General features: G+C 40.4%; 5 protein-coding genes across 5 annotated transcripts; 3 read left to right on the top strand and 2 right to left on the bottom strand.

The window, feature by feature from the left end:
- Positions 1–35,459: 35,459 nt before the first annotated feature.
- Positions 35,460–46,617, bottom strand: kiss1ra (KISS1 receptor a; the record flags this gene model as incomplete). The annotated part of the gene is made up of 5 exons (XM_083990795.1): positions 35,460–35,843; positions 36,723–36,961; positions 37,136–37,271; positions 43,585–43,709; positions 46,362–46,617. 5 exons carry the CDS (start codon positions 46,615–46,617, stop codon positions 35,460–35,462), a joined length of 1,140 nt encoding a protein of 379 aa, XP_083846921.1.
- Positions 46,618–65,800: 19,183 nt separating this feature from the next.
- LOC311000558 (uncharacterized protein) lies at positions 65,801–70,352 on the top strand. Its single transcript, XM_083991297.1, has 4 exons — positions 65,801–66,009; positions 66,454–66,840; positions 67,581–67,817; positions 69,387–70,352. The coding sequence occupies exons 1-4, from the start codon at positions 66,000–66,002 to the stop codon at positions 70,334–70,336; spliced, it is 1,584 nt and encodes a 527-aa protein (XP_083847423.1). The 5' UTR covers positions 65,801–65,999; the 3' UTR covers positions 70,337–70,352.
- A 2,430-nt stretch (positions 70,353–72,782) lies between these two features.
- atp6v0b (ATPase H+ transporting V0 subunit b) lies at positions 72,783–80,402 on the top strand. Its single transcript, XM_083991976.1, has 8 exons — positions 72,783–73,060; positions 74,245–74,293; positions 75,038–75,121; positions 76,673–76,750; positions 77,327–77,396; positions 77,605–77,656; positions 77,796–77,986; positions 78,186–80,402. The coding sequence occupies exons 1-8, from the start codon at positions 72,976–72,978 to the stop codon at positions 78,210–78,212; spliced, it is 636 nt and encodes a 211-aa protein (XP_083848102.1). The 5' UTR covers positions 72,783–72,975; the 3' UTR covers positions 78,213–80,402.
- Positions 80,403–108,239: 27,837 nt separating this feature from the next.
- Positions 108,240–260,136, top strand: b4galt2 (UDP-Gal:betaGlcNAc beta 1,4- galactosyltransferase, polypeptide 2; the record flags this gene model as incomplete). Its single annotated transcript, XM_083991142.1, has 7 exons — positions 108,240–108,588; positions 174,247–174,365; positions 175,875–175,991; positions 224,114–224,301; positions 232,144–232,266; positions 250,735–250,839; positions 259,735–260,136. The coding sequence occupies 7 exons, from the start codon at positions 108,240–108,242 to the stop codon at positions 259,883–259,885; spliced, it is 1,152 nt and encodes a 383-aa protein (XP_083847268.1). The 3' UTR covers positions 259,886–260,136.
- Positions 260,137–266,677: 6,541 nt separating this feature from the next.
- Positions 266,678–268,586, bottom strand: LOC311000166 (von Willebrand factor C domain-containing protein 2-like; the record flags this gene model as incomplete). Its single annotated transcript, XM_083990804.1, has 3 exons — positions 268,101–268,586; positions 267,096–267,225; positions 266,678–266,868 (listed from the first exon to the last, which is right to left on the bottom strand). The coding sequence occupies exons 1-3, from the start codon at positions 268,449–268,451 to the stop codon at positions 266,678–266,680; spliced, it is 672 nt and encodes a 223-aa protein (XP_083846930.1). The 5' UTR covers positions 268,452–268,586.
- Positions 268,587–288,358: the final 19,772 nt, after the last annotated feature.

Raw genomic sequence — 288,358 nt, 5'->3', positions numbered from 1 at the left:
CTGTTTACTGATTTCCTGTTTTATGGTCCAAAATTTTTCTATTAAAATAAAGCCAATAATGACATTTTTTGTGTTCTCTTTTTATGTGGAAAAGTACCGAAAAGTATCGAAAAGTATCGAAAAACATGTTGGTACCGATACCGGTACCAAAATGTTGGTATCGTGACAACACTACTCCAAACTAAATGACAAAACATGTTATTTGTCATCACCTTCCAAAACAACAAATATAAGCGTCTTCTGATCTGACCTGTCGGCAGAGTGACATTGTTTGGCTGCAACTGTTCCTTGTGGCTGTTGGGTAAAATGAATCATCACATTGTTTAAAAGTGGATCTGGTTTGGGCACTAGAAATTACTAAGAACTTGGTATAGTTTAGGGACTGATTGTGGTCATGCTTAAAAGAAACCAACACTGACTCTCAGTCTCAAATTTCCAAGTTACATGCTTTGTTGACCCATTCATCCATCCATCTTCTGGCTGCACCCCTTTGAGGTTGTAGGGTGCTAATAATGACACTTACTTTTTATCTATGTTCCGCGAAATGGGAGGACATCTGTCGTCTTGGAAACTGAAAAAATCTTTTAAGTTTTCAACAATTGATAACTAATTCATTTACCGAATCACTCTGCTGTGCCAACTTAAAATGCATTATACCTTTCTCCTGCTGCAGCTACCGACAGATATTCACAACCAGAGGAAAAATCATAACTTCCTTTAAGAAAACTATGGCTACTATTTGTTTGAGGACATGACAGATGGACTAAATAACGGATATTGTAAATTACCTCATCTCCAATGAAGGATTACCTGACAAGCAGCTGGAACATTTAAAGGCATTTTGGGCACTTATGTCATCATTACTCTGTTATGAGGTGAAGTGTTACACAACTGTGGTTTTGTATTGATTTTATGTCATGAGAGTTTTTAGCATGCTATCAACACTGCCTTTGTTCTGTTCCTGTAATTCAGGTCTCAGAGACTCAGAAAAATGCATGTTTGCAGTAAACATACTGGACCATATGGTACATGTGGAGTCATTCTGGTATCATTTCATCCATCGATCTTTCATACACAATGGACACTTAATTTACATTGGAAAACAGAGAGTGCACTCTTTAGTTGCCCCTCCAGGCTGTCTGATTAAAGTGTTTTTTATGTGCATACTGTAACATAGACTTAATAAATCAGGGAGAGGCTGAAGGAAAATAGCATTACTGATTTGGTATTCTAACAATAACTTGTGCATCTTATGTGAAATTCTGCTACGGCGCCCTTGCTACCTGTCCCATGAGCCATGTAAACCATTCTCAAATATAAATTACTATATTTTCCTTTAGCCTTGGCTGAATTCTTCATGTTAAGTTTTCGCTGAGAGATGTGCGTTCATATTGTCCATTCAGTAGTCAATGGAAATCCATTGCATTAGTCCAAACTTGTCACTACGCCTTGATAGATAGTCATAGTCTTGTTTTAAAATCATGTGCACCTATGAAGAGGGACATTGTGGCCATTTCTGGAATGGTCTCCGCAGAGGCTGCTGCTGAAACATGCAAGTTGTATCTCCTGCAGGCAAATAGAAATGCTCGTCCAAGAGCTCCCGTGATTGTTTAGCAAATGTTTTAATTTGTTTTATTTCAGTCTTGACTTGCAAGGTCAGAGTCACAGAACAAAGCCCTGGAAATGGGTTACAAGCAGGAAAAGCTCATAATCTTCCCAAATAAATTAGAAAAACAGACCAAAGAGCACTTAGCATAGCCTGCTGTACTTTGCTGCCACCTTACTGGGAGTAAAAAGAACATAAGTTCTGCTTCTTTGGAACCTATGTCACTTACATAGTGAGTGTATACAACCACCCAGCCCTTTGGTGACTTTTGCATATGTCTCGTACACAATATCTCTTTGCGTCATGAGAGATGTTCACAATAGCTCTAAATGTCTAACTGAAGATATTCCCATGCAGTGTTAAATGGAATATTAAAAAAAAAAGTAGACAGGAATTGAAAACAAACCAAAGCGATTCAATCTGACAAGTTTAAACAATATGCTGACGACTCTCTGCTATGAATCCGCTCTAATTGTCCTTGGTTACACCCGACACCCACTGTGGCTGATCCCTTTCACTGTGTGCTCCGTACAGAGAAGAATGTGGTGGAAATCATAAACATCATGAGTCACATCAGGGCACACATCAAACTGAAATGCATTATGTGAACAAGCAGCAGCGTTATGGGTCTGTGACTCACAAATTAGAACCATTTACCCTCGGCCTTTGTTTATAATACCCCCATTGTAACCCATGTTGCTTGCTGATGGAGTATCCGGTTACAAATGTCCAGGTGACTAATTCTCCTAAAGATACAAGTTGTTAACCCCAGCTAGAGCACAGCAGGTTCAAATTACAACACTCACTTTTTATTTGTGAAAATGCCATCTAGCAGTGTGGTCTGAATTCTGTCACTTCAGAGAATTCATGTGCTCTTGAGATAAAGTACATGCTTTTTATATAGCCACACAAAATACACTTTATGAATTAAAACAATCCACCCTACTGCCTTAACACCAAAACTTATAATTACTTAATCCCCTCATGCAACACATTGTAATTATGTGTCATCCATTGAGAGATAGGTTTGTAATTACCACTTCAAGTACCATGATGGATTTGATGGGTTACTCTGTTCTGATTAATAGCAAATGATGGATTGCTCTGAAGGCATGGTTTGGATAATCAGCCCACATCCTCATGCTGTCCAGATGTACAGAATAGTCTTTGATATTTTATAACAGCCAGACATTAAGTGTCTTTCACAGCTAATGCTCTTGGGATCTCTCTTTTTCTGTATATCATGATATAGCCTACCATTTTTCCAACGGCTTTGTTGGAGAAAATTTTGTATTTATCTTTTAAAAGATTTTGGATTTCCTGGTAGGATTAGTCATTGTCAGTCAGATATTATCTCATCCACATACATGTATGGATGTGTAACTGGTGGTTTCTGAGTTTTACTATGTTGTAACAGCAGGACCCTTTAAAATTAAATAATGACATTCAAAGAAATTGATATCCCCTCAGCCTCTTCTGTAGAAAAGTAGTAGGCTACAAGCATTAGCCAATATTCACCATATCCGAGATGATAAACAACAAATCTACACCAGACAAGGACAAAAACTAAAGAAGAACCTTAAATTGAAGTTAAAATGTCTATTCAACCCAAAACCAAAACTTGATTGATAGCTTAGTTTGCCATAATATTAAGCTAGCAAAACAATATTAAGCTAGCAAAACAAGAATTCAACAATTGCACAAACAAGAATAGGTTGAAAATTATACATAGATACTTTGCACAAAACAACCGTCTAGTGTGTTGTTTTTTCTAGCACATGCTCAGCTGTATAATGTGGATAGTCCACAAACTGCAATTGTGTGATGGAAGGTGGAAGGTCACACATGTAATAGGGACCCTTGTTGACTCAGGCAGATGATGAAATTCAAGGCAAGAGAGCAGAGAAAAACTGAATGCATGTGCGGTGTAACGTCTAGCTGGACTGAAAACATTTACATCACCCTGTTGGACATGCTGAGCAGCTAATTAGCAAGCTAGCTTACAAGCAGCGCTCTCTTCCATGATGAGTGTGTAGCCTACTTTTTTTCAAGTGGTGTCAGCTTATTAATCAGCTTTCAGCCTTTTCAGATCCAAACTCAGCCTTTTAAAAATCCACTATTGATTGATCTCTACTACTAACTAGTAGTCTGCCCTAGTTTCTTCGTTACAAGAGAGAGAAAAAAAGTTGTAAAACCCAGAGAGAGCTGCACTTCATTAAGTCAAGCTCTTGAGTTCATTCTTTGAATCAACTATATAAGCAGATGGTGGAAGTTCCAGTTTGGTGGATCTTGGTTTTTAAAATGATTTACTGGCAGCACACCACAGTATATTAAGATATTTCTGATGGAAACCGACATCTGCGCCAGTTCTCAAATTCTACTAATTTGAAACATGGTTGGTAAAATCTGTTTGAGCTGGAACATTTTCATTCCCGCCAAAATAACGGAAAAAAAACATCATAAAACCCGGGACAAAATTATAGGTTGCAGAGTAAACAATTAAAACCCACGATACCTATTACTTTGTACGGCTGGTGCCTCAAGTATTTGTGTGTGTATGCGTTTTGGTCGGCCTTGTTTTAGTTCTTAAGGTGAATTTCTTCAAACTGTAAACACATTGCCAGGACTTTGACGTAGAATCACCACTGGAAAATCACTTGAGTCGCACCTGAATCCTTTGTGTATGCCTGCCGAGAATACACACACACACACAGAGCAGGGTCTGTCGCGTGAGCCATGTGCTTGTGGATATCTGTTGGCATCTGGCTCTTATTTCCTTTCTCCATGTCACAGGCGCAAAGGCTTTAAGCATGAGTCATAACCCTCAGACCTCCGGGGCATCCAGGCTTGCCTCTAAAGACACAATACAACATCACTGAGAATGTCACGATCATTTTGCCAAATCACAGTAACACAGGATCGGACACGACGCTTAAAAAAAGCAGTGTTTTAATGCCACCGCTGGATCGTGTATACCCACTCCAGATGTTAGCAGTTAACCAGATTTAATGTGTTCAACTTTTCACATTGTGTCTTGTCATTTTGGCTCCTGTTCTGGAGTTTTAGTTTTTATGATTACAGATCCTTCCTCTCAGTGTTGAGCAGTTTGAAAGAGACAAAATCACCCATGACTTATTTTTCTCCTGAGCGGATCAAGACTGTGGATTTGTTTCTGCACCGCAGCCGCGATGAGCGTGCTGTTTTTTTATTTCGTGGCTCGTGGGATCTGCTCTGATTGCACAACATGTCGGTGAGCACATACACACAGAAAAATAAACATGCATACTGAACAGAAAATAAAATATAAGCCACTTAAAACATGCTTGATGTATCTGAGCCCAGACAGCGCTGGGTCCAGCATTCAAGGGGACAAATAGATCTGAAAAGTTTAAAATGAGCTTCATATGATATACCAGTAACATACCAGTTTGATTTCTAGCCTAAATTTAGTTTGATCTTCCTGTTTGAATTACTCTGTATTATATTACAGACTCATTCTTCCACAAATATTGTTTTGATGCGAATGCCAGCATGGACTTCTAAGCCTCTTTTGTCCTGTGTTTTGGAGTCTGTGTGATTAGCAGTGGAAGTGTGGGAACAACAGCGGGGCCAGAGGCCATGCTTTGTTCTCTTACTGCTGTACTCTGGTCCAGTCTGGTCTGTGGGGGCCACTCTGAGGAAGGTGGCCGTGACAATGATGCACTGACTCACCAGTGAGTTGCACAGACGGCTCGGCAATTTCCACAACGCATCAATATCTGCGTCATGATACTTGAAAATGTGGCTGTGGAATATACAATTAGCAGACAGAGGCACTGCGCCAACTGTGCTGCGGATAGCGCAGAGAGGCTACAAAGGCTCGGGCGCTGGCAGGCGAGCAGGATTTTTCAGTGCTCGTACGCTTTGCTGCTGCCTCTGCTCTTATCTCAGCCAGGGCTGGATATGGAGGAAATACAGTAGCTTCAACCCTGATAGCTGCAAAAGTGACTGAAGTGTTCACACAGTAACTCCTCTGTCTGTTCTGTCTGTCTGCCTGATGAATGACCACAGTCATCATTCAGTAAAAGTAAAAAATACATGAAAATACATATATAATAACACACGAAACCCTCATACATTAAAAGTCAAAGTATTTAGTTGTTATAGCTCTGTCCTTTTTAAATGTTGCTTGTTTACAACAAAGATTTATCTTCCCAGTGCCACAGATGGGGTAAATGACAGGAAGTCGTAAAGTATGTTGAGATGGGTATTTCAGTTTTTTTTCTTTGCCAGATTGCATGACAGTAACAAAAGCATGGGATGACTCCAGTTCTATCCCTGAGGTGTTATCAGTCAAATGTATGTAGTATCAAGTTTTATTTCTCATAAACATTATAAATCATTATATTGGCAGGATAAAAATGTTGTAGCTGGTGCGGTTGGAGCTAGTACTGTACCTCATTTTTGACAACTTGTTTTTTGCATTGTCATCTGTTTATGTCATAAAAACAGATCTTTTTGTTTTATTTTATTTAATTTTTTTTTACTTCTTTTCAGCTAAAATAAGTGTGGAAATAAATAAAAACAAGCACTATTTCCTTTTGAATAGTGGTGATGACAACAATAAAGTAACAACATTTAAACAATCATCAACAGACTACTGTATTGTAAAACAACTGTTGGTTAATCTGTAAGGCAAGTACAAAAATGTCAACTACACAACCATGGTGTGACTTTCTGGACCAACACTGTAAAGTCAATGTAAGTAATGTTTTGTTATCACTACATAGTCCCTTCAGAGCATTAATCAATATGTAATTCCCAATATTAAATTTCATGCTTTGGACTTTTATTCAATATTATCTCTTCACGAATAGAGAAACTTCTTCGTACCATAATGTTAATTACAACATAGCTCAATTACACACTCTACTTCCTGTTTCTGACCTCTGAATTAACACAGGAGCTACAATTACATTACATCCATTCATCTTACTTTTGCGTTCTTCTTCCTCATGTACATGCAAATTCACCGTACTTATATATATGCAGTATTAAAAATATTTCTAATAATGTAAGATATAATCATTTGGAAATAGTACCAAAAAAGGTGCAGTGTATGCAGTATGAAGATTCATTTTTTTCATACCACAGGAGTATATATGACTGAAAACTAACAACAAAACATTGTAATCTCCAGAAAAAAGACTTTATGTGTTTATTTATGTTGCGATGGCCATATACTCACTCCCTGTATTTTCCCACATTAAGGGTCAAATGCAGCATTAACCTGCCACTGTCTGCTTCTGGTCTGCTCTGGTCCAGGTCCAGTCAGCCAGCTGGTCCTGACTGTCAGCAGGACCTCAGCTCGAACGGCTGATGGCGGCCAGATGGTGAAGCTCACACACACACACACACACACACACATACATACACACACAACAACACTAAGAAACACCCAGTGAGATGCGTGAGTAGCACATCCTCCGCTGGAAAGGCAAAGACTCGTCGCTACCTCAGATGACCCCGCAGCATGCTGCTTTTATTTCAAAGGCAGGGGAAGAGCTCAGAGGGAGAAACACGAACTGGGGCTCGCGAGGGAAGTCAGTGAAATGTGTAGCATCAGAAAAACACTGGTACAGATTAGGGACAAGTCATAACAACACCCATACGCTCATGAACGAGTCTTAGTGTTTTGCTGATATGATACTTTGTGTAAAAAATACAAAGTTGTTGTTTCATTCACATTTCAGCATGTTGGACGTTGCACAGTTTGTTGTAGAGACTGTGAAGCCCTCTGGAAATGATTTTGACCTGGGGGCAGTAAGTAGATAAAATCGACTTGATTTGAATTTGTTGTTTGTTGGATTAATGAGATATTAATTTGTAGTAATTTTTATATGTCACTCATCATATAATATTTCATTATAAATACAAAGAAAACAAAAAACAAGAAACTTATAAAACCTTTGCAGCTGTCACCACAACTTTTTTTTCAGATTGGTTACATGATATACCCATAAAATATTAAATATATATTAACATTAAATGTATAATAGATTCCTCACCTGCCAGACCTCAAGCCTTCGTCCAGTCCAAATGAAGCAAAGAGCTCTTTCCAATAAAATCCCATCACCACTTTATGTTCTGCTTCTAACAGATAAATATGACATCTCATATATTAACCACTTTTAGGCTGAGGTCCTAAAGGATTTACATCAGCTTTCTTTATGAAAGAAATAATAAAAAATCTGAAAAATAATAGAAACATGAAGATAAATAGACACTTCTTACACAGATGTTTGATTCAGCACTACCATCTGTTCCGCTCTGTGTCCCCAAAAGACCTTGAGTCATGTTTGTCCGTACGCCGCGATTATCACCTCATCTTTACTGTCGTTACTCACATTAATAAGAGGTTTGGGCAGGCCCTTTTCAAAGTGATGTTTGACCAGCTGAACTGTAGGGCTTGTTCCCCAACAACGACTGTAACCTCAGAAAGGAACCACTGGTAGGAAGGAGAATAAAAGCTTTTATTTGTATTACAGGGGAGACAGAAGAACTGCTGTCTCTTTGAAAACAACACGAAACGATGCATCCTTGCAGGCGACGTATCCCTAAACGAAAATGAACTCGGAGAAAATTAAAGCGGTCCACAGGCCCAGTTTTTTTTTGCTTAGTGATCATTTTTCCCATTCGTTCGTCTCCTGTCCTGTTACAAAACCGAACAGAAAGAATGTTTTTCTTTTTTTTTCTTCCTCTTCTTCACTTGGATTCCCACCAGTTGAGAGTAGTCTGTTCTGGATGGTAGTGCCTCTGGTGAAGTGGACTGGCAGACAGCCGGGTGTTCAACTACAACCATCTGGGGATGCTTGAACATTGGTAGTCAAAAACATCTCGTCTACTATGTGCTTCTTCCCTTGAAGTGTTTTTGTTAGCCATACTTGTAAAACGTGTTTTTAAACCTTTTTGTTTTCCTCTCACAAAATAAAAAGGATGGAGAAAAAAGACATGTGCAATCAGTTTCCGACTGTCTTGTCTTTATCGTAAAGATTTGGGGCCTAGTAACCTTGAATGAAAAACAAACAGAACAATAAATAGAGCAATAAACAACAGCAGGGTTTAGTGGATGCAATCATATAAGTTATGACATTACTAAAAATGTTTTTTTGTTTTTAAATTTCATTATTATTGTTAACAAAAGTCATGAAAACAGCTAAACCAAAATAAATGTAGCCTCAGCAGTGCCTGGCTTCCCTCACTGACTTTTTTTTTTTATGGTTTCAGTTTTCTTGATTTCAGGTTTTAATTCACGGAAACAGCTGGGGATTGTGGATTTCACAGAAGGTTATTTAAACATGAGTAAATCGTGCGTTAGTCAGTTACTGGCAATGAAAAAGACCAAACCCACAATGTGTTATTCAGCCTCCCGATATATTCCCCATCCTGTCCATGGTACCCGTCCTCAAGACCATTTGTTGCCCTGAAAATATGAATCTTCAGAGATAGATAGATATTGATAGATGAGGTTTTATTTCAAAACAAGAGAATACGCTGTCTGTTTTTGAAATAGTGGTGCAGTGTGGTTTTTCAGGATTAATACAGATGTGGTGTGCAGTGATTATTTACAGCAGCGATTATTTACAGCAGCAGCATATATTCTTACGTTTTTTTTTTCAAATGTGACTGTTGAATATATCTCTGCTGCAAACCAAATCGCCCTTCAAGGGTCAATAAAGTGAAGTGAAGTGAAGGATGGTCTGTGTTTTTGTGTGATTGATTGTTTTTAATAGTTTGTGTACAGCAACGGGGCTGTTTTCTTTGTCACAGAGAAATATTGGCATTTCTTCACAATAAGTAAAAAAAGAAGAAGAAGAAGAAAAGAATAACACTGTCCTGTAAGTAAAAAAAAAAAAAAAATCGATTACTTGATGTTTACATGTCATGTAATGGGTTGTATTCAACTTGACGTTGGGAAGAAGCAGAAAAATTAAATTGAATGAAAGTAGTGTTTCATATGGTTCACAAGTGTTTATCCAGCAGTGTTTTACTATCCTCTGCAGGCACACCCTGGACGCCTTCCCAAAACCTTTCCAGAATTAAAATGAAATTTATCTTCTTTCCCTCTTCTCTGGAGATGGATCTACTATAAAAGGCTTCACAGTAGGGACCACCATCCATGCTCGTCATCCTGACAGTCTCTGTTTGTTATTCCAGGCAACTGCACCGCCTGATATGTCTCCAGCACCCGCAAGCAGTCCCATTCAAACTAGGTCTCTCTGATTCCCCGCCACAAACTGTTCCCCGCGACTTAATCTGTCCGCTCTCTGCCCCCCACCCCCAGCCCCACTCCCAACCCTTGCTCCTTTACCAGTGAGTCATCGTTGTGGTTTTGGACCGGGGATCAAGAGAGTGTAGATGGATGAATATGTCTCGCAACAGAAAAGGAGTTAAAGCCGAGGGTTAAGGGAAGCCTGGATGCAAACCACTACAAAATTTCTTGACTTAATTATGTGTCAAAGTTACCATCCAGCATTTTTTTTTTATTTGGTGGTGAAGGAGAAAGTGGAAAAGCAGGATTTGTAATTTTTTTGAATGTGAGAGGAATGGCCCATTTGCAGCTAAATCCATCAGCCATGTGCATCCACCCTGAAAGAAAAGGGTAAGTTGTGAAGCTGGGAACAGGCTGAATATTTTATTTCAGTCTTGTGTTGAAAAGTCCAAGTCAAAGAAGATCTCGTGTCTCATCTGACCACAATTGGGGGAAGAAAAACCCACAATTGTTATGTTGTGAATGAAATAACTACCAGCCATTGTTTCTACCAGTAATATATTAGCTAACTGCTTGGATTTTGAGGGACTGCAGATTGTCTGGAAAAAGTAAGAAGCTACAAGAAACACCAGCGGTCAGACCATTGTATAACTTTCAAACAAATCCCCAGATTAATTAACTCATTTGGAAAAGTTTGGATAATCAGCAAGTCAAATGTTAAATGATTATCCCAACTGCCTGTTAGTCATCCATTATGGTTTACAGACCAACCTCATACGTACGTCAGCCTTAACCTACTATACTTACCATAGTTTTTGACACACATTTTCCTTTGCAACGAGGGATTAGAAGTGTGCACATTAAAATTTTCCTCCAATTACAGTAATTTGGCAAAAATCTATGTCTTGCTCACATGTCGTTCACACGTGTTTCTAGGTCTCAGGAATTACTTCTTACTCGCTGTTCAAAAGAACAACTCTTTAGGTAACATAACTATGGTGGCCCTAAGAGCTCAATGCACTGTAACTTCAGAACAGACTACAGAAAGGCCCTGCAAATTCTGAAAACATCTTCATCAATTTGACAACACATGTCAAGTATTTCTAGCAGACACAAGCATAGGAAGTGGGTGCAATCCTAACCAACAGGTTCAAGTGCAACCCGTGGCCCTTTGCACCATGTCATCCTCTCTCTCACCCTGTCTCTCTTTGACATACATTTCAACAAAATAAATATAAATAAAAACTAAGCAGGTAAAATCACCTCTAAACCTTTAAATGAGATTATTAGCAGCCTGCCTCTGACTCTCTCAGCTGGCTGGCTGCAATAATAATAGTTTCTTCTTCCTGGTTCATGGACAGTGCTCCAAAGTTCTGGTTGATGGACTCACATGGCTTGAAAATAAATAAACATTGAAATAATACTGTAGTTGTTGAAGGTTTTTTTTTTTTTAATATGGGCCAAATGTGGCAGATTCATCTGGGCCAAATATGGCAAATGAATGAAGTGGCTTACTTAGGTTTAATTTAGACTGATATCAGGAACCAGTTCCAAAAACTGTCTGGTCCAACACAGGGCCAGCTAATGCAGTTTGGCTGAGATAATGGGCCTGATGCGGCCCACATTTTGGATACTACCGGTAAATGTGAACCACTAAAGGATTATTCGTTATTCGTTGCTGTATTTGGGTTGTGTGGCCCATCACTGGGCCAAGTCATTCTCGGTCACCATGGGTAGCATCTTCCATCTTGACCCTCGGATCTCCGTCCCATACTCAAGACAGATGTTCCTGTAAAACCTAAGCCTCTACTGATCTTGTGCTTTGGGCTTGTTGCTGTACAGCCATGGATACTGCAGCTGGATAGCTCAGTGTGAAATCCTACTGACTTTGGATCAGAGGCCTTGGGGTGTGGTCACCCAATGAGGGTGCATGGACATTGGACAAGGTCCCTAATGCTATATGCCCCATTCTTAAGGAAATGATGGTGCATAAATGATAGAGTTGTACTGGCTCTTGGATGTTTGTGGTGTTGATCACCTACTTTACTATTGAAGACCATAACGATTTTTACTGTGCGTCTGCTCTCCCATTCTCTCTCCCCATTTCCCCATTAAACTGTAAACAGGGCCACACTGTCTCCGGCTTTGTTTTGCTCTCTGCTCTGGTGTGGGGCTATTCTCCAATATACTTGTTTCCCTCTCGTCTCCCTCTCACTCAGCTAGCTTATCTAGTTGTTTGTTTCAATAACACTTCTCTATCTGTTTCTGTATCATTGTACTATATATACAGTTTGGCTCCAGTAAGTTTATTCCCTCTAATGCAATATTTTCGGCAATTCCTGTGTAATAACTGTGTTATTTCTGTATAATAACATACGTGCATGGCTGAGCCCAAGGCCAAACTGTCTCTGGCTCTCTTGGGGAGACTGGAGCCGGGCGAAGGCCAATCATAATACTTGCTAATAATGTCAGTCATATAAATGAAATGTTCTTTTACCAATTACAGCAAATACCATCCACATCTATTCATTATAAGAAAGCAAGCTCTTCTTCTGCTACATACTACTGAATGGGCTTTGTACCCCATTGAACTATCCAGCTGAATGTGTTCAGCTTTCAGGTTCAGCATGCTATTTTCTTACACTACACTTTCTGATAATACTTACAAATAATGTCAATCATATAAATGAAATATTCTACGACCGATTACAGCGAATACTTTTCTGATTATACGACATAACATACCTGCCCTGAGTGGGATTCAAGCTTCCTGATCCAAAGCCAGTGGCATTACCCACTGAGCTATCCAGCAGTATTTGTTGGGTCCTCAGCTCCACCACACTATCATCTTATATTACACAGCTCCTTCATGTCTGACACAAAAATGGTCTTTGTCCCACGTTTTTTCTTTTTGGGATCTGGTCAACCTACACTGAAGGTTAGTCAACATTTGTGGAGTATAGAGCACGCACATCCAAACACACTGCAGGTGCAGGACCAACAAACAAAGTTAACTTAGAGAAAAAGAAGTGAAGTCTGCACTCTGTATCAAGCTCCTCTGATGTTTATTGTGGAACGATCAACGTTTCGATCCCTGTGGATCATCCTGACGAAGATCCACAGGAATCGAAACGTTGATCGTTCCACAATAAATAGTCAACATTTGCACACAAACATTTCATGTAGTTTTAATGTGAAGTGGCTGCTGTAACACTACAGTTCCTCCTATGGATAATAAAGTACTCTCTGCCTTTATCTATTTAACTTCTATGGGTAAATTATCATAGAAATGCTGGCAAAAACGATGATAGTAAGACCAAAGTTGAAATAAACAGGACAAAAAAAAAAAAAAAAAAAGAAACATCATTCTGATACATTTATGTAAATTGGGTCTTGTGTTGTAGTTTAGACCTCCGTTTAGAAGATTAAGCTGCAACACAAGCAGTCAGATGATCCTAGCACTATAAACCTCCAATTTTACCATAATTACTCGGAAGAGAAAACAAAAGGAAATGTGAAAATCGATACCAAAATTGCTGTAAACGTCAAATTAGATTTTGACCTCCCTCCACTTTGGGTGGTGGTTATAATGGACATTTCACATGTAATCACCCTCAGATGCATTTCTGAAAAATAAACCTTAACGGTTTTTATGATTCCTGAATGATCTGGTCTTTAACCTTTTGGCAGTGAGTAAACGTGGCGCAACAACACCTGTAACCAATATCACTGTGACAAGATTTTTTTTTTTAAGATTTTGTGCCTAGTTAAGTCTCAAGGTATGAAGCTGTTTATTATATACTAGAAAAATACAGGAAATATACACATAGTTAATTGTATCACTTTGTCTCGTGCTGTTTCAGGTACAGACCTCAGACATTGAGTTTGGGAGGTCTGGTGTTCATGATGCCAGCGCACTGTGGTGTTTTGGCAGCCACGTTTACAGCCCTTGTGCTTCACGTCTTGTTGAGCTGTGGAGTAGAGGGCAAATGTAAAAGTAGAGTTTACAAGCCACAAGTGGCAAAATACTTCTCATTATGCCCTGAGCATCACATTTAACCCTATTTGTTTATCACTCATTGTCATCTCTAATGCTACTTTGGGTGACAATAGACTTCAGATTGATTGGTCATTGCATCTCCAGCTCACACTGACTTGCATCTGCTTGGACAGACTTTCATTCATTTAACACTAACAAGGTTTTCCTCATGGAGATGTTCATTTAGTTTTTCTGTAATTGGGTGTAGTTTTCATGGCCATCCATTCAGCTTGGCCTAATTGGCATATTTTTCATGAACAGACTTGGTAAACTGGGCGAATCAAATAACCACCCACCTTATAGTCCCGTGTTCAAATATCTCATCTTTATCTGAGGCTCATGAAGCTGTTGGGGGGTTAACGTAAGCCAGATCGTAGTTAATCTCTGCTTGAGTCAGACCTCATTATAAGGCAACAGGGGAGAGATGCAGCAGACCCAGGCCCCAGATTGCAGCCGTGTCGTCTATACATGCTTGATGTGGGAACATTGGTACTGACAGGGACATATATTGTTACTACTGAAATTGCTATGTAGTACAGACTACCTTTGTTTTGGTTTTGTTTTTCATCAGAAAGCAAAAGAAAACTTTAGAAAAGAGGCCAGTAATAACCTGTGCATGAATATTTACCTGCCATGCTTCATTTTTATGACCCTTTCTCCACGCATTATCCCAAAAAACACAAAAACATGACTCAAATTGGCACAATGTTACTGTGCACAAGCTTGTTGCACTTTAAATACTTTACCTGTGACTGTGTGCAATACATTTTTCTGTCCCTTTTTCGTGTTCAAATCCAGGACACAATCTCTGAGGCGACTGAATCCCCAGATTGCTACAATTGGTACCTCATGCAAATCTTTGAATTCATTGCACCATTCAGGGTTGACATATTTTTATATTCGTGATGCTCTTTTATTCTTTCTTGTTGGCTTGCATGACAGAGAGGAGAGGGGAAAAGTTGTATCCACCTTTTTTTTTATTAGATCCCATGTGGACCACTGCCATGCTGTTGAGAAATAATTGGTCATTTTTTTTAGTAGTAAAGTGCAGAAGCCGGCAGATGAATCACAGACATGTGACTACTTGAAGGAAAAAAATATTAACCCTGTCTCTCTTTTTCTAAGATGGTTTTCATACACAAAGCAGGAAAGAACATTTCCCTTTAAAGGAATAGTTTGACATTTGTGTGCTAATATACTAACCGAGACATAGATTTGATCACCTGTGTGCATGTCTGTACAGTATATGAGATACAGGCAGTAGTCTGTTAACTTAGTTAACCCGGAAACAACAAGCATGACTTTGTTAAATGTTGTTTCGCTAGGGTTTTTGTATGAATTACCTCTGCTGATATTGGGATTAGGATTTTGTAACCTCTGGACAGGCCTGAATGTATTATGCCAACTTCCTCCATTAGCTTATCCCAACACATACTGTGTATACTCAACAGAAATGAAAGTGGTATTGGTCTTTTACCCTATTCTTGAAAATAATGCAAATAGGTGTTTTTCCCAAAATGTCAAAGAACTACTAATGTGACTTATTTCTATTAAGGCATTGAATACTTTTTAAGATTCACCACGTGTGAAAAGAGCCCAAGGCCTGGTAATTTATCTGCCAATTTTACAACCACAATTTTGTCCACAGGGATTCCGGCAGAACAAGTTAATGTTTTTTTTTGGATTGCCGATGTGGTATTAGAGGTACCTATTCAAATTGTCCACACCCTTGATACCCTTCCTCATTTTTTCTCCCTCTATGGAAATGAGGGAAGTGTGCCATTTGGTTACTGGAATAGCCAGCCCACCATGTGGAAAGTCTGCTTCTCAAGAACCCGGTCATGTCCACTCATTCTTTACCATGTGTGTGTATTTCTGTAAATGTTTGGAGGGAAATCTTTCTGTCTTGAGTCACTGTGCTCACAGCATGTCATAAATTGGTCCAATATGGATTTTAAACTAAACAGGACTGTTAGGAGAAGTAGGATAGTGATGCATGAACACAACTACAGTATGCAGCACCAAAACAGCATTTAGCGTTAAAGCAGAAGTAAGCGATATTTTTGTGTTAATATAAGTCTTAAATAGTTATATCTTCCGACAGCAATCACTTACATAGAGTGTTTGGACCGAAACACGGGTCTCTCAGTCACTCTGCTCTGCTCTGAGCCGAGGAGAAAACTTTTCTTGTATCCTACAAGTTTTATCCAATGAGGAGAGAGAACGGCATGAAGGGCTGTGTATGCAGCCAAGGGATGCGCGTGAATGTGGCGACGTAGGGACGAGGACCAATAGATCCATGACGAGGGCGGGGCCTGCTAACTCCATCGGCTGACAAGACGTTATGGTGCGTTCAAGGCAACCCGTAACTCGTGTATTTCCGACCTGTGAAGTCGTACCAGTACGATCTGGTACGAGTTCACGGGTCGGAAGTTACGAGTGGCCGTTATAGTGCACTTTCACAGGTAAAACAGGTCGGAAAAACACGAGTGGGTTGCCTGGAACGCTACAAAGTCGTAAGTCGTGACTTGAAGCTGTAATTTACGGTTTCAAAAGCCTGCCTCGAACGCAGCATTAGCCAAACGACCGGATCGCTTACTTCTGCTTTAACTTTTACATGATCATTTGTAAATCTCATAAATTAAAGTCAATGAAGAACTTAAGGTGTTGCTTTACTGGAGAGTAACTTTTGTCTCAATGAGAAAACATAAGTAAAGCTAAAGATGGATACGTTTTTGATGAACTTCGTAAAGTTCATTGACTGGAGGGCTGATGCTGCAAAACACAACTAATGGAGTGTTTGCACCAATGAAGAGACACTTCACAAAACACTTTTCATTCACCTGAAGACGAAATATAACTACGTATAGTATCTGTTATTTGTCAATTAAAAGAATCAAAATAAAATAACACTTATGTGCCACATTTACTTCCCAAATTGTGGGTCGAGACAAGCGTAAAAAGAGCTCAATATACAGTATGTAGCCTATACATAGTGCCAATATTGATCTTAAATCAGATTCATAAAATTACAACATGCATAAATAAAATGCAACAAAAATTGACAGAAAAATAACACAAAACTTTCTACAGTATATAAGGTTAACAAATGATGTGCCATGAACAATGAAAAAGAATAAAGACAATCACTGTCCATAACAAATATGTATTTTTCATGGAAAAAAAACCCTCAAATTTTTTAAGGTTAATAAGTCAGTTATTACAATCAGATAAATATGATAACATCCTGATCATCCGTCCTTAAAATAAGAAAATTAAAGAATCTAAGAGAAACAATCTAAAAACCAACATATTTTTTTTTATAATGGTTTGTTCGAATCAGCATTTATTGTCTGATTGTAAATTCAGTTTGTGATCGACATTCATGTCAATGCTACAATATTTTGACATGGTAAGAGAATAAAGGTACTGTAGCAGTTGAAAGAGCAATGCATTAAGAGATCCATGTGGTTATGTTAAAAACGCACTAAAAACACATTCATACCAAAAGTTGAATCATATTCATCCTTGTGTGATATTGTTAGAAGGTAAAAATACATTTTCAAATGTAGCTGGTGGCACATATAAGTAAGAGAAGTATGAGGGATGCTACGAACTGCTTTAAAGGCAGCAATTAAGAAACCTGGTGCTGAGAGGTACTCATGGAGAAAGCTTTAAGATAGCGTAATCTGTGTCAGATGTGTATCTATGTGTAATTATGTCTTGAAAAGACAGGATGCTTTGTGTACGCCCCTCAAAGGAAAATCTGCTTTGCATGTGCAGTGGGGCGGCTGATGGCATCTTCTGATAGGGCTCTCCTTTCTGTAGAGGCATCAATGACAAGTAAAAATCTGATTTGCCATTCATGGTCAGTGCGACTCTCAACATACTGAAGCCTGGAAGTCTGTTGTTTCTTAACATGTGTTCCTGCAGCGAGTGACTCTGGAGCCTCCGACCAGCCATCCATATTTAAGATAAGAACATGAACACATTGCCGAGAGGTTTTATTGAGATGTTAATGCATGCAGATGAAAGCTGCTGGAAGTGTATAATGCAGGAAAATGTGTGACTGTGATGAATGTGAAAGACAGTTTTACACAGAGCAGAGACGATAATGGCGATGTACGATTTGTGGCGCATCTAGCACTGGGTAATATTACAGATCAGTGCTTGTGATTTTAGTACCTGAGTATATTTGAACAGGCTGCACCATCCATTTACACTTAAACACTAAGTGAGCACTCAGAGTGTGAAGGAAAACTCAGGCTTTTGAGAAGGAAAACTTCAAGTGTAAAAAGTGCCACTAAAAAGTTTGTTGGTACTTTATGCCAGTTAAAATAAAATGAAATGAAACGGTGACATTTTGCAGAAGAAACTGTCTCAGCTGGAGCAGATGCATTTGGACATATAGACCTCAGTGAGCACATGAATGAACGGTATAAAGACTGATTATTCTGCAGGAGGGGTGGGAGGAGTTCCCACAGATGCTTTAGATCATTGCAATCCATTGTAAATGGCATCAGTTCAAGCTCACAGGAACTGATCCTCATGAGGAGGAGCAAAATACAGAATGGTTTACAGCCACCTTTTAAGCTATAATGGTGGTTTGATTAAACATCTTTCTTTCTTTCTTTTCACTTAGTATTTGATGAGTATATTAAACAGACATGAAACCAGCATCTGTGAAGCGCATGTTAAACTGAAACTGTTTCCCCTGTTTCTAGTGTTGATGCTAAGCTAAGCCAACCAGCTACAGCTTCATGCAGTGCAATGACGTGGCAGATGTATCTTCTCATACCTCCATTAAAGTAAACAAATAGCGTATTTTACAAAATGTCAAACCATTAAAGACACAACAACATTATAATACCATTTACCCTACTTGACTGAAGATCATATGTTTTACTAACCTAACCTTACATAGAGGAATAGCCCACATTAAAACATATACCGGTAATAACTAAGGGCAAATCCAGATTGAATTGAATACTAGCAAATGGCGGATACATCCACAGGCGTCAAGTTGCAAAGTGGGAAGTTAAAACGAAGTGCGTAGTGTCTTTGAAGAGAAAGTTTGACCACATTTGCTCTTGCTGATACAGTGAAGTGCGGGAAATCAGATGTGAAGTCGTCTTTCTATCTGAATTTTTGCTTCCTCTGCGCTGTGTGTGTGTGTGTGTGTGTGTGCGTGCGTGCATGTGTGTATGTGTGCTTGACAGACATAGAGATAGGGAACTGGTTGAGTGACTGGTAGGTGTGTGTAGGGGTGTGACCCTGGTGACTCAGCCACCAGCAATGTTCTTCTTCTAGGTGAATGAGTCACAGCCTTTCCTCTGTGGGGAGATTTCTCTTTTCCAACGGATATTTGCTTCTTGCAGACAAACGCCTGTCTCGCTGTTATCTGAACACGTGGCTGTTAAACACATGTACGCCCGTTTGAAATTAGTGTGTCATGTCTACTTACACTGGACATTATGATTTCTATTTATTTAGATATAAGGAGTTGGAGTGGCTTCATTTGCATTTTTGTTTTTTGCATAACTAAAAGTCCATAACAGTTGATGCAAAACTAAGAGGGATCCAACGGTTACGGCACGCTGCAGTCACTTGCATTCATAGCCACAAACTAATACAGGTACAAAGCAGCTTCAATGCTCCAATCACCTCTTTATCATATAAATCTATTAGCATGAGCAAAGCAGTGACTAAGACTCACTTTGTAAAAGAACAGGAGGTTATCCCACATTAGGTTTGTTTACCATTCACCGCATTCCTGCTCGGCTCACTGAAAAAACAGCAGAACCACTGACTCATTTTGTTTTTCTTTTGAGGGAAATTAACACTTTGGCTCGCTCACATTTTCTCCACTTGCTCCTTTTCTCTTCCCTCTCGCTCTCACTCTCCCCTATTCTCTCCACATCAACTGTAAAAATGATACAGTACAGCTATTGCCACTAGAACTGTACATAATGTTAAGTGATATGCGGGGGGGATATCTCGTGGTATATCGTGGTTGAAGACTTTTCATCTGCACCAAATAAAGTCTGTGCACTGACAGGTAGAAATGTGTTGAGATGGTTCTCCATTTGAATTTAAAATTGTCCAACTTGGGGCCACAGTTAAAATTTTGCTGTTGCACGTATGAATCAGTTTGATATCCGGTGGACAAACTAAATAACACAAATTGTTTTGTTTTTTTGTTTTTTGCAGCCGTAACCTCCATTTAGAGCAGGATGTATGTTTCAACACATCGGGCTGCTGTTGCTGCAGCGGCTAAATGAGCTACTTGTTGAGAGTACCACAATGCTGCTCTGAGAAACACAGGAAGAGAGCAAACAAAGAGCAGCATGGAGCAGACCTGCCTTTCTGGGGGTGTCATTTGGAAAGAGGTCACGCAGGAGGTTAGTGTGATCGATGGGCTGATGGCTTCCTCTTTGTCTCTAACTGGTTGAGGAAAGGAAGAGATGTGGAGAGGAGAACAGACGCATCAACACAGGGGAGGAGGAAACAAGAGGGAGAAGGACACTGACGACAAGATGGGCTGCGATGATTTTGCAGCTGCTGTGCTTATTTTACAGTTTTTCATGATTTTTCAAGTGTCTAGCCTTCGAGCTTCCGAGTGGACGTTTCCCATATGAGCGGCAGACGGACATTTGAAGGCCAGTGTTGCTAAGAAAATTCAGACTGATGCTGTTAACCAGCCTACGTCACAGCCCTGTGTGGCAGACAGGAAACCAGTGTAATGTAAATTCTGCCGAGGTCGCCTCAAATGGCTGGATTTGGTTTGTCTGTTTAAATGGGGTTCATTTTTTGCACAGATTAGTATATAGCCTACATAAGGGACTACAGATGCAAATTAGCTTAAAGCTATCATCTGGTACAGTGCATCAAATGGCAACATTTATGTTTGAACTGTACACTGTCCCTTTTTAAATAAATTAAAATTGAAATTGAAACACACTTTTTTCCAGCAAGCACACATAGTTTCACGATATCAAACATTTGGGATACATTGTAGGCTACATCAAGGCTTGGCAATTAATCGAAAAATAATTGAAACCGACATTTAGAGCCTCTAACCCCCCTCCTGCCGTGTCGGTTATTCCGTTTTTCCCACCTTTCCCAGTTTCAGGGGCAGACGCAAAAGACGCTCATGAGTGAACGTGTCCTTGTTCATTATTCATAAAAGTTCATAATTTCCACACTCATGTTCTCACAACACAGGGAGGTGGCGGGGGGTGACACTGTAATCGGTCATTAATCCTAATCACGTTATTTAGACTTTTGCCATCATCGACCAGGCCACGTTTCGCAAAACAAGGAAGCTAACAGGCTAGGCTAACTTGAGTCCACTCAAAAAACACCATGCTATTTAACCTAGCTTGCTAATTTTAGTGCTAATTTCCACTGAGCAAAGTGATGGTGACAAATAACCAGCCTGACAAAACTCCCAACTCTTTGGGGTGGGTACTCATCGTGTAGAATCGCCACAAAACAAGAGGCAAAGGTAATGAAATAACGGGAAATAAAGAAACACCAGAAAAACAAAGCAATAAACAGCGAAGAGAAAAAAGGGAGACAATTAAGGGTTATGAAGATAAATAGCAACAACAAAACGAGGTGAGGGAAAACACACTGTGTGCCCTCCAGCTGTTGCTCATATTAAACCGTCTCTTGTCATTTGGGTTGCATGTGGCTGCTAGCTGCACCAGAGGCGAACAATTAATGTTAGTGTTCTCTGGCGTCGAGCACGACTATGATCTAAGTTCTTTCAGACGAGTTCCTGACTTTTCCTCATGCTCCTTTTTGGCACCTGAGATAGTGGCAGCTCCAACCACTTCAACAGAGAAAAGACAGCTCTTGTGGTTGTGACTGAACAGGCCTGTGGCAGATTAATGACGTGGGAATGAGGATTTCCAAAGGTCTGAGTCTCAGCGTGCAGGATTTTTTGTCAATAGCGAGGAGTAATTGTGGGATTTTATTTAAGGAATTAGTAAACTAGTTTTATTGAGAATGACGGCAGAAGGATGTGGTTTTCTTGCTGTTAATCAGTGCAACTCCCAGCTCCATTTGTGAGGAACGAAAACTGTTAAAAAGATCTGAAATCATCAAAAATGCGTATTTGGGTTCTTTAATACCATTTCTGATTATTTGTGACTTGATGTGGATTCGGACTTGGCTAGCCATGATTTTTATTTTTTATTTTCTACTTTTTATCATTAGAGATTTAGAGATTTCCTTTTTTAATTGTCTGCAGTTTATTCACATTTTCTTAAGTTTTTTTCCCCCAGTATTTCTTTCTGATAAGATCCTGTAATCGTTCCGCCTTTTGTTTATATTTTGGCAGGCCCTTAAGAACAATAATGATAAAGTGTTTATAGGCTGACTGGCTGTTAACACCCTCGCACACATACTTCACTCAGCAGTACTCTGTTTACATAGAGCTGTCTTTTCACCATGTGTACGGTATATTTTGTACTTTGCCTCCCTCCAAATGGGCCTGGTCAAAAGTATTTTTATTTGACTGTGCCCCTCTGCAATTTAATTTATGATAGCTATGGTAAACCCTCATATAATAGCAAATATATCCAGCAGAAGATATTGTGTAATGTACTTCGGTTCAAGAGTGGTTCTGTCTTATGAATGGAAAATCTCCAGACAGGAAAAGTCAATTCAGGACACTTACTATGGTCTGACACTTGAACAACTCTGTGTGAACTGTAGGGAAAGAAACAGAAGAGTATTTTTACTGAAAACCACACACACACACACACACACACACACACACACACACACACACACACACACACACCCTTGCATCTACATGCCAAGGTTGTTCCATTCATGTAAAAGTGTGGGTTGTGTTCAGGATGGCTGCTGTCTGCTTGTTATTTTCTTCAGGTTAGAACATGGCAGAGGAAGTTTAAAGGGTTAGTTCACCCAAATCCACCTCACTTCAAGCGCTGATACATTTGGTTTTTCCTCTGTGAGCTTTAAAAAAAATGTTCAACTGTAATTCGTAAATGCTGACGGTAAAAATGATCACATCCACCTGCATTTAGTTAAGATGGCTAAGGCTGCAGAGATCACAATGATAAATGGTTAAAAAGTATTTTTTTTTTTTATAGAGAGTACATCAGATTAAATCGAAATCATTTATTATAACCAAATTACTGTTATCTTCTCTCATTATCTTCTCTCCAAATTACACATAGACGTCATCAGCCAGAAAAACACGGAGAGAAGTGAAATTGACTAATATGTAACTAAAACTATATAAATATGAATATGCTAACTATAAATATTCTTCTTCTTACATTAAACAAATGTTGTGTCACTATGTAAACTCCACACCTCATGACACACTTGTGTTTAGATGATGAACTTCCACAGTTTTTAAAATATGTCAGATGGTTTGCAGACAGTGTCCATCTGTCATTTAAATGAAAGCACTGGTTAAACAGCCTGTAAATATGGAGGAAAATAATGTTGTTGTTTTTTACATGGAATAAATAACTTATTTATAATAATATAATCAATCTAATGGCTTCTTTCATTTTTGTCCTTTTATTTATGAGATAGGACTGTAGATTTACGAGCACAAACCCATTCACAACAGTTTGGTTTGAACGTACAGAAAATAATACATCATTATATACACTGTTGACCATAAAATTGGAATAAAATATATTTTTTGCCTCTTCTCATGAAATTATTGTGACAGTGATTTATTCTTGATAGATCAAATGCATATCTTCTTAAAACTGGTAACTGGGACTCAGGATGTAATCATTGCACCGGGTCAAAGGTGATTACTGATGTGCATAAATAGGAGTAAAAAGAGGAATGTGTCTGAAAACAAAATTATTCCAACCTTATGGGCAACGGTGCATTACCAACACATTGTCATAAAATAAATATTACACACATTGTGTTATGTACAACATACCTCAAAATTAGATTTTGTTACAAAATTTGCTTCACTTATAATCATTTAGAATTTAGTTTGATGAAAACTAAAAATATGTTCTACATTAAACATACTTTGCATAGTAGTTTGCAAAAAAGTTCAAATTGGGCCATATTTTAATCAGTGGAATATTGATAAAAGAGTATCAAATTTGAAAAGCATATTGTTAATTTCTAAATTGTATTTCGCCATAGTTTTATTTCCAAACATCCATAATGATTTGTAATTATTTTTCAATGAAATAGGCACGTTGAATATAACTTCACTTACTTTAATATATATATATATATATATTTCTATCAATATTATACATTTGTATCAAAATGAATAAAAAAGTACCAATGGTTGCAACATTGAACTTGCTGCTGCTGATCAAATGGTACAGTATGTTATATTAAAATGTCACCAGTGTCTCAGATACTTGATCCCTATGTACCAACCAGTCCCTCCCTTAAGCCTCTCTACTTTAGAAAAAAAAAAGAGAAAAATCTTCAGATCTGTCTCCTCAGTGTCAGTTTTACAGGAAAGTTGACACCTCAGGCTGGTTGTACTGAGAATACAGCACATTCGGTGTATTGTGTCATGAAATATTAAACTGTGTATCAAGTTGAAAGCAAAATAAATAAGACAATTATCCAGACCACCCTGCAGATGGAAAAATATAACAAATGTAATCACGCACACACACGCACATATGCATTATTACATATGTACGTCTACTGTTTGTACTATAATAAACCTGATGGGAAGTTGAGGTGATCTAAACCCAGATAGATAGTCGTTGCACCGGAGCCAGCGAGTTGTGTCAATTTATGTTTCACCACCTTGTGTTTCGTCAGCTGTGCACATTTTAACACTTACTGTGTTTTGGGAACAGCGATGCCTGATGGGAGGCAGAAAGTTGTGCCAAAGGACAAATGACTGATAAATTCCACTGTCTCTGTCTCCTATTGAAATGTGTAGGCTGCCCCCGCTGCCTGAACAGCGTATCATTAATTCCATAAAGTCGTCTGTCTCCTCTTTGGTGCGGCTGCCACATACTTAAGATGACTGGGGCGCAGTGGCCAGTGTGTGTGTGTGTGTAGTCAATAAAAGATACAACATTAAACACACCATGTTGAGTGAAGTTGGGGTGTGTGTGTAATACTTTGGGCTTTGTCAGGCTTCCATCAAGGTGTAATCACACGCATGCACACAAACACACACACACACACCTGATCTGTGCCCAGACAGGCGTGTTTGTACTAGACAGAGTGGCTGCATTTTAAGTGTCTCTTGGCACCATCACTAATGATACCTGCCCTGCTCCAGGTGGCTTGGCGTGCTCTCCCTCTCTCTCACACACACACACACACACACACACACACACACACACACACACACACACACACACACATTCACATATGTTCATGCAACAAACACATGTACAGTACTATGACAGTTTGAGATGATATGTTGAAAATGACATTGTGCCTCTAGCTGTCTAGCACTGCTTCTATGTGTGGGAACGTATCTTAAAGGCCGCAAATGAAATGAATGGGCCAAACAAAACAGGAGATTCCTTCCATTATTTTTTTCTTTTTTTTTTATGAGAATTGGTGAATCATGACAAGCCCACAGCCAGGGAGGGATGGGCAAACGGCGGTGAGCAGGGCAGGTTATAGACTCCCACGTGCTGGCCCATGGCCAACATATAACATCCAGAGGCCGGTAACCTTAACGAGGCTTCGCAATTCGCTCATGGCCAAAAACCACGGCGGTTCAGACCAATCAGTGTCGTCTGAGTGGAAGGCCCACCACCGGCTGCAGGCGTGTCTTAGGGGCGTTACGACAGCTAGGAGCGTTTAGATGGTTAGCAACAATGGCGGCGCCTGAAGAGCTTATAGCGCAGACGCTGCATCAGCTCTATCGTAGCTGGAGGGTGTTGCTTCACTGGGAGAGGAGCGTCGAAAAACCACCGAATGCTTTTCTTGGTGCAAAAGATGTTTCCTTCCCTCCTCTAGTCTCCGCAACGGCCCGTGATGAACAGATGGTTCAGCCAATCAGCTGCCAAGACATTTCTGAGAGCCTTTTCCCAGACAGCTCCTGTTAAACCCCACACAGATGGTTCGGTGTAACAAACCACCTGGCACATCATAAGACGCCAGAAGACAAAAAAAAAAAAACTAAATTTTGTTTTTCTTTAGTTTAATTATTGAGTTTCAGTTTTAAGATTTTCTATTTTTATAGCCCATTTATTACATAATATGTGCACATACTACACACTCTTAGAATAACATGGGGTAATATGGAGCTCTAAAGTTTCACCCTGCTATTTAATTGCTTCCATCCACTCTACCATTTAATTGCCTATACAGCGGAGAGTCGATGGCCTGTATAGTTTCCGTAATCAAACTGACATTACCTCTTTTCATGCAGTTGTGCTCCACTTGATGTGACCTCACCTTGTGGAGTGTATTTGTAAGTGTATGTGTGTGTGAGTGTGCTATAATGGGGTAGAGGAGGCAGCAGGGGGGGAGACAATATTCATTTTCAGCTCAAATAAACCCGGGGAAATGAATACCTGCTCGCTTGCATCTCTCTTATATGCACCGCTGCGTCTATACGTCACACACACACAGACACACATACATATATATGGGCTGTTTGCAAACACACACATGCTACGTTGTGTTTATGTGCTCCATTTATTTTTAGACCAGAGGCAGGATATTGGGTTTCATTAAATGTCCCAGACTTATTTCTATTTGTCTTTTCCCTCCTTCCCCTGACCATTCCTCCACCTCTTTCTTCTCAGTCTCTCTCTCTCTCCCCCTCTCTCTCTCACACACACGGAGTCCCAGGGGTAAGGTGGTGGTGGTGGTGTTGGTGTGGTTTCCTGCTTGTGTTGTGACGTGAGGCAGTCCTGCTCGCTGGTAGAAAGGCCTCTTTGTGCCTGACCGTCTCTGCCTTTCCCCTCTTTTCCACCGCTGACAATTATTTTCCCCTCCAACCCTCAGCTGACAATTTGGTGTGTTAAGCTGCTGTCGTCATTCTTCATCTTGAAGGAAGGAGGAAAAGAAAGAGAGACGAAGTCAGGCAGAGAGTGAAACGGCAACAACTGCAGGTTTTATATTTCAGCAGCTGCACCTTTCTTTCTTTTTTTTTTTTACTGTTTTAAAGTGTGATGACGGCTCACGGTCTGGAAATAGCTTCAGATAGTTTGGCCTGAAGTTTCTTTTCATCAGCTTTATTTACCGTATTTAAACCAGGCCAGGCCACCCAGGACTATATTTCAATTTTTTGTTATTTTATAGTTATCGCAAGGCCTTCAAGACGACGACCGCAGGGCAATTTCCATCTCCACACGACAAGGAAAACATTTAGCATGTAACACCCAAATTTGACTCACCAGCCAGTTTATACAATATCCTGCAATCTTCAGGGCTGCAGAAATCTTTCAGCCTGGTCCAGTTGCTCCATTACACATCACTAGCTGCGTCCTTATGCGGGGACCCTCGGACCATCTGAAGTGGTTTCTCGGGGCCAGAGAGCAGAGTCACTGGTGTCAACAACAGTCATACTTGTGTTTCTGTTGCAGTTTTGAGCAGGGACTATTTCTCTGTCTTCACAAACACACTCGATACACATGCACAAAGGTTTTCTTCCACAGGGCACGCACCATTGCCAAGGAAAACTGCCACAGATCATTACGCCTCTCTGCCAGACCCAGACGTCCCACTTCTTTTTTTTTTCTTCTTTTTTTTCCTCCACTTTTTCTCACAGTGATTTGCTGCTTTGCAACTGAAGTGTTTCCCCAAGTGACTCTGGCTCTTTGTCTCCCTCTTCAGGAGCGACAGCCCGTCAGCTCTCAGGAGATCATACCACTGATATTTGCATCTTGTCTTTCTGGTCTCTGCGCTTCCTCTGGCTGCTTCTACCTTGAATATATGAGGAAGTTGCTTTTTTTTTCCTTTTCCTTGTTGGGATTCACAGCTGCATTCCTGTCGTGTGCTGTGCCGCAGAGCTGAGCAGCTCCTCCGGTAGAGAAACTCCCAGTATCCCAGTTAAGCCATGTGCTTTTTAAATGTGCTCGACCATAGCGCTGCAGCACTCATCATGCTGGCAAGGAACGAAACAAGAGATCAGTGACCCCTGTAACGTATGCAGCTCTCCACAATCCCACAGGCTTTTGGCTAACACGATGCTCAATGATTGCTATTGATTCCAACCGCACTCCATAAGTTTGCTCCATGAGACGTGACGAGCAGTGAATTGTGAATTTGCTCTTTACACCGAGGAAAATATTTGAGTCGTGAAGGAGTTCTTCCCTCATGAACTAGTTTCTCTCTCATTTTTCCAGAGGATGAATGAAAGATGGGACTATCTGGGATTATATTATACGAGTTTTTAAACTTTGATATATTTTCTGATCTGTGTGATCGATCAGTTTCCTGTGTGGACCTTTTAAAACTCATTTATCATCATTATATTATATATTATTTCCTATTCACCATCAGAAAATTATGTCTGAACCAGAGTGACATTAAAATGATTTTTTATGTTCCATCACAGTTCCAGTTTACTGTCAAGTGGTGAGGCTCGGTAAATAGTCGCCCACGCGCCTCTCCTGAATCATTTTTCATCATGGTTGCTACATTTTCTAATTTGAAGATTAATCTCCAGTGGGAGCCACATGTTCAGCCAGGTGAAATTATTAATCACAAATAACAGTTCCAGATATATTGAGAGGAGATGAAGAGGTTTATGGGACTTTCAACCTCGGTACCTCATTTGGATCACCTCCCATCTGACAGATACGGACTCTTCCTCATACGATTTAATGATCAACATTGCCTCCTTCCAATTGCCTGAAGGCCTGCTGCCAAGGTAACTGAGAACTGTTGTGACAACTCAGTTGAAGTGAAGCCCATGGAAACAGGATATGTGCCATCTGTCTGTCAGAACCTGAAAAATCTACGTAACAAGTGTAGGCAGGTGAAGAAGCGACGGGTCAGGATGCTGATGAATGATTATCTGTCAGGGTGGCGTTAGTTTGTAGATGTCAGGGTTAGTCTGTGAGTCAGTGAGCATAGGGGAGTGCTTAGCAACTTAAACGTTTTTTTACATGGCAGTCGGTGAAGGCTAAAAGGAAGTAGACTTAAATTTGCAAAGTGGTCAGTAACATGATAACGAATCCTAATTTTGGTTATTGATTCATCATGTCAACTTTATAAGATGATTTATGCAGGTTTAAGTGTTTCATTCACCACTTGTGAAACTATACAGCCAAAACGATGAGTTTAAAATTACTGTTTTGAATGGGCAATATGTAAGAAATTTATACTCATACTTACTTACATACTCAAAAAACAAGCAGCAAATCACCACAACATTGGGGTCCTGCTATAAGAAACACAAGACTGCGCTCCTTGGTCTTTCCTAGCCCCTCCCCTCCCCCTGTGCCATAGTCAGACTGGCCATCACACATACTGAGACAGATCCCAATCAGTGAATTGTAAAAAAAAAACAAAAAAAACAAACACCCCCTCTCTATGTGCACATCTTTCAGGGTGCACATGAGAGCGTGTTTATTCCTGGACAGGTTGGACACTACAGTGACTCACTATAGCCTCTTGATTGGTGTGATTAGGAACAAATCAACAAAAGCTGCATCTGTTAGAGGGATACTTCACCCAAAATCAATAATTCACCAATTTTCTACTCACCGCCATGCCAATGAAGGGTTTGGAGAACTTTCAGAGTCATCAAAATGCTTTTGGAGGTCCAGGTGGAGGTCCGGCTGGCAACGGATTTTCATATAATGGCGGCGGATAGAGTTCACTTTTGAATCATCCAAAACACACACTATGAAACATCCAAATACCATAATGCTCATCCGTACTGACCTCCCACCCCCCTCTGGAACTCCAAAAGCGTATTAAACTCCGAAAGTTCTCCAAACCCTTCCTCGGCATGATGGTGAGTAGAAAATTGGTGAACTGTTGATTTTGAGTGAAGTATCCCTTTAAGGAGCAAAACTAATTAGTCTTTCCAACCTTGATATCACAAATTATTGTTCAAATAGGCTGTGGAAAAAGTAACACCATCTCTTTGATGACTGGTTCATTCCTTGTATTGATCTCTATTGATTTATTTTATAAGACTTTCTTCCATTTTTTTTTTTTTTTTTTCAATGGGCTTACAGCACCGGGACAAATTCACAAAAAAAGACTACAAAGAGAAGATAATATAATTGTATTATTGCTAAATGAAAATATCCAATAACACAACCTCCTAAAAGAACCAATTTATTAAGGAAGCAAATAAGATGTTGCAAAAGAACAGGGTGTACCCTGGCTGAGTATTCATTATTTGGTTTCTTTTCACCCCCCAAAATTAATGATACAGTCATGGAGGAAATAAGGCGAAGCAAACAGTTTGGAGATTTAATCAAGCCAGTTAAGCAGTGCTACTAACACAACAAACAAGCTCCATCACTGATCCATAATGGAGAGATATCAAGCTTTTAGTACAGTAAATGTTTTGTTGATCATGAAAAAACGTTCAATTGATTCTACAGATTAAATGTTACATAAATGTTTTTTCTTTCATCGTGCCTTAGAGTAAGTAAATGAGTAAAACTGTTGTGCAATGCCTCTTATAGTAGATGGTTGTAAGACCGCATCCAAAAAAAAACTGGAGGCATACAGTAGTTACTGTAACAACTGACAAACAACAACTCTAGTAAAGAGAACTAGAATACAACAATAATGTCATTCATCAAGATTTAATCAAAGTTAAGTTAAAAAAAAAAAAAAAAAAAAAAAAGCATATCCCTTGAGTTCATTGGCCTTGAAAACATTATGACTGGGAAACGCTTGAAACAAAATTAGGTGGGGTGAGTGAGAGACACAATAATAGTTTAAAAGGGCGTAACAGCATACACTTAGAAACAGGTCACTGCTGGCAGGCTTTTATATGTGTTGAACTCATTTGTACATATAAAACATAATGAAGTCTCTTTGAGGTCTCTCCACTGTAGTTGGACTGGCCGTCATGACAACTGGGGCTAATCCCAGCTGCCTGCAGCAACCGTGAACTGGTGTCAAATGCCCTGTTGTCCACTATCAAGACATCCATAAAGTTTTTTTTTTTTTTTTTTTTTTTACACGTAATCAGACACACTGGGTGCAGGCCAATCGGAGCAGATTGATCCAGGTCTAGATTTCATTCCCAGGAAATCTGTGCAGTCTCCGACACAATGTTGATGAGGCTCTTCGTCCTTGGCTGATCATAGCACGTCTTTTTAATTTTTGTTCTTCTGACCTTCATCTCTGTTGCTGTTCTTCTGCCATCACTGCATCTTGGCAATGGGATTACGTTGTGGAATATATTCAGTCATCAAACTGTCACAAGTAGAGGTTTTTTCATGCATTCATTCACCTTAACCTTTGGACACCTTCAGTTTTTCCTTTAGTGCCGTCTCAGAGCACTAACTACACTTTTGATGTTGGTGTGAAAACCAAGGACTTGTAATTTTAAAAAAATGGCAATGTGACATGAACTTGGCTATAAAAAACTACATTTGGATGAAATAACGAAGCACTTGTGAAAGTGATGTGATGTTTTTTTCCATCTTCTCTCACTTTGAGAACTGTTACATCTACTTGATGTTTTGCAGACACCTGATAATTATTGCCACCTCTATTTTACTGATTATACAAGATAACTGCATGACGCCTCCCACATGTCAGCTTGATGTTTTCTGCAGCTTTTATTCAGCTCTACCTGGCACTGAGTGACGTACTGTAAGAGCCTCCTGTGCTGTGCGTGATTTTCAAAGCTGCAGCTAATTCAGTGCTAAATAGACAACAATGGAGTTTCGCCTTTTTATTGTTACTAAGGTCATTATAAGTAGAATGGTGCACAGTGTGGGCAGATCTTCTGATCAGGAATAGTGAGTCAACGTTGTGGAAAGTCATCAGTGGTGGACATATTTTGTGAAGGTTTCCATCGGGCGCCATCGGACTGCTTTATTGTGCACAGATAATTATGACACATTGAAAGAGCACTACAAGAAAAAGTGCACAAATTCCATTACCATGACAGTAGGCTCAGCCCTTGACATTTGAGGATAAAGCTTTTCTTTATGTTTCTGCAGACTGCTTTGTACTCAACAGTTGATGGTCAAATGCCACTGAACTGAACTGATAAGGAAGTCTGCAGTGTTTCCCTGTTTGTTTACTTGGTGTAATTTTCTCTTAAATGGATTAAAAAGCAGCTCCTACAGTACTCTAAATTGTCATGTTATGACTTGATCTTGTAACGAGAGTCTACAGCACACACTAGCTGCTCTGTAGCTCTGTGAGCATGCTTCCATTCCCACAGGTGTTTGGCGCACCCATCATTTTAGTTTTTGTGTGTTACGGTGTCAGTAAGACTCAAGGAAAGTACTTTCTGGATGATTAAACAGCATCTCAAAACCTCCCTCCCACACATATTTTATACCTGAGTACCTTGTCTTCAACATCAAACAGGTATGCAGGGTTGAGGCTTCAAATGCTGTTCAACCATCTGATAAGCACTTTGGTCAAAGCACTGACACCTAAAAACACAGCTTTTTTGTTTAATTTCCTTAATAAAATCAAATAAGTTAGTCACAACCAGACAGAAGACAAGTCATTTTCTTTATTGTTGACATGGACGATTAATTGTCAAGGATTTCTTGTACAAATGTCAAGCAGTGATTCAGCTAATATGAATTTCTACAGGCACTCTACAATGGCTACATGTCTGTTTGCAAGATGATGCATGATTGGCACCAACAAAATGGGTTAAAGGTTTGAATAATTCAATATAATGATACGTTATCACATCTGTTTAAAGGTTGAGTGACCCTGAGAGTTGGTCAATTATTCACTGCTTATTATTTTCATAGGAAATGGCTTATGCATCTATTGGCAGCTGTATTTATGGCACAATAAGGTTAAAGAACTGAACAGCAGACATACAACACAATCACAATCTATACATTAATGTGAAACAGAAATTTACATATTATTCATGACTTTGGTTTGAATGGATGTACAGTACATTGCTTCAAGTGGATGTAATGCAGCACAATTAGCATACATTAAAAAGCAATATGCAGTCATTAGCAGTGAATCAATGATGTCCCACTATGTTTTACAGCACTCAGTTTAAAATGGATTTGCAATGCAATTCAGACCTACATCCTTCATAGCAAGCTGCTGACGCTGAGTGACATTTCTTTTTGTCATAAGAAGACAAATTATATCTTTTTTAAAATCAGATCATAGAAGTCTCATCATCTCTGATCGATTTGGGAGTTGATGTACAAAACCCTGTGGTGCTAGAGCTATGTTCGTCACTGTTAAGGTGGCCACAGCTAAAGACTTAACCGCTCATTAGCAAAATATATCCAAATGTTTTCTCAATTAATTACAGTCTTTGAGAACTGTACAGCTAATGTGGGTAATTTTAGCCACCACATCCACTCTGGTTTTCCTCTCACTTTGATGTCATTCAGCTGGAGCACTGATGACCAACATGATCTACAATTCTTATTAGGGTTGTATTATCAAACTTTCTTTGGGTGAATAATTGGAGGTCTGATTTTCCATATCAGTGTGTAAATAGGCAGAAAATGGCCGTGGCTACAAGAAGTGGAGATGTGGCAGCTGATTCTGTCAACCGTGATGAGCTGTTTTCTACTCTGAAACAATAAAGGACAAGTTTTCCTTCAAAATATTCTCTCACAACAAGCCCCAAACCGTACGGGGTGAGGGTGTTTCTCCAAGGTGCTTCTCAGAGAAGATGTGACAACTGATTACAGTAAACAACACCTGTGTTTGTGTGTGCATGTTTCCACAGTTCTGACAGACTGTGTGTGCTATTGCATTGAAAGTGTGAATGTTTGTGTGTATGTGACATAAAAGAAGGTAAACACAGTCCATGGCTCACCGGTCGTAACCCCCACTTCAACCCGGCCCACACTCATCACATTTGGCAGCAATGGAGACTTCCATTCAGTCTTATGCAGGCTTTATGTACTTGTAGTTTGAGTCTTTTCAAAGAGAAAAACACATCTTAAAAACCCTGTGTTACCCTGAGCACACTGTCTCACAGTTGGTTGAATATGATTAAAGACACCTCAGAGGTATTTGAACTTTGTAACCTTGATGCCACTAGTGGTGTCGTGTTATGTTCAGGTGTTTGAGTTAGAGCCGCCTGTGAAAAGACGATGTTCACCATAAGCAGTCGAGATAGACACAATTTTGAAAGGTATAATTTGACATTTTGGTAAATGTGTTTATTTGGTCTGTTTCTGAGTGTCTGAAAAGAAGATCGATGCCACTCCCAGATATCAAAGAAGCCTGTGTTAAAGACTTGATATTGAAAATATGCCCAACAGTACCTCTGCAGTGCACTAATTAATTCACATGCAACCAAGAAAGTAAAAGTTGCACCTTCTCAAACAAAAGCCACATTAAACAAACTAGATTCAGGTTAAAGCAGAAGTAAGCGGAATATTTGTGTTAAATTAAATAGTTATATCTTCCGACAGCAATCACTTATATGGAGTGTTTGGTCTGAAACACGGGTCTGTCAGTCACTCTGCTCTGCTGTAAGCCGAGGAGAAAACTTTCCTTGTATCCTACAACCTTTATCCAATGAGGAGAGAGAACTGCATAAAGGGGCGGTCCTCTCTGTGTGTGCAGCCAAGGGATGCGCGTGAATGTGGTGACGTAGGGACGAGGGCGGGGACTGCTAACTCCATCGGCTGACAGGAAGAAAGCCAAAACGACCGGATCGCTTACTTCTGCTTTAAACATTGTGCTTTAGAAATGCTCCTATGGATCAGAAGCTGTTCCCTAAACATCGCCTGGCTCTGTCCTCATATTCGTGGTAATGATCTTCTCATCTAACTCTCAGCAAGACAGCGAGTAAACACATTACCAAAATGTGAAACGGCTCCCTTTTCAAAACTACATTTAGAAACAAGCTGTTTCCCAAGATGACAGATGCTGAAAGGGTTTCCAACTGTATTAATGTCCGTCTCAACAGTGAGTGGAACAATTGAATTTAAAAGAACTTTTCAAAGGCATCTACTCCAGAGATGTAACTCTCCGCTCAGTATGTGCATTCAGTGTTCGTTTCCAAATGTGGACGGTTCGTGCCAAGACAGCAGACCTCGTCAGATCTGACAAGGCACCGGGACTCCTGTTTCTCTTGCATCATCAGATGACAACGACTGTGGTCTCGGCCAGGGTGGTTGGCAGCTCAGTGGATGACATGTTGTACTAACAACAGCTGGTTTTGGCAGTGGAAAAGGTAACACATGGTGCCAAACACAGTTACTGTCCATTTTTATTAGGAGTCTGTTTCCCCTCATCAGTTTGATAGTTAATTACATTAATTAACATAAATAAAATGTGTCAGCCAAACTTAGTCTCAGTTATAGTCCATTTCAAATCAGTTGCACTCTCAAAATCATAGCTGTCACTTTCCATTACTGTCACTGTCGTCTTCTGGCGATTGCTGTAGATACAACTGTTAATCTCACTCTTCCCATATTTTGCTGTCGGATTCAGTTAACAGCAACATTATTATTGTTGCCTTCTTCTGCTGCGACAAACTTGATCTCAGCGTTGGCAGTCCTTGAAGCCATGCTGCTGTCTCTGACCTTGTGCTTGAACAGGAAGGGGAAGGTTTTCCTGAAGGACTTCTGAAAGCTGGCTCCCATGAAACCGTAAACGATGGGGTTGACCGAGGAGTTGGCGTAGGACATGCAGTTGGCCCACGTCTTGATCTTGTATGTGGCATAATTCGCGCGGTAGTTTGGATAGAAAGACTGGAAGAGGGCAAAGATTTGGATGGGACCCCAGCAGATGGCGAAGAGTAGGACGATCACCACCACCATCTTGGAGACTTTGCTTCTGATACTAATAGTTCTCTCGGACAGAAGGTTGACCTACGGAGCAGACGAGTGGAGAGGAACTTATTTTCACAACACATAATGATAAAATAACTGATTCTTCTTACCACTTGGAGGCAGCATAAACAAGCTGTGAACACTTAAGTTGATAGGAAAAAGCAGACAGTTTCTCATTTACGTGTCCATCAGATACAAAACAACACAGCAATTATCATTCATTTGGAGTCATGTTTTTTTTGTTTCCAACAGCTCATGAGGGAAATTTCTGGCTCCTTATTTGATAAATGCTTCACTATGTTCACCAGATGCCTGCTAACCTTTTTGGTTTGGTGCTGTGCTTGAGGCATGCAGTGGGGTTTCACACTTTTATACAGAATACTCTGTCGTTGATATTGCCTAATAATGAAAATGCAAGTATCAAAAGCCATTGAAAGGGACCTGCATCCAAAACTTTTATTATCAAAAATAATAAGTGCTGAAAAGTGAGTGTTTATTGGACAGAAGCTTTTTTTTGGGGGGGGGGGGGCGGTGCAAAGAGATGAAAGATGCTGAGAAGCGCTTCAGAACAATCTGAGAACCACAGAGTCGGCTTGTAATTTTCGGTGTTTTTGTCACTATGAGCAAAAACCTTTTCATTACATATAGCCATTTGATCCATTTTCTATTTTTTTCAAAATATTGATAAGAGCGAGTGCATAAAAACACACATTCAAACACATCCAACATTAAAAGCAAGCTAATACATGAAACAAATGGGGCCTACAGTATAGCAGTGTACAAAGACAAGACGACCTTGTTGGCTGTTAATTAGCGCACAGTTACTGTGCTTAGCCACTTAGTTGCAGTTGTATTGAAGTTGTTAAAGTTAACACCAGTTACATAAAAACACAGGACTAAATAAAACAAAGCATGTACCTGGTAGTTGTTGTCTACAGGTTCCACAGTGGGTTGACCCACTCTCTTCACCATCAGAGTGTAGCAGAAAGAGATCGTGAGGACAGGCAGCAGGTAGGCAGCAATAAACTGGTAGAGGATAAAAGCCCTCTCATGTGTTTTAGAGGGAAATCTCTCCATGCAGTATTGCCTTGGACCGTACCAGTAACCATCCTCGATACGCTGGTACATCAGAATTGGGGTGGACAGGATGAAGGACCCTGAGGCGAAAAAAAGATTGTGTGAAAAATTCTGTTATTCGAAATGAAGTATTTATTTTACAATTGATTAGGCCAAATTATTCCTTTTCGCTAAGTCCTAATTATATCACTTAAAATTCTGTCAGAAGAAGTGATGAGAGTATAATTGTGTTAAATAAAAACAGCCGGACAGACCGATCCAGATGCAGATGCTGACGATCATGGCCACTCTCGGGGTACGGTGGCGGAGAGATTTCAGAGGGTAGACTGTGACGTAACAGCGGTCTCCACTCATGGCAGTCAGAGTGATGCAGGTGGCTTGGACTGTCACCTGAGAAAGACAAGGAAACATGTGCACAATGTTCAGCTTTTTAACTTTGACTCTGTAAAGGGAGACAGCACAATGCAGGTTTAGATTATTGTGTTAGTGTCAGATCTGATATTTTCTCAGGGTCACTGGATGATTTGAAGAGTTTGTTACAAACTGAGGAAGAAGAAATGCCCAGTAATAGGAAAAACATACAAAACAGCAGCTGCCTGATGTTTATATTGTATGTGTCATCCCCGATATTGTAAAACCAGATATTTCCATTTTCTATGGCAGTGATACTTAATTTGAAAGTATAGCTACTTTGAAATTTGACTGTGAATACATCTTCATGTATTCTTTATCTGTGTTGCATTAGCTTTGATATGTCTGTTGATATGAGGCAAGTATGGACACAGTAATTCTTGCTGTGACTCGACCTAGTGTCTTGTGCTTCTAGTTTTGACTTGTTCACCCCTCATTATGATGCAAAGGAGAAGTTCAAGCAACTTTTTTGTCCTCAAGAAAGCAGCTTCATCCCAGACTTGTTTTTGCTAATGAGTTCTCGTGTTATTAATCTGAAGAGGGTTTTTTTTTTTTCCAGGGAGGAAACATACAGAGGACCAGGAAGATGAGAGGCTGCATTTGTGATGATTATTTTTAATTAGCACATGAACAAATTATTTAATTTAGTTTTTAATGGGGTTCAATGATGCTTGGTTCAAATCAACTCTGGCACATCAGAAGACAGCTAATTCAAGGCCAAATGTAGATTTCACGTCACAGCAGGAATGTTTTGACATTATTGTCAGTTTGACTCTGTCAGATCTTGAAAGCAAAGACAAAATTCAAAATTTTAGAGACACATGCATGTAGTATACTGCCTTCATAGAAGCTTCACTCTTTATTTCATCCTCTCCAGTTAATTATATTGTGCTCACTTCAAAAACATGGGCCGCTGAAGGCTATTCTGTTTCACACTGTACGTACCTAAACTAATCCATATTTCTTTGAAATATGTGCAGCAGGGTGAGAAATAAGGGGTCAGAAGTTCTCACTGTGCTCTTTTCCAAATGGGATCTAATTTTGTCCCTCTTTTGTCTCCGTATATACCTTGTTCTCTCTCTCTCTCTCTCTCTCGCTCTCTTACGTGCGGCTATGAATCCAGCAACCATGGCCTCCAGAGGTTTAGAGCAACGCATCAAGGTTTCAAAGGATATGATGAGAGAGAAAGAAAAGGGTCGTGTTGAGTTCAGTGTTGTGGCCACTGAGGAAAATGGTAGCGCAGCCAGTCTGTCAATTTTTAATATAGCTGGTACATTAAGACCACACTGCCTTTATGTCTTCTTTGGTCATAATTTCTATGTACGTGAATATGACTGGACATCAGAAAGAGGCTATATTTAGATCATAAGCTGAACAGTGGAGTCAATGGGAAATTATCTTAATTTCATATTTCATTATCTCAGTGACACAGGGAAAGACTGACTTGTGTTTTATAAAAACGTGATGTCATATTGCATATTCATAAAAAAAAATAGGGCATAAATAATTGTATCTTTGGAGGAGTGAGCATGAAAGTACAAAATTATGACTTCATTTCTTCATGTTTTATTCGGTTTCAAGTACCGTAGTACAGTTTTCCCTCTGCTTGCCTTAAAGAAACATTTAAATAATGCGCTTGGAGTGACATAAATAATACATACATTAAGACATTCATCTGTTCAATAGGTATGAACAAGTTTTCATACACAATGTTTCATGATCAATAGATAGCAGTGAATGTTACAGAAGATCAAAGTCTTGGTTAAGGCTAGTGAAGTCACAATAGCTATACACTTCTAGGTATGTAAGATAAGAAGGTCTATATCCAACTTTTAATGCAAATTTTAGTTCATAAATTATTAGATGAAAAATAAATGTTATTAACTAGACAAAGAACCATTATGATAATTTTTCAAACAGTTATGCAAAAAATATTTGCTAGTTTTAGCTTCACAGATCAGTTGATAAGTTGATATATATATATACTAAATATGCAATTGAAAATAAATGGAAAAATTATCTGATGAAAGTGTCATTTTCTTTTTCTACCATTTGACATTTCATGACAGACCGAACAATAAATTGAGGAAATTAACGATAAAACAGTAGTGGCAGCCCTAATGCAGTGAAACAGCAAGTCTGGCTCTGTCCGAAGGTAACGAAAACAAATCACCAACTCATGTTCACTGATTTATTATATCACCAACTGATATGTTATGACAGTTTGTGATTGTGGAGAGCGTTTACTGTGCTGCCACCGTCTCTATGTTTGATTTTGTGATAATGGGAACTCCTCCAGAGACAAAATCAAAGCAGAGATGGGCGCCCTGCTTTCAAAGGGACATACAGTACAGTATGAGCTGTCGTCTCAGTGCAGCTTTTCAATGAGTAATAAACATGAAAAACAACATGCTGGTATTTTTCTCTCCTGCTTTGGAGATGGTACACGTGTTAAAAGCTGACAGGAACTGCAGAGTCTGGTCATAATTCTTTCTCTGGTCCCTTTTCATTTCATGTGCAAATGTGATTCTTTGTGAAAATAAAAATTGGGATTATAACTCTACGATCATGCAATCTCGACAGGACGGCTTATCAGCGATGTTGCTGGAAACAAGATTAGTGAGAGCGGCCTAAGGCTTTGATTGGTGATAGAATAATTGATTAGCGTGGCTGGCTGGTAGTCTGTCCTATTAAAGGGACAAAACATTGTCCTAATTGTGCACAAATAAGTATTTCCGGTCTCCATCCAGCCACCAGATGTTCTCACACCTCCTGGGCTCCACACACCTTCTTCACCAGATGTTTCCCCCTTCCCCAATCAGCTCCTTGTTATGTTCACCATCCATCCTCCTCCAGTCAAAAGCCAGATTGTTGTGTATCAGTCATGGGTGCTGTGGGCTTTTGTGTTTGCCATCTTGAGACCTGTTCGGTGAGTGATTTTGATCTCTTCCATCGAGATGACTAAAACCGTTCCTGTTCCTGCATGTGGCTTCTCCTTCCTGTTGTGTTTTATAAACCAGGACATCATTTTTCATGAGGCACGCACGCGCACACACACACACACACACACACACACACACACACACACACACACACACACCTCCTTAGATGCCGAGATCAGCTGTAATCACATAAATGTGATAATGCTGCTCTGTCTGAACCTGCTGTATGCTGATGCTATTACAGGTCTGATGGTTACAGTATGCTCCTTGCATTACTTATCAATATTTCTCTTTTATGGCAGTTTTTACTTAATTGTGTACAGTGCAGCTGCTGAACAGCAGTTTCCCAGCAGGGAACCGGGGGATCAGAGTTTCAAACAGCATTTTCTGAGTATAATTTAACTAATGATGGATGTCTGATGATTGATGCAAACATGACTCACTTCACCCGCTGTTCACCTCTTGTTGTTTTTGTTGAACTGTGTAAATCTGGAGAGCACTCTCAGTTCAACAGTCCATATATATTAAAAGGAATATTGACTAATAACCTCAGGCTGACATAGATGGAGCGGCCAGTTCCTGCAGTCTCATTATTCTCATTAAAAACCCTCAAACATCTCCTTGCTCTCAGGTACATGTGATAATAAATGGTAGAAGATTTCTTTTTTCAGTGACTGATGATGATGATGGACAAAACACGTACATTACTGCTTTTTCCATTTTCGTAAGAAAAGCTTCAAACTCAGTCTTCATTTCAGAATGGACAACCAACTCATCTCCATGTTCAGATGGAGAAGAATAAACTAAATCACACCAAATGCTTTTAGCCTCTCTGCCTGCCTGTGTTCCCGGCCTGTGTCACAGACTGACATCATAGTCTTTTATGCTAAAATCATCCTGTTATGCTCAAATTACCCGTCTGGACTGCACTCCCACTCTTAGTTTCGTAACGAATGAGGAACGTTTTTAACCCAATCTCCATTCGAAATATTAAGAATTAATTAAACATACTGCACATTTTAATCAAGCTCAGTTTCCCAAGTGAAAGGCATGTCTTATTTAGCAGTGGTTAATATTTTTTGCATTACTTGAGAAGTTGTTTATTAACTCTCCTCTGCTTTTAGTGACAGTGTGGCCTTTCCATGCTATTTGGCTCTGGGTGCTCAATGAACATATTTATGGAGCAGCTAGCTGTTATTAGCACTTTGCAAAGCACAATTACAGTGTAACAGAAAGCATGGCAATTTAAAATCTGAGTATAACACCTACATACAGTTTTACTCTGCATTTAAGGAGGTTTAAGTTGACATTCAGGGTGTGACCTGAGGAAGTGTAGTCATGCAATAGCTTAAATTACCGAGTGCAGAAGCAAAGGATGTCACTACCAATGTGCTAATAGCAGAAAAACATCGGTTTATAAGCTGCTTATGTGTAAACCTTTTAGCAGTTTCAGCAGCTGACTTCTTACTTCTGGCTAAAATGGCAGGATGTTGTTAAAGCTGGGATCCATCTTTTTTTGGATTCACAATGGATGGACTGACTGTGTGTAACGATGAAGTCCCAGAGAGTCACGCCCCTTCAGCACTCGCCTGTGTCCAGCTGCAGTCTCTGATAATAAATCCACTGTACACTTCCTGCTCAGTACTAAGAAAAACAAACGGACAAAATTACAGACTAGTTGGGGAACACAGTGGAGCATTTGGCCACTATTTTATTTTTAGGCTCCCTGTGTGGCTGTTTATAGGGCTCAAAATCCTCAAGCGAAAATCTAGTGAACTGAAACACAATAAAACATAAGCTGATACAGTACACTTAATATAAGGGACGAATTAACCAATATTTTATATTAATGTAGGATCAGATGGATTCATGTATGTAAGAGCCCACAGAGAATTACAACCAGGTTTTCTCTAAATTCTCATTGTTTTGGTCTTCTGCAACTGCACTGTTTGTGATCACCCTTATCACTACTATTAGTTCGGTTTTAAAGCAGAGCAGCAGGTGGTGATTACTGGGAAAAGACTTGATAGATGAAGACTGAGGAGCAGAAAGAAAAAATGACAGACTAGACATGGTGGAGATTTTAGCCATAGTTGCAGGCATTTGCCTCAGGAGTTGGTAGACTCAAGCAGATTCAAAAGAAGGTGCAGTCACCAATAGACGAGGTAAAACTGGAGAGGCATATAGTCTGAGTGGCACACAGCCTTGTGGTGTCTGCTTTTCTCCAGTGTAAATCAATTCTGTCACTACCTGCAAATCAGAGCCACTTAAAAACCATGATACAAAACAGAGTGGCTGTGAGAAAGGAAATAAGAAAGCAGCAGTTAAATTATGTTAGCTTATCCTTTTATTTACATGTTTTGATTGAATTTTTCTTTCTTTCCCTTACAAACAAACAATCCAAGCTATATAGCTGACCAAGAAGAAGCCTTCAGGAAAAACTGCTTCACGGCTTCGAACGTCACAAGGTAAGAAACCTGTTTCAAGTGTGAGAAAAGCTCTGCAGATGGATCAAGACATCATTGAGCCCTCGAAACCCCTGCAATCATCAGGGACACAGGAAACAGAGCTCTTTGAAATGTTTCCAACATGTTACGTAATCTGTAAACAGGGTTTGAAAATGCACCATGTGCTGCGTTCCTTTGAAGGGTCGCAGTGCAAATAAAAAATGTTGTGATTCACTCATACATTGATATCTAATGTTCCTTTTTAGCTTGGTGCTGGTTAAGTCTTGATGCAGATGGTGGTACATTCAGTTGGCAGTATATTATCAGATTTAAACTAATTCAGTCTAATTCAACAGGCTTGTAATGAACCCCCATTCATTCCAGCTTTTGTTGTAATTGTGTAAAGCAGATGTTGAGTGAACTGTGGTGTATGTTTACATTGACTGTATTAGTCTAATGTGTAGCTGCACCATGTCTTTTCTTTTCTTTTCTTTCATTTTAGTTGCTGCATGGACATCCTCTTTGTACTTTGAGTTGTATTTTTAGTAAACCAGCTGTCAGCTGTGTGTCTTAAATCTTTTCACTGGCTCAGCAGGTATTTTCTAGCGAGAAGTAAATTACTTTTATTTGAAACTCTCTATGACATAAAGCGGAGGTATGATATCGGGAACACATCTGGCTGCTCGTGTGATTAGATGTTTGATTGCATCAAAGCCCTTAATTGCATCGCTCTGCAGAAAATGTATTACATTTTAGAGCGAACATGAAATGTTTTGCTCCTCTGTATCTTTTTAGAAGGCAAAAGTGAAATCACACCTCTGTGGATGAGGAAGCAGCTGAAGAAGAACTCAATTTTGATTGATGAGATAGAAACAAAGCAGGAGTCAATGTTTTTTTTTTTACCTGTTGTAGAAAGGCGACAAATTTGCACATGAAATTGCCAAAGATCCATCCAGGGAGAGGGTAGAGGGTGGCAGTGAAGGGGACGCAGCACACCAAGAAGATGATGTCAGTGGCAGCCAGGTTTGCTGCACAGGGAGAAAAACAGTAGTGTAAGTGAGCATGCACAGGGTTTTATTGTTGCATGACAAAGGAGTGGGCTAAATGTCACATTGATTATTTAATGATTTCACAAGAAAAAAGACAGAGAGAAAAATCCACTTTCCCACCATTCACCTCATAATAACCAGTGAATCCACTATTATCCTTAATTAAGTTATTGATCAAGGAATTATGCCCCAAATTTCCTCCACCTTATCAAAATTGAGCATTCACATGGTTCTCTTAGTCTTCTATGATATCAATGTGAGCTATTACAGTTAGTTGAACAAAAAAACTACAAAATATATTGAAGCACTAGGAAACTGGGTTGGTCATTTTATATGTCATTTTACACACCAGCCAATTAATCAATGTAATAATTAGCAACTTAATTAATAATGAAAATAGGCTGCAGCCCTGCATCATACTAACTGATTGTGAGTGTGTCTGAATGTACAGTACTGATTGGTACACAAGTCCAACAATAACCCCACATTACAATCCTGTATAATAACACAGTTTATCTTAATCAACTCAGACTCACATTGTAGATTGTAACTGAATAACATGTACTAAACTCTAAATGAATATTTAAATGTCTCCTTCTGGTGATAGTGAAGGCACCATCATGCACTTTTCATCCAATGTGTCACCAGGAGCTGATAGAACAACAAGCAGCAGCATCTCCGCTCTAATAAAATCCAGTGTAGATATTATATATAGTATATACCCTGAAGGTTGAAATGTTCAGAAAGACCCACTCAAGGATTTCATCCATTTTTATTTAGTGTCTCAGTCTAAAATTAGAGGTCAGAGAGTTAGGAAGGTGAATGTGGTGTTTGCTTTATGAGATGCTGTAGGCAGCTGCCGAATGACTGACAGCCGTACACCAACACACTCACTGTGTAAACACATATGAAATGCTTTGATTTGAACTCACAGATACTGTATCTTTATGCGAATGCACACAAATATTCATGTTGAGATAGATCCTGCAAGCAGAGGCTGCCAATGATAACCTTGGGGGAATCTGTTCTGGCTTTCCCTTTTCTCCCTCTGTACAATCTATCATTCTGACAGATATGCCGAATGCTATCTGCTGTTTGCTTTACTTGTTGATCCAATCGCATTATAGTAGCCGGACCATTACACTGAAAGGGTGACCAGATGGTGCAGGAGCTAATCTAATGTTGCTGAATATTAAATTCTGGAGCCTTGAGATTCTATCGAAGGAAGATCAAATTCTTGTCACATCCACGGTGTCCAACACACAACACACATGCAGGAAATGAAAAAAAAAGCCAAATTTTCATATTCACATACCAGCTCATTTACATACATGTGCATTATGTATTGGCCATGCATTTCCTTTTCTGTGTTTTTGTTGTTTTAATTCTTGTTCTCTGTGCCCTCAACCTCTGTCAATCGGTCATCTCTGCAATTCTCCCCAAGTGACAGTTGGCGTCACAGCTCTATCAGACTTCAGCAACAAAAATCAATCACCCAGGTTTCAGGTCTGTGTGCGCTGAATGCCAGATGAGATATAAGACAAGTGGATGATTGATGCACTCCTTTGATTTCTCTTGTTTTACTGATACACAGAAGATTACTAAAGTCATCCTGGTGAATATGGTAGAGGAAAGAAACATGTAAATATTTACTTTATCTTCCACACAGATGGAAATGAAAAGAGAGTGCAGATGAAATCAGATCTGTGAAGCGGTGAAAAGACTGTAATGTTTCTTTAATTACAATGAGACACAAACATAGATGCTTATTTCCATCACATTTTCTACACAGTCTTTTAGCATTTCAGCCTGGAAGTCTTTACATCAGACCATTGTGTTGCTCCTACTTTCTTTCCAAGTGGAGAATAAGCAACATTGTTTATCTCCTTGAACCAGCTCCTAATGTTCATGTAACACACATGGGATGGAAACACACATTTATTTTTCATTTTTTGCTGACTGCTAAAACCTGACTTTTATCTCCCATCATGCCATGTTGAGTCATTTTCTTCTGAAAGTAACGGGGAATCTGAAAACAACACTTACTACACCATCCGCATTTAAAAAAATCTTTTTTATTTTATTGTTGCTAACTTTAATTTTATGAATCCTCTCAGTATGAAATACAGTATAACCAAACCTTTGCAAATAAGCACAGACAAGTGACAAATGTAGAAATTGCACTAATAATTCAAAATCTAATGGACCAAAGTCTCCAGAACACCCCCATGCAGACTATCATCACATCTGCTTTAACTATTTTAGTTTTCTTTTTCCTTCAAGGTGAACTATCTCATTCTCAAAAACAATTACCACCCCACTTGCGATTCAGGACACACCTCGACACCTGCCTCCTCCTCTAACCTGTAATCAACATGGACATTCTTGAACATAGCTCCGTGCTAAATGGGCAAATGAAGAGTGAGTGAGTGAAATTGCAATGAGCTTCCTCACGAACGCTGGAGGGTCTTTTGAACCCACTATCAGGATGCAATGAGGTGGTGCAGGACAGATGAAAGAGACATACAGGACGTCCTGTGTGTGAACCTGTTTTTGCATCTTTTCCTGTGACAGAACAGCCAGAGATTGAAAGATGCAAGCTTGCATACATATGTTTTTGATCTTACTCACCTATGTAGAAATTAGTTGCAGTCCTCATCTGCCTGTGTTTGGAAATGACATAAATAACCAGAGAGTTGCCCACGAGTCCGACCAGCATGATGAGGGAGAAGAAGAGGGGGACCAGCCAGGCATCTGTGAGGAAGGGGTGCTGCTCTCCTTCCTCCCCTTCGTCGTCGTCCCTACGTCTTCCCAGAGAGAGGTTCACCTGGGAGCCGTTGATCCAGAGCTGCTCTGTTGAGTTCCACAGCTCTTCGGAGGAGAACATTTCGACGGGACTGGAGGGATAATTGTGACAGCGGGCGAGGGGATAAGAGCTGAGGAGAGTGGGATGTGAAAGAGAGATGGAGGAAGGGATGGCAATTAGGAGAGAGAGTGTGCAGTGTGAGTTCTGTCTGACCTTAGGGTAAAGAAAGGGGAGTAAGGTGGATAGTGTGAAATGAAAAAAAAAAAAACATGAGAGCAAAGCAGAGGAAAGTGAAATAGTGAGGAAGTGAGATAAGAAATGAGTGTCTGAAGATAAAGTGAATTTGGGAGGGAAGTAGGGGCAAAGTGACAGTAGGAGAGTGAATGAGAAGATGGAGCGACTAAAGATTCAGAGGGAAAAGGGAAAGTCGCGGAGCCGTGTACATTTCATGGCAGAAACACAAAGCAGAAACATAAAGAGCACGTTGGTGTGCTCATGTGAGGAGGACCCAGAAGAGGAGAAAACGAGTCTGTTCTTCAGATCAGCTTGGATGAAAACAGCCAACTCTGCTGCCACCTGCGAGCTCAGCAAGCCTCCGGGCATCTCACGGGATCTGTTCATGAGGAGCAGAGTTCATGCTCCGAGGCAGACGGACGTTTTCCTTCTGTGTGTTCAAATTCACCAGCGTAAACAATCCACTTTACTTCAACAGCTTCTCTGTCCTTGAGTTTGCTTTCACTGCTTGTTCCAGCGCCCGTAGATAAATTCCAACATTTTTTCATTTTTTTTTCACACTCTTTAAATCTTCCAATCAATGATTTTTGCTCTGGTGAAAAGAAGACTTGAAGAGGAACGTTTGTTTAGGAGTCGATGTTTTGCCTTAACCTTGACAAAAGTATGCCTGCTTTGTGTTATCCATTGTTCACCGGCCAGGCAAGACTGAGTCGACTGTTGTTTCAGGGGATTCAGCCTCGACTCTGCTCGAGCAGAGAGCAGAGTGAAGGAGATGCTCACAGCTTTATAGTTAGAGCAAGCGCAGGGACACACAAACGCTGTGGGAGGAGGAGGAGGTGCGCGCACACACACACACATACACTCACAGTCACAGTGAGTCTGGATTCATGTAGGATTCAGGGATAAAAGTCAGGGTCTCCTAGCAACGTTATCCCTCAATTCATCTTTTTGTAACCATTTACCAAAAAAAAACTGTCGATTTCCTTTCCTCACTCTGTATCCCAGGGAGTTACAGTAATGTAACCCCTGAAGCTGATGCAGATAACACCGACAGTGTCATTGTCAGGTTAAATATCAGGTTGTCAGGTTAAATCAATGTAGTGAAATAAAGGTTCTTTTCCAAAACATAATTACTGGTATGTAATATTAAAGCGATAGTTCAACATTTTGGCAAATTGGCCCATTGCCATAATTAATGTTACCTTAATTGTCAGTGCAAGCTATTTTTAGAACGGCGGAGCAGAGCCGCGAACTGCTCAGAGCTACGCTACGGAGGCTCATGGGATTTCTTGTTTTCCCTCATCAAACTCATCAAATACACACTCCAACAACTCCAAAACACTCTGGTGGACAAGTTGTGACCACGCTATGACATAATAACGGAACATTACGAGACAGAGTTGTTTTAGAGGTTAATTCATGCAAAACAGCTGATGCACGTTCCCGTTGGGGTCAGTTTTTCGGCAAGCAGTCTCTGTATTTGCCTCGAAAACAACTCTGTCTCGTAACGTTCTGTTATTATTTCATAGCGTGGTGAACGTGCAGGTCACAACTTGTCCACCAGAGCGTTTTGGAGTTTTTGGATTGTGTATTTGATGAGTTTGATGAGGGAAACCAAGAAATCCCATGAGCCTCCGTAGCGTAGCTCTGAGCAGCTCGCGGCTCTGCTCCCCTGTTCTAAAAATAGCTTACACCGACAATTAAAGGTAACGAACCTACTCCTAAAACTATAGGGATTATGGCAATGGGCCAGAACTATCTCTTTAATACACCAACTCACATATCTTGGGCAACTGAAGAGTCCTTTAGTTTTATTTAGAAGTGGGACACTAAAGTGTGTAGCTGTAAGGATTGTGAGTTACTTTCAAAATCATCTGCCAAATGAATGTGATGCCTTGTCATATCATATCCCATTTTCAATAAAGGTTTAGTCAACAACATGCTGGATCTAATAAAGACCATTACTGTAAATAAAAAAGGGTGGTCAGCATTAAAAGAGCATTCGTTTTCAATGAAGCTTTTCTACACAAGAAAGAAACAGAGTACAATTCATTTACGCATGATTTTGTGCTTCTGCGGGGAAAAAAAAAAAAAAACTAAGCCAGAGAGAGATTGCTGTCTGTTGCGAGAGTGAGAAGAAGAATAAGTTTTTCTTTATTGCGGCCACCCACTCCCCCCGAGAGAGCCAGAGACAGTGTGGCCTTGGGCTCGGCCAGTTGCATGGCCTTCGCCTGGCCCCACTCTCCCAGAGAGAGCCGGGGGCAGCGTGGCTTGGCCATGCGCACATGTAATTACACAGAACTGATACAGCTATTACACAGGAATGGCCTAAAACATGATTTGCATTAGGGGGAATAAACTTAACGGATCCAAACTGTGTTTATTACAATGATTTGGTGGAATAGTAACAATATTGAACCATCAGCTTCTTTACTTCCTTTACTTCCTCTGGACAGTCTACCATGCACCATAGCCACATCAGATACTAGGGGTTCACTATCTACAGCAGCTGACTACAAATCCGATACAATGAAGGTTGACTTTGCAAAGGGTCAAGAGACAGAACGACAAGCCAGCTTTGACTTTTTCCATGAAGTTCTCTCCACACTCAAACAAAAGACTGATGTCCTTTATCGCAACAAGTTTGTTATAGCAAAGTTGAATATAATTATTGTGTTTTTTTCCTTTTGCCAATGTGTCAGTCCAACAAAAGAGTTTGTTTTAAACATCCTGTTTACATAGAAAAACATTGGAGTGGCAGTTATCCATTGTGTGGATAATGAGACCAGACAATCATGAGTGAAGTGGAGCCTCTTGTGAGATGAGGTGGGTGTTATTCAACAACTGTTCACCAGTAATAACTTACACTGCATGACAGAGAAGAACAAGATGAATATACACATACAGTACGTTATTCAGAAATCCATATATCTTCCTGTTATATAATTATACAAACAATACATTTTCCAGCATTTCTCTTGGTAACGCGCCATTGTTATAAAATCACAGCTAAACTGTAGTTATTTCACTGCTACAGTGGAAAACCATTCACACAAATTGTAACTTGCTGACGTTCGAGATTGCAGAGGAAACAGACAGTTTATGGATAGATATTTGGAGTGTTGCCCTGTATGTCTGTGGATATGATTGGAAAGAGATGCAAATGCTGTTATCCTCCTAAAGGTGCATTTACACTGACATAAGAGAGAAAGATTTGATTTCTTGGAGGCTGAACATTTGCACATCACATGAAGCAATAACCCTCAAAAAACATGAATGCTCTTTTGAACAAAAAACGCATCACAGGAGGAAGCAGTTGGAGGATGACGTAAAACGCCTCTAACCTTGTAGAAAAATTATTTGATTTTACCCACGAACAACATGGCATTGCAGCTTAAAAGACACAGTTCTGTCAGTGAAAATGAGGAGACAAAAGTCCATCCGGCTGCAGACCATTCATTCAGAATATCATGAGACCTTGTGGGTTGTAGCATGTGCAGGTGTGAGAAGGGATTTAGTTACAACCACTGAAATACAAAATGCTTCACTGGATTGTTTTTTTATGGTATTATTTAACATTAAATTATTATTAATCTTGCTTCATACCAACTACATATGAAAATAATCAACTGTTTTACCATATCAGCTTTAAGGTTAGGGACCGTAAGCAGCATTCTGGTTATAGTTTTCTCTGCTGCCCCCTAGTGGCCACAAATTAGTTAATGCAGCTTTAATGCTGAGGATTCAATCTGAGATTTAGATCATTTACATCATATACAAACCCAAACTCTGATGGGAGTATACATGGATAAACTATTACTGTGAATAATAGTAATGATCATGTCTGCTACTGTCTATTGCAGTAAATGGTCAGAAGATCAGACAGGTTGTTGATGTGAACAGTTTTTTCTAATCTGTTCTTATAAGCAACAGGATGTCTTCTCAATTTTGGGGAATCTAATACATGAGTCCCCAGCACATGTTTGTGGGTTCACATCCCTATGCACAAATAATTTGTGTTTTGGTTTGGGCAGAAATGTTTCTCCTAATTTATTCTCTTGAAATACAATTACAAGCCTCACTGGCTCGTTAGAAAATAGGGTAGAGGAGATAGTGAAGGAGAGGAGTAGGGGTGAGAATGACAATGAAACAGAATGCAAACAAGCTAACTTGGTCTGTATTTGAAAGTGGATAATTTAAAAATATACAGATAAAGCTCAAAAGCTTCACTGCTCCACTGCAAATAGTGAGACGGAGCAGGGAATAGAGAGGAACAGCTGGGTGTTAATCACGTCACTGCAGGCGATAAGTTGCTGCCAACTGTGTGTTCTGGCTATCTGCCTCTGGAACCGGAGCAAACGGACCAGATCGATTAGTAGGCGACTCTCCTCCATCAACACTAATACATTTCAATTTTAAAACAGATCACTTTTCTTTGTTTACCATGTTAGATCCAGAGTTTTAAGCCCTTTAAATGGAGAGTGTTGAAAACACCGCTGACTTGTTATAGTTTGGGAACTCTGGGGTTGTGTTGTAGTCTAAACAAGGAGAACACTGACTACTTTAGACTTTATACTTTGAGCAAAGAAATCTCTAGTGTTATGTTTGACTACTGCCGTTCCTCACTCATAGTAGTTCCTGCAACCGACTGCAAAGTGGCCAATCTGCTTCCTGTTGACAATGGTGCGCACAAAACCACCAAGTATACAGAATGGGAATGGTCATGTGCATTTTCAGGCATGTTGGTATGGATTTGGAGAGACGACTCGTCTGACTGGATCATTTTCATTTTAAAACACTATTTTAAAAGAACATATTAACCTTGTCATAGTCTCAGACGCAACAGAGGGTGCTTTTAGACAGACACGGTTCTGTCTCTGACTCTGAACTTTGGTGCTTTCTGGTGTAGCAGCCCACATTCACACCAGTTTAAGTGGAACCAAAGTAGGCGTACATTACTCTGCATTACTCACGCAGAAGTAAACACAACAGTGGCAATTTTTTTTTTTTTTTTTGCTGTCTCTGTAATCGTTCTTAAGTTTTTTGAGTTTATTAATTATTTACTCTGCCTACGGTTTGAGTGAACCCAGCCTTGGCCATTCCTTCCCCAAGTTCAAAGATAAGAATACTTTACTCTTTTAAGCCCCAAAGGGAAATTCATACAACTTGTTCTTTCTTGTTTTGCTTTCTAGCTTTTCTTGAAATTCTGCAGATGCCCAAATCACCACCAAACATTTTGTTTCTTCAGCAGACCACTGCAAATTATTTTTCTTCAGATTGTCAGTCGCTCATCTTCACAGCCTATACGACATGCCCACTGATGATGTCACGGTCGTGGGGAAGAACCAATTATTTTTTGGTTCCCTTCAGAACTGCCATTGTCAGGTTCTGAACCTGAAGAGAGAGCCATGCTGATGTGAAGCCCCTTATGTGAGTTGTTTTCTTAGGAGTAGTCCAAATGTTTCATATTCTCTGTCCACACCAAAATTGGGACGCTGACATTTTCACATTTATCTATTCTAGGCAGCACCAAGGCTCACACACACAAACGCAGTATGGTACACACACACACACACACACACACACACACACACACACACACACACACACACACACACACACACACACACACACACACACACACACACACACACACACACACACACAGTAGGGGAAGAAAACTCATAATATACGTTGTGTGTTGAATTTTAAGATGCTTGCAATGTGTGGAGTGTCTTGTTTCGTGTCCGTGCATTTGTGATGACCTTTTCCAACCAGACCCAAAGGACTGCTTCTGTGTTTAAAATCAAGTACAAAGCACAAGGTCGTCATATGAAATGAGCATCCAGCACCAATATGCCCATGCGTGTGAACATGTGAGGAGTGTGATGTGACATGCATGGACAATTTTGTTTCCACGTGAGGGTGTGTGCAAGCTGGACCAAACAGGCAACCCTGCGAGCAACAGTGGCTGAATCTGAGTCTCATATTGAATGGTTTCAGCCAACAACTTACAGTTCTGACTCACTTATGAGTGGTGGCCACAGTAAAACATCTCACTGCTTAACAGTCTGTGTCACCTGATTTTCCTTCAGTCAGTCGAATGTGGCTGCGTTGACTGATTTCACCAGCGTTTGGTGGAGAGGTGAAGGCTTGACTCACGTTCTGAAAAACATCCCAAAACACATCCAAATTAATATTAATGTTGCCCTGTTTGTAACAATGAGGTATTCAAAAACTGAACAGTATTCTGTGTCATGTGATATTGCTTGCATATGATAAAAACAATAGAATTGGCACTATTGATCTTCATCGTTGTGTCACTTTTTCCCAACACACTTTCCAAAATGGCATTATATTGCGGGACTTTTTTATTTGTTTATCAGGTAGCCATAATGTTCTTGACCAACCTGCCCTTCTAGTTAACATGTATTTTTTGCAGTATTTAGCTGCATACGTGTAGAAAGTGAGAAGTTTCATCTTCATCTTCTTTTTGACTTGCTAGTACGCAGCTGCAGATTTAAGACAATGCAGCTTTGATAGCCTATCTTTGATTGCTCTGCATCGCCAGTAGGTGTGACTACATTGGTTGCCAGATAAGTGGATTTTTTTTTTTTTTTTTTTTTTAGTATATATTTTGGCGTTTTTGCCTTTATTCGACAGCACACAGTGAGATAGACAGGAAAGGGGGAGGCAGAGCGAGGGGGAATGACATGCAGGAAAGGTCTGCCCGACGCGGGATTCGAACCGGGGACGCCTGAGTGGATTTAGTTTAGTTTAGTTTAGTTTAGTTTATTTAAAGTGTAAAATGACCATGGTGCAACATGGTCTCGGTACACTTTACAAAATTAATTACAATAATAGAAATAGCAAGTCACTTTACACAACAGTTTACAATAAATGATCAGGAACAAATACAGGCCAAATAGGCAACATAGCCTACTGTGGAGGACAAGCAAAGAACGTACAGGGAGATAAATAGGACACTCAAATTTTGCCAAAACATTGTGTAAGAAGGTGCTTCTTAAGAAGTGTTTTAAAAGTTACGGTGGAAGTGGATTGTTTGACATGTAGTGGGAGACTATTCCATAAGCAGGGTGCACGGTAGGAGAAGGCCCTATAACCAAATGATTTTTTATTGACTGTGGGAACAACCAGAAGATGAGAATTTACAGAGCGGAGAGGGCGGGGTGGAATATAGGGTATGAGTAATTCAGACAGGTATGATGGAGCCAGGCCATTCAATGCCTTATATGTAAGGAGAAGGACCTTGAAATCAGCTCTGGCCTGGACCGGTAACCAGTGGAGAGATTTCAGGACTGGAGTTATATGACTGTGTCTATGGGTTTTGGTCAGTATTCTAGCAGCTGAGTTCTGTACAAGTTGAAGGCTATGAGTTGTAGAGGCGGGAAGACCGGAGAGGAGAACGTTACAGTAATCTAATCTGGAGGATACTAGAGCATGAAGGACAATTTCAGTGTTGTGATGGGACAGAACGGGGCGGATTTTGGCGATGTTACGAAGGTGAAAGAAAGCTGATTTAGTGATTTCCCTGATATGAGGCTGAAATGATAGGGAGGTGTCCAACGTGACTCCTAGATTTTTTACATGTGGACTTTCCGTAATCGTGCAACCATCAACAGTACAACAGAAGGATGGAGACATCTGCTTATTATTACATGATTTGAAAACAACTAAATCGGTCTTGGCAGTATTTAACATGAGGAGGTTTTGACTCATCCATGTTTTAATTTTGCCGATACAAGCCTCAAAATTACGGGACTGGGAGGTGTCATTGGGCCGTAAATTTAATCGGTCACTTCATTCTTGCTTGCTGTATTTTAGGGTTAGGGTTAACTTACTGCTGAAGTTGAGTTCAAGGCCACTTTCCCCTACCTGCTCAAAAGATGATTTAGTACAAGGTCAAATTCAAACTGAGATCAAAAATATTCAGTATGTATCATACAGTATCAGAGTTGTCAGGGCTGAAAAGAATTAATGATAAATGTTGTTTTTTTAACAATGATACAAACCGCCTGTATGAGTGGTTTCCAGCCACTGTGGTTTATCTGTGTATCACTTCGTTTCAAAAGGCTCTGAGATTGTGTTAGTTTTAACAACTGTTCACAGGCCACAGTACATGATAGCACTCCACAGAAGATGAGCTCGACAGTACGACAGCAGCACTACAAAACACAGAGAGAAAATTAACAATGAAGAGGGGAAACTGTAGATGTCGGCCTTGGTTACCTCCTTGTGATTTGATGTAACAAGCCAGTACCATATTACAAATAATGTAAAGGAAGTTGCACTCGGTAGCTATGTAATTAATTACACAACACATGAATACAAGAACATTAATTGTCTCTCAACAGCAGGGAGAGATGAGCTGGTGGCTGGATGTCAGAAACAAGATTGAATACCAGTCTGCACCACTGCACCATCTGAGGTTGAGCAGAGATAATCAGACGATGCTGAAGATTATCCTCAGAGAGCAGACTTAACATGGGTCGTATGAATGCACCACTTGCATGGTGTGGGTGAATAAAGTCCTGCTTGTTTTCAGGCTTAAAGCAAAATATGGCTCAAACATCTATCCAAACATATGCTACAATCTAAGTTTTAACATAGATAAGGTGGCTGTGTTGAAAAATGCCTTTAAAGTTTTAAGGATTCAGATTTTCTTGAATTATTTTGCTCTTCATAGGACACTCTTTTGAAAGAAAACTTTTTTTTTCTAAACATAACAAATACAAGATGTGATTGCAGATGATTTTTGCTGCTTCTCAGTCAGAAACTGTTAAGATATTTTTTCTTGTTGTAAATGAAACAGGCTGTCTAACCCTTACTCTCACTGTTTATTCTTCTCCTGTCAGCGCTCACAATGAGATGAATCACTGCCTCTCTATTGTAGATGTCACTGACAGAAATTAAACACAAAGACTTCAGCACTTTCGTCTTTAGGTCCAAACATGCTGGCGATAACTGGAGGCTTCATTGTTCTTTAAACTATAGTTTGATTGTCAAACAGTTTCAAACACTTTTTCTGCAGCATGAATTCTCATCAAGGCAGAGCATTAGGTTTGAGCCGCTTTCTCCCCATTTGAATAATTTATCATGTCTAGCCACTTTTCAGGACACCAGGCTTTGGCACTTTTCTTTTAGATGTGATTAGGCGAAATTTTGTTGAGGCACTTCCATTAGGAAGAACTGCATCAGTTATTACAGACAGGTTTACGTCAAATGCCCATTTGATAAGTACGCAGGTTTTTTTTTAAATGTGGTTAAACCCACAAACAAAATCTAGCTGACCTGACCCCTCTTCTATAGCCAGTGGAGTTTTCCTTAAATTTCATCACATGCACTTACAGTACAGTACAGACCACACACACACTGGGGAGAACATATGAGCTCCTGGTTGTATGGTGATTTCATGTGGGATGCTTTAGTCAGTGATAGTGTGTTGTAAAAATTCATAAGTAGAGTAAGTAGAGCTCACTCTCTCACCATTAATTGCTGTATAGCTTCTGTACTTCCAGTGTAACAGCACCTGGTGACAGGTCTATGCATCGTTTTGTCTCAGTAGGAAAAGAGGTGAAACATTGTTTGGTGGTGTGGTAATTATGACAGAAGCATTAAGTCAGGGGATGTTATAGGTGGGGCTATATCCCTGAGTCATGATTTCAAGCCATTTAAATGTGTAGCTTAGTCACAGGCAACAGCAGTCTGTTGACCCCCTCCCAAAACTTTCTACTTAAAAAAAATCTGTTAGAGTTTTGTTTACATTAACATTAAATCCAGTGTTTTATCAGGACACATTTTGAACCCTTTTTTCCTTGAGTCTACATTTTAATTATTTATGATTCAAAAGTTTCTGGAGAAAAAAGCCTCTAATTAAATCATGAAACATTCGGAGGGGAGTTAATGATTTGCTTTCATTAGCTCACTGTGTCATCGAGAAAACACTTCCAACATTTACAATAATTGCCACTTAATCTGCATTAATGTAGTGTGATGTTTGGCTTAGCCACTTAACAGTAATGGGAGGCTTTTGATCCTCATACAGTGAGAGGTGACAGAGTCGAGCTGGTCACTTCCCACAACTTTAAAACGTTAAGTCAGCCCGCTTTTGATCGGCCGTGCCTCTTCGTTAAGAACAGAGGCAGGTAGTGATTTCTGTAAAGGATCACCGGCACAGCAGTGTCTGCCCCTCATCAGCCACTGGAAGCTTAAAGCATGACTTAGGCTCATCAGGCCCATTTAAATCAATCATGACTGATGGGCTGTTTCACACCCTCCCTGCATGCTGAAACCAGCACTCACAGCAGTGCAGGAAGCAAGAAAAGGAGACAGACAATGAACTGTGGCGAGTCATTTTCTCGCCCTCCATAATTAAGGTTTTGTCTTTGTATCTCAGGATTTCTTTGTTGAACCTCTTTCTATATATATATATATATTTATTTTAATTTTTTTTAAATGTGATTTTGGTAGAATTTACTACGAAACTGGTTTACTATAGAAATATGACCAATGTGATGCCAGGCGTGTTTGTGTCATACTGGCGTAAAGCAGTCCATGTTTCTCACAAGACAAGACCTGGGACACCGGGTCGGCAAGGTTGGTTTTCGGCCAAGAGACGCTAGGTGGGAGAGCCTCCATGCTCCCCGTAACAAGTTGCCAAATTTAACCATCACAATTACTCCAAAGTTATTCAGCGAAGGTACACATCTTGCATAGTTCCTCTTTAAAGGGATAGTCCAACATTTTGGCAAATTGGCCATTGCCATAATCCCTATAGTTTCAGGAATAAGTTTGTTACCTTTAATTGTCAGTGCAAGCTATTTTGAGAACGGCGGAGCTGCTCAGAGCTACGCTACGGAGGCTAATGGAATTTCTTGATTGTCCCCCATCAAACTCACACAATCCAACAACTCCAAAATGCTCTCGTGGACAAGGATGCGTGTTCCCATCAGGGGCAGTTTTTCGGCAAGCAGTCTCTGCATTTACCAACTCTGTCTCGTAACGTTACGTTATTATCTCATAGCGTGGTGAATGTGCAGGTCACAACTTGTCCATGAGAGCGTTTTGGAGTTATTGGGTTGTGTATTTGATGAGTGTGATGGGGGAAACCAAGAAATCCCATGAGCCTCTGTAGTGCACGTAGGTCTGAGCAGCTCGCGGCTTTGCTCCGCCGTTCTAAAAATAGCTTGCACTGACAATTAAAGGTCAGCTACTCCTAACACTATAGGGATTATAATGTTGAACTATCCCTTTAAATGAGTGTTAGGTGATACAGTGTGCCGCCACAATTACAAGAATCATATTTGTAGCAAAAGCTCCTGGATTCACATGGACAGAAAAGATTATCCATTGGTAATTAATAAAACAGGGAACATATCTGCACCATCAACATTAGTCTGCCCAGACAGATAAACACCATTAGCCTCTCTCTGCACCATAGTTGATGTATTGAGAAACATTACAGAAGCCGAAGGGAACCAACACTTGATCACGCTGTCAAAGTGCTGGGAAAGATTTATAAACTATACACAGTAGATTATTTATTTAACTATTGGTTTACTACTGTATGCTGCATTGGTTGTTAATTACTGTAAATGATCAAATGTTGAGAGTGCAGTATTCACCAAAACTTTTGCAAACATACAAAATAGTTTTTTTCCCCTGTAGTTGGAGCTGCAGGCCTTAATTTACAGAGGTGTGTTTAGAGTTGTATTCAGGAATAAATTGAAGCAACTCAAGTAAGGTATTTAATAATTCATGATGTGAATCTATATTTAGTTCAAAGGAGCTCATTAAAATCAGTTCTGTGTTGACCACACTGCAGCCTCCACTCTTTAAAAAGGTACTTCACCTTCACAATGCTGGTTGAACTTGATTTTATTATTGCCACCTGTTAATCTAATGATGTAACATATTACAGTATATCACTGAATTTCACATCACAGTTTTGACCACCATTGATATTTCTCAATAACATCTCTCTGAACATTGCTTTCTTGTTGTCCTGCTCTGGCTGAGCTGATGAAAACTTTGAGCTTCTCCCAGTTATTACTGTTCTTTCATCGCCCTCAAATCAATAGGCATAACAAGCTGGATTCTTTTACCCCGGGTGAAAAAAACTACTTTGAATTTATTAGTGTTGTTTCGCATCACATGAACATGTAAGGTGGAGTACACATTCAAACACAGGATCTCAAAATCATTATAGGGATTTTATTTCACAATCCAGGACAGCAGTTTGCAGAGGGAATGGATGTTTTTTTTCTGTACATGAGGACCTTAAAGCAGAAGTAAGCGATCCGGTCGTTTTGGCTAATGCTGCGTTCCAGGCAGGCTTTTGAAACCGTAAATTACAGCTTCAAGTCACAACTTACGACTTTGTAGCGTTCCAGGCAACCCACTCGTGTTTTTCCGACCTGTTTTACCTGTGAAAGTCACTATAACGGCCACTCGTAACTTCCGACCCGTGAACTCGTACCAGATCAAACTGGTACGAGTTCACAGGTCGGAAAAACACGAGTTACGGGCTGCCTTGAACGCACCATAACAGTCCTCATCCCTACGTCACCACATTCACGGCGTCCCTTGGCTGCACACACAGCCCTTCATGCCGTTCTCTCTCCTCATTGGATAAAAACTGTAGGATACAAGAAAAGTTTTCTCCTCGGCACAGAGCAGAGCAGAGTGACTGAGAGACCCATGTTTTGGTCCAAACACTCGATACAAGTGATTGCTGTCGGAAGATAACTATTTAAGACTTATATTAACACAAAAATAATATTAAGTTGATTGATTAGTTTATTCATGCACCCACAATCACTTCAAATAGGGGTACTTAGGAATCTAATGAAATACAGATAAACAATGTGTGTGAGGTAAAATACCGGTAGCTAGTCAGTGGTGGCACAGGGTTGCATTTCTACCCATTTAATAGGTTAGTTTTATCTGTTATAATGTATATGCTGTAATTAGTTTTTCTCCTAAAAAACACAGACATTTCTTTGTTGTAAAGATGTTAATATTTTCTTTGTTTCTTTGATTTAGCTTCATCTTGCTGCTTTACTGTCCATCATCTATCCGTCCCTCATGGAGACAGACTTTGTTCTGTATTTTCATGTAGCAGCTGGCCGAGTGCAGGTAAAGTACTTTCAAATGTTCTTCCCATGTTACAATCAAGCATCCTCATTTTTAGATGCACAATGTAGCTTCATACAATCATCAAACCTTGAGAAACACTTGCGACAGAGGGAAAAACTTGTGAGACCAACACAGATGACAAACACACAAGACGTGCTCACTACTCACATCATAAGTGTTGGAGGCTGGAGTTTGTACCTCTTCAGACTCCCCACCTTCATCATCTCGGTTTCTTTATGTACCTGTGTCCTGTGTTTTGAAGTTTTCTTGAAAAAATATACAACCACAATGACACATTTACTCTTACTCCCTTTTACACAAGGAATGGAACATCCTCATATAGTGCTAAAAGATGCATGTAAAAAAATATGTACTGCACATAATATGCCTACTGTATGTGTATGTTGAATAAACTATACTGAGTGGTTTGTGTTTTTATTTGGTCTTATATAATCCAATATGTTTTGTGTTGGATTTATCTATGATATTCGCTATAACCTAAAGAGAACAAGGTGTATGAGTAAAACAAAAAAACATTCTGTCGTGTTTGTTTCAGCAGAGCGAGGAAATTACCAAGTAAAAGAGCCCGAGTTGAACTGAATGATTCTTTGAAATGCAACACGAGCTTACATGAGCACAGTTGATTAGCCGTTAACTAATGCCAAAGCATATTTTTTTCTACCTGCTCTTGAGACTGAATGTACTTTTCTAAACATAGATTGTGTGGCCAGGAGCTGGATGGACACATTATTTGTTTTACAAAGAGAAAGCAGCATCTGTAGCATCTACTGGAAGAATTATAGACTCACTGATGTCAGTGCTACCCAGACTGTCCATTGGACAGTCTGGGTAGCATTACGTGGGCCAGTGGACCATCAATCTCTTTTCTCAGTGTGCCTGTTATTCGGGGTGCGCATCCTGAGTAAAGCATGTACCTTACGTTCAGAACAATAGGCTCTAATTACACCTAAGGAAGAGACTGTTAAAACCAATGGCATTCATGATGTGTTCACATTCCGGCTCACTGCTGTACTATTTTTCTTAATCAATAATCAGGATTACATAATATTGCTATGAACGTATCAGCTGAAAAAGGCAAAACCTGAGTATCCCAGAGAATAACAGGGTGTCGGTGTGCATGTAAACACACTCAGCGGGACTTTATTAATGGAGCTTGATGATTTTGAATGGAACATTATGCTTCCTGTCTTGTCTGCGTTATTAACCCTTGGCATTTGCCAGCATCTTGAGAAGGGACATTTGAATGTAGGAGGTGTCCGTGTAATGGAAATAAAGTGAGAGGAAAAGACGGCGACGGAGACGTCTGAGTAAAGCACATGCGAGAACACAACGTGCTTTCTCTTAATTTAATGTAGTGTGGATCACTTAGTGCACTGTTCCCATTGTCTATGTAAATGAAATGCACATTAATCATTGGGACCATTTTATATTTCTCCTTTTTTTTCTCATTAACTTTTCTACCTGATAAATGAAACTTGGAATAGAAGTGAATAGAAATGTCTCTACAGAATAATTGTCTGTTGAGTTCCTTATACGGGTTGAACTCCAGACATGAGAACAAAAGTGAGGATATCAACACGATAGTTATATAACCCCAGGTCCTGACACACGTGTGCACCTCATCCACACATTAATGTTGTTTTCTATTATGTAGTATACGTGTTTTGTTTCCATGACGACGCTTAAATTGTTCTATTTATTCTTGTGACAGGGGCATGAGTACGCAAAGAGAATAGCATAAATAAGATCTGACTGTGTTTTAGGCTGTAATGTGCATGTGTAAACACATTCAGAGGCACAAAGGCCCCAGGGCCATTGATATGAGAAACTGCGTCCTGACTGAGTAGTGGGCATTTAGGACGCTAAAGAGATGCATTTTAAGCTGCATGTATTTATATTAGTGTTGATAGGGTCAGTTATTGAGTAATAGTTTTTTTTATGTAATGTTCAGTATGAGGCACGCACAGCCATAGTTAGGTGTCTCGTTGCATGCCAGTGGGTGATTCAATAGGTTTGCATTGTGGGTAAGTTGGAAAAGAACCTGCCATTTGGTATATGCAATACAATGGTATGTGCACATACAGCTATTACACACTTAAAAATCATTGATCTGCTGTCACTATAAGGCTTCATATCTCTGGAAGGGTTTTCCATGAGAGTTTTGGAGTCCTGGGACATGGATTTATTTCACATACAGTATCCCTGATCAGTTTTCTGTTTGGAAAACAGTAGCCATAAAAATAGCATTTGAGTGTCATCACAGCTGTTTTAGTTTCTCTGGCCACACAATTGAAACAGGAGGAATTGAGCATGCACATCAGGAAAAACATGAACACAGCATCTAGGAAAGACATCGCTCTCTAAATGCAGATGTACTTATAATTAGCCACAAGCGCTCCTGTGAGCTGGATAATTAATGAGGAGCCTGGTGTTACAGCATAAACAGAAAACAACTGGATGTGATGTATTAATGGCGAAGGCTTTGAGTATCCCAAAAAAATGAGAGTAATTTTTAATCCCTTTGGTTGAGGAAGAAAACAAGTGTTGCATTAGTTGTAGGAAAACAGCTCTTTAGCGATGCAGTCTACTCTCCTGTTAGATTAAATCCTCACCTGTCCCTAGCTGCCACATTACAGCTTTAAGGAAGACACCTGCTGATTTCAGACAGCAATTTTCCTATCACAGTTTAACCTTGACAGGACACAGCAGACTGTCAAGCTTTGGATTTCAAGACTTTAATGAATATTAGAAAAAAATATAAGGAATATGGTGTGGTCTAACCTATTTGTATTAGTGCTAGGACATTGACCATATTTTCTGCAACTTGACTAGAAGGCAGAGGCTTAAGATTGTATTTTGCATTATTTTGGTTTGTGTGTAATGCTGCAACCTCCCTCATGGCATAATGGAACATGTTGCTGTCCGGCCTAATGTCATGCTGATCATAACAAGTCACGAATTGTACAAAGTGTGGGCAGATTTGTATTTTTCTTTTAGAAAAATATGTTTTCCCACTGACAGTCAGTGTGGCTGCAGGATAAGAGAGGAACTGCCTCAGGTGAAGTGCGGAAAATATCAACTGTTCTAAATAAACAGAATAAACATTGACATTTTCAACAACTGTAAATAAAGATGAAAGAAGCTTTTCTCTGCAGAGGCTGCATGAAAACATGTTACTGATGGAGGGGCTTGCATCAACTCTTCAGTGACAATTTAAAGCGATGTCTTAAAAGTGCAAACCCTTCATATCCACTTCAGTATGAGGAGACTTCCTTTTGGGGCTTTATTCTCCCGCAGAATGGGAAACATTTGAGACTATTGAAACATCCAAGGTGCATTTCAGTTGATTGCAATCTGCATGAAATTCAACAGTAGACAGTAGATTGATTGACTCATTTATTTATATTTGAATTTATGTATAGGCTATGCATTATGTCTACTCTATTTATTCAATAGATTGTTTATGTATGTATTTCATATTAATTGTGAAAGCATTCAATACAACCAAAGGAATCTATAGTGCTTCATAACAGAGTAAAAAAAAAACACACCATCTTCACAATTGTTGTTATTGTTGTGAAGAAAAAAAACATGTAGAATATGCCCATGCAGGTCTAATGAACACATTTGAGATTGCAGCACTGGTTTGTCGTCAAAGTCTGACACCGTCCTTCATGTGCACATTCAATCTATTGATGTTTTCTGAAAGATAAACATGATCTGAAAGAAGTGACAGTCAGCGAAGGAAACTATATTTCCTTGACTTACACAAAGAGAACAGAGGTGGTGGTGGTGGTGTCGAGATAACCTCCATGACAAGGATGTTGCCCCATTAGTATTCACCTACTCAACAGGAAGCTTCACAGCAGCTCGGTTAATGTCTTTAGTTAATGTGATTTCGCTCTGTGAATTCTGCTGCAAGAGTGCACAAAAAAGGCAACTGTCATTTGGTCCCTGGGTGAAGAAGAGATCCCAGCTGGTGTGAAAAAGCCGATTTCAGGTGCTTCAAGTCCTTCAGTCCTCAGTAAATTGTTTCATATCTGTGATGGAGGAGAAAATAGCGTGAGGGAAAATGTGTGAGAAAGAAAGAAATAGTGAAAGAAAGTAGGAACAAACTGATAACTTGACTCATACGGATTACAACAGTGACATCTAGTGACTTCTGCTGTGGGAGAGGATCTGTAAAAAGGCTCACAAACTACAGTGTTTCTCTGAGTTGTATCACACTAACACTTAAGCTACATGTGGAGCTGTTATAGTCTGACAATTTCACACAACAAGACCCCATCTTCTCATATAGCCTACAGCTGACAGAGATGATTTCCTGTTGCCCCCATGTAGAACAAATGCAAAACAAAAAACTGTTCATTACAGAGCGATGGCTGCATGGAATGCTCTGCCGAGATTTTTGATGCGAGAAGGTAGTGCTGCCTCTTTTAAACAGGGACTAAAGATGTATTTGTTTTTACAAGAGGGAGTGACTCTCTGACCATTAGAGACAGTTGCATGTAAACAACGCATGATTTCTGTTTCTTTGTACTTTAAGAACAGTTTGTAAATGAGATGTGAGCTTTTTTTTATGTTTTGTGTTGCTGTTGTCCACTGTATGAATGATGATGATCTATGTTGAATGTTCTGTGTTAAATTCTGAAACAGAAATGTTTGTAAGATGTTTTGACCCCAGGAAGAATAGCTGCTGTCTTGTACAGCAGCTAATGGGGATCTAATAAAACAAACAAACAAAACAAACATCCTTGAGGAAATTACAATGTTCACCCTTTGTGGCTGTGCCTTGATACATTAGGTAGATAGGATTGCATATCTCTTAAGTACGGTAGCCTATAGAGTGTAATTTTGCAAGATGGTGATGACACAACGTAAAGGTTAAGGTCATTGGTGTTAGTTTTTAATCACAAGTGCTTTCCTCTTTTCCACTGATGTCATAACCTCCATTACACAGACAAACTGTAGGCTACTAAATGAGAATTGGATCATTTGAATTATTGAAAATAATGTCTTACATGATTATTTGGGTATAGTGGTGTAAGCAGCCAGTAGTTTTTTCTTCCCTATTGTAGTGGCTATTTGTCCTCGGTGTCAATAATAAAAAAAAAACTCAAAATATCAAAACTATAATGAAACTAAATCAAATCAAACGGCCACTGAGACACCTAGGGAGTGAATTTACGCAGGATAAACAAAGTCCATTGTCCAGGCAAAAAATGAAAGTTTCTTGGGTTTATTCTCCATTGGCAAACAAACAAACAAAGAACAATGGCCCTTTGCCGCCTCTCTTGCCCTGGTAAAAAACCATCTGCCCTCCCAGGTGCCTAGCTCACCTGTGTCTGCCAACCCCTATATGTAAACTCACCCGGTGCGCTCCAGCTACCCAGTAGGCTACCTTCAAAATAAAAGCATGGTTAAGTACCAAAATAAACTTAATATGCCTATCATAAACAAACTAAAGGTGTATTCCCCAAAACTAAACCACAAAAAATAACTAAATTATAAGTGATTAAATAATACAAAAGTAACAAATAGCTTCCGACACCTATTTCTTTGCTTCATATCATTATGATTATTTAGGCTATCTGCTTTGTTTTTCATTCTTATTTTATTTCTTTCTCTCTTTTTTTTATTTTCGAACTATTTTTTTCTGTTTGTAATTTCTTGTTCATCATATAGGCCTACGAAATAAACACAAACATTCATTTCCCCCATAGACTGTTAATTTCCCCTTGAAATGAACCGTGCGCGGGGAAATGAAAGCTGAGACCCTGTGGCTGAGACGCGTTCACTGACGGAAACTTCTCAGTGTGACACCCAGCGGAAGTAAACAAAGCGCCAGCAGCGTCGCCTCTGTGGATGTATGAGAGTGAGTTAGGAGACGATGGAGGAGATGAAGCAACAATGTCCACACTTCGATATGAAAGAGAGATTGTCAGAGAGCGATCAGCTGCTGCTGCTGATTAAACGGAGTCTTTGAACGCACCATCGGTGAGTTCGAGGAACAGATCGACCTCCGGACGTCGCTTGGAATAAAGATACAAATGGCAGCAGGTCTGTAAAAGCAGAGTGACAGAGTAGGCTACAGATGAGAGTATTGACAGAGTTAAATGATTGTTAACAACCTCTCATTTGACACAGTGACTGTTTTTAACACGGATCCCTGCTGACTATTATTTGCTGACAGAGTGTTTAGCCTGGTTTATATCTAGGCTATATCACTTGGGTATTTGAGGGTCCACCCATTGGAGGGTCCTAATGGGGGTCTTCTTGTGCCATAAATCATAACAAACCAAAGAGTGGTGGATTACCATTTATGGCACTAAACTGGCACAACACTTGTATTTAGGCCTACTTATCATAATCAGCAGCAGACTAGTCAATGTGCAGATGAGAGGTGGAGGGATAAAACAGAGGAACGACTCAGGATCGACACATCACCAGAAGCTTTTTAATCTGAGTGTTGCTGCTGTTTCTCGTGTCCCTTTGTCCCTCCAGAGCTCCGACAGCAACGAGTCTGTAAGGTGGAGGAGGTTTCTGACGACCAGCGGCTCTGTAACCACGACAGGAACTCCAGACTGGCCCAGGACGACCCAGAGCCTCTGCAGATTAAAGAGGAATATGAGGAAATCTGCATCATTGAAGACGAAGAGCAGCTCGTACTGAAGCAGGAGACCGACACCTACACTTCGACTTCTATATGTGAGAAAGGAGCCCATAGTGGTGCTGAACTGAACCAACGGCTCCTTTGTTACAACAACTCAAAGAAACACAACAAAATCAAGCATGTCGACACTGGAGCGTCTAGAAAACACAAAAACACAAGTCACAAAAGCAATCTACACAACTCCACCACAACAATGAGTCACAGTAACACTCAAACAGGTAAAAAGGCTTTTCTTATTAGTATTGAAAACAATAACATTTCACCCTCCAAAGACCCAGAGATACAGAAACACAGATTGTTGTGTCACTCCTGTGAAGCAGTGAAACAGCTTCTACTAATCCACAAGAAAAATAAAAAAGTTATTTTTTTCCAGATTTGATAAGCCTAAGTGTGTACCCCTTTTTTATCTTGATGTGCTCTGGCTGGGGGAACAAGCAGAGAAAGAAGGGCACAAATCTGAAACTGAGCTCTAACGTCTATCGGACTCTCCTTGTTATTGGACTCCAAGTTTGATTCTTAGGAGAGTGTTTTTTTTTTTTTTTGTAAATAGGGCTTTGAACTTTCCTTTGAACTGCCTCATCAAAGCTAATTTCACCTTCTTCATGTTTTTTTCTGTGGGTCAAGAGGACAGATAGAGAGGTGAAACTGAAACTTCACTTTCATCTGGTAATTATCTGATGAGATTCAGTGAAATATTTGGGAAAGTGTTTGAAACAACACTGCAGACAGGGGTGACAGCTGATGTAAACATCCAAAGCACATTGAAAAGACTCACATATGGGAACTGTTCATGAGTTCAGGAAACAATTGACAACGATCCTTTGGAGCCTCAGAAGTAAAACTGCAGTACGATTGTCTAAAAAAGGAGTGTGAGTTCAACTTCAGTTTATTAGCTCAGATGTCTCGTCCTCCATCGTCATATTGTTAACCTACCTCTCGTGTCTATTTGTCTCTTCAGACCTCCATCAGCAGTACGTCTGTAAGGAGGAGGTGGAGGAGGTTCTCGTCGACCAGCAGCTCTGCACCCGGGAAAGGAACTCCAGTCTGGACCTGGACGAGCCAGAGCCTCCTCAGATGAAAGAGGAACAGGAGGAGCTCTGCACCAGTCTGGAGGAAGAGCAGCTCCTAGCTGATGCTTATGAGGAAGGTGACCACAGTGGACCAGAGCCAAACGGTGACCACCGGCTTCTGTCAGGTAAAAAAAAAAAACTTTAGTCCAGATCGAATGTACACCTGAAGACCCACACATTTCAGAAGCCATGTGTGTCATGTGGCAGAGCTTTCAGACCTGGTTGTGAATTGACAGACCACGTTAGAAAAGTCGACTGTGGTGAGAAGTCACATGACTGCAACATCTGGGGGGGACAAGACACTTGGGCTGTGGGCCGAAATCACCCCCTACTCACTATATAGTGCGCTATATAGTGACTACGCCATTTTGTAGTGGTGTCCGAATGTTTAGCGATTATTAAAAATGACGGTTTATAAACCAAGACCCCCCATGACGAGTCAGCTTCCTGTATACATGTCACGTGGGTTTCTACACGGCCACGCCTTTTTAGGAGACTAGCGGCAGCCTTGAGTGTATTGACTCCAATGGGAAAATTGAACGTGAACACAGATTATGGTCGATCCTTTCGCCCCACAGTCACTGCGGTAAATTTTGAACTCATTTTTCACAAGTCACATCTCTTATGAACATTTTGACACGAAAATGGCGATTTTCAGACGGACACATCAGGAGAAAATGAACTTTGTTCAAGACCTGTCTCTGTCTCAACAACACACTCTTGCGAGATTTGGCACAGATCTCCTAGGCAACGTCAAACAAACGGCTGCGAACTCCCGTGAAAATTATTTAAATAATTTCTGTCATGCTAAATAGTGTAAATATTTAATGTTATCATAAGAAAATATAAATATATCACTTTCATCTACCTACAAATTTAATAAATCCACACACACGTTCGCAGACGAGGTGGGGTGACGGTTGGCCACGCCCATTTAGGAGACAGGAAGTGTAACCATTTCTATCATTGGAGCAGCCTCTAATGGGGTATCTTGGTAAATAGCATGGATGTATTATATTATCTTATAATAGATCCATAGAGTATCTTTGTTATTAATATTCACTATATAGTGCACTCAATGTATCCCACAATTCACCGCAAAATGTAGTAGTGAACATCCGATGGTCACTAACCGAAGCAAGATATCCCATCATGCATTACGGTCACGGATCGCCGTTCCGATCGCGGTCGGAATGTTGTAATTACGTGACGTAAAACGTAATTAACAACTGTGTGGAGTAGTGTCCAAAAGTGTTTTTCATTTGACCAGTGAGTTCACTATATACAGTAGTCCACCATATTGACTCAACTATATAGTGAGTAGGGAGTAGGGAATGAGTGAGTGATTTTGGACACAACCCAGATGTTTCTGTTCTGTAACATCTTCCTAAGAGCATTTATGTGAATTTTCACCATTCACACACAACGCAGAATTTGTCAGACTTTCTGTTTGCACCTCAGTATAGTCACTCCAGTTGTTTCTGCTCTTTCTTAGTCATTCTCCTGGCCTTGTTTGTAATCCTGGTTGGTCTGTATATGTTGTTAGACCCCACATACACATACTGTACCATGCTCTTAAAAGTTTAAAACACATTCCACAGGATAAACAGTAAACAGTTTGTAAAATTATATCATTTGTGATGTCAAAATAAAACACTCACTAACCTATTTCTTGTGTCCCTTTGTCCCTCCAGAGCTCCCATGGCAACACATCTGTAAGGAGGAAGAGGAGGAGGAGCTTGCTTACCAGAACAGGACCTCAAGTCTTGACCAGGATCATTTAGAAATGAAAGAGGAGCACGAGGAACTCTGCATCATTCAAGTGGGAGAGCAGTTTCCACTGAAGCAGGAGACCGATGCCTTTATGTTGACTGCTACTTACGAGGAAAGTGACCACAGCGAACCAGAACCGAACAATGTCCATCAGCTCCTTCCTCACAACTCTCCTCTGACTGAGAGACGAGATCAGACGGGAAGCAATCGCATAGACTCGCAATCTATTGGTAACGCAGCACAAAAGCCAAAGAAGAGATGCCACAAAAACACAACTCACAATAACAATTCATACAACTCTGTCCCAACAGAGACTCTCTGTAATAATTTCACAGACAAAAAGTCTTTAGAATGTGACATTTGTGGGAAAACCTTTCAGTTCAAGTCCAAAATGATAATACATCTGAGGAGCCACACGGGGGAGAAGCCGTATTTGTGCAAATCGTGTGGGAAAAGCTTCAGTCAGAAAGCCCATTTGAACGAGCATTTAAAAATCCACAGGGACGAGAAGCCGTATTCCTGTGAAACGTGTGGCAAAGGACACAAAACGAGTAAAGCCCTGCTGGTTCATGTGAGAATCCACACGGGCGAGAAGCCGTATTTGTGCAAATTATGCGGGAAGAGTTTCAGTCAGAAGTCGCATTTGAATGAACATTTGAAAACCCACACAGACGAGAAGCCGTACTCCTGCAAAACGTGTGGGAAAGGTCTCCGGAGCCGTAAAGCTTTGGTGATCCACATGAGAATCCACACGGGCGAGAAGCCGTACGCCTGCGACACCTGTGGGAGAAGATTTAGCCATAAATCTTCACTGAACGGTCATTTAAAGATCCACATAGAGGAGGCCCAGTATTCTTGTCAAACATTGTAAGAGATCAACATGAGAGTTGTACCTCTGTAGGAAAAAGCTGATGAAGCTACTTACAGGCAAAGAAGCCCTGTGTTTGCAATATACTATATAAGTGGATTCAGTTGTGATGGTTCACTGACAAAACACACATGAGTCACGCGCCACATAATTTAAATTGTTGTGGGGGAAAAGGGATTTTCTGAGAATGGACAATTGTTAAAATCCTCCATCAGTCCGACACTCTGGAGAAAGTGCTTACGAGCGGGAGGAAGTAGACCTATGCAAAATGTCTCTGTGACTGAATGTATAAAATATTCCGTTGAAAGAATTTCAGTGTCATTATTTGTTTGTCATCAGGTTTTCTTAAACATTCAACGTTCAGCATTTTGGCAAATTAGCCTTTTGCCATAATCCCCTATAGTCATAGGAGTGGGTTCATAGGTTTAATTATCTGTGCAAGCTGGTTTTAGATCTGCGGGGCAGAGACGTGAGCTGCTCAGTGGAGGTAAAATCAGATACACAATCCAACAACTGCAAAACAGTCGTGGAGAAGTTGTGACCTGCACAATTGCCATGTTATGAAATAATCATGTATAATTATGTAACATGCTTTTGAAATCACTCCGGCCAGCAGCCATGTCTGGAATATAGTTCCAGCTCCGCATTTGCCTCGAAATCAACTCTGTCTCGTAATGTTAAAGCAGAAGTAAGCGATCAGGTCGTTTTGGCTAATGCTGCGTTCCAGGCAGGCTTTTGAAACCGTAAATTACAGCTTCAAGTCACGACTTACGACTTTGTAGCGTTCCAGGCAACCCACTCGTGTTTTTCCGACCTGTTTTACCTGTGAAAGTGCACTATAACGGCCACTCGTAACTTCCGACCCGTGAACTCGTACCAGATCACCTGGTACGACTTCACAGGTCGGAAAAACACGAGTTACGAGTTGCCTTGAACGCACCATAACTTCTTGTCAGCCGATGGAGTTAGCAGCCCCCGCCCTCGTCATGGATCTATTGGTCCTCGTCCCTACGTCACCACATTCACGGCATCCCTTGGCTGCACACACAGCCCTTCATGCCGTTCTCTCTCCTCATTGGATAAAACTTGTAGGATACGAGAAAAGTTTTCTCCTCGGCGCAGAGCAGAGTGACTGACAGACCCGTGTTTCGGTCCAAACACTCTATGTAAGTGATTGCTGTGGGAAGATATAACTATTTAAGACTTATATTAACACAAAAATATCGCTTACTTCTGCTTTAAATTAATTATTATTTCATAGTGTTTCGAAAGTGCACAACCGTCACAACTTGTCAATGAGAACGTTTTTGAGTTGTTGGATTGTGTATTTGATGAGTTTGATGAGGGACAGGGGACCTGTACCGTTCACCTCCATTGTGTTTTCTGAGCAGCTTGTGTCTCTGTCATTAACATCAGCTGTCAATTTGCCTCTATGGTTTGAATCAGCTAAAATGAGGTTGTTGTAAGTAGTTAAAAAAAAAATTGTGAGGCTTATCAGCTCTGATGTTTAGACATCACCTTTAAAAAAAATTAAAAAAAACTTTAATGGTAGTATAACCTAACCTTAAGATAAAGTGTGAGTTGTTTGCTTTGGGCTTATCCAGAATTTAACCACTCCCTGATTCTAAAGTTTTCTTCCTTTTGTGTTAGTATTCCTTTATCAAAGAAAGAAAGCTGAATCAACATTGATTCATCATATGTTTACTTAATCATGACACAGTAAATGCAATCACATAGCAAAGTGTAGTTAACTTTATTATTATAAACCTGGCAAAGGATCTCAAAACATGAAAATAACTCCCATAAAAACAGTATGACATTGTAGTGTATTTCTAAAAAGAGGTTTTGTTTATTTGTGGAATCTGCGTTAGTTTTTTTTTTTTTTTAAGAACAAAACTGATTAGAGTTTGTGTTACACTGTCTTTCTGAAAATTTAGTGATTTATTTGATTCGTGAACTGCATAGACCTATGGTTTTTAGCAACATGTAGCCATAACTCATAGATTACACTGACAGTGCCATCTAGTGGCCACTACACGCGCTGCATGTTGCTCTCACTCCGGTATGGAATGCAGCCTTCTAAAATACATTCATTACAAATTGGAGGTGAAGCCAATTCAAAATGTAAAACCCTTTCGGATGAAATGTTGATAAGGGGCAACATACGGTGGCTATAGATTTAATCCCGAGCTGTGTTGTGGCATCGTTTGTGTTTGTACTCTAAATCATTCTTCTGGAAAAAATAAAAAAATACAATATAGGTTTAATGCAGTGGGTAAAAATTATATCACATTACATTTCCCTCTGAATTGTTGCAGGACCAGAAGCAGAGGCTTCTCAGTGGGAATATAAAGGGATTACACAGCTCGACTAGTGCCTGTCTATGGTGGGTGAGATAAAACCATAGCCGGACGCGGCCCTCGGCTCCCGGTCACATGCCAGTCGAGCTGGATCAGCTGACACCACACAGCTTCTCCTTTTGATGCGCTTCCTCCTCCGTCGGATCATAGCGCCTCTGGAAGAAGAAGAAAAAGAAACAACAACATTCAATAATATCGCTACTTTAGTCTTACTGGCGTCATTTTGTTACAATTTGAGCCAGGGACATCTTCGCTGATCCAGCAGGTTTGGCCGCCAAGTAGATGTTGTTGGAGTGGATGATGAACGGACACGCCATTCTTTACACGGGGGTCACTTTGGCCTTCTGGAGCACCATACTAATCGTCGGTAAGATTATATTTTCCCCTATAAATAGTGGAAATCTCGAAGGAAAAATGAATGAAATTATCGATTTCTCATGCTTATGAGGCAGTTGTTGTGTAGTCGGTCGTTTTTCTTCTCTGGCAAAGAGCTGTTGTAGCGTTTGACAGCAGCTATCAGGGACCTGGCTAAATCATGGGACTAGATCGGTAACGACCGTTTCCATTTCGCTTGCTAGCTCCTACTAGCAGGGTTAATTTACCAGCTGGAGACTGGGTTATTCGTGTATGCTGGTAATTTGATGCAGGAACACGATATGCTTTTGTGTGTTATCAAACGATTAAAAAAAGAAGCAATAATATCCAGTCTGTCTGAGTTAGCATCTTGCTAGCGGTAACTGAACATTAACGTTAGCTAATACCAGCTATATTGAAAATGTGAAGGGATTCAGGCACTACATGGTCAATATTTATGAATTCTAGAGTTAAAAAACCAAAGCTTTATTTTTATAATGCTGTGTTAACATGTGTTGGAATCATAATCACCCACATTTTTAACTATTGAATCCAGCTAAAGCTAACTTTAGCTGGTCGTGCAGTGAGAGGGAAGTGCAGCAGTTTTCACGTGAGAGTGAGCAGCTATTACACTGAGGGTGCAACTTCTCCCTGTGACTTTAGCACATTAATGTGACTCTGCTTCATAACATGGTGCAGGGGAAAAGTCTATTGATGCACTAATATCCAACAAAATGTTTATTTTTTTTAATGTATTTTACACCATAAAAATCAAGGACAATTACAAAAACAGAAACGAAACAAGAACAGCTTTTATAAAATATGCAAAGATCCAAGAACAATTCACTAACAACAGCAACAACAAAGACAGAAAGCAATACAAGTGCCTTATTGTAACAAGAAGGAGTCAAAATAAAATTGTATGATGAAATGATTATGCATGTGAGGTGATTGTGTATGAGTTGGTGAGTAATGTATAGATTCGCCTGGAGTATGATTAAATGATAACTATATGAGGAAAGAAAACTATTGGGATATTGATATATCAGATGGGCCCCTTGTTCGCACTCAGCTGCTTCTTCTCCCTCTGCTCTTTCACATACTCCAAGCTCACTTGTAAATATGAATATGGTAGGGCATTTTTCCACGTTTACATTATGGGAATACATTTTTGTTGTGTGTGTTTTTTTTCTTTAGGTCTCTGTTATACCATATTTGACCTTGGATTCAGATTTGATGTGGCATGGTGAGTAGTCCTGGCAAAAAAAAAAACCTCACTCATCTCATTTCAAGAAAAAATCATGCTTAATAAGTAAATTAATTATGTTGCAAAGCCCATAGTTTTTCTAGGTCTGTAGCAAGCGTCCCCGGTTCAATTCCCGCGTCAGGCAGACCTTTCCTGCATGTCAGTCCCCCTCTCTCTGCCTCCCCCTTTCCTGTCTATCTCACTCACTATCAAATAAAGGCAAAAAACGCCATAAATAAATAAATAAAACCCAACTTTATTCTTAATATGCATGCAGTTTTTTCTACAATTGGAACAATCAATTCTTGACATCCCTTACACACATCATTTGGAAAGAAATAAACTGTTTACATACCTGCTTTCTGCAGATTAACAAAATATATGGTCTGATAGCCATTTCAGCGTTCGGACAAAGTCATAAAAATTCTCTCTTTGATTGTTTGACAGTCTGACAATAAACTGATTCCAGATTAAAAGTGTGGCAAACAACTTTATTATTGTATTGGCAATTTAACAAATCATGCAACTCTGAGATTCATCTCAATCTTGTTTTTGTTTTAAACACAGTTTGTTATGTTATGTGTCTGTGAAACCACCGACTTTCTATTGTTTGATCTGGCACAGCTATGTTTAAATTCAAGTCAATAATATTTTGCTGCTTTGTATTGATTATATAAGGTACAGTAAAGTACATTAGTCTTTCCCTCTGAATGATCTTCATCAGCTGTACTTCTTTACCCCCAGGTTCCTGACAGAGACTTCTCCCTTCATGTGGGCCAATCTGGGTATTGGCTTGGCCATCTCTCTGTCTGTGGTGGGAGCTGCCTGGTGAGTACCTAACAAGAAACATTGTTTTACAGCAGATGTGCTGGCGTTTGACAGCCTAAAATACACCACTGATCCATCTAATAATTTCCTCATTCTTGAAACATCCAGGAAAAAACCTCATGTGTAAATGTGGAACTGGAAAGTCTGAAAATGAGTAAGACGGGATCACTGTTGTGCAGCCTTAGGGTGGATCTGTGTTCCCTTTAAGTCCCATAATGAACTGCTGAATCATAAGCAATGACAGGGACTCCCACACTACAATTTTGATGAGCTTCATTTTTTAAATTTTTCCTGACAAACTAAACCAGACTGTATGCATTTGAGTAGTAAACACATTTCTTCTTGTCTGTTTTCTTTACAGCAAATTTATTTTGAAATAAATATAATGGATATTCCATGAAATTTGCCTTAAAAAGCAGTATTTCCCACACAGTGCCTTTCCTTATTGAGGGGAACCCTTTCATATTTTAGATGAGACTTGACACTTTATCTGTTATTTTGTTTCAAATGCATGAATGTGCTGAGGCACTGAGCCACGAAGGAGAACAAAAACAAAATGTGTCACTGTCCAAATATTTTCAGTCTGGACTGTAAGTCGACTTCAAAGAACTGGCGCTGACAAAGCTTGACTGATGCAGCGCGTTAGCCTGCCAAACATCATCCATTAAAAGTTGCACTCGAACACATCATAAAGACAACAGCTGGGGACCTGCTGATGACCCACATGTGTGCACACTATGCATCTGTATTTCAGGCAACAAACAAAAACTTCTCCCCACCATTTTGAATCTGTTTAACACTCTAATTATATACTTTAAATTAAAATGGAAATTCTTTCTGATTGGGATAAAAAAAAGTTTTGCTTCCCTTTGCTCTGCTCGTTGCTGTTTTCAACCCATCGTCACTTGCTAGTCTAAGAACTGAAGTCAGAAATGAAAAATATTGAGAGGCTCAGTGGGTTCTTCATTTACTCGATTGAACCGCCAGTCAGAGAGCTCCTTCACAGACTTCCTCTGATGCACGTTCAACAAGCAGAATTGGCTGAAATGCTGCTGATAAAAGCCGAGCAGAGCCAGTGGTGCAGGACAAACATCAATGGCTGCAGGCGGCTGCAGGCGGCTGCTGGCCACCCACTGTTTACAACGCCCTTCAGATGTTGTGGTGCTGGTGTGTCGGTGCTTGAACATGTCGTATTTATACTGGAATTGAGTCTTATCGAGCTGGGATTGTTTCCCATGCAATCATTTAGTTGTTTGTCATTTTACATGCTTTGTTCTTTTGCCGCTTGGTAGTTCAGTGTGGTCGAATTGATCTTTTTGGTTTTGGTGTCTCAGTCTGATTACTGTTTTGAGTGTATCTTGGCTACAGGCACAACAAACATGGAAGACGTCTGTTGATATTACTGTATGTGTAAATTAGGATTAGAACAGTCAACTTTGAGCAGCACTTTAACTTTGCAGTCCCTTTGTTTTTAAGTAGTAGAGGATTAAATGATCAGTAAATCTTTGGTTATACTCACCTGGTAACTTTCTGTGATTTATTTATTTTTAGGGGGATTTACATCACTGGCTCAAGCATCATCGGTGGTGGTGTCAAGGCTCCACGAATCAAGACCAAGAATTTGGTTAGGTAAGCTCAATAAAAACCTTCATTTTTTTTGTTTTTGTTACATACACGTAGACTGTACATGCTCAACTTTGTGATTATATCCAGTTATACTGTATATAGCTGAATATTGCTGATAACTCAGAAAGTAGCTCAACTAGAAGTTATATTTTTCTTATACATATCTGATTTGTAAACTGAAATACTGGGCAGGAGTTTGATTCCTAGTGGAGAAATGTAGTAGCCATTTAATCCCAGACTGTAATGATAAAACCTTTGAAAGTACTTCTCAAATTATGGCTGCAGATTTTTTTTATTTTTATAATGCGTCCTACACAAATCCATGTTTGCTCACATGTATTAAAATCTGCTTCACATCAGCAAAAACATGAATCACTGGCAAAACAATACTTTTACATTCAAAGAATTAGCATTAATGAGAGCCTGTCAGGGTATCCAGTGAATTAAGGTTCCACCAAGGATCTTCAATCACAGTTATTGTTAATCCACAGCAGAGCTTCGTAGGCACTCAGCAGAACCAGCTGCAAATAAATTTTATTCCATTTGTTTCTGAGTTTTTCTTTTAATGTCTCCCTCCAGCATCATCTTCTGTGAAGCCGTGGCAATCTACGGGATCATCATGGCCATTGTAATCAGCAACATGGCCGAGGTAAGCAATGAGCCTTTTCAATGTGGATGTTCAAAGGAAACTGTGCTGCAGTTTTTTCACTTTGTCTCTAGAGGAGATTTCAGAGACGGCAGCAGCACCGTACAGGAGAACGTACAGCTATAAATTACATATGGGACCACGCAAGAAGCTTAATGTGATTTAAAACACCAGAGCAGGTCCAGTCTAAAAATAATCTGTCATCCTACAGAGCTTCAGTGGAACAACCCCGGAGACCATTGGAGCAAGGAACTACCAAGCTGGTAAGAGCTCAGACATAAATCTAAACAGGTCATAAAAGAAAAATCCACAGAGTTCGAACATGATGTGAAATATGTTTGTATTATTTCTTGTGGATCAGTGGGGAATATCTCTGACACGTTTGATTTCTATGCGAACTAGGATACTCCATGTTCGGAGCTGGGTTGACCGTAGGCTTTTCCAACCTCTTCTGTGGCATCTGTGTCGGCATCGTGGGCAGCGGAGCGGCTCTGGCAGACGCCCAGAACGCCAGCCTCTTTGTGAAGATCCTCATCGTGGAAATCTTTGGCAGTGCGATCGGCCTGTTTGGTGTAATTGTAGCCATTCTGCAGGTGAATGAGACACTGCTGCTTTTATTTTTTTCACACACACACACATGCATTCTTTTTCCCTTTCATATCAGTGCAAAGGTGCTAATTATTTGATAGATGTGTTTCTCAGACACGCTGGTTCCAGCTGTGTTTGCATTTCAAATTCTGTAATAACTGGTTTCTTCTCCTTTTTTTTTTTTTGTTCCTCCTTCTGCCACAGACGTCGAAAGTAAAGATGGGTGACTAGAAGATGAGTTCCCATGCTGAGAAGATGAAGAAAAAAAAAAACCTTGCTGGAAAATAAGATGGATTATTGTGTAAATACATCGTAAATTATTTAAATGTCTCTATTTGCCTGGTATTGTTTTTAACCATCATTCACCCAAGAGTTGTCAGGGCATCCTTTTTATCTCACAAGAAACACGAAGGTTGCATCAGAAAATGTGGAGAGAGGGGAAAACAAAAATCACGCAACACGATTAACTGACAACTGGATGTTGCCTAGGAACAGCCAGTCCGCTGTCTTACACGCTCCGACGACACCTTGTAGCCGTGTCACATCAGTCAGATTATTCACCTCTTGGGTCGTTTACATGGCGTCATTACCTCTGACCACTCTTGGGTGAATGATAAGTTAAAAATTACACTAGAGTATTTGAAAATATATGTGTGTGTGTGTGTGTGTGTGTGCGTGCGTGTGTGTGTGTGTACACTGGATACATGATCTTTTGTTTCTTTCTTTTCTTTTTTTCCTGTGAAGCATGAGCGTGTTTACCATTGTGTTTGTAGCCTGGTCTGTCAGTTTTTTTGTTTTTGCATCTCTTCTTTACTAATAAGCAAGTGGTCCTTAATCCACACTGTGGCCCAAACACAGTATTTGTCCAGCCTCCCACTGTAGAAATCACCAGAGAATCTATAAAGTTAGCATCAAAGTACTGATCTAGGATCGTTGGTAAGGCAACAGGACACTTGGACATTGGTTTTTGGGAGGCCAAGATGTACAGTAGCCAGATCACAGCGGTAGATCTGCTCTAAATATGTCATCCTGTCATTCACTTCCCGGGCTCCTGAAAATGTTATAGCGCTGAGATTTCTGCATTTTAAACCCCGTGGGCCTCCTGAACATAGCTGCCATCCAGAACTCCCTGTTGTTTTTCCCTAGAGGTCCCTCAACTTTTTGAACTCGGTTTTAAGCACGTTATGATCCGTTCCACCAGTTTTATAACCGGATATCGGGAGATGGGGAAGCCAAGTTATTTTGGATTACCTAGAAAACAGTCAGATCTGCTGTCTTCTCTTCGTCAATGCATGGTTCATTTAACATGTTAGATGGAGGGAGATGGCGGTGTTTATTTTTGAGGACATGATGCTAGCATTACCCTACTCTCAATATTAACTGCTGATATTTACTGATATTGTCGAATTAGAGGTCTTAAGGGGGAATAAATCTCAGGTGGTTTGGTGCCCACTATGGACTTCACATAATCAAGCTTATGGTTATTGATTTTAAATATCCTTATTTTTACACAAAAATCGAATCCTAGAAATCTTCATATAGATTTGTTATTTTTGTTTGTTTTGTTTTGAATGTAAATCTTAATACACATTTGACATTAATGGATCAAATGTTAACTTTTCATGTCCGTGTCCCCAAATTATTTTGAAACATTCCTTCATGTGTGTAGAAAACTCAGTCGTGTGTGTGTGGGGTGTGCACATTGAATAGCAGACGATACTTGTATTAGACTCGTGCTACATCACACAGCCACCATTAAAGCTTTATAATGTTAGTTTGTCTGGACCTTCTTGTCAGCTGTACAGTGTACAGTACTTTATCCCAGTTATGTTAATTTAGAAATCTGGGTAAACAGATTATTTTTCGGAGCCTTGGCTGCCAGAAGAGTGAAGTGGATGTGGGCACCGAGTGCAAAATGCTGCAATGTTGAGTCAAAGGGTTTTTTGGTGACGTGTATGGAAAATACCATTTTGTTCTTGATGCATCATTCCACTGAGATGACAGACCACGGCTAATTGTGAATCGTCTGAAATCTTTGCTTGTAATTTTTCCTTGATCATTCTTGTGAAGTTCTGAAAGAGAGTATAAACATTGAATCTAACACGGGGAAAGTGAATAGACTTTTATCGTATATCTAGACCTGGCCTCCCAAAGGTGTCTTAGCTGCAAGATCATCTTGGCCTTTATGATGGTTTTATAACTCAACCTAGATCAAACTCCAAGAGGCCTTTGGTAAACCAGTGCTCTGTACCAAACCCCTGGCTTTCAGTGACTGTAGTTGGTACTGTGTGTTAATTATGTTGACGTGATGGTGATCAGAAAGTAACTCATTGTTTTTTGACATTGTGTATGATAAGAAAAACAGATCTTCCTTCTGGCTTCATAAATGTCCTCGAGAAAATAAAATGGTCCAATCAACAACTTGTCTCTGACTGTATCCATCTGTGTGTTCCTGTTTTAGTTGTTTTCCAAAGGTCCAGTTGTCTGGAAATTATTTTTTTCACTTCCTTTTGGAAAGTGATACATTGATTTGAGCACTACTGCATTGATTCTATGGAAACCTCAAACTGCAATTTTTTGCATTTCCACTAGATGGCACATAAAACCATAACATCTGTCAAACTGAAACACTGGATACTATACACCACTTTCTCTATCTTTACTAGTTACCATAAAAGCATGGCAGCAGTTACATCCCCCCCCCCCCCCCCCCTTTTTTTGATTTTCTATCCATTATCTTGATTTTCTTAACACGTGTTGAAATATTCCTACTTCTCTTATTGCCCATTAATATCAGCTGCAGAGACTTGTTGTATCCAATAACAACACCCCAAACAAGTAAATCCTATTTGTCAATATGATTTTCATTCCAGATGTTTTACAAGTGTTTCACATCTACAGCAAATTACTTTTCCTAAGTTCACAGAGACCATAGTGAACAATCCAGTTCATCTTAAACAATATATGACACAGTCTAATCAATATATATAAACAAATGGACAAATAGTTGACAAATACTGGTTGACCATGAAGCCATGACCACAAGGAACCCTATACTGCTACAATAAACCTTTAAAATGGTTTATATCTGTAATTAGACCATTATGAAGACCAAAACCATGTCTGTGGTTGCTGCCAGAAGTTTCAGAGGCAATTTACTTGAATGGCAAATGAATAAAAGCCTCCAGACCATATTGAACAAAGAATAAACCAAATATCAATAGGCCAGTCTAAAGCCCAATTAATGAATATAATAAACAAATAGTCTAATATTCTAGGCACCAGATGCTTCAACTAATCAGCCAACATGATGTTTTCAGATCATCTTGCACAATTGATCTGAGGTTAAAGAAAACTTAAAAAAGAATGTACTTGTTATGTATTTATGTTTCATATTTTGCTTTTCTTGTTTTCACTACCTTAGGAAAGACATGGTCAGATAAACTATGAATATTACTGCACCACATATTTTAGAATTAAAAAAATCCATTTAAAAAACACACTTTACATTTGTCAACTAAGGTAAGAGGAAGCAAATTTCCGGAGTGCAAATGTTATTTGCTATAGATTGCTAGTAATAACAAAGCAAAACTTGAAGGTGGTGTTAGCATATCTATGTCTGTGAAAACAAAATAGGCCAGACATACATTTATATTCACCATAATTTCTTTAGAATAACCTTTTATTTAGAGACTTAGATTTGTAATGTAAATTCACTTCAATAAATTATATACACACACATGTCCTACAACATTTCAGAATTACTACTGTCTGACAAAAGTGTGTTGTTATCAATTCGCCCGCTCCTCTGGTAGCTACAGTCTGGGATGAGCAGACTATAAAGCGAAGGAGTTTGTGGGCCGTCCGAGCTTCCGTAGGCAGCAGGAGCGGAGGGACCTGCTCGCTGCTGCCACAGCCTGAGAGCATCATCCCTTTCTCTCTCTCTGCTTTTCTTATCGTCCTCACCAAAACACAGCGAGATGACGGGAAATCATGAGGACAGCGCCTCTGTACGCTCCGGTTTGCGGTAGGAATGTCGTTACGGGTTATGTTAGCACGCTTTGGCTAGCGTAACATCACGCTTGTTTCCCGATGAGAGCAGACATAATAGCCTGTCTGTGGAAACGGAGGAGAATATAGTTATCCAGAGGGGGAGTCGAGCTGGACTCAGCAGCCTCCAGCTTTTAGTTTAGTTTTTTCTTTTTTCTTTTCTTTTTCATCATTACACATTTGACGTAACATTTTTTTTGGCAATTAAACGCCTTCGACAGTTTTTTTTCATGTTGCACGTTCCTGTCGGATGAGGAGGATAACAACAGTGGTGGTGGTGCTCCTCCTGTGTTGGAAAAAGATGCAGAGATAGAAGTGCTCGCCTGACAACATCAAGGTAGGTGCCTGCCTTGTCTGTCTGCTTTTCTCTAGGATGCATTGTTTCATTCAAGCATCGCATCGCATCCACGCTCCTCTTTGTCTCCATCCAGCCTCCACTCATTTATCTTTAGCCATCGTGTAAACCTCCTGCTTCCACTGAAGCTTTGAATAGTGTGGAAATCATCAGCACCCCCCCCCCCCCCCCCCCCTATCCTCTCCTCCTCTGCCTCTCTTTTGTTATCATGCACACAACCACCAACAAGCAGCATCTTTACAAACGCCATACTAGGCTTCACTCAGCCTCCCCTGCTCTGTTCTTGTACAGTAAATGAAGCATCTCAGCATGCAGGCTGCTGCTGAGAGGGGCTGTGCAAAACCATCGGAGCTTCATTTAAAAGCTCCTCAGTCAGATCCACTCTCACTAGCCTGCAGCCTCCCTCCACATTTCATCTTGTTTTATTTTTTTTAAAGGAAGGATGCAAAGTCTGAGGAGGAGGAGGGCTACAGCTTCTCGTGTCTGATGATGATACAGTAACAGTGCACTAGGAGCAAAGAGTGGCAGAATGCACAGCCAGCGTTACACTGGGGAAATGGGAGAGAAGAAGGAGGAGGAGGAGGAGGAGGAGGAGGAGGAGGAGAGGAGGGGAGGGGGGGGGGGGGGGGGGGGGGGTTCTTCATCATGAAGCTTAACCTAACCAGGCGTTTACACAGAAGCTTTGTACCTAGACCATAATCCAATCTGACATCTCTCTCATTTATGACATAGCATCTCTTTAGGGCGAGTCTTTTAGAAGCTACTGTATGGTAGCAAGTGCACTGGAGTTGTTGCCGTGAGCATGAAATAACTTGTCCTCCTGCAGAGTGGGCTTCAGTGGAGTGAGTGTTTTTTTTTTTTTTTTTTTTTAATTTTCTTTGATTGATGTTCCACTGCACGAAACGTTTTCTTGTCAGGTTTAGGTTATGATTTTGTTGTGGAGATGTAGCTATTTGGTTGGTTTTCAACACAACGCAACGTCTCTTTTTATGTTTGGTTGACGAGTCGCTCAAGAGCTGGAAGGAGAGGAGCTGCAACTAATGATCGTTTTCATTAGGCTTATCCGTAATATGTTAATTATTTACTCAGTTAATTGTTCTATTAAATGTCAGAAAATAGTCGGAAATGTAGGATGATCTGTTATTGTTTGACCATCAGTCCAAAATCAAGAGAAAAGCAGCAAATACCCACAATGTGAAAAGTGGAATCAAGACTGGTGGGTTATGGAAATGGTTATCGGGAATTACCTTTTTATTCTCTTCTGAACCAAACAATTAAATGATTATAGAAAATAATCAATGGTTTAATGTATGCTAATCATTTAGTCAGCTGAATTAATAACAGCTTCCATTCATGCGTAATCTGCACTGTATGTGCTATGCGCATCTTGTTAATGTGACTTCTGCCTAGGGGAAAAGTTTATTGGATTGGAAAAGGTCCACTTTGTTGCTTGTTCTGGAGCTTTTGGCCATATGACATGGTCCTCATCCACAGGTTCAGCTAAGTCTCTGTTGATTGGCTCTTAGTTTAACTGAAGAAATCATGTGTGCAAATGATTGATTACTCCTGAACAGAGAGACATGTCTGCTATGCCAGTGCGGTTTTATCAGTAAATGGACCTTGAGTTGAGATTCTTTGATCCGAGCTGTAGCTTCTTCATGCTGTTTCAAAACCAGTTCAGTATCTTAGAGCGCACACATCTTAGTCCAGTTAAGTTCAGTCATGTGCAGCGATACTGCGGAGGCATCTTTTGACCATCTGCTCTGAAAACCTGTGTTATCTGTGACTTAACTCCAGGCTTCTCAGATCGCAGAGAGATGGTTGTGGCATCCGTCTGTTAAATCACAGGTGGCAGGGTGGTGTCTGTGGTTAATCAGGCTGATCTGGAACCAGAAGGTCACGTTTTCAGTCATGTTGAAAGCTACTTCAGATTTTTGGCAATGTGGCCAAATATCGTCTTGGTTTACTAGTTGTTGTCTTAGTGCAAGTCATTAGTCAACTACTCGTCATCTCATGGTGGTGATATTAACTTGATTATTTAGATATGCGTTATATTTCTGTGGGGCATGATGTTTTGAGTCCTGGGCTGGGAAAGAATAAAGAACATTGTTAACACTGTGTGGCATTACATAATAATGATAATAATAATAAATATAATAATTATGTAATAATAAGGCTGTGGAATATACATTTTCCAAATGCATGCACTAAGTGAGCTGCCTGTGACTGACACCTACAAAAGTGATAATGATGAGTGTCAGAGCAAACAGTGAAGACAACGTTAGAAAGAGCAGCCATGCAGCATGCTATTTGGTAATAGGACGTTGGTAGGGTGAATTATATCACAATTTTTTTTAGATATTAAGATAAGATATTGCAACTGTGATATTAAGTCATGGTTATACTGTAGTGGTGAATGTTAACTTTTGCATTTCATTTCCTCTGAAAACCCCCCAAAACAAACATGACACTGTGATAAAGATAATGTCATGTTATCTGGGGTCTGTGATATAATATGTAGACTGGGGAATTATCAGTATTAAATAACCTAAATGTCAGGGTTCTTACAGGTTTTGGATGATAAGACATATTCAAGCTCAGGATATGATTTCATGGATGTTTTCTCTGGGGGTTGTTGCTCAATGTCCCATTATTTATTTTTATGGCTAAATATGCCCAGCATCTTATGTCACTGGTTCTGAAGCTCAGAGCTTTGCAGAGGAGGGTGATGATGATGATGATGATGATGATGATGATGATGATGATGATGATGATAATGATGATGATGATGATGACGATGACGCACCTGCTCTTTGACATAAAACCAATGAAGAGCGTTTTCACGTTGGTTTGTGCAGGTTCACTCTTCCTCCTCAATGAGCCGGTTCTGACAGTCGGAGCAGCAGCAGGTTCTTCTGATCACTCTTTCATGTTGGGATTTGTTGTCATGGGAACTGTAACCCAGGCCATCCCCAAGTAGCCGCGAGGGCGAGTTCAGAAAAGGACACCTGTGTGTGTGTGTGTGTGTGTGTGTGTGTGTGTGTGTGTGTGTGTTCATGTGACCTGCACGGTTGTATAGGGTTGTTTTCAGTCTGAGGTCTAAGACTTGGTTTTGGGGGTTAAGGACAGAATCAGGTTAAAGATTGGGATCGGACATTTAGTTGTGATGGTTAAGTTTTCTGTAAGGGGCAGGGGGATGCATTATGTCAATGTGTGTATTTACAATTAGAGAGACGCCTCCATGAGAGTGTGCTGGTGTGTCTATATTTCTACATGCATGTGGGATGTGAAGTAAAGATTTAACTCTCAGCTAGCCTTTATTAATGCACTATTTTATTGACTCGTTTGACAAAAATACCAACTCCAGTAGAGCTGCAATGATTGGTCGAATTAGTCATTCGCCAGAAAAAATAATTAGCATCTGTTTGTTTGCAGTCAATTAATTTCCAAGCAAAAATGCCCCAAATTTGATTTCTGTAGCTTCTCCAATTTGAAGATTCAATGCCTCTGTTAGTATTGCATCTAACTTTGGTCTCTGGGAAATTATATTAATTTTTCACTATTTTACAAATTAATTAATGAGTCGAGAAGATAATCAACTGATTAATGAGTAATCGTTCGCTGGAGATAAATTCAGGGTCTACTAGTAGTAGTAGTAGTAGTAGTAGTAGTATAAGTAGCTTTTCATTCCCTGAAGCCTTCAGTCCATGTACTGCTCTTGCTCTCATTTTGTATTTGTCATTGAGACACACACACACACACACACACACACACACACACACACACACACTGGCCACACAGGCTGCCGGGCCTCAGAGGAGACTCAGGTGAGAGGGTTTACTCACCATCTGTACATGAAACCAACTGGCGTCTGCCCAGTGGCCGTGCTTTAAGTTACATTGCCTCCACCTGAGTGACCAGGACGTCGTCTGTCTTCAACACAGGAATTGAACAGAGAATAAAGAAGGAGTTGACCACATAACGTCATACAGTCAACATGTTTAATTATTTAGACATTAGTCATCGTTCTGTGTATGCTGCATATAGAATTTATGAACCGTGTCTGAAGGGCTTATCTGGAAAATAGAAGAAAACATATGTTAAAGATGAAAATAAATTGAGAAAAAATTACAGTTGCATTTGCATTGGCTGAGGCCCAGAGCGCATGTGGAGCAGTATGAGCACATTGTTAAAGTCCCTCCACTCTCAGGTGAGGTCCCCGCTGCTGCCTGATGAGCTCTCCTCTCCAAACTATCCACACTTGTGTTTGAGTGACAGCTCCATCACTCTCCTGTTAGTTGTGTTTTTGTTTAAGTCGGTTAACCCTGCATCGTTATTATTTCAGGCTGTGGGAAGGGTTAAGATGCAGAGCCTGAGCTACAGTGCCCCTGGTTTTGAATTGAGCTGCAGACAATAACAAAAACTCAAAATATAAAGGTATTTGAGAAGGTATACAGAGAGACAAAGACTGGTGCCAAATGAAAGCACTCGCCCCTTAGCTCACAAACAATCATGGTCTTCCTGACTGAACATTGAACCAGCCTAGTTGGTTAGATTTCTCTTCCCCATTTTCATTGTGGACTAATTAAAATCCCCAGTATTCACATTAAGAAGCTGGGGCGCTGCCCTTCAGTCCTCTCCCATGTTGGGTTTATCTTTAGTTTCCCCTTTAGTCTACTTTTCTGTTCAAATGACTACAGATGCTGAAGGGTGCATGTCAAAGAAATAAAAGAATAAACACTGCTCCTCTAACCCTGGCTATTCACTAAATAGAGTAACAAAGAAAAGACCATCCAAGGACCCCACGTTGATTAAACTGACAGCCATTCAAAGCATAATTGGACAGTCGTGGCCTTAAGCCTAATGTCCTGCAAGCAAAAATAGGAAGAAAAAAAAAATACTTATTTAAATAAACTGTCTTTAAACCCCCCCTCACCAAATCCTCATCTCACTCCCTGTACACAATCCCTCTCCCAGTGAAGCCTTCCTTCCGCTGAAGCACTTCATTTATTTCTTTGCTTCTTTGCCAAATGAGCAGCTGGATCAGAGAGGGAGAGAGAGAAAGAGGACAGAAAGAGAAAGAGAGAGATGGTGATGATGACGACAATGATGCTGCTGCTGTTGCTGGTGATGATGATGATGATGATGATGATATTGATGCTGCTTCCACTGTAGTGTATATGAATTGTGGCTCCAGACGGGAGACTTTGTTGTATTTGCGTAAGTCGAGCGCAGCCTGCTTGCTGAGAAATGGTGGAGAAAAAAAATCCTCGAATGGCTTTCAGCATCCGATTTAATGTGATAATACGTTTTTATTTTCCAGTTTTCATCGAATACCTTTTCACTCCTAATTGATTTTAGTCGTATCAGTTTCATCTGGAGAAAAACACATTTATTTATTTAATTAAAAAAAAGAAGAAGAAAAAAACTGGAGTGAGAGTGGCCAATAGAAACAAAACAGGGCCACTTGTTCTTCAATGAGAGGGAGCAGAAAGACGAGCAGAGAGGCAATGTGATATCAGACTTTTAAATAGTCCAACCTCCATCAGATCAGAGATAGCTGAGAGGCAATTTAATATCCGCATGGGCAGAGCTGAGTGTAGGGAACGGTTGAGCACAGAGAACACTGGGGTTTTGTTCTGATTTGGTCGGCTTTTACTCAGTTCCCTTCTGTTCTGCCTCCCTCCACTCAGCTCTTTTCATCTCAGCGTCTTTTTTTTTTTTTTTTTTCCCTTTTCTGCTGATTCGGCTCTGATTTTCTAGCTTGTTGTCTTTTGTTGTTCCAATGAAACACACTCACAAGTTCACAGGCTGCACCTGGTAAAATATATGTCACCATAATAAGGAATAAACACTATACTGTAACTAAAAAGTGTTAATAGGTTCAAACAAAGTTTAACAGAAAACCATAAGGAAAAAAAAACTCTAATTATAGTTAAACTGGGAGATTATAGTAGAGATTTAGTCTCTAAAAAGGTTTTATTTGTCAGGAACACGTTGCCAGTACTGGTTTGACCAGGCACAGATTAAAAAAGGTGCTGGAAACTTTCCTCAGAGGTTTTCGTCCATGTTGTTGTTGTAGCATCACACAGCGGCTGCAGATTTGTCGGCCGCATATCCATGATGATGTGACTGCGAATCTCCTGTTCCACCACATCCCAAAGGTGCTCTGTTAACTGTGGAGGCCATTTGAGGACAGTGAACTCATCGTCATGTTCGAGAAGCCAGTTTGAGATGATGTGAGCTTTGTGACATGTTTGTGTTACCCTGTTGGAAGAAGCCATCAGAATATGGTCATAAAGGGATGGATGTGGTCAGCAACAATGCTTCCAAAGCGTCAAAACGCCGGAAGTCAATTCATTTTCAATGAGAGCCAGGCGACACTGAGCGTCCAAAGCGTCAACAGGCGTCGCTGCGCTTCCAAAGCGTCCAAAGCGTCACCAGATTAGAAGTTGAGCCATGGTTAACTTTAGGGTAATTAGCTATTGACGCGGTTCGGCGGCAACCGGCGGCAGCCTGTCAGAATAGAGATGTCCGTCGGCTGCCTTTTTTTTTCTTTTTTTTGTATTTCGGCTCCCCAATGACCAGCGCGATCGAACTTTGACGTCAGTCACGTGACAAGCGGCCCAAGCGGCTGAAAATATTTGCCGTTTTGGGGGCTGTCTTGTCTGACGCCCAGCCTCGAGCATTTTTGACGCTTTGGAGGCTCTTGGTGTGAACGCACTGTAAGGGGCCCAAAGTGTGTCAAGAAACTACTACCCCCACTACCAGCTTGAAGCACCGATACAAGGCAGGATGGATCCATGCTTTCATGTTGTTTTCGCCAAAGTCTGACCCCATCAGATGAATGTTGCAGCAGAAATCGACACACATCAGAGCAGGCAAAGCTTTTTCAGTCTTTCTATCGTTCAATATTTGGGGTAAACCTGTACAATTATAGCTCCAGTTTCCTGGCGTAGCCGACAGTAGTGATGTGGTCTGATCTTCTTCAAGGTCCAGCGGGTTGTGCGATGCAGATGCACCTCTGCAGAGTGGTTAATCAGCTTTAACCTCCACCGGTGGAGGTGAACTGGGGCCGCTACAGTGAGGACTATAGCCTTCTCTACCCACTGAACTCAACGACGCCCCCAACAGGTAATTTTCACCTTGAGAGCTACAACACACTGGATATTTCCCCTTGTCATACCATCCTCTGTTAAACCCTGGAGGTGGTTGTACATGGAAATCCCAGTGGATCAGCAGTCTCTGAAATACTCAACACCCACACCACGTTCAAAGTCACTTAAACCACCTTTCTTCCTCATTTTGAGTCTCAGTTTGAATTTGCCGTGTGATTGGCCTATTAGATATTTGCATTAAGAAGCATTTGAAGAGGTGTATCTAATAAGGTTGGCCGGCAGCGTATAGTGCCTAGGACAGAACAGTAGTACAAATTTCTTGAGATATCTCATTAACACTAGAACCGCCGACATTCCAACACCCCCTAGAACCGCCGAGGGGGTCATTTTTACCCCCCCGCCTCCACTCCGTCATCAATCACAAGGATGTCCTTTTTTTTAAGCAGTAAAGTTGTTCATTTTCATCATTTCTTTTAAATAATAAGTAGTGCTTGATAAAAATACTTTTAAATTTTGAATCTATGGGGAGAGTTATTAATTTTACAGTTGCTTTAGCCTAGACTATTTCGTTATGAATCGAAAAAATACATCGTCAAAAATAAATTTCGCCGTTTTTTCTCTCCCTCTTCCTCTCTCTCTCTCACTCACTCACACACACACACACACACACACACACACACAGGCACAGACACACACAAACACACACACAAACAAACTTACGTGTATGGTTTGACTGAGGTGCTTTCCGTGGTTCTGCAGTTTCAGTAGCAACACACACGCGCGTCGTCTCTACATTCGGGCCGATACGGAACACTACGGAACACTGTCCACACACTGCCTGTCCACAGGCTCTTCATGCACATTGTGAGATTTTGTTTTTAGTGCGTTTTAACACCACATCTCCTCCTTTTCTCTTCATGCATGGTCAGCAGGATAGGCAGGTTACTTGTCAAACGGCGTGTAATAGCCGTTGCTAAGCAACCGGACAGCGGCGTGAATGTTGATCACGGCACTAAACAGCTGTTTTCTATTGGGGGTAAAAATTACCCCCTCGGCGGTTCTAGGTATAAATGGTCATATTTTTTTTTATTTTTATCCCACAGACTTCAAAATTCACTAGATGATTAATGAACCCATTTTAGGAAAAGTCATGAACTGAGAAAAGTGGAGGTTTTGTTTTAACAGAGTTACACATATTTAAAAACACCAAGGGGGTAAAAATGACCCCTTGGCGGTTCTAGTGTTAATAGGTGGTGAGATCATAAGATTAGGGTCTATAAAAAGATATACTAGGGGTGCAACTAGGGGTGCAACGGTACAGGTAGCCCATAGTATGGTCCATACCTCAGTTTGTGGGTCACGGTTTGGGTTTTATTTTGAGCGACCGCTTGTGCTGCCGCCTTTTTGTTTTCTTTTTTTCTGCTTCTGTGTGTGAGCTGAACTTTCAACCCGGCTCCAGTTGCAACAGGGTGATATGAGGTTAGTCACTGTGAGTGGGTGTATAGCACCATTGCATCCTTAACTCATTGAGTGCCGCACTCCTTTCCAAAGTTTTAGTCAAGTGTACCGGCAATTTAGACAATTTTTGACGATTTTTTTAGAGCCACAGTGTATTCTATATTATTGCCACCAACACATACTCTGGCTCATTTGAAAGGTGAAACTTTATGCTTCAAATGGCCACAAACCATTTGTTTCTACGAGCCTCCGTTCCTGAGAAAACTCAAGCTAAACATGGCTGGTTTTCACCAAAATCCCTGCTTTTTTTCTAGAAAAGGAGATACAGCGTCTTTTATGAAAGGTGCTCTGTTTGTGCCTGTCGCTCTTCTGACACTCGCATTTCTGGATCAAAGGGCTCGTGTAAGATAAATATATACAACAAATGTTGTTCTATTTCACAAAACCACCATCGGGGGCGGGGGGGGGCGCCACTAAACAACAATAACACAGACGCACCGTGCCGTGTCACAGCCTCTCGCCGCGGAACGTGATGGTCTCTCGGCCACAGCAGGTCCCACCGGTGGTCGCGGTCCTTCTGTGGTACGGGTCGGTGCCGGCGGCCTGCTTTGGCCCAGAGACCATCACATTTTACCGTGGGAGGACCTTGGGGAGGACACGGTGTTGCTCCAGATGAAGACCGGGCGGGACTGTCGGCTGAGAAGTTCCTGTTTCGGCTCCGAGCTGCTGGAGCCTCGCGGGTGAGAGCGGAGCAGCTGCGCTGCATCCACATGCAGAACTCCGTTTGCAAAAGCCGAGTTATGATGAAAACTTCCAGATCATGAGCTGTCATGAGTTTTTGATCGTCATCTATTTCAGTTCTGCTCGTCGTAGAGTCACCAAATTTACACATAAGGTGTGTTAAAGTGTCTAGTTTCATCATTTAAAAAAAAAAGCAAAAAACGAGAAATCTCGTTTTTGGCACTCAACGCATGGGAACGAAAAACGAGAAATTACGTGGTTGGCACTCAATGAGTTAATATATACATATACATCACATCATGGGACAATAAACATTTATTAAAATGGCACACACAGTGCAGAACTTGAAGGAATGTCAGTGTAAGCCCGGCTCAGCGTAGACTTGCTGTCGTCTCAATCCTACCTTCAGGCAAGGCAGCCGCATGGGTTCGGTACTCGTATGGTAGAGCCGCTTGTTATCGATCATGTAATCTAGACTTTGGCCTCAAGTTATCAAACCCATCTGGTAGGACGAATCGGAGGTTATCATCAGACAACTTTGTGCTGCAGGCTTCACTTTGGGACTCTCCGGTCTGAGATCTCCTGCAGATAAAGAGTAAGGAGGTGGACTGAGGTTTTACATGGCCACATGTAGAGCTGCAGATAATTACCTGCTCAGCATCATTTCATCTTTTGGTTTTCCTGCCTCTTAAGAGATTTTACAGAAAGCCAAGAAGTCTCGCTACATCTTTGACCCTTTAATTGCCTACAAGCCGAATCACTGCAGGCTGATACCCACAGGAAGGACCACAGTGGTGAAACATTATTTAAATCCTATGCTGTTCACTAAGGGCTTTTCTTGGTTACATACTGTATGTTAGAACTGCTGTCCATACATTTCGTTGTCGTGCTGGTCTGAGCTTTGTAAAGGTGTCACTTTCATTTCAAAGAGCCATAGAAAGTGCAGACAGAAATATAAATGTTACAATGATATATTGATGCCAAAATGCTACAGAAACAGCTGTGGGTACAACCAGGCCTCTGCTCAGTCACTGTACACACATATCTCTGTGTATATCATTTATTTCCTTTTGTTTAATTACTTGTTCGTTTGCTCACAGGGCACATGAGTGCCTCTGACATTTCCTCAGAAGAAATGAGGGATGAACTCTGTAAACTGTTAACCGACACTGAAAGGTCAGTGTTGTGGATAAGAGGGGAGCGACGTGGCTGATTCATTCATGGCACGACATCATGTGTCTGCAGGACAGCGAAGCCTGGAGACGCATGGAAAAAAAAAAAAAAAAAAGTCACAGCATCAAAGCTTTAAGATGGGCTACTTTTTTTGTAAAATATTAGATGGGAGTGGGCATGGATGAGCCCACAACACCATTGATACTGATGAAGCCTCGGATCTGGATCTGCTCAGAGAAGTTGACTTGACAATTTAATGTTTTTCCTAATGTCAGAAAGGAGTCTCCAACATTATGGGAAATTAGCTGAGTGTTGGATGATAACTGGACTGCTTGTTGCCTGGCAACCTCAGAGTAAGCAAACTTAGTGTTAGATAATGCAATGGTTCAATATGATGATGATGAATATGACAGTAGTTTCAGAGTCACATGGTTTTACAGTGTTTACTGTGTGTGTGTGTGTGTGTGTGTGTGTGTGTGTGTGTGTGTGTGTGTGTGTGTGTGTGTGTGTGTGTGTGTGTGTGTGTGTGTGTGTGTGTGTGTGTGTGTGTGTGTGTGTGTGTGTGTGTGTGTGTGTGTGTGTGTGTGTGTGTGTGTGTGTGATAGTCTTATTTTGGTATTATTCATAGTCAGGATGTGACATTCACGTGTGATGTGACATTCACTTAAGATAGAAAAATAAAACATTATTCTCGAAGCAGTGTTGTCAATGAAGTTATCCCAGTGGTTGTGGATGAATAGGCCTACCTGAAGGCTCACCTCTCGTCAGAAATGAAATAATAGATATCATCTATCACAGGAGTTCCCAAACTTTTCCCTGTCAAGACCTCCCAAATAGCATTAGCTTCTGGCCAGGGAAACCCTTTGCAAACGCACCAAGTTGGAGGCTTCATGTCAGACGTAAACCGCAAGGTCAACACCAACAGTTTAAGACGTCATGAATGATATTATGACTGGGAGGCAATTAGAAAGAAGAGCACGGTAAATAAGGTTTCAATATGTTATATTATTATCATAAAAATGCTCAAAATATAATGATTTTATTTTATTTTGTTCTTTGCATTTGTTCTCATCTTCCCTCTAATTTGCTGAGGACCCACTATAGCACCCCTGGCGGCCCCCCAGGGGTCCCCGACCCCCACTTTGAAAAACACTGATCTAATCTGCCTAAAAAGCTTGGTGGCTTTGCTCATTACACTTGGCTTGTGTCACGTGCTTGTGACAGTGCAACAACCTCATTGGCTCGATGCGTTTCCCGTTCGATTGATTTATAGAAGATGATTGGCTCATTGGAGGGGAGGGGCAGGATTTGTGTCATACCGCTGCTGTCTTTGGCATTTGGGATTTCTCTATTCAGCAATGTTTAAGTGTTTTATCTCTGTCTTAAAGTCTCTGATGAATTTTCTGCTCCTGCACACAAGGAAGACAATGATCAGAAAACCTGCTGTCTCCATAATGTATTTACATATCACAGTATCCTGGTTTCTGAGTTCTCCTGCCAGCATTTTTTAACTTTCTCAAAGGAGAATAAGAGCTTAGGCGAATTTCTAAAATCAGAATATGATGTTTACAAGCACAGACAGCAAAATAATCCAACACCCTGCGCACCAACTGGATGCTGTGTTTTTTAACGTCTTTTTACCCAAGAGTGATGTGGGTTTAAGAGAGTGTGGATATGAATGTGTTTCACTTAGTGATACATAAAAATGCTTCGAGTGAAAGACGAAGAGAGGAACGAGATATAAAAATGTTATAGGCCTTTTGAGCCTCAGTGCAACACACTTATTAATTTATAACAGGCCTCTGACTGTGTGTACATATTCACGATAATACAGCGGGTCACTCTGCTGCTGCACAATATGTTGTATCGTACCATCAATGCTCCGCTTCTTAGTGACGTGACCCAGATCCTTCATAATGACAGTGTGGAGTGTGCGCTCTGTCTCTGTCTCTCTCCATCTCCTTCTCCTCCATCTCTCTTCCCCTCTACTCCCTTGCTTCATTGTATGATATCACTGCTTTGGGGAGTGGGGTGTGATGGGGGGGGGGGGGGGGGGGGTATAATCTTCAGCTGAGACCCAGCTGGATGTGGCTTTCTTTGAAAATGTATTTGTGGCGTTGAAAAGTGAAGTATTGTAGTAGACTTTAGTAGACTTTAGGTGGACAGAATTATGGGAAGTGATCAGATTCTAATGATACATTTGCTTTATTGATTATGCTTATTGGTCTTCTTTTCCTTCTTCCTCCTCTTCCTCTTTCTCTTCACCTTCCTCTTCCTCTTCTTCCTCCTACTCCTTCTCTCATTTCATGTGAACGTACTGAAAAGGGGTAGATTCTGTGAAAGCCTCACCTCACCTTAGTGAGTTAGTTGTTATTGAGTGGGAAGAATAGAGCATTGAGAAGAGATCGAGACAGAAGACAAGAATAAAGACTGAGGGTATTCATGCAGCTCAAAGAGATGACCCCAAAGAGAGGAGGAAAGAGAGACGGTAAACGACAGAGGTGTAGTTCGAAGAAGTTGGAGGAGAGCGATGAAATGTAATCTTCGGTAAGAATAAGGCTCAGCAGTCAGGTTTATAATGTTATGTAGTTATGTGAGTAAGTATCAGAGTTCAGGGGCGGTGCGTGGCGCAGTGGTTAAGGCTGCAGTCCTCAACGCAGTCGTCCCCGGTTCGAATCCCGCGTCGGGCAGACCTTTCCTGCATGTCATTCCCCCTCTCTCTGCCTCCCCCTTTCCTGTCTATCTCAATATGTGCTATCAAATAAAGGCAAAAAAAAAAAAAGTCTCAGAGTTCACACACAGGACATCATATTATCTGTCATTAGTATAAAAAAGTTGATTTATTGGTACGTTACAGTAACGTCTGAAGTAAAACAAGTGGTTAGAACAAGTTGTCAAAGCAGCGAGACAAAGCCAGACTTCAGTCAGATGTTTTCTTCCACATCAGTTTGTAAAGACGAGTGTATATAAAATAAACAAAACAAGGCTCGTAGCCCGAGGGCTGCGCTCAGAACATCTGCTGAAGAAACACACAGAGCTCAGGATGCAGTAGGGATTGTATGTATGTCTGTGTGTGTTTTTTTTTGTTTTTGTTTTTGTGTGTGTGCATAGTGCTGAAGCATCTCTCCACTCCTGGGAAAAGAGCCTCCTGCTCTGTTGCATTAAACCTTATTATGAATTATCAATGATGATGTCACCAACGGGGAAATGAAGGTCTGTGTGGAGTCTCATGCTCTCAGTTCAGCTGATGCCACCTTCATACAAATACAGGATGTGGAGGAGTGGGCTCCAGGAAATACAATACAATACAATACAACTGTATAGGTTCATATTCAAACAACCAATCAGCAGGTCAGCCCTCTTTAGTGATAGATGCAGGTTTTCAGTATAGTTTTTGCGCCCACTGCGAAATATTTATTCTATATCTCATCCTATAATGCTCCACTCTCCATCTTTCCATCGCTCTTTGATCTACTGCCATGTGCTCCGGCAGAGTGACCTGAGCGAGAGCCGTGTGTCCTTGAGTGTCCGCCCCGCTGAGGATACAACACTGATGTGCTCGTGGCTCCGAGTGCTGCTCTGAGTCTGAACCTGAAACATAAACCAAAGCCTCTTTTCAGAAATTGACACATGGGGGAGGAAAAGTGTCACTTTCTCCTTGTGTTAAAATGGAGTAGTGTTGGATAGCGGGGCCACTGTAAAAGTGCCGTGCTACCTGGCTGATCACCTTGAAGGTCTGAGGCAATTAAAGGTGTGAGAGCGACTTGGTGAACAGGAAACCGAGGGTAAAGTGAGTGTGAAGGCGAGAGGTGCTTTTCACTGTGTGCAAGCATCAAAATGTGGCAGTGTATCTGGAGTGAGTCACAGTGCTAATATGGATTTATTCTGGCTTTGTGTTGAGTTTCCATCAATATAGCAGAATGTTTTTATGTTAAAGGAAAAACTAATTTCCATCTACACATTTCCTTTGACATAACGGCACAATTGCCAAAAGTAATAGTTACTGTAATGTCTCTGTATACAGCTATAGATAATGTTGCTAATTTGAAGTGTTTTCTGGAGCTGAAATGATAAATGTCTCTGTCAAACAGGAGAAAATCAATGGGGAATAAATGATAGTTTGCCATTTTCCAACCGTGCCAGAAATTCTCAGGTGTGAATGTGTGTTGATTTTTCTCTTCCTCTATGATAATAAACTCTATACTATTGGGTTTTAGATTCCTGATTGATGAAAACAAGCAATCTAAATTCTTCAGCTTCACCCTTACGTTCAGTATAAAATTGGCTGCATGTGGGGATTACACAGTCAGACAGGAGCAGGAGGCATTTTGTTTCTGTGATGCCTTTTTTTTTAAGTTTCCCTAAATTTTCTTTTCTTCTTGATAATACATGTTTTAAAACACTATGAGCAGTTGTTTTTCCAGCTTTAATTACTGGTAAATGTGAACTGTTGATGACAATGATGACACTTAAAAACCGAGCGAAGTTCAAAATGCACAAAGATGCACCTTTCACATTTCTTGTAAGTATATTTTGGGGGCTTTTTCGCTTTTAATGGACAGCATAGTCCATAGTAGACAGGAAATGGGGAGGCAGAGAAGGGGGGAGGGTGACATGCAGGAAAGGGTCGCTTGATGCGGGATTCAAACCTGCAGTGAGGACTGTAGCTTCAACACATGGGACGGCAACTGGCATTTCTGGTTGAAATAATTGATGTCAGAAAATTCCTTCTTGTGTTCTCGTCTCTGTGGAGAATTTGGCTGCGGCTGCGTTTTTAAATATTTGACAAGGCTGGTTGCTTAGTCAGAAATTAGAAGTGAAGTGGCACTAGGCACAGTGGAAGCCATAGAGAGAAATGGACGGTCTATTGAACAGTTAGAAATCTTTCCATCTGCACTTTGAGATTCTTCGACCTCAGACATTCGGGCAGTAACGAATCTGAGCCACACTGGACTGAAGCTGCAAACTTGTGACTTAAAGTTTTAACCAACTGTCCTGTGTAGCTGAAGCTGAACTCCACTCAAGCAAAAGTAGCATTTAGTGCTGTAAATGAACAAACGACAACAAACGACTTTTTCTATTTACTGTATGAAATCATTAACCTGGCATGTTTTGTTTTGACTCGTCCTTTCACATTAAAAGCCGTCCGTTGAGTCATGACCATCTCTCCTTCCAGCATATGTTTGGCCTAGACTCAATGAATTATGTACCTTCACAAATTACCAGTCTGGCCACCCGTCTGGCATCCAATTAAAATTTTAAGATACAGATGTTGCAGACGTTCGGGGAGCTTTAGCTGGCACTTCATCTTGAATGTACCTTTTGATATGTGTGTGTGTGTGTGTGTTTGGTCTGAAAGTGAGGCATCCATTACCTTTATGTGACAGGACTCGACGGTATTAAACAAGTACAACGGCTCAAAGAGTTCCTTTAAAGCCTGCAAATATTCACATAGCCACACAGAGAAATGTCTAAGCGTGTTTTATATACTGCGATTTAAGGACCTTGATTTAACTGAGTGCACTCCGTGACAGATTGGTTTGAACATACTCGCACCATGACTGAATCTTAAACACGTGTTATCGCTCTGCTTTTAATCTTACATCAGTGTTCCTGTGTATCCTTTGTAGTCTTTCTGCGATAAAATGACATACAATTCCACTTAGCTCAGGAATTCATTTACTGTATTTTATTATTCTGAGCTGGGAGAGTCACATCTGTAACTGTGTACATGAACAACTCTCCAGCAAAGGCAGAAACCACAGAACTACGACTAAGCCCTGCAGTCTTATTAAAATGTAAATTTCGGAAGAAGCATCTTAACGGATGAAGTTGTCTAAAGGAAATAAAACTTTTAACTCCCTGCAGAACATCCTTGTCCTTCAGTAGAAATTTATCACTATTATATCCATTTTAGAAAGATAATTTCGGTAGATTCTTTTAGCAATTTTTTAAACCATCGATTTCACACAGATGAAAACAAATGCAGTTTTTGATTTCTATGTCTGATTTCTTGTCAGCTGGACCAAATATACACGTCAATGTAATTTGATTTGTAGCAGGAATGATGAATAGTGTTAAAACCCAGCATTATAAAAACCAATGTAATCAAAATGTTATATAACCCTTGAATGAAACCAAATAAAGCAAAAACTCTGATATAGAATAGTTGCATCTTGGCTTTGATATTTTACTTAAAGCAGATATCAGTGGAATGTTTTTGTTAATATAAGTCCTAAATAGTCCTATTTTCCGTCAGCAATCACTTACATGAAGTATTTCAGCCTAAACACGAGTCTCTCCGTCACTCTGCTCTGCTGTAACCCGAGGAGAAAATTTTCCTTGTGGGATACAAGTGTTATCCAATGAGGAGAGAGAACGGCATGAAGGGCTGTGTGTGCAGCCAAGGGATGCGCGTGAATGTGGTGACGTAGCACGAGGACCAATTGATGCCTGACAAGGGCGGGGGCTGCTAACTCATGGTGCGTTCAAAGAAACTCGTACTTTGTGTTTTTCCTTCCTGTGAAGTCATACCAGTTCGATCTGGTACGAGTTCACGGGTCGGAAGTTACGAGTGGCCGTTATAGGGAACTTTCACAGACAACAGGATGGTAAAAACACGAGCTACGGGTTACCTGGAACGCTACCAAGTCGTAGTTGTGACTTGAAGCTGTAACTTACGGTTTCAAAAGCCTGCCTTGAACGCAGCATTAGCCGAAACGGCCGTGAAGCTGATATCTGCTTTAACATGAGATCATCCTGGAAAAACGGTTCGGGCGGGCTACATTTTGAAAATACACAAGACTGCTCTCCGAAAGCCACGCCCCCAGAGCACAGGTTTGTGACCAACACCTGTTGTTGGCACCTTTTCTGCCGTAACGTTGCTCCAACTGTCTCATTGCATAAACTCTGGCTCGGGCGTCGTCTTTGCGATAAATCGTTGAAACCCTGAGCACGCGTGCAATTAGTGCACGATACGTACGTGCAGAGGGGGGAGGGAGGGGCAGATGGCAGATTCACAATACAATCAATTAGTTCATGGTGTTCAAAATGATTGATTGGCGTTTTTACAGGATTGTCTGTTCCACAGCTGACTGACATTTTTCATTTTTGTGACAAAGCATTTAATTAACTGGTTGCAATCAAGGTGTGAAGAGGTTTTCAAGCAATACAGTAAAACAATGCTCTAGATAAAATATCTCCTCCCCTGCCTTTAACTAGTTAATAATGTGCTCCTTGCTTCAGTATAATGTGGGTTACCACTGGAGGTCATAAGCTCGTTAGCACACTATAGCTGCAAGGAGTGCAACTCTAAAATCTCAAACTCGCTGCACCCGTATTAGTTGCTACAATCCGATGGTAATAGCAGTGGTTATTAGTATATCAGGTGTTCTCTGCTGCCTTCAAGTGCTGTAGTACGTCCCACAACTGACTGATGCTCCCTTAACATGCTTTGTGACAAATATAGCACAGTGCCAGCGGGATATTTTTTTGGAAATGTACAATCACTGTACCCGCTGCCACAGAGCATGGCAACAAACCTGAAACGGTATTAAAAGTTTCCGCTGACAGCGCATTTCAAAATATAAAGCCAAAATTGCACAAAAAAGTGTCAGTACCCAGGTGGAACAGGGAGAAAAAGTTCCCAAAATGCTTGGTACATCTCCCACTTACAGATGCATCTGTCAAGGCCTCTCTCTCTTTGTTGATATGTGAGTGTTGTGTAGTTGTGATAGATGAAGAAAACCAAAATGCTGCATTTGTAGATGCCTATGTGCGCTCAGTGTGTGTATATACTTGCAAATGCCTCCTAGGGTCATCAGTCTTCATTTGAATAGCAAGTTTAAAGAGCTCATTTGCCTTGTAGCCTGTCAAGTACTGAGGCATTAGATGATCAAAACTACAAAAGGAAAACAAGGATATGACATTAACAGTACAAACCTGTTCACCCTCGCTTTGCAAAAATGAAAAAACGAAATGACAGTCTGTTAAGTTTCATGTTTTTCTCCGTCAGTCTTTTTTCCCCCTTCTCACTCTCTGAGGTCAGTTGATCTTGTATATTTTAATATTCTATTAAAAGCTTTAGTTTTGGTGAGTCAACATAACATCTCAAATTCTCAAAGTATAGCTGAAGTTATGCCTGGAACATATTCTCTTTTATTTTGTACAGAGAACTTATCTGAAACCTTAACCAAAACATCGCACAACTGGAGATGTACGAGTTTGTTACGCTTTAATGTGAAAACTGAAATTTGTATAATCACAGCATGATGAGACTAGTGTTATATTTATTAGCTGCACTGGAAACCCATCAGAAAGATCAAGGTTTAAAAGTTTGAGTTGAGTTGCTGATTAACTCCAAAAGTCCAATGATATTTACATAACAAAATATAAATGTTATCAACACAGATTAAAAAAAAGAAGTAAATCCTTATATTTGGAAAGCCAGAGCCAGTGGATGTTTTATAGATTCTGCAACTTACTTAAAGCAGAAGTAAGTGGTCCGGTCGTTTTCGCTAATGCTGCGTTCCAGGCAGGCTTTTGAAATCGTAAATTACAGCTTCAAGTCACAACTTACGACTTTGTAGCGTTCCAGGCAACCCACTCGTGTTTTTCCGACCTGTTTTACCGGTGAAAGTCACTATAACGGCTAGGGCTGCCCCCGACCAAAGATTTTGTTGGTCGACCAGTGGTCGTCACTTATGGCGATTAGTCGACTAATCGACCCCCCACCTTGAGGGGAAAAAAAAAATTAAAAAAAAAAAAATAATAATTTTTTTTTTTTTTTTTTTATAATTTTTTTTTTTTTTGCCCGCAGTCAGGTTGAGAATTAATTAAGTAATGCTCGTGACTCCGGCCGTGTTGGGTCTGAGATTCAACAACAAGCCGGTCGGGTTTCACCGTTATTACCGGCAGAATGCCTGTTTATCACCAATAAACACAGTAGATGAGGAGGGTAAAAAGTTACTGAGCTCAGGCTGTGTGACGGGGGTGCGGGGGTGGGGGTCCGCGGCGTGGAGCGGTGCGGGCATAGACACTATGGTTGCGGGTCTCTGACTACAGCGGGGACTATCATGGACCTGCTCCGTGACACTGAGACAGACCGCCGGTGAGCGCTGTGGGACGGGACCGGGGCTCAGACAGCACCCGTTAACGGTGACAGCGGTGATACGAGAGAGAGAGACTGCCGTGCCTTGTAAAAAAAAAAAAAAAAAGTGTCACGTCACGACTTCCTGTATCTGGCCCTTCAAAATAAAAGCCCCATAACCTTTCCTATACAGTTCAGTCATTGATGTTGGCTTAATTTTGACAAGACACGGCGCTAAATGTTTTTTTTTTTCCCTGCGACCAATCGACCAATGAAATTTTGGTCGGCTAATGATTTTTTGGTCGACCAGTGCTTGGTCGACTATTTGGGGGCAGCCCTAATAACGGCCACTCGTAACTTCCGACCGGTGAACTCGTACCAGATCGAACTGGTACGACTTCACGGTCGGAAAAATACGAGTTTCCTTGAACGCACCATAACAGTCCTCGTCCCTACGTCGCCACATTCACGGCGTCCCTTGGCTGCACACACAGCCCTGCATGCCGTTCTCTCTCCTCATTGGATAAAAACTGTAGGATACGATAAATGTTTTCTCCTCGACTCAGAGCAGAGCAGAGTGACTGACAGACCCGTGTTTCAGACCAAACACTCTATGTAAGTGATTGCTGTCGGAAGATATAACTATTTAAGACTTATATTAACACAAATATATCACTTACTTCTGCTTTAAGTAATGGTGTCAACACCACCGACGTACTAGAGGGAACTTACGTCAATCATACATTAGTTTCTCTTGCTTTCTTTATGCTTCACAGTGGCTCGTTCATCAAGCGTTTAGCTGCAGCTGACCAGTAACATCCAACTAAACTGAGTTCACTGAGGTACTGTTACTCAGTTATTAAATTCATAACCCATCCTCTTTAAAATTTTTAGTCAGATTTAAAATATAATGGAACAGCAAATGATTTATTTTCTTGATTCACTATGTCCATCGCATCTTTGCTCAACTATGCAATGATGTATTTTTATTTAATTTACAATCATACGTTGAGATCCTCTCATTTGAGAGAATATTTGGCATTATTTGCCATTTTATCAAAATAGTTGCAGATTACTTTTTTGTTGCTTTTACTTGAGTAATTATTGTATGAATTCAAATTGCAGCTCTTTGTGACTATTATACAAAACTTGAATCCTGTATTGATAAGCTTTTGGATATGGGCCATTTAATCAATTGATTTATGTAGAGACACTGCAAAAATCTACTATTAGTGTGGATATGAATTGGTTTGTTTTTCATGAATGAATAAATTGTTGAAATTGAGGAATGCATTTCTTTGAGCGGTAAAAAAATGTTTTATGTTTTTTAAGAAATGTCCATATTGACATCCAGAGCCAGTCTGAGTTTCCATGCAGGGCAGTAGGCGTGGCTTACCTCCGTGAGCTGTCACCCTCACGTCTTGATCCAACCAGCTCCCTGCAGCTTCACCCCACTTTGAGAATTTCTTCCCTCGCAATATTGTAATTAATCCACATCCCACTGAACAATGAGTTAGCACGGTTGTTAACCTCTGTGACTAAAGCTGCACTTTCTGTAGCTTCACATGGAGATTAGTGAGCCCACTAATCTCTGTGGTTGGAGACACACTGGAATGTGCTACACAAATCCTTACAAATTACAAAGATTGGCCGCAGTGGGACACACCTCCGCTCTGATTTGGCTGAGGAGACGATGTACAGTATTGTGTCCTAGATTGGTTTAGAGATGGTGTTTCAGAACAATTAAGCTCTGCCTGGTGAGGACGGACACGTTCATCTGTCCATATCTCTCCGCCAATTTCAATTTTTTTTTTTTGCGTCTAATCACTCTTTGATTCCTTTGTTTCTATCACTTGCTATTTCTCAGTCATGATGATGATGATGATGGTGGTCATCTCTTCCTCTGGACGACTGTTCAGCGTTGAGTCTATTCATTTAGAAGCAGCCTTGAAAACAGGCAGTTATAATCCAGCTCACATATTTTCATAGTGTTTCTCTGTGGGGTCCTTGGCAGACGGCGTATGATCAGAAACTGTTATGAAATTTATTGCTGTTGTTAAAGAGGGAGTTACAAGGATCCTTGAATAAACTGGTTACATAAAGGGAACATTTCCCTCTGTCGCTGTGGCCATCTTCGCCTTTTCTTCTCTCTCCTTGGTCTTTCTCTCACTCGCAGTCTCCATCAAAGTCTTTGTGCTGTTCAGATGCTTTAGACCCGTACCTTTTTGTTGCTTTGTTGTCTCTCCCGAGGTGACATTTTACATATTAAGTTGAAAGTAACTACTCAAACTTTGTAAGATTTTGCAGAAAGAGAGGGGGATAGAAAAAAATGGTGCAGAGGAAGAGATGGGAACAAGAGACCACCTGAAAGAGAGGGATTTCCTTTGCTCTCTTTTATTGTCTTTTGTTTTGGTCCGCTGACCTTTTTCAAGACGGAAAAAATAATAATAAAATCCCAAGATGGAACCACACGTAGATGTGTTGAGAAAAGTCGGTTGAGCGAAATGTCAGCAAATAAAGAGGCCGAGGTGCAGATGGATTTAGGACCGCGTGAGAGGGAAAAACAACTGATGTGTGATGCATCTACACTGATATCTTCTAAGTCCTGTGCAGCTGGTCGTCCGGGGGCCAAAACAGACCCTCGATGCCCGCCTGTGGATTTCTATCCTCTGTTTTTCTTCAGTTTGCCTTCACTTCATTCTCTCACGGTTCAACACCTGTTGGACACAGAGGGCCGACCCACTTGCCCCTGAGCTTTGTAAGCTGAAGCAGAAAATGGGGCAAGGCTCCTCTGTCTGTCTTGACTGGTTATCTGTCTCACCGCCTGACTGCATGTTTGAAAAATTCAGGCCCGGTGCTTCACATGCCGGACTGTTTAGTCACCGAGGATGCAGGGCAGGCTGGGAAATAAATCCTGACCTGCACAGGCATTATGGTGTGTGACTGGCATGCGGTGTCTGGGTCCTTCGGTCAGCAGAAATCCATCTCATTAACTAGCGAGTTGCGCACACATCACTCACACACATGCACACACGCACACCCCTCGAGGCTCCGTCTTGGCAGTCTCGACTTCGCTGCCCACAGACAAAAGACAGACACAGCGAGAGGTGGCCAACGATCTGGACAGGCAGCAGCAGCAGCCATCGGCTCAGTCACCCAACATATGTTTCACTTTGCTGCATTTTGCCTCTACCTGCCTTAAGAAACATCACAGGAGCTCAACATCACCAGTCATGCAAATGCCAGTTTATGCTTCACTCCCCCTAAACTCTCAACAGTTCAGCTGTTATTTTGGATAGTTGGGCATATATAGTATAATGTGATTGTCTGATACGAGCTGCAATGCGCTGCTGGCATTTTGGTACAGGTAACAAATTAGAGCTGCAATGGTTAGCTGATTAACCATTTAGTTAGTCATCGTTTAACTAATTTTCATCAACATTTGCTTTTTACCGTATATGAAATGTGAGGGTTTAATTGTTTTCTCTTTTTGAAGTCTATTTCTTTTAAAGATGCAATACAGAGGCTATTGTCCTTGCGGCAGCGGCCCCGGTTCGATCCCCCCGTGGCCCTTTGCTGCATGTCATTCCCCATCTCTTTGTCTCTCTACTGCCCTGTCAATTAAATGCCTGAAAAGCCCCAAAATACTTTAAAACAAACAAAGAAGCAGACTGTTTCATCCATTCACCTAACCACACATCAGGCACCTAAGAAAAATTTGATTATTTTTGGCTTTAGGGTTGGGTATTGCCTACAAACTCATGATACGATATGTATCATGATACGCATTGATTTTGAATAATGACCATGTCCTGCACTGAATTAACTTGCATATTGCATGACTTATTTCCAACTCCCGGCTTTCTGGTGTTTGCAAAATCCAAAATGCTCCCATACAGTATCTTTGCCTTCAGTTTTGCCGGTGGCAGATAAAGTTTTTCATTGTTTTTTCATCCATGTTTGAGATTTTGTGCTGTTTGTGTCTACGCTGCCACCTGTTGGCGTTACTGTAGGCGAGGTTTCTATTTCAAAACAGATCATTTTATGGTGTATTGATACAGTAGCATCTGCATCGATGCATGTACTGTATCAGCAATGAAGATGTCACAATATACTACAATATTGTTGTTTTTGAGCACAGCCCTACAGGGCATAGAATCTTCTGTTTTTTTGTGTCAAGAATGGCAGCAAATTACATAGGATTTCAGAGAACACTACGGTGGCCCTGAGAGCTCAAAACACAAAGACAAAGACATAAAGGTGCTTGAAATTCAGAAAACATCAACAATTTGACAACACATTCAGTCCTACAGCACATGAGTAGTGTTTCAAGAGGACACTGTGAATGGATGAACCCAGCTGGAATTTGTTTTGAACATTCAGGGCCACCGTAGAAGACCCTTACACAGAGAATCTCATCATGTAAATGTGTATCTGTAAAAGATGCCAAGGCAACAGTGCAGAAGGGGCCAAACATAATGTACCTTTTTTTTTTTTGAAGACGCAATTTGAATATCTTTGTTTTGGAGTATTGGTCACAAACCAATGTGGGAAATTAAGCTCGCAGCTATGTTTTTCTAAATTTTAGGCAAAATGATTAATCAAGGAGATAAATCCACAGTAATTATAATTCTTTTTGTTAGCAGCCCCAGATTTCCTTTTTCATTCTTTTGGGAAAAAATAGAAATATTAAGTTGATTTTCTACAAATTCAGTGTTTTGATTTAACAGCGGCTGCTAACATGCTGTAATGATAAACGCTGTCTGAACACATGCAGCCATACTACAGGTTCAATATTTAAGATGGAGCTGAAACGATCAGTCAGTTAATTGATTCGTCATCGAGTGGATTCATTCATTAGCATCTCAGCATCTATCACTCCTCTCTCTCTCTGATGCTGTTGGCTTCTTGTCAGGAAGTCTGATGTCACTCAGGGTTTTTATTATCTACATCAGCCTCATCTGCTTCTTTTCCCTCTCTGATTGGAAAAACCATAAAGCTACGGTAAGCATAGCCTCTAGGAAAGCTCTAAGTGCCCCCTCTTCCTCTGCTCGGCTCATACGTTCACTGCGTTGTGTATTCCCACTTGCCGTCTCGTTCCATCATAAATGCTTTTTAAACCACTTGGCTGGAAAATTGACTTGGCATGTCAGTTCGGCTGAACAGCCCCAGTCGAGGCTCCTTGTTTGTTTGCGTCTGCAGATGCTTTTTTGTAGTTGATTTTTGTTTCTATTAAAAAATTCTCATATGTGCGCCTCCCTTTTTTTTCTCCTTTCTATTCAGATTGAACTTTGCATTTATTTTACTGCTATTCAGCTATGCATATCAAATAAGAACAAGGTCAGAGTGGTTACTCTGAAAATGCCAGATGAAGATCGATGGTGTTCAGTTTGATTTTATACAGTGAACAATGCAACAAGTCACTTCACCTGTTTTGCTTTGAGCAAGAAGTCAAAACATTATCACCATTAAACAGCACAGAGGCATCCTTTTCAATTAAACCTTTGATAAATTAGTGTAATTAGACCACATTTAAATATTGATTTGGATTCATTCTAATTATTTTTTTTCCTTCTCTGTGTCTTTTATTTTGCTTCAGGTACCTGAGACCTCCCTGCTTCAAGACAACAAACTGCAAGTGGGACTGAGTAAGAAGAGGACATCTAGACTGAAATGTCTGCAGAGCCTCTTCTCGACAAACTGATGAATGTTTCTCAGCAGCAGCAGTCGAGCACCATCGCTGGGATCATTTGTCGCTTGGATTTTTTGAGTCCCTGCACCGATGGGACTATCTTTTAGCAGGGGGATACCATAAGGCTGCAGCAGCAATGTAACACAGGGATAGTGCAACTTATGATCACGTCAATATCAGCTAAGTCCTATGTGCCTCATGGCCTAATGTCTTAGATCATACTCAACTTCATTAGTGCACATTTGCCATATTTATAATAAGGGAATATAACTCATGGAATGAGGGACCTGCTTGGAACAAGACTGATGAAAACATTTTAGTTCTTGTCATGCAGGGAACTTGGGTACACACAAAACAAGCAGGCAACACAAACTATAGGTGGAGCTGATGGTGTATCTTCATTTATGAGCCCATGACCCCTGCAGAAGACACACAGTCAGGAATCGGCCAACCACATGTTCTTATCAGACTACTAACAGCCGCTGACTTTGCCCACATAGCCGTCGATATGAGCGCATGCCTGTAACCGGGCCACGCCTGCTCTGTCGTGGCTGGCCGTCGCCGACGGTCACTTCCTCCGGCCATGACCCGGCTGATGTTGGGCCGGACTCTGGAGCGCATCTGTAAAGGCGTCCTGCTGCTGTGCGTGCTCCACTTCCTCATCATGATGATCCTGTACTTCGACGTCTACTCGCAGCACTTCGACCTCTTCAGCCGCTTCAACAACGGACGCAACGGATCCAGGAATAACGTCAGCGGAGCAGCAGTGGGCGGGCATCATTACTATTATTACAACCTTTCCAGGCCAAACACGACGTTGGCCAGCTACCTGGCTACGGGCGAGCAGCTGGTGCCGAGCGTGCAGCCGGAGACCAATCAGACGCCCTCCCCCAAGCCGCTGCCGCCATGCCCCGAGAACCCGCCAGGCCTCGGTGAGTAGTCATCTCAGAGTTCTCTTCCACTTCCTTATCATTCACATGCTCTGTTATGTGTATGGTAAAAAAAAACACAAAAATAGTTATTTATAATTCAAAAAATAATGGAGATAGTAGTTGGCTTCATTAGCTGTATGAGCTATGAGATGTTTCAGGCTTCGGCTACTTCATGAATTAAACAGTGGTGTCCATGAGAGTGACGTCTGGGCTCAGACTGATTAGTAAAGTGGACAGGACAGGCCAGAGCTTTTAATATTTTAATATTAGTGTTTAGGTCTGAGATTATTCTTGTTCAACTTTCTTGCACATTAAGTGATTGAGAAAATATGATATTCCAGTCATATTTTATTGTGTTTCAGAGAGATTGTTTGCCCAAAGCTTATTTTTTTTGTTGTTGCCATATCTGCACATCTAAATTTGCTGTTATACACTTTCTGTTCAGAGATGTTCCCTTGTGTTTTGTGCTTTGAGAACAATATATTGGGGTGAGCGTGTCAGAGTTGACATGCTTCTGCTTTGTGCTGCAAATTCCCATTATGCTTCATTACAGCCCATAAAGTCATAGTTACGTTTTTGATGTGCGCAAGCTTGGATGGGATTATTCCATTTTAATCACACTCTGTCTTTCTGAATCGCCCAATACTGAACGTCCTGTTTGCTGTATTTGTTCATTGTGTCAGCTGGACGTATTTGTTGTTGCAGCCGGTACAGTACGGCAGATAAACTGATGAACCGGGAGAATTTGCACATCATTGATTAGTATAAAGAATAGGGGAGATGAGACCTTGATCAGAGCTTGATGCTAGAGGGTCCTATTATATATTCAGTAAATAAATGCATCTCCAGTCTTTTTCCAATTAGTGGGAGAGCAAATGTGGCCATAATTTAGTTTTTCTGGATCAAGCCTGCTCCATAAAACGGATTTTATGTCAACGATTTACACGGTGATATTTCAACCTTATAGACTCAGAGCGGAGCCATTAGCTGAGATTCATGCGGCCGGACGAGGAAGCACACGGTTACAAATAACTCACAGGTACACGACCAAGCTTCAGGGAGAATACTAAGTGTTGAAAGAAGGTGGTTTTTCCTTTAAAGTTATGTATTCAGTGTTTTTGTATCATTTGTAACAATCAGTATTTGCTGCATGAGCAGTAGCTGTGCTTGATACATTTTTAGTAGGAATTTCAGTAAAGAAAAGAAAAAGGGAGAGTGATGTCCTGCAAATGTAACTCTTATTATAGATGCTTCACATAAGTTTACAAATACATTTCATAATCCTGTTTGTATATTAATAATAAAAAAATAGGGATGCACAATAACTATTAGTACTGATAATTATCTGCCCGATATTGTCTGATTATTATCTGCATAATTATCGTCCAAAACACACAGATAAGTCCGATAATTACATTTTTTGCTGATTACAAGAGCCAATTATAATTAGCCAACATTGCCTTTGATAGCTCATTTTCAGTCTGTTTGCCCCAAAAGTTTATTTGAAACAATGGCAAATGTTGATTTTTAAATTGTCATAACTGTTTTTCTTGTGATTACAGTAGTGTCCGTTATATTATTTGAATAAGTCAGAGTCAGAGCTATAATGTTAAATGTTTACTCACTACATCTTAGCCTTTCTTAACCTCAGGTGTGTATATAAACTATTACAAATGTTATCGGTTATTGGCATCCGTTATAAGAAGCAGATAGTTACCGGTATCAGAAAAAGAGTTATCGCGCATCTTTAACAAAAAAATTAAAAATTCACCACCTGACTGTACGGGGTTAGGCCTACTTTCATCAGTCAAAGAGTTTAATTAACTTCCAGTGACCAAGCAGATGTATACACAAGCAGACATGACATCACAGTAACGGTAACATACACTGGACACACACACACACACACACACACACACACACACACACACACACACACACACACACACACACACACACACACACAGACCTTTTTAAAAACAAACAAACAAGGTGTACATCAATATGGCGTGCAGTTACCACGTGTGTGTGTGTACACTCAAGAGCACACACACCTCATTATCATCAGTATCCATCCACCCAACAAATCAGAGGTTGATTGAGTCACACTAAGCCTCGGGTTTACTAAATCTATAATTACACAGTGGACACACACACTCTCTCTATCTATCTGCTCTGTGATGAATACTCTGTGATAATAGAGCTCAGAAAGGAGGAGCTAACCACAGCCATGATTTCACATTAGCTAAAATTGACCTGACCTGCTTCCTGTTTATTCCAGTGTCGTTCTACCAGTCAGCTGATGTTTAGGCCGAAAAAACCCTTTTGTTTCTTCTTCTTCTCTCCTTCACTTCAGCCTTTGATGGTTCAGAAAGATACAGAGCTGGAAACCTGAAGGTTGTTTTCACTTTCATCTGCTGAAGGGGGGAAAGTTGCTCGGTGCTCACCTTCTGAGTCTGAGGGTATGAATGAATGAGCAGGATTTGTAATGTAACATCACAGCCAATCCCTGAAACCTGGTCCAGCTTAGAGCCGGTGCAGCTTTACACAAATGTGATGAGAAACCTTGAAGCAGAGGAGTGGACTTCTCCGTCAAATAGGAGGCATTCGGTCTCTAGTAGTAGTGAATTTTCTAAAATGGAAAACTTTTTGTGCATTCATAGATTCATAGAAAGCGTAGATGAGTTTTTAGGAATATTGTAACTGCTCCATTTTTTACCCCAAGCAATATCATATGCATTTTAATTTGATTTATGAGAGAAAATTAAAACGTTCCAGGATACATAAAGTGTATAAGGAATGTTTTAGATTTTTAACCTGGTCTTGATTGAGTGTCCTGGTCAAGGAAAGGTGAACATGAAACTTTATATACCAATGATCATGAAGCAAATCTGTGTTTCACAACTAAAACACTTTTTGTGTGATGACAATATGTTGATGTTTTTATGCAACGTTACAATGATTTGGTTACGTAATAACTTAAAATATTAGTGATTATCAGTTTTGATAACGCTATATTTTCCAGATAAGACCTTAATTCATGATTTTTTAGATAAGCCGGTGCATATTCTCATTTGTCCAGGTCATAGTATTTCAAAGGAGGTTAAATCGAAAGCAACTGGACTTAGTTATTTGTATAAATAACTAAGTCCAGTTGCTTTCGATTTAACCTCCTTTGAAAGATTTTTTAGATGTTTTCCGGAAAAGAACTAGCTATGTCATTTGGTGTTTAACTCTGTGTATAAAATAGACAGCGTTCAACTGATCTACAATGAATTAATCTCAGCTAATTGCTTTTGTGAGTCTTTTTAAGTTAGTACAGCGCAGGTTCACGGAAAGGCAAAAATCAAGGTTTCAAAAGCAAATGAACAATGAAATAATATTACTATGGTGCTTTTTTTTAGTAGAAGTACCAGTTTATGTAGGAAATATTTACAGAAATTATTAGTAAGCATTGTTAAATGTCCCCCATCTCATCCTAATCATCCTCTGTTCGTCTTTTCATACGGCTCAGCCTCGGTCGGCGGCAGCTCCTATTAAAAATATCTGCGCTTTCTTTGTTATTCTAATATATTCATGTTTATTAATACTGTGTGGTTGTTAATATAACCGATTTATATTTCTTTTGTCAAATAACACTCAGTAGCACTTTGCTGATGAAATGAAAACATGTTCCTTATTTTCTCCCACCTGCTCCATCTGTAAATGAGCTTTGTAAACTTAATCCCCTGCGAGTGACACTGTGGCATTGTCAACATTTCTCTCTCTCTCTTTCTCTCTCTCTCCCCCTTTTTTTAAAAAAACTGATTGCTTCTCTCATTTGATAATGAGGTTTGTAACGTGCTTTGAAATTGGGAGTGGGAGATAAAGCTGTCAGGTTGATTTGTCTGAAGCTGAGGTTCGCTGATTCCATTATTTGGCCTGGAATTGGTTGTCACTGACTCTGGATTTGGCATTCATACCAGGCACAGGTGTACTCTTGTAGCTTATCTCTGCCTTTTCTCTGTGATGGAGTGGCTGCCTGGGGCCTGTAATGAGCAGGAAGACAGAGGAAGACTGAACGAGTCTGTTTTTCAGTCACAGGTGCAGAGGAGAGAGAGAGAGAGAGAGAGAGAGAGAGAGAGAGAGAGAGAGAGAGAGAGAGAGAGAGAGAGAGAGAGAGAGAGAGAGAGAGAGAGAGAGAGAGAGAGAGAGAGAGAGAGAGAGAGAGAGAGAGAGAGAGAGAGAGAGAGAGAGAGAGAGAGAGAGAGAGAGAGAGAGAGAGAGAGAGAGAGAGATTTAATGGACGCTGGTATGATGGTTGGTATGAAGTGAGACAGACAGAGGGGCGGGGTGGAGAGAAGGAAGTGAACAGCAGGTGGAGAGGTGAGGGGGTGTTGAGGGAGAGACCTTGAACGGAGGTACACACACACACACACACACACACACAGAGGGAGAGAGAGAGGGAGCGAGCAGGGAGACACAAACAAACAAACCCTTGGCTGTCCCAGAACACCAGCTGACAGGTGCTGCCTGTATGAGTGGCTAGCATCCACACTTTATATGCTGACTGTGTGTGTGCGTTCGTGTGAACTGGCAAGTGCCACAGGCAAATCAGCTGTTCATAAAAAAAAAGAAGCAAACCAAAAAATATATAGGTGAGATATTAACAAATATTTTTTTTTCGTTGTTATTATTATCTTTCTCTTTATATTAAAGGTGTACAGAAATGGCCGTTTGTCCTGTTCGTCGCACCGAGTTGTCACGAGTTGCTGCACGAGTTTACCCGAGTAAGGAAAACGAATTTGATTGGTCGTTATCGAGCAGGCGGGATATTCAAAGCTTGGGGCGAGACCGAGCTCCGTGTGTGTGTGTGTTGACTCAGACGTTTGATTGACGTATGACGGATCCAATATCAGCGGCTGGTGAATCGTGTACAGGCTGACGCATAATCCGTGCGCCTGCATTATCCAATGCGGAAAAAAAATACCCCACTTTCATCCCGGATTTAATCAAAAATAGAATTTTGCACAAAGTTTGGGCTACATCGTCTGATAGATGAGTTATTATTACACTAATTTTATGACCCAGAGTGGGCTCAAATTCAATTTTCTTTTCTGTACAGCTTTAAACCTGTATACTGTGTGGAGCAGGAGCGACGGTATCAAAGCAAAGTGCAGCCGCCCCTTTGATCCAACCCTCATGTGATGTTGCGTAGTTCTGACAGTGATTGAATGAATGAGACACGAGCAGCAAAGATGAGATCTCCTCACTTCAGAGATCGCTCCGTGATAGATGAGCAGGCACCTCACCTCACTGTGGAGGATGATGCAGGGGGAGGAATTACACCATCCAGCTGGAGGAGGATGCTCGGTCCGTCCTGTAGCTCCAGAACTGATCATTTATTTATTTATTTATTTATTTGATCAGTTACTTGAAAAGCGAACGGGTCGGGGTCACAGCAGGCTGTGAAATTCAATCGTGCACGGACGGGGAGGGAGGCTGACAGAGGCTGAGGTACAGCAGCGGGAGAGAAGAAGGGGGAAGAAAATTACAGTGTCAAGACAAAGAAAGCAATTATGAAAAAAGGATGAAGAATGTGCAGCTTGAGTTCCATCCTTTGACAATAAAACTCATAAAGGGCCAATGTAACTTTTTATGATTTAATAGTATAAAGGCATGAAGGAAGAGAGTAAGACATCAAGACTGAACGTAAAAGGAGAGAAGTTAACGACACCGAGGAGGCGATGTACGCTTGTGTCGTGCTGATGAGGAAGAGAGTCACAGTGAAACACTTGTTGTAGTGTTTCTCTGTTGTACAGTCGTGTCCGTCCTGATGAGGGCGGCTCATGTGCGTCTTGTTCTGCATCCACGTTGTTATCCGACATGAAAAGAAAGACAGTTAATTCTTGCTAATTACATTTGATTGGGTAAAAACCCTGCAGAGAATCCAATTAAAACAAGACCTGGAAAGTAGCTTTTTAACCTCCCACTGAGTTGAGAGTGTGTCTGTTTGTGCGTGCGTATGTGTGTGTGCAAATGTCCACATGTCATTTGTGCAGCAGGAAGTGATTAATAGCATGAAAAAATAATAAGGTTCAAGTTTCAGAAGACTGCACACACACACACAAACACATAAAGGCAGGAGCATCCGCCGGCTATGGGCAGAAAATTGCTTATTAAAAACTCGCAGATCAAAACCAAACGCATTAAATTTAGTTTCAGTGTCCTGCGCAGATGAGAAGCAACACCTGTTCTCGCATCAAATGATCCACAGGAGACGGTGGGAGGAGGCTCTTTCCAAAGAGGTCTGTGGTATAGTGTGCAGAAAAACAAGAGGCATGCAGCGGAGGGGTGGAGGAACAAAAAAGAAATGTGCTAAATACTGTATGTGTTCGTAGCTCCACTGACTCTGCTAACACGGGACGTTGTTCTAAGCTGTAGCAGTCCTATTTAAACCCTCTATTAAATATGTAGGAACGTCCATAAAACATGCTGCGCCACAAGCTCACTGCTCATCCTGCACTGGGAAGGTGAGGGTGTACTGTATGTATGTAGGAGGAGGAAGGTCTGTGCCTCCCCGGACCCGACCTTGGGGGCGCCTGCCTCCTCCCTGGACCCCAAGGTTTTGGGTTTTTTTTCTTTTCTTTTGCAAGGACGCGAGGGTGAAGTGGTTCAGGCTTTTCTTCACACACACAGGGGACAAGCATGTAAAGTTCAGGGTTACAGGGCCCATGTCTTTCCATTCAAATGACTCTCTGGCCATGAATAAAACAAGACCACACCTCTGTGGAGAAGTGTTGCAAAAAAAAAGAAAAAAGAAAGAAACTCTTGTCTGTGTTTTTGCATCAATAAACAATGTGTAATTAGTAGCGTAAGTATATTATCAGTTAGTCATTATTCATTAGGAAGACATCTGCACTGGCTCACTCACTCAGTAGCAGAAATAATTGCTTCATTGTTCGTTGCATTAACGCGCCCATCTCCATCCAACATGTCTTCCAAGTTCCAACAACTCTCACAGCCGTGCTCGTGCGTTTACATTTTCTGTATTTTGATGATGTGGCTGTTTTACCTCGCTCTACAATCCTCGGCCACTTTAGGCTGCAAAAGCTGTTTTTGTTTTTGACTCCACCGCTCCAAGTCAACCTTGACACGAAAACTGAGTGTGTACGCACGCTCAGGCAAAGCTGAAGGAATTTTTATTTATATACAGTATCGTGTTCAGTGTTACAGCAGGTCAGAGTCAGCCACTGTGGTCACAAAGTTATGATGGTCCAAAACTCAGTTAACTTCTCAGTGGTGTAAGCCCATCCTCTCCAAAACATCAAACTACTCTACAGCAAAATCCCATATTGCAAATTACATTAGACAATAGTAGAAAAAGAAGTTTAACCCAAGCAAAAAAAACACACACTATTATTATTATTATTATTATTATTATTATTATACAGAGTAAAATAAGATAATTCAGTGATTTTTGTCAAAAACAGGATAACTTGTGTATATCAGGATATCATATCAGGATATTAAACTGGCTCTTACATTTGACATGAACTGAAATCAAAACCAATACTGATCCTATACACTATTGACCATGCAGCTTTAACCCAGTGAGCGCTCAGGCTGACGCACCACCCAGTTCTGACGTTAAACCCACTTGATACCTGGCTTTTCAGTGACTGTCGAGCTAAATTAGAAAACACATTATGTTGGTTAAATAAAACAAGAGCACAACCAGACAAGGAGCCAGGTTCACAAAGGCTTAAAAATGATGGAAAACAAATAGTCTATAGACTTCAGATAGACATTCACATATTTGCACATGTTCATATTTTTCTATATTTCTTCACAGTTGTATTAGATTTATTATTGAATGGTAAATGTTACTATTCATATGAAGCTGTCTGACCTGCAGTACTGGATTTTTGTCATGATCTATTTTTCTTTTTCTTGTTGTGAAACTCCTTGTCACTAAACCACATTGTAAGTTTTTGAGATCAGTATACAGTAGGCAAGGCATTACACTTTGGCATATATACATAAGAGTAAGTGATACAGGTTGAGGTGCAGCACATCGGCCACATTAGAACCAGTATTAACGTATCAGGGGTTAATGAATTCATGTACAAAATGAAAATAAGAGTGGGAAAAAAAACTTCAGTTGAAGTAAAACAGCTCACATCTTGCTCCAGTGTTTCCTCACTTGTTTGTTAGGCAAAGAGAATAACAGCAGTCCAGTGAGAAAGGAAAACAGCCTATTTTCCTCAAGCTTTCAATCAAGCCAATAAACAAGGTCGTTCCCTTCAGAAACACATTACCTTACACTCCCACACAACGAGGGAGCCGGCGCAGCCATGGCCGCGGAGGCTAAGGGCTCTTGACAACATAATGGCTGCCATAACTTCATTAAAATGGCCCTGCTTCCTTTCCTTGGGTGCCATTCACTTCTTTCCATTTCACTTTTCTCTGTGAGTCTCCATCCATGTGTGGATGCATAATTCAATTTTTTTTTCCTTGCCTGGCTTTAATTGGTATTTTTTTCTATGTAGATATTTGGTTATTGGATGTTTGCTCCTTCTTTCTTTCTCTCTCTCTTTGCCTGAAAATCATTATCTACTCCACGCTTTTTTCTCGTTTAGAAACTGAATACAAACACGAGCGACATCTGTGCTCTTCACCAAAGCAGAATATGAGCTGAAGCTCCAAAAGGTGAAACGCAGCGTCCCAGCTCGTCTCTCTGTGTCTCATCTAAGCCTCTGTGATTCTGCACAGCGATAGTGTATCAAATGTCCCAGCAGCTCCGTCATCCCCGCTGATCTCTCTCTGGCAGACATCAGAATTGGTCCTTTCAGAAACGCTGTGTGCGGATGCAGGAAATGTGATCTGGTGCTGGAAAAGACACCTTCAGGGGTTTTGCTCGGGAGCGGTCAACCCGATGCTAACGTGGGGTGTTGACTATTTAAGTGGAGTTTCGAGTGTGAGTCTGTGGACACGTGATGAATGGCTGGAGACTTACAGATGCAACACAGAACAAGAAATAAAATAAGCAAGTGCCCCTAAACAACCTCCGTTTACATGGAATCAGTTGTTCCCAACCTTTTTTGGCTCGTGTCCCCATTTTAACATCACAAATTTCTAGTGACCCCATGATCATGTGCAGTCACGTGATCGCGTCCATCAATCAAGATGCGCCAGCTCAGATATTTTTATATGCTACATTTTATTTGAACTTGATTTATATTTGAGAAAGTGAAAGTATAGACTACAGTTGTTTAAGATTGTCTGTGTGTGGTGTTTTTAATTACATTTTTAAAAGAATAATATTTGTTTAAAAAATATTTTTATCAGTTTTTTTTTGTTTTTTTATCAATTACTAGACATTTCAGGCGACCCCATTTGAATTCAAGGCAACCCCACATGGGGTCCCGACCCCAAGGTTGAAAAACACTCATCTAAGTTTGTTTTTGACCTGATCTCTGAGCTTTTCCAACACAGAGACGAACAACGCACAAAAAACTTGCATTTACACCTATGTCACCAATCCACCGACTGTGCATGTCTTTGGACTGTGTGAGGAGGCTGGAGACAAGAAGCCAAACCTTAACTGTGTGTGAGACATTACACCATCATACTGTATGCTGTGTGTGTTGATGGGGTAATCATCTCAGCTTTCTTGGTTGAGAGTGACTATTTATATGCGTGTGCTCTAACAAGCAAGCTCTTCAAATGATAAATGATAACACACCCTGCCCCTCACTGCTGGCGTCTCATATACACACACACTCGCCCGCACACACACACACACATGCAGCTCTGTCCTTCACTCTCCGTCTCACTCACTTATTTCAGATTCATTTCCTCTCAGATCTCGGCTTGTCTCTGTCTCGCACCCATCTAAAAGAAAATGGGAAGATGAGATAGAGGAGGAGAAAAAAATGTGGAAACAAAATAAACGAAGAAAAAAAAGAAAAGAAAAGAACCGAGCTATTACTGTAGTCCTTCAATGTAAAACTAAAGCACAACACTGGAGGAAACAAAGCCCATGAAAAACAATTCACAAAACAAACAGAAGTCATAGCAGCAGTGAATATAGGATGAGAATGTGTTTTTATAGATAGCGTCATATAGGGTCTGTCAGGCTGTGACTGAAAACTGATTCACATACTGTAGTTATATATATTCTGTATATTTTTAAAATTGTATTTCAAATGATTAGAAAAGGAAATTTAAAGTAAATGATTGCAACATTTATCATCACCCTCTGTGAAGCCTCTTTTTCAGCCACATAAATTCAAGTCTCAACTCGGCCCAGTTTATTTCACCATGTTTTCTTTTCCTTTTGTTTTTATTTCTCTTTATTGCATTTCCTGTTTGTGATGCTCTTAATGCAAAAACGCTGGAAGCAGAAAAGTTGTGGCTGCTGCACAGAGAGGGAAAAAAATGGAGGCTTCCTGCTGTTCAGGTTGGTGTAGGTGGTTTGTCAGTGTGAATTAAAAAAATAAATAAAGGATTTACTTTTTATATTTAAATAAATCCCTGAGGGTGAAGGCAAGTTAATGCAAATAAACACAATAATCAAATGTGAACGCATTAAAAATGACGAACCCTATTGTGTGACATTCAGGTACTTTAATAACCATAACCCTAAAATATTCTTGTCTCATTTTTTTTTTTTTTTTGCCAATATGGAAAACATATACTGTACACAAAAGACAAAAACCCTATAAGCTGCTTTGCCACCTATCCAAAGAGAAAAAAATGAAGCACAGTACAACAGTGTAAATCATACATTCATACTGGAAAGAGCTGAGTAGGCAACACTCACTGCTACTTCAACAAAATGTCCAGCAAAGCATTTACCAGAGGAAACAAAGAGCAGTCACCAAGAAGGACTGACGATAAACGACCAAAGAAACACATGGAGTCCTTTAGATATAGAAAGGCAGTGCAAGTGTGGGATACACTCACTGTTTCTCCTGCCATGTTTCCTAATATAGTTCACAAAGGGTCAACAAATCTGCATTAACCTAGAGTAACAGCAAGATATCCAGTATAGTGCATTAGTATAAGGACGAAATCGTATCCAAAATTGAATCAAAAAATGAAATGGCGTGTGCACATTCCTGTTCTCTGACTCACATTAGTCACATAGAGGAAACAGAGGAGTAGATCTTACCCCTGGCCTTTTTGATTGGTGTATACAGTTCATTGTTTTAAATTGTCAGAGTTGAGGTCTTGTATTAACAGAACGATCCTTCAGTCTACTTAGCATTTCTTTTTTTTTTTTGACAGCTCAAGAGGTTTTTCAGAGCCAGTTTCCTTGGCTGATGCATCCTTCAGATATTCAGCGTTGATGTGCTGCTTAAAGACCATCCGTGATATTAAGTGTTTGGAGGTGGGAGCTGGAGACGTGTGTTCATAAAAGGCATGCTGCCTAAGGAAGATGTCAGAGTGGGCTAAACACGGTCTAAGGAAAAAGTTTTGTGCTTGTAGGCAGCATAAAAAGTGACTTTGAGGGAGAGTGAATTTATCTTTTCAGCTGGCTGAGAGAGGCAATATGATGATTTTAGATTTTCTTTCTGAAATGTTGACACTATATCTGTTTTCTGAACAGGTTTGGGCCACCGTGACACACAAAACTGAAATGCATATTCACATATTTCCTCTGCATAAAAGTTACAGTAAAGTGGTTGTTTCAGATGGAAAAGCCGGTTGAGGAGCTGTGAGGTTTGTTTATTTGACTTTCATGGTTCATGTCAGGTTTCCACGGGTGGCAGTGTAGAGTGATGCTTTATAAGCACAGGTGGAGGTAGTCAGGTGATGTATGGGTTGGACAGTCATGTGGTTTTTAACTGCTCGCTCAAGCGTGCATCATTGTTTCCAGCAGCGTCACTATCATAAGTTCTTTTTTTGTATTAATCCGGTTATGTTTTGTTGTTAACCTTTCAACTATGAAATGGGACTTGGTCCAGAACTTGGACAACAGTATTGACAGGACAGTTGTTTGTCTCCAGCACCCATGCACAGACGAGTGACTAGGGCAGGATAGTTGCCATAGGGACCATAACTCTTTACTTTCTTTAACCATATTGTGAAACTCTGTGTGTGTTTGTCTATATCCACCCAACAATGGACCTCGTGAAAAGATCAGAGGGATTTGCTGACATCCATACAGGATAATCCTTCGATATGTTGGTGCAGTGAATTGATCCAATGTTTCTGTGTTAGATACTATTGATAACAATTGATTAAAACGCTGCATTGATTATCAGTGCATCGTGTCCATCAGGACTCTGCAAATCCTGATCCTGTATCTTTGTTGCATTGTAAGACAGTACTTAACACATCTGGACAAACATTGTTTGATACTTTCAGTTCATTTACATTGGCTCCATATAAAACAATGGATTTTTCAAACTGTAACACTGTCACCTGTTTCTTTATTTCACAGTTTTCCTGTATCCACCTGTGTTTCTTTCTCTAAGTCCGTAGTATTTTCCGCAGTTTTTCTCTATAGAGACTTCCTTGGCTCTGGGGTTGTCTCTAACATCACTCCTTGTTTGCCATCTGCTGCAGTATATTTACTCTGAGCAGCTTTCCCAGATATCACCATAAACTGTGGTGACAAAGATCCCCATGTCCACACAGAACTTTTTTCTTTTACTGAACTCCGACTTTGCCAAGCTGCACTTTTGATGGATGTGTAAATCACAAATACCGTGGGACTACAGCTGTCAGTGACGGCTCAAAAATCAAATCTCAATTTCATGCCCACCACAGAGTGAAATATTTGGTCTGTGTGGGAGAAAAGCGACTGAGCGAACAAGGGAGTGATTTAGGTGTCTCAAATTGGTGTGGTGGGAATGTTTGGACCAAGTGCACGGTGTTTTCCTGAGTGCATAGTGGAGAAAAAACACTGTTCACTTGGTTGTTTTAGTCATTTGAACTGAGTCAATGTGAACCAGGAGCATAAACTGCACTAATCTAATGTCCATTCATGGCCACATACGCTGCATCTATTAGTATAGTTAGCAGCTTGCATTATGACTAAAAAAAGACTCAATTCACTAATTCTAAGTGTTTTGATTGGTCTACACACAGTTGGTGTTGGTGTTCAAGAGCTTCTTGAGTTGATGTTGCAGCTGGTTGTTGTTGACTTCATAATTTGTCCAATCCTCAGGGATAAGAATAATCTCTTCTTGTGTCAGGCAAAATGGCAAAAGGTCCACTGGATGCGATGTGATGGATGTATATTGTCAATTAACTACAGTTCGTAGCTGTGAAAGTTTTAATTAAACTTTAACTTTTGCACTTAACTGTCACTGATAAACTGCAGCAATCAAAATCATATTCTTAACCGTTAATTATGGAGCTTTTTTCTTTCTTTCTTTCTTTCTTTTAAAAAAAAAACAATTCTGTTGACAGGCTATAAGCGGAAATATATGTATCATAAAAATAAAACCATATAAATCGTCTGTTTTCAGTCCTCCTACCTTCCGTCATGTTCTGACGAGGCTTCCCCAAATCCACAACAGCTCTCCTCTGAGTGGGCGTGGGAGAGGATTAGTATATTAGGTTGTTTATTAACAGCTGATGATTGTATTGAGACAATAAGAAAGAGGACATAACTTGTTAGTCATGCAGCAGCTGCAACAGTCACCATGAAATCTCAACAAGCTGTGTATGCAGATAACGTCATAGTCACTTTATAGTCCCAGTCAAATAATAATAAAAAAGAAATGTGTTTCATGTCTATTTATTTTGATGCGCTTAGAAAAAAGAAAAACAGATCGTGATAGATCATGAAGGAAATATAGAAATGATTTAATGGTTTATATTATAACCACATGAGCAGCTGTTGGTCCAGTACTTTAATCCAGACTGAAATATCTCAACAACTATCAGATGAACTGTTACGAAGTCTCAGAAAGATTTGTGGTCCCAAGAGGTTGAATCCCAATTTCCTCTATCGGCACCATGACATTCACATTTGTGATTTTTAAAGAAATGCCATAAAGGGATATTCCATTGTAAATTTTTATTTGGTCTAACACACCGTGACACCGAGTAAGACCCCACCTCAAGACATCAAGTTTACCGACCGCTAGCTTCTCTAGTTGTAGCAACTTCAGCAAAGACTGCACAATAGCAATAGACTGCTGTCTATTCCTCCACCAGTAAACCACCATCAAAAAAGACACTCATAGCCACAGATGATGCTCAGAACAGCACCAAACTTCATCAACAGTACAAACAGGGTCCCAGCACATAATACGAGGCATCAAACACCCGCTAGCTTTTCCCTGATTTCTATGGAAAAGAGACGAAAACCCACGCTGGCTAGTTGTGGGGAAGTCCTGACGAGTCAATTGTAGCAGTGTATTGCTATTGTGCGGTCTTTGCTGAAGTTGCTACAACTAGAGAAGCTAGCGGTCGGCAAACTAGTTTTCTCCGGGGGGCGGGGGGGTTACTCGGTGTCATGGTGCGTTAGACCATAGGTTAAACTTACGCCATAATAGCCCTCCAATAATCGACAGATATTGTACACACATTCATGTCCCACCGAGGATGAACTGGCACTTATCTGCTGCCGTCATCAGATCGAAATTTGAATGAAATTTTTCAGGTTTATGACCAAATACCTGAGAAACTACTGATGGTCTAGGTCTCAGCTGTACGTAATGTAGTGCCAGTTATCAAATGTTATCATGCCAACTAAGACAGTGAGTGTGATACTACCATCAGCATGTCAGCAATGCTGTACCTGAGAACAGCTTTACAGTGTAGCTCTCCTTTCCTGTGGAGCGGTAGTCTTGTTAAATTACACCTGCCGCACCTCTTATATATTTATTTTTCCCCCCAATGCTTTGACATGGAAATGTAAAGTACAAACCCAACATGCCAACATGTAGCTACAAGGCATTATGTGATAAATGAGTAATGATGGGCATAAAACTTAATGTGCCACAGCTCATATTGCAAAATACACATATGCATAATATGCACTGACCTCACACTGGTTTGATTAGCATGATCTTAAAGAGCGTGCTACAAGAGTACCAGCAGGGGAGAAGGAACGGCTTCAAAAGTCGAAACCCGTTTCTACATTAGTCACGTCACGCTGAAGAATCCCCCCGTGCGATCCTGCAGTTACTCCAGTTTAGAGAAATGACAGTATGTGAGTTGGCCGACATTTTGTCATTTTCACCGCCCTGCAAGGTTGTTGTTTTTTTATTGGGACTCAGTAGTATCATCTCACTGTTTTCAACGAGGGGATGGCTGCGTCTCTCTAAACAAGCGTTCAAGACACGCTTTGTGCATCCATTAATTTGTTCTGCTGTATTTTGCAGCCGGTTTTGCGATGTAAAGCTCCCACAGTAACAACTGCCTGGATGTGCTTCATACAGAAGATGTCTGTCACACTATAGTTATGTAACCTGGAGCAGGGGTGCTGTATTTATCAATATTTCTATCTGTAGGTCTATATGATATACTGTAGGCCTAGGCCTGTGAGGCAGTTACATCATCACATTAAAGGCATGAAACCTCTTATTAGAGGAACGATGGCAGACGGAGCGAATCAGCTGCGTCTCAGGGTAAACAGGCAGGTTTTGTCTTTGTTTCACTCTTCAAAAAATGTGTTTGTTTAATTTAATATGATGCACTCATTTCACGATTTTATGTTTTAATTTCAGCAAAAATAAGGTGCTTTTTCAACTTAATATGTTTAGTTCCATTCAACTTTGATCATTAGAGACTCTAAACTAAAACTGTGAAGCCTGTATGCTGCTGTTGTATGTAAATAAGAAAGAAAACTGCTTTAAACAGGAACCAAACATTCATGTAATAGCTGACCTTTAGCTTTCTTGATTAGTCAACAATCTCTGCACTGATGTTGGAGAGCTTTTTAGTCGGTCGGCACCAGTTTTTGTTGACATGGGTTTTCATTAATTAGGCCACTTCAAGGAACTTGAGGTACTTCTGTTAAACAAGGATGGAGATGTGTTGGCAGTAAACTGCATCTGGGGAATGATTAAAGTAAATACCAACATAAAAAAGGTACATAAGTTACAGTTTCAATGCTTCTTGATATACTGCATTTTGTCCAAGACCTCTACTAGGAGAGATCTGCAACAGTCCGATCTAAAAAAAAATGTTAAATCTTTGGTATACTGATATATAAAATCTAATTTAAACCTACTTAAATTGGATTGAGATCTAAATGTTGGTTGGTTAAAATAATCAATGCAGTGTGCAGTAATACAGTTTAGCTAACAATGTAATGAGAGTAAAGAGATTACACTGTGGTACTGATGGCAACAAGGCAGAAATAGGAGGACACTGTAATGTCATCACACAAATGTCTTAGAGAGCAGGTCAGATTGGACGGATATGTCAAACAAGTGACAGTCAGTCAAGTCAATAAGAGCATCTCTGTCAGTGTTATCATCTACATTTGTTTGTATGTCTTACTCTGAAACAGACTTCTTTAATTTACTACGCCGTGATTTTCCGTTTCCTTCCATTCTCGGTCACGTCGTGCTTGTCTTGTACATAATGCACAACGGCACCACATCCCACCCTATTATGTAAAAGTGTGAACACCCAGCACATGAATAGTTAAGCCTTTGGTATTCCCAGCAATACAACAAATTACCATCACAATTTAATTATGCATGCCAGAGCACAGTTAGAGGTGTTTACAGATGAATGGCTGCCGTGGACCATCATGCCTAACGGATTAGCATTGTGAGAGATTTGATGTGGATTAGTTAAAGGGATTATTACTAGTTGTGGTTTCACCAGTGGACTACAAATAAGGGAGTTTGGATATATTTGGAATATGAATGAACGCAATGAGTATTTGCTCCTGTATCACAGAGGAAAGGATCAACTAAAGAATTTAGATTTGAACTGAAATGTCACCTCGTCCCACTTACTCTATTTCCATCAGTGGGCTCTGTGGTAGTGTGGTGTTTCATCATGTCATTGCCGCCTACTGCCAACACCTTCGCTTTTAAATTCCCTACAGATTATCATTGCTTTTTATACTATCTTCTTTTCTCTTTTTTTCAACTTACCACAGCAGCGATGAGTGAGGCATTGGTTTAAAACAATCATATGATAAGGTTGATATTTTGCACCAGCCTCAACAATCGTTGAAATGTTTTGTATGGACCACCCCTGACTTCTTAAAGCTTCACTATGATGCTGACATTTGCTGTTTTGGTGAAGTGTCTTTACAACGACGGGATGAATTGCCATTTGTTACATTCATGTGCTCTTTGGGATCAATTGTAAGGACTGCTGTGAACTTCTAATAGCTGCAAAACTACTCGACCTCAGCCTCACATAGCTACTGCTTATGTCTGCAGATTCTTATTCTTCTTGTCAGTGGAAGTTTTTTGTTTTTATTCCACACAGTTTTTGGTCCCATCAGTCTTAATATTGTACTTTTAAGGAAGTTGGAAACAAACACCCAGGTTAGTCAGGCTCATTTGGGTACAGCTATTACCCAAACTGTGGTAAACATCCATCACAGTTTACAGTCGACTTCCTGCCTCAACTTTTAAGTGTCACACGTACTCTTGTTGTGTTACTTTATTGTGGGACTGTCTTCCCGCAATAAAGTAATTACTGACCATAACTGCTTTGAACTACTATATAAACACTATAGTAAATTGTCTTATTTCCAAATATTTATTTCATGACAATCCAATACCAAGGCCACAAATATCGACTGGTACTGTAGCACATGAACAAACTGTAGCTGTGACTTTGTTTTACACTCAAGGGAGTATTTGTCCATCTTCGTGTCGTGCACAGTTTTTTTTTTTTTAGCTTTCTGTGCAGATTTCTCCACAATAACTGGACCTGATGTATGAGATCAGATAATCCATTGTATCTTTTGATGCTTCGTGTTTCATGTTGTGTCAAAGGGAGTCCTCCAGGTTAATAATTCACCGTATAGAGGAACGAGCGACGGAGGAGGAAGAGATGGGAGGGGGAAAAAATGAGACCGACAGGGGGTTGCACAAAATGAGCGGAGGGAGGGGGGAAACAAAAAGATAAGTAGAGGAGGGCTGGAGGAGAGAGATGAGCTGATGATGAAAAGATTAAAGATAAATAGAGGAGATGGTGTGGAGGAAGGAGAAAAAAAGGGGGGGGTTATCGTGAGAAGCAGGCAGACAAATGAAGAAGGAGGACGGATTGAAGGAGAGTTTAGTATGCCCGAAGCAGCAGCGGTGAGGCGTCTGCGGAGAAGCCACATCCTCAATGGGATGAATAGATCCATTTAGAGGGTCAGGAGAAGACACACAAACACACCCACACACACATACACACACACACACAGAGAAATAGCTAAGTGAATATTTGTGTAAATTGATAACCTGCGTGTTTTAATATTCGCTAGCAGCCACTTTCCTCTGTAATGAGAAGCTGTGTTACACACCAAAATTAGCATACACCAGAGTCTGCTTGTGTCAAGAAAAGTTTTAATTGGACCTTTTGTCGCAGTAATACCAACATTGAAAGTACAGATGGAGGTTGGGGTGTATAGAATAGATCTGGCAGCATGCTGAATCTACTTCATCAGTTTTTTTTTATCCCTTCAGAAGGAATACTTCCCCCCAGTTTGGAAAATTTGAGTGTTTTTGCTTTCGCTCCTGTGATGCTGCCTGGTGATTCATCTCGATGGAGCAGGCTAATGCATCGGCTAACACCTCTACTCGGGCTATTAGGTGACTCATCGCAAAACGCCCAACGGGGGAGGGAAAGAGGATGAAAGATGATTTATTGAGCTCTGCAAATATTTGGACGGGGACACCATTGTTTGATGTGTCATGTCTGCGCGCTTTGAAGTTTGGAGATTTGCTCAACAGGTCAGCAGACGTCTGGCAAATTAGTTGGACAGCAGTCAAAGTTGTCGTGTGAGTCAGAGATGCTGGTTGAAGGAAGGAGAGAGAGAGAGAGAGAGAGAGATGATACCAAATTTTTAGTCAGAAGCAAGAAGGGTGAGAAGATCGGTGAAAACAGGAGGAGGAGGATGGTCGGAAATGTGAACTGGAGCTTGCTCCTGTTGTATTCTTGTTACCAGGTGTAGGTATAATTGAATCCAATCTGATTCTTACTAGCTGCAGTAGAGAAATCAAAATTTCAGATCAAAGAGCACCTTCTTTGGAGCTGAAGACCTTGAATGTTATTTGTCAAAAAAGCTGCCAGAAGTCCACAATTCACAGATACTCTATTTATATTCTGTTTTTGAAAATGAAAAATCCTCACATTTGAGACACTGCAACCTGCAAATGTTTCACAGTTTTACTTTAAAACATAATAGAAATTATTTTCTGATTGTCAATATAATCACTGGTTAACGGGACCAGATGATGGGATGCATTGATCCAATTTGATCCAATTTGACCTGTTACTTTTCAAGAGATTTGTATATTTCCCACAACATAGACCTCACATCCAGACCAATTTCTTATCTAAAAAGTATTAATACAGTTTTTTTTATTGAACACTTCCTTTGCTATATAATCTATCTTTAAGCAGGGCCTATGGTTTTTTGAATTTATGTCTTGTGAATGCGTGAACTGTAGAAACCCTCCTTGCCCTTCAGGAATAAACAAAGTTTTCTGTATCTGTAAAAGGCAGTATTTCTAACATTTATTTGGTGATGTTAACTCACTTTTGAGCATCACAACGATCCCTGGCCTCATGTTGACTTGCATAAAAATGAAATGAGTTTCATGCTCTGCAGTATACATTTTTAAACATGGGTGAATGAGAGCGCCCGTGTTCTGTATCTGCAGAGTCAACGTTATCAGAAATGGTGTCCGCAGAGAAAAATCTGGAATCAATGCATCTTTAGTTTTATAATTTTCGCTATATTGAAAGTATATGCAGTTTTAGCTTGGTGTTAAATGTTAAATGAATTCATGTGTTGGCGTCAGCATGGAAACAAATGGTGCGGTGATAAGAAGGGGGCAATACCACAGATTAGTAATAAATGGTTATGGAGTGATGATAAAACTGACAAACGGTGAGTTGCAAGAACTTAATGACACATTTTATTCCTCATTTGAGATGATACATTAAAGTGCATGCTTTCAGATAAAGTGTTTTCAGCCTGTATCACCCGTTTTATTCATGACCATTCAGCCAAATGTTTAGACAAGACTGAAATTCCTCTCGGATATAAATTATTAAAACGTAGTAAAAATTCGTTGCTCTGCACTGATTTGTACACAACGATAAACACCACTTTCCTCTTGACACCGCCGCTATCAAGTTTTTCCAACCTCTTTATGTCAGAGTGTATCTTTATGAGGATTTAGCTGTGACTCCTCAAGGTGCTAAATTACCGAATTACTGATAGGCAGCACGGTGTACATGATTAGCTGAAGGATTGTAAGTACATCAGGGTGTGATTCATCAAACCTGCTTCAAGTCTCCACGGCTGCTGCCCGATCGAGAGCCTGAAGGAGAACGCTCACCGGTTCATCTGCTGTGGATGTGAAATTACCACGAAGTTAAGACACAGAGCACTTTACCACTGGAGGCATTTTATCCTTTTAACATTAGGAGTTCAAACATTGCACACGGGGATGCCTGCTATTCTTCTTTTTATCTTGTCAAAAGAAGTGTTAAATGATTAACAGATTAGTTCCTCAACAGTAAATTCACTATTTTAGGTATTGTCTGAAATATACAGATAATTACAATAATATTTCATGAACTAGAGAGAGGTGATGACACACTGCTCTTCTCTTTCACTCATACTGTACAGTGACATTTTCTGAAATCTTTTTCACTGACACCATCATTGGTATGTTTTAATTTGTAAATGTTTCATGGGTCTGCTTCCTTTATATTTACAAGAATATTTATCCTGGAATAGCCCAAACAAGTTACGTCTCAGATCACAGGACTTCCTATCTGTTCCCAAGGTCAGAGCGGAGCTGGGGAAAAAAGGCTTTTAAATATGCTGCTCCTGCTGCCTGGAACGATTTGCGAAAGGACCTGAAATTTAAACATACTTTTAAAGACATGGTCAAATGGTAATTCGGGATGTAGATTTCTACTATTCTGTAGTCTTTTTTTCTAGTTAATACATTTTAAATATAAATAAAATAGGTAAGATTCAGCTTCCCTGTTCCTATGCACAAGCTCACAGACTGCACATCTGTCTTGCACCACTGTAATCAACCGCTCTTCCACCCTGACATTGAATGCCAGTCTGAGCCTGCATAAACGTATTTTCAGCAAAGCAACGGAGCCAATGCAACATGTACAGTACCACTCCATTTAAAGTGAGCAAGAAAGGTGCGAATGCTCCGTACTGTATGCCTTCATGACCAGTGAATGTGATGCAGGTGCAGCTCAAATAGGTTTTGATCTTCCCAGAAACATTGATGTGAAAGACGGAGCTCGTCTTAATGACCTGCTGGAGGTTTGATTTGACTCTAACTGAAGAAAGCACCTGTCACCTGCAGCTGTTCATATGAGCATCCGATTGCGGCTGCCAACTCTTACACCATTGCTCCCTTTTTGAATATTTAAAACTGTCACTGTGCACTTAACCGGTCAGGTGTGCTCTTTATTGTACATCAGGCATTTCATCGTCAGCAGTAATCATTGTCAGTTAAACTGTTCGGAACAAGTGCCTTTTACTGTACAGTTTAACGCAGCAGCAATTTATATAAGAGCAGCACAGTCACCGCTTCCTCCTGAGACACGCTCATTGCCCGCACTGTCAGTCATGCAGACACACACACACACACACGCACATGCACACAGACCAATGAACATACAGTAGTTGCACATACCTCGGCATATATTCTATTTTGTTATAGAGTCACAAAAACATGATTTTACACACACACCCTGTATGCATTCACACATATGGACACAGACAGTGGAGGAGGGGAATCTCAGAGCTTTTCAGCTCCGTGCAGAGACCCACCTGAGACTGTTCCCCTCTCACCTCTCCTATCCCTGTAGGTGTGTGTCTGCGCTTCAGACACTGAGTTCCAATTACAACCCTCCCTGTTCAATTACCTTTGCAGAGTCCATGTACGCTGTTAGTCAGACACATCCTTCACACACGTGTGCGCTCACACACACACACTAGCTCACTTGCAGACGATGGGAAATCAATGCAGTGAACAATCCAGGTACGGTAACACCCTTGAGTTACTGTATAGGCTGTCGGTTCAGGTGGCTGTTATTTGAAAGTTTGGCCTCTTGATCATAAAACCTCATGTTTTTGCTCTTCAGTCGTTCATTTACTTCCCTTCAGCTGCGGTTACTTTGAGACTGCTCCGCTTTTTCTGAAATCACAGGTCAAGGTTTACTCAACTGACTCATCCTCCCGAAACAAGTGTGTACAAACAACACAAACCGCAGAAACATGCTCTTTAATGGACTTAACTGTGGACGGTGCAGGACGATGCAGACATTAACTAACTCTTGAAGCTTGTGTGTGTATGTGTAGAAGCTATGTAAATGTTTCAGTTTTTCCACGTTCCTATTCCCATTGGTCTTATTGTCCTAATAACCGAGTGTCCGCTGCAAAGAGTCAAACCCTCTGGCATCAAACGTTAAATGCACACAAACACAAACAGTCCGCGGTCAAGCTCAATGATTTGCTTTTTTTCCACTGCTGTCATCTCAGCAAGTGCCCACTGGTGTTTATCTCCACAGCTAGTGGGTGGCGTCTTCATCATTCTTGTTCACTGATGTTGTTTAATGTTGCTCAAGCCTTTGCTTATGCTCTTAAACACGTCCTTTGCTGTTTGCTCTGGCTTTGTTCAAGTGTGCTTTGACTGTGGAACAGTGATAAACTGTGACATGCTGCACATTTTAACATTTATGTTCTTTACAACAACAAAAAAAAAGTAAAGTCATTATTGGAGCGAAATAGTCAAATATTTGTTTAAAGCAGAAGTGAGTGATCCGGTCGTTTTCGCTAATGCTGCGTTCCAGGCAGGCTTTTGAAATCGTAAATTACAGCTTCAAGTCACAACTTACGACTTTGTAGCGTTCCAGGCAACCCACTCGTGTTTTTCCGACCTGTTTTACCGGTGAAAGTCACTATAACGGCCACTCGTAACTTCCGACCGGTGAACTCGTACCAGATCGAACTGGTACCACTTCACGGTCGGAAAAATACGAGTTTCCTTGAACGCACCATAACAGTCCTCGTCGCTACGTCACCATTTTCACGGCGTTCCTTGGCTGCACACACAGCCCTGCATGCCGTTCTCTCTCCTCATTGGATAAAAACTGTAGGATACGATAAATGTTTTCTCTTCGGCTCAGAGCAGAGCAGAGGGACTGAGAGACCCGTGTTTCAGTCCAAACACTCTATGTAAGTGATTGCTGTCGGAAGATATAACTATTTAAGACTTATATTAACACAAATATATCACTCACTTCTGCTTTAGATAGATAGATAGATAGATAGATAGATAGATAGATAGATAGATAGATAGATAGATAGATAGATAGATAGATAGATAGATAGATAGATAGATAGATAGATAGATACAGTAGATAGATAGATAGATAGATAGTACTTTATTGATCCCTTACCCTCAGGGAAATTGAGGTTCCAGCAGCAGCACAGCACAGATCATACATTAAAAAGGCACAGATAGATATAGAATATAAAAGTAAATATAAAAAATATAAAATATAAAGTGCAGTCAGGGCTAGAACAACAGTAATAAATACATATATATAAATACATCAATCTTAATCAAAATCAATCTAAATTTTCCTAAATGTTTTCCCCACCACCCTTCTTTTGAGCTGTGTGCCATACCTTGGCATTTGAGCGTTTATTTTGAAGGAGCTTTTGGGGGTTTTATTTTCCATAGCATTGGCCAAAGTTTTCATAATTGTCAATCAATTTAAGAACCTCTGTGGGCTTTTATTTTGAAATCTTCAGATGTGTCAAATATGCACCTGGATCCAAAATACCAATGCAGAGCCACATATACCATAAAGCAAGTAATAATTGTTCTGTTTAGACTCACTGACACACACTAAAGAAATGTCTCAACAGGGAAAAACAAGTAAAGTCAAAGCATCTAAAATTAAAGTGTAGAAATAAAGAATATAGTCACTTGAAGTTAATATTAATATTCCTCTATTGTCATTTCATGTTACATACAGAGATATTCAGGTGCACTGCCTGAAACTACACGTCTATCATTCACGTCACTTATACACAATTGTCAGCATATGCATAGTTAAATAGATGTTTTGCAATGATGCAGCATTTCACAACAAACATACTGTAAGTTTATCTGAAATTCAAATGCAACTGGAGAAAGGAGAAAACATGTTTTTTCACTGGATGTGACAAAATGCACTCATGAATCTTTTCTGAATCTGACAACACATCTGCATGTGCCCGCTGTGGTTGTCAATAGAAACGAACTACAGAAATTTGGATGAAATTAAACAGTCCAGCAGCGTCGCGCAACATACGCTCTCATCCCCTCTCATCATATCGCATCTTATGATCTGCTAAGAGAGGAAATTAAATCTGCCTTTGCCCTTCATGCGTCACTTTGGAAAGACGATTTCCATTGGGTGCATTTCATCATAATGACATCATCTGACCGTGGTTCGTCTGAATGTGTCAGAGTTAATTAAAGCTCACATAACCAACCCCCCTGATCTCAGAGATACATTATATCAGGAGGAAGAGTCCGTTTAGCGCGTCACATGCTCCTATCTGAGGTCTGTCAGAGCCCGGGGGTCGTCACGGTGACATGTTTTTGCCATGACGTTTTTTTTATGTTTTCATCTCATCTGTTTGCATGTAAGATATCATCGCCATGCACAGAGGCGACCTGAGCTGTAGCTTAACGTTTGTGTTGGTGGTGTAGTGCAGCTGCCAACTTCCAGTCCTCTGTCAGCTGTCAGAAAACAGCTAGCTAGAGAGATTGTGCCCCAACTGTCTCCTAAACCTCTTATGCCTTCTGTCCCCCTGCTGGTAAAATTTAGTTTCCCTCCTGCTGCTCCTCATGGCTTGGTTTATTTAAGCCGTCATGTTCCCTGTGGACCATCAGCCACTGTTGATGCTTGACAGTTGCCTCTGACATGTGCAACATTGTCTAATCTGAAATTAGCCCATAACGTTGCCTGACAGCCGGGGGTGGTGGTGGCGTTGGTGGTTGTTGTTGTCATTTTAAAAATGTTCAGCATCAGGAGCAGCACAGGCTTCATGGTGTTCGAGGCAGCAGGTCTGGTCAGCCTGGCATTTCAGCTGATTAGACTTGATGAAGCTTAAAGCGTGCAACATGAAAACAGCCCCCCAAAGCTGGAGATGACAGCAAAACGTGACTTTCTTCTTTTTCTTTTTTGTAAATGATTGATAAAGTAGCAAGATTATTAGAAGTGGACAAATATTCCAGAGGCAGCAAAATGCAAAGATAAAAGAAAAATAATCTTAAATTCTGTGAAATATTAACAATAATATTAATGTATTCAATGAAAAGTCAATGAGTGAGATAAAAACTCCCAGGAGTTATATTGACTCTTTATGAAGTCAGAAAAAATGTATTCATTTTTGTCTGGCCAACAAGCCAACACCCAGTACATTCAGTCAAACTTTGCCAGTGTATAATTTATGTGTTTATTAATATGTGCTATTTATGCTTACTAAAGAAATAGTTACTCACTCACTGTTGAGCAGCTAATTGCTTTATTGTGCACATTTATATATCAAGGAGAACACAAATGAATCGACATGAATGTGATGTAACTGTATCGGATGGAGATAAAAGGCTGCAGTCTCTTGGTAATTCGATTTTAAACATGAAAAGAGACAAACGAGACATGAAAAAGGCAGACAAAACAATGTAAAAGCCCATATAAAATATTAATAAACTGTGTTATTTATTTATTTATTTATTTATTTATTTATCTATCTACAAGGACATTGTTGATTAGTAAACACGTCTGGAAATGTACAATCTTAGTCATATGTTCATTTGCTGCCCATTGCCAGATGTGGTAATACCTCACTTAAAAAGAAACTAAATAGCCTACATAAAATTACAGATGAGATCAATTGAAAGAAGTTAGTTAATTAGTCAAATTAATCCAATCATACCATTAACACGATTAATAACCCAGAGATTCCAGAACGAGAATCCATTAATTTAATCCACTTGTATTATATCCTCAGTTACTGAGAATTGATTCTCTGATCAGTTTGTTAGTTGAATGACAAAATCGACTGCAGCAATTTTCTTAATTAATTAATAGGCTACTTCATGTCAATTTCTGCAGCAACTTCTGAAAAGTGAATATGTTTCATGTTAACATTTTGGGGTTTGTGAGTTTTCATCACTTAACTTTTACACACTAACAGTCATTAGTTGATTATTAAAGAACATAATTGTAAGATATATTGATAATGAGGAGAAAATGCTGGTTGCTGCATCACTTTTTTTAAACTTCTGATACAGATACTGATCATCTATGAGTAAGATCAGCTGATACTGATGGTGTTTGTTATGCAATTTAGGATTACGCACTTTGTAAACAGTCCACATGGTTTATTGTGGTGGCCTATCATGTGCTGGTGCAGTGAATACGCTGCGGGGCGTGGGGCGACACACAGTGGGTCTCTGAGACACCAGACTATTAACCACAGGTGAGCGGTTTGAAGGTGATCGGTGACTAGAACCATTTATTCCACTCTGTGGGTCATTAATTTTTAATGAAAATCAGCCGTAATGATCAGCACGGTGGCTGATCAGTCACGCATCACTAGTTATACAGTCATGGAAGAATACCACGTTGCCTGAGGCTTTCTGTGTGTTTTATCAGGCAGCTCATCTAACATTAAAGCATTTAAAACAAACATAACTGGAAACTGGACTTTAAAGTGGGCTCCTTTCCAAGCTGGAGGGCGGAGGTCCTGACAGAGTTGATATAGTATTTCAGTGGTGCAAATTTATACCAAACTTGTAATTCATTAAATTATTTATAGAGAAGAGTCAACCTGGGGCTTCTGAGGGCCCCTGAGGATCTGGGGCTCCTGGGCAGTGGCCCACTTTGCCTGTTTGGTTATTATCCAGCCCCGGCTATCTCACTGCACGGATTAAGAATCGCTGCCGTTGTTGTTACCTGCATTATCAGGAGGGAAGGATGGGATGTTTGCGTTATGTTGTAGCTCTTCACACATCTTTCCACAGACGGCGGAGCTCATTGATTAGGAGCTTTTTATATATATATATATATATATATATATATATATATATATATATATATATATATATATATATATATATAAATGCTGCAGATGCACTGGGCATCTGTTAAACTAAGCACATTTAAAGGATTTGTTGGCACCCTCTAGGCATCCTGTTAGGGGCTGTCTCTTTTGATGAGCCCTTTAAAATTCAGCTGACTTGTGGGTGAGATTAGAGTGTGTTAGTGTGGGTCAGAGGACTAAAGTGATAAGGAAACAGCTTTCTAAGTGATCCATCAGAGGTTTGGTGGACTCACAGTATAATCCCGTCTTGTATCGTGCTTATCCGGATATTTTGTGATTATTAATTAGGTTTAAATCGTTTAAAAGAGCTATATTTAATTTATTTGCTCAGTGGTTTTACCTGAGGAAGCGGATCCATAAAAGCGGACTGAAATTCACAAACAAACTAAATAATTGACAGAAAATATGAAAACTGTCATTTTCAGGCATAGTCTTACTTATTAATTTATTTCTCTCCCCCTTATTCCTTCTGTTTGTTTTATTCAAATGCTCAGCACAAAGTCCAGAGTGTTTGTGTTTGTTTACACGTCTGTTTGAGAGGTGAATGCTGAAAAACAATATTTGGAGCAAACACTCCTCTTCCCATTACTTTCATCCAAATCAAAGAGGAGAGGAGATTTGAGAAGACACACACATGCACAACACAGAGGATGTGTTGTGCCTTGTAGCAGCGCATTGCCAGAGCTTGTTAATTTCATCTACAGCTCACCAGTCATGAGGTGATTGCGGTGCATTCGGGAAAGTGTTTGCATCTTGTTATGGTGCAAGCTTCACGCCGAAATCAACTTCAACAAGTTGTATTTCTTCCTTCTCCAGATACAGGATCTCTGAAGCTCTGCCATCAGGTGCTTGGTAATCTCTCATACTCATCATCCCCTGAGTACTCTTTGGATGAAGAATCCTGGATCATCCTATATATTAATTACATTACTGTGCTCATGGGAACTGTCAATGCAGTTTTGGTTTATCCTTCTCCAGATCTGAGCCTTGACACAATCCTGTCTCAACCTTATATCTGGGGCTGGGATTTTCAGACCTTAGTGATTTTTAAAACATGGATTTGGCCAGACCACAACACTACACTACATACTGGACATGAAATCCCACAGAAACTCACGTGATCAAATCTGACTTTACAGAAAAACAAATATGGAGGACAGTCGGTGTCGTCACCAGACTGCCCTTGCGTGTGCTCTTTTATGTAGAGGAAAATCAAAAAAAGATTATGGGTCAAGTGGTGGCAGAGAAATTGACAAAGGCACAGCTGTCTTGTTTGTGTACGTTTGTTTTATTATAAATCGTTATAAGAATTGTTAAAGGTACTATTTGTATTGAATGTAGATTGATTCTTTTATTTCGGCCTCAGGTTGCAACATAACAAAATGTTTCAACACCTGCTTTACTCCAGCTGCTACTATTTCTACACTATATAGAAGTTAAGTGGGTCAGTCACCCTTCTCCTTGTCTCTCTTTTACCAGAATTAAGTTAATGTGTTGTAGAAAAGAGATGAGGACATTCATACTAATGTGATTGTACCTTTGCACTGCATTACAATAGAAGCAGAGGTAATTATTTGGTTGGAAAACCTCCATAGCAAAGCATTTCAGTAAACTACTGGCTTCTTTTCAAGAAAGTGATTGCTTTTAGTGTCTGTGTGGAGTTTTTTTTTTTTTTTTTCAGTGGCATTTGGATTTGAATGCTGATCTTGTAGTGGGTCTATCCCAGTGGCTAACGTGCAGGTTTGTAGTTGTCGCTGTAGCTGCTGTTTGTCAGGCTGTTAAATTCATCCCACGAGTAAATTTTAATAAGCACCTAAAAAGAAATGGCTCCCAGCGTGGCAATTATTGAGGTCAGTCATTGTGCTAACGTTGTCCTGTAGCAGTTTTATTAAAGAGCTGAAATTTACACTCACAAACAAAACTTTAACAGTCTCTGTTAATCTAATATGAACAGTTTGTTCTCTACATTGTGTTGTCATTTGTCACAACACGGATTTACTATTTTTTAAGGGAACCTTGTTTCTAATAAGTGTCACTGTTCTCAATCTTAATCATGTTTTCTGATGTGACACCTCCAGCCAATCCTAACCTGAGCCAAAACCAACTTTAACCATCTATCAACTCTCAGTCAACAGGATGATGATGTTTGTCTTGCAAAGCTAATGACGGAAATTAAATATTTGCTTGGATGTAAGAGCAAAAACAGCTGGGGTTGAGTAATTATCATGGCCATGGTTTCCCGGTTGTAGTTTTGTTGACCCATCCCTCCACCCTGAAATTCTCCCCTGGCAGACATAACGGCTCTGTAAGTCAGGATGTTATCTCTTTAGCCTCTGACGGACAACAGTGATAAGTCCTGTGTCTGCTATTTGTCAGTTGAGCTTAAACCTGTTAGTAGGGGAAACATATGAAAATCTGGGAACTAAATCCTTTCCAAGAAATGTCTTCACCATTGTGTTTAGGAAGGTGTGTATATGTTAAAATGTTGAAACCCCCTAAAAAACTGCTCATATTGGGCTACCCGTTTCATGATTCTGAGTTGATAGTGTTGTATTACAGAGAAGCTATTCCTTAGCATGACAGAGGTTGCCTTTAAGGAGACATATTATTAGTGTCTTAAAGACATGCTTTAGTCATAATAATACCCCAAGGATCAAACATCACAGAACTTTTTTTCATGTGCTCAAAAAAGCCCTGTTCAGAATGGCTGGTTTCACTGCCTGTACCTTTAAATACAAACAGAAAGGTGAAATCCTACTTTCATTTTGAGTTAAACAAACGTTTTATAAAACCCAGTCTCGTCAAGATTTAGCAAATTGTTCTTGTGTTCATTGGGATTGAACACAAGAACTTAGTACTGTAAACAGTGACATGTTGGATATATAAACACTAAGCACTACTACTCACCCTTATTTATAATGATTATTAAGTTGTGTTTAATTTGTGCCGGTTCCTGCCGGATTCTGCCGGAACAAGATCCGGCACCTCGCCGGTTGGGACTGGTACCTATTTGCAGAGGTGTGAAAAGTACTCATCATTCTGTACTTAAGTAGAAGTGATAGTGTTTACATCCAACATGTCACTGTTTACTAAGTCAACATCTAGTCTTACAAATTAAAGTTTGCTCAATGCCTGGTGTCAGCTTGGAGCTGATCGGTTGACAGATGTGCAACTGACAGTGACCGACCCTAACCACTGAACCTGTTCTACCATCTGATCCTCCCTCGCTCTCGTCTCGAGGACGGGACAAAGTCTCCTATATGTACAGTGCTCAGCATAATTAAAGTAAGATGTTAATCAATATCTCAGTGAACTTTCAATAAATACATTTTGTGACATTGCAAAATCCTGGAGTGTCTGTATAATGTCCTGCAAAGTATGTGGGCGTGGCTGTTTCTTTTCCACCAAGGAGTATTGTGGGTGAAAAACTAATGCTTGCAATCAACTCAGAATCATGAAAACCCTCAGTTTGACCCCTCACAAGTTATTTATGGCCAAATTAAACATTTCTGAATTTTCAGAAATCCGGTCACAGGTACCCCAACTTTGAGCAGTTTTTCAGGGGGTTTCCCACAGGAGTCAAATTTCAATATTTTAATAAGTGATATTAAACACCTTCCTAAACACAATGGTTAAGAAATTTCTTGATAAGGATTTAGTTCCCAGATTGGTCAAATATCTGATAAAATGCCCTTACTATGTGTTGTCTTTGTGAATTTTCATAGAAGTGGCTGTTTGTAGGAGGACAGGCTGCGCAAATTTGCTCTGTGGTCAAAATTAGAAAGTGGATTAGAGACTCTTTATTTCCTTTTTAATGTCTTGGAGAACAAAGGGAAAGTCATAATGAAATGGTCAGTACTGCAGGAATGGATTCACTGACTCTTTGAAATATTCTTAATTTATATTTCATAAGCTTGGCAACAGTTTAAAAAGGCACCATATTTTTCCCACTGTTGTCATGGTGTTGAGTGATTTTTTTTCACATATGGCCAGGTCTGCATTGTTCTGCAGTGTGGGCAGGCAGCAGAAGCTTAAGTGGTGGTTTGTCACCTCATCCTACGTCTCTCATTGTGAGCTATATCTCTGTTTATTGACAGAAGGGGCTGGCAGATGTAACTTCACACATAATTCAGACAAACAACATGTTATTTTTATTTTTTCATTCTCGGCTATAGTTGTTACCAACAGGCGTGTTATTGAACTCACATCATGTGGGTTTTTTTTTTTTTTAACCTAAACTCAGCTTTTATACAAATGTTTTTTTTGCCTCTCATCCCCAAATTAAAAATGCTGCAAAGTGAAAAACATTGTAAAGTCAAATGTTTGGAGAACAGGCTGCCACTGAACCACTGAAGAGTTCTGGGTCCAAATTTGGTTTATTTCAATGGCTGTTTTTCAAGCTATTGAGAGAAGATCCAGTGTGGTACATAACCATGGTACCTGAATTTAGGTCACTGCTTTGAACTGTAGGATGCCTTTATCTTTTTCTCTCTCTCTCTCACACACACACACACACACACACACACACTCGTGCACATATACGCTAAACAAATGCAAAGCGTGCGTACGCTTTCACATATATTGGGACCGTGCCACGGGGGAAAAACTCACTCCCAGGAAACCCTCAGCAGTCGGTGAGGGGAGACTTGAAGGGGAAGGCTGTATGAAACTGTAGATGGGTCTTGATCACAGCAAAGTCAAGAGTATGAAGAGACATTGTGATATAGTAGTAGTATATAGTTTTTGTTAGCAATAAGAAAAATAAGGAAATATACCAGACCATGTCTTTTCATGTCAGTTTTTCTGTATTTACTTCTCCTTCGCATGAACCCCAAAACCGAAAAGCTCTGTCTTCTGAAGCCATTTGGAGGAGAGATTAACTAGAGGAGCAATTAACTTATAACTGAATTAAATTTATTTTAATTCATGATGTTTAGCCGAGGATGTAAAGAGGCTGAGGGCTCAGACGTTTGGGTTTGGGTCTTGTCCACGCTCGGGCTAAAACTGTCTGGTTTGGAAATGATCCTTCTTTCCTCTGCCCCAATTAGGCAGAGATACTGGATCAGCCTCACAGCATTTGGACTGGGACACGGCCATCTGCGTGCTCTGCTCTGTTGTTCCTGTGCCACGACTTCTCTGTCAGAGGCTGCATATTGTCTGCTCTGTTGTATTGTCTTCTGCTGTTCTGTGTTTTCCCGTTCTCCGGCAATACAGAACAAACACAGTTATGTTTCATCGATTCCAGCACCACTGGTTTTACTTAGACTCATTTAAGCACAATCTATCTTCAGCTTCAAATTTGCTGTTATTCTCTGGGCTGTTGGTCCACACCTCACCTTAGTTTACTTTGTTTTGTTCAATTCCTGGATGCCTATGGGTTAATAACTGTTACTTGACCCCACAGACAACACAACAGTTCAGTCAAGGTGGCCAAATGCTGCTGTTTGACATAACTTGAGATTAAACTAAACACATAAAAAGGTCTGTCTTAAAGCTTTTGATTCTTTACTGAAACTAAGAAAGTGAGAAAAACAGTAAAATTCTCCAAAACTAAACTTTATCTCTCTCTCTCTCTTTAACCAAATCACACATTTAGGCTAATTTACATTATCCTCTTTGATAACTAATGTAATATCTTGTAATATTTTTTTCCCTCCCATTTGGAGGCCCCCTGGTGAGACCCGCCTACCACTTTGAAAACTTCTCTCATAGACGAGTAATTAAAATAAATCATCTGTAGATTAAACCGTAATGAAAATAATCATCAGTTGCAGAGCTGCAATGATTGGTTGATTAATCTTTTTAATTTAATCAGTTTTTAAAGCATAAATACTGTGTGTTTGCTAACAGCAGTATGGTAACGGTTATTAAAAAAGTTCAGGTCATTAGTAAGTTGAGTTGGTCTTGCAAGTTGGGGACAAAGGACCCGACTTTTCCAACATGTTGGACATGAATTCCCAAAGATCAGCAGGGTGTATCCTTTGTCTTTACAGTATATATACATTTAGTATAAGTTTAAACTCCACCTTAACTTGCTTATGCAACTGGCTGCAATGTGTTAAATCCACCTGGTTAAAACAAATGTAACAGATTTGAATGCTCATGGTTTGCTGAGAAAATTAGAAACTGATTTCTTGGAGAGAACTGAATCAAAAATATTTAAAGATATGACATAAAACAAGTAGCAGACTGAAGAGAAATCTCACCAGTGAGAGGTGACTCGATCAGAGCAGCCAAAGAGTTTGACACCTTCATTTTTAAGATACTTCACTAATTATTAATTAGGGCTGGCCTGTAGCTACAAGGCTTGAAGTGTAATGTGAGCGAGGAACAAGGGAAAGGGTCAGGATACAAGGAAGGACGGAAGAGCAGAAAATAAAGGAGCAGTGGAAAAATAAAAAGGAAAGAGGTAGTAATGGTAACTAGAGAGAGTTGGGTATAAAGGAAGGATGGAAAAAGGTTGGACTATGAGAAAACGAGGATACAAAGGGATACTTTGTTCAAAAAGGAAGTACAAGACTGTACTGTTTTGAGACTTAAAGAGGAACTATGCAGGATTTGTATCTAATCTATGATACATTTTTACTTTAATTAAACAGCTTCGGAGTAATTGTGATCATTGCTGCCGTCCCAGTGTCCCAGCTCTCGTCTCTGCGGCACCGCGACACAAACCTGCCCCGTAACCCAGAATCTCTTGTTTATGACAGATTAAACTACACAAATATATGCGTCTAAACATCTTATATGATATTACTGTTATCTACCGCTCTATTGATTTCTTTCTCGCCGGCATTTATCTTCGTAGCTGCTGGTAACTCACACTTTTACCGGTGGTCTTTTAAATGTTTCTGGTGCAGAGTTCAGAGTTTCCAATCTCTTATCAAACCAAACAGGTTGTCTCAGTACTGTAACAGTTACTGTTTCTTAATTCAACAGCATTTCACACTTTGTTTCAACAAGAAGTCAATTTAACATCAAACAGAAACAGACAAAACCCACTGTTGGTCTCAAAGGCAGATTTTTTTTTTTTTCTTCATCGAAGCTTCTGTGTAATCTCGTCTGACTGCCACCTCCCAGCACGGCAGGAAAAATGAATTCACTGAGCTAAGAGTTCTTTTTTTTTCTCCTTATAAACTTCTCATGCAACCAAGTTGAAAACTAGCTTTTGTTCAGTGTGTTTTCCAGTCAGGCAAAGCTTTTGTGTTGAGCTGAGACATTGATGCGTGGCTTATGGCTGATGTAGCCTACCCTCACCAAGCTGTCACACGAAGCAGCACACCCTCAGTTTTGCAGAACTTTAACACTTTTATCGGGCAAATAACCACATTAAGGAGCTTATTTTTGAGAAGTTAAATAAGTTGTTTATGTTTAGTTTAAGTACTTAGGTTTAGAATAAAGTAGATTTTTTGCTTGTTTGTTTTTTTACACACATTTTTATGTTTTAATAAATGTTCCTTTAACTTCAACCGTGTATTTTTAAAAGTCTTATACTGTATATACACCTTTTGGGGAAAAAGATCTTACTTGAAGGGTAAAGTACCATATATGGTAACTTCATTGACCTTGATATGCAATGGGGGGGAAAAATCTCTTCTAATACCCTCCAATAATGGTCCAGGGTTGACATTTTGAATTTCCAACTTTTTCAAATTATTTTTCTCTTGTAACTTTGGTTATTTTAACATTGGAGTTTCTGAAGTTTGACTTTGGACAGAGCCTCCAATGGTTAGTCTGAGTTGAGTTTGTGGTTCTTCTGCATTGGCTTCTTTTTTTCCAGCCTTTAGGATTGCAACCTGCAGTTTATCACTCTGTCATTACTCTGTGTTATCTTTTAGATTTGGTGCTGTTGGTGCTCTGTGTGGACTGAAATGAACAAGTCTGAAGATAGATGTGGTGGTGACAATCTTTATTTGCAGCTGATATTTTTCAATACATCACCACACACCCTGATGAAAAATGATGCATGAATGAATGAATTATAGCAAGAGCTGAAGTGCCAAATGCCAAATCATTACCTTCTGTAAAGGATCCATCTACATGGAGAACGCTGCAGCGCGTACACCACTGAGAGGGGACATGGTGTGTTAACTCAAGCATGGACAACAGAGAACAACAAAAATGCATCTGCTGTATTTATTCTTGAAACTGTAGAGAGTTTTTTTTACACAGGTCAGTGTGAAAGCCACAAAGATGAGCTCTTATTCATGAACACTGCTTATTTATAACATCACAACCTCAGATTTTTCACTTTGGCCAAGTTATATAAGCCAAATGCAACTAGAAAGCTGGACAAAAAAACGTTTTTTCGGTGGACTGGTTTTATTGTTGTGATAAAACTTGACCTCGACAGAACAGCTCTCACATCACTGATCTGCAGCAAGAGAGAAAAAGGGAAGCAGTGGTCAAATTAAATTCTTGAACCTAGTTTCTTTTATGTGACTGAAGTAGCATTAAATGAACACACTGTAGAAGTTTGACACCATGAAACCCAACAGACCGACTTTCACTATGATGAAACTGTCTCTTCTGTCTTTCCATCTTTGGCAGAAGGAGGAAGCTCTTAAATGTTTTTTTTAGCCAATTACAAAAAAAGGTTGTTTAAAATATTAAGTCACAAAGACATCCAAAAAATTAATTTGCGAAACTGCTGTAATTGCTTACCCATCATAACTGAATATGTATATTACCACATCAAGAATGTGTCATTGCTGGATGTCTTTATTCTTCTCTTTTCTCCACCACTGTAAGAAGTGGTGTTGTCAGTTGTAACAGAGATTGCTTTCACACCAAGATTAGCTTTGCGTCAAAACACACCACACTGTTCATTCATTTCAGCTGACACCACCCAACAAGATAATTAAGGAGATATGGAAGTAAAAGAATGTGTGTCAAAACAAACCTGTGTGTTTTAATCTCGTCTGGTCGCTAAATCATCTTCAGACTGGGGAATTCAAGGAGGAAGAAGTACTCTGTTCATGTTGATGCAAAGGCCATGAACTGTGATGATCATTCATATAAAATAGCTTATATAAAACATTTTTGTTTAAAGTGTCAAATCTTCACATATAGGAAAACTATAACCATCAGGCTTTGGGAATCTTAGCTTGAAAATTGACCTTAATTGTAGTCAATTGTGAAAATATTCAATGATTTTAAAAGGGGCCACAAACCTAAAACTTGAGAATCACTTCTTTTTAATTTGGCTTCTTCTGCTGGGCCAACCTCACTGTCCAAGACAATGTAAAAAATTCTGTAATGTCCTATTTCATAATTCAACATGTATGAATGTGTGTCTATCTAAACCGTCATAACTCATGGATGTCTTAACTGGACTTAAGTATTTATATAAAAGTATACTGTATTAATACTTTTTTAAAAATAGTTTAAGATTAATATGTACGGTATGCATCCTAGAAGCTGTTTTATGATGATGAATTATCTATTTATTTATCTATTTTTTCACCCTTTCTTTCAACATTGCACAAATATTTACACTTTAAACAGTTGCTGTTTTTCCACACAGCAATAAAACAAGAACAAAAGTTTGTTAGATGAGCCATAACCCTTCCTGAAAATGCTTGGGGGCCGTGCATACGGCAACAGTCATTTCAGTTTGGTAATTTCTTGACCTTGAAATTCACTTTGCATATCTGTGTGATGCACAGGTGTGGGAGGAGAGAAATGTAAATAAAATGTAAATAAACCATTTTAACTAATCCACCCCAAGCCCGTAGAGGAATTTAAGATGACATTAAAAAAATTACCATTTATTGTGTTTTAAAGCAGGAACATCAGAAAGAAAAGTCTGCATATCAATGAGTATGAGTTATTGTTGTCGAACGCAGCTGCTTTTTACTGTATGAATAGTTTTTTATCCGGTTCATTAAATCTCTGCAGCAACTAAAGGCAGCAGGAAACAAATGTTGATAAATCTGCAGCCTCTGTTTAGAGAACAGCACTAAATCAGGTGCAAAAGACACGAGGCTGCTTCAGAGTACTACACAAGCTATGACTCTGTATTCTGCTGTTTACAGCGACTCATCATGTTCTTTTCAGCAAAATCAACATTTCAAGTTTTACTATTGAAATGCATAATAGTGCACCCACTGTGATATGTGATGTGAGGTTGACTAGAGGTAGTGTGGCTCAGGTGTGGCCTTTTAAAGGGCTGATCTTTGGTGCTGTGTGTTCAAATTGTGCTGTTCTGCAACAACGACAACAATATAATTTCCTTGAGAAGCCTTTATCCATTTGATGGGCTGTTATCACACTTCAGTGGGATTGGCACGACTGTTTCAGAGCCGTGGGAGCAGCGATGGGGTCGGCTTAGAGTGAATTTGTTCATCACCCCGTCCAATATATATTGCCAGCCTTTGCACTTGTCGCCTGACTTGTGTGTTTAAAAGAAGACCTTCGATGCCTCTGGGCTGAATGACACTTATACGTCTCTCAAGGGAATACCTTTTTCTTTCCTTTTTATATCCAATATTTTATATTTTATTATCTGCGTTCCAGGTAGGCTTTTGAAACCATAAATTACAGCTTCAAGTCACAACTTACGACTTTGTAGCGTTTCAGGCAACCCACTCGTGTTTTTCCGACCTGTTTTACCTGTGAAAGTCACTATAACGGCCACTCGTAACTTCCGACCCGTGAAGTCGTACCAGATCGAACTGGTACGACTTCACAGGTCGGAAAAACACGAGTTACGAGTTTCCTTGAACGCACCATAACAGTCCTCGTCCCTACGTCACCACATTCACGGCGTCCCTTGGCTGCACACACAGCCCTGCATGCCGTTCTCTCTCCTCATTGGATAAAAACTGTAGGATACGATAAATGTTTTCTCCTCGGCTCAGAGCAGAGCAGAGTGACTGACAGACCCGTGTTTCGGTCCAAACACTCTATGTAAGTGATTGCTGTCGGAAGATATAAGTATTTAAGACTTATATTAACACAAATATATCACTTACTTCTGCTTTAATTTTTTAAAGAACATACATGACAGCAGAGGTGAGTAAAAACATATCACATAAATTGAATGACATACACGAAGAGAGAAAAAAAAATAATAGTAAAAAATAGAAAATTTACAGTTTAGACATTATACCTGGAACAGGGACTGTGCAGCCAGATCGATGAAACACAATCAACACCTGAGAAAAAGCATTAAGGAGATACAGAGGTGCAAGGGGCAAGGGAATACTTTAAACCATCAATACAAAATTTTTGGTCATTTTAAAACCAGCTCATTAGCAATGCACCTCTGGGGGGTGGGCGGAGACTGCGCTGCTCTGCACCCGCCCAGCCACCTCCTCACACCCCACCCCCCGCTTGCTGACAGCTGGACATTGTACAATTACAGATTCAGCGCGTTAAACTCCACACTGGGATTTGATCCCAGACTGGAGCATAGTCCTTGCTCACGGTGTAAGCTGCTCTACCAGGTGAGATATACCTGTTATACCTTGACAGATACACCGAGCCGTCAAGCCTTTCACCTCTGAGCCAGATGCAGAGCGGGGCGGGAGCTTGTAGCACTAGTGCCCTCCCCTGGAGCTGTGACACGTCAGCTCCAGTCTCCCTGAAACTGCCAGTTTGCGTCTACCATTGGTTCACAGCAATTTGAAGGCAGAAAAACTCAGAAATGCAATTTTGCACTTCCTTTTCTGCTGATATGTGCTCTAACACAAGAAAAATGCCACAGGAACATGTGAAAAGCTCAAAAAACACGATTTTCACGGGAGTGGGTCTTTAAGGAATATTTCCGTGATAGTTTCCTACTGTGTCAAATACACTTGACTTTGGTGCAGTTGGTCAGTAGAGTAGAAATGTAAGCATTTCATAGCGGGCTATGCAAACACCCAGAGCAGGGGTAGATAGAAGATTGACTACATAATGGGACGTGAGAGGATTAATAGGCTGAGTCAAACCTATTCTGCTCCATGCATTGATGTACATTTTTCAGACTTTGCTCACTTATTTGCAGGCATCACAAGCCTTCAGTTATTTCATGAAGTCTTCTTTCAAACTGCTCACAGCTCAGACATGCACCCTGGGGGGCTACATGTGCTGTTTTGTGAAAGGGTTTTGGAAAACAAAACCACGACTCTGTGGTTTGGATACAAAGCAGCGATAGTACGGCCTTTAATTAGTTAATGTGTGGAGTTATTCAAGTTTTCATTAAATGGTCTTGACACTTTTTGTAGCTGTGTTTATTTTATGTCATTTTGTTTGTATCCACCCATCCATCCATTCATCCATCCATCCGTTGTGCAGCCAGCTACATAGCTTATCGAGTCTCACAGAGCTGGAGCTATATGCTAATGCGGTGCTTATGCTGACATAAACAGTCTGTGTTCCTTGTTTGCATGGCTTAGCAGACAAAGAGTGATGCCCCTCTACCAACCCATGCACATGTCAGGCATCTGTTTTGCTCAGACCTGCGGCTCTGGTTTTGTAGTTTGTTTTCACATCTGTGGTTACATTTCCATCCCATATGCAGATGTTTCACAGCTGATTGTTTCTGAAGTGATGAAATCCTCCCTAGCACTTTCATTGTGCCTCCATCGCAGCTGCAGAAATGTCATATCTGTAGCCAAAGCTATTGACTTGTCCTGCAACAGTCTCCGTTCAGTTGGATTTTTTTTTTTTTTTTTTTACATATTCTGCTTTTACCGACAGTGACCTCCATTTGAGATGGAGCCAGGCTGTCAAAAATGTTTTTGACGAACCACAGATAGTCTTCAAAATAATAAAATAAAGAAAGAATCTGTCACTTCATTTTTTTTTTTTTTTTGCAACATGATGTATTCCAGCAGCAGTTGTATGTGGCAGCCTGGCATTTGAATATCGGCCCCAAAACACCTGCGTCAGCAAATGTCTGGCAATACATCACATTCAGACTTCCCTTTATACTCATATTGCTTTCATGTTGCTGCCTGATATAGTTCATACAACAATGGAAGCTCTTTTTTCTTCTTCTTTAAAACCTCACAGTCCTGAGTCGACAAAATCAGCAAGAGAAAAAAAAAAAATAGAATTACCCTACATGTGTTTCAGTTTTTCATTTTAGCTCAGTGTCTGAAATCTAGCCTGACTTTATTCTGAAAGTTTTACATCAAAATATTCACGTACTCAATCTTAGCCAGTGCGTGCGCCTCTTCAGCAGATACCACATTATATAGCCTCAAAATGCAGTATGTATTTACTGAGAGAAGTATTAGACAGAAGAAAGTACAAGAAACAATATTAATAATTCATCAAAATCATGAGAAAGGGGGTTGGAGCAAGAGGGGTAAAGTCCCAGAAAAACAAATCCTCATGCTGTGCATCAGAATGCAGTTTTTGTGCAAACAACAGAGGCCTGAGAGCTGAAGGCTTTTTGTAGTTGATGAGAGGAGCAACTGTAGCTCTCAGCACAGGGAGGGCAGAGAGATCGGTTTACAATGAAAATGTGCTGGTAGCTGATCCTCCTCTCCTCTCCTCTCCTCTCCTCTCCTCTCCTCTCCTCTCCTCTCCTCTTCTCTCCTCTCCTCTCCTCTCTGTTGTGTTCATAACATATAGAATGATCACTAGTTATAACATCCGGCCGCTAGAAGCGCTAGAGGGACGGTGAAGGGAGAAAAGGAAAAGAGAGGAAAAGAAGAAGTGGACAGATGATGTGAATGAGAAGTAAAGATGGCGATCCCGTACGTGTCTGTGTTTATTGTGTTCGGTAGTTCACCAGCATAACAAGTGGCGACGAGGATAAAAGAAAAAGCAAACGAAGATGGCTCTGCTCGGACTACAACCCCCTTCTGCGTTCCTGGAGTGCCCGGGAGAACCGAAAGTAACGTTTGACGCTTGGAAAAAGTTGTTTGATAACTACCTGCTCGCGATCGGTGGATCTGCCTTTTCTGCAGAGAGGAAAAGAGCGCTTCTAATTCACTGTCTGGGAACAGAGGGACAGAGACTTTATAATACTTTACCCCTTCCTGCTGATACGTACGATGGATCCGTGCTGGCTCTACAGACGTTTTTCACTCCAAAAGTTAACGTCGTTGCTGAGAGGTACCGTTTTAGGCAGCGTGCTCAAGCTGTGGGTGAGTCAATTGATCACTATTTGGCAGCGCTGCGTGAGCTCGCCAAAACATGCAATTTTGGCGCTATGGAAGGTGAAATGCTGCGTGATCAAATAGTTGAGAAGACATGCACGCCTCGGATACGTGAAAGACTGTTAATAGAACCTGAATTAACACTTGACAAAACACTTACCTTGGCCAGAATGATGGAAACTGCCCTGATTGATGCTAAAACGTTCAGGGATGCTGAAACGAAGCATGTTAATGCAGTGTACAGACAAGGAAATAAGATGCCTGGGAGACAGAAGGAGGACAAACGAAGGGAGAACAGCCAGTGTTACAGATGTGGCTCACCGAGTCACCTTGCTAATGACCAGTCTTGCCCTGCAAGGAATGCCAAATGCAAAAAGTGTGGGAAAACAGGCCATTTTGCTCGGGTTTGCAAATCATCTACTACATCAGTAAATGAAGTGGATTTACCTGAGGTGACGGTACTATGTGTCAACAGGAAGTCAGTTAAAGGGAAACTGTTCGGAAATTTCACTGTAGCCACATCACAGTCTCAAAGCTATACCTGTAATATGCTAGTTGACACTGGATCTGGTGCTTCAATAATTTCCAAACACATATACATGGCACACTTCAAGAAAAGCAAACTCAGCCCACCCACAGTACAACTGCAGACATACTCAAAACACAGACTGCGAGTACTTGGACGCCTTGAAGCTACAGTCACTTACCACAATAAGAGTGTCACTGGATTTTTCAATGTTGTCAAGTCCGGCATACCACTGATTGGGCTGGATTTGTGTGAAGCCCTTGACATTGAGATAAAAGGAGGACGTTTGGTGGGACCTCCACCTGACCCCATAATGGACTGTGCAATGATTTCCCCACCAGAACCACTGCTCTCATCCACAGCTCACAGAGTGGAGAAGGAAATTGGACACGCCAAGAACTTTGTGCATAAAGTACAAATCCGGCCAGAGGTGAAACCTGTACAGCAAAAGCTCCGCCGCTTGCCACTGTCAGTGAGGGAGGCTGTAACCAAAGAACTGAATGAACTGGAAGAGCAAGGAATCATTGAGAAAATTGACTCTTCTGAATGGGTGTCCCCCATTGTTGTCACCAGTAAAAAAAAATGGAAAGATCCGCATGTGCGTGGACATGAGGGAACCTAACAAAGCAGTGGTGCCTGACAGCCACCCCCTGCCACTGATTGAGGACTTGCTGTCAGAGCTGCGTGGATCTGGAATGTACTCCACTTTGGACCTGAAGAGTGCCTACCATCAACTGGAATTGCACAAGGAGAGCAGAAGGTTTACTGCTTTTATTACGCATGAAGGTCTATATCAGTACTGCAGAGTGCCTTATGGACTAAGCTCCGCCCCTGCTGCATTCCAAAAGATGATGACAAACATTCTCAAGGGGTTGCAGGGCGTACAGTGCTACTTGGACGACGTCATCGTCTATGGCTCCTCACAAGCAGATCATGACGTCAATCTGGAAGCTGTCCTACGCCGCATTCAGGACGCTGGTCTGAAATTAAATAAAGAAAAATGCCTCTTCCGCCAGACTACACTGGACTTCCTTGGCTATAGACTCTCACCTGATGGCTTGGAGCCTAATGATTCTCATGTCAAAGCAATCCTGGATGCCCCTGCACCTGTCGATGCAGCTTCCCTGCGTTCGTTCCTAGGTCTAAGTGCATGGTATAGCAAGTTTATGCCTAACTATGCCAGCATTGTGGAACCTATGAGAGCTCTGCTGCGAAAGAACATTGCATTCACCTGGAATGATGGAGCACAAGCGAGCTTTGAACGAGTTAAGGGCATGATTGCCAATGGACCAGCACTGAAACTGTTTGACCCCCATAAGCTTACAGTGGTCTCCACCGACGCTTCTGATTATGGGCTTGGAGCCGTTTTAACACAAGTTAATGATGCTGGAGAAGAAGAAACAGTTGCTTTTGCCTCTCGTAGCCTATCGGATGCTGAAAGAAAATACTCCATTGTAGAAAAGGAGGCCCTGGCATGTGTATGGGCTGCTGAAAAGTGGCGTGTGTGGCTCTGGGGAAGAAAATTCCTGCTACGCACGGATCATCAAGCACTGACCACGCTCTTGACCACAAAAGGGAATAACCGGGCTGGTCTTCGCATTGCCAGGTGGTCTGCCCGTCTCATGGAGTTCAATTATGATGTCCAATACAGGTCTGGATCACAAAATAATGTTGCAGACTGCTTGTCCAGACTACCACTCCCTGGAACTGTCATGGATTACACAGAGACTGTGGAGTCAGTTGCAGCAATAATGACAGACACCAATGCAATTTCTATGGAACACTTTAAAGCTGAATGCCACTCCTGCCCCGTTCTTACCAAGCTCCGTGCACAAATTCCAAACACATGGCCAGGGAAAAAGACTGCTGTTGATCCTGACTTACAACCTTATTACATGATACGTGATGAACTGTCTATCGTGGATGAATGTGTTGTCAGAGGCACTTACCGCCTTGTGGTACCAGAGTCCCTCCAGAGACACCTGATTGACATTGCTCATGAGACCCATCAGGGAATTGCTCGCACCAAACAACGTCTGAGAGAACTGTACTGGTGGCCAGGAATGGACAGTCAGGTGGAAGCTCTCATCAAGGTGTGTGCTACATGTAGACAAAATGATAAGTCAGCTGTGACCCACAATGCACCACTACACCCTATTCCATTACCAGCAGCTGCTTGGGAGAAGGTTGGCATTGACATCGTTGGTCCTTTTGAGACAGCACCGAGGCACTGCAGGTTTGTGGTCACGCTAGTGGATTACTACAGCAAATGGCCAGAAGTTGCTTTTGTCACACACATTGATACAACAACAATTATCCAGTTTCTAACAGCCATATTTTCACGAGAGGGGAACCCAAGGGAGCTAGTGAGTGACAATGGTACACAGTTCATCTCTGCTGAATTCAAGGAATTTCTCAAGCAAAGAGAAATTGTGCACTCCAGAACATCTGTGTACTATCCCCGTGCTAACGGAGAAGTGGAACGGTTCAACAGAGTGCTGAAAGACTGTCTGCAGACTGCTTCAATACAAGGTACACCTTGGAAATCATTCATACAATCCTTTCTTATGGATTACAGAGCAACCCCTCATGCAACCACAGGAGTCAGTCCTTCATCTCTCCTCCATGGAAGGCAAATGAGAACAAAACTCCAGATCCTGGATGTCATTCCTACCACAGTGAATGAAGGTGCTGTGAGAGAAAGAGTGAAAGACAAGCAGGAAAAATCGAAACAATACACCGATGTGAAGAGAAGTGCAAAACACCAGCACTTTTACCCAGGTGACCAGGTTCGGGTCAGAAAACCATGGAAAGTTAAGAAAGGAGAACAAAAGTTCACACCACCACGAACTGTGGTGAGACAGAAAGGCCCCAACACATATCTGCTTGATGATGGGAGGACGTGGAATGCGTCGCATCTGTCTGCACTACCAGCGTTAGACGCTGCAGTGAGCATGGACAGAGACGAGGGAAATCCCCAGCAGGCGGCCCATGCTCACCTAGAGACTACTGAACAACGTAGACCTGACAGGGATAGAAATTCCCCTGCTTGGACCAAAGACTATATTCTGGGGTAGACTAACAGGGGTCACCTGCCTACATAGGCTAAGAACTGTTTCAGTTGAAATGTTAGAAGAAAAAAAAAAGAGAAAAGAAACAGAAGATAATTGTACATTGATACTGTTGGTGACTAATATTGTTATTATTTATGCATTAGCTTTGCTCAGTTGTTGACAGCTATTACATAACTCCTTACTTTTGATAGATGTTCATGTATGCTCTTGATTCAAAAGGCTGGTTAAGTTATTTACTGTGAACAGTGTTAGGCCCAGTGCAGCATCGAGAATGTTGTTATTCTGAATGAGTAGTTTTCAAATGTTATGTTACGGAAGAAGTTAGCTTTACTGAAAGGGGAAAATGTTGTGTTCATAACATATAGAATGATCACTAGTTATAACATCCGGCCGCTAGAAGCGCTAGAGGGACGGTGAAGGGAGAAAAGGAAAAGAGAGGAAAAGAAGAAGTGGACAGATGATGTGAATGAGAAGTAAAGATGGCGATCCCGTACGTGTCTGTGTTTATTGTGTTCGGTAGTTCACCAGCATAACACTCTCCTCTCTCCCAATGATGATAAATGTTTCAGACATATATGCACAGTAATTTTCTCGCATCAGACAGTTTTGGACATTTTTTAATACATCACTGAAAACCGCATGAGGTGAGATGCTTCAACGCATCTCATGAAGTCAATGCAGAAGAGCTGATTAAGATCTTGATGGTTTAGACTTGAATATATGACAAAAGGGATTAAATCAAACCTTAAAGCTGTTTTAATTAATATTACATATTGGCTCAAATGTTAATGTTACACTTATGTACTTTACAGCTGCTGTCCGATCTACGGTACAAACCATTTTAGCTTCTTTCAGCTCTTGTTTTGGTTTTACAGCTCACAGCTTTAGTGTTTTCGATTCTGTCTCATTTCCAGACACAGGTTGCAGCTTTCAGATGTATTTTTAAGCTGTACATAACAGCAGACAGACAAAGACAGTGACCACTGCGGGGAGAGCGGTGGAGTGAAACAGAGCTGAGTGAAACTGAATTTTGGATTAATGTTAAAGTTGTTTCATATCTGTGAGATGTGTAAACGCACAACTGCTGTATTAACAGGTTCACTGCAACAACTCTGAAAGATGAAGGTAGAAAACTTTTGTGTGTGTGTGTGTGTGTGTGTGTTTCCAATCCAACTCACCTTCCAAAAAATGGAGAATCAGCACAAGCTGTCTCTTAACTATACACTCTTTTTTGTAAGATATATAATGCTCCATGGATTTTATTTCTTTTAACAACAGAGTAAACAACTGTCAAAACTGAATGTATCTGCAAACTGTTTCCTGCTATCAGAAAATGCTCCAGCTGAACAAGCAGCAATGTATTTGATTTGTTTTCCCTACTGTTACCTTCCCCTGGCAAATGGTGCTTGATGAACGCTGTTGTAGCAGTTGTGTTTTTGGCATCATTGTTCTGGTTGAATATTTGAATTACATCGGCATTGACGTGAGGCAGGAGACACCCCTCTGAGATTTTGTCTCACACCAAACCGTACTGTTTTTCCAAAACCTTTTAGGAAAGTTTTTTCGAAGCCTATAATCCCAGTGGGATGCTGGTCCCAAAAGTTTCTCTCAACCTCCTTCCCACGACTTCTGTGCAGCAGAAGAACAGGACGCTGATTGGAACTAACACTGCCAGAGAGCACAGCCCAATGCAGCAATTAAATCTCCTCCAAAATGTTTGTGGCAAAGCAAATTACGAATAAAAAAAAAAAAAACTGATTTTCTAGGCGTCGGGGTTGATCAGTGCATGTGGTGCTGCTGGTGTAATTCTTGTCTTTTCCATCCACATGTGGATTTACTCACCACCATTATATCCCAGCTCAGCATGTGAATGGATGGAGTACAAGAAGACTGGGTACAACATGTGCTTTATTCTCTTGTCGACCATGTTTGACAGGTTCAATGGACGGGTGACATCTTATCATCATGGTAGCTGCACCAGAGCACACTCAGGTTTCTATACAGAAAGGGAATAAAGGTAGCAGAGAGAAAGAAGAAAGATCAGATTACTGTAAGAACATCCTCCTCTCCTTTCCTCTCCTCTCCTCTCCCTTTATCTTTGCATGGCTGGAGATGAAAGAGCATGTTGAGCAGGGAGGAGAGGACAGCTGCTGATGAAGAGGAAACAAAAGAAGCCTTCTGTCCTTCCTCTGTCCTTCCTCTGTCCTCCTCCTCCTCCACCATACACTCTCTGTCTCCCTCTATCACCGTCTCCCCTTCTCTCTCCTCTCTTAGTTGTCCATTCATTTTCCCTCCCTCTTCTCTCTCTGCCCCTCTGCACTTTACTCTCTCTCCCTCTCTCCTCATTCACTCCACATCCTCCCCTCAGTTCATTATTCTCTCTCCCACTTTCTGCAATTCTCCATTTCTCCTCCTTCCCACCTCTTTCTCCTCCTCCTCCTCCTCCTCCTCCTCCTCCTCCTCCTCCTCCTCCTCCTCCTCCTCCTCCTCCTCCTCCTCCTCCTCCTCCTCCTCCTCCTCCTCCTTCTCCTCCCTCCAGCCCTCTCCTCATCTCCCTCTTCTTTCAGGTCTGTCGGAGCACACTGTCGAAATCGGATCTGTCACTGTGTCTTTGGAGACAGATAGAGTTGGGTTGCCAGGGGTTTCAACCCAGCAGAGAAGCAAAACTGCAGTTACATCAGTTAAATCGGCTCCCATTTGAGCCACAGCCAAAGTCTGAACATCGTGTGTGTGTGTGTGTGTATGTGTGTGTGCGTGCGTGCGGGCGGGTAACTTTGCGAATGTGCCTTTGAGAGACTTTCTGCCTGTCGGTCGATGGTTTTACATCACATTTTCAAACTTATTTTAGATGCAGTACAGGTATAGTTCGGTCCTGATGATGGTGTTCGATGAAAAGTTAAAGGTACATTGTGTTATCGAAGATTTCTGTGATTTATTTTTCTTTTTTCTTCAAGTAGTTCAAGGATCTACATTACACTGCTAAAGTATCAAAGCACTCAGTCCTCAGAGAAATGCACACAGTCCCTATTCAGAAATTGTGACATATAACCAGCTGTCAGGACTTCTGAACTTTGTGATGTCACAAAAAAAGCAATCTTTGTCTTCAGCCTTGTAAGAATTTGTTTCTTGGGACTGTATTTTTATTCAGTCACTCAGTCAACCAATCAGAGGAGAGCTTGCCTTTGATTAGCTCACTCACTTGATTTTGCCTTTTAGACGAAATGTAAAACTATAGTGAGGCGATTTTTGGTAATTAAAACAACCTATCTTACATTGGATATCAACACTTCAAATAAGACACAGGAAAAGTGTAGAATATGGGTTCTTTTGCAGATATTGCAATTCATCCGTAGGGGAATCTAAATATTTGTACCAAAAATGATGGTGATCCGTCCAATAACTGTGACGACGTTTCAATCTCGACCAAAGTAAGAGGCCAAATAACACCAGTCATCCCTAGAGCGAGGCTGAAAACACAAGAAGTGGTCAGGGGTGTAATTCATCTTTGGCAACAGTGCTCCCACGATCATTGCAAGATTATAACAATCAAAAACAGTCTATTAGTTTTAATTTAGAAGGGATTGGCTGGGTGTTATAGGGTTAATCTGGAGATACGATTTTGCACGAAGTGTAGCCAACATTAGGCGACACAGTCCAACAGTTCGCCCACTAATAATCAGTCACTCAGTATCATAATGGCTAAATAATAATTAGTTCTCGAAAGACATTTTATTTTCCATTAATTGAGGAAGACAATTCACTCGCTTTAGAGCTGTGAATAATTTTGGTGAAATTAATGAAATGTGGCTTTGACATTTTAATTTTTGCGATAATTCAAATGTTGGTGCACAGTTATGATCCACTCTGTGAAAATGTAACTCTACCTCAAGTCTACATTTACATTTATACTTCCTTGTACATTCATTATCTATTTTCTGCAGTTTTTATTCCTTTTACCTCAATTAGCTTGAGAGGCAGTTAGAGTAGAGGAGGTAGTCTCATTAGATCGCCCTGCTGCCATGATGTCATTATCATCGTATTTTGTTCTTGAATTAGTGAAAGTTGTTGTTTGGGACACGGCAGACAAGAATGAGAGGTGAAAAGAGCTGATTTGTTATGAAGGCTATGATTTATTGTTATTGAGCGGTTTGTGGTGTGTGTGTATCTGTAATTGAATTGGCTGAGGTGTGTATGTGTGTGTATGTTTTGTCAAAACTGAAAGGAATCACAGCTCCCTGTCTATTTTCATTCCTACGGATGGATATCACTGTCAGCTGGGCACACGCACACACACACACACACACACACACACACACACACACACACAAAGGTCGCACAATTGGGAAACAACTTGTATTTGGCACAAAAAGTCGTAAATCATAAAGTTTTTGTCTTAAGCTTTTAGTTAAGGTTGGGGAAAACGTTTAGTAAGGATTAGGGTAAGTCTGTGTATATGGTCTATAACTCAATGTTGTATACAAATATATACAAAGTTGTTGTGTATCAGTCTCTCCTGGTGTTGGCGCTTCTATATTATCCATTTTCTCTCTCCCTGTGTGTGTGTATTACAAATTGTATGCAGGCTAGACTCATATTTCAATGTTAATGTGCAGCACACAGAGGCGGCTGCTGAAGCTGTGAGCATAATGATTTACAGGACTGAGAAAAGTTTTGGAAGAGCAAAGGTTTTTTTTTATTTTTTTTTAATCCCCTTTTTAAATTCCTTTATTTACATTTCAACAACACAGCAGAGGACTTTATGGTAACATTTGAATATGAATGTAGCACTGCAACAAACAAGGGCTCACAATGTGGTGTCTGGTTGAGTGCAAACGGCTTTTAACAGCAGCTGCTGAGTGTTGATTTAAGCTACTGCTCAAAGCATAAATCATTAACGTATGCAGGTACAGTACAGTACGCTGCAGCTGAGGTCACTGAATAAGAGAAATGTAACTTCTATATATTTTTTTCTCTGGACTGCAGACTTATATATTGTCTTAGGAGTTAGGTCTATAAATGTGGAGAGAAGTGCAGTAGAGACCCCAGGTGTGTGGGGAAAGTCTGTACCAGGCTGTCAGGGCTTCTGGCTGGGTAAACACAACCAGCTGGAGAAATTGAAAGCATTACGTTTTCTCTTTCACCTCCTTTTTTTTTTGCACAGCTTGTTCAAGGCAGGAGTGATGCGCTTTTGTTCTGCCTCACCATCATCCTGTATAAAAGGCACCAACATCGCATTGTTGTTGTGGCAATAAGCTGGTAGAAGCGGGAGAGCCGGAGAGCCGGATCAAGGTAGAGCCGGCATGCCAACGCTGGTGTACCGTTTAATATCACAGCCAATGAGGGTTAGTCTTCTTAATGGCAACAGAGCAGCGTCTGTTGGAGAGGCAACTCTCTGTTTTCTGCTTGTAGATCTTGTTTTAACCCGCGGCTCCGCTGAAAACATTTCCTGTTGTGAGTAGTTGGGGTCATGTAGTTTTCTTAAATGACTCAGTTAAACTCAAAAGCCTCTGATTCACTGTAATGAAGGGCACTTAGTGTTTATTAAATTTATATTTTATCCTTATCCGCTCTGCGCTCGTGGTACTTTGGCTTCACGGTCAGGAATCGCAGCCGACATGTTGTTGTGTGTAGGTTGTTGTTGTTGCTGGTCAACATTTTAGCCTTTTGTGGGTCAAAGGCAGAAAACCAGCGAGAGGAGGACACGTCGGCTTCAGCTGCTTTTTTTTGTTCTTCACAGGGCTTGTTTTGTTGCTACCACCAAATCCTAGTACCTGCTCTTCACCTCTTAAACGAGCCATAAAGTCTGTGGTTGACGAACTCAGCTGTCACCATGATGACAAACATTAATGGTTTCCCCTGGCAACCTGAGCATTTAGAGGAACAAACGGGCATAAAAGATGCACAGATTCAAAAGGTTACACGTAAGAAATAAAGGATGACAGCCCCAGGCTCCTTGAGACATCTTACTATAAATATTATTATTTCTGCACTGACAAGATCCTGACGCAAAAACACTGACATTAACATAAAAAAAAGACTCTTAAATTTCAAACTGGCACGCAATGACAGACCTCGCACTGCTACTTTAAATGATTTTACACTCCTATCCACTTCTAATCATGTGATGGTAATAATCATCATCTGTACTGTTATTGTTATTATAATTATTATAACATGACACGTACACAGTGTATTTATTTATTTATTTATTTTTTCCAGAAACTTTGTTTTCTGTTTTTGTTATTTCCTGTGAGGATTCATCCATGACTCTGTGTGGCTCCTAATTATAGTGAAGCACTGTGGAGTAAACAAGGGCCTGACTTATCAGGCTGCTTTTGATTCATTGTGCTGCTGTTGCTACAGTTGCTCCGAGTTTTAAGACAGGCATGAATGATTTCAGCTCTAGTTTTTCTTTGGCTTGTTTCCCTAAATTAGTTTAAAAAAACAAAAACAGAAGAAGCCATATGGTGCAGAGTTCGAAATAAAAAAAAATAGTGTAGCTGTTTTGTTCCTGTAGCTCCGAGGCTCTCAAATTAAAACATATAGCCTGCTTTTCACCCTCACGGTCATTAAGTCATTTTACACCCGGTGTAATTACAATAGACTGCAAAATCATTAAACAATGAGCCACAGTGCAAACACTTTTTCAGGTCAAATTAAGCCATTTGCTGTAGTGAAGAAGAGTTAAGAGGACATTTTTTTTGTTTCAGTGATTATTTAATGGAGGATTACACTTAATACAAGGTCTTAACCACATTTTTAATGAGGGTCCAATCAGTTTTCGAGACATAAACAGTTTAATTTCTTCCCAAATTCATGTTCTCTGAAAGTAGTGTGCTCAGATTCATACTGTGCCTGAGTGTCCGTCCTCCTTGACTGCTGTAACTCTCTGTGTTTATGTATCACTCATCCTGCTCTGTCCTGTTTGAGCCTGTTGTTGCTGTTAATGAGATCAAAATGAGAGACCATATTAATCCAGTTCTTGCTTGCCTCCACTGACACCCTGTAAACTCTGTGATTTTTTTTTGTGTTGTTTACTGGCTGCAATTCACGAAATGCACTCCTCACATTTCTGAACTCTTGCCCTCACTATTAGAAACCTGTTACCAAATAAAGCCTGAGAAGCAGGGTTTTCTCAGTAGCTATGACCAAAAACCTTCCTCACACAGATTCATTCCTCTCGTTCTGTCAGGACTTTCAAATTAATTTAATTTTGTGTTATTTTTCCCACTGTGTGTCCGCGTGCCATCCCCTTTGGATCCCTGGAACGACTGCTTTGAATTAATTTCTGAACAAGCTGTCTTTCAAGGAGTCATGTTCACAGACAGTCCGTCCGTCCGTCCGTGTGTGTGTGTGTGGCATTTGTATCCTCTAACAGTTGGACGTATGTAGATGGCCTTTAATGATGACACACAGAAAAGAAGGAGATTAAAGCAGAGGAAGAACATGGGCAAAGGGACCCTGATACTCTGTGATGGATGTGTGTGTCTGTGTGTGTCTGTGTACAGACAAATACACACATGCATGCACGACACTTCAAAGTAGGCTACAGCCTCAGAAATGTCAAATGTCAGATTCCGTTCAGCTACTAACATTTGCGCGACATGAACTGCTCTCTGAAAGCCTATCTTTTCTTCCTCCCTTTGATACACTTAATAAAAAAAATTGTTGGTCAGGCAAAGGCAAAACACACGCTGGTAAATTCATGTCTCCAATAACACAGTTCATGCAGTCTTCCACAATGACATTCAAGTAGCCACATGTAGCCTAAGTCTTGTTGATTTTGAGCTCTGATTCAAAGGTTTTATAAAATCAATCAGTTTGTTTTGCTTCACTTTGCCTGGAAAGGAACTTGTGTTTCTCTGTGTTGAAATATGAGTGGAATCAGTTTTCAGAAGCCAAATGTCCAGTAAAGATGGTCTGGACATGTGGTGGATGCCAAAGGACAAATTGTGCAAACGTCTCTGTACGTTTGTGTCCACCTGCTTCTTTTAATTCTCTGTGTGCCGCCCGCACCGTCTTTGCAGTGAACTTTGTTTTCAGTCTGAACTTTTCATCTTAATGTTAGCTTTAAAGTAGCTAACACTTTAGCTTAGCATTCACCTTCATGACCAAAGGAAGCAGCAAACATTTTTGATGTTTAACTCGTCTTTATGATGAATAAAGCTAATGTAGCTGGCATAACTTTATTGTAACTGTATAGGCTATACAATAATAACTAACATTAGCATTGTTGAGCAACGAATTACAACTAATGTCGCTGACATTTTGGTCAACAAAGAAGCTATAACCTAAAGTAGCCGACACTGAAGCATATCGTTTTAGCCTAGCATTAGCCTCTATTAGCAGTAGCAATTAACAGCTAAATCATCATATGACCTATATGTTAGCCTCTAGTGTTTTAATAATTACACTAAAAACACAGTGACTAGGCCTTTAATGTCCTTTTAATGTGAATCTATGTTTCACAGTAATTTCTTTAATGAGAGCCCCATACCATGTTTGTTTAGTGTATTTAATGAGCTTGTTGACCCTCATTTGTATGGATACTGCAGGCGCAGCTGGAGTCCTCTAATTGATGACATATTCCCAGGGTCAGCTCCCATTGTCAGTACCCATGATGCTCTCTGCGTGACACCACCTTGATGAATTGGGCCTGATGGAGGTCTGAGAGCCAAGATGTTAAAGTGAGGAAAGTGATTGGCAGTGTGTGGGATTGTTGCAGCTAACTGACTTTTCTTATCTTACTGTTAGCACTTGTGAACAACAAAGCAACAAACATGATTGACGTCTCATTTTATCTTAAAGTTTGCCTTTGTAATAGACAAAGCTAAGCTACTAATGTAACTGACCTATATCATTTAAACTTTAGCCTTCATGAACAGAGTGTTTCTGTCTCCGTCTCTGTCTCTGTCAATCTTCACGTTACTTCACGGAAAAACCTGGAGAAATGTCAAGACACAGCAGTGGACACCAATGATGAATTTATATTGCAGTGTTGTTCTTGGCTGAAGAGAGCGTGGTAGAATGAAAACTTGAGTCTACAACATTGTAATCCTCTGGCAGCGTGAAACCAGCTCCCTGCACCATTTCACGTCTGACCACAACAAGGCTCAGCGGGCTCTGACAGCATCATGACCTTGGAGCCCCCATGCACTTGGCTACGTCTATTTCAGGAAACTGACTCTTCCGAGAACAGTGTTCATAGTGTGTGTGTGTGTGTGTGTGTGTGTGTGTGTGTGTCTGTGTCTGTGTGTGTGCCAGCATATGTGCCAACTACCACATCAGTATGCCAGCTGGACAGTGCCAGTGAGACCTGTAGCTGCACTGCCAAACACATACTCACACACACTCTCACACACACACAAATACATGTTGGCCTGCTACTGTTGTTTCATCTGCCACTCATGCAGATTTGATATCATGTAATAGGGAGAACAGTCCAAATCACGCCAAAAACAGCATCTAGGGAAACACACACCAAAACACACAAGTTTGTACGGTTGGAAGAGCCAGTAGCTACACAACTCGGCTGTATGTACTGTGGCTGCTGTCCCTAGATTACTTGGAATAGGTTAATTCCAGATTAATAGGATGATGTTAATCAAGGATTACGTTAACATAATTGTCTGGTTTTTTTTTTTTTTAGAGGAAACTGAACAACAATAATCTGTGTGATTAAAAACAACATAGAGTTTTTTCTGCTCTTCTTCCTTCCCTGTTTTCATTATTTAATTAGATGTAGATGTTTCGTTTTTGCTGTCATGTTTGACAAATACAAATATTAAACTCACATTTTAAAGTTCTGAAGCAGAAAATATTTACCAGATTTCCCATAATAATATTAATTTAATTAACATAATTGCAGAAAGCTATTGCTCCTTTGTGTAAAAATTGACTGTATGTATCTGACATAACATGCACAGAGCAGGGAGAAGTGAAAAGAGCCCAAAACCCAGCAACACCGGAGGTATAGGCCTACTGTACATAACAGCTTTATCGTTTAGACCAATGGGTTTCAATTTGATTCAACTTTATTATACATCCACATACATATCAGCCAAAGGGGCTCCAACACAGATGACCTGATTCTGGTGCCTCCCAGTGGGAGCATCCATCCCAGGAGATAGATAGCAATAGACTGAAATAGACTGAAACAGACCGACAACATGAAATAGACTGCACCAGATTTCACCGATACTGTCTATCACTCCTAACCAACAATAGCTTAAAGTGTACCAAAAAGGACACCATTTTCATGTAATAATGCAATGGGAATTTGATTTATGTGAAACTGCAAAGTTAGCACTGGTCTTTGAAGGTTTTTCAAACATGCACTGAATCTAATTTTCACCAAATAAGGTGTCAAAAATTCCCCAAATGTGCTAAAGTCTTGATATTATCCCTCGCCTGTTGTAGACGGGAGCATCAGTCATGTTGGGCGAAGTTACACTCATGTGAACTATTAGTTGGATTATTTTGGCAGTGAATGTGAATATGGAGGTCCTCAACCCTTATTTGTGGAGTTGCAGTCTCTAGAAACACTGCAAGAAGCTCATCGTCTTGTAATGGGTGAGTGTGTAAAATGTTGCAAAAGCTTAAATAAACTTAAATGAATTAATCATTTTTCAAAGATTAATACACACATCCAGTTTCCAGTTCTGAGTCTAGGTCATGGTAACTTAATGAATTATATTATTTGAAATTATTGCTATACACGACGGAAATAGAGAAAAGTTCTGATTGAATAATAAATCATTCCAGGCGTTATTGTCCCTTCTGGTTTTCCGTCACACTTGGACGCTTTGGCAGCTGTGAGCATGAAACAGTTGTTAAATAGTTATATCTTCCGACAGCAATCACTTACATAGAGTGTTTGGACCAAAACACGGGTCTCTCAGTCCCTCTGCTCTGCTCTGAGTCGAGGAGAAAACATTTATCGTATCCTACAGTTTTTATCCAATGAGGAGAGAGAACGGCATGCAGGGCTGTGTGTGCAGCCAAGGGACGCCGTGAATGTGGCGACGTAGGGACGAGGACTGTTATGGTGCGTTCAAGGAAACTCGTTTTTTTCCGACCTGTGAAGTCGTACCAGTTCGATCTGGTACATAGACTGCACAAAAAGACGTACTGGTACGATTTCACGGGTCGGAAGTTACGAGTGGCCGTTATAGTGACTTTCACCGGTAAAACAGGTCGGAAAAACACGAGTGGGTTGCCTGGAACGCTACAAAGTCGTAAGTTGTGACTTGAAGCTGTAATTTATGATTTCAAAAGCCTGCCTGGAACGCAGCATTAGCCAAAACGACCGGATCACTCACTTCTGCTTTAAATTGCAGCCTCAAAATGAACTCTGACCCAGAAGTAAAAACAGATTTGATGATATAGTAACCTAATGTGAATGTGATAAAGGTGAATGCCCGCTTTATTATTTGCTTTGCACTGGTTCACGCCTTATCTGTAGCATCACTATCAATTCCCTGGATCTCTATGAGACTGAAAAGAGAACAAGGAAACCAACAATTACAAACAGTAACGGCACAGCATTGAAGTGAAAAACAACACTTTCATAATATCACTGGTGTTATGTTGCCATGGAGTTTGGCTCACAGCCTCACACTATCTGTCACCCTCGCTTCACTTTGTGTTTCCATTGTTTTCTACCTCTGTTTCCTCAGCTGTGTCGTTCTCTCTCTCTCTCTTTCTGTTTACTCTCCAACCTGCTGTCCGTCTCACTCTCCTTCCTTTTTCTTTAAATCTTTTATTCTTTGCTGATCTTGCCCACTTCTCTTTCTTTCTTCACATGCCCTGTTTCTTTAAACATATCTTTATTGGTTTTTATATTCATACAACAACATAGAACACTTTAAACACATGGCAGTAATAAAAATAATAATGAAAATACTAATAAAATACAGAAAAAGTAAATAAATAAATTGTCATAATAAAATAAATAATTAAAAAGGGATAAATTAAATAGACAAATTAGTCAGAAAAATTACTGAGCACATGTCCTGTTTCTTATATGCCAGGATACATTGTTGTGTTAGTACATGCATTCTCCATCTGTCTTCATGCCCCCTACTTGCAACCTCTTCTGTCTCATTACAAAAACACATCAGTGAACATACTGTGCACATGGATCGGAGCCATTAAGTGCTTTTTGCTTTGCTTGTTTGGGTAATGATCCGCAACACTGGTATTGAATAGAGCATTGAGTAGTACTTCAGTAAATGCTGATAAAAGTACTGTTAGTTGATGCGAGACACGGCACTATCAAAGACCTTTTCCAGAACGTCTGAAGCTCCTCACTCTGTAATTACTTCCGTCAGCCTGCTTAAAATTCACACTCACTAATGAAATTTCTTGTTAAGGCTTGTTTGTGTACGCACACAATGTTTGTCATACATTATGCCAGAAAATGGAAATATATTTCCTAATGATTAAAGATTGGTATTCCCTCTCTGCCTGGCTGCGAGCGTGTCTGAACAGGGAACAAAACAAATCCGAGGGAAGATGTCTGTAGCAGAGCTGTGGTCTTTAATTCCTCATTGTAAGTTATAAGACGTTTGATGATTGTATTTTACCGATATATTCACTGTAGTTGATGGTGGATTCAGCAACAGAGGGTCCCTGGACAGTGTCGTCATAAACCCCCCTCTACCCATCCCTCTTTTCTCTCTTTGCAGGTGTTTTTCTGCCTCCCTGCAATGTGTTTTTTTCGTAGATGCTTGGAGTTTCTTTGCAGTAATTTTGTTTCTCGTTGTAATTGTAGTCAACTTTGTAGTCAATTAGTATTTTTGTTCTGGTCAGTTTGTGTCTCTTCATCAGTTTTTGTCTCTTTTCACAAGTTTGTGCCTCTTCGTGGTCAGTTTGCGTTGTTTTGTGATCGGTTTGTGTCTCTTTGCAGTTGCTTTCTGCCACTATGGTCACTTTGTGTTAACTTTGAAGTCACTTTACAGTGGTGAATAAACCAGCAGGTCAGTGTCACTGTGTCCCACCCTTGCTCATATCACTGCAGCTGCTTGTTGTGCTTTTATCCTTTAATTTAATGCTGTCACTACTGGCTGTGTTGGTAAAACTGATGGAAAGAATTTACCCCCTGGTTTCTTGTAGTGACTTCACGTCATCCTCGACAATGAAATGCACCTTGGGAGTCACAATTATTTTTTTTTAAGTTTTTATCTTTTACTTTTTATTTTTCTTTTAGCAAAGAAACAGATAATTTCAAATGTAGTTGCTGTTGCTTTATGTTGATAATTCAACTTTGATGCTGATCTCAGGGCTCCAACTTTAATATTTCTATCCATTTCAGTGCAATTTTAACATGTTTTTGGTTTCGTTGTCATGCTTTAGGAACGTTATCATTGTGGAACTGTCCTTTACATATTCTTTCTCTTGTGCTCTCAAGGAAATACCGGCACACAGTATTTGAGAGATGGTTGCAGAACAGCAACCAAGAACAGACAGATTTATCCTTTCCGTAAAAATTCATGTTTTCTTTTTGTTGCCTGGATTTTATTTTTCCGGCAACATGGCCCACGACAACAAAGCTATCAGTTTGTGGATGGTGCTGTGTTCTCTTCCTTTTGTGCTTGCTGTAAATACACCACTGTTAACCCTTCATCTCTTCTTTTTTTTTTCTTTTTCTGGCACACACATGCACATGCACACCCACCGTGCATGTTGTGCATAAATACATACCCACATGAACAGATGACTGGATGTTTTGCATGTCAAGGAGATTCTTAGATAACAATAATCCTCTGATCCAGTAAATTCACACAAATACACACGCGCGCGTGTACGCAGACGCACACTTGCATGCAAACGGCACAAGCACACAATCAGGGTTTCATGTTTGAACGCATAGTCTTTGCAGCTGATGATTTATAGATAGACCCAGACTAAAGGCTGTGTGACAAGAGGAGAGGAGGATGAAAACATGAAGGCAGAGGAGGTAAAATGATTGATTTTGTATGAGCTAAGTTAAAAAAAAAAATCTATGAGTTGACTTGAAGACATTTTTCTTTCACTCTTTCCCCTTTCCCTAATTCCTCACGCACACTTCCCTCCCCACTTCCCATCACATCTTTTCTCTCCTCGCACTTCTCTCCCGTCTTTTTCTACCTCCTTCTCTTTTTTCTCCCTCTCTCTCCCCATCTCTGGAAGAATAGCAATTACAGCCTGCAGTTGGGAGAGACACTTGTAAATGATTGAGAGAGAGAAAGAGAAGAGAAGGAGAGTAGACAGGCTAATAAGATTCAGAGAGCAGAAAGTCTCTATTGTCACAGAGCCTTTGTCAGTGGGAGGCAGGAGGAGAGAAACAATCTCTCCTTCCCTCCCTCTCCCACTTTCTGTCCTTTCGCTCTCTATTCTTTACTTTTTTCTTCCCATTTATTCACTTTCTCTGACTCCCACTTCTCCCCTCCTCCCGAGGCCAAAGAACCAAAACTCAATTATGAACTCAGAACTTCTCTCAGAAATCTGACCCGGACGCTGCCGCAGCCTCGCTCGTCACTTAAGTAACAGGAACACACAAAATGTCTCAGGGCAGAGCTGCTGATTAACAACCAGCCTGTTGTTGTGTACAGTAGTTGGTGCAGTCAGATGGTCTGACCGGTGACAATGCAACAACAAGTGTTATCTTCATGGAGCCACACTTCAAAGGCAGAGGGAAGTTGTTAAAGTATGTCAAATTAACCCACTGATGTTTTTTCTTTCTTTCTTTTTATTCAGATTTGATCCCTATAGTTACTGTGAAGGAAGTTGTTGGTGTTAATTTTGCATTTGGTTATGTAACTGTGCACTATGTGTAATGGTGAGAAATCAAGGATTTGATTGCAACAAAGATATAATTTAAAAGTTTTCTCTTTATCCTGGAAGTATATAACAATATACAGTATATTTAATTCAAATTTTAAACTTTTGCACTCAAACAGTGTAGTTGCTTTTTAACAAGGTACTGTACAGTAATCAATATTAAATAGCATCTACTCCAGTGCTTTAAGTATTGCACTGCTCTGACATCATTTGACAGTAAAAAAAAAAAAAAATCAATATTGATGCAGCAGAACCAGAGAACCAGTCTTTTTTTATTTCATGTCTTTTATGGTTAAAAAAGATTTGGTTTCCTACATTTACCCACAATGCACTTCAGTTGCCTAATAGTTGGCAAGAGATTCAGGCTTGTTGTTGTGGTGGCAGCTAATGTAGCCTCCAGCTGCTAGCCTCAAGCAGGGATTAGGGGCAGGGTACAGAAATCTTGTCTTTCTAACTTCTCGCCCCCCAACCCCCCCCCTAGCCGTCTTTGGCTTCTTTCAATTTCAAACTCAAAAGTCTTCATTGAGTCAACACCGACTGAGGTGACATCATTTGCGGACATTTTCCAGATGTTCCTTGGCATAAAAAAAAAAAAAAAAATGATTTTAATTGTCGGTTTATGATTGAAGAATGTAAATAAATCAAATAATGGTGAATGATTTCTCCATGTGATGAATTCTTCTTTTTTACTTTTTTGACCTGGTAGAATTATAAACTACAGTATTTTGTAAGGAACTAGTTAATTAATTATTAGTTGTGGGAAGACTGACTCGTGGCGGTCTAACAAGACAGATTGTAATTATAAAACGATTAATTATTTTGCTGTGACAGCTTGAAGATTTCACACTTGATCCAAACTGGACACATGGAAAACGTGACTAAACCAGGGGAGTACAACTATTAGATGCTGCACTGTTGATTGAGACAACATGTATGATCAGAGCTGACAGGCCAGTATGACCCAGTTACTGTACTAGTCTCTGGTTAAGTCCTGGTTATCAGGAACCAGGTGGATCTGTTAAAATATGGACCGCATGTTCACAGCCACTGGCGTAGTGGAGGTAGTATTGGTGACCGAGGTCTGAATGTTGTTATTTCCTAGTATTTCTAGGACTTTCAGCTTTGATTTGTGCGCTACGAGGTGAGAAAAGGCGACAACATGAGACAGGAGGAGAGTGAAACACACACACAAAATCTATGAATGGATGCCACGTCACACGAAGCCCTCAAAACCAACAAAATACTCCAGTGCTCCAATTTTTATCCTACTTCTACTTCCTTGTTATCAAGTCTGACCCAGGCTGGATCACCTCCTCAAATAGGCCAGTTCACTCTTTGTGTGTGTGTGTGTCTGTGTGTGTGTGTTTGGAGTGCTTACTGCCTCAGGTCTGCGCTCAGTGTATTGCGTCTGTACATGTGCTGCTAACCTAATAGCTCAGAGATTTGGTTCATTATTATAGGGGGGAAAATTTGTGTGTGTATACTCTGTGTGTGTGTGTGTGTGTGTGTGTGTGTGTGTGTGTGTGTGTGTGTGTGTGTGTGTGTGTGTGTGTGTGTGTGTGTGTGTGTGTGTGTGTGTGTGTGTGTGTGTGTGTGTGTGCGCGTGCACAGATCTGCGTACAGTGTATATTTGCAGACAAAGCAGTGATGTATCCCCCAAAGTGTAGCGGATGTCCCGCATCGAGCGATCAAGCAGCATGATTATAATGTATTACTCTAATATCACCACATAGATAAGCATATTGTGTGTGTGTGTGTGTGTGTGTGTGTGTGCGCGCGCGCAGGCGTATGTGTGATAATTGCACTGCTATCAATCTACTGCACATTACAACTCTCATTTATCATCTCTCTCTCTCTCCACCAACATTAGCTCAAACCCACTTTCTCACTTTTTTTTGACATGCACACACATGCACATTTCCTCCCTGTTCCCTTTCACAGTTTATACACACACACACACACACACACACACACTGTAGTCTTCTGTGTCTGCGTCACTGGACTCTTTAGAAACCAAATGAACTCCTTTACCTTTCTTTCACCATCTTTTCTGATCAAGTCGACATGCATGGGGAATCACACACCAATAAAATAAATATAATGAAGTGCATCACTTCTAATTGAGGTGATATCAACCAAATCTGGATCCTTGTTTCTATTCCTTAAAACAGAATGAACGTAAGCTTTTTTAATCATAGGAATGATTAGACATATTGGGAAATGGGCTTATTAAAAACACAATTAAATGATAATTAAAAACATGTTAGAGCCTCGAAAGCTCATGTTATACTTTGTATTTCATATGTTGTGTCAGTATGCTAAGCTAACTGCCTCCTGTCTCCAGCAGTGTAGTTATTGCACAGACATGATAGTTTTAACAATCCTCTCATGTACCTCTCACAACAAAGCAAGTGCGGTAATTGTAAAACCAACAAGCTGAAACATTATAATCACTCACAGATGAAGCAAATAACACTGATAATCTTGTTACACAGATCAGGGTGCAGGTCACATTTAAAAATAACAAAAGACACATAATAATATGCAACATGAAAAGAAAGGATGACTTGATTAGAATAAGACCGAAAAGACACGGGACAACCCGTCTAGTCTGAGACAGAAGGGACAAGTTATGCAAAATTTCAAGGAAGGATTATGGGACGAATGTGGCACATTAAATCCTTCTGCATATGGGCCTGTGTAGCTGCAGGGCAGTCAGAGGAAGCAAAGTTTTGGCTTGCCACCACAATTCCTCCAAATGACAAACTATTCCCTTAAAAAGTAGTAACAGTACAGGAAATATGTAATAGTTTTACTATCAACTTCAAAATACTGAATGTCTCATAGATTCTCTTTATCACTTTAATTCCCTAATTAAAAGCAACCCCAAAGCAAGAGTTTGACTTTTGACCCCCAACAAGAAGGATGAGTTGCATTCATTTTAAAGACTGAAGAAAAAGTTCAAATATTGTGCTGCAGGATCATCAGATCACATATTCAATTTTAGTGCAGTCGTCTTGTTGCTGTATCTTTTTTGTATAAATCATACCCTGCAAGCTTATTGTTATATAATCTGAATACAGACCTTGACAGTCAGGACTATTATATTATAGTCGGGGGTCTTTATCTGCTGCAGAGACACAGTGCACTAAAAACACACAACGCTCCCTTTGCCCTGTACTGAATTTAAGACTTGCCCTAAATAAAGCATAATATAGGTCTCAGAAGTAGGTTATTTCTAAGAGCTAGTGGGTAGAAATTGATATTTAAGATGTGGCTTTAAAGTTGACATCTACCTGGTGCTCAAAGGATTTTGCACTGATTTATTACATAATTTTAGTGTAAAACAAAAAAACAACAACTCAACTTCTGATTTAAAACTGTACATTTCTATCTTCTGATACCATGTCTTTCATGTGTTGCCTGAGAGCTAACTACTGTAACTAACAACACCTCGCTGAGACTAAATGAAAACACCATGTTCAAACAAACGTCTCATTTGTGCAAGAGAGGAGGAAGGGGGGGGGAAAGAAAACGAAGGAGAGACATGAGTGTGGATGAGAGCGGAGTGAGGACGGAGGATGATGGACAGAAGTGGTCGGAGGAGAGAGGGCTGTGGGGACTATTTGCATTCAGCTCTTGTGGTGTGATAAAGAGGTGTGTTATGAACATGTAACCTTGTTGCCATCGATCACGCTGCTCGCCCGCACTGTGTGGATTGGAGGAGATCTCTCAACACAAAACTTGTGTCAATGTTAAGTGGATTATTAGCTCGTATACCTGTATGACCCTCATCTCTCTGTCTTTCCCCCTCCTCGTGCTCTGCAGTGCTGTGAATACTGAGTATCCATACACAGTGTGTATGGAGTGCATTAGTTTTCAGTGGAAACGCAATCGTTGCTCCAACAGCTCTGGTAGATAATCTGACGTGTTAAAGTAGGAGGCTTTTTTTCTTAAAGACAACAAATCCCCTGGAAAATCAAAAACCAGCAAGTCTTTCAACAGTGTCTGACCGCCGTGTCCTGTGTGTGCCGATCGAGGTGACAAAATATCCGTTTTTGTTTGTAGTAGGATGTAAAACGGTGTCTGTCAGAAATTGGCGAACTTGTTCCTGACAGTTTTTGTAACTTCCAACAAACATACCTGCTTCAAGCAATAACCGGCCTGATGTGTGCAGCTGTGACAGAAAGGAGGGTTGGAACATTTATTCTAAGATCAATTTCTTTCTTCCCAAAACTAGTAACGTTGCTTTTTGGAGACATGAAAGTCTTTAAAGCAGAGACGATCCAGATGTGTCTTGCCCTTTCCACTTTTTGCACATGCTCATAATGACCAGATTCAAAAAGCAAACACTTTTACCTTATTGTTGCTTTAATGTTGTTTGTATCTTATATAAAGCACTTGTCCTCCTGTCAAGAGGTGTTAAGCTAATACAGTTTTAGAGAGGAAAGTTTGTGCAGACTACTTTGTTTCAGCCGTAACAGAGTGTTTAGTGCTAATTAATTCTCCTGAAGATGTGGAGGTAGACTACAGATGTGCTTTAGAGGTTATAAATGCTGCACATTCCTGTGGTTAATTAATAACACAGCTGGACACCGTAGTGTTCAACAAACTTTACTTAAACACGAGTAAATAGTGAATTTTTCAGTTTTCAAGCCTCAGATTGAGTATTTCCAGCAGTAGGATGGTGTATACCAGAATAACAAAATATATTTCAGAGCTCATGCTCATTGTAATGAAGGAACATTGTGACTCATCTGTGTATTTCTTTTGACACTGGAGCTCTATTGTAGAGAGGAAGAAGCTCTGACCAGCCTCGCTCATTATGGTCTTTTCATGAATTCATCTTAAGACTCGTCCTTGAAAAACACATGTAGTATTTGTGATATTAGTGTTTGCTTAGAGGCAATTATGGTACAATATGTCTATTATGTCCACATAAAATGACTGATTATACACAATTACATGTCACAACAAACATAGTACAGTACCATCTCCATATACTGTAGGACGGCCTTGACCTGATGGGACACTCACATGATCCTCTTTATATGATTTTAGTTTTTAATGATAAATCTCATGTTATATGTTCTTCTCAAACATGTTGTTTTGAAAGTAATGAACACATATTATGATAAAATAATTGTAAAATATAATTATATGTTATATTTTTTCTGCAGTAAAAACTCAGAGTCTGTGTTCTTTAAATGAGGGTTATAGTTGCAGGGCTTTAGTTGGAGCCCGAACAGCGAAGCTCACTTTTCTATCTTAATGATCCGGGCTCACAGGGCACGGGGCTGCAGTTATCATCCTTGTTGGAGATATGAGATCTGCCCTTCTTCTTTTGAATTAGTCTGAACTCACAATCTCAAGCAATCAAAGGCACGCACCCCATTCAGATAGCATTTGATCCGTCAGCACTCAAAGGAATGACGGATAGATTTACGATGATATAACATATGGTGTGGCTTCATCACTCAGCAGCGTAATTACCTTTCATGTTGTGTTTACCGCCGACTGACTTCAAAGTCTTTGTTTATTTTTTAGGAATATATGTTTTCCAAAGCCTGTGCATCTTATTAAATGCTGCATTATGCAGAGCGTATCCCTTGAAACCATTATTTCTGCACACATTGCTTTGATACACGTACTCCATTGCTTTGAAGCTAAAAAACTCGCAATCTCTGTCCCTCACTCCCAACATCCCTCGTTCCCCATCATCTGTTTTTTTTCTATTTCTTCTTCTTCTTCAACTTCTCTTCTGTCCTGTGTTTTCTGCGTTATCGCCCTCCTCTTAATAACTCATCTTATTAACTCTTACCGTCTCTCGTCATCCTCTTGTTCCCTCAGTGGGGCGTCTGTTGATCGAGTTCAGCTCCCAGATGACGATGGAACGAGTGCAGAAAGAAAACCCCAACGTGACGGATGGAGGCCGCTACACCCCTCCTGACTGTCGGCCTAGATGGAAGGTCTGTATATGTCTTACACACACACACACACACACACGTGGAGCAGCCCAGGTCTACAGTACCTGTGTGAGACAAAAAATTGAAGTTATGCAAGAAATGAAACAGTAATATAAGTCAAAGTCTTGAGTTACTTAAAGGGATAGTTCACCCAAAATTCAAATTTCACTCATTTTCTACTCACCCTCATGTCGACTAAGGGTTGGGAGAAGTTTCAGAGTCCTCCGTGCCTTTTTGAAGTTACAGCGGGGGTCTGCGCAGCACTGCATTGCCATGTGACGGTCACGAACGGGGCTCACTTTTCTTCGTACAAAAAGACACACCAAAAAACATCCAAATACCTCCATAGTGCTTTTATTGAAGCCCCAACATGAGAAATTGTTCCGAAAAAAATTAAATAAGTCTATATTTTAAGCTTGTTTGTAGCGGAAGCTCCCAGTGTCTCAGTTCACGACTCTGCCGCGATTTGCACTGACACCGGCAGAGCCGTGAACTGGGTGTCAACTAAAATGTTGAGGTAAATTGTCAAAATTCTGGCCTCTCATATTTTTTTCTTTTTAACTTTTAAACTATTTATTTTTTTATTTTCCCTATAGCAGAAATGAGCTTCCATATTTCCTCTCAGTGCCAGAGGTCTGTGTAGAGCAGCCATTAAGATGTTAACTTGTCAAGCACTAATCACTCCTCACTCTGTGGAGCGTCATGTTTGTTTTAAAAGGAGAGGAGCCGTGTCTCCCTCTCTATCGCACCTCACTGAGGTCAGGGTGCTTTCACTGGCAGTGAAGATTACGGTGAAGTAGATGCACCCATTGCAACGCTTAACCATAGAGAGACCAAGGCCAATTTGCTGCCAATCTTCATCGGAGCGCAAAATTACCATGAACATACAATCACAGTTCAACCTTGGACACCTCCGACCCACTCATTCAGAACACACTCAAAAACACAAGAGAGACAGAACGGCCTCAAATCTGCCTCTGATCTGTGATGCTGTTGAGAGCTGCCTCCTTGAGCTGCTTCATTCATAATGAATGAAACCAACATGGTGACATTAACTGGGAGGCTTTATCTGTGGGGATGATTTTCTGGTGCAGAACAGTTCGCCTCGAAATGAAACAAAGCTTGTGCAAGTACAGTTGTAGTCAAAACAAACGCTCTCTCGTTCTGTTTGTCCAACATTCGCAGGATTTCAGATACTGTACAGCACCCTGACAGATTATACTCATGTCTTATTTGTCTTATTCACCACCAGTATTGATTTAACTATTTTAAATGAATAGTTTGGTGTAGAGCTGCATTTTTCATTATCTGTTCATCTGCATCAGCACCAAAAACACAAAACACGTTTTTCAATGACTTGATCAATTAATAAATTCATTTTTTAGCGTAGACTGACTGATGAATTGATCGTCTAATTGTTCTATCTGTTGCTCTGAAGATGATTTTGAAAAAAAAAAAAAAGTTAATTGCATTTTATCGTTGAATACAAACAAACCATTTCTTTTTGCGTAGGTGGCCATCATTATCCCGTTCCGGCACAGGGAAAACCACCTGAAGTACTGGCTCCACTACCTCCACCCCATCCTCAGACGGCAGAAGATCGACTACGGCATCTACATCATCAACCAGGTAGGAATGATGGTGTGCAGCTGATATTTTCACCATGGATTAATCTGGGGATTAAGTACTGGCTCAGCAGTCGTCTCTTAGTTAGGTCTTACTGTAGTAGGTCACTCTCTAAAGGGGAACTATGCAAGTCCGTCGCTTTTCCGTTGTTTTGCTAATCCTCCTCCTGGCCATGTGCATTTGTTTACAACAAAGCCGTTGAGAAATCAATCAACAGAGCGGTACCTAACATTATATATCATATATGATGCTAGGATGTGTATATTTGTATAGTCTTATCCATGGACGTCGGAACTATTTTCTGAGAGGGGGTGCAGGATTTTTGTTGGGAGAGTCGTACGTTGTTGTTGTACGTTTGTTCCAAATCTCACCCCATTATTTCCAAGATAAAATGAGTTACCACCAGGCTGGCTTCTTAAAACTTAATAAATATTTAAAAAATCAACGGTTCTTTGAAAGGAATGGCTCACCAAGATCCGGCTCCCCTCAAAGAGCCATAAATCCCATCTCTAGTCTGTCTTCTTCTCTGTTGTTGGTGTTAAATGTGTGGCAGTGCTACAGCGCCACACACGCTCCACACAGGCCTGGAGTACTACAGCGTTTTCTAATGAAATGGTTGGAGTGAAGCGCTACAGCGCAACGGTGACAGAGACCCAGGTCCGACAGCGCAGCGAGGAGAACAGTACGTGAGGAAGATGAAGATGAACTAATTAACGATGAGCTTCGTCGCTAATGTGTAAAAAGAAACTGAGGGATTTAGAAATAAAGGCCGTCGGCCTTAACCTACGTCACACTGAGCTGTCAGATGCAGCCTGACTTCATACACCAGATGCCAGGCTGCTGCATGGAGCCAGGCAGGCTGCACATCACATCAAACGCATAGATCTGCATTATATGAGATAAGTGTAAGTCAGACAAATTCAGTTTTTTCAGATTTTATTTTTTTTTATTTTTTTTTAAAGCTAATTCTGTGGATATAGGGAGGCTGGTGGAGTGCGGGAGGGGGGGCGGATGGGAGGGGGTGCGGCCGCACCCACCGCACCCCTAGTTCCGACGTCTATGGTCTTATCTGTCATAAACAAGAGTATAGGGGTTATGGGATGCGTTTGTGTCGCGATGCCGCAGGAACGAGAGCTGGGACACCGGGTCGGCGGCGCTGATCTTGCGAAGTTGTTTTTCAGCCAAGAGCTAGGTGGAAGACAGAGAGCCTCCATTCTCCCTCGTAACAAGTTACATGTCATTTATTTAACCATCACAATTACTCCGAAGCTGTTTAATTGAGGTAAAAATGTAGCATAGTTCCTCTTTAACGTGAAGCTTTTGTATATATATATTCTTGTTTAACTTTTCTTAACCATGGTCATGGCTTGGTTAGTTTTAGGCACTGAAACTGCTTGGTTAGATTTGGAAAATGCTCACGATTTTGATTCATATTTGTACTTCCTCATCATCACTTCATTGCTGAAGTTGTCATGGTTACTATAATTATCCATTTATAGCACCCGAGCCTGTCCCGGCTGACATAGGGCAAGGGTGGGTGTTACAGGGCCGACATATAAAGACCTAAAACTCACACACACTCAAACCCACTCTCTAATGTCAAAGTCCCGTGTTTTATTGATCCATCCATCCACCTCAGTCTGTTGCTCTTGATACTACAGCTGTGTCTCAGTTCAGGGGCCACATCCTTCAAAGGCTGCGTTTGAAGACCGAATGTGTAACAGCAGTCGACTAAGGCCGTCCCATTTCGAGGGCTCCTTCAAATTGTGCTGACAAATGCAGCCTTAATCTCCCAAATTTGAAGGATCCAACTGTTGGATCCTACATGTCTCAGTCTATCCCACAATGCATTTTGATCCGCTTGGATTATGAGGAGATGGCAGCGGTGGAGAAAAGATAAATTAAAATAATTTCAATAACATTTTCTATCTCCATGTCCTTTGTGTTTTTTTCTTTGTGTTTTAATGTAAGTCGTTTGTAAATGTGATGGTCTAGTCTGCAGAGAATTCCCTGTGAGTGATCAGCTGAATGAGCTGCAGGCCCAGAAATGCAGCGAGCACTTTCTCCGATCTGCTCTGATCCACACACGTAGACCGGTGTCCTCTACATGATGCTGCCCCTGAATTGAGACACTCAGGTTAATTTCAGACAGACATGGTTCTGGCTTTGGCTATGGATCCATTCTGAAGTCTCAAAATGTTGGTGCTTTCTGGCAAACCAGCCCGTGTTCACAACAGTTTAAGTATTCTGCGTTACTCAGGCAGGAGAAAAAGAAACAGTGGCAAAATGGCTTTTCTGCTGTCTCTGTAATCCTTGTTCAGTTTTAAGTTCATTCATTATTTATATTATAACCTTTATTTAAACTCGGAAATATATTGAGGAGCAACTTCATTTACAACATAGCCGAGACAAGCACAGAACATTTGAGGACAAGACACAACACAAAACGTTTGAAACATACAAGCATAATCCAAAATGCCAAAAAGTAAGAGTGACAAAGATAAATTGAAAACAGAGAAGTCTAGTTAAAAACAGGAGCAGTTGGAGGTAAAATAAGATGCAGTTATGGATTTAAATTGTCCTAATGATAAAAGTGTGGTGAGTTTCAGATGGTTTTGCAGAATGTCCCAGGTTGTGCAGTAGGTGCAGAGAAACTGGACTTTCCAAATTCAGTGTTTGGCCTGGCCCTGGCGTGTGAGTGAACCCAGTCTTGGCCGTCTCTTCATACAACTGGGTCTTTCTTGTTCTGCCTTCTAGCTTTTCTTGAAATCCTGTCGACGCCCAAATCACCACCAAACATTTTGTTTGTTTCTTCAACAGACCACTGAAAATTCTTGTTCTCCATGTTGTCAGTCGCTGCCTTCTCCTCCTCCTTCCTGCTCATCCTCACAGCCTAGAATAAGACTCCGCCCACTGATGATGTCACAGTTTGCAAGGAAAAACCAACAATTTTTTTGGTTCAGAACCTCTTTTTGGTCTGAACGCGCCGGCCGGTTCAAAATTGAGTTTGGGAACTGGAACCGGCGGCACCAAGCCCCTTCGGTGTAAACTCCTATCACTATGTCCCTCACTTTTCCCACTGCTCCTGTCATAATTACTGCTGTGTTGCCTGACGACAAAACGTAACTACAGGTCAGAGTCAAAAAGACCGCGCAAGGTGTTGTAAGCTCTTTCTCATTTCAACTGTAGCTCAGCGGCCTCGACACTCAGATGCTGCCATGCATGGGCGCTCAGTACAACATGTGTCTGAATTCACCGATAAGCCGGGGGGGGGGAGGGAAGGTGATAATGTGAGCAGCCTGAGAATATGAGCCTGCTGCTCAGCCTAATGGAAATGATTCATCATTTAGTCTGAAAGTGAAAAATGACAATTTCCCAAAGCCCGATGTGACACTTGTTTTCAACAACCAGGAGAAAAGCATCAACTACTAACTTTTGAAAACCGGGAACAAGCACCGCTGGGATGAGTTGTCACGTCTCTCTCAAGAAATCAAGATCAGACTCCTGCATGAGTGGGGATACTAAGTAGGTCATGAGTGGGAAAAAAGAGAAAAGTAATATTAGTTACTTGCACAGACCTCTGTTTTTCAGTTTCACAATAAACAGCGTTACAGACCATGTAACAAGCTGCAGGGATATCTTACTCCTGCCTCAAATAAGAAGTCGACATGAACTAGATCTGTCAGCTTATGTTAAGTTATAAGCTTTGTGAAGAAATAATGAGAACATGGGGGCCATCGTCAGGTATTCATTAATACGGAGGGGAAAGTCTGTTGCTACATGGTGAGTCGATTTGCAGGTATTTAAACTCCTGACAGCTGCTGGGCCGGGCCTCCTCCCACGTCCCTCGCTGTTCTGTGGCTTTCTGTCTCTCTTTTTTTTCCGATGGGGGGAAAAAAAACAACAACACATCTGTAGAAAGTCATCATCGACTTTTTTTCTCCACTTATTTTCACTGAGGTTTTTCAGTGTTTGGAGAATTGTGTGAGTTTTCCACGCTGCTTTAGGTGAGAGTTCTTCTTCGTCTTCAACATTATGGGTAATGAGCTCTCCTTGCTGCCCTGTGGGCCTTGCGCAACACCGTAATCGCTCCCCCGGTGGAAAAGACCTTTGGTTCCACCCGCCCCACTGTGCTCCGCTCTTGATATGGTTATGTTCCAGTGTCTTACTCTCTTGCTCTCTCGCTCACACTAACACACACACATACAGTACGCGCACACATAAACACACGTCTCTGAATCTTTCTTATCTCAAATATAAAGCTGTTAGCGAGGTGAAGGGTGTGTGTGTGGAGCTGTAAGAGTCGTGGCAACATTTAGAGCCGCTTTTAACCTCAGCGTCTTTTCTTTTTTATTTATTTTTTATAGGACCGCTGTTCTTTTGGTCACTTACACGTACAAAACTGTAAATCCTAATATTTTATCTTCAGTTTCATCTGGAGGCAGTGCAGCGTATACTCAGAAGTCTTGGCACAACCCTGTAGTTTTAATCTGATTCATAACTGCAGTTACACTCATTTCCTTTCTGTTTTCTGCTTTTCCACAAACTGAACGTCAGGGAGTCTACGGAAATGAAAATGACATGAATAATAAAAAAAAATGATAGTTGCAGCAATGCAATGAGATTCAGTTCCTGTCGAAACAAAGTTACAAAGTTATAGAGCAACATTAAATTAAACAGTCCATTGTATCATCTGAATATAATAAGTCAAATCAAAGTGCAGAGAATGAAACACAATAAAATACCCAACAATAAAACTTAATTAAACACATAAATCTTTGCTTTAACATGGGCTTGTTAAATAAAAATGGTTTTAAGTCTTGATTTTAAAGATGTTGCTTTCTGAAGTGTACTGTACCATCTTTTTCATTAACAGAGTGACTAAAACGTGATATTTTCTTAATTGGTGCATTAGGTTTGACCAAAAAGCATCATCTATGGAGCACAAATGTGTAATTTCACAGCTGACAGCGTGGTGCCCCAGTTGCATCTTCAGCTCTTTCGCCTGCACTTCAAACAGACACTCATCCGGCGCCTGCCTGTAATTATCTGCAAAACTATCAGATTTTACCTCACTCTGTGATTCAGAAGTTCAGGGAGGGCTTTGTTTGAAGTGGAAATTATTCTCATGTATTTTTTGAAAAATAATTTTGCACTTGTTGAGATGCTGTACCTGACTGGTGCAGCCAAGCGTATGCAGTCGCATTGTGTGTAGTGGGGTTAATTCCTGCCTCTTGTTTTTTTTAATTTGTTTTAAATTCATTAAAATATTTACAAGTATTTCAGCGGCCCGTGGCTAGGATGTGTACTTCACCTCTGCTTCATGTAACAATGACTGCTGAGTCCTCTTCAAAACTGTTGCAGACGTGACCAGCTCATCAGCGGCTGGTGGAGAGGAAAACACTTTGATTAAAATTTTAATTTGACGTAATTGCTAAAGAAGAGCATCTTGACTGTTGTTTTCTTCAATTCAGCTGTTGCTCATTTCATGGGGATAATTTTGAAATTCAATCCAAGTTTGAGTCATAAATTGTTCCCAAGTGAAGTTCTGTAATGAAACCACAAAGTTTATTGGGCCTTTTTAAAAAAAAAAAAAGGTTCTTTATTTGGATTTCAAATGCTGCTTTGTTCAATGATCTTTACCTCGCTGGATCAGAGGTGAGGACAAGCCAACAGGAAGTCCCAAAAACAGACACTTGACGCAGGCAGACACACGTAAAGTGAATCAAAGTGACAGCGATGGTGTCCTGACGACAAGAAGTCCTGATGTCTCTGACACGACGGGCGATTAAACCTTTACACCCGCCGCCACTTTCCGAGAGGACGGTTGAGAGCACTTTTTTTTATCGTGCTCGCTCGAGTGTTAAATGAGTGGAAGTCTGAAACCTTTTAACAGACAGACGCCGGAGGATGGCCGAGGTGAGGAGGGGGGTGAGCGGTGATGATTCCCCCCCTCCGGTCTCATTCTGTCAGGTCCTTAGAGTCAAAACAGGCGTTTTATGTAAAGAAGAGCCCCGCGGAGATTTAAGAACAAGTGCCCAGGGTGCACCTGCACTTCAGACACCTGCACGCAAGGACACCCGCATGCATGAGCACACGTGGAAGTACAGTAAATGACTACTGAAGTAAAGAGACTACTGTATCTTAGTGTATAGACAGAATTTAACTTTCATTTGAATTGGAAAACCTAATACCAAAGCCACACCCATCAAATCCAAGCTAAACTTCAGCTGAAACCAAATGTTCTACATATTGTAGAACACCAAATGAAGCTGGTGACTGGTCATGCTATAACAGTGTGTTACTTATGTGTGCAGAGTTGAGTTTAGAGCAGGGGTGTCAAACATTCGGCCGATGGGCCAAAACCGGCCCGGAGAAGGGTCCAATCTGGCCCTCAGGATGAATTTAGAGTGAAAATTTGAAATTGCACATACTGTATTTTATCACAAAATTTCAAGTTGTTCATCGTAAAAGGATAGTTGTAAACTACGGAAGAGGATTAGGGCCACTGTGAAAAAAAGAGTCAATTCTGACTTTAAAGTTAGAATTCTGAGAAAAAATTCAGAACTCACTTTTTTTTCACAGTGGCCCTAATCCTCTTCCGTAGTTAAAGCAGATATCAGTGGAATGTTTTTGTTAATATAAGTCCTAAATAGTCCTATTTTCCGTCAGCAATCACTTACATGAAGTATTTCAGCCTAAACACGAGTCTCTCCGTCACTCTGCTCTGCTGTAACCCGAGGAGAAAATTTTCCTTGTGGGATACAAGTGTTATCCAATGAGGAGAGAGAACGGCATGAAGGGCTGTGTGTGCAGCCAAGGGATGCGCGTGAATGTGGTGACGTAGCACGAGGACCAATTGATGCCTGACAAGGGCGGGGGCTGCTAACTCATGGTGCGTTCAAAGAAACTCGTACTTTGTGTTTTTCCTTCCTGTGAAGTCATACCAGTTCGATCTGGTACGAGTTCACGGGTCGGAAGTTACGAGTGGCCGTTATAGGGAACTTTCACAGACAACAGGATGGTAAAAACACAAGCTACGGGTTACCTGGAACGCTACCAAGTCGTAGTTGTGACTTGAAGCTGTAACTTACGGTTTCAAAAGCCTGCCTTGAACGCAGCATTAGCCGAAACGGCCGTGAAGCTGATATCTGCTTTAACATCTTGACAATGTACTGTAATAAAACAAAGGGGAAAATTCAAAGTTTTTTCTATTTATAGGTTATCATAATCATGCTATTATTTTACTGGTCCGGCCCACTTGAGATCAAATTGCACAGTTGTGGCCCCTAAACTAAAATGGGTTTGACACCTCTGGTTTAGAGCTTCACTTGAAAGCTTTTCTGGGATCTTTGAACCGTATCCTCTTATATTTCTTTAACTCAGCTGTCATAACTTTTGGCTTTCCTTCTTTCTTGACGAAGCCGGAGCCTACTTGATCTGTTTTTATCAGATGTTTCTTGCTGTTAAAAATGTGGTTTTGGTCCAAAACCTTTAGCAAATGTAAGGTAATTTCTTTTTTTGAATAAAAAATACTCAAAAATCATGTGACAAAGATTTATCCTTCATGTTATCCTGCTGTTATTCTTCTTTTGTTGCCCAGTAACAGTGTGGAATAGCATAAAATATAATACTTTATAAAAGGGCACAGATCAGAGGTCAGAACCTGCTATTCGTCGAGAGATAAAACCGTGAAGGTTATGTCAGGTTGAAGACTTGGTTGATCTTCACGCTGCATCATCCAAGTATACCCTTGTTTTGCCTCAACCAGACATTTTCAAACAACTCTCATCTCGCTCTGAAAAGTGGTGGTGCTGTCGGTGAGGTATGGTGAGTAGGCGTTGCAGAGGGCCCCGTGTGCAAAGTGATATAGCAACCTTGCTGTTCTGCCCCGCTGCTCCGTGTCCTCTCCGACTGCCGAGGACTGCGGCCAATGTTTGTTTGCTGGCCATCAGCTCATCGTGTAAACTGGAGAAAAGCCCAGAGGGAGAGGCAGAGAGAGGGACAGAACAAAAAGAAAAGAGCAGGTGAGGAGGAAGAGAGAGCAGGGGGGAGAGAGGGAGGGGAGTGATACAAGTGATGGAGGAAGAGCAGCCATCTGCTGTTATGATTTTTATTGGAGCTTAAGGTCGATCCAGGCTGGATATCAGTATTAATTTATACAATCTGATACTCTCTAAGGGAAGTGAATGAGGAGAAAGTCACATGGTGTTCTACCTTTTCTTGTTTCTTCTCATATATCTCCGCCGCAGTTGGAGGTACTCAGATCTTTTACTTACTTAGCAGTACAACCAGTGGTAGTACTACAGTAATACTAATACACCAGCACTAGTGCCAGGGTTATTATCAGCCCAACAAGTACAGTATGAAAGGTAAAAGCCCTGTTTCTGCAGATAAATCCCGCCTGTGAGTGTAGCATTCATAGGTATGACATTAGATTGTTAATAAAGATGCATTAGTGTGTAAACAGCATAATTGCTGCAGCTAATCAAGCTGGGTCTAGTTTTTAACGTCTAGTTTAATCTAGTGGTGTCCTTACCTATGATCCAGCTCATCCAAGGGGTCATAAGAGAAATGTAAGGAATCAGAAGGTGTTTATATGAACATTTAATAAATAAAAGAAATAACAGAACAAAGTAATTCTGCATTTTTAATGAAATATTAGATAATTATCTCTTTGGACCTCGAGCAGTGAATTAAATGAAACAATCTGAGAGGTTTTGAGGGAAACGTCTCCCTAATAGAGCTGCTAACAGCTCATTAACATTGAAAACATGGCAAGTGGCGCCAGCACTGCTTTTTTTTCTTTTCTTTTTTGGCTTGTTACAGTAAAGGATCAAAAGCCAAAAAAGGTTGAGATGAGTTGATATTATCTGAGACAACACTTTGTATGTTAACGGTTTACCATGTTATTTTCTTGAATAGTTAAAATTAATTAATCATTTGACAACTACACCAGTCTGGCCTTGGGTATGTTTGATCCTTTCCACTTGTGTTATTCTAAGTTGCTTTAAAAAATGCATGCCTCTGGCGGTAACTCTAAAGTTGTGAGGTGCTTCTTAGTCTTAATCTCTGTTTTCATGGCATTTTAGCACCAGTAAAAAATCAAGGGGACCAAAAGGAAAGCAGGATAAAATGCAGCGTGCTGACATCTGGTTTCAACACACACAACACTATACTTAGCTTCTGCCAGTCGCCTTGCTCCACTAATCCACTAAGATATGTCCCGCTACCTCCTTTCTCCTTCTGCTACCCCTTCAACCCCTCTCTCTCTTTCCTCACACACACACACACACACACACACACACACACACACACACACACACACACACACACACACACACACACACACACTCCTGTAACCCCTCTGCATCTGCTCAGAGTCTCAGGTTGTGCTGCAGAGGAAGGATCCAGTCAGCCTTCACACTGTCTGTACCTTTTATTCATGTGAGCACTTCAGCTGCGGCAGCGTCCGGCACTGAGTGGACACCAAAGGATCAGGAGGGATTAAGCTCTGTGTGTTTCTGTCTGTATTTGTTTGGTCTTTATGGTGAAGGTCACAGTAAGGCGAACCAGGCAGTTCATCGGTCTACGACTGTCCAGACAGGCGGCCAAACTCTGTGTGTGTGTGTTTGTGTGTGTGTGAGAGAGAGACAGACAGACAGCGAAAACACTTCTGGAAATGCCGGCTCTTACCAGGTCGACCTTTGTGTTTTCCGATGCCTTTGTCATGTTTGCTGATGTGCGTTGCTGAGGCTCTTGTAATGTCAGCTAACCAGAGCACTAAAAATAGCACAGATGTGTCCACAATCACTAATTTCTCCTTTATATAGTTGGAGTCTGAGGCGTGCTATAATTCTTAATTTCAGAATAAAAGCCCTCTCTATTGCAGTTACAGCTGTCCTAATGGAACAATTACAACTCCATACTGCTGCTTTTCTTTTTAAGATTTTATATTTACTAATAACTGTGGACGAATCAGTCAATTGCACTAGTTTTATTAGAGACACTGCTCTGGTCATCAGATTCACCCTAAACCAAAGATTGCTTTTCAAAACATTCATTACAATAAAGAAAACAATAAAGGGGCAATAACATAATTCAGTAATTGCATTGCACTGCGTGATGAAAATCAATATCATAATGAAATATCAAATGTTTGCAAAATAACATTCATGTCTTTTGTTATATTGAAAACACAACCCCTCACAAATATAAAACCAAGTGTTTTAACTAATTGTGTCGATTTTCTGTTCATCAGTTAAATAATAAATAATAATTTGAATAATGTTAATGATAATATCACACAATACTGAATGAACAGAGTCGTTGTGAGGCACACAAACATCTCTATAGACCTCTTGCTTTCCTGTTCAGTAACACCAGCTAGAGTGAAGGAGCCTCTGGAGATAACTAAGCCTAAGAGAGCATCACACTGCTGCGGGTCATAAGTCTATCGACCCTATAGCAACAGCACTGTATGTCTGTCTTTGTGAATATGGTAACGAATTAGTGTGATATATAGGAAGAGCGTGATAGGAAAATCCAGGCACCGGCCTCGAATATTCAATCCATACTATTCTTTATCTTTAGTTAGTATTAGCAATTTTTTATTCAGGTGATAGATGGAACAAAGCCTATTTAATCATAGCATTCATTATTTCCTTATCTACTTGGAAGGGGTGCAGGGCTGGGTGAGATATTTAGACCTAAACCTCTTAGAATAAAGAAAAGGCTGTGCCAGACCTTCACTTTTTTCTCTCTCTCGCTTTCAGTCTCTGTTTCTCCCTCTTTCACGTTCAACACCACCCTGCCTCATGCATGGTTAATGCACATTCTATCTTCCTCTGCTAGAAATTCAAAATGTTGTGAACGGGGGAAAAAAAGAAAAGAAAATGAAGGACTTTTTGTGCAGCTGACCATGGAATAGGATATTGATCTGATGAGCAACAATTCTTCTTTCCTTCCCCCTCCTTCACCACCGCCGCTGCAACTTAATGCTTCAGTGTTGTTTCTGTTGTGTAGAGGAACAGTACAGTAAAATAATGGTCTCATAGGCTCCGTACCCTTAGACCCCACTGAGTCCCAGGTGCAAAGTGCTTGATGTGATTGTGCAAGGCCGTGCTGTGATGAATTATAGATTCAGCTGCAAACTCCTCTCCTCTCCTCCATCTCCTCTCCTCTCCTCTCCTCTCCTCTCCTCTCCTCTCCTCTCCTCTAGTAAGTTCCTACTTGCAGTTCCTGAGTACATGGTAGTAGGTTTATGTATCCATTAGCACTTCCTACACTAGATGGTAGTAATATAAAAACTGTGACCTTTTCAATCCCAAACTCCTAAACTAAAATGGCTAAAAAAAAAGATTTTAGCTGTGCAGACACTGTACAGACTGAATCTATTCGTAACCAACCGTTTCAGGCCCAACAAAACAGGTCAAATAGCTTGTTTAGTGTGAGGAAGGTCACAACACCTAAACAATTTGTTATCATAAATCCTACTGTTTCTCTTCGTGGCCTCCCTCCATGCTTCATGTCTGACCTTTTAACAGCATATGAACCGGCTCCAGATCCTCAGGCTGGAGGTCTTTTAGTTGTTCCTGAGGTAAAGCTAAAAAAAACAGAGGTGACAGAGCTATCACAGTCAGAGCCCTGAAACTCTGGAAGAAGCTGCCTGAGGAAATCAGGCCAGCAGAGCAACTGATCTCTTTTAACTCTACCGTACTTAAAATATACCTTTATCATAGAGATTTTCCTGTAATATTAAGACTAGAGGAGCATTCAGAGCACTGACCCCCACCAAGCCCAGTGTCAAACATCATGCACCAGACTCCGGAGAAGAGAAAAAATATAATTCATAGAGGACAATCTGGATTTTGTCCCTAATTTTAATGGGTTCACTCTTTGCTCATCCGTCAACCCTCCACTGAGTTCAGTGCAAATCAGCTCAGTAATTTTTGAGGAATCCAGCTGACAGATAAACAAACACAACCTCCTTTGTCAGAGATGATAAATCAACCTGAAGCATCTTCTAAAATCAAATTTTTGTTCATTGCAACAAAAAAATCCAAACTTCACTGGCAAAAACACCATAGAAATGAGAATAAGTGGACATTTTTTCCTTCTTTTTCAGGCTTTTGAGACAAAGTTGGGAAACTTAGACGCATTAAAACTTAACCACTCCAAGTTTTATCTATGCGCTTCAGAATATTTCAGGGGTTTTTGAGTTTTTCCACAGGAGATTAACGCCCTTAAATCATAAATTTTTACAAAATAAAACCAGAATCACTTTATGCTTCTTCAAAATCACAGAGCTCACCCAGCCTGAATATTTTTCAACCTCAATGGCCAGAGAAGAAATCCCTATTAATATTAGTGAGTGTTCCTTCTTCCAGAGGCAGTTACTTGTAGTTAAAAACAAAAAGCAATAGCTAATTCAGCAACTGATCAACGACAATAATGATTAATGAAGCATGGAAGACTGCAGTACACACATGCATCATTTTAAAGAGCTGGTGCCCCTTGCATTAAAAATACAAAGCATAAGCTGCCGGTTTCCTGTGAGTGAAGTGCACCGATATAATTTGAAGCATGGTGCAATGGTGAATTGACATTTCAGCATTTTAGTAATGCATAATTTAACACGCCTCTCCCCCCTGAGCTTCCCTCTCAATCAAGCGCCCATTGAGACGGAGCTGTTGGGATGGCGAGAGAATAAAAAACAAACATGGACAAACCTGTTCACACATCAGACTATTTCCATGATTCATTGTGTCGTGCTCTTTTACTTCTGAAGGTTCGTCTCACTTTTATTCACAGTTCAACTTTATTGTCCCAAATGGGCAACAGGAACGTACAAAATAAATAAATAGCTACACTAACTACAGTAACCTCCACATGAACCCAAGAGTAAATGGTACAAGGTATACACACTATACCAAAAATGTGGAGGAACTAACAAAGTGTAAACAGCTTTTCAGAGACAAGTTTACATGTGACACTAGTTCACACTCTGCACAATAAATGTACACATGCACGGTGTTACACTGCCTCCAGTAAACAGTTTTAGACTAACAAACTCCACTTTAAATAAAAATCTCTATTTGAACTGCAGCCCTACTGTATACTCACACTTTCCTCATGATTTCAGCCAAACCTGACGACCTGGCTATTCAGAAAGCTGAGAACAGCTGTATGAACCCTTTTAACCAACTTGACAGCTCACACTGAAGCTGTTTGGCGGTGTCTCCTCTACAATACATCTTCATCCTGCACACTGATTTGAGAATATAAAAAAACAGAAATAAATCTTTTCTTTCCTCCGTGCTCAAAAAAGATTACAAAAGGAGATTAATTAGGAGTCTACTCCCCTGCTTTATTGGTGATTGAATAGATTTTAGTTTGCCTGTAGGAGGTTTCAGTTGGTTGAATGTTGCTGATAATCAGCAGAAAAAAACATCTGCACTGGAAAGCATATTTGCAGATATTGCAAATATGAGAAAAATATTGAGTCTTTCATTGTTAAACCCTTGGTTTATTGACAGGTTCAACTGTGTACGATATCCTCACAATGTGCACCTTTTTTTTTAACTTGTGGTAGTTAGACAGGATGCTGCAGTGGTGCAGTCCAGGTAGATGGTCCTGGCTTTGAAACCTATGGGCCATATGGGGCCTTTCTGTGTGAAATTTGCATGTTGTTCAAGGACAAGTTGTGGCAATTAGCTCCAAGTCATCTGACGGGGTCAAAAGTTGTATGTGTCAGCCCTGTAATAGCGAGGGAAATCATGGTGAACTCATCTTTTACCCAGTGTGTGACACAAGCAGGGATGGATGGTATAGGTTGTTTGTTTTTTTGCAAAGAAACAAGCATTAAAAAAAATATATATATATATATAATGATGCAAGATTAAAAAGACTGTAAACTAAACACTAATTTGTTTTTTGTTTTGTCAGGATGCCAAATCTGTGATTTTACTTTACTGTACAAGAACGATACGATAGAATGAGTTGGTGGGACAATTAAACAAAATTTAAAGACAATACATGAAGGCAGCAGCTTGGAGTAAGTGATTCACTGAGAGTTTAACCGAAATCATAACACTGCACATGGGTATATACAGCTCTGAAACAAGACTTATGAATTCTTGAAAGTTGCCATAGCTGTAATAATCTTAAAAAATATGCAATAGTATGTGATTGGCCAGTGCAACATCCTGCCTGATGTTTTAGTATGAAACCGAGCCATTCTCGACTTTTTTTACTCACTGAGGTGCTAATGGCTTGTCTCAACATGGCTGTCATTTGTTTGGTCGTGTCTATGATAATAACATCCTGCATTCATCTGCCTCATTACTGACCATGTATTGCATCTAACAGCTCCATTTCCTGAGATTTTACCAATACTGTTGTTGTCGAGGATACATGAGAAGCAAGCTGTTTTCAGCCTGGACACAGGAAATCAATTTTAATGTGGGGTGTGAATGCAATAATGACTAGACACATTGTGGACATGCCACACATGCTTATTTGAGGTTGACAACCTTAGATGGAGAGTTAAAACTGAACAGATGTAAACAGAGGAAAGCTTTCAGTGAAGGTTCTGCTTTATTTCCAAAGAAAGATCCATTATGAACAACCACAGGTTGTTTAATAATTTGCAACATGCACACCTCTCAATGCATTTTATTATGAACATCAATTTTTACTGATCAGTCTTCGTTTCATTCTGACCTGCTTCTGTATTTCACTCTTTGTGCTTACTACTGGCAAGACTAAAAGAGGCTGTACTGAAGATAGGATATAATAATGTCAGCAGTATTAGAGATTACCAGCAGGGACAAGATCATTGTGCAGAACATACTGTGGCGAGGTTTAAAGCACAAAAGTGGAGCGGGGGGTGGGGGGAGATACTGTTAGTCGTAATTGTTGAGAAAATTGGCTCAAATTGGTTCCCATTTATTGTCGTTTCTTCCTAATGGCTGCAGAGTGTGATTCCAAAGCAGGACGGGGATAAGTGAGACATCCTGTAACTTTCAATTCTCTCTGTTATTATAGATCCTCTATGTTTTTTTCTTCCTCTTCTCTCTCTTGTACCTGGACAAACATTTGTCAGCACTGTCTCTGTTTTTGAGAGAGTGTGTATGTGTGATCCTTTCCTTTCAGCAGCGCATGAAATTCTGCAAATCACAGCATCTCATCAGTATGACAGTGTTGTTCCTCAGCATGCCGGATGAGGCTTATGAACACGGCAGAATCATGAGCAATATCAGTTTGTCCCATGATGCATTTTCTACCAATAATATATGTGGAATATCATGAATAGATTTACATATGTTTGTGGAAAATCTGCCACTTCTATGAAGAAACATAGTTCTTATTACATTACATAAACACATTACAGTAATATGTATTTATGGACTGTGCTTTATTATGACATATTTTATTTGGTCATGTGATATAGATAACCTTGCAAGTATGTGATATAAATTGCAAAACACTCAGTTAGATACAGGAAGATTAATCTGTACAAGTTTGCACAGAAGGTAAACATATTGATCATTTAACAAGGTAAATGAAGAAGTTTAATAATATCTTTCAAATGAAGATTTATTAACAGTTGTTTATGATGGATATTTAAGTGGTCAGTGCATGGTGCAATAATAATGTAGTGATGGGCCACAGGATGTAGTGTGATATATGGTGATGTAGAACCACTACTCTGTGCAGACCGACCTTCAACTTGTTTATCTTTGCCTTTGTGCGAGCAGCCCGGCAGACAGAATCTCTGTGAAATGAGAAAAGGTTTTCGACATCTTGATGAGGAAACCCAGGAGAGTATGAGCAGGGATAAAGAACCATATTAAATCTGTGAGGGGGAGAAAAAAAAAAGTTATCTGTCAATAGCAGCTAACACGTCTTTGAAAATAATACATATTGATTTGGCAAAATGGATCTGATATTGTTCTTCTCAAGGTCTCAGCGGGAGAAGCCTGTTGTACTCGGAGCTGTGGCACAGCGAAAGCTTCCTTTTGAAAAATTAAACAAAGGGAGGGTTTGTACCGTGCGTTGGGAGAGAAGAGGATGCTGTCAAGATATCTGACATGACCTTCAGTCTGTGAAAGACACCATTCTGTCTCCTCTTTTTCAGCTACTCTGCCTCCTTTTCTCTCAGTGGTATGGTTTTGAATAGACAGACTTTGGAATAGGAGAGTGAGAAAACGGAAGACTGACTCTGACTTCCACTGGGCAGGAAAAAGAGAAATATGGGAATGCCAAGCAGAGACAAGATTGTGTTTGTTCAAGGTGGATGTATGTTGTTTTTCTGTGTGAATCTCTTTGTGGTTTTATCACCTAAGTGTGAAAGGAGCCATAGCTCATCTGAGATATTCAAGAGTTACATCAAATGCATGGGAGCAAACAAGGTTTTCAATTGAAATCTGTCTTTGAGCTGGTTTTTCCGCCAAAGTTAAAAGGTTAGATTGAATCTTGATAGACGGAAGACGCTATAATTTCACACTAAGGCAGAATTGAGAATGTTATTCTCCTTTTTTTTTGACTTTTTATATGTGATTTTACCCCCCAATCCTACCAGGTCTTGGGCAGATAACGTCAGTGAAGGCGGGAGCAACAGGTCAGAAAATAAATATTGTGTTTGTTTACTGTTCGATGTACAGTAGCCTGCAGAACCCTAGTTAGCAGCTCTCATTGTAACGTTTACCTCACACAAACCATTAACAATTACAAATGTTGCAAAAGACCTAATGTGTTGCTGTAGGATAGAAAAACACTTCAGTTGTAGGGTCATAAACCAATATCAAAATATATACAAACCAGATAAAATGAGATTAGAAATAAAATAGGATGTTTTATTCCTGTTGTTTTATTTCGTTTTATTTATATGTTTTATTTGGGATAGTGTGTGTGTGTAATAGTTTTAGAGATCAGAGTAACCTTTAAAAGTTACACCAAAAACATCCTGGGCTGTGTTAGTGGGAGTGTTGTTGCAGGTGGTGGAGAGTCAATTAAATATAATCCAGTAAATACAGTCCATACTTCAGAAATGCATTTAACATCCCCTGTCTTAATATTTTTGGCAACATCAAATTGAATGACCGAGGAGTATGAAAGCGCTGCCGTAATGTGAAAATATGAAATGCCCACAAATTAAACAGATTTACACTTAAACCTCTCCACTCCACCTCCACAGTAATGCCACAGCTTAACAACTCCATAATTCTCCGTCTTCCAAATAACGCGGCACTGGATCCTTGAATGAATGGTGCTAGAGCAAGAAAATTACCGTTTAGCTGCAGTTTCTTCTCAGTGTTAGTGCAGGTGCAGGTTAGCTTCCAGTAAACAAATGGTAATATATGAATTAGAACCAGTGACATGTTGTAGAAGCTGGTTGGACCAAGCCTGAGTGTGTATTTTCTATAAAAAGTCAGTGCTTAATTGCACAGTTACAACAGATGAGTCATTATTTAAAACTCTTGCTTTCTTGATTAAAACAATTCTTTTTGTCTTCACCTTTTTTCATGGTGGATCCGCTGCCAACTTTACAACATTTAGCTGTCTGGGTTGCCAGATGCCTGATAGTGAATCATCTGCTTTCAGGAAACACCGCTTTGATTCACATCTTATCATTCTCTTCTGCTGCCTCGTTCATTATTTTCATGTATCAGGATTTCTTGTGTGTTAGTGCTAATGTGGGCTACAGCTGACCTTCTACCCTCACTACATGTGTAGGTGCAGAACCAAGGGAACTTACAATAAAGATTAAAGGCGGCTGTTGTTCTTTGAGGTTTTCAATAATCGACCTTGATAAGATTTCATAAAGATATTCTATGTACAATTATCACTTCTTTATTGCCACTGTGCAAATATTGCAACATAACTTTTATCATTTACTTGTAAAAGCCTATGGACTGATTTCTAAAGGACTTTTCATATAGCACCTTTTAATGAGGGTGTCAAATAAATGGCAGTGCCCTTTACACCAGGAGGAAGCAGTCAGAGACTAATCGGCTGTTTAGCCTTTTACCGACTCCACCAGCTGTGGAATAATCTCTGTTGTCGATTCTTCTTAATTGCATTACCACATTTGTCCATTAGTTTTTGATATTTTTTGCCTTTATGATAAAGACAGGCATCAGATCAACGCTACATGCCAGTGAAAATGTAAGGTAAACCAACAAACATCGTATAAATTCCACTTAATTTTCAAAAACAACAAGAGATTTTTTATTTTTTTTTAGTACAGGCTTACTGTACTAATGGTCCAATTGACTCAATGATAAGATCAGTGGGATCTATTTTGTTGTTAAAGGATACGTTTGGAATTACTGAAATCTGTCCTGTTGTGATGTTACTGAGAGAGTGTTTTGGTTAGGAAAATCCTTGATCCTGTCGTTAAAGTATTTGCTCTTTAAAAAAAAAAAAAGAAGAAGAATAGTGACAGATGTTCAGTAAAAGCCAGTTTGATGCTCTAAAAGTCTGAGTGAGTCAATTCACATTTGTTTGATAACTGTTGTTGTTATTTTGGCAGAGGAATTCATCATAATGCACCTACACAGTCAATATTGCTTGCATGTATACACACACTGGAGAAGCCATTGTTGACATTTCACACATTAATGTGTAGTGTGACAGGGCTAATTAAATCAGACCTCAGTGACATATTTCATTCACCTGTGAGTAGCTACATGAAGGCGTGCTGCTGCAGACAGAAAAACAATGTTCTCTGAGACTCAGACATCCACATTAATAAGGGGAAAAAAACATTTTTCAGCATAATATAGGCAGAAGTTGTTTTGTCTTTGTACGTGACTGTGGATGATTATTTCAGCAGCTTACAGACAGTTGGTCTGTTGCTAAGGAAGCAGACATTCAGCCCTGAATAAGAGCATAATAGTCTAGTGTATCTTTGTTCAGACACATTCTGCTCTTCCTCCAGCCTTTGTTTTTTATTTCCCCTTTGCCCATCGTGTCTTATTGTACATTTCTAGCCATTCACTCCCCATTTCCTGTCTTTTACCCTTATTGTGTGTGTGTCTGTACAGTAGGTGTGCAAGGAGAGGAGACAATTCAGGTTTATATTCTCCCTCATCCTCCTCATGCTGGTCTTGATTTTTTTTTTTTTTTTTTTGCCACTGATAGGTTCATATTGTTTGTTCATAGTGTCTGACAGCATTATGGATAGGAATTTATCAGAGCCAGACCTTTTTGTTGAAGAATAAAATCTTTGTTTAACCAGAAATAGTTTTCTTGTGGCTCTGTTCAAAGCCAACAGACTCCACTGACAAAACAGTTCATACCTCACAGAGCACTGGAGTTGCTGGGTCAATCGCTGCTTTGATCGGTTTATTTATTTACGTTGTGAGGTACTTGAATTAAAAGTAAAGGATCTGAATTATTCTCCCACCACTGAAAGGTACACAGTAATATGTGGCTTATCCTTTAAATGTTGCATTATCCCGCAGAAATAATCAGCCACTGCAGCACTAGTGCCACGTCGACACAATTTTTCAGCTATTATCGAGCAAAAATAATAGATATGTCTCCCATGTATGAACCTTTTCCTGGTTGTGACACTGTGGTCAGCACAACCATCACATAGGTCATTTGCGCTGATTTCCATTGGGACAACAGGCGCCTATAGTAACTATAACATACTTCCCTGTCACTGGCATTAATGAGAAAACACCCTCCAGTCTCATGCGTTGTATTTTTTTCCATCATTCTGTAAGAATTATACAAATATGTGTATGATAAAGAATGATAATAATAAAAGTTACACAAATTATTAATTTCTTTAGTTAATGAAGACACTTCTTTCATCGGTTATGTCTACAGTATAAATCTGAGAGAATTTACCATTTATTTTAAACAGATAAGTCATGTGCTTATCAATAGCTTATGGAGACTAATCTAGTTTGATTTGATAAAACGGGCACAAGAGAGGGAGTTTTGACAGTTTTTGATGACACTATTTGTCTGCCATCTTCATTAAACCCATCAGTGCCACTGAGGATGCCATGTTTCCCACAGTTAAACTTTCCACTTCGGTTCATGCTCCTGAAATGTGGAGTATCTGTCGACATCCACAATTTATCAAGCAAGGGCGCTTGAGCAGACCTCCTGTGTGCTTCCAGAGAGGCTGTTTCCACCAGATGTCTTTCAGAAAATTACCCATTAATTCATAGCAATATGGAAGCAGCTGAAAATATGATGATAATTATTCCAGGTAGGCAGAACATTTAGGAAAATGAGTATAAAAACAACCTCTAGAAATTTTGACACAACATACCAAGGTATCAGAAAGGCAGTTAAGGGAGATGAGTCAGTTTATTTAGTGTTGAGCAAAGTGTTTCTGCAAAGCAGTTGAGAATACAATTAGTTTCAATGAGTCGCAAATTTAAAGCATATTTGAAATCAGAGAAGTAAACGTGGATGAGCTTAAAAGTACAATCATTATATTGCAGAGACAAACACGGAATAATAAAGACAGAGGATGGTGTTTTCTATAAATCCTTAGAAATTCTTATTATGTTCAGGGTCAGTGGGCTCTGGAGCTGGCAGTATGACAGCCCATACTGGCTGAGAAACAAGTTCACTGGGTGCACAGGTCACCAGTCTGTCTCATTTTATTTTATACTCATTTCAATGACTTTCCAGTTCAGGGTCTTGATCAGCATAATTGTCTGTCTCAAGCACCACCATCAGGGCTGAGATTTAATATTAAAGCTTTTAGATGAGACATCCCTTAATTACTATCTCATTTTACTTTCAGAAATATGTATGTATACAGTTAGAATTGAAATAATTGGGCTGGTCATTCATTATCTTCACATTAAACATTAAATTATGAAGAAATATTCATCATGAGATAATCACAACAGATTAGCAGATCTTCAGTAAAGACCCTTCCTCCTCCAGCGAATATGTTTTTGTTTTTTTCCAGTCAGTAAAAGGTGAGTTTGTTACAGACTGGATGTATCATTATCTTCAGAAATGTTCTTTTCACAGGCAAGCTTGGTCTTTAAATAGACGTTGGCGATATATTGTTGTCTAGACATGCACATGAATGATTCAACTCTCTGCAAGAAAAGATACTGCACATCATTTCAGTAGCATAAAAGATAAAGAGTGTCAAACTAACACTCATATACCGGAGCTTAACATACAGAAAAATAAATGAAAGGTTAAACTCCTCCGTTTAACTTGTTACCACTTTCACTTTCTTAGCCCTTAATATTTAAAAATTTTAAACATGTGAGGAGAAAAAATCAAAGCGGACAAAATTGAGATCAGTGAGAAACATTAAAGTTAATTCAAAGACTAAAGACCGCTTCATGTTGGCGTCCGCTTTCCCCATTTCCACTCGTTTCCACGTCATGTGTACCATACATTCCTTTGAAATATCTTAATTTTTACTAAATATGCACTGGAGAGCGGGGTCACAGGCTGTGTTAGCCTTCTCAGCGGGATATTGGCATTTTCCTCCACCATCCCTTCCTTTTTTTCCCCTTTTTTATCCCCATCATATGTATGACCTTTAAAACGTTGCAGAATGGAGGGCGGCTTCTGTCGGGGTTTAATTATAAACTGACCCGAGGTCACGTCATATCACAGAGGGTTCTTACATGTTATTCAGGGATTTTAGATCAGTGACGCCAAGTTGCTGGGTTACCGTGAACGGACGGATGTTGAAACAAAGCAACACAACACGGAGGAAACATGACAGTTAGATGCAATTCATCTAAGATGGCTTTAATTGCGGTCAGTGTAATACATGTGGCCGTGTGTTGTGGAGTATTTTGGTTTCAAACATGTGCCCAATATTGAAATCCATAGACTTTCTAAGAGAAGGTTCTACTACAAAGAGGAACTAATTCACTCTAATCCTCTTATGATCAAACCAATTCTGATCCTCTAAATCCAAAACAAAGATATTAAATGAAATCCATTATAATCCACTGTAGCAAACTTTCTGCAAAGGAAACATCAGTGTCAGGTTTAAAAGGGGTTTTTAACTCAGTTTTGATTGAATTTCTTCTGGAGGTTGGTTTTCATTATGATTTCATGGTTAAAGCTAATTGGATTTTTAATTAGAAGTTTCAGAAGTGTCTGTGGCTAAGAAACACCTTGTACCCTTAACTAATACCGTCTTTTAAAATGCTGTTTAGGTGTCCGACATGCATTAAACAGATCTCTTTGAAAATTATAAGCTGAGTTTGCAACATATATCAGTGTGGGTCACTTTGGATAAAGGTGTCTGCCAAGAGAGTAAATGTAATAACACAGTAAAGTTTATTTGATATTCATTTGATCAATAGAATCACGCTGATGATAGTTTATATCTGAAACATGGTCATTGCTTGCTCCGTATTAAACAAGAACATAAAAAGAGAATAAAATACAACTAGACAACAATGAAAACTTTAAGAGGCTTCTCAAAACACACTATTTTCTGCTGCAACGATTTTGATATTTGGTATTCAGTGGACCAGACCCACAGCAGTAAAGCCTTGTCCTTGACTGGGGGTCTCGAGGCAGGTCTCAGTCCCTCAGAAAGGAGCGGACCCGTGAAGACCTCTGTTCCAGAGGTAGCTGGTTAAACCTTTAGAGCTCCGTCGACCTCAGATGACTTCTCGCTATACTTCAGCCACCATAGTTACTGTCGCTACGTCTGTGCCAAATGACAATGACAGTGTTTTGCAGTTTGCAATGAAGGTAGTGGATTTGCCCAACTCAAAATGGTAATTTTTGAACAATGAGTCTGTGATTTATTTCACCCTGCAATAAACAGAGTTAAAGTGTACTCACATTAAACAGCTTTTTCTCACTGTGTGTGTGTGTGTGTGTGTGTGGTAAGTAATGACAGCAATGAACTGGCTGTTGACCATGGAAGACAGATTAAAAACCAATTAGCTAGTCTACTTGTGTCTCTAAATTTTCAGAATTGTACAATTACAAATTGGCTTCATATCAAAGTGACTGAATGGCATAGCCTAATACAGATGCTGCTACAAGGTTTGTAACAAAACACTGTTTGAGTCTTTGAATTTTAGCTAGCAGCATCATCTTTATTGCAAAGGTTGATTTGTTTAATGCAAATACTGCACTAATTGATATAGAGCAATTGTTGCTAGCAGATGTTATGAGCTGTAATTAGCTAGAATTATCAGATACTATGACTTTTGGCTAATGTTCATTCAGCTGAAGTTGCAGAAGTCTCCAAATGAAAAGCAAAAGTTACTACTCTTATTATGCTAAACCCTGATATGGCGACATCTTGTTTTACTCAGAGTCAATATTTCTAGTCCCAGAACAGTTTCGTGGTGCAACCGGTTTGCTAATGTTGCGCTCCCTGGCTTTAGAAGTACAGTAATGCTCAATAGCTCACCTCCTAAGCTTGTTCGTACTACACACGGACATAAGCTACTTACAATGAAGCAACCGGTTTTCTAATGTTTAAGTACAGTAAGCTAAAATGCTCAGTTGTAGCTTACCTCCTTAGCTACTGACAATAAAGCAGGTAAATGTTAAAGCTTGTTGTGTTTGCCATTTAGATTTGACATCACTCTGAAATGTTATCAGTTTTCTACAGTTTGGGATTTGTTTGGCCAAGAATGAGTGTAATTTCCTCTGTGCACATTTTTGAACATATTGGGACAAGAGCAGGCAGATGGTTGCAAACTAATTTCTCATGGCATCCTGATCATATTCCAACACTCCAACTCTACTGGGACCAGTGCTCTAATTTCCTACATCGAGCTTAATAACATGAGCTTCCTCAAGAACCACTTACCAGGTGTAACACTGGCGGAAAAACATAGGGGCGATTGACCTTAATGACATGCTTGTGAATTATTAATTGAATCACATTTGGTGCATTTACATATCAAACTACAAAGCACAGGAATGTATAGCTGACTGTGGAGCAACAAGACACAAGTGGAGTTCATATTTTTCCATTAGAGCTTTTTTTTTTTTTGTATTGATTAGCGTCAAAATTAAATTCCAAACCAGCTTTCTCAGTCATGTTCCATCTTATGCTTCCCTGCTGGGTGCTAACCACAAAATATTAAAGCTGTGTTTGTGCTGAATATTGTTATTTATGTCTACTGTGTGAGAATATTCTGCCTTTCTTTTGTCAGTGTTATGAGACAGGAAATTTGGACCAGGTTTTCAAAGTCTGCTACCGACGGGGTGTGGTGACATTTATCTTAAAATAACCTTTAGTCAAATGGCCTTCACCATCTCACAGCGGTGGCTCAGTCCTATTTGGCTTATCATATGGTGACTGTATAATGAGCGCAGCAGATAGGCAGAGGATTAAGGAGGCACCTTTAAAGACATACAAACACCACAAAGCTTCAGTGGCATTGAAGCCGCTCTCTGTTTACAACAAATGGAAAACAGGGCAGTGACAGATGAAAGGTTGGTTAGTGGCTGGTTACTAAAAAAAAACTAATTAAATGACATTTTGCTGAAAATGTTTATTTTTCAGAGACAGCATTTGAATTTAAAAAGGTGTTTATTTGCTTTGTTTAAATTCAGGATTTGGGTTCCTATGTTATTATAAGACCCAGTTTGTCTAAGTTAGTAGGTGTACCAAAAAGGTGATGGCAGATTCCAGTTGAATATCATGGAAAGTGAAATAATTTGTCACCATTGGTCTGATTGCTCATAACTCGGCACCAAACTTTCAAATGGAATAGTATGAAATTTGTAATGGACGTTCGTAGTCCCCAGAAGATGAATCCTACTGACTTTGGTTGTGATTCCTCTATTTCTTCTCTGGCAGCACCATGTTGCTGATATATTGTTGGTTTTCAGTTAAACTGAATTTTGGTACAAACATTTGTGCAGTTGTCCTCCATTTTTGAGACTTTTTTTTGTTACAACTTGTGATTCTATCAATATATCTCCTGACTTTGAGAAGGTTTCTCCACCATTTGCTCTCTAGTGGCCCTGTGTCAGAGAAGCCCTTTTCCTCAGTTCTATGAGATAGTTTCTTTTTTTTGCTTGCCTATTGATCTTTATACAGACTATTAATCACATTCAAATCCAATTTCTTCTGAAAAATTACTGAGCTAAAGATCAATGCTACTCAAATGGATCATAATATTCCTATGTTTGTTTTAGCATTTTATGAACAATTTCCCAAAACACATATTTTTTGGAACATTTTTCACTTCTTTCCCCATGAATTTCATTCACCTCCAATTTGGCCCTTGTATCTCTGCTTGTCTTTACCAATGTGTATTCTGAGACACATCCTCAACATGCAGGTCAAAAGAAATAATCAACAGTGCTCCCTGAATGTGTTGCATATCAACCATTAATTCCTCCGTCCCTGCCTCCATTGTTCATTTTTTTAAATTGATTTGCCTCCTGAATCTCCTCCTACCTACAGCCGAGCTTTTTGTTCTCTCGTGCATGGATAACATTTGCTTCCACCACGGTCTCCTCCGCTGGCTCGGTAAACTGGTGCTGACAGCTGGAGTTCAAACTCCAACCGAGGCACTTGACTGAACAATCCTCAAACGTAAGAGCCAGCTGAAACAATTCCCTCATCTCACGAGGAATCATATAGCTGAAATACGAGGGAGAAAAAAAACAAAAAACATTACAGTACAGTAAGTTGTAGGGAGAGTGCTCCTCAAACGAATGGGATCAGAAGGGGAGGACGTTCCCTTTGGAGCAGCAGCACGTCAATTCCAGGACTGAAGATATGTGCTGGCTTGTCAGTGACTGAAATACGCCCACCCCTGCCTGTGTGCAGTATGGAGCGGCTGTACGAAGTGGTTTATGGTTCAGCGGACATATTCGAGATTAAACACTCCAGTGGGTTGATTATCTTTCCATGAGTGAAGGTGAAGCTCACACAGCAACCTACGCTCCTGCCAACATGCTGGATTGCTGGATGCCTTTCCCTGTGCCTTATTCCATCTACAGGGGGTGGACATGGTGACATACACACCTGCACAACACAACACAGTGCAAGACAATGGCCCTGCAATAATTACTTTGTGTTGAGACAGTGGAAGAGAGCTAGTATCGACCTCGGTAGCTTGTTGGATTGAAAGTAGTTTCTTTTTTCCCTTTTTTTCCCTTGGGTACAATTAATACAACTCTATCTTGTTTTTAGTCTGGCAGCAGAAAAGTAGACAAGATGTTCTTGCTGGCCTTCAATATGGAGAGACCTTGTGGTGTTCAAATATATTGTATATATTTCTTACATATGAACTGAACAGATTATCACTGGAAGAAAAGTGAGAACATGATGCAAGATGATAACCAATGTGTGAATGTGATAACTGTATCGAAGTTGGGAGAGAGTAAAAAACCCCGGCTTCAATCCGTTTGGGAAGATCTACAGGGAAATGAATTGTTGGTGAGGTTTTACAGTAAATGGAAAAAGGTTTATGGATTATGTTTAAAATGTTAGTAGGTTTGAGTATAAATAAAGAGCAAGACATCATCTTGGAAACAGTTTATGACTAATCGCTACACTTTTCTCTAACTTGTTCTGTTCTTTGTGTTTCATTTTTGTTACTGTACCTTTTCCCTTTGTTAGTACTCCACATAAACTCCACATAAACTTACAGATCATAAACTCGTATGTAATGGGTCAGTATGACAACCTGACAGAACCGGCCTCGATGAGTTAACATGTTTAACCAATTATCCTTTTGTCATTTGCAGTAGAAACTTATTTCATATTTACTTTTAGAGACTGTGTCAATTCCTGTCAATGAACAGAACTTCCAATGTTATAAATTTATATTTATATTAATCATATAGGTCTCTTGTTAATTAAGGGCAAGTGTGAGGTTTTCTTTCATCAAACAGATGCCAATACAATGTACTAAACTATAATGTTTCATGAACTGACAATCAAACATAGGTGAACGTAATGTGAAAAGTAGTGATCGATCACTGATGCGATCAAATTGACTCAGCACCACTTTATAGTCTCTGCTATCAGTATAATCAGCATAAGTAATGCAATGTGTATAACTATTAACTTTATAAAATACTTCATAAATTCGGCTAAAATTGGTTATTTAAAGAAAACAAGCCAAGTTTACCTATCCAAATATATTGTAATGTCACATAATTGTAAAACTACACAGTGTCAGGAGCGATAAGCAGCCAACCTGTAAACCCTTAAAGCAGAAGTGAGTGATATATTTGTGTTAATATAAGTCTTAAATAGTTATATCTTCCGACAGCAATCACTTACATAGAGTGTTTGGACTGAAACACGGGTCTCTCAGTCCCTCTGCTCTGCTCTGAGCCGAAGAGAAAACATTTATCGTATCCTACAGTTTTTATCCAATGAGGAGAGAGAACGGCATGCAGGGCTGTGTGTGCAGCCAAGGAACGCCGTGAATGTGGTGACGTAGCGACGAGGACTGTTATGGTGCGTTCAAGGAAACTCGTATTTTTCCGACCGTGAAGTGGTACCAGTTCGATCTGGTACGAGTTCACCGGTCGGAAGTTACGAGTGGCCGTTATAGTGACTTTCACCGGTAAAACAGGTCAGAAAAACACGAGTGGGTTGCCTGGAACGCTACAAAGTCGTAAGTTGTGACTTGAAGCTGTAATTTACGATTTCAAAAGCCTACCTGGAACGCAGCATTAGCGAAAACGACCGGATCACTCACTTCTGCTTTAATTACATAAGGTCCTCTTGGAAATAATGGCTTGTGACACAACAGCTACCAGAAGATATGGATAATTTGCATAATGTATAATATTAAAATATAATATAATATCATAAACATAATAATCCACTGGTCAAATCATGTTAGATAATACTAGATGACAACTATATGCTACACATAAGCTTGAAAGACATTTGAACTTGTGAAATATTAGTTTTGAACCCATTTAAAATGTCTGTGCCAGTGACTTGGTTCCTCATCACAGATATTGTTGTCCCAGAACAAACTCCCCTCTTTCAGCCTCTGCGTCACTAAACTGTCAGCACTGGGTTGAGTATATTTACTTTTAATCCTGTTTGATAGTGTTAAGTAACTGCTGGAGTGTGTTTTAACCTTGCCGATGTCTCCAAACCATCAAAACATCTTTGAAGAGTTTGCACGCCTCCCTCTGCTTCCATCCTCCAACATCTGCCTTCCCACATGAAAACATCTTTGAAAAAATGTGGTCAATTCTCTGTGATCAGTAGGGCTAAATGATCTTATGAACCTACCAGTTAGTTTCACATCCACCGGTTATTTGCATTTCACAGCATGTGAGCTCTTATCTTCTCTCTCCTTCTCTCTCTTGCTGTGTTCCTCTCTCTCTTTCACGCCCTCCCTCGCTCTCATCTTTACTTGTTTGATCACATGCCAGTCACAAAAGTTGAAAGTCCGTCATCTCCACCATTAAACCACCACTCTGTGAATTGGCAGATGATATAAGTTGATTACATAAGGTGGGAAATAAAAATGTAGAAAATCTGTTACACCGACTGCTTAGCGAGTGTTTAAACTAGACGGCGTTTTGAAGTGAGAGTCTGCGTACTTATTAAGTGCATCAAGGTACTTCAAAGGGAAATGAGTGCAACTGGGTTCCTCCATGTGTAGATACAAGATGTTGAGAGAACGAGGGGATTATGGTACAATTAGTCCACAGCATGAATAAGACGCTGACAGAAACCAGTGCAGTTTAAAGCCTGGTGCATGGATGGTAAAATGAGTTATCATCGAATGGTATAGTGAATATGGATTATTATGTATGCAGAAAACATTCACTGAGGCTGTTGTAATTTAAAATATTTTCTCAGCTTTGCAGAGGAGACGAAACATCTTACCTGTTGGTATCACCAGAGACATATTGTCTTTTAATATGCTTTGATATTGTTGTATTTAGACTCTCAGGTTGCATCAACAGAGACTTGATATTTGTCAGAGTTATTCCTCCAGCATAAGTTCCAGACATTATGCCAGGTATAAAAAAATAAAGAGGCTCAGGGGAAAGTATTATGAATTAAACAGCTTAAAGCAGAAGTAAGCGATCCGGTCGTTTTGGCTAATGCTGCGTTCCAGGCAGGCTTTTGAAACCGTAAATTACAGCTTCAAGTCACAACTTACGATTTTGTAGCGTTCCAGGCAACCCACTCATGTTTTTCCGACCTGTTTTACCTGTGAAAGTCACTATAACGGCCACTCGTAACTTCCGACCCGTGAACTCGTACCAGAGCAAACTGGTATGACTTCACAGGTCGGAAAAACACGAGTTACGGGCTGCCTTGAACGCACCATAACAGTCCTCGTCCCTACGTCACCACATTCACGCGCATCCCTTGGCTGCACACACAGCCCTGCATGCCGTTCTCTCTCCTCATTGGATAAAAACTGTAGGATACGAGAAAAGTTTTCTCCTCGGCTCAGAGCAGAGCAGAGTGACTGACAGACCCGTGTTTCGGTCCAAACACTCTATGAAAGTGATTGCTGTCGGAAGATATAACTATTTAAGACTTATATTAACACAAATATATCGCTTACTTCTGCTTTAATGAAAGCTTTTAGTGCTGCCAGCGATATGTATCTCAGTCACTCTCTTTCTTCTCTTTGTTTCATTGTTGGAACAGGTGTTTGTATTTTTTGTTGTTGCTGTGCTGGCTTTTGCTAACAGCTGAGGTCATTTCGAAACTACGTACAGTACCTCTGCACCTGTAGCTGTGGATGTCGTTCCTGATCTCGTTCTCCGCTCAAAAACAAAGGTGTAAAATCGCCCCATCAAATAATTAAATAAGGCAGCCATATGTTTTATGTCTAGGAAAGTTGCTACAGTGCTGCCAGAGTGAGTGTTTAGCACTGTAGCATCACAGTAGAAGAGTTCAGACAGGAGGTAAATGTGCAAACTCCAGCAAGGTTAGATTAATTAAGTGTATCTAAATTGGATGTAGCATAAATGGTTGTGTGTCTTATAGAGCTGCATTGTTGACTTAGACAAGAGCCTTGCATCGGTTTATGTTAATATCTTATAATGAAGGAACACTTATCTTTTAACATGTGTAGTATTCAAATTATCAGCCTTTAATGATGAGTTTTTTAGCATATCTGTGTCACAGTACATAGTAATGAGAAACTCCTACAAGAATCATCTTAAGTTTAATTGCAAATTCTATTAATGTGGACAGCTTCCTGTTTATTTGTCTTTTTCTACTTCAGATGTTGTACTTTCTTACTCCATAATGACGGAAGCCCCTCTTTTTTTTCACTGCATCATTACCTCTAACACACACACACACTCAACCACAAACACAAACACAAACACACACACACACACCTCCTGCTGTGCAGTAAGCTGACTGGCCACATTCTGGGCCCTGTGGGGCTCCATATCCTCGCAGCGCTCAGTCTGAAAACTCCTTATCTCCACTCTGTCTCCTATCTCTGCGCTCTGCTCACCTATGGCAAGGGCAGACTGTGGGCATATTACTCTAGTGGATGACAAAACAACGCGCCTCCATCCACTTATGAGTCAAAAGGTCACGGCCTGCGATTCACTCCCGAACACATCAAAACAGATTATTCTTCTCTCTCTCTTGACTGCTTTTCCTTTAACTGCAAATCCACAACACAAATGAAGCCATCTCTGTGTTTTCTGTGGAAGTGTTATATTAGTTAACTTCACTGTGAATAAGGAAGCAGCTCTGTGTAAAGTCACATGCCTCTAGTGTCCTTAAAGAGCTTCTTAAAACCTTTAGGACTCAGAAGTTGGCATCAAAACTTTGGTGAGATTCTTTGTTTTGTCATTATCCATCTTATTATTAACTACAACAGAAGCTGGCATTGCTCAATAGCAGCACTCATCAGTCAATCCACCACTTTGTTTGTTCGAATGCTTCCTGGTTTTAAATTATCACTTCACCACTGTAGCCTATTTTTAATTCAGCGAAGGGATTTGACATCAGTTTGTATTAACATGAATGTATTTGATAATAAGACTGACATACTTAGTTCAGTCACAAATAAATAATTTAAAGAAATAAGTTTCTGTAGGAAAAATATATTTGCACTGAGTCCATATCCACCAAAGTTTTGGTATTTACCAGTGGAGAGAGACTCTGTGGACTGTGTATTGATAAAATATTAAATGGAAGAGAAGAACAAGGATCAGAGTAGCTCTTTTTTTTTACCCTCAAGAGTTAGAAAAGCATGCTGCCTATCTCCTCTGAGTACATCTATTGCACATTTGTTTTAAAAGTCTGATTTATGTCTCTTCACCTCTCGGCGAGTGTATCTGCATCCAATGACACGCTGATAGTAAAGTGAAGTAAATGGATTTCTAATCACTGGAAATGAAAGAGAGGGAGAAAGACAGAAGGGACGTACTGTATCAGGAAGCTCCTGATGGCTGTTATGACTTAAATTATTTTAATTAGAGCTGATTGGTATTCATAACGCATTACAGCGCGGTCATGTTACCCAAAAAACCTTGATAACTCCCAGGCTCTCCATGCTTCCCTCCTTTTACACCAACATACTAATTAATAAATCCTCCTTGGACAGCTATCAGCTCTGATTACATCCTCATACTTGTCCTTACACCCTTGTGATGGCAAGAACAGCTGACTTAAGCTTGATTTGATTTAGGAGTGCTGCAACTTGCACCAGCTTCAAGGTAAAAAAAAAAAAAAAGATTTAAAAAAAACTTACCGGTAATTGTTTTTGAAAGATGTCATAGCCTGGCTGTCAGATGTTAAAGCAGACAGGAATTATAAACAGTTACATTCTTTTAAAGTCTGGAAACTGCAGCAAAGGACAATGCCTGTTAGTGAGTGTGGGTTGTAAAATTAAAAAAAAGATATGCAAATATGTGCTCTTTCTGACTAATGAAGCACAGGATGAAATGTAATTGTCTGATGAAGCATCCTCATCATTAAAGATTCTGTGGCATGAAATGGTTTCAATCAGGACAACGTTAGCCTGAAGTTACAGTAGGAAAGGCGGGCTTAAGAGAGAAACAAACAAACGAACAAATGAGGGAGGATTAAAGGAAAGAAAGTGGAAAGAGGGCAGTGAGGAAAGAGAAGCAAATAAGTTTGTAAGTAAATAAAATGTAAAGAAAGTGTGAAAGAAAACAAGAAAATATGCAAAAAAAAAGGAGAGAAGGGTAGTGACAAAGAGAACGATAGAGGGAAAGATAAAGAAAGATAGAAAACAAGAGACAAAATATGTGAAGTGGGGTACAGTATTACGGGTGATTCACTGGACCGTATCGTCATATTTATGAGACAATCTAATATTTTTTCGTTCACTGTCTCTCCGTCTGCAGATCATCTGTTTTTGTTGTTTATGTGCCAGCGATTCTTCACAGTGGTGATTCTCAGTGGAAAATGAGATCGGCTCGGTGTCGGGTCGTCAGTAAACAGTGAACTTTCATGAGACAGAGTCCCACAGGCCGGAGACTGAAGAGCTGCAGAGTCCTGTAGCGGGACTAAATCTCTAATGCATGGGTCCTTTTGACTGTCACAGGGCTTCGTCTCACTGGGTGCGTTTTCATTATGTGGCTTTGTACAAAAAAAAAAAAAAAAGAGGGGAAAAAAAATCACAACAGAAGTTTGAGTTGCATGTGGAGAGACGCCCCAAGGTAAACATGTTTTTTTTCTCTCTCGTATTGTCTTGCTTCAAAGGCTTGTGCCCAAGAAATGTGGTTTCCCTTCATGACACAAAGTTCAATCAATAAATGAAACACCTAATTAAGAAAATGTCATGGCAGAATACGATTAGAAACCCTCTGCACTGCCTGTATTAAAACTTAAAGCTGCACCATTTATTGTTTTTACACCAACACTGGTTCAAATTGATAATGTATAATGTGAGGAGAATGAACTCTGTGTTCCCCCTCAGCTCCACAGAGCCGTGCAGCATCAGCTCCAAACATCACTGTGCAGCCGTCACTGCTTCCATCAACCTCTTTTCTAACTTATTCGTCCGTTGTGACTTAGTGAGTGATTAACAAAGGAGTATTTTTCTGAGGAGCTGGTGGAGACCAAAACAGAGCTAAAATGAGGGTGAAAATTGGACCTGAAACACAACATACAACTGTATGACCATCATGGGTGTTGTCATGTATTCCCCTTCCCTGAAATTGGAATTACAAAAAAGATCTTAGCAAAGTGTTGCTTGTTTAACATGCAGCATTAGCAACATTGACATTAGCATTCAGAAGTATTGATTAATGGAGCTTAAAGGAGCTATATGTAAGAAATATATGGCAAGTAATCATAAAATCACCCAATATGTCACCAGAGACTAAGGAATCATGTTAATTTGCGCTGCAGTATTTTGAATTTGACTGCAGCAACAGTTTTGGCCACATATAGCTCCTTTAAATATATGCTCCTTGATAGATAAATAAATAAATAAATTTAAAACCCAGCATCCCTGGATGTTAAAATCCTTCCTCAGCTCAGTGTTGACGTCTTGAAACTTGAAACTCCCTGATTTAATTGTGGGGGAAACTTGTGATTCGAGATGTTTTTGGTTGTGCCAACAAAATCGTGCAGAAACAGCGAGTTCTCCCTTGTAGGAAAAAAAAACATGAGGGAAAGAATCATGATTTCATTATTGGCTTGTCGCATCTCTGTCTCTTAGTCCACACATACCACACACAAGCAGTGCCTCCAGATTCTTCTAGTGAGATTGGAGAATAACTCATTCTTCATTTGCTTGAGCTCAAACTCACACACAGACACAGACACACACACAAAACACATGCACACATACACAGGCTGAGCAATATCTCAAAGTGATGGGGAAATTGGAGAAGGCTCTGTCATTATTAGGGCGAGGCAGATGGTGTCCCATATTGGTCCTGATGGGAAATGGGGAAGGATGAGTCATCTGACTTCTATCGAGCTGTAGGATTGAAGAAGAACTTGCGGTATTCAACCATCCCGGCCTTTGTGTGTTTGTTTCCGTGTGTTTGTGCGTTTCACCTGACACAAAGAGCAGGTGGGAACTGGAGAGGGGAAGAGTTCAGAGCCGGAGAAAAGGAGTTTGATGTGAGAGTTTAAAAAAAAAAAAGTTTGTTGCCGAGGTTTTTAGCTGAAATTCCGGAAAAATAAAAATGATTAGGTGCAGATCGGCTACCTCACACTGACAGAAAATGCCAAATGCCATGACATGTGATTGCTGTTTCTTAACCTTAATGGCATTTTTGTTTTTGTAATCAATAAATGAAGGGCTATCTCAACACTGATCATAACCATGAAATATATCACTTATTCTGATTACATTCAACCATATCCATTTTGTATTGGATGTCTCTAAGAATTTGAGGACAGTATTTAAATTAAGGGAGGAGTCAATGCTATGAAAAAGCAAGGTGATGGAGTCATGTCACATTTGTTTGCCTGCAGTCGGTGCTTTGGATTAAAATGTTCTTTCTAATTTATCAAAAAAAGTATGTATGCCATTTTAATTTCTTGCATCTACACTTTTTTTCATTAAAAAAGTCGGATGGAAACAAGCATGGATGAGGTAGTAAAACCCAATTACTCTCAGTAACCTCAGTGTTTTCCAGCAGATTCCTTTTTTTCTTCGCCCCTAGTTCACAACTTTTGATTCGTTCTGCCATTTAGCTCCTTAGTTCCCGGTGGCTGTAATGCTGTCATCTCTTTTTATAATTTAGGCTTGTTTGTTACTAAGCGAGTGGCGGGCGGCGACGTCTTATTCCCTTTGTGCATATTTTTTATATTTTCATTGTGCTGCTTGTTTTGTGTGTGTGCACTGGTGCATGCATGTGTGGTGGTTATCTGTAGAGTTGCTGTTGGAAATGAGTCAGCGCTGCTGGGAGCCTGATGTCTAACACTGCTACAAAGGTGGTTTGCAGGAATATAGTTTCCAGCTGAGTGTTGGGTGTTTGTGTGTATGGAGTGCCCTTGATGCTGGAGAGGTTAGATGTGATGAAGCACGAGAGGGAGAGAGGGGGAGAGAGAGATCCCTGTCCCTCTGCAGAGCACCCCGCTTTTAGTTTTTTTTTCCAGCATCACAGTTGTTTTTGTCACATCCAGAGCCTCATGTGTCTGTGAGAGCGGGTCGGGTCAAAGCAACAAGCCACACCAACCATCTGGCCCCATATTTGTCAAAATGTCAGGTGAATTCGATTCTGTGCCCTTAACCTCCCAGCCGCTCTCCTCTGGCTCTCTGTCTGCACATGTCAGGTGGCAGCTCCTAAGTATAATATCTGTGTGTGAGTGTGTGTTTATGTGTGTGTTTTCTGTATGCGTCTGCTTTTTCTCTGAGTGACACATGTGGGCCAGCTCCTACAGGGCAGCTCCAACCTTTGCTGTCATTTCATTTCTGGCAGCTACTCTGTCATTATTAACATCATCACCTTCTTCCTCCTCCATCTTCTTTTATGTCTGTCCATCAGTCTTTTGTTCCATCTGTCTGTCTGTCTCTCTCTCTCTGACCTTCTTCCTCTTCCTCTTCCCACCACTTTGATACATCTGGTTCAGCACCAGTCATTCATCTCTTTTCTCTCTTTTCTCTAACTTGTGCTGTCATGTCAGGAGCGCCGCTAACTGTACTCTGGTTTGTCACTCTCTGGTTCGACATCACACAGTATACTCACTACATCTGTGTTTCATACATTCATATGTCAGTTATATCCAGCTGTGGTGATCCACATGTCGTTGGACTTTGTAGCAGCGGCGGTGAAATAAACCCTGCCATGTAGGCAAAAACAGGCGACATTGTAATCTGTCTTTGAATATAGTGAGACCTGGGGAGCTTAAGTCAACCTTAACCTGCTGCTTTAATGAAAAGATCAGTCAGAAAGCATAATGGTAAAAATGCCAGTCATAACAAACTATTTTAATTTCATTCGTGGTCCCAAAGATGGTAAATACTTGAGGCTGGAGTCTGGACTGTGGTGAAATGTATATAAAAGAGTTTGTGTAGTGTTTCTATTTGATTATGCAGCTTTAGAAATATAAAAACCATGGTCTTGGGTTTAAATCTTTTTCTCACTGTAAACATCCTAGAGCTTAAACGGAACAAGCTGATGAAGTAAATGCGAAACCGTCAGACAGTCATGAATAAGATAATTTTGGTCGTGCAGAATATGATTTTTACATTGGGCCTAAGATAGATGGAATAAAATAGACTCAAAATATATTAAAAAATGTTCTGTTGGTTTAGTCTGTGTAAATTACATCTGCACTGTGACTCAGACTGTATGCAGATATTTTAATTTCCAGTGTTTTTTCAGCTTTGGCCTCTTGAGGAGGTTTGGCCTTTTCAGTGAACAATGTGAATCATTATAACCTTTAATTAAAAGTAAAACCATTACATTTACTGTATGTAAGCGGTAGAATAATTGTGATTTCACTTCTGTCTTTGCACATAACATTAAATAAAAGTACGATATCTTCACTTCTAACATTTAATTCAGTCCCGAACCCTCCACATAATATACAGCAGACTTACACGGTTTCCCTTGTTATTTCCATACGGACGTCTCGGTCCAGATTCATGCAATAAAAGTTCCTGTACAGTTTATATTTGAGTGCTGTCATCTGCTTATTTACTCCCAACAAATTACTTGCTTCATTGTTTCAGCGCAGAAAAGTAGCATATCATCACCGGTCGTTGTGTTGATGCTGCCCCGATCTGCGACGAGCGACGACGCCGAGGCAGAATAGTAATTGAATTGTCCGTCGTGGCCTGGCCTTTCGCTTTATGTGGGAGCTCCTCTGTGTCCGGACTGCCAGAAAGTCATTACAGCAAATTAGTTATTCTGGCCCCACGCCAACTCTGTCACGCTCTTCCCTCCTCACTCTTTGTGCTCGGTGCCAAGCTCTTATAAAGCAGGATACAAGCTGCTGTGAGTATGATTGAAGACTGTAAGGTTATGAATTAGATATACATAGCTGGATGTGTGTTTGTGTTTGTATGTGTTTGTGTGCGCATGGTTGACTGCAGTATCTAATCAAGCTTTGATGAGCCTCCTGTTCCCCAGGTGGCAGCGGAATGAAGGGATCATCATCTTTTATTAAAAATGCATGGCCGATCGCATTTAGTCACAAATGTTCATGCGGGCTCTAATGAAAAACGTAGCTCTCTTTTCTTTCTCCTTTTCTACCTCATGAGCGTTTTTCTTAATACCAGACTGTCAAGCGCTCGGTTTTCACACGGCACATGTTCACTTCGTAATGATAATGGCAGTGGAAATTCACTGTCAGATGTCAGAGGGGTGGGGGTGGGGGTTAGACAGAGGCAGCCTTCTCCTTCATCTGCTTTTCCAGTTAAAATGACGATGTTAAATCTTAAATATGTGCCTGATTGCTACATGCATAATAACTAAAAGACCAGAAACCAAAGCCTACAGGCCCCGGGCAAGAAGTTTTCTGATAAGCCAAGATACAAAAATAAAGAAACACAACAAGTCAGTCCTTGTTTTTATTGCTACATTAACCTCCTGGGGGCCCTGAATGCATCCCAGTGTACATGACATGTAAAAAAATGACAAATTCTTCTTCTGCCGTATTTTTCCAGACTTTTATAAAAGTAAACTTATTTCTCAGCAATTTCAATGTGTCACCTTGGGCTTTTTTACAAAAAGATTCAGTATTATCCTGCTTCTTCTTTTTTTTTTTTTTTTTTACACCACACCATAGATCATTTACTGATACTGCTATTGTTGGATGTATTTCTAATGAAAATAATTGTTGGTTGCCGCTGTGATGGAATAATACGACCTTGCCAAATGTGTTGAATGTGAGTGTTGTGTTAAAATCTGTATAAGCAACAACATTTGAACAAAAACATAACCACATATTGGAGCCACAAGACAAACGCCTGTTCATACTGAAGCTCAGCTGCACAAATTTGAGATTAATCAAATGTGTAGACCCAGTAACAAGTATCAATACGGAGGCCTCAGAGCAAGTGCCCGCTTTGTGCAGTTGGTGCATGCAGCCTGGCTTGTGTTTAGGTACAGGGAGACTAATAAAATGAAGCTGTCTGGGTTGGTAAGTTTGTATAAAACCTCCCTAGATACAAGAGTCTTTTCATTACCTGAAAGATTATAGACTCTACTAGATGTAACCGGTTAGAGATAAACTCCTGTGTAAGTAATTGCTTCTCAGTTACCACTGTAGGCAGTAAGCTAGTTTGTTAGAGATGCAAACATTTGCAGCTCATGTAACTATAGTGTTTAATCACTTTGTTACATTTTTGGTCTTGTGTTGAACTAAAACCTTCTTCCTGTCTCTTTGATATTTACCTTCATGCTCACTGTTTGTTTCAGTGTGTGGAGACGGCCATGGTTTGATTTACCCACTGTGCCTAGTTGTAATTTGTAAGCTCTGACTGGACGATCGCGCTTTTAGGGGGAGGTCAGTTCATTTTTCTTCGCTAACGCATGTGCTCAAACCACACGCACGCACTCAACTCAATCTCCATTAAGTGAGATAAGGTGAAATCTCTCTGTGTCTCCTGTGGTCTCTCTTCCCCTGCGCTGACTGACTGGCCAAGTGATAGGATGAGAAACTCCGCCTCCGCCGGCTGACAAATCCTGTCACCCACACACGGACGCTCAAAATTTGCACACAGACATCTACACGTTTGCATTCAAATGCACGCACCGACTCGCTGTCTGGCGATAATTACTCATCGGCTGGGCCTAAATCTGTCTCCATGGCAACAGGCCAGGTATGTAAGCGTGCCTGTACGGCAACCAAAACCTGGAAGGAAAGTTATATGCCGGACTTCATCTTACACACACACACACACACACACACACACACACACTCAGAGAGGCAATGGATTTATCTGGTGATACTCAGATATGGCTGATAGGGTTAATTGGTTTTCAGAGGGCATGTAGAGGGAGAGAGACTGACACTGACCAGATTACTGCAGAGACGCCAGGGAAGAACTGCTGGACATAGAAAGAGCAAGAGGCCTGAGTGGAGCCGAGAGAAAATAAATGTAAGTGAGGGCAGGAAGTGTAGGTATAGGAGCGGAGATGGAAGAAGATTTATAGGTTTTTACCTTGTAGGTAGAGCAGAAGCCACAGACTCCAAATACACATGTGTGTCTAGATATGATTTCAACTTAAAGCAGAAGTAAGCAGAATATTAGACTGCTAACTCCATCGGCTGACAGGAAGTTAGCCAAAACGACCGGATCGCTTACTGCTTTAATTACTTTTTCACCTGATGCTAAAATGTGTCTGTCCAGCTCATGACTGATCAAAAAAACAAAACAAGCTACAAACTAAAAAGGGTAGAAGAAAAATAGGAGGACGCAGCCGTGATCTTTAAAAGTGCATTTTTGTGTTTGCTTGCTTTAAAGGCAGGTGAAGAAGATTGTCTTTTAAGTTTACCGTAAAGTACTGTTGACTTGTCGTTATCAAGGATGCAAATGAAAGATCACAGTGATGCACAGAGGCTCTGCTCCAATCAATCATTCAGTCATTGTTAATGACTTGAGAAGTCTCCTTGAAGTTTCAACTTCACAAAATCCTCTTGAAATAAATAAAAAAAAAGGCAGGACGCCTCAAAGGACTTTGCAACAAAGCAGTGTCAATGGGGGCATGTAAAATGGTACGCTGAGTGTAAAAGGTTCCCTTGTGGCTTTTATCCACTTGGATAAAAGTGATTACATGGCTCTTTATGTAGCAAAATCCATAAGAAAATGACACATTGTCTTTCACGCTCATCAACCGTGGTTTTTCGTAAGAGCAGCTGTCGTCTGTGTGACAGCGAGTGTGTCTGTCTAATTTAGTAATAAACTCTCCAATGGGAGCCCCCAGCTTCCTTTTTGAAATAGCGGTGAGACTGTTTGGAGGTGATACTTCAGATTTATGCGTCTTTTCCCCTGAGCATAAACGAGCAACAGCTTTTCCCAACAATGTAACCAGAATTTATTTACACATCTTTGCTTCACCATGAAAATGCTGAGCAGACACGTTTTTGCAGAGGTAGTCAAAGCCATTTAAAAAATAAAAAAAAAGTTTGAGAAGCACATTTAGCTTTCAAGCCCTGAGATACTTGTTATGTGAATAGTTCAAAAGAACTGATGCCATTTTATTTTTTTCTTTATCTTTCCCAGTTTAATCTGATTGTTAATTATCACTTTCATTGAAATCTTTAACCAGCTCCACATGGATTAAAACTCATCACCAAAGCCTTTTATAGAAAGAAACTGTAAGAGGCAGGGCTGGAATATTTATCACTGTTTGTATTATTTCGTATTTTTCGTATATTTACAGCCTGTTTTTCCCCTTAGGATTGACTAAACACACATTTTTGTCTGTGGTGGGCACACACACACACACCATCACACACACACACCATTGCAAGCTGGCGAGTGTGAGCTGCTAGCAGACGCAACAGGGAGCATTACAACCACAGTTTCCTGCTGTCAGTCACTGAGCCGCTGCAGTGGAGAGACTGGACACTTCAATGGCAGATGATGAGTGTTTTCCATTCAATTACCCCACCCATATTTTCCCCGGCAGCCGGTGATTTATCCCAGCGGTTTTCTAGTCAGAGGTCGCTTTTCCCAGACGCTGCCGGCACTTTACCCCAGTTATCAACTGTGCCTGTGATGTATTCGGGATCCGTCATCTGTGCAGATACAAAGGATTGTATGTAATCTTGAGTTTCTACACATCAGCTTGTATACATGTTTTCATATGGGCCACAACAATAGATCAGAAGGCTCCACTGCACATAGTGATGAAGCTTGGTTCCCCTCTGTTGTTTAGATCAGTGGTTCTCAACTGGTGGGTCGCGGACCCGTTCTGGATGGGTCGCAGACAGCTTGTCAAAAAAGTAAATAATATTTAATGCACATCTGATGTTGGACATGTCTTTTATTTTGAAAAATAACTTATTTTGAAAGGCACACGAGACACGTGAACACATGCAGTTGTAATGGTCCTCCTCAGTTTCTTATTATTTGCTCCATTTGCTCTGAATTCAAAGATATCAGTTTCTTATTAATGTGGCCTGAATGCAGTGAAAATACCTTGTTTTGTTTTGTGGGTCTTTATTTTGTGCAATTTGATATTTATTCACTTTTGTGAATATGCTCTGAATGCAGAGATGCATTAGAAGTCAAATATATCATTTTGTTGGTCTCCATTTTGTGCAGTTTGATATTTTTTTATTCACTTATACTGCAGTTGTCATGGTCCTCCTCAGTTTCATTCATGTGCTCTGAAATGCACTTTGCTCAATAAAGAGCAAAATTAGTTTTTAAAGGCTTTAAAAAAAATTTATTGGTTTGAATTCTATAAAAGTGGGTCGCGACTTAATGACCATGGGAACCTTCAATGTTGTGGTCCACAACATTTTTGGGTAAATCAGCATTCGGCTTTTGGTGAAAACTCTGAACGCTGAGCAGAGCTACACTAGCTGGTTACATTTTGTAGTTAAAGTTGTTAGCTACAAGTTTAATTCCTCCCGGCCAGTAGGTGTCACACTCACACTCACCCGCTCTCACTCCAACCTTCAATTGTACTGGTTGCCAGGTACGCCTATAGGGAGCGAACCTGACAAACCCGCAGCATCACGCCTACACCGGAAACGTTACAGTACCGGCTGACCGTTAGTTAGCATTAGCATCAGCAGGATGACATTTTCTCCACAGAGCTATCACGATCTGTCTCCCCCTGAACTCCACCTCACGTGACATCAACATACTAATGCTGTTGGCATAGAGATCATTTCATGCCGATGTTGTCAACGTAACCAGATGTAAATATTTATATATTTTGGACCCGTCAAAATTTATCAAACAATTATTTATATACTATTTTTCAAAATTCTGTAAACGTATTACTTTTATTCTGCACACCTCTAGACGTTCTGTGGATGTATTATTTTTGAAAAATTAATTGTTTTGACAAAAAAGTTGTAGCTGTGACCTTTAATTCGCCAGACGGTTCAGTCAGGAAATGAATGAGACCAGAACCGAGCAAGAAGAAATTGAAAGTTTTGCATTTTCTCTATAGACAACCTTTTGTCACTTTGGACAAAAGCCTCTGCTGATGCCAGTGTAATTTATTGTGAAAATGTCAGCATTATTATTTATAAATGTCAGTTACTGCACAATGAACTAATGAAAGCCTGAAGTTTGTAGACTGTTGTCTGGATTGAATCAGTCCTGGCCTAGATTTAATTTATTTAGTTTAGAGAGGATCCCTGCAGGGAGATGCAGCTTGGAGGGTGAAATCTGTCACCGTGATGGATACCTGTTCAGTTTTTAAATTAGTTACGTGACAAATGCAGGGAAGTTGTAGAAAGAGAAAAAACCCATGCAACACCTTCATCTGACGGCTGAAGTGAGTTTGGCAGTGTTGGTGCTAGTTGAGTGTCAGTCAGGATTATAGTGTCCCACATTTGATGAGATTTTCTCTTGATTAGTGCGAGCTTGAAGAGGCAGAGGTCTTGGCTGACTGAAGGAAACCATATTTGCGACACGCACACACCTGTCACAGTTGTTGGTAAACTCATTTACACAAGGTTGAGGCTGCATTCTCATATGCATATGCACAACTGCATTATGTGCAGCTTGATCAAAAATTAATAGAGCAGAAACGTTCTTGAAAGTCAAAAGATGCCTGTGAAATTGGAAATGAGGAGCCCCCCCTCAAAAAAATTGCCCTCTGCTAAATTGAAGTACCCTTTCTGCATTCCACCCTGTCAACATGTAATTTGTTGATTTGTCAAATATGCACACTTGAACAGTTTATTCTGTCCCCTGTGGGCCACTGTAGGCGAAATGTGGCTGAGCAGTTTGTTACAGTGCATTCTGGGTGAGGGGGAAAATGGAGACGGCCTTTGGTCACGAAACAACAGCCTGAAGTAATAGGAGGAAAAAGTAGCATATGTAGTTGGCTTCAGGGGAAAACGCAGCGCCAATATTCAGAGTGGCTTAAAGTGGGCTGGTTTGAACAGAGAGAGAGATGAATTGTCTCCTTCTTTTCAGTCCTCTGCAAGTTAAAATCATGTTAAAAATGTATTAAAACATTAAACAAAACCTCATAAAATGGACATGTATCAATATTTGGAGACGACAATTACAGTAAAAGTTCAATCAAGACATAAAGACTACCCTCCAATCCTGAAAACCACTGCATCTACTGTATAAATCTCAGTGCCTCTGTACATTCATAGTGCTTAAATGTCCCGTTCAATATAGTGGATGTCAGTTTAACTTCACATCCAGAAAGTGATGCGTACTCGCTTATGGCAGGAAGTGATTAGAAAAGATGTAGAGGGCCATTAGCTGAGACGCTGAGAGGCTCACACAGAGATGTCTTATTAAAATAAAAAACAATGACCGCAATAATACTTAATGAGGTTAGGAACTCACAAAGAAAAAAAACTTGACTTCTGTAAAGATGTACGACCTTGTCTGCTGCAATCAGGCAAAACAGTGGAGAACCACTTCTCTTTCTGTCTGCTGCACTCTCTGACTCTTTGCTTCTCATTGTGTGTCAAGTGCAGACATATGTAAACATTTTCAAGACAATTGTAATCTGTGTGCTTATCGATTGTAAAAACCTTTGAGAAGAAACATTTTGCAGAAACTGAAGTAGTTTTAGTGGAAGGAATAAAAACGAAGCACTTTATAAATGAAATATATCATGTGATATCCATAATGAGAAAGGCCGTTTGCAGATATGCACTTCTGGTTTTCTTTATTAGCTACACCTATGCAATATCATGCAATAGCCTACCTTCTCTATAATATAAGTAAATAAACAGCTATAAATATGACTTTACATTTTTCTTCTTTATTTTTACCTGCAGTCTTATCTTAATAACCAATCTCAACTCTTTCTTTCTCTCTTCTATCAGCCTCCCTGTGTGGATTTCACTGACTAACTCGAATTGCCATGATGGTCTGAGCTGACCAGCGCCAAAAAGGCAATAAAAGCTGCACAGTTTTCATAATTCTCAATAATTTATGGGTTATATATGTCCGAGCTGATAAGACATGTGGGCCCGCATTCGTCATTAAAGGGACGCACATGGTCAGCGCAGCAGCGGCAGCCTGGACTGCACACATGTTTGAGAAGTTTGAGTCCATGGATTCATCATGTCGATGCCAAGTTGTGACCCCACCATCTGCACGTCTCTGCAGAAATCCGGACTCATCAGACCAGGCTGCGCTCTCTTCTCCCACTGCAGCCACAGATTTCTGTGTTTGGCTGACAGCGGCAGTTTTCTGCTGTTGTAGCCTGTTCGCCTGAAGGTTCGACATGTTGTTCTTTCTGAGATAGTTTGCTGTTCACCACACTTGTAAAGAGTGGTTATCGCACTTATTGTAGTTCTTTTCTGTCAGCTCCAACCAGTCTTTTGGCTTTTGTCCTCTGGCGTCCCAACAAGGGATTGTTGTTGTTTGGTTGTTTGCTTTCTTTTTACAGCACACTGAGTAAACTCTAAAACATTGTGTTGTTGTGTGAAAATCCCAGAAGATCACCAGTTTCAGAAAAGGCTCAAACCAGCTTGTCTGGCACCAACAATCATGCCAAAGCAGAGTCTGACTGAGATTACATGTTTTTCCCCTCATTCTGATTTGATGCATTGCACTGCTGCCACATGACGCCGCTGCTGGGCGACTGTAGGTTGAAATGTTTTAAATATTATTCTCCCCTCCTGTTTATAAATACGGCAGGTGGTTTTCTCAAGTGTTGACCTTCAGTGTGTTTGGGGAAATACTTTTTGCTCGTGTTAACAGTTTTAGTTGTTGAAATGTTTCACTTTTTTTTCTTTTTTTGAAGTGCTCCTTTACTTCCATTGTCAACATCATGGCTGGTAGCTCTCAGTTGGAGTTAATTAGTATGAGGAGCACGGCAGACTTTTGACAGCATGGAGTCAAAACATAACAAATGGATCCTGCAACGTTTCATTTTTCTTTAAACTTTGAAACTTAGTTATCTGCTTATAAAGACACAGTTTTACTCAGTAGCGGGACAGTAAATGAGAAACCAAGGCAGAAATCTGCTACAAACCACGTTAAACCTCAGGACAAGTGATCGTTGTTGTAAAAATTATCTTGTTTTTAAAGCCCTTCCAACCTGATGTTGTTCCAACCTACTGAACCTGCTGTTGTTTAACACGCAGAAGACCACTTTAGCTGATGTTTGGATACCCAGTGGATTTGTGACAATAGATTTTTTTTTTTTTTTGTTACCTGCACAGGGGATTATGCTCTCAAATCTCAGGTATTAGTGGGTTTACCAGGGGGATTACATATTGTACTTGATTCACAGTCGGTCCGAACAGATAATGCACCAGTATACCAGCAAGTGTAATTCAGAATAAACAAATAAATAAATAAAAGGAACAATATCCTGAACAGAAGTAAGGACAAGCAGCAGGAGCATTAATCATCTTGGAGATTCTCTGTTTGGTCAAGAGTGGGTGGTTTTCCCTAATGGCCTAGAAATACGTGACTGCGGCAAATTTGTTACACTGGTTCATTGTTCAGCTACATACTGGAGATACTGAGGTATTCATCCAACTGGGGAGAGTTTATCTTTTATATATATATATATAATTTAAGAAATGGAGCTTCTCTCTGGGATCCAATCTCATTAACATAAACATGTAATTGTGTCATGTGGGGTCCCTCACATCTCACAGACTTTGCATAAGGACCTCACAGTGCCACAAAAGTCAGATTTGCATGAAAGTATTATAGTCATGATAACTCAGAAAGCTCATTATCCAGAGTAAATACGGTGGATTTCTCTCCAGCTAACACAGTGATACTATTACTGTACTCCAGGAACTGTAAGTTTTTCTTTTTGTGTAATGTACACACACACACACACACACACACACACACACACACACACACACACACACACACACACACACACACACACCAAGACGCATGAAAATTATAAGTCAACAAAAAAAAAAGAAGATAAAAATCAATTAAGTCATCTTTTACGTTCTGATTCAAAACCTCCATTCATGTTTATCTACTGCAAAAAAACAAAAAACATCAACCACTGTATAATGAGTAGCTATTTTTGCTATATACTGTATATTATCCTAATTTACAACCCTGCTGACTTGGTATTTCCTCTTTCAGTGAAATCACATGTTGTTCAAATGTCATCATAGATCCTAAATTTCCTGCTATAATCAATTTACTGTTTTAGCTCTAATCTGAAGTTACCAGTGTCTCCTTGTGGTCACTAAATAAAATTTTTAATGGTTTTCCGTCCTCCCCAGCTTTTTCACACAGCGGGCAGAGGAAATCTTAGCAGACTGACCCAACCAGGGCTTCAGTTGTTGCTGTGGCTGATGCAGCAATGCATGATGAAAAACATGCTTGTACTTGCAAAGTGACGTCAGGCCATTTGTGCAATACAATAAATTGATTTGGTGTACCATAAGTGAATAAAAACATTTCCCCCGAGGGGAAATCGCCCTGATTATTTGACCTGTTAATGCATGTACCAGGGACTGACGGTACAAAGGCTTTGATTTTTCACCTCCACCATGGTCAGCATATCACTCACTCTATTTTGGTTCAGTGTACTTGTCAAGAATAGTGGAAAAAATCCAGAAGATGTTCTGAACTGTCAAAACACTATAGAAAAGCATCTGCCAGCGAGTGTCAGGTTTCACTGTATAGCTTCACTTCTCACTTGCTGACCTCCCTAGAGCTTGACAAGGACTTAGATTTCTACAAAGTCAAGCTGTTACACAAGGGCTCTGCAAAAAGAGATACACAGTGCCTTGTATATTATTGAATGTGTATGTGTCATACATTAACCTCGACTATCTCACTCTGCTGCGCTGATACTTGGCAAGAATGTATTAATCTTAGCCAAAGTGTTGAACCTGGGCCATGCAGAGCCTGAAAAACAGATGCATTTCACTGCTGCAGTCAGCTCTCCTGAGGTCAACACACACATAAGTTCATCCTGCATGCAGAGATAAATACAGACCAGTGGTACAGACAGTAAATACTAAATACTGATGTTCAGTGATGTTTTAAACACTCTTACTTGGCGATCACTATCACTGTTAATTAGTGACTTCAGCTGAAAGGAAAATTCACATGTTTTTTTACACAGCAGGGCTGATGGCAACACCTGTTTAAACATTTAGATTTAGCCTGGATCTAATGTTAACTGAGACATCACTTGTGTGACTGGGCCCAATGATCCCACATGAAGCCAACATTTTTTCAATAAAATATAGTGAAAAATAGAAATAGGAAAGAATACAATCAAAACTGACATAGAAAACCAACAAGCACAGTTGCATGAATACCATACATGGATACAATCTATCATGTGTGCATCACATATAACATATACACGAGTTTCTTGCATAGGTTTGTTGCATTTTCAATAGCTACCCAACCCATGTACAGATAGATGCAAAATAAACAAAATATCAACATTTGTGCTGAGGCCTGTACCACAAAGCCGGTCAAGGTATAGCCAACTACTAGCAAGCTAACTATTCATCCACTGAAATAAAAACATTTGCGTCCTCTGACCTCAACATAGATCAACAGATTCAAATAGAGCACATTTTCCTTGTAGGTGTCAGAGGTGAGAGTCTCAGGCAGAATTATTTTCACTGTTTCAGTAAGCTGATCTTCTCTTCCACACATTGGTTCACAATGAATTAATACAGAAAGAGTAGCTTTAATTTGAGCGTGACCTCATTTGTTTTGCTGTGATTCATTTTCTCTTTGTTTATGGTAACAGTGCCTGCAGCAGTTGAGCATCCGCCTGTTCTTTCCTTTCGCAAACATGTGAAAGTCCTGATTTGTAATTGCAGTTGACAACACTCTAACCCACTTTGACTGAATTTCACAGTGTTGAAGTATAAATAAAATAGCACGTTTTAAATATTTTGGCACTATTCTTTTTCTTCTTCTCACTTAGCTCACTTTCACTGCCCCATTTCACTCCTGTGTTTTACATTTTAGCTTGGAAAGTGGCACGTTATGGTAATCGGAGGGCAGCTGTACAGAGCGGAGACAAAAGTCATAGGGTTTGTTATCTGATGAAGCTAACATCCGCCTCCCCTCCTGTGTGTTTACCATCTCTAAACAGTGAAATAATGATCTCTGTGGTGTTTTGTCTTGCAGTTGGGTGAGGACACTTTCAACCGAGCCAAGCTGTTGAACGTTGGCTACACGGAAGCTCTGAAAGACGGAGAGTACGACTGCTTCATCTTCAGCGACGTGGACCTGATCCCGATGGACGACCGCAACCTCTACCACTGCTACGACCAGCCAAGACACTTCGCCATCGCCATGGACAAGTTTGGCTTCAGGTGAGGCGCCGATGTTCGGCTCAGCGTGTGATTTCAGAGCAGTAGAGGTAACGGTACCTGACTTCTTGGTACATGTTTTATGAGCTTAATAAGTTTTGGCATTAAGAAACACTTTAACTTTAGCAATTAAGGCAGTTTGAGTTTAACTTCTTCAGTTTGAACTGACTTTGATGTATCAGTGATCTGCTGAGTAAATGACGCCACATAGTGCTGACACTTTATGGAATAATTATACATTTGATGGATCATTTAGCAAGTTGGCTCTGTACCTGCCTGCTAGCCCGCTTGAAATTGCTACTGTAGATCACCCTCACAGTTTTCTATGCTCGGTTTATAAAATATAAATATGTGGAATTTTAACATGCAACTGGCTGCTCAACAAAAAAAAATGTAGGAGACGGCCTACAGTCTTTGTTATGACAGACAATTGACAGAGTGGTATCTAATTTGACTAAATCTCATTATCCCTTGAAATCCTTGTCTGTTGCCTAAATTAGCGTGAAAATGCACCACAGTTCACTGCTGCCAATTTTGATTTGGTCATACTTCTCTAGTCCTAACAAGAGCACGATACCAAGCATAACTAACAAGTCTAGACTAATACAGCAAGTGGAGAGACCCTTGTTAACTCTGTGCGTGGACACTGGACCTGCTAGATGAAGCTAGATGATGCTGAGGGCTCTGCAGACGGGTAGCAGCTGTTTCTGAAGTTTGAAGGAGCTACACGTAACGTAATGTTTGTTTTTTTATATCACTGCTGTCACTGACACTGACACTGAATAAAACTTTGATGTCCATCACAAGAAGAAACACATAGAGTTATGAAGTAATATGCATTGGTCAATCAGTAGAAGAAGAATCATGAATGATTAAAATTGTTTTTTCAAGCATAAAATCTGAAACATTAACTTCCAGAATCCTAATTATGAGGATTTGGAGCTTTTTTTCTTTGTTTTGATAAAAATCAGCTCATTATATTGCGGTCTGGTGTGTTGTTCGGACAAAACAAGTCATTTCATATCATTATGCCAGATACATATAATTCATAATAAAAAATAATGACAACGATCTGCATATTATAAACGTAGAGCACAGAATTTAAGTGCAAAGGTACACCCCAGCAACTACGGTATAAAAGCTGTTGAAAAACTGTACATTACTCACTTTTTATGTGTTTGAAACTGAAACACAGTATAACTTTGGACAGCTGTAGATAAAATCAGCATGAAAACATCCAAAGGGGATGAATATATTGTGAATTGTAAAGCAAAGAAACAAACAGCATCTAGAGTAATAGAGAACATTTGGTCGTATCTCCAGTTTGTTGTCAGAGGAGCTCCGTAGTTCACTGTATCCTGACGGTCAGCACTGAATGGATCTTGTTTTAGTTGTGTCTTTTGCATAATGACACTGCACCTGCCCTTAATTATCTAAAAGCACTGGAAGCATTGATTAATTACCTAAACATGGCCAATGGATGTGACCTACCCATCCAAGAGCTGTCAGTCCACAAAGAGTTATCCTACTGAAAACCCTCAGGGGCCGCAGCAGCTCCCTGATATAGTGCCCAATAAGCTAATGCTGTCTGGCAAAAAAACAAAAAAAACAATACCAGGTGGTGAGCAAGGTTGTAGTTTGTATTTGCAGTGAATCAGTGCAGTCTTTAAATAGTTTCATCAGACTTTTTCTGCCCCCAGAAAATGAGGAAAAGTGGATAAAAGTAGGAGCTCGGTGGTTAGAGTGAGTGGAAGGTCACGGTATTGATTGTAGTTAATTGCTGATGTAAAAATCAGATCATTGTAAAGGATTGGCTCCCAAGGTTAATGTGGTCTGAGTCAGCCTACCAACTTTTATATTTGGACGTTCCACTTTTATCTTCTAGGAAGCTGCCAAATTAGAGGGGGGAAAAAATCAGCAAGAACAGAGAGAGGAAATAAAAATTAAAAAAAAAAGACCTGAACTGTCTCTGCTGACTGAAAGCTGGTATTTTGGCTGTGTGGTTCCAAATGTAAAAGCACTGGAAGTCCTGTTTGATAGATGGTGAAAACATTGGCAGTGAGAGTCAGATCACATTAAGTGCTCTCTCAATTACCTTAGCACCTCACAACACCTAGCAGCGCTCTGAGCAGAAAGAGTCACCTTGACGTCCATTTCACAACACAGCTCTTTCAAACCACAAAATACAGCCCTGTGTGGTCATCATGCAGTGTATTACTTCATATTCTCATTTGATTAGATATGATATTGTGGATGTTTATGCATTTCCATCCTCCCTTCCTTGCTTGGGAATGTAGCATGACTCTGCCATAGCTCATTTAGACTTTCAGGGAGACATACACCTTTCAAAGACGACACTATTCAGTGATTTACATCGATCTATAGTGTCAGTTTTAAGGATAAACAAAAGACAGGCAATTCATATATAAAATTATTAGATTTGGTACAAGGTTGCACTATTTCAAGAAGAGAAATGGACCAGAAGACCATGGAAGAAAGACATTCAGCTTGATGGAGTTAAAAGATCGACATAAATATGTATAATACATAATGAACCTTAACAGGTTAAGACACCTTAGATATTTGGTCAATAGACGGTTACCTGGCAACCCCCAAAAATGTCAAACTCACTCACAAATAAACACTTACACAGAAATCTATGTGAAATAACCAAAAATGTTTAAACCTTGGCAGAAAAGTGTTTGCTCATTACAGGAGTGGCGGAAGAAGAAATACCACTCTATCAATTTACAAGTACAAGTCCTGCATTGCCGATGTTACTCAAGTTAAAGTGTATAATCAGGAAAATGCACTTCAATTGAAATAAGAGGCACTCAGAGCACAAAGATGGCCCCTCTGAGTGATAACGCGATTATTTATTATACCACCGGATCTTTATTACTGATGTATTATGCATCATTTCACCATTGTGGTAAGTCGAGGTTGAGATGATCTTTAATTATTTTATAAGGTTGCAACTAATGATTATTATGCCTCTGTGCCAGTTGATTCCTGATGTTAAACCAAATAAAATTCATCCTCAACAACACCCAGATCACAAAAAAAAAACACAAAATGCTCTTCAGGAATACCTTCACATGAGTGGTTTTTATACCTGAGCACACATGGCTCTCTGCTCTGCCTATGAATTACATTTTCATCTCAGTGCTGCCTAGTAATGGTCTTTGATTTAAACAAAGTCTCTGAGTTATGCTACAGCTCCCTCGTCCATTGTTTCTTATGGACTTTAGTAGTTTTTGTCGAACCACTGCACTGAAATGTAAGTCAGAGATTTAGAAGCTGCAGCCTCTACAGTAAGACAGACCTTCAGACTCTCACCTTTTCAACTACTGTCTCTTTCTTGTTGCAACTGCTCACTCACCTCCGGTGTCCAGGTCTGCTCCTTCCGACACTCTACCTGTTTTGACAGAGACTCATTCTACTTAGTCTCCTTAGTCTCTGTCCAGCCTTTGTCCTAGACGTTTCTCTCTTCAGGGCCTCACAGATTTCTCCCTCCATCTTGATCTTGAGCAGCTCAAGGCTGGTTGAGGTCATTTCTTCTAGACCCTCAAATTCCCGATTCCAGTTTCCTGAGGGCATTTTGCTCAGTCCTCAGCTCCTGGATCAGCTCCTCATCCTCTCTCACCTCTGCAGCGAGAGACTGTTTCTCTGCTTTTTAAGTTTCTGCTGATGGGCGTCTTCTTGTTGCTGCAGCTCCTCACTGAGTTTCCCCTGGAGTTCAACTTGATCTGATGGGTCTCTGTCTCCGGCCTGGCAGAGAACTCACAGACCCTCTCCTCCTGACAGTCAGTTTGTTTACTCTTCTCTCTGGAGATGAACCTTCAGCTCCTCAGCCAGGCTTTTGGATTTGTGTGTGTTACCGGTTTAAAGGTCCAGTGTGTGATATTTTGCATGGTTTATTCGCAAAATCTGAATATACTACCCATGAATATATTCGGGCATATATATTATATATATATAATTGCTAATTTGTTTGGTTTTCGTAGCCTTATAATTGTTCTTTTATATATATACATGTAGTGGGGGTCTGGCTTTAGAGAGTGTCACCATGTGCGGAAGGAAAGAACAGACATATCGTAAAATGGTTTATTCTGAAATACTCCCAGTCATCACAGTCGTGGAAGACAAGAAATATGTCCTTTGTTTTTTCCACGCAACAATGGATCCTTCACAGACAAACCAATCCCAAGAGTCATTGCACGCTGGCAATGAATCACTAAAGTCACTTTTCAAAATGCGAATAGGCTACCACCAACTCAACAAATAAAAAGCAGCAATCTTGTAGACCAGACCATCTCCTTTCAGTTCAGCCTTCACACTGGATGATGACTACAAAGACGACGCTTTCATAGATCACGTCTTTCAAAGATGCAGCATCTGTCTGTCTGCCGGTGGTATGACAAATTGTAAATGGTGAATGGACTTGCATTTTTATAGTGCTTTTCTAGGCCCTACGATCCACTCAAAGTGTCTATACTCATATTCACCCATTCACAGTCACATTCATACAGCACTTTTATCTACTGCGTATTGCACATTTCTACAGTATCTAACCATTTGCACACATTTACATGTCAATACATTCTGGGGTCAGTATCTTGCCCAAGGACACTTCGACATGTGGACTGGAGGAGATGGTAATCGAACCGTTGACCTTATGGGATCAAGATTGAAGCCTAAGAAGAGAAAATATACGGACCAGAGAGACATGACTTGATTTCTGGAGATAGGAAACACTAAGGTCAGTGTGCAATATTTGCACAAGACCAAAAATAAACAGAAGGAAATTTAATTAATTATAGTATTTCACAAAATAAAATATCTTTTTTATTCTTTTAGGGACACTTTTGATTCCTCCTAATGCCCATGTGCTTGCAAAATTTCTGCCGAGCCATTACTGTTTGCATTTGATGGATAAATTTCACTCTTTTCCAAGGAAATAATCAGAGCAATGTGGAGTTTATGGAGCCACTACCGCCGAAGATATTACATAAGAGTTTTGTTTATCCTCTTTCCAGCGAGGCTTAATAAAAAATTTAAACTCAGTCTTCAAAGTTCTCGAGAAAAACACGCAAACAGTATATCGAATTCTCTCTCTCTTTTTCTCCCCTAGCATGTGTCCTTTTTCAAGCTTAAGCACACACACACACACACACACACACACACACACACACACACACATACACACACACACACACACACACACCACACACCACCCTGCTCACCATATTGTTGCTGGGAGAACTTGTGCAGAAACATACGGTCTCATTAATTTCTGCTTGTCATCTTTCAACAAGAAGCTGTCATACATTTGACAACACGTACTGTACAGAATACACACACACACACACGCACAGACACACACACACACACACACACACACACACACACACACACACACACACACACACACACACACACACACACACACACACACACATATGTATCCCCCTCTGGTTAGTCTCCAGGCAGCTGTCATGACATTCCCAGTTGACTTCCATCCCACTCCAGTCTCACGACTTTTAAGGAGAAGATTTTTTTTTTTTTTTTTAAAGATTGTCAGCCATATTTTGTCCAGTATCTACACACACACATATACACACAATATATGAGTGGTACATTTGCAAACATAAAACAGAACACAGATGCTTCCCAAATATTTTATTGTTCTTCTTTAGCATCTGTCTCATAATAATTTACGTAAATTTTGCTATTTCTTCTCTGACTCTTCTCTGTTCTCATCGTCTCTCTTTTTCTGCATTATTCTCTTCTCTAATATCTCATCTAATTGCTTCTTTGTTTTAATTCATCCATTAATATCCATACAGCACGATACATATGGAAACACTTATGTAATAACATTTAGCATTATTGGACACTTCTAAGTGGGCAGATACATTATGCACGTCACTGAAGATTGAGATATGGAAAGTACAGTTTGTCTGTTCACAAATGCATTGTCAAATTCACAAACAAATACCAAACAATATTAAGAAATGTAAAATGCTTGTCACAATTGTTGAGACTAATTTATCTCTATACTTGTGGATGCAGAGTGTTTGCTTGATGTCTGCTTACTGTATAAGCACAGGGATTTTTTTTTTTTTTTTTTTGCATAAATACCACAGCCCCTGTTTAGACCCGGTCACTTTATGTGTCATTAGTGGATTATACTGTACATGGATATGGATTATCCACATACTGTTAAAAAGGCGACCAAATAAATGATCCTCTTTAAAAAAAAAAAAAGGAATCCAAGACAAGACACATTAGATGTGTGACTGCCTAAAACATTTCAAGAGGCTATTCAAATGTAAACTGTGATCCATCTCTTTAAGATGAATACGAAAAAGCAGAACGCCTCTTAATGCACTGAATCATTTGATGATGATGTCCAGAAATCATGGGCCTCAGATTAACAACTAATGACCAGCTGCACTTGACCTTTACATGGACGCCCGCATCTTCTACTAAAACCATGGGAAACGTTTTTGTTGTAATGAAAGAGGAACTATGCAGGACTTTAACCATAACTCTGCTACGTTGGTACAGTACCTTAATTAAACAGCTTCAGACTAATTGTGATGGTTAAATAAATGACTTGTAACTTGTTACAGAGAGAATGGAGGCTCTCTGCCTTCCACATGAAAACCAACCTTGTAAGATCAGACACAAACGTGCATCGTAACCTGTAATCTCTTGTTTATGACAGATAAGACTACACAAATATACACATTGTTACATCATATATGATAAATAATGTGATCCACCGCTTCATGGATTGATTTCTCACCGGCTTCATTTAAAACAAATGCACATGAAGGAGAGGAGGGTTAGCAGCACAGAGGAAAAGAGACCAGACTTGCAAAGTTCCCCTTTAACTATTTCCTGAACCTGTACCTGTCATACTGAACACACTTCAAGGAACTTGTTCTCTTCCCCCAATTACATGAACAAACAAACCATCTCTTTTGTTGTACTGGAGTTGCCAGGTCAGGTCAGACCTGGACTCATTCTCCATCTTACGGTTAATGTATGTTGATTTTGCTCATCAGCACATCCCGAATGTATCAAATACTGTACAACAAACTTTAGGAGGTCAAATTTGTTAAATACACCCTGTAGTTGGGTCAGACAGAGTTCACAGAGATCACCATCACACACAAAGTGCCGCACAGTTCATTTGTGACGGAAGCGAAGCCGCTGTTTCCCCTCAGGGTTTTGGTGTGCATGTGGTTGTTTTCGGTACACACCTGAGGACAACTGCTGTGCTCAGATCTGCCTAAAAAACGAATCGAAACAAATTCAGACAGACAAAAAACAACACAGCTTTTTAAAAGCCTTTAGGTGAAAGTTTGAGTCGCTCAGTCTTCACATGATTAGGACTGATAACACTTTCCAATAAATGCTGCGTAATGTCGATATGTTTCTCTGCTGTTTAACATTGTTTCTTATCTGGTTTTTCACTTCATCTGAAAGGGAAGGGAAAAGGCCATCTTCTGCACTATAAAAAAAAGATGAAAAAAAAACAAGCAAACAAACTTATATCACTTTGTTCCAAACAGCAACACAGCAAAATTTTTGATGGAATTTAATCCTGTCTGACAGAGGTGGAGCAGGTAGCTGAGGCTGCAAATGAAACCTGTTGCCTGTTCATGCAATTCTATTTCTTTTGTAATAACGCAGTCATTTAAAATGCCGCTCCTGAATCCTTGGAAATATAATTTCCTCTTGTCGGCTGCTTCCTTATAACTTCTCTCCCCTCTCACCTCCTCTCCCCTCCTCATCTCTTCCATCTCTCCCTCCTCTCCCCCTCTCCTGCAGGCTGCCCTATGCCGGCTACTTCGGAGGAGTCTCAGGCCTCAGTAAAAAACAGTTCCTGAAAATCAATGGCTTCCCCAACGAGTACTGGGGCTGGGGAGGGGAGGACGACGACATTTATAACAGGTAAGTGTGGAAGTATACCACACAGGCTTTTTAATTTTTCATGAAGCCAATAAAGTTTGAACAACTAAAACTACACTAAATTACTTGTGAAGAGTATAGCGTTTTGCAGCGAACACAGCACAGCTCACAGAATATACCATCTGTCAGGGTTATGTTTGCTTGTCTGTTTGGAATAAAATCCTTGTCAGACCACCAGCTGCAGCGCAGGCACACATTCACAGTCACGCACATGCACACAAATATGCACATTATTTCAGCCTCTACTGGCGACTGTGGCGGTAAAATGTGGTGAAATCAAGTCGCTGAGCTGAAAGTTCTGCATGGAGTGGGTGATTTATTATCAGTGTTTGGAGATGGAGAATGACGGGCAAATAAATTAACCATTTGAAGCACTTAGAAGCAGATTTAAATGATTTGCTTGAGATCGGTAATGATGTAACTGAGCTGAAATCAAACGCAGGAGAAGGATATCTGTTTGACAGGAGCAGGAGAAAGATGACTGACGACTGCTTGAATCTGTTGAACCGCTAACAGGGCCGAGGGTCATTAGTTTAATTTATCTGTTTTTGTGATTTAATCCTCAAATACCGGACGTTAACATATTCAATGGACGGGTGACAAGCCAAGTGGTGACACAGACACAGACCATAGACTGTATACAAAGACAGGCTCTACCTAAGTCATGTGATGTGATTAATCGTGCATTAATTTTTCTAAACACGTTAATGTTTCTAGATTAATCACATGCATTAATGCATTAACTTTGAAAGCCCTAATAGGAATACAATAAATTAGGATTTTACTATGGAATTTAGCTAATGAAACCTTTTATAACACCTAAATGTGTTCCCTGATATCTGCTTAGTTGAATACAGTGTAGTAGTGTTTGTGTAGGAAATGTCATCTTCACTTCTCTGGATTTGAAATGAAATAAACATTCAAGGCAGTGGTGTGCTCTTTAGCTTAGCCTTAAGCGACAATAGCTTCTCTATTTCTCTTTTTGTAATTGTATACCAGAGTGTGGTGTTGCTGTAAGTTCAGTGTAGAGGACTGTGATGTTTATCACAGCTCGAGAGGCGTCTGTCATCTCACCTTTCGACACACAGCTCCGCTCGCTAACCGGTGCTGCGTCCAGTCTGTGCCCATCTGTGAACACAGCAGCCCTCAGAGCTGATAGGCTCTTACTCATGCTGTGTAACCAATCAGATGGTGCTGTGGGCGAGACGTTTGCTGTCATATCACCCGATCTGTTTTTTCACAAAACAAACTTAAACAAATTGCTGAAGTGCAACTTCTGTCACAAAACTATATTATACGTACTCAGGTATTTTGAAGTGGTTGTATGGAAACTTTAAGTGAGTAAACAGTGTTTACCTGCGTATTTAGACCCTCTGATTTAAGGTGGCAGTAAGATGTTCATTATTGAATAAATAAGCATGTTTTAGTGTCAAATTAGCTTCAAAAGCAAATACATTTCAGTTACATAAACAGATCCATTTGCTTTCAGAGATCGAGGCTTCAGCACTAATTATGTATAAACACACACACAGTTACACACACCCACACAGCAGGACAAAAATATGACCTCCATCTTTATTACATCTCTATTCTTCTTCTTCTTTATATCTCTTTCTGTTATTTTCTTTTTCTGCATCTGTGTCCTGCTGTCACTCTCACACTGTGAAGCTTATCTTTCTCCTCTCGGTGTAATACCATCATGAGAAAACTGAAACTGTATAATATAAAAATGACATTTGAAAATTGCTGGGGTTTTTTATTGAGAATGAACTGCGTCTGTCGACACAGTATTCAAGAGATTACAGCTGTTTGTCAGCGTCTGGCAAGATGCGATAAAAGAGATCTACATACTGTTTGGTTCACTGAGCAGTCGTGCGTGTGTGCGTGTGTGTGCGTACACAATTATGTGCCTAAGGATGACAGATAAAGTTAAACCTCTAACTTTTTATTGGATGATAGCTGCACTAGGCCATTAGATGCTGTAGATTTCCCTCTAGATATTTTCTGCTCTCCTGCTGAGCAATTTCAGCTGCTATGAAATGTGAAGTGACATGCAGGAACATCATTAAAATCACAGTCAAAAAGAAGGAAGAAAAGAAAAAGAAAACGTTCCGACATTGACCCTTGCTACTCAAATTTGCCTCACTTTTCAAATTTCAATTGTACAACTCAGAGGAGACAAAAATGCCCTGCTGAAATATTTATGTTAAATGATTTGTTTTTATATACAGTATTTCCTTGGATAAGATGCAAATTGTAAACAATTTCTCCTCTATGCTACCTCCTTTTGTAGTCTTAAATAATTAAAGTACCACTATGTAATGTAACTTTTGCTGAACAGTGGCCACAAGTGGCAGTTGCAGGATAATGGCTAATTGAATTACCTTCATTTTCCTAGACTGTCTGGGGTCAGCAGCTTTAATGAAATCAGAGGGGCGTCCTGGTGCCGAACAGGTTTTAACGCCTGCCACATAATCCCTGCAGTGTTTCCCTGGAGACCATCCGGGGGGGCCTTTCTCGCATGTCAAACTCTGATATACACTTTCATAATCAGTGAAACTATACACTTCTTTAGGATTTCATCATCTCCAATGTGCATCACAAATAAATGTCTGTAATTCGATAATATAACAAAGACACATCACTCAAAACTAAGACGTTCAGTCGGTGTTTTGGGTCGAGGGAAAGTGAGTGCACCGAAAAAGTTTTATTTTCCAACTAACATCAGCAAAGATACTTGGGTGCAACAAAGGTGAACAGCTGACTGTGCGAGAGAGTTGGCAACATATTGAAAATACAGATTGTGACAGTGGAGAAGTTGGCTCTGCTGCAGGAGTTTGAGTCTAAGGAGTTTCTTTGGACAGTTTGATACTTTTTTTCTTTTCTTTTTTTTTCCAACATGAGTTGTGAATCCAAGCAGACGGCACTCTACTGCTGTCTGTTCAATGGAGCGAGCTGGAAACTTGTAAAACCCACAGTCAGGCAGTGAGTGTTAGATTGTCAAGGTGTAAATTTGACTCATGTCAACATTACATCCAATAATTTGATATAATGGAAAACAATTAAATTCAAAAGCTGTATTTAGAATTTAGCCAATTTTAGGTCTAGTTTAAAGCAGAAGTGAGTGATATATTTGTGTTAATATAAGTCTTAAATAGTTATATCTTCCGACAGCAATCACTTACATAGAGTGTTTGGACTGAAACACGGGTCTCTCAGTCACTCTGCTCTGCTCTGAGCCGAAGAGAAAACATTTATCGTATCCTACAGTTTTTATCCAATGAGGAGAGAGAACGGCATGCAGGGCTGTGTGTGCAGCCAAGGAACGCCGTGAATGTGGTGACGTAGCGACGAGGACTGTTATGGTGCGTTCAAGGAAACTCGTATTTTTCCGACCGTGAAGTGGTACCAGTTCGATCTGGTACGAGTTCACCGGTCGGAAGTTACGAGTGGCCGTTATAGTGACTTTCACCGGTAAAACAGGTCGGAAAAACACGAGTGGGTTGCCTGGAACGCTACAAAGTCGTAAGTTGTGACTTGAAGCTGTAATTTACGATTTCAAAAGCCTGCCTGGAACGCAGCATTAGCGAAAACGACCGGATCACTCACTTCTGCTTTAATATACAAGAGCTGAATATTATACATCCCTCCACCTGTCCGTCCATCCATTCATCCAGTCACCAATCAATCAAACTTGCATATCTTTGGACTGTGGGAAGCCCATGCAGGTACAGGGAGAACATAGAACAGCTAAAAGCCCTGTTAATTATCACATTATTGCATAATATTGGACTATTGTAACAGAAGCAGCACATGGTAGACACATCCCTGTTACTCAGCATTAGGTGGATGTGCATGTTGGAAGTTTCGTGGGAACAAACTTCACTCACATTTTCCCATTTGAGGTGAAATATTGCTTCGTGCAGCTTTTAGCATTATTGTAGCAGCAGATTTAAGTTTCTGCTGGCTGTAGCTTTTTTTTGCAACAAGAGGAGAGAAGTTGGCATGAGCCACAGTGATCAGTTTAATGCACCATCTTCAGAGGCTTTAGAGAGAACCTGAAGTTAAAACTTGAATTGCTACACAGATCTTACACAGTATTTCTCAGGGATTTGTCTTGCTTCAGAAATATATGGACAGCTATAAAATCTCAGTGGTAGAGACAGAATACAGCAGAGAGATGACTATAAATGTCACTCTACATATGGCGTAGGCTTTATCTTATTTCTTTATATGCGTTTATACAACTTGTTCATTTATTTCCCTAGCGGCGCAATCAAACGACATACCTGGAGATACATCCACTTGTAAAGGGCTGTGCAACGAAATTGTGCAGTGAGACTGTGAAATTCCCAAAGTCAATCTTATAATAAATTTAAGAGAAAAAAAAAAAAAAAAAAATGAAAGCACTGGCAGAAACAAGCAAATAGAGCTCAGCATGAAGGTTGTGTATTGCTCCACTCAACGCCTCACAACCCCCCCGCCTCCTGCTTTCCACCTTCGCTTTTCAGGGCTGGCTTCTTTTTAAGCCTTACATGTAGCAATCTAAAGGGAAATGCCCTTGAAAACAAACTTGGCCGAGCTGCTGGAAGAAGACCCTGTGTGGATGTATCTGAGGTTATCAAAGCAGGCAAAACACTCTCCTACCCACTTTTCTCATGTAAAATCTTGTCATTTAATCTGGACTACAAGGGTAGAGACGTCTGTCAATCCACCGCTCCCTGTATCCAGACTGAAATGTCTCAACAACTTTTGGATGGAAGACGTCCATTAACCCCAGATATGTTATTTTAGCATTAATTTGGATAGGACAGTAATTTATATTGTTTATTCTACTGTTATTTATACAGTATTGCTAGCACTGGATTGTATTTATGTTGTGCAGCACTCTGGGCAACTGAGGTTGTTTTTAAATGTGCTAAATAAATACAATTTGAGTTGAGTTGAGAGTACAGTAGGCTACATGGTACATGCTCTTCTACCAGAGCAGATGAGCCACCACAGGAGCACCTCCCAACTGACATTTCTGATCCTCTGACTTATTGTAGTCTCTGGTTTCACCAACTGGTGAAAGTTACTGTAACTTTCACGATTCCCACAGATTTAATGCTAATCATTCTGGCAATCCCCTGATTTCTAGCATCAATATGAGCTTGATAAAGACAAAAATCAATTGTAAAAAAATCAGGGTTGTGGCAGAGTGAAGCGGTTTAATAGTCTCACAGCATCCGGGACGAAGCTGGGAGTGAAGACAGTCCATGTGCAGGGCAGGTGGAGTCTCCCATGATGCAGGTCGCTCTGTCTCTGCATTGGTTGGTGTCGACGTCTGAGAGGGCTGGTAAAACTGCATCCGATTGGTCCTCTGAGCAGACTTAACCACTCTCTGCAGCGCTTGCTTCTCTGCCACTGTGCAGCTCCAACACCACACCGTGATGCAGAAGGACAGTGTGCTCTCCACCACAGATCTGTAGAAGGAGCTGAGGATGATGGAGTTTAATCCTGCCTATTTTTTTTCTTTTCTTTTTTTTTTGATGAAGCTCCAGGTTTTGTCTTGCCAGGTGAGGGTGTTAGAGAGGTGTACCCTGAGGTATTTAAAGTTGGGAACTGTCTCCACAGCTGTGTCCTCGATGTATAGAGAGTTGACAGTGCCGTGCCAGACCTCAGGAAGTCCATGACCATCTCCTTGGTTTTCCTGACGTTGAGGATGAGGTTGTTCTTGCACCACAGTCCCAGTGCTGCAAGAAAATCTATTCATATAAAATATAAAAAGATACATTGCATATTATTGCACTTGCACATAGCAAACACAATATGAATGAGTATAGAAATTATGGGACAGTGTCTTGTGACATTAAGTCCCAGGCCAGTCTTTAAATTAGGAATGGCCTCCTGTGGCGTGTGGTGGTGGCTGGATTAGTCTGTCTGGATTGATTCCCATGAAGTTTGGTACAGACATCCAATGACTTCCTGTACATCACACTCATCAGGTACTTAGTACTTAACCTGCAGAGATTTGCAGTGACAGTCCCTGTAGCCTTTTGTGTTTAGTGCCCCATAGCTAATGATTACGTGCTAACAAGCCAAGTGATGATGGTGAATATTAGCTGCGAGCGCGGGCATGCTGACATTATCACTTAGCTCATAGCTCATAGCAATGCTGTGCCTTTTTATAGCCTCACAGGGTCGCTAGCATTGCATGACTGTACAAAAAATACCATATATATCTCCATATACTTTTGATTAATCTGAATATAGAGGTTTTATACTGTGTCCAGTCCTACAGCTGCAGGCAAACAAACAAAGATTTTCCTACAGGGATCAATCGAGAATTATTATTTTATATTTGGAGGCATTTTCAGGCATCGTTTTTTTTTTTGTGTGTGTGTGTGTGTGATCTGAAGCTGAAAGACTCCCAACAATTCAGACTGTAGCAGCGAGCAGAGGGGAGGAGGACACAGTCTCCAGTTGAGTGAACTAACAGGCGAGCAGGCTCAGTCTCTCAGGACTCAGTAAAATGTTTAGAGGAGAGCGATACAGGGGTGGAGAGATTAAAGAGCAGCAGTATAGAGACCGGGCTCCCATGAAATCTGCCCATTGTTTTTCCTGTGATGTTTAAAGATAGCAGAGGTTTGACTCCTGCAAGCAGGCTGGTGTCCAGTTAAAGTCTGACTGAGCCCAACGCTGAACCTCCGTCTGCTCATTCCTACAGACAGAAAAAGAAGCATCAACTAAATCACCAAATTGCTCTCTCGCACTCCCTTCCTCTCTAACACCCTTTTCTCTCTGCCTCTCTTTGCCGATCTCCCTCTCTTGCTTCCCTCCGGCAATTTCCTTTTCTCTGCTGGTTTTGATGCCACGGACCGTGGCGTGGCCGCTGCCTGAAATGGGTCCCTGCTAGCTTAACGCCAGCCCGAGGGAACAAGCTGCTCCTGCCGGTCAGTGCAGCCTCGAGCCTGTGGCGACGAGCAAGCGTGCCATGTTGTACACAGCTGCCAGTGCCAACTTGCCCAACCCTGCACCCCTGTCTAAAACGTTGGTGGATAGCACAGAAGGGAGAGGAAGAGAGAGGAAGGTTTTTCTTCCTCAGCCTCGACAGTTGTGTACTGTATGATATTTTGGGCTCAACAAGCCTCTGATGGGTTCAACCCCACTCCCAGGTTAGAGAAGTCTTCGCCCTCAGGGTCGGGTCACTGTCGAGTGTTTTAAATCTCGTCTTTTGACTCCGTCGATGTCTTCACTGGTGCTTGAACCCACTTGAATCCAAATGGATCAGCAGAGGTCGACTGAAACAAGCTTTAAAGATTTCACTCACAGATGAGGAAATGATTTTCTTTTAATCTGCCTTTTCTTTGTTAATGGTGCAGAAGGTAAAACAGGATTTTCATATTTCAAGCACATGCATTTTTTTTTTTTCAGTTACTTTGACTTAACATTACTTCTCTAATGACCGTGTTATTATCATAATGCTGCTCTCTTTGACCACGACAGCTCATTAACCAGCGCTGCATCACGTCGCTGCTGCTGCAGGTGTAGGGGTCTGTTGGGTCGACCACATTTTAGTTCAGGTATAATTATCCTCGGGGGTAGTTGGATCAGGTGTGACTTCGCTTTAATCGCTTTTGAATCAGGTCTCTTAAAAAAAAAAAAAAGGAAAAAAGTAATTCATGCGTGCACCTGCATTAGTTTCCAACTTTTTGGACCCATGAAAGCCTCTAGTACGGAGAGAGAGTGTGCAGGAATACAGATGGTTTTCATGCATAGATAATACAAACATGAGACGAATACACAACCTGCGCAGTTTATTAATAGGATTAATATCAGTGCATGTTCTTTTGTCCTGTGTGTGGGTGAAAACACATTCCTGTGTTGACACGCCATACACTTGTGTCACTGGAGTGCTACCGTTGGCAGTTTTCCTTTGAATAACTCAAGGTTAAACAACATTTCTCTGCTCTGAACCAAATTTACAATTTGATTTAATTACCTTTACATTACCAAGAGACAGGGTTTATGCACTCAAGGGAATTCCAGTTCACTCTCCTCTGATTTAACCTTTTAATTTTATTTATTCACTTATATCTGTTGTTCAAGTCTTTCTAATGCTCTCTGGACAAATAAAAGTAGCACACACAAGGTTTGGCAGGAAGGACATGTGTCCCTGGGTAAACAGAGCAAGAAGGCGCAATTCTCCATGTGATATAATACTTTAAATGTGACAGTCATGGAGCAGAAGTCAGCATGACACAGTATAGTGAGCTCCTCCTTCACACTGGAGCTGAATCAATGTGGGGTGAAGATGTAGTGACAAAGGGAAGCAGCAGCAGCAGCACAAAGAGCAGCATGAATGTGGATAATGTGAAAATTCAATGCTTTCTATGTCCGTCAGGTTTCAGAAAGTCTCCAATCCTGAAAGAAAAAATCATATCACATCTCTCCACTGGCTCCCTGGTGATTGCAGAATAGATTTTAAAGAGTTTGCTCCTGGTCTATGAAGCACTTAAAGCTCTGGCCTCAGAATATATGTTTCTTAGACTTCCAGTTTATTAACCAAGCAGGTTCCTGAGGTCACATGACAGTCTCCTAAAAATCTACACAGTTTAATCCGAAGAAAAGGTGATAAAATGTGGAGCGGCCAGCCTGTGATGACTTGAGACAGTTTTGTTTATCTGAGCTTACAGCTTTGTCTTGTTATAACCTATTTTTTGACCATTTTATCACAGTATAAAACACTTTTAGTTGCTATTGTGTAACACTGAGCATTACAGTTTGACATAATAGAAGCATGTAGGAAAGAGAGAGAGTAAAGCTGCCTCAGCTGGAATCAAACTGGTTTCTGTAAAAGTACAAAAAGTACAAGCCTAAGCAAGTGCGGTGAGATGTTAACTAATGACATCAAACATGAATTTGCCAATGAAGCTCCGAATACAGAGTTTTAAATTATTTTAAGTGCACCATTAAAGGTGGACAGAGTTAAAAGATTACACTGCTACACTAAGAAAGCTGACAAAACAACACGCCGATTAAATCAATTGACTTTTGGAAACTGTATCAATTTAGAGGCAATTCATCAGCTGTGGTGTATTGTGTAGTTCACAAATTCAACGACAAAGCGTTTTAATTCACTGCAACTCAGATTTGTGGCTTTGACTTTGACTGGATTTGACTCCATCCCAGTAGGAGCAAAGACTTGTGGGCATTTTAGTATTTAGAGCTCATTAACCCTGTTAGACAAAGTGTGACTTCTTGATTAAAATTGGTGGCCTTAATGTTGACCTCCTGCTATTCTGTATTAATTCAGGGTCAGAATTGGGTTTATATTGTGTTGGATTTTATCTTTCCGATGTGGTATGCCAATGGAGGGAGGGAATATATTACACTGGAGTGTGAATAATACCACCGTGACAAAGAGTGGACTCCATGACTTTAGGTGACCGAACATCAAGTCTTAAATCAGTGGCAGAAAACACAAACAACTTTTATATGATGCCACTTTAATATTTTATGAAATTACATTTATTCTCTGAGGTCAATATAGTACATGTCTTACAGAGAAATAGTGGGATCCTTAAATTTCTACTGCAACTCCATGTAACCTGAGCAGCGATCCATGACGTGTAATGTTACAGCATGTGACACCTCCCTGTGAAGGCCACATCTTCAAAAACAACAGACAAACCCACCCACCAAGTGTAATGAGGGTCGATGCACTGATAGAAATAGCGATTGGTGGTAGAGATACTGTAACGAGAGAGAGAAAGAGGGAGGGATAGTAAAAAGAAAATGTGCTCACGGAAATGAGAAGCAAGAGCAGGGAATGGAGCTGAGGAAGGAGGAGAAGGAGAGGGAGGAGAGGTGAAAGAGGAGGTGGAGGGATGAGACACGGTGTGGTCAACAGGACGGGCAGAGTCAGCAGCCGCTGGTAACAGAAGTGAACCAACCTTTGTATATTTGTTTGTAAATCGTGGTATCAACCTGAGGCTTATCTTAACCTGCGATAATCAATAATTTTATACCAATATGTTATTTAGTGTGATGCAGTGGTTGCTAACGCTGTCTAACTCATGACTCACTTGAAAACCTCAGTAACAATATGGAGGCCGAATAATAATGTGTGCTCACAACATTTTTTTATTATGATAAAAATCGAACATGCAGGACTGAAGGGAGCTCATTTTTTCTTTTTTGTTTATTCACCAACTGCCTGTTGACTCTTTCCTTTTAATTCAATTTAACTATTGGTTCATCAGTGATAGGCCTCAATACAAGAAAAAAAACATGATAGACGCATTTTTTTTATGTTTTTAAGATGATTTTGTCTTTTTTTATTTGTCTTTTTATTGTTTTTATTCTTTTATAATAACATCTTTTCACCATGTTAGTTTGATTTGGTGGCTCTCACAGGTTGGGTTTCTGTTGTTAGTCTTTCAGGGAAACTCAGATGAACATGGCCGCCTGTTTATCAGCAGCTACTTTTCAGTCCTGTTGATTTTTTTTTTTTTTTTTTTTTTAAACCTGAATATAATTAATTGGTACTCAGTAGCCATAGCAACCTCCATGGCTTCCATCTTCCTTATAATTAGGACCAAATTGTCTAAACCTTTGTTGGAAATATCCTTGTAATTCAAGACTAAATGGCAGCTATTTTTTTGTGAAATGAAAAAGAAAATTTCTGGGAAACTGACCCAGCCATAAAATAACCCTTGATTGCCCTTTATTCATGCAAGAGAGCATAAGATTACTTAAATATATTATTTTAACTCCGTTCCATTCTCCACATTTCTGATATTAGATTAGTGTTTATTGGCTTTCAGGTCACATCTCAGACATAAGATGATGTAATTCCTCTCATTTTCATGGCTTTTATGAAACAGTCCAGTTTGAAAAGTTTCCTTCTCTCAGCTTTATGTGTGAAAAATAGGATAAGCAGCAGAAAGTTGGAGGTGTTTCACTCTGGCTGCAGCCAGATGTTCCTGCACTGAGAGAAAAATATCCCTCCTGTCCCCTGTTCACACCCACCTGCCTCACTTCTCTGTTACTTTCTCTCTGTTCTGCATCTTTCAAACCATCCACACACCGCCTACTCCTCCTCCTCGTCCTCCTCTTCCTCCTCCTCCTCCTCCTCCTCTCCCATCTCATTTTTGCAGGAAAAGTGAACTGAGGCAGGACATTGGACTTAGCTCCCAGTTCTCCTCCACTCCATAGCTCTAATGCAATTAACTCCACTGGTGGGAACAAGAGAAGAGAGCTGGAGAAATTCTTTATTAATCCAATCGAATAGGTCCATGGTCCGTGTTTTGTGTGTGTGTGTGTGTGTGTGTGTGTGTGTGTGTGTGTGTGTGTGTGTGTGTGTGTGTGTGTGTGTGTGTGTGTGTGTGTGTGTGTGTGTGTGTGTGTGTGTGTGTGTGTGTGTGTGTGTGTGTGTGTGTGTGTGTGTGTGTGTGTGTCCAGACAACTGTCCAGGCTGCAATGATAATGTTCTCAAATTCACATACACACACAGTCCTCCTCTGCCTTAGGCTGCAAATGAAAGTTTTCATGGTAGATCATTTGAGCAGGAAGATATTTTTCTCAGTAGAGAGAAGTGCAGGACGCTTCACTCTATTTCACAAAATTAGGAGCTTTTCAAATGGACAAGGTGCTTCTATTAGTGAAGTAGGCTCCTCCGCTTAAGGGATTCACTCCGAGAGTGTGACTGTAGCGGCCTGTGTGTGTGTGTGTGTGTGTGTGTGTGTGTGTGTGTGTGTGTGTGTGTGTGTGTGTGTGTGTGTGTGTGTGTGTGTGTGTGTGTGTGTGTGTGTGTGTGTGTGTGTGCGCGTGTGCGCGCGCGTGTGAAGCCTTTTATTCCACTAACAACCAGAGTTCAAATGGAATAAAACTGCTGCTTTATTTAAAAATTCAACTGATACGATTTCAGTCCGAACAAGTATAAACAGTTCTCATCACAATAAAAGCCATCCATGTTCAGTGTTCTTAATGTACAGAACCAGCAGTGAAGCTATAGATTCGGCTTCTTGCTGCACTATTTTCTGCCAATCTCTTGTGTATTATTTGAATCCAGATTATACAGTCAGTGGCAGAATTGATTTTCTTTCTAGCAGTTTTTATAACATAACAAAAACGAGTGTGCCACACAATTCCTACAATATAATCTCACATACATGAACATACATATTTGTATGGGCTTGATAAATAAAAGTCAATTTCCATATATATGAAATAATTTTAATTTCTAATCGGTCCCATGCATATTTTCTGAATAGCCTTTTATTTTGTATGTACGGTATGTCATATATAGAAATTCAGTATATGTGCATGTATATTACCTTTGTGCATGGGAACTTTTCACCACTGACCCACTCCCTTCATCTGCAGCTCCCAGTCATTTCCACTTTTCTTTCTTTCACTCCCCCCAAAAGGACCCCCCACAGTGGGGAATTTCACAGCAGCCACCCACCTGCTGTGTTTCTGTGGAGGTGGCTGCCGAACGTGTCGGCTCCGGATTACATACATCACACAGGAGACAGTGAAGAATTGAATCCTGCAACTCCACTGTGTCCTCGGTGTCATGTTCGTTACATAATATTCGCACTACGCTGTCACGCCACGTTACTGCCTACTACTGTCAGAGCAGTGGAAAAATAATGAGTGCGCCGATGTGCAGTTGCCGTGTGTAAGTTTGTGCTCCCGCTGAAGTTTAGTTCAGGTCAAGGACACATTTTCTCTGCTGTCTCCGAGATTGAGGAGAAACTATTTGATTAGTTTCTTCACAGCACATTGCGTCACAAACATATGCGTCCACACAACAACGCACACAACCCGACAAGGTCGCAGCTGAAGTGGGCGTTTCCTTTTCCGACCCATACAAAACAACCCTGAGCTGTGTTGTTGCTTCATGTCTCTGTTTCTGAAGAAGCATCACGGACGAGCATTTAATCATCATGCAGAGTTTCTCATTGACAGATGTACGAGGCAATGGAGAGCCGACCCATCCTCTGAGAGTACTTCTTTAGACTATCAAAGAAGATTTGAAAGCAGGCAGCGAAGTCTATGGGTGGAGATTCAAGGATAATTTTACACAAGCAAACACACTCTGATCAAAATATGTGTTAGGATCCAGAAAACTGCTTCTATTTACACTGAGGATTATTTGCAATAATGCCAAAGTTTGACAACACTGGGGCCATCACCTCCAAAGCTTGACAACCTGGACAAAGAAAGTTACAGCATGAAGAAAAAAAGAAAGATACTTTTCAGATATTTTTAAAGCATGGTGACTTGCACTTGCTTCTCCCTGGATATTAAAAGATTAATGCAAGAAGATACTGAAATGATGACACATTTTGCTATAGAGAGAGCATATGAGTGGTCATTGAAACAAAAATACTGTAGTATTGAGGGTATTTCTTCTTTTTTTTTGCTTTGTGACTATGAGCTTTTCACAACAGACACTAATTTGATGTTTTCTGTTTTCTTAATTTTTCAACGAGTACTTGAAGGACGAGAACTTTAAATCTCAAACCAAACACTTGAAGCGTCTGTGCATTTACACCTTCTTGAAGCTTTTGCAAGTCATAAATTATGTCCTCTCTGTAGACTTAGACTCATAATTTTCTTCGCCTTCTGCACACTTGACATTTACTTAGAGGTTGATGTATTAGATTTTGATGCGTGAGCCTCACATTAACCATCACACTTGGTCTCTGGAGGCAAGAAGACGATGCAGCCCTTTTTTTGGGCAGGGCCTAATCTGCAACCTGTGTATGGGAAATGCTGACTGTTGGCAACATCTCTCTCTGTGAGAGCCATGTATCACCAGCAGCTGTTACTGAAGCAGCAGCGGTGTGTAATGCCTTTATGAGAGATTTAAGGGGGTTTATACAGTTGTTGTACAGTCAGTGGGAAATGTGCTGATATGAGGAGCTCTCTGAGGTTTTTCTTTCCATTATCGCCTGCAAAGTCAATTAGAAACCACAAATAAGATGTTATATACCGGTATTATTGCACCTCTAAATTGTTTTTGTGTTGATACTTGACCAGACATTATATTATGTATCTTCAGTTTTTTTTCTTACTGAAGCATGTCCCTTATGTGACGCTGACATGTTAATTCATATTCTAAGTTTCAGTGCACTGATTAATTATCTCTATTATTAATCATCACTGTGGTGTGATACCCTGGTAACGGCACTACATATCAGAGGGAAATATTACAGAGACACCTATGTTAAAGCAAAACATGTTAGCTACTGTAAAATAACGCTATAGAATAAATCCGTAAACTCAAGTTTTATTGATATGTGATCTCCAAAAGGATATTTTCTACTTGGGGCAACTTGTCACATTTCAGCTGTCTCTCAGTTGTTAGTTTCTTCTACATTGCCACACTAATCTTCTCTTGTGGTTTTATTCAAAGAATTCTTTGAGGCTAAAAAGGATCAAACCCTCCATCATTTCACAAAAAGCAAAGATGAAAAAAAAAAGTCTGAAAAAGATTCAGATTTATTTATTTTTTCTTACCATTAGAAATCTCATGAATGCTCAGTTTCATCATATGAACCTTTGGAGACTGGCAACCACTGGATTAAAGCCAGTAGCTTCTGTTTACTGCATGTTTAAAGAGTATGAATATTAATTATGTAGCCAGTATATAATATTTTATCTGTCTGACTGGCTGATGTTCTGCAAAAACAAGTAACCTACTTTTACTTTTGATACTTGAAATAACCTAAAACTACCATTGTACTTAATACTTTTTGAATGACTTTTACATTAAGTGTCTGTGGTATTAGTAGTACTTCTACATAAAGGATTTCAGTATTTTTCTTCCACCACACTCATCAAAAGTCAAAACACAGCCAACTACACATTTGTCTTCACAGCAAAGAACAACCCAAACAAATTTTTGATCTGCTCTTAAATATATTTCTTGACTTGAATCTCAAAATATGAGATATGAGACATATGATCTGCAGGGCATCTGGCACAAATATTATTTTAAAGATTCAGAACAGAAGCATAATGTTTAGTTCAGCTCACTGAAAAGATGTGGAAGAGAAGGAGAGGGTATGTCGAGGTCACTCTCTCATACACATTATTTGCACCATAATAAATCTCTAAAATATGCAAATGCATGTTCACATGTGCGCACAGACACACACCATTTATGCATGTGTGCTAAGTCAGCAAAGTCAGAGACAGAGAGAGGCAGGGAGAGAGAAAGAAGGAGGAAAATATTTTTTATTCAGTTTTCTAGTGAATTTATTTAGGGAGGGTTGTTTTGATGGAGTTTGAGTTTTGCCTCTCTCAGTGCTTTTGATGGTGCAAGGTTGCATTCTCGGTTATTTACATTTTGCCAGTCTGGAGAGAAGATGGGAGGAGAGGAGAGACAGGTGGAGAGATAAGAGAAGGAGAGGAGGTGAAGGAAGGTGAAACGGGCAAGTCGGCGAGAGAAACGCATGGAGCGGGAGCAGAAAACGAAAAAAAAAGAAGTTGGCAAGGACGGAAAAGATGAAGATGCTCAAAGATGGGCTGAGAAAGGAAGCAGGAGATATGAAAAGCGATAGAGGAGAGAAACAGATTACAAAGGACAGTGCAAAGGAAGAGTTAGAGCAATAAATCAATACTAGTTTAGCATAGCCTACGCATTAGAGGAAAGAGAAAACAGCTAGCATCTCTGTCCAAAGCACAGAAACTCATTAACACGTCATGTCTCACATCTAAGGTTTGTTTTTGTACAACTTACATGTAGCAGGTTCTTCTTGAAGCTATGAATATGGCTCTATTATTGATTACAGTACAAGATACGCTAGCTCTTTACCCCCCTCTGCTCAGTCTTAAAGGAGACATATTATGCCCCTTTTCCACAAATGAAAATAGTTCCCAGGTGTCAAAGACATGTCTGTGACATGCTTTGGTCAAAATACCCCAAGGATCAAACATTGCGGTTCTCTTTTCATCAGCTCAAAACAGCCCTGTTCAGAACGGCTGGTTTCGGTGCCTGTCCCTTTAAATGCAAATCAGCCACTGCTTTCCCCGCCCCAACCCTTGTACTGGTATCCGGTGGGGGTGGGGTTATGCAAATTCGAAAGCTAGTTACGTCATTGGAAGACATCTGAGGGAACAGCTCCTAAAACCACATGGATTTCAATCTAGGGAGCCAATCTATAGGGAGCCCAACACAAACACGTTAAAGAGCCTTGAAAAAGTGATATTTCCATAATATGTCCCCTTTAATGCTAGGCTAGACTAACACATCCTGATTCCAGCTTCACACAGACATTCAACTGATGTTAATCATCTCATCAAATATGGAAACAAAGACAAAAAAACATGTTGTTTTTTGAAAAAAGAAACGAAATAGATTATTTAGTATGTAAGATTTAGTATAAAATGCTTATGCAGAGGCTTTTTACTAGGCTATGTCAGGGGGAAAGAAACTGTTGGAAAAGTCAAATACTTCCTGACTCTTAACCCTGAATATACTGAACAAACATGAGATGTCAGCCTTCGATGGAAAAAAAAAGAGAGAAATGAAGATACAAGAAATGGGTTAGGAGGAATGAGGCAGAAAGGAGGATGTGAAAAGCAGGAACAGAGGGCAGAGGAGAGTGAAGAAGAGGAATTTGAAGTGTAGAGTAGACGACAAGTTGTTGAGGAGCAATATCAGGCATGAATGCTTTTTAAGACAAAGAGACGGCAGGAATCAGAGCATTGCGGCAAATAAGAATTGCTCATTCCGTACACACACATACACAATCCGTTATATCATTGCAGGTATGAATATCAATGTCTCTGTCAACCTGTGGGTTTAAAGAAGGGGCTTTATGTGGAACAGATATGTTGTTTGTGTTGCCTCCACTCCATTTGTTGTTGCATTAGATATAAATCTGTGTGCAGATTTGCCCTTGTATTGCATCTTAGTTGTAATACGACAAAAGCCACTGTGTCTCAAAGTCCTGATCTCATGCTTTGTTTTAACTGAAACACACTGTAAAATCCCCATGTTTTCTTGATGCTCACGACTCCAAGAGTTGAACAGTTTGTGTCTGGCCTTCCTGTTTAGGGGTTTCAGCTGGAGTCAGGGGACGACGACTTGGTCTGTTGTGTGAGTGTTTATAGGGCAATTATGATGTGAACTCTGGCAAACACAGGCCTGAGAGCCCTGTGTGTGAATAGAAGCCTAATGATTTAATAGGAAGTTTTAGCAACTAAGAGCCAAGTTCACATTTATATTTCCTTAATAGGTCTGGGATTCAAACTGTATTCTGAGTTATTGGTCGCTGCAATTATTCCCCGTGTGTAGTGGCTGTGAAATGATCCTCTCACAGTGCAAATACACTGTAAAATGGTGGTTTCAGTCCAAGAGAGCAAGAGTGAATAGTTTCTGCAAGGTAGAGCGCAAAATGAAAGGCAGCGTGTAATCCCACAAAGCAGCTAATTAGGATGCTACAGATACTACAGAGCGTAAACAATCACAGCATTAATTTTCCAGCCTCGTATCCTCGTCCTGTCTAGATTTGTTCTGTGGTGCTCAGGATTTTTTTTTTTTTACTTTCTTTTTCTTCATTCAAGCCAAAGTAGAAGAGGAGACTAGTAGAATTACATAACTTTGGGAACATTACAGAAACAAAATGAACTTTTACCACAGTTTTCTCTGCAGGGTGCACACACGGCGGAGGTCGGCGTGTTCCAGGCTCACGGGTTAATTGGTTGAACCTGGTGGAAAATCAGTGCAGCTCGTTGCTCGTTGCTGTGATTCCCACATAGCTGACTGAGCGACTGCAGCCGCTCTCTCTCTCTCTCTCTCTCTCTCTCTCTCTCCGCGGCCTTGGTCTTTAGCTAGCGCAGAAGCGAACCTTTTGTTGTGAATGTGCTGAAGGAATGGGCTGTGAAATCCATAGTCCTTGTAGAAAATATGTTTCAAAGTGCAGCTAATAAGAGGCTTCAGCAGTCGCGGGTTAAACAAATCAAATGGGTTTCTGTCCTGGCCGTCATCTCCTGTTTTATAGCCACTGTTTTGTGAAAGGAGGAATTCTTTTGGTAAAAACATTTCACTTTAAGGCCACGTGCACTTATTCAGATGTTGACGATCTCATTGTCTCTGTATGTTTTCTGTGCTGAAAGGATTAATCAGTTGGTGAACTGATTATTTTTTCTCTTTTATGTTACAGTAAATCAATTATTTTGGCTGTTGTTGATTTTATAAAACAATCAAATCGAAGATGTCACCTTTAATAATCACTGCATTCATTGATTAATTGATTGATTCATGTCATTTCTTGAGCAAAAATGCTTCAAATTTGATGGTTTTAGCTTTTAAATGATCACCTCAATGTGTTCACCTCCACCCCCTCCTCAGTTTTTTTCCCTATTATCTATCTCTACCTCTTTGTCTTTGTGTCTGTTTCTCTTTGCGCTCTCTAATAGATATTGTATCTGAATGTGTTGCAGGATCACTCTGAATGGGATGAAGGTGTCCAGGCCAGACGTTCGCATCGGCCGCTACAGAATGATTAAACACGAGCGAGACAAACACAACGAGGCCAACCCACAGAGGTACTGCATCATTGTCTAAACTCCTTCTCCAGCTTTACATCACAGATCGATCGTGCTTGCTTTTGTTTCGCGGCAACGCGGTCCACATGTTTCACTCCAAACTTTCTCATCTCCATTTGAGAGAATTATGAATGTGGCACTGCAGAGGGCACACTATCAATAACATGTTCCTATAATTGGTGTTAGCTACAGAGGAATATACTGCTCAGATACAGGAGCAACACAGATGATATAAGGCCAGCAGTGAGACGTGGTAACAGTCTATACTGATTCCTCTCCTTGTTGCTTCTCACATTATCTTATTTCATCCTGTCTAGTTTTGTGGGAATGACATGCTAAAGATACTTTAACCTTTAAGCAGAGACGGTTAGAACTCTTTTCTTTTTTTATGCCCTCTCTATTTTTCACACTCGCATTGTGTACAATCATGCCTGAGAGCTGCCGACTCTTTGTGCAGAACTCCAGCAGCTGCCCACTGAGAAACGCCTCATAACACAGCCAGCAAAGGGAAAATCCTACATATAATACATCTTGAAAGTACATTATTATGTATTTATATTTACATCTGCTTCTTTAGCTAAGATTGATATGCTTGTGTGTCCTCTATTTGGTCTAAGCAACATGTACACTGCCTGGATCTGAAGAGTTCAAACACTATTTTGACTATACAAGAGATCATTCGAATGTTTTGATTGAATAACAACTCAATATCACAAATAATTGACATTGTTGATGAACAGACAAGAATCTATAATCCATAAGGCTGTCGGTTTACCGACTTCTGATCTTCTCTCTTTTAAAATTACCTGAAAAAATGTAAGTGTTAGTGATACTGTGATAGTGACTAGTGATACCATTAAGCATTTTAATTTACCCGTGTTATAATAACTCTAGCCAAGTTATCATATAACACATCTCTAAAATGACCCAATAAGACTTTTTTTCCCCAACGAGAAAATGCTCTATCTCCTCAGTATCTGTTTATGTTCGGTGTTTTGTTTTCTTTAAGAAAAATTACGGAATTAACCTTACAGCCATCATTTGTAGTTTGTATTTATTTATTCTCTAGAGAATAATGAGCAACAACATTTTATAATCCCACAAACGAGTCACCAAAAGTTCTGATGAGGACATGACCTCTGTGTTTGCAGTTGTTGTAGCTTTGTTGTAGCTTGCTGGTAAGAAGGGGGGAAAAAAAGAATAAAAGAGAAAACTGGATTTAATAAAGATATTTTTTTTATTGCTCTTGCGTTTGCAGAATAGTTCTCCCTGTAACTGATAAAACATTTCACTCATGACTGGATGTTAAAAGATTCATGCAAGAAGGCACTGAAATGCATAGAGACATGAGGACATGCTGAATAAATAACATACACGGATTTCAAAGATTTCTGGTCCTTCACATTCTGCTAATAGATGCAAGTTGCATAAATACTGAAACTACTGAATGCATAATCCTGGTTTGCAGTAAAGTCAGTGTTGCGGGACACAGTTAGACACAGTTGATGGGGCCTCCATATGTGCAAGTATCAAATGCCTAAGCCAAATAAAAATAGGAACAACCCTCTGAGGACCACTGCTCGGTCTTTCTGGTCACTGACAAGAGTGGAAGATTTTAAAATGCCAAGTCCAAAACATTTTTAATAAAACAAAAATTGCTTTTCAGAGATGCAGCCGGGGGATTTAAATGTTGCTCTTTTGGCAACACCCATTTAAATTGCTTTTCAGACAAACGTGTAAAAATGCTTCCCATATAAATGTGTTATTTAATGGTTTGATGAATGAGACCCAATATGCAGAGATGAGCCCTTCTAGACACATTAATCACCAGGGGTATAGCACCTCACATTAAGCTGCTTAAACGTGGATTATCACTGTTTATTCTCCTCTAAGAGCCCCCGTTTTCATGCCTGGATGGGCCGTGCAGCGATGCCTCTCAACACAAAAATCGATAGCTGCAGGGGCTGGGGTCAAATAAAGATATAGTGAACTCTTTTCCCTCCTCCAATAATATTTTAGTTCTTTTTCTCGTTATATTATTTTGTCACATGATTTTGACAGGATTGTGCTGCCGCATGGTTCACAGTTAAGTGAGGGTCTAGTTTAGTTGTGGCTCCTATTTTGGTTTATAAAAAGATTAAAAATTGTTGGCAACAAGAGTAAAGTGGGGAAGAGGAGTGATAGTTTTTTTTTTTTTTAATCAAGCCTAAGAATCGTGATATGTTTTGATTTGAACACTGTACAGCCACAGAGCCCCTCCTTCTTTTAATCACACAACATCAGCTCTTTTGTCAGAGAGATGAGCAAAGAAATATTTTAAAAACTTGCAAACTAATCTTATTTATTTTCATGTGTGACTGAACTGGTGAAGATTTGGTTCAAATTGTTGCTTTACCAGTCCTCAAAAGATAAATTACATCTATTGTGCATCATCAATAATGAATCCTGTCTTTGTAGCAACTTATTCTTCTGGAAAAGCAACCCCTGGCTACATATTTCTAAACCATAGGCTTTTTAAAAAATATATTTTGGTATTTTTTTCATGTGTCTTTCCCTTCTCCATGCTAACAGTTGAGTCATCACTTGCCGGCCATCTTGGAAACGCCCCTAGGCTGTTATTTTGGTCTAACGAGATCTGGCTCCTATTTTAAATTGGAGAGAAAGCCATAACCGCACTTTTAATGGTCAGTAGGACATAAAAACTGCATTTAGAGAAACACTCGTCAAATCTGATGAAAAAAAAGAACACTTTGGAGATGTTACCTCAAAATACGGTCTAAAAGGCTTTTCTTTAAGTGTATATCTCCCATATAACACCTCTGATAAAAAACATACTGGCAGGACTTCAAATTAGCCAAGCCTGTGACATCAGCTGCTGAAAAGAAATGACAGACATTTTTTTCTACCTGTGTTGAGGTTCTGCTCAAACCAGTGAAATGTCAGACTTCCATCAAGAAGTGGTTTAACTTTAAAACTAACAATCCAACCCAAATTTGAAGATGTCTAAAATAACCAGGCCTGTATAACATGTCATCTATCATTGTTTGGTGGGTGGGTGTGTGCGCGCGTGTGTGTGAGAGAGAGAGAGAGAGAGATATTCAACAATCCCTCAGTAATTGCTTGCTGAAATGACACCAATAGAGATGAGAGCAGCTAGGTCAGGCTCGTCTAGTTGCTTTCATCAAAGTCAATAAATCAGCCACTAGACTGAAAGGTGTGTGTGTGTGTGTGTGTGTGTGTGTGTGTGTGTGTGTGTGTGTGTGTGTGTGTGTGTGTGTGTGTGTGTGTGTGTGTGTGTGTGTGTGTGTGTGTGTGTGTGTGTGTGTGTGTGTGTGTGTGTGTGTGTGTGTGTGTGTGTTCCTGTGCATTCCCGTTTTCCTCCTCCGCTCGCTTGTCGCTCTGCACTCCCTCTCTGGTCAGTGGACCAGACTTCCTCAATATGAGGTGACACCAACAGGGACGCTATTTATTTGGAGCCGATACATTATTCATAACCGTAGCAAGGGGCAGAAGAAAGCAGGCCTATTAGCCGGCACAAACTTTCTATTTCTACAGCCCTCCTGGACACTCATTATAATGTTTCGGATATTTCGGCTTAAAGGATATTTTGAAAATAAATGGGGTTTAGGCTTAAATAAAGCGAGCTGGCTCGAATAATCAGGAAGTTTTGAAGGGAGGACTGACTACCTCATGGCTCTACTCAGACAGTGTGAGTGTTTTAACATTACTCTCTCACTCTATCTCTCTTTGGACCTGAAATTTAAATTCATCACTTTTCATTACTTTTTCACCGCATGAAGAAAATTTTACATTTATTTCATTGCGGCTTTAAGGGCTTTTTTGGTTTCTCTTCAAGAGAGTGTCAAACCCTTACCCCCTGATATTTTCTTAGAAAAATATGAGAGGAAATACAGGTCTTTGAGAACTGAGTCAGATCAGTAATAAAATCTGAAAAGTGGGAGAAATCTGACGAGAAATATTTGTGTGGGCATCAGAAATATATTTTTCATTTTGATTTGTGGATTTGTTCTACGTTAACCGTAAATCCCAAAAATATATTTATGAATCCCTCTGTGTGGATTTATACTGATATGACTCAATAGAACAAGCAATGAAATTGCATTAGTAACATGTGAAGTGTCTTACTATAGTAGCTTAAATTAGCACTTAACACAAAGCACAACCAAATGTCATTAGCAGCATATTTGCAGATATTTAGTTATAAGGTATCTGGCTTGATGATGGCACTAGACTAAATGAAGAGATCATCAAAGATATTCGAGTTTATCCTCTGAGGGACACTAATCTCTGTATGTCATGGCAACTCACCAAGAGTTGTTTTAAATATTTTACTCAAACACATAAATCTGAATTTCATAGTGGTGCTAGAGGTAAAAAAAAAAAAAAAAAAAAATCAGGGGGAATCATCCTCTGGGGACCGTGAACACGTGTTGAATAAAAGCCACGGAAATCTGTCAAGTACTTGTTGAGATACATGAATTTCAGCTTGGTCGACCAGATGGTGGCTCAAATTGCCAGCCCACCTCACACCAAAAACTCAAATCAACAGAAAGACATTTGAAAGTTGTATTACTACTCGAAACTGTGTATAAAAGAGAAATGACTTTTTGTTAGAATTGTCATATTCCTCATGAGTTTGATTTCCAAATAGAGAAACGACTTAAACCACAGTCTTTGTACACATCTGTGTTCTGTTGTATTCAGGATGTACAATATTTTTGTGCTTTTGAGATGATCGCTCAGATTATTAGGCCATCACATAATCATAAATTCTTGTTTTCACGTTGCACCCTGAACAGTCCCAATCTACCTCAGACTAACAACAACCAATGTTAACGTATTAAATCACATTTTTATGAATGAAGGTGAACCTGGAAACATTCATTTCCACAGTCGAGCTATAGCAACATCAACCTGTGACATCAATTTGTCTTCCTGAAATGTTTTAAGAGCCCTGTTTTACTTCTGGGGTTGTAATCACAGAGGTCTGTCACTCAATTACACAGATAAACTGAGCTTCTGTTTCCATTCTTTGTCTTCGGGTGCAGAGTTGCCTTTCTGTTTAGATTCAGATTAATGATTGAGCCTTTTGGGAGAGATTTTCTGGAGTACTTGCGTAATGTCCAGTGTTTATCAAGGGGAACGTTGTCTCGACTGTTTGATGAATGTTTACCATCTACCCCGCATTCACCCTGATACACACACACACACACACACACACACACACACAGAGTCACACACACACACACACACACACACATTTATACTATACACATTCAGTCAAACATGCACGCTCTCTCACACAGGAGTCCATTCTCTCAGCCCTCTCGGAGATGCTGGTTAAGCATAGCAATGAGATATTCGGCCTGCGGAAGTAAGAAAGAGACACATTCATCACCAGCCGCGAGTATCAGTTAGTACACACACACACACACATTTAGTCTAGCAAGCACAGCTTCGTGCATTGCAGATGAATGAGATGCACAGTAATGCTGTTCAATATTCCATTCATATGTTATCGTCCTAGGAAAGTGCATAATCTGTGTGTGTGTCTGTGTGTGTGTGTGTGTCTGTGAGTGCGTGTGAGAAAGAGGGAGAGAGAAGAAAGAGAAGAGACTGGCTTCTCTAAAAGTTTCACATTTGGTGAAATACACTTATTCGCTTTCTTACCAAGAGTAATAATGACAAGAGATTTATACCACTCTTCTCACTCTACGCTAAACATGAAGCTGCTGCGAGCATATCAGCTTAGCATCCGCCATTAGTACCTGGAAAAAGGAGGAAGCGGCTAGTCTGACTCTGTCGTATATTGTCACATTTTGAAACTAATGTGTGATTGTTGAGCACAGTATATTAAAGTTTGTAGTGAACTTTACTGAACAGTAGAGAGCTTTATATGGCCTTTTTCATCTGATATACTCCCATTAACATGGAAAACACACCATCCACTCCTCCACCCAGGCGCTTTATATTTAGCATATAGACAATCTTTTCATCTAAGTCTTGGTGACAAAGCCAATAAGCAAAAAACAAATCCCCTGTGACATTTTCCTACAATCATATGAAGAGCACAGTGTCCCTCCGTTGCCAGTTTGACAAGCTGTTGTTGAGAAACTAAACCGGAAACATTTTCCTATGAGACCCTGGGTGGAATTAAAACAGCGTTTCTTAGCCCAGTTTGGATTCAGTCTGAAAACAAGACTAATGCCCTCTATAGCTCTCTCAAATGAAAGTGAAATAAATGAGACTAATAGGTTTGAAAAGACTCTGCACATCCAGTAGCGTCCATATTTGTTATTATATGTATGTAGGGATTAGTTTATTGTTTATAATCTCTGCTATTTGATAGATTCATCCAAAGATTTCTCATTTTTCACTCAGTTCTCAATCACTTTATTTTTAATATCAGTATCTTGCTCCCTCCATCTGTCACTCACTTCCTCTGATATATATTTATCTCTCTGCCTATCTATCCTCCATTTTCTTCCCTTGTCATCCGGCCCTCATTTCACTTTTAACCGCCTGCGTTCTCTCCTATCTTTCCCTCTCTATCATTATTTCTTTCTTTCTTTCTTTGCAATCTGTCTCTTAAACTAATTCCCTCAGCTTTTAGATAGAAGCACCAGTTCCTGCTATTCATAAGTCTATTTTTATCTTATTGTATGATATTGTTCAAGGGAAAGATGCTTGACAACGTTTTTTTTCCAGCTTGCAGGCCAGTAAAGCTCCTTTTGATTTGATTTGAGAGTGACAGGAGGAGAGGGCGATGCTGAAAGAGGAGAGAGATGTTCACTAGTCAGCTCTGACAAGGATCTGTAGACTCACTGGTCCATGTCGGCCTGAGGTGTCAACTCCACTTGCACGTCCGAGCATGTCATTAAGAAGACCGTCTCTGTGTTGGAGTCAGTCGCCATTGTATTTTTGAAAAGAGGATGCATGTATACGGTTGGGCGTTCACACACACATCAGATATTCCTCTGTTCACAGACAAAAAAAAAGAAAAGAAAAAGCAAATTAAGACACAAACCTGCATTTAGACTCTTGCACACTGTGGCCTCATTTCTATCCTCAGTGCTACTACTACGAGGGTTACGGGAAGGTTTGTGTTATGAATCCTGTTTTAATGCCTGAGGTTGCATCACACACTGAACTGAAGCGCAGCAGCAGCAGCAGCAGCAGCAGCAGCAGCTCAGTTTGTTACTGTCTGACACACTGTGTGAATTATTTTCCCGTCTTTAATACTAAAATCAGAGCAGATTCTGATGTAACTGCTGAAGCACGGCCAATGGGGAAGGAAGGATATTCCAGCATAATTCAAACGAACCACGGTGGATATGATGGATAATAATGCCATAGAGTTGAGTCACAGTGCGATGCCTTAGCACCACCTGTTGGTCAGGATCGGCATTGTGAAGGATAATCGATGAACATTACACATCATTTTTAAACAGTTTAGCAGAGCAGTTTCTCTTTACATCCTGTGGGTTTAATGTGATTGCTGATGTTGGTGTGTGTTGTGTAAATGGATGTTTGATTGATTGTTGCATATACAGCACTTCTGCTTACATTATTCTGATTTGCCGATTTTCCTTCTGTCTTGATTTCCTCTTGGATTTTGTGATGCATTGTGTTTGTTTCCTATAAAAGTCTCTTATGTCGTTGGACCTTCGAAACTACAATTGTGAACTTCATTTCCCATCCGTATCTGCAACACTAAGCAAGTGGACTCTCTGGACTAGTGGTTCTCAACCAGGGCATTGGGACTCTGACAAGGGACCACTAATAAATTATATTCAGGGTGTTTCATTTATAAGGAGCTTTTCAAGACAACAGGTCCACAAATACATTTCAATAACACAAACATAACACCAAGTTAAAATACACAATGATCTTCAAAAGGGTCAAGGTTTGAAATCACAAGTGTGTTCATCAGTCGGTACTGTACACGAGGCAAAGTGGCCCGTTCTTGTGCTACGGCTGTTTGCAAGTCTAATGGCTTCTGGATTGAACCCAAACTTACTTCTATTTGTTTTACTTGCAGCCAATCTAAAAGCCATTCCTGATGCCATTAGCCTAAAGTATAGTCATAGAAGATATATGTGGGGTGTTTGATGACCTAATATTTCTTTTTGACGACTTGTGCTTTATTAAACTGTGGTAGGGATCTATGTTGTGTTGTGCCAGAAAGTTACAGCCAAGGTTAAGAAACACCAAGGAAAGGGAAACCAGCAAAGAGATGACAAGATATAATAGAAACAAAAATAACAAACCACAATAGGAAGAAAAACACTTTTTTTTTTTTGCTACACAAAGTGTTTTTCTTTATTATTTGCTTTTTGTCCTTGTAAATTATTGAGCACTTTTATTTCTTTGGGGCATAAACAGTTAGAAAAACAGGTCTTATTACTAATAGATATATCCAACAGATGGGGAAAAAAGGACACTAAGTCTTTTTAAGGTGTTATAAATCAAGAAAACTTGAGATTAGATAGTTGCATTTGATCAACGTGAAAAGCCTTTTTTCTCCATATGTCATGCTTTGTGGTCGTCTTGAATCTCAGCATTGTGTTGTGAGTGTTGTGGTAACCCTCTCTCGAATAATAAAAGAGCAACAAAAAACATGGATGATGAAGATGATGATGATCTTTTTTTATTGTACCCCACAGTGCAGTGTTATAATTATGTGCATTTCCAGAAGTGTAATATGCATACAAACAACCCAAACCATATTCAAGCAATCAAACAAGAATCTCATGTAAGTTCTGGCACTATTGTTTCCTCTCATCTGTTCTGAATTGAATCTAATTTTCTTTATTGTCTCCCCATTTCCCTCCATCTCTCTTTCTCGCTCTCTTTCTGTCTTTCATCCCTCAGATTCAACAAAATACAGAACACAAAGAACACGATGAAGAAGGACGGCATCAGCTCTCTGACCTACAGACTGGTTCAGGTCAAGAGGTATCCGCTGTACACAAATATCTCTGTGGAGATCGGCAAGCCACCGCCTCGGCCTATCAAGGGTTAGAGAGAGGAAGATGAGGGGGGTGATGCACATTGAGTGGAGGGGAAAGACGGAGAGAAGAGAGTCTTAACGAAAGACATGAAGAAAATACATATCTGGAGGAACTGGAGAGGTGAAAGGAAAAGTAGCCACAAGCACATCACGGTCTTTTTCTCTCTCTTTACCCCCCTCTCTCTTTTTTTCTTAAGATCTCAGCTTGCCATTTATGTATCGAGGACTCAGGCTCTACAAGAATTTTTTTTCAAGTAGCCAGTGGCTTCACACCTCCTACCTTGACCAATCAGTGACTTCAGAGTTAGTGTGGACCAAAGCTTGTCTATCGACGGTCGACAAAGGTCGGCTGGCATCAAAGCTGGAACTGAAACTCCTGAGTCTTTTCATTAACAATCCTTTGTACAACCGAGGGCATCCGATGGCATATCAGCAGAGGACACTGACAGGAAGTGTTATCGCGCGATTGAAAGATAAGACAATAATGTTGTGTTACTCTTTGGAAACATTTTCACGGCATATCCTGCGATGATGATGGGACGGTCGCATCCGAAGAGGTTTTAAGGCGATAGAAGCCAGCGACTCTGTTTACATGGATACTATAAGACAGAAAAAGTGATGGAGACGAGATATGGTACCTGCTGGTTGGGAAATTATCAGGAAAATAACAAACCCGTTATCAAGTGCATCAAGTAATTCACTTCCTAAGCATTTATGGTTATGGACAGTAGAGATGGGATTGCCACCGGAGGCGAGCTGTTACATTAACATAACATAATGACATGCAGTGTTGATCCATGGAACCCTATCAGATGGTTTGCATATCAGAGATATCGGCCGATGCTTATCTTGACACATGAAGCTAAAAGACAATTTAGTAGTGACATTTTTCATCAGAGAGTGACCTGTTTGGATCTAATTACTCAATCAAAATCCTCCACTATCAGTTAATGAATGTGTATTGTGCCTGCATCTACAGCAGAAGACTCAAAACAGTGCTGGGACACGCTGATAAAACATGTTCGTCAGCAGCAACAAACACCCGAGAACTCTCTTTTTGTTCTCGTTTTTGATATATGAACTCAATCTTTGGAAACAGACACTGATTTAACGGGAGTTTTGCAACAAAGGTGAACACATTGAAGATACGGAGCATTTTCTTGTGTGCTGAACGCAACGTGGTGGTACTACCGTGGGAATGCATTTTTAAATCAATTAGGGGAACTGAAGACGACAGGGGCAAATATAGTATACACACTGACAGCTCAGTTATGATTTTAACCCCTTGTGGATCATATTGGAGATTGGGTTTCCAGAAACTTTTTTTTTTTTTCACTCAACATAAAGAAAGATGGAGGTTTATTTTAGTAATCTGCACTTTAAAGGTATATTTTTGTCTCTGCAAGAAGCAATTGTTTTTGAGGTACACAAATATTCCGATTCTTTAACCATATTCTCTGAACACATAAGAAGTGCAAACATCATAGATGAGCTGTCAGGATAGAGTCATGGCTCGTGTTTTCAAAGTCTTTTTATTTTTAGCCTACAACCTTTGTTTTTAAAGTATTGCAATTCATGAACTCAATGCTATTACTACTGTAAGCCATTTTCTCTCTCTCTCTCTCGACATTTTTCTTCCCATCTTTAAGAAAAAGAGTGTCATATCTGGAAACAGGAAGTTATAAGGTGAACGTTTTCTAATGGGGGAGTTTTAAAGCAGTAATGAGGAGTTATCGTTTGAGCAGCTTCACTGACATCTCTGTTGCTACTTCAGATTTGACCATTATGTCAGTTCTGTACTGTAAAACCTATTTTATCACACTTTCAGATCTCACAAGTGATGGGCTAAACAAATCAAACTTTTGCTGTTACATATTTCCTATTGAAATAATTGTTTTAATAATAATTGTCTTATAGGAATTTCATATCTTTCCCTGTGTGACAGATGAACAGACAAAGTAATGTTTCATGATTTCCTCCATCATCGTATTGAAGCCTTTGACTGTCTTATGCTTTGATGCATTGCTTTTATCCCCTTTGTTTCATATTTTTCCCTCATCTCTACTGTCGATGCTGTTACTGTTGACGCCTAAACACCAATCTGATGCCTTCAGAAGTTGTATAAAAAGGGGCAAGGGAGGTTATTTTAAGGTCAAAGGTCATTCTTTCTAGGTTAATATCACTCAAAGGAAAATGTGTGCTGCATTTTAAGAGTGATGATAATGAAACAAACACACATTTGTTTGGGTTTACAAAAGTGGGACAAAAATCATGTTTATATGGAGGATGTGATTGAATCTCTCTTCAGCACAGTCTCCAAAACACACACACAGGCATTCATGCTGTCTTCCCTCTTTTCTTTGCATTATCTCCTCTTTCATTGCCTTTTCTTTCTTCCTCTGCCAGTCCAAGCTGTATGTGTCAATGGCACTGTTGTGCTTTGTGGTGGGCCCACTCCAGGCACAGCTGTGTCTCACAAGAGTGCTTCTTCTTTCAATAGATATCGACAGGGCCTCTCTGTGTGTGTCTCTGAATCTGTGCCACTTACTGTATCTTTATTTTTCTATCTATTCTCTCCATCTCAGTACTTAAACCCCCACTCTTCCCTACCCTCTTTTTCTGGATTGCGATCCCTTTTTTTTTTTTTTTGTCAGAGTGCAGTGCTCTCCTGGTGAGTTTCAGTGTCCTTGGTAGTCAAGACTACACATGGAGAGGTCAATACAATCCCCTCTCTACACTGTTTACAGCTAACCCTGTGCAATATTACAGATCCATCCACCTCCACCCATTATCCTGCTTTAAAATCATTTTTTTCAGTGGGATATGAGGTGAAACATTTTTTTATCATCTTTTGCCTCTAATTCACCTGTTGATTTTAAATCCTTTTAATCTGTACACAACAGATACCTACCGTCACAGCTATTGTTCCGAGAGGCAATTTTTTTGTTTTACTTCCATAAAGCTGGACGACTTTTGAAATACAAATTTAAAAAACAAAACAAAAAACAATGGTCTAAATTTGAGCAGCAGAGGTTGAGATCTTGACTTTTAGTCCTTGGTAGTGGCCAAAAACACTTAATGTCCCATAATACAACGTGGGTAGTGTGTCTCTTAAAGGTGCAAAATCTGGGTAATTTATTTTTCTCATAAAAAAATGTTACATGATGCACAAGAACTTTCTCCTGGCTAAATCATTGGTGCAAATGATTAACCACAGCATATTAGAAGTGTGTGGTATGTGGTTCTTGAGTAATTAAACTGCAAGTTGGTTTACTTTTTTTTTTTTTTAAATGTTATTGGAGAGAAAACATCCACTTGACCGAAACCATTGAGAAAACAGATTTCACAATGATACCACATTGTGTTCACAAACAACATTTTTTCCTCCTGCTCAGATTCACAGATCTTAATTACATACTTATCTGGTAGCTATAACATAACCCTATATGACTGTATTATCCAGGAGAGTCCTCAGTCTCCATAATATGTAACACTGAGCATATCATCGTACACCTACAGTACAACACAGGCTTTCTGTCTGAAGGGCGTCACGCTGACAAAACCCTTTTGGCATCATCATGTTTTTTTTCTTCAGACTTCAGAAAGCTCCAGAGCAAATTCCTGGAAACCCTTTGCGAGGTCAGGTACACAAAGAGCATATAAGCTGAGTATAGACGGTTAATGTGGGAAAAAAAAGAACATTACGGATGTAGCAAGAGAGACGTGGCCCCAGTGTGTATAAACAGTGTCATGGGTTTTGGATCAGCAACAGAAACTTCAGCAAAAAAGTCGTATTTGAAATATTTCCTGTACTTAAGAATAGAAACAACCGTAAGGAGTGCTTGATGTTTCTTAATGGACTTTTGATTTTTGTTCCAGTTGTCAAGCATACCTCAGGTGTTTTAAGTATTCGAAAGCCTTTTTCAAATTCATTTTTTTGCTCGCCTGCTGCAGACAGGACTTTAAGGCCTGGGGTCATTTTTAAAAAATTTACTGTATCTCTAGCTATGTTTTTTTGTACATTGAATGTTGAAAATGTTATATCTTATATAGAATGCATTATGTCATATCAGACCTACTTTTTCTATACAATCAATAAAACTGATGTTAAGATTGTATGATGGTGTTGTCAGTTCCTTTTTAATGTGTGTTGCATGTTTCATTGTGCCTGCTTTTCTATTCAGGTTACCGCAGAATAAATGCATGAATAGGATCATCATAAGAAATTAGTTTCCACCTGCAGACTAAAGTAACCTCAGAGCTGTAATATTGGCAGTTTTTGGCAACGCAGTCTCCTGTTGCCATGACAACCTCCATGAACCTGTTACTGTTGTTTGTGTGGTGAAATGCTATACCACCTTGTGAATTACGTGAGCTTTGACTTCTGCAGTCTTTTGTTTTCTCTTTTCTTCTCCATCCAATATCGTGAGCAACTTTAAAGCTAGAAGGTAAAGCTATCTGTCTTTCTCTATTTTTACTTTTTTTTGTTTTTGCCTCTTTCATATTCATTTGTATTTGCAGGGAGCTTTGGTCCCGAGCTGTCAGCATTGAAAAGCTCTGCAGGGAAATCAGCAGTGTATCCTCTGGAAGAGAAGCCAAACTGTTCACAGAACAGCTAATTGATCTCGCAAAGTAGAGCCAGAGATAATTAATGGGCATGAAAAAGTGTTTTAATGTGGGATCTTTTATGACATGTTTTCGAAAGCCAGTATATGAAAAGCACAACACATTACAATGTGGGTGGGTGTGGTGGTTTGTAGCAGTTCCCTTTGGTTTTAGGCAGTAAATTGAAACCACACTTAAAAGGAAAAGTCATGGGAAATATACTTGTTTGGTTTCTCACCAGCAGTTAGATGAGAGGGCTCTCATCTTTGTACTTCAATAACTAGACTCTAGCCTGTTAGCTTAGCATAAAGCTAAGTGGTATCTAACTCTGTTGTCAGACTATTCCCGTAATCATTGTTCTCTCTGGTGATTCATTCAAATGAGGAACAGCTCTTCGATCTAACTAAGGACAGTCGTCTTGATTCCTTCAGGATGTCCTCCGACAAAATATGATTGATATATAATATGGGGACATTTTTTGTGAAACATAACGACTTCATGCTGAAGCAGCTTGGGTGTTTTAAATGTGGTAAATATGGCATAGTAAAATAATCTGATTTTTGGTTTTCATTCAAAGGTCCCTCATGATTAAAGTCATACATCATAACAAATTATTGTAGACAGATCTGTTGCATATGAGCCTGTATAAAATGAAAGTACACTTCATGCAACATTTCATCACACACTTTGATTCTGAACACAGTAAATAATCATTTTACGCTTTGACAATGGAAACAACAGGGATGGCTGCATCTATGAAAAGCTACACATGTTTTCTGGTGAAAAATTAATAAAGCAGTAAATTACATATTGTTTTTTTTTCCTGCTCTACAGTGTACATTCACAAATAACAGTCCATTAAATTAAACCCTGTTTTCCAATATTGCCCGTGTCTACAACTACTGTACAGTCATATGTTAGGCCATAGTCTCTTTCATTATATTTCAATTAGTGTGGAAATTGAACTTGAAAATTCGTAGAACACCTACAAAGTGTTTATTGCTTCGCTAAGCCATTTCCTAGTCTAAATTGCATCACAGTTGTGCAGACGTTTTGGTGCTGCATCATCCTGCGACAGGTCAGTTACAACTCCTTATCATCCAATAATCACATTGGCTTTGTTGTTTGGCTAGTTGTCTCCTCAAGCAGGTGTGGGGAAATGGACAAAAAAAAGAGATATCTTCTGGGTTTTTAAGGTGTGTAAAAAGCCCATTAGTACTGCATATTGATCCACTGTGGTCTGGCTTTTTGAAATGACTGTCTACAGGGAGATGAAACACAAAAATACAAGTATCTGGAGCAGGGCCACCTTCAAGGATAACGATTTTGTTTGATTATGTGATTTTTCTCTGGAAGTACCGGTTAGATACAAGGGCTGTTGGTTTTTAATTTCATCTTTGCAAACATGGCACCTCGGTTTTAAATGAAAATAGCTTTCGCCATGTTTTGCTGTGCTTCATGTCACTGTTTACACTGGTTTTCAGGAATTACAATTCATCTCCTTGTCCAGGGAGATGAAGTCAAAAATACATTTCTCATGGCCAGATGAACCTGTTGGGTGGATGGGGGTGGGGTGGGTCATAAGATGGAACGGTTTGCTGTTGGATGCCTATTGATCTTTCACCGGCTGCCCTCTGTGCATGCACCAGCCAGTCCTTCTCTGCAGGGCCTGAGGTTTTATTTTTACTTGCAGCACCTTGAGCACAGGTGCTACAAGTAAAACAATAGCAACAGCAATTTAGATGAAAAATACTGCACCTGTCTTGGTTAATATTGTAGTTTAGTTTTGCAAATCTGCAGTGAATCAAATTACGAACAACCATGTGACAAGCAGTGAACCCAGAGCTTTGAGTCCATCTTAAAATTTTGTCCGTGTTTGTCATTTACAGAACAGATGAGGAAAGGTGTTGGTCCGTCATTGTCCAACAAAGTGACAAATTCTTTGGTATTGTCGGTGTTATAAAAATTGTGTGGATGGATTATCCTTGTGCAACGGCAGCTAAGATTAAAGTCTTCGGTTGCTGTGCACACATGTCTCTGTAGTTGCAGATGATCCGTTACGTCTGGCATTTACGCTGACATTTGCAGCAGCAGAGGAGGGTTCAGCGCGGTCTCATAGACATAGAAGGTGTACAGCCGATCATCCATCAAGGAATATGTGTTTTAGGAAGACAGCTGGTTCTCTGCTGACAAAGTGAATCAGTTCTGCTGGCTGGAGGGTTGTTCAGGTGTGCAGTTTTTGAGGCGAGAACAGGTGGCGAGACGATTTCCCTCCCAGTAGCCTGCGTCCTGGCCGTCATGACAGCGACACTTGGTGCAGGAGTCCACCCAGATGGGCTCCCCCGCAGGAATCACCTTACCGCGTGTGGCGTCAACGTAGCAGTTAGGACCTGGAGGGAAACAAGGAGCAGAGGTCAGTGCAATCGCAGCTGAATAGCAAAGACAAGCGAGCACTTAAATGGTTGCTGTTGTATAAATGATCTCTTCACAGTGCAAAGGAAAATGTGCTGTAATCCAAACATTATCAACACAATAAGTGATGTTCAATCTATGAGAAACCTTTTAATCAACAAATACTATAACCTTTTTGTCCTCTATTACTTCTTTTTCAACATACCATCCTTGCATTCAGGGCAGCATTTTCCCGGCTCGTAGATGGGGTTGACACATGGTGGAGGGGCACAATCTGCAACCAGACAGCGGGCGATGCCATCACTGTCACAAGTGCACTGCTCACACTCTGATGGCTGAGGAAAGACAAATACAGAGATACTCAGCATGGATCATTTTGTAATCTCCTAAAGATGTTAAAGCGAGTTAACCACTGACTGTGTGATGAGAAATGGCACATCAGCATCATGCTGAATTTCCAACCAGCACTGCTCACCTTCCTCTTGCCATCTCAAAAGGGGGCGCCATTTACCTCCAGTTCCCTGACTCATTCTCAAGTTACACAGCAACATACCATCAAGTGGTTCAGAGTTGTGGAATGAAATACCCTTAAGAAGATTTGTGCAACCTCATCTTCATTTATAACAAACTTTGATCAAGAGCACAAGTTTAATTTCAAAATGATACCGTTGCATTTATGTTTGGATGGACATCTTTTGAAAAGCTGCATGAAAGAGACTAAGAAATCAAATGTTCAAACATCAACAAGTTTGAGCTGGTGCTCACCTTTTTATTATTATTCCAATTTGTTTATTGACAGAAACGTTTTCAAAATGTTGCAGTTTATGATTATGAGATGCTGCATCTAAGTTTTGAACTCAGAGGTAGTGTAACCCTCTGTTCAAAGCAGTTTACAGCCCACTTTTATATTTCAGCTCTTGACCCTTGAGAAGCCTCTGGGATAAAGCAAGCTCCTTCCAAGCACAGGTTCTGTACTGTGGATGTGAGTAGTAAAAAGTAAATTCTCCATCTCTGATATATGAATTGCAATCTTTTTAGGAATACATCTGCAAAGAGTGAGAGAAAAACATAAAAATAAACTATTCTTGGACCGTAATAGATTATTCTGGCCATATACAGTAAAAGACAATAGGCCTCATGTTGTCATTATGGGCTCATGCAGTCCCCAAAATATGATCGTTGATATCGCGTGTTATCGCTTCAGTTTTACCTGGAAGTTCTGCCCCAGCTCGTACACCACTCCTCGATACTCGCACCCGATCTTCTCACACCTGGGGCAGCAGTCGGTGGGGTAGTGGCTGACATGGATGCATGCAGCCGGGAGGGAGGTGCACTCAGTGCGGCCACACGCAGAGCCCTCTGCAGTGCACTCACACTGGGTGCAGTGATCAGAGTCCAGAAAATACCATTCCCCGACGTAGTATAAGCTGCCGTTGGCCTCACATGTGCTCTCCTGTTGTCCGGCGACCGAGAAGCCAAAACCGACCTGTGCGCAAAGCAGGAGCGCCAAAACGGCCGTGCGTAACCTGCGCTCAGAGAGGCGCTCACTGAAAACCTGCATGATTTATCTAATAATTCACCTTGTCCAGACCAGAAAAAATAACAATGAAGCGTCCACCTTGGATTTGTTTGCAAAACTGTTTAGTTTCTTACATTGTTACCAAGTGTAAAATCCTTGACTTTAACCTCCGTAGGCTACTCCTTCCACAGGGGTCTGCTGGGGCTGCACCGGGCTGCGCACACTTCTGCAAAAAGCCCGGAAGGGGGTGGAGGTAATAAAGAGGGAAATAGTCACTGCCTCTGAGAGAGTTCACACAACAGTCTCAGCTGAGGTCTGTCCCTCCCCGAGTTGAACATCAGCAAGTAGCCTAAACCAGACCTTTACAAGAGCACATGTGTTGGTAATGAAGTTAAAAATAGGCCCAGTACCGAAAAGATGTTCAGCTGTTTTGTTTTCAACACTTAAATTTAAATTAACTTAGATAAAACACACACATTAAGACTACACACACAAAGTGTATTTCTTTATATGTCAAATTTCATTTTATTATTTTATTTTTATATTTATTGTTTTAATAAATAGGCCTATTTAAATTAGAGACCTAACCTGCACATCTCGCGATATCTCCCCCTAGCAACTGGAATGATTACCCTGGATACCACAGCTTTGCTGAGTACAACACATCGGTTAAGGTGAGTGTGTTTGAGTGTTTTTTTCCCACGTAGAAACGAAGTCAGCGTATTAACAAACTTTAACCTTACGAAATAATTTTAATTGATTAATTGTCGAACTGTAAAAAGAGGGTCTGTGAACATTTAGGATACAACTTGTTAACTTGCACGGGAAGACGCTGTAGCTTCCCTGTCAGGTCTACGTTAACGTTAGCAACCTGTGGACACGCTGTAAACACAACTGAGTTGGAAAGAAAAACACCGGTGAGGGTTTTGTTACAACACGAACTTCTATGCAGTGTATTAGCTTACAGCTCGCTGTTAGTGCTGAGAAAAGTCTCCAGGAGTAGACGCTACACTGTAGAAATACGACCACATTACAAGTAAAAACCTGTAATCCCTAATGATAAAACCACACCTGAAGCTGTCCTTAAGATAGGCTATGGGTGTATTGAGCAGGGGTATAATTATTCACCTCTGAAATGTTGCTTAATACTCAAGTTAAGTCCTTTATCTCACATACAGTGGCATGCAAAAGTTTGGGCACCCCAGGTCAAAATTTCTGTTAATGTGAACAGTTAAGCGAGTGGAAGATTAAATTATCTCCAAAAGGCATGAAAGGGCCTGCCCCCCCTTTGGAAACTATCACAGCGTGTAAATAGTAAATAGCTTGTCTGATACCTTGGTCAAAGTTATCAGAGAGCTCAAGTCTCCAGTCTCCTGGGTTTCCCTTTCTTTTGCAGGGTGCTGCTTCCCCCCTTCTCACTCTAAAAGTGTGTTTCATGTTTGACTTTCATGTTTAAAATTTGACCAGTGGTGCTCAAACTTTTGCATATTACTCACTGTATATCTTCTACTGTATGTTTCTATCCATTCAATGCTCAGATTGCCACTCATATGCAATCTCCCGATGAAAGCCAGCTCTGGTGCCCCGGCCCATCCCTGTGGAGCCTGATTTCTGAACATGTTCCTGGTTCAGAGCTGTCAAGGATCCATGCAGCACTGGGCCACTCCCTGGTTGGCATGTACACAGAGGTGCACGCTGAGGTGAGTGGGTTTTTATGACTGCATTATGATTTCTTCTGCCAGAAAGTAGCTACACACAGCATACAGGTCTTTTTTTTTAGCTGGAACATTTCTCGTTTCATCATTCATGCTTTTTCACACTTAGCCTACTGTTTTATTCCGTCAAAATATCCAGACATGGGGTTGGTTTGTAGGTTTCCAAAAGAATACTATCACATCTATAAGAAATTCCTCTTGACTAGGGTGAATCAAAAATGCTCAGCTAAGCATTCCTGCCTTAAACAATTTAAAAACTGTGGTTTAAGGTTTTGTAAGTGGGTTAGTTTGGCTGCATACACTCATTAATTACAAATCCCAGACCACCTAATAAAAGTGAAATGTGGGTTAACTGGCACTGAGCCGCAGTGAAATCCAAATGTGAACCAGACAGACATCAGTATTTATTCAAGGCCAACTAAACTCTCTCCCCCAAAGCCCCTAGCACGCAGCTCTGGCAGAGCGGCCTCACTCAAGCATGGTCAAACAAACAAACAAAAAAAAACCAATACATATCACAAGAAAAGGTGTTAAATTGAATTTGAAGAGACAAGTATTTTTTCTCAATGAGAGGTTAGTTTGTATAGAAAATGCCTGAAATGGGTGAAAATACCCATCGAAGAAGTCGTCAGTCGTCAAGAGTCAGTCTTGTTTTTCTTACACACTGTATACACCCCATTCTAACATCAGTCACTTTTTTCTTCTGCCATCCTCTCTCTTTTGTTCCCATTGTATTTGTTTGGTATTTAAATCTTTCCATCTGTAGATGTTATCAGCTCTTTCACTACAGCGCGCCAACAGGCCAGAAAAACACCGACTCAGACATAGACAGCCTCGGCTCTGAAGCCATTTCACATACACTGGCACACACGTTTATTGTGACAGCTAATGTTAAAACCACATGCGACAACTACAAAGCATGTCAATGCTACGTTTAGCCTACACACTGAAATATGCAAGAGTCTCTCTCTTTCATGCATGCACACACACACACACACACACACACACACACACACACACACACACACACACACACACACACACACACACACACACACACACACACACACACACACACACACTTGTAAATCTTTATTTTTTATCATTTAGATATACTCTACTTTTGAGTCAACTCAAATGTCTTTCTATAGCAACACTAGGGTTTAAAGGGGTAGTTAAACATTTTGGCAAATTCTCCTATTGCCATAATTCCTAGAGTCATAGCAGTAGGTTCATTAATTACCTTTAGTTATCGGTTCATGTTGTTTTGAGATCTGCGGGGCAGAGACTCAAACTGCTCAGCGAACACAATGGAGGTGAATGGTACAGGTCCCCTGTCCCTCAAAACTACACAATCCAACAACTCCAAAAAAAAAATAATGTAACATTATGAGACAGAGTTGTTTTCGAGGCAAATGCGTAGCCACAACTACATTACAACAAGTAGTTCTGAGTATTTGCTTCATGTGTCGTAATGTTACATAATTATACATGATTATTTAATAGCATGGTGAATGTGCAGGTCACAGCTTGTCCGCAAGAGCGTTTTGGAGTTGTTGGATTGTGTATTTGATGAGTTTTGAGGGACAGGGGACCCTACCGTTCACCTCCATTGTGTTCACTGAGCAGCTTGCGTCTCTGCCCTGCGGATCTCAAAACAACATGCACCGATATTTAAAGGTAATGAACCCTCTGCTATGACTCTAATACCCCTTTCCCACTGGCCAAAAAACCCGTTTAAACCCGCTAACAATCGGCTTTTGGTGGCAGTGGGAAAGGCGCACCGTTTGACCCGCGTCGACTCGGGTCGACGCGGGTCAAACGACTCGGCAAGCGACGCGGGTTAAAATCGCCTTTAATCGGCTCGGCTCCGAACGGCTTGCAGTGGGAACGCCAGACCCGCGTCAACCCGCTAATTTACGTGATGACACTGAACGTTACGTGACGCTACGTCATCGCGCCGGTCGCGTCTCATATCACCAAAACAAAGCTCTGCTCCGCTCTGCTCTCATCCGAGACTGGGATCAAAAGATCAAACAACACTGACCAAAAACGATAGAAAAAAAGAAAAGAAAAGAAGCGACAGTCTGTTTAACTGACATGTTGTGCCGCGGACATCCGTCATCCGGCCGCAGCAGACTCTCTGTCCTCCGCGGTCCTGGTGCTCCAGGTCAGCCAGCCAGAGAGTCTGCCTCGGCGGACGGACACTCCGCGGCGGGCGGCTGTGGCATGACTGTGTGTGTCTCTTGCACCGCGGATGAGAGCGGGGCGACTGGTTTATGCTCTGTCTGATCCCTCAGCGGGGGGTCAGACTCGGCTCATTTTGGTCAATGGGAAAGGGGCCAAATGCCGATTGTTAGCGGGTCGACCCGCGTTTAAAAAACCCTAATTTTAGTGGGAAAACGGCTTAAGAATTGAACAAGCAATTGTTGAACTATCCCTTTAAGGCAAAACCTAAGGAAGAAGTGAAGCAAAAATCAAACCAGAATGATGCAGAATAATTCAGCTCACATACAGACCACTTGCTCACATACAGACCACTTTCCTCTACACACACACACACACACACACACACACACACACACACACACACACACACATATATAAATATAGAAAGAGGCCCTGTAAGCTTAGTGAGTCAGGGGGTCGGTATAACAGGGTTAAAGAGGCTAACCCTCAACTGTTGATAAGACCATTAGCGACACACATTCTCTGACTCGACTGTGTGTGTGCATGTGTGTATCAGTTAGAGGGAGCACAAATGTGTGCATATGTGTACTGCATGGCTGTGTGTGTGTGTTTGACTTTGAGTATTGCACTGATATTTCTTCACCTCTAGTTGAGCGTATGCAGCGGTTGAGTGTAAAGCTCCCAGACGGAAAGAAAGACTTAGGCCGAAAGCTCTGAGAAATTTCCAGGGGGAAAAAAAACACAAAGCACAGAGCACCTAATTCAACTCTCAGCCTAGTGCATGCAGGTCTCCTTTATTTTATACACTCTCTGAGCACTTTATTAGGAACACCATCCTGATGCTGCTGGCTGGGTCCTCCCTTTGCTCTAAGACGGCCTCAGTTCTTCATGGCACAGATTGCACAAGATGTTGGAAACATTCCTTTGAGATTCTGCTCCATGTTTACATGATTACATCACATCATTTCTGCAGATTTGTCCGCCGCTCATTCATGCTGCAAATCTCCTGTGCCGTATCCCAATGGTGTTTCTTCTGGATTCAGATCTGTTTGACTGTGGGCGTCATGGAAGTTCACTGAACTCACAGAAGCCGCCTTGTCTTCTTTCTTCTGATGCGTTATCATGCTGGAAGTAGCCAGGAGATGGGTAAATGGTGGCCATAAAAGGGATTCACACATGAACATTTCCATCTGCAGAACGACTGCTGACTGGATGGGTTTTATTTCTTGCCCCATTCTGAGTGAAACTCTGGAGACTGTTATGTGTGAAAATCCCCAGGAGATCAGCAGTTTCAGAAATACTCAAACCAGCCGTCTTGGCACCAACAAGCATTACGGTCAAAGTCGCCAAGAACCAAATCTGATGCTTGATGTCAATATCAGTTGAAGCGCCCGACCTGCTATGTTCAATGCACTGTGCTGTTGCCACATGAATGGGTGACTGTATCACTGAATGAGGTGTACAGGTGTTTCTAATATCGCACCAGGTGATTGTACATTAACCATCGAGTGGAACTCTTTTTCTTTTTCCTCTTTCATGTCTGTCTATCTTCAAGATCTATCAATTTTTTTTCTCTCCTGTCCAGTGAAATGAATTCCATCCCTCAATAAGCTACTGTGAAAAGTAATAGCAGGCCACTCCTCCATTCCTCAATACCACCATTCCTCCCTCCATCAAGGTCGCCATTGTCTACGGCGGTTAGATCAGAGGGAATATTAGCCTCTCTTTATAAGTCTCCCTACAAGGCCAGTCTCACTGTACCTCTGCTTAAACTTTCACTCTTTCTCTCTACGTGGAATAAAAATGAACTGTTTAAGGTAAATTTATTCTAAATCCCAATTTAAATAATTCAACATAATAGCTCCGTTTTTTGTTTTTTTTAACTGACAGGTTTCAGCAGCACAGCCCTTAAAATAGCTCCTGGATGAGGTCAACAGTCTCACACCGGAGGGAGGGGATAAAAAGTCCAGGAACAGCTCATTATAGAGTGAGCCTTGAATCTTGTAACATAAACACCTCAACACCTAAATACAGACAGGAAGCTAGTGTTGGGGGGGGGGGGGGGGGGGGGGGGTTGTGTGTGTGTGTATCAACCTTATGCAGCGTAAATGCTGTTTTGCGAGTGCACGTGCACACAGACACATTGCAAAGACCAGAAACGGTGTGTTCAGTTTCCTCCAGTGTGTTCCTTTTGAAGTGAAGGTTTTGACTTGAGTGAGTGGCAGGCAGCAGATGTGGGGATTATATTCAGACAAGTACTCTCACACAGATTTTTCACACTTTCTCTTTTTTTAGACATGCAAACGATGGTCTTCATTTCTTGCTTTCTATGCTCAGAGATCTAAGAAAGGTTGAATTGAGGGCATCTGGACTTGGTTGTAGATAGCTGAATATTTTTCACCTCATCCAGAAGACTTCCTCAATTCTGACTGACTAGTGCAGAGACCGGAGTGGAGGACTTGAGTTTGTGATTTGTAGACTTGAAACTTTGAAATGAGACTTGTCCTCGAAAGAGTGAAACTTGAGATGTGGGACTCATAAACAATCTTTATTGCATTACCTCTGTCAAGGTTATGCATTCACCCATGTCTGTTTTGTCAGCAGCACAAAAAAATACTGAACTGAAGTGAACTCTGTGGGGGGATGGGGGGGCATGGACCCAAACCCAGGGCAGATCCAAATCGTTTCCTATGACTTTGAATTTGTCAGACATACTGTGGCTAATAGGGAGGCACCATGATAACTGGTGAGTTGGCCAGGTTGAGAGAGAGAGCCATTTAATAGCACTGTGTTTGGGTTGATCAGCCCAGTGGAGCCAGCTGTGCAGCACTCTGTGGTTCAATGTGACCATGATCTCCACCACATCTGCTTTCCTAGGAAATTGCATTCTGGTCAGTCCTGCACAACCAGCAACATCCAGAACTACAGTTTAATGCACATGTTGTTCTCTTTCGTGCCACAATGAATTCAAATCATCATTCAGTGATTCAAATCATCAGTAACTGTGCTAACTTTTGCAGGCAGAGATGTGGCATCGGATGTGGCAGGAGAGCCTGCGAGGTGGAAACCATGGCAGCAGGACAGCGACCCCACTCCCACGTCAGCAGAGGCCCCCCCTGGCTGACCCCCCCGCAGTCAAAGAGCTGTTGAGAGCTGAGGTCAAGATGTTACTACAGACTCTTAGAGAGAGAGCCAGCAGGGGGGGAAGGTAGGTGTAAGATCTCCTACGCTTAAATCCACTCTACTGTACATTAGCAGTGTACTACTGAAGGGCTGTGCTTCTATTTTAGTCTTTGAACAGGATCAACTTTATTTCTACTTGTGAATATAATGAGTGGAAGCATTATGTTGATAATGTTAGCTGTCTTAAAGTACACCAAACTGTTTTAATGTGCTGCATCCCCTTCTTCCACTACTTGTTATATGTTCTCAAAAAGATTACATATCTGTTGTCTCTCTACAGTAGTTGAACTTTATGGAAGCAGAAGAGAGAAAGTGATATTTATTTATATTAACTGTCTCAATATTCTTGACAAGGCAGTTTACTTCCCAATGTCGAAACACCCATTCAAGTCTGCGTTTGCAACATTTATATCCCTAATATTCAATAAATGCTGTATCCATCTTGATCGGATTAATTAATGTGAGAAGTTTTTCAGTCGCTCTGAACATCGAACACAACACTCGCCGCCTATGGCTTTCTCACAAGCCAAGGAGTGGGATGGGCAAGTAGGTTAAGACCCTGCTCACACACTATGTCATTTTTGCCCAAACAAAGAATGCCATAAAATGCTGCATTGTGTTCCCATGTCAGTAACAAATGGGATGGGAAAGGCAGCAGAACAAAGGTCCCTGACGTAGGGATGCTGCAAACCGATTTGGGAACTGTGGAACAATAGGACAATTATAGGAGGGAGACATCCATGCATTCCACACCACATGCCAACAAACCAGAAGTTCAGATTTTAAAAGTCACTGCAGGCTTTGTTGTGTTGAGGAAATGTTTTAACATCCTTTTGGCAGCTAATTTCAGAATTGTAAAGAGTTTCAATGCAAAAAAATATAATATAATAGTAAAACTGACCTTTGTTCAGCTGTTTGTCAGTGAGAAGCTCACAGGGCAACAACAACGATTCCTGGTTCTCTGTTTCTGGTTTTTAAGTAGCACAGTCATCAGGGAGTTATAATCTCCCTCAAGTAGTGGTAATAAAACTTTCTAATTACTGTTTGGCTTTTAATTTCTACAGCTAATCGTAGAGCTTGGGTCAGAGATGAGCTTGTTGCAGTTTGCAATTTAATGACATGTATTAAAATATTCGGAAGAATGTCATAAAAACTGTTGGAGGGATAATATCAGTGAGAAACATTGCCCATCCTTACACTTCCATATATTATAATTTAATAGTCCAAATGATGTATCAAAATCTGTATGCGTGAGTGTGTGAGAGTCTGCATATGTATGAGCTAGTGACTATCCCAGCAACTAGCTGACTGCTGCCAGGAATGTTGCCCCATGTCACCTCTCTGGTTTCGCTGAGGCCTTTTAGGAGAAGCACAACATTGGATGGATTGTTCTCTCTTTCTGTGACAAACCATTTATTGCCTGTCAATTTGTCCACTTCCTTTTTATTATGATTTTCTTTTTCCCCCCCTTGTGTTGTTAAGCTACACACTGCAGCCAACTCCTCAGTGGTTTGTTTTGTGTGTATGTGTGTGCTTGTAATTTCCAATTCTCTATTTGGAAGCACTATCCCTAACAGATATGTGCAATGTTGACCTGATTTCATTTATTCTTTTAACCTGATGATGATGGTGTTAGGAGAAAAGGATACAAAGGAAAGTGAATGTCAGCGAATCAAAAGTCAGGATGCTCAGTCTGTTGTCGTTGAAACGTTTGACTCTAAACTACAAGCTGCAACTTCATAGTGAAACTGCAGTAAAAAGTCAGGACATTACCAGAGTTAGCAGAGTTGTTATTTGCAAAATGATGTGTCAGTCTATCTATTAGTGTTTGAGTCTATCAGTTTAACCCAGAGAGGGATGGACTGACAGACCAACCCTATGATCCCTGGAGCCTCTAGGATGGCTAACACCCGTCAGCACCACTGGCATTTACAGTGACCACATTTATTTATTTAGTAGGCTAATTTTTTTGTTTACTTCAAAATTGAATTGAAGACACCTCGCTGTATAGCATAAGACCAGTGCTTGTTATGACAGCTCACTTGACAGGGATTTATTTTGAAGTTATCTCACAGGGTTCCTTTTAAGTCAGGACAACTCGCCTGATGTTTAAGCTGACAGTCCAATATCCATAAGGCCACAGGTCTGAGGCCCACAGCGGCACTGTGTCTTATTAAAGTGCCACTGAGAAAGACGTGAACTGAAGCCTTACTTGCTCACACATCACAAGTCACTCTTGTAAAGTGCTCCGGCTCGGATGTAAATGGATTACAAGAAGTCCTTTTCAGAGGGAGAAATGTGGCCTTTTGTTATTGGCTACATGGGAACAATGCCAAAATAAAGTATTGGTGCCACACAGGCTGTGCCAGCACAAATCGCTTGTTCTCTTTGATGTTGGCTTCGGTACACTTGTTGATCTTGACGCGTGGTACTGCGTGCGTTTGTGTGTGTGTGTGTGAGAGAGAGAGATTCAGGCCTTTGATCGTTCAATTAGGCTAAGTCCCAAGTGTATATCAGCTAAATGGCTTTCAGGACCAAAACCGAACACACTTCCCCGTAATAGCACTTTCACTTAATAATGCTCCTCAACCCACTGTTTGTCAATTTACTTCAATTTAATATGCTTTGTTGGCATGGAAATTGAGAAAATATTGCTAAAGCGTCAACAGTGACTAGAATATATATCTCTCTCTCTTTCATACTCTGCTGGAAATTATGATTTGTGTGTGTGTATGTATGTATGTGTGCATAATTTCTAATCTAATTTACCTGACCTTTTAGCCAAGAAGACTTCCCTGTAATTGCAGAAACGGCCTGATGCTACTGATTTGTGTAAAGCAGCTGAGAGCAGGGGAGGGCAACAATCGTTCTCATTACCCTACCAGATTTTTCCTGTGATTCGAAACACTTGTGTGAGGGTGTGGGTGGGAGTGTGGATGGCTGTGCGCCTTGTAAAAGTCAACTGATTTATCTTATTGGCGTCCTCCTGTGTGGTCCTGATGCCCTATCCACACACACACACACACACACACACACACACACACACACACACACACACGACTCCATGTCACTGTCTTAGTGACCAGAAAGCCCACAATTTCCCTGACCAAGCTGTCACCCCTCCTACAGCTCTCCACACCAGTCTCTTTTTCTCCCAGTGATCATTTCCAAATTTTTCATCTTTGCTGTCAGTCCCTTTTTTTATGAAATATGTTTCTATTTTTGGGGAAAATAAACATTTCAGATATTTAGATAGATAGATAGATAGATTTACTTTATTAATCCCGAAGGAAATTCAGGAAATTTCTCATATTTGGCTCACTGTGAAGGCAGTTTCTCTTTTAGTTCTGAGACTAGATTATGGTAAATGCACATGTTTTATATCATTTAATGAACTGTACTTTAATAGAGTGGAGTTAAATAATGGCAGTAACTCATGAGGTGCTACAGTATGTATACGTTGTTCAGCACAGCAGAGCTGCAGATACAGTAAAGTGACCACTGTAAAGCTCCAGTCTTTGTGCTGTTTTTGCAGTAGAGATGGTGATGAGCTGTTTGGGTACAAACCTGAGACTGTGAACTACGCCCTCGGTCACTTTGACAACCGTTACAGTAACTGTGCCATCCCTGGAGACACTGATAATGAAAACAGGTTGGTGACACTGGTAAAGCAGAACCTGTATATTTGACTAATATGCATCAAATCTGTTTTTTCTCTAAGATGTCTTTTTCTTATTTAATCTCCTCTCCTTCAGATCAAGCTCTCAATGTTCAGTCCGGTCCAACGCTGAAGATGAAATTGAGGCAGTAAGAGACAAGCTGAAAGTCACTGACATCGACCAAGTGGTGGACCGCCTCAAGTAAGTCGCATACAGCAGTGGTTCACCGACCCGTTTGGCTGGCGACCCATTAAAACAAACAAAGTACAACAACTGCCATGCCGCTGAGTCACTAAGTGATTTTTCTCCTCTTAAATTATTCCATTTGAAGTATTTTATAGGCCTTTAAGCAGGTTGAATAGTGTATGAAGTGACAATATGAAAATAAAGTGACAATATGAGAGGGGTGGGTTGTCATGAACCTACAGAGAATTATCACTTAAATCTGCAGCTTCACATGGTTTTATAGAGCTTTATAATGATTATAGTGTTTTTAGTTGTCTGAAGTGCATCACTGCTGTTCTGATTCACTCTCATTGCTCACTTAGTGTTGTTTTCAGCCACAGAAGGCAGCTATTTTCAGCAAAATAACTCTAAAACCCAAGTGTAAACTACCTGCTCAGCACCAAACAGCAGATGGACACAGCTGGAGACTAGCTGTCCAGCATGTCTAGTTATTTCATCCTGTCCGTTTTAAAGCTGATAATACTATATGTCAATGCTGCTTCACTAGTAAACACAATATTTTTTCCTTTCCTTTTTTTGAGTCCCCATGTTGGCCCATCGGTTTGGAACAACTGGCGTATAGGGTCACTCGTGTAACATCATAGTTCTGGGTCACAGTGATGCCGCTATGGAAAGTAACATAAAGAACACTTGACTGGACCGTCTTAGACGTGTAACACTAACCAGCAGGGACACATGATGTGCGTTGTGTTTTTTCTTTGTGGTCTAGATGAATTTGTTGTAAATGACATTCACATGTGCTCTGTAAGAGAGCTGCTCTGAGCCCTCTCCTTTTCTTTCACCATTTTTTTCCCCTTAATTTCCCCTCAGCTCTCCTTTGTGGCCTCTGTCGCTGCCCGGCCTCCTTCACACTCCATCCCTCCTTTCCTTCCTCCACATCCCTCTCTTTGAGGCCCACTAAGCATTGCACTGGGGCTACCTTGGAAGACAGCCCCTCTCTCTCTCTCTCTCTCTCTCTCTCTCTTCTCCACCGCCTCTCTGTCTCTCTCCTTCTCTTTTTCCTCCTCTCTCTCCCATTTCCTGACTCGACCAGAACAATAAACCCATTGTCAGAAAATGGATCTCAGACAGGACCACAGCAGGCAGAAGATTCTTTTTCATTTGAAAGAAGTGAATAAAGTCTACCGTGGTTATGTAACCAAAGAGGGGGAGAATGTAGGGGGAGAGAGGGGGAGAAAAAAGAAAAATAGGACAATGTTTCCTCAGTACCTTATGAAAACTACAGAGGATAAATTCTGAGCAGATGCCAGGTTCACCTTCTCGTCACTGCCTCAGATGTGAGATTGGATTTTACTCCCATGCTTATAAATCTGCCATTGTGTGCCCTTTTACAGCATTTTGAAAATGATATCGTGTTATATAGTGCATAGTGTATACTGAACGACAGATTTAACCACTGGGCATATAACAAACTCGACATTCAACTCTTCAAAAGACTGATATTCCTAAAATAAGGATAGAGCATACTGCAATATGTGGCTGCATTTTTCTGCAAGTCAACCGTGGTCATTATTAAGTGAAGCAACTTTTGTCTGTGTATGTCTACTGTATTGTGACTGTCATATGGATAGTTTCCACTTTGCCCTAGATTTAAGTTTTGGGCTCAACTGTGGTTTTTAATGAAAAACAACTGGAGTGGCGATGATAAGCATCTTGGCTGTTTTCTATCTGTCTGATCTATCCAGGTCCGTCCTAATGGAGGAATGTGAGGCGCTGAACACACTGGTGAAGCATTTCAAGGTAAGAACAGCATGGAAAATGGCCAACTACCGAATGAATCTTTAATCTCCTTTGTTTTTCAGCTGACATTGCGATCTTGTTCCAAATCCTAGAATTATTCACTGATTCAATGTATTGATGTGCACCTGCAGTCGGAATCCACACAATACAGCCTTGTAAGCATCCCGAGTTATAAAGTTATGGTTGTAGTTGCAACTCTGGATAGCCTACAATGTACAGTCTAGCTGCCTTGTGCATTGTTTTATAAACAATGTTTATCCAGACAAAATAAGTTACCTTTGTGTATTCAATAGACTAGTTTATTCATAAATATGAAATTAATCATTTCCATTAAAAGGTTAGGGAATCTCTCAACCAGGGGCACTCTTTTTCCCCAAATCGTTTTTTTCTAAAGTTTGAATCCTTCTTTGGATTCCCACAGGTAGATCCACTAACCCTCTATTGGCACTGAAACTCTGCTAAGGCATCCACATTTACACTTATACACACACAAACAAAAACTTGCACGCACACACAGGAAGCCTGCAAGAGCTCAGTCTAAGCTTGTTTTTCCATCTGTCTGGCCAAAAGCTTTGCAGTGCTGAGTAAGATCTATCTCCCTCCAATCACTCCAATGGCTTGCTACATACATACACATACAATTAGACACACCCATACACACACACACACACACACATTAACAAAGAAACACACATGCATGCATGCCTACAATCTGGTTACGTTGTCATGCTTGTCTGGAATTATGAGAGAAACAGAGGGTGAGTTCGTTAGAGGCCAGATGTAGGACTTTTCTGCGGACCAGATGTGGGAGTTATCTTTCTCTACCCTCTTTCTCTCTGTCAGAGAGAGAGAGACTGTCTAGAAATGTTACATGGCCAGTTCGTTTGGAAACTTAGAAAACCCTGAAAGGTGGGAATGGGTACACTGAGAAAGAAATAGCTATCAATAGCACCCCACAGTCTATGTTTTTTCCAAAGCACAATAAAGCTGTGTTGGAGAGTGAGACAGTTATTATTATACACACTATTTCCTGACCCGAGAGTGTGGAGCTGAGCATTTAACGTAAAGGCAGTTTGGGCCTTTGGAAAAGCAGAGATGCAGCACTTTCCCTATAAAGAAACTGTCTCCTCCAGCAAGTGGTTTCTGGCCGGTGTGTGAGCAGGTGATGATGCCAGTCTGTGCTCTCGTGAGCTTATTGGGCCCTCCCTGCTGTTGCTGTGTGGTGTGTGGGACAGAGTTGTTTTCGAGGTAAATTCATGCAAAACCGCTGATGCGCGTTCCCGTCGGGGGCAGTTTTTCAGCAAGCAGTCTCTGCATTTGCCTCGAAAACAACTCTGTCTCGTAACGTTCCGTTATTATCTCATAGCGTGGTGAATGTGCATCTCACAACTTTTCCACGAGAGCGTTTTGGAGTTGTTGGATTGTGTATTTGATGAGTTTGATGAGGGAAACCAAGAAACCCCATGAGCCTCCGTAGCGTAGCTCTGAGCAGCTCACGACTCTGCTCCGCCGTTCTAAAAATAGCTTACACCGACAGTTAAAGGTAACGAACCTACTGTTAGACTATAGGGATTATGGCAATGGGCCAATTTGCCAAAATGTTGAACTATCCCTTTAAGAAAGCCTTGTTTTCCACAAATACACTCATAAGTGTTATAGCCCCAGTTCAAGGCTTCATCTGGCGGAGACAGTTATACTTGAATAGACAACAGAAGAGGACTTTTTCCTATCTAATGACTAAAGCTTCGCCTCTTTCTCTGCTGCCAAACACAGGGCAAACAGGCAAATGAAACATACTCTTAAAATCTCCAGTATTTAAATTTGTTTCAGGTGGAAAGGGAATTCAGATCCTGATCCAAATTTTAAGATTTTACACAGAGTTAAAGAGCAAAACAGGAAAATATTTGAAGTTTCCATCACAGTTCACATTTTCAGACGGTGATCGTCATCGTCATCTGGTTTGTATTTTTCATGGCCTTTGGTAATTAGCCGTATATTTTGCAGGTTTTGTCATCTGCGCTGGTAATTAACTGTAAAATGAGAAGAAAATGTGGTAAACATCAAGAACTATCGAGTCGGTGTGTGTAAGAGATGTAAACGAGGTAAACAAGTGGCCCTGCAGTGAGCTCATCCAACACCATCATGTCTGATGCAGCTGAGATTGCTATTGATTGAGTGTTATTCTGTGCAGTTCAATTATCTAGTTTTTTAAAACAGCTATCATTAACTGGAGCCGAATTAGACTTTTAGAGGTTGATACAGATCAAATTCCCCTTTTTAGTGCATCATGGAGCAGTCAGTCATTCGTTCCAAAACACATCTGTAATGATTCATTGTCTCTGACAGGAGGAAGGTTCAGCACCATGGTAGTAGAAAATAACACATAATAATAACACATACATTAGCTGCAGCAGGGTGCAACCCCAATTCAGTGACTGTGGACCCTCTCTGATCCTACCAGAGGCTGCAGCTGTCAATCCTACTAAAATCTCATCATGCAGCTAAACAGACTGCCGTTGTTGTTGATAGCTACAATGAAACAGCAGTTAGAGCGAAGCTAGCAACTGTATTTTGATGCATTTTCACAAATGATTGTATTATAGAGGTCATATACGACAGACATGCAGTCGAATTACTGTATAACCAAAACAAGCTCATGTTTTAAACAATATAAACAGCCAGACCATTAGCTGACCAATTGAACTGTCGTAACTTTCATATTCTGGTCACGCCGGTGCAGCTTGTAGGTTTTTTAGCACGTTTCCTCCGTAGATGATGAAAAGATGGCAGCCATCAATAGCTGGTTGCAGCTGGATTTTGCAGCAGAACTGTTGATCCTTGCTCTTCTGTTTCTGGTTTTGCATCAGCTGAGCGAAATGTTTTGCATGCTCGCTCTGGCGTGGGTGGATTCGGGTTCGAGTAGAGAATAACATACGAGGATAACGACTGTAACATACAACCTTTCCAAAAATATTAGCAAGTCAGCACCATGGTAATAGTTCAAACCCCTCATGGACCACAAGACCTATTTTCAGAGTGTGTGTGTGTGCACTTTACAGTTGTTTAGGATTTCAGTCACTGTGCTGTCAGAGACACCACGCATACTTCGTCTGCAGCTCTGAGAGACAGCACTGGGAGGTTTAGGTTTGAAACCCACCGGGAAAATAGACCAAAAATATATGTTTTAACTGTCAGTCTGCAGGCCAGTGGCTCTGTTTTTGTGTGTGTGAGTTTCTGTGCTGGTGTGTGTTTGACTGTGTAATGCACTACATAGTTTGTGGTTACTATAAAGACTCTCCATTAGTGTTTGTGCTGGTGTAAAATGGGATGAGGAGGCTGCCAGTCACAAACACACATTGAGAGACACTTTCACTTTCAATCAGGTCATTGATTTTGTGAGCTAAGGAACACACACACACACATATACAGTGAGTGCTATGGTTTTCATAGCTCTGGATATAGATGTTTGAGGTCAAATTATGATGGAACACTGCTGCTCAATCGTTTAGTGGTAACACACACACACACACACACACACACACACACACACACACACACACACACACACACATTCCTTTCCCCTCTCTCTCCCCCTGTTATTTTTATCCTTTTACCCTGTTCCTTTGCTATTTCCATACCCGTCGTTTCTTGCACATATATTTACATTGTACTCTCTTTAGCTGCATGATTAACATGCTCTTTCTCTTCTGTGATTTGTGTTTCTTGTAGGGAAGCATTAAACAAAAGGACAGGACTCAACGTGAAAGTAATAAATCAGAACCTACACTCGCAGGTGAGTCCATGTACCCACATTTTGGTGCTTGCTGCCATCTGGTGGCCCAGTATTGAACCAACAGATGTCAATTTACAGATAAAATATGAATGCTGATAGTTTTACCCTCCCTTCAGTAGCTCATTCATATGATTTGAACCCAGTTAATTCAGCAACTGAGGTGTGTTTCAATCACGTATGACATAAAATGCTTTGATATTGTCAAATCTTAGTTCTGTTGTGTTTGTCTGTGTGTAGATTTGAGAGAGCTGAGAAGAGCCATACAAACAGACTTGGAGCTTTACCCTTCTTCGTTGGCTGCTTCACCTTCAGCATCTCCCCTTCTCCCTGTGAAGGAAATGAAAAATAGATTCAGGTTGGTTTGTTTTGTCAGTGCTATAATGCCCCTAAAACGGTTTTAAAGGTAGTATAACTTTTAGTTGTGTGGCACTTTTTGACAGTAAAGAATTACATCGCATACGTGATACACATGTATTGGATAAAGTGATTTAATATCATCCAGGAAATATCAAATCATATAAGTCAGAGAAACAAACAAACAGATCCACAGTGACCTCAAATTGTTTTGAAATTAAATAAAAAGAGAGTGACAGACCTGTCGAACTTAACAGAAGAGAGGGACCTAACAGGGGGGATCTTTGCCTTCTCATTACAGTCAAATTTTTAAAATGTATAGTGATTTTTAAAACACTGTCTAAATACACACATCCTCTCACTGTTCATGCATTAAAATGTTTCTCAATCAAATTTGCTTTCACCACCCCTCTGTTCTAGACTGCCAGCAGGTCAAAAGGCAAATCAGACTCTGCAGGCTTTAAATGCTACATCAGTCCTAAGACCACATGCACTCCCGCCTCTGTGCCGTCCTAAACCCAGGCCACCGGTTGGACTTTCTCCCACTAAGACATCAGCTGGTGTCAGACCAGTTCATTCTTCCTTCTCATTCAGGACTCATGGTCAGGATAAAAGCACATCAACCCCAAATAAAGCAAGTGAAGAGCCTTTCTGCAGCAGTGACACCACTTCAGGTAATAAGAACAGCCACTTCACCACTGACCAGATAACCGTTAAGAGCTCCTGCCATGTTTCTCCACAGAAAGATAGTGCTGGTCTCCACTGCAGGTCCCAGACATCTAGTGCTAGTTTCCAGATAAAAAGAAATTCACCCGTTCATGAAGCCCATGTTACATCCCATCACCGTACCCACAGCTTGAGCAGAGAGTGTGATCTGACACAACGTGGAGAGAGAAAAAGCAGCTCTGTCTGGAGGTCAAGAAACACTGAAACAACCCCCCAACAAATTTCAACAACTGGGAAATTAAAGACACAAAGTGGGCACGTTTCAGTTTCAGCAACACTACAGGCAGATGACGACAGAAGGAAGAGTACTTCTGAGAGTCTTCACTCCTCAGCCATGTCTAAAACTGGAAGCCCACCGGCAAAAAATGGTGACAGGAAGAGTCAAACTGATAGAAATCAGAGTGGTCATCTTGGTAAGGATGTCGCCCAACAGCAAAATCAAAGTAGCCACTGTTTGACGGATTACTCTTCACATCGTTCAGACAGCAGTAGTGGACAGGGTCAGGCCAAATGTACTCAGCCAGCATCTTCACAGTTACATGGACAATGTTTTACTTCCTCCAAAAGACCACTGTGGGGCGCCACAAGTCGGCCAAAAAGCATCCAAGAGGCAAAGACAGAGCCAGAGTTGATCAACAACTTTTACCAGCCAGCACCTCCTGCATCAGTGTCAACGTGATGTCAGCCCCAGACCAAATTAAAAGTGTGTGATGGTGTCTTTTATGTATGTGTGTTTGTTATAATGTGTTTTGGAGCATGATGGATTGATATTGAGTTGAGTTCCCTCAGTGTGTGTGGAGAAGTTGAAATTAAAAAATGTCACATCTGTGCCTGATCCTTGTAGAGTTTTTTAAAACAAGATTTAATTGAAAAACATGTATTCTGTATTTATAATATACAAGGGCAGTGATTTGAGTGCTGAGAGATGTGCATTTTCTAAACATTTTATTAAAAAGTCTTTGTTGATAAGATGGATAAAAGTACAAACGCTGTTAACTTCTCAATCATTTTGGACATGATTTCTAGTTTCACGACTGTGTTGCTGTCTTTTTTTAAACATTTGCGCAGAGAAAGATCGAGTGATCCACCAACACTCACGCAGCAGTTTTTATTTGCATCAGTTTTTTTTTTCTCAAACTTTAATGTTGGGCATGTTTTCAGACAACAGGATACACTTGTAAGACTTATGTGCAAATTATAAATTGTGAAAGACTTGCATTTGGGGATTAGTGAATGAATAAAAAATAAATAGGTCTACATAATCAGAGAGTAAGATTCAAAAATACTAAAAAGCAACTGCTTCAAAATAAAAGCCTTTTAGCAGATCAGGGCCTAATCAATTTTATACACACGTCCCCTTTTTGTTACTATTATAAATCGTGTGCAGAACATCCACACATCTTCTGTCTTACACTCATAGACACACCAAATTCAAGTTGAAAAACAAAAAAACTTGTTCAACACATAGACATGATGTAACAGGACTTTTAATTTGTAGAGACAGTGAGAGGCGATAACAGCATCATTATTCAGTGCCTCAATGTAGATTAACAGGAGAGAGGGGCGGGATTAATTTGTATCTGCTTGGCAAAGATTAACCCTATCTGACCATTTGCTTTTTCAGTTTAAGGGGCATCAGTGTTGTTTTTTATTGCTGACACAGCTAAACAACAATTAAAAAAGAAGAGAGGACTACACCACGAGGCGGTTTCACCCGGTTTCTCCGCCATCTTTGGTCAGGTGAGTCATTTCTACCTCCAAGTTCTGTTAAAAACAAATCAAGGTTAGTCCCTGCAAAGTTATACAAAGTAATTTTGCAAGCCTTCACTATTTCTTTGAAAAATTATACTAACTTCTTGTCTTCTAGCTAAGGTGGTTGCCTTTACAGTCTATGGTGGGTGCTAATAAAAAAAAAACCGATGATGTGACGAGATCTCCTACATGCCCCTTTAGACCTACTATGTCTTAAGAAAATGATTTGTTTACTACGTACTAACTAATGAGTGACATTTTGGTGTTTACAGTGTGTGATATCATTGAACAAATTTGACCAAAATGTTGGATGTTGCTCTGGGCCATATTGGGATTTCAGTTACATTGTAACTAATTGAACAGCCAGCCCCAACAGTTTGGTTTCGTTTTCATAGGTTTCATTTCTTGCTACAGGAGAGCGCAGGAACTGAAGAGACCACTGGAGGCTTCAAGCTGCAGCAGATGAAACCTGAGACTCTGCAAACTGCATCTATTTTTTTTCCAGCTGTGTAAGAAATGGCAGAAGTAACTGTTTCTGTTGACCAAGACCAGTTTTGTTGTTCAATTTGCCTGGATGTCTTGAGGGACCCG

This window comes from Trachurus trachurus, assembly GCF_905171665.1.
Source record: "Trachurus trachurus genome assembly, chromosome: 17".
In the NCBI taxonomy this organism is placed as follows: Eukaryota; Metazoa; Chordata; class Actinopteri; order Carangiformes; family Carangidae; genus Trachurus; species Trachurus trachurus.
This window is presented reverse-complemented; position numbering and strand designations above follow the sequence as displayed.

Excerpts from the sequence above, each read along its gene's own strand:
- LOC311000558 (XM_083991297.1), top strand. Across the intron at positions 66,841-67,580 it reads TCACAGTAACACTCAAACAG|ACCTCCATCAGCAGTACGTC; the intron begins GTAAAAAGGCTT and ends TTGTCTCTTCAG. Across the intron at positions 67,818-69,386 it reads TGACCACCGGCTTCTGTCAG|AGCTCCCATGGCAACACATC; the intron begins GTAAAAAAAAAA and ends TTGTCCCTCCAG.
- atp6v0b (XM_083991976.1), top strand. The coding sequence starts at position 72,976 with ATGTTGTTGGAGTGGATGATGAACGGACACGCCATTCTTTACACGGGG. Across the intron at positions 75,122-76,672 it reads TCTGTGGTGGGAGCTGCCTG|GGGGATTTACATCACTGGCT; the intron begins GTGAGTACCTAA and ends ATTTATTTTTAG. Across the intron at positions 77,397-77,604 it reads TAATCAGCAACATGGCCGAG|AGCTTCAGTGGAACAACCCC; the intron begins GTAAGCAATGAG and ends GTCATCCTACAG.